Raw genomic sequence first — 285,852 nt, forward strand, 5'->3', positions numbered from 1 at the left:
ACAGATACAGGGAGGCTGCCAGATTGAGGTACAAGGAAATATGGCCAAATAAAAGAACAGAACAAAATCCAAGAAAAAGAACTAAATAAAACAGAGATATCCAACCTATTAGATGCAGAGTTCAAAACACTGGTGATCAGGATGCTCAGATAACTCAAGAGTATGGCAACAATCTAAAGGAAAAAAAATGAAGGTCACACTAAGTGAGATAAAGAAAAATCCACAGGGAGCCAACAGTGAAGAAAAGGAAGCCAGGATTGAAATCAACAATTTGGAATATAGGGAAGAAATAAACATTCAACCAGAATTGAATGAAGAAACAAGAATTCAAAAAAAAAAAAAAGAGAAGACTCTGGGACATCTCCAAAAGTCCCAACATCTGAATCATAGAGTTGCCAGGAGAAGAGGAAGAGCAAGAAACTGAAAACTTATTTGAAAAAAATAATGAAAGAAAACTTCCCTACTTTGGCAAAGGAAATAGACATACAAGTCCAGGAAGCACACAGAGTCCCAAACAATTTGGCCCCAAACAGGACCACACCAAGACACAGCATAATTAAAATGCCAAAGGTTAAAGATAAATAGAAAAATCTTAAAATCAACAAGAGAAAATCAGAGTTACCTACAAAGGAGTTCCCATAAGACTATCAGCTGATTTCTCAAAAGAAACTTTGCTGGCTAGAACAGATTGGAAAGAAGTATTCAAAGTCATGAAAATCAAGGGCCTACAACCTAGGTTACTCTATCCAGCAAAGCTGTCATTCAGAAGAGAAGGGCAGATAAAGTGCTTCCCGGACAAGGTAAAGCTAAAGGAGTTCATCATCATCAAGCCATTATTACATGAAATGTTAAAGGAACTTATTAAGAAAAAGAAGATCAAAATCATGAACATTAAAAAAGTAACAAATTCACAAATATCAACAACTGAATGTAAAAAACAAACAAAAAAACTAAGCAAACAACCAACAACAGGAATAAAATCATAGGTATGGAGACCATTTGGAGAGTTATCAGGTGAGAGTGGGAAGGGGGAGCATGGGCAAAATGGTACAGGGATTAAGAAGCATAATTGGTAGGTACAAAATAGACAGGAGAAGGTTAAGGATAGTATAGGAAATGGAAAAGCCAAAAAACTTACAGGCATGACTTATGGACATGAACTGAGGGGGAAGTGGTTGCTGGAAGGAAGGGGTTACCAGGTGGAGGGGAGCAAAAGGGAAAAAAAGTGAGACAACTGTAATAGCATGGTCAATTAAATATACTTAAAAAATAAATAGCTAAAACCTCTCCAAAAGAAGATCATTTTATCAGTATATCAATATTTTTACGATTTCTTCTTTAGAAAGTGATGTCAAGGCCTATTGCTTATTAAACCACTATTGTTTACTGATACATTGTAAATGTTAAAAAAAGAAAAAATATGAGGATCACAGAAAATGCTTGGCATCTGTACAAACACATTCTCAGTAAACAAGTCAGCACTGTGTTTTTTGTTACTGGAGGTCTTCTTGCCCCATACCTTCATGCAGCGCGTTCAACAGCAAACATACTTGTCCAACAGGGAAACTGACTGTTCTCCACAGGTGGTGATGCTCCTTTTCCCAATTTCCATGGAAGGCCCTTAAAGCCTTTCAGATGCTTGCACATCCATGGCTTGTTTTTCATCCTCACTTTTACTTCTCCAGATTGTACAGTGAAAAAGACTCGGCCAAGTCTCCCTGAGCAATGACTTGTTCTCCATCACTGTGTACTTTGGTGCCTGTCACACCTACCACGTTTAGGTGTTCAGAAACTTCCAAAGATTTAAGGAATGGCAGTGAGTCAGTGAAACTTTCATACATTTTTCTCTTTTTGGCATTATTTTTTTTACAACTATTCTGAAGGCTACCCTGTCCAAACCCCCACAGAGCAGCAAGACAGCAGCAGTGACCACAGCTGCTTCTGGAGTAGCTGTACATTGAGGCCCACAGCGCCCACGGCTGTCCTAGTTACCAACACATCTTCCAACACCATCACATTTTACATAAACATCAAACGTCCCTCTATTGATTACATACAAGCTGTCACCATCCTAACCTCGATCCCCTTCTTTGACTCATTTTTCAAAAGTGGCATCTAGTACTTGAGACATTTGCTCCTGATCCAGGTTCTTAAACAGCAGGATGTCTTTGCAAGCCTCTTGCAATTGATTTTTTTTTTTTTGATCATCGGTTTTCGGATGTATAATCCTGGACTCTGCATCATCTCCTTCTTCAGGACTATAAACTGCACATACAGAAGCACGCCTCGTGAATTGGTTTATTACTGGAGCGTTGAACACCCCTGTATCCACTGCCTCCTCCCCCTCTTCCTGCTCCCGGTTCTTGGAGTCGGTGTGCAAGGGCTTCTCCGCAGCGAAGTTGACCTCCTTGTTGCGGGAGCCTCCCCCAGCGGTGGCGCCAGCGTCTCCCAGGTCCTGCCCTTATGGCCACAACACTGGGTGCCTTTGCGCTAGTTCTGCTGCTGCAGGCACGTGAAGTGCTGCAGCGCAAACTCCAGCTGCTCCTCGGGCTGGTGCCTCAGTACCTCCACGATGAAACCCGGCAGCAGCTCCGCCAGCCCCTCCGAAATCTTGATGCTCACCCTGCTTTCCAGGCAGCGGGGCGCCTGCGCGCCGCTGTCCTCACCCCGTGCCGGGACTGGCCCGCGGCTCCCACGGCCTAAGAGCAAACGCGGATGGTGCCGCAGGCACTACCCGCTGCGAGTGCGGCCTCCTGGGCCTGGGCCTTTCTGCTGCTCCAGCACCTGGCTGCTTGGTGCCGGACAGCAGCTGAGCGAGAGGAGGGCTGGCAGCACTTCTGGCTTCTCCTGCTCCCGCAGGGGCTGCCTATATATCCCATTTTGTCCTTCCTTCTGTTAATGGAGCTGACTACATTTTGAGGAGCAATATGCACAGCACTCACTTGGGAAGTGGTTAAACGCAGAATTCAATGAATATTTCTGGAAAGAGATTCAAGACTCTGCAGCAAGCTTCTGGACCACCTGCCCTACAAGCCAGGCCAATTAATTCTTCATTCTCTTGGGAAAAGTCATAGCACCAAGGGCTGATCTCAGCGAGTAGGTCCCACATATTTTACAGAAAGCTTTTTAAAATGCAAATTATCCATTCTTCCCTTTCCAGTCTGTTCCACTCATCCACTCTCCACCCATCACTACCATCTGACAGGGCCCAGCAGGTCTAAGTGCGTCTGAGTGCCTCTCTGCCACAGCCAGGCCTTAGCTGGCCCTGTTCCCAGCTCCCAGCAGGCTTCTCACCTGCTTCAACGACCAAATCCTGTTTTTATCTGTGTATTTGACTCTCTCAATTGGAACAAGGATCCTGAGGCTAAAAGCTTGTAGTCTGTATTCGTTCATTAGACAAATATTTATTGAGTATTACCCTGTGCAAAGCACTGATCTTTCTAGGTGGGGAGGAAGGTACAGCAGAGAACAAAAAAGACCTGAATCCCTGCCGTATTAGCGTTCGTGCTGGTGGGGACACAGGTACTAAACAAGCTAAACAAGCAAAACATTGGCTAGGGATTCACATTAAGCATGACAAATAACGCAGGGGAGAGAGATAGGAATTTGGGGGGTGATGTTGACATTTTATGGAGGAAGGCCGGAGCAGTCTTCACTAGGAGGTAGCAGTGGGTAGAGAGGTGTGAGGGAAGTGGGGGAGCCAGCCATACGGGTATCTGAGAGGCTCATTCTGGGTGGAGAGAATAGCAAATACAAAGGTCCTGAGACAGAAGCCTGTGGAGTGCATCCTAGGCGGCCAGTGTGAGGGGACAGTGTGAGCGAGGCAGAGGAGGGAAGAAGATGAAGCCAAAAGGGTAGCAGGTTAGGTCCTGGAGGCTCTAGGATTGCCCAGTGGAAATATTACAGCCATGCGTGTACTTTTCAGTTTTCTAGTAACAATCCTAAGAAAGTAAAAAGAAACAAGTGAATTTAATTTAATTTTATTTTTAATTAAATGTATTGAGGTGACATTGGTTAATAGGGTCATACAGGTTTCAGGTGTACATTTTTATGATACATGATCTGTGTTGCATTATATGCTCACCACCCAAAGTCAAATCATTAATTTTTTAATCCTCCCCAAGAATACATTTAATTTTTAGAGAGAGAGGGCAAAAGAGAAAGAGAGAGAGAAACATCAATGTGAGAGAGAAACTTCGATCAGTTGCCTCCTGTACTTGCCTAGACCAAGGACCAAACCTGCATCCTAGGTGTGTGCCCTGACTGGGAGTTGAACCTGCAGTCTTTTAGTGTATGGGATGATGCTCCACCCAATTGAGCCACCCAGCCAGGGCAAATTGTTAACTTTTATATATTTTATATAACCCAATATATCTAAAATATTATTTCCACATGTGGTTGATATATAAAAATTATTGATGAGATATTTTACTTTTTTGGTATTGTTTCTGAAGTCCATTGTACATTTCACACTGATCACACATCTCAATTTTGACTAGGCACATTTTAGGCGCTCAGTAGCTGCCTGTAATTAGTGGCCAGTGCCATGGGCAGCAGAGTCTCGGACATGTGAAGACCTTGACTTTTCCTCTGCAGTATGTTAAAATGCAGGTTTTGTTATCATTCAGGTACAGCAAGGCCCACGGATCAGGAGATGACTGCTACTGCAACACTAGTTGTCACATTCACAGTCCCCAGAGAAGAGGGCACACCACACCAAAAGGGCAACACAAGGATGCGCCAGGGTCAGTCAGGAGGTGGAAGGGAAGGGGGAAACTGAGCACGAGACTTTGTTGTGGTTTCCATGGAAAGGAATCAGAGTGTGGGCAAGCAGGCACACAGGCTGGGCTAATCTGGAGACTATCAGTGGATTCTGGGGCCTTGGGCTGCCTCTGGTTGTCTGGCCTGGCCCTGGGCTGATTAGGGCAGGCAGGTATCGGCCTTGAAGGTAAGAGGTCCACAGAGGAGGTTTGGGGATGCCGACCCTAGACTGGTTGATTTGGGTATGAAAGGCACCTCACAAGACACCCTAGGAAAGACAGTCTCTCTGGAGTCATCAAGTCCCCAAGATATGAATGCATCAGAAAGACAAGGTCAACATAGAGGGACATAGAAGCTGCAGGGCCGGAGCCAAAAAGGGGCGTGAGCTGGCAGCCCTGTTTGAGGGGAGATGAAAGGGGACAAGGGTGGAAACCAGGACAGCTAGGGGGCTGCTGCAATGCTCCAGCAAGAGGACGAGGCTTAGGTAGAGATGGAGGCGCTGGGGGTGGGGAGGTCATCTGAATTCTAGACAGAGAGATCTCAAAAATGATCCCTTACCTAAGCACCTGGATGCCGAGCTAAGTGAGAGTTGGCTCTTCGGTGTACCTTTGAAGGCGAGTAGGAAAACACATTGCTGAAATACTTACACATTCAATAAAATTCCGGCGTGCGTAGACGGTGAAGTAATCCTGAAACAGACCCAGAGTCATTCTCCGTTGGCTCCTCACCACTCGGAGGGTCCCTGCGCCAGGCTGGCTGTGTCATTGTGTTTCCCAGTTTGGAGTCTGGGTTTAGAAGCGGGGTCTGTCCGAAGAGCAGGTCAGCGTCCAGAGCAGGTGCAGTATCAGGGCCAGTGGATCCCCTTTGACTCCCATACACCTTCGCTGACAGGATGTCCCAGGGCTTTGCTGCAGAAAGACTGCTGTTGAAGGAGCCACTTGTCCTTCTATGCCTCTCTGAGGCAACGTCTTCTATGCGAAAGTGCTGCCTGGCCCAAGGTCCACGTGTCAGGAGTCAGTGGGGCTCCTGGCTAACAGATCCCTCACCTTATTCATCACCTTCATCCCAGCATCCAGCTGGGAGATATTAGAATTACTTTTGCATATTTTCTTCACAATCTAAACAGAATGCTTTTGATTTTCCCAGCGTCTGGCCTCCTTCGTAGCTTGTCGCTAACTCCAGCCCAGCTGCAGGAAGCACAGCCAGTTGGGCGCGGGGGGGGGGGGGGGGGGGGGGGGGGGGGGCTTTCCCCTCTGCATTCAAAATGATGGTGGGTCGAGGCGCACTCAGAGCTCACAGAGGCATACAGTTAAGATAGGAATATTGAGTCAGACAAAACCACCGCTTTCCTAGAAAGCAGGTGACTGGATGGAGACTCTTTAAAAAAAACAAAAACAAAAACAGGTATGCTTTTAAAAGCAACGCAACTGACCTGTCAACACCCGTGCCAAAAATCACAGGCTGCAGGGAGGCGCTGCTCAAAGTAGCCCCTGAGAAGTCACCCTGTTTGGAAGATCTCCCAGTGCTCAGGGCACGTCTGGAACTCACTCCCCTCGGCAGTGGCCTTCAGAGTCCATTTAAGGCGTGTAGGAAACCCCATCTCATTTTTGGGAACCAAAACAATGGTGTTACCCACTTTGATTTCATATATTAACAGATTTGATTCTGAATGTTTTTTGCTACTTTCTGAGCCCATTTTTAAAAATCTGAAAAGGCCCAAGGCCTGAAAGCAATTATATTCAAAGTCTGCCAATACATTCAAGTCATTATTTCATCACTGAAGTAAGGGGATCATTCCAATGAAAATGTATTTAAACCTCTGACTAAAAAGCTTTTATTGAAAGATTATTCTGAATTTTCAAACAGAAAAGTTTACAACTCATGCATGATGGATGCACATTCAGGACCTGACCCCGGTGTGACCAGAGCTGTCCACCATGGTGTGTGGACTTTCTTCTCATCACACATGGTCCCGCGTTTGACTGTCTGTGTTCCATCCACACCTTCTCTGCTCCTACCCTGCTCCTCTCCCTCTGCTCATCTTACCACTGGCTCTTCACGTGGCACATGCAGCTCCTGCAAAAACACACCCTGTCCAGCTGGTGGCCTCCCTCCCCCCAGGTCTCTGCAGTTCATGATGATTCTCTCTTGGGCTATGTACTTGAGCTTCAATTCACGAATGTACCCTATGATGACCATGGCAGTGACCGACTCCGAGAGACCCACTGGACCACAGCACCATCCGAGATGGCTTATTGGCCTAAATACCTGAGTCAGACATGGTCACATGGTCTCCTTCTCAGGCAAGAGTCCTTTCTTTCAGGGAAACATTTCTGCATTTGCTGTAGACTAATATTCATTACCTTCCCTGCCTCGACGTTCGAAATCCCAAATGCCATGACTGAATTTTAGAATGGACATCAATCTCTTAAAGTTGGATTAGTGTCAAATTGAAATCTGCAGTTATATTTACCACACTTAAACGTGCCTCTCCAGCCCACCAGGCCAGGGAAGTGTGAGCAAGCCCTGAGTGAGCAGGACCCACACGGGCTTCTGTGAGCAAGTGGGTTCAGAGTGTTTGTGTTTGGGGGGAGTGTGAACTGTTGCTAACCATGAGCTCACAACAAGTGGCCAAGAAGAGTTCAAGGGTAGACACCAAGGCCAGCAAGGAAGACTTGAAGGACATAACCATGGAAAGGGGTGGGGCCAGGAACCGTCAAGTCAGGCCCTGCACACATGGCTTGAAGAAATATCTTAGGATGTGCTCTGTGTATCTAGGACACCCTGTAGTGTCAATTGTGGGTCTTCACCCAGCAGGATCTTGGCCCATTTCTGACAGTAAGCATCATTCTCCCAAGGGCTAGAGTTCCTTAAATCGCAGTCACACCTCTCTTCCTTGACAAAGTGGTAACTGAGGAGGTGGCCTAAACTGGGTACCCTGAATACATGCCCCTTGCAGATAATCTTAGATTTCCCATACTGGTGGGCATGTATAAGAGGTATATGACAGCATATTGACGTGTATTTAGGTATTACTTTGAACTGCATTAAATGAATTTTCTACCCTCAGTAGATCTGTCTTTTTTTATGTTTTACCAAGTTGCGTGTTATCTTTTTTTGCATTTCGTGAGCACACATCAGGAACAGAGGCTCTGGGCAATGCAGGGAAACCAGCTCGATGCTTTGTCACTCAGCAGCGCACGGTGTGCAGTAGACGTGGCAGCTGGCGTCACGGTGAGTATGAACATCTTGTCTGCCGGTCGTATCAGGCCCCAAAACTGACCTTCTCCCTCCCCTCTTTTTCAACAATCACACTCTTCATTCCTTAACTCTCTTTACCTCCCTTTTAATTTTCTCACTTGCTTTTTGGTGGTTTCATTTTCAGCCCAGCTGTCAGAAGGTGTAGACATCCTCCTTTCTTCCCCCTCATTCCTCACCCTTGGTTACCTTTCCACCGGTCCTGCATGAAACTGCCGGCCTCGAAACCCAGTCTGAAACCAGTGATCACTGTGTTCCTGCCACTTGTCTGATTTAGATCATTACTTTGGAGTGTAGGAAATGTTTTCCCCATTCACCAGAAACTAAAGTTCAATTTTATTTTTATTTATTTTTAGAGAGAGGGGAAGAGAGGGAGAAAGAGAGGGAGAGAAGCATCAGTGTGAGAAACATCGATTGGTTGCCTCTCGCACTCGCCACAAACCAGGACCAGCCAGCAGCCCAGGCATGTGCCCTGCTTGGGAACTGACCTTTCACTTTGCAGGACCATGCTCAACCAACTGAACCATGCTCGTTAGGGAAAAGTTAAATTTTAAAATTAAAATTTAGTGTTCTAAGAAAACGAACATGACTATATGCAAAAATTACCTGGTTGTCCATCATAACATTGTCTAGAATAGAAAAACAATGAGAAGAAAAGTTAAAATCCACCCACAGAAGCTTAATTAAATCGAGTTCTTATACTAGAGTTATAAGAAAGTCACATAAATATAATATTTGATGATGTGGTAAGTTGTTTATAATATATTGTTGGTAAAAAAAAAGGTTAAAATCAGTATGTAGAGGATGAGTCCATCTTTGCAAATGAACCAAAACTACTCACCCCTAGTCATAGAAAGAAAAAACCCCAAAGTGAATAAGAAATAACAAATGTTAATGGGATCAGCTCTGGATACGGGAGAATCGTGCTTGGGTTTTATTTCCTTAATTTTACTTATCTATATTTTCTTAAAAATCCACAAATAATTTTGAAATGATGACAGTTTTAATTTTTTCATTTGAATTTTGAGGGATGGAAACAGTCTTACACAGGACCAGAGAGAGGCAGACAGGGAAGCAAAGGCTCAGGTGGAGAGAGGGCCCAGGTAGCACGAGGGGGCCCTGCCTGACCCCTTCCCAGGTTCCCCCGGAGGGCTTTATCTGAGGTAGATGGCAGTCAACCCTGAAGAGGACCCTTGGCAGGGCAGGCACACATTTAAGGGGGCGATGCTCAGTGATACACTGAATGTTTTCCTTTCATAGGTAGGGAAGCTTGTTCCTGAGTGAGTGGTCTGCTAGGGCCACCATGACAAATACCCCAGACTGGGGTCTTAAATGAGAGACATTTAGTTCTCACAGTCCTGGAGTCGGGAAGTCCAAGAGCAAGGTGTGGGCAGGGTTGGTTTCTCCTGAGGCCTCCCTCCCTGGCTTGCAGATGGACAGCTTCTCCCTATGTCCTCACACGACGCTTCCTCTGTGCATCAGGGTCCTGCTGTCTCCCGTGTGTCCACACTTCCTCGCGTTACAGGGACACCGGTCTCAGTCTTATTGACTTAGGGACCACCCCAGAGGCCTCTTTTTAACTGAATCTCCTCTTTAAAGGCCCTCTCTCCAAACATTCTGAGGTTCTAGGGGTAGGGCTTGAACAGATGACTCTGAGGGGGACCCAGATCAGCCCGCAGCAGCCACTCTCCTGTTTTCTGAGTGGAAACCAAGCTGAGGCAAGCATGAGAAGTGCTGAAGGACGCATCACGGTTTTCTTGACATTGTATCTGCATTTTTTACCTCTCTCCACTAGAGGGCAAACTTTTAAGATGCTTATTTTAAAATGGTAGCCTTTATTTTTAACCCTTGATAGCCTAAATAGTTTATCTTAAATTAAAAAAAAATGTTAGAAACAGATAACATTTGTCTCAACAAATCTCAGCAGCCCATTCTTCTCTTTTTTTGGAAGTTCAGAATCATAGACTAAGATAATTTTCCACTACTGGGTGTGGATGTTTTGATTTCAAAATCAGTTTTTCAAAAAAGTAATTCTTTGCTCATATTACATTTCATTATAACTCCTATAATTTTAGTTTCATCATCGCATGTTCTGAACACCTTACGAGATTAAGAGTTATTATGCAAGATTTCTCAAAGGGAATTCTGCAGTCAGAGGACTTGAATTCACTTGTTTGTTTGCTCACTCAGCCTGTCAACAGACGTGTTACTGTGTGCAAGGCATGAGCTGGGCACCATCAGCTGCCGGGAGCATATCTCCCGCCTCCTTGGATGTGACAACAACACAAATGTCTCCAGATATCACCAAAGGTCCCTATGGGTCAAAATTGCCCCTGGTAGAGGACCGCTGAGCTAGAAAAAATTGAATCGGTCACACTGTCATCAAATGGAGACAGCACCCAGCCCAGGTCCTGGCTGCGTGCAGCACCCCTGTCCAGCCCTTGCCATCCAGTCCGCACTGTTCACACTGTCATATCCAACCTACTCAGCACCACGGCTCCCCTGCCCCCGATGACTGCGTGTACCAGGAATGCTTCCTAGGCATGAGCTCAGTGGACACTGACAAGCCCTTGGAGGTGGACACATTATGAAATCTGATCTACAAGTGAGGACCCTGAGTTCAGAACCCTGTGTGCATGACCATAGGTGAGTCCACATCTGCTTCTGGATGCATTGTTTTTAGCCTCTCTACCTCCACTGGCAACTGATGACACCTACCTTGTCACCCTCCTTTCGTAGCCTACTTAATCCAATGACAGGCTATCACGGGCTGTGTTCTTACAGACTGCGTGCACCTGCCCATGTGCTGGGGCTTGATAAGTGTTGTTCATGGGTTGACTGAGCACCTTCTCCCCATGTGCTTTTACTTTTTGAACATCATGAGTGAATTCGGGAATTAGTCTCTCTGTGGATCTTTATCTGTGTTGCTCCTTCTCCTAGAAAGAGTTGTCATTAATGTCAGAATCATTCAGTTACATTTGCAGAGACGGCCTGTGTCTTGGGGAAGTGTGCATGCCTTCACCCTTGAGGAGCACAGCACCCATGGCTTTCTTAGTGTTTACTACAGAAATGGAGGTGGCATTCAAAATCTTATGCCAGAGATTTCATCTTTTGTATTTGGGATGTACAAAGTCTGGGTGACACAAATATAGAGCGAGTGAAGCTGAGCAGCTGTGGGAATTGACTGTAGCCAGAAATCCATGGGCAGAAAAGAGAACTAACAGGGACTCACTGGTGGGGGCAGGGAGGGGAGCCAGAATCACTCAGGAAAGCTATGAGGCCAGCACAGCACATTGGGACTGCAGAGGCTAAAGAGAAGGTGGGAAAGGATCCTTGGCTCAGGGTTTCCATCTGCACAATGGGCATCCTACTGCCACCAGCCTGGCAGGTCAGCTCTGAGGTGTCGCTAAGAGAAGGCTAAGTTAACAACAGCACAGTGCCTGGCGTGCAGTAACGTACCCAACACAATTTCTCTTCCCCTCTTTGTGCCATCTTGTGTCTCTTGTTCTTCTCTTCAGTTCAGACAGGCTTTCTTATTTTGTGGCTTGGAAGGAGTAGCACGTAGAAATCCACGAGGTGTAATGCATCACATTGCAGGGGGAAGAGGCAGGAGAGGGTGTCATGGAGAGAGGCTCTTATCCACAGTGTGGTGTCTCTTGGGCTCTGGGGCTGGAGCCAGACCGGGGTTGACTGGTGGCAGGCAGCCCTTTTGGAAGGCGGGGTCTCCTGGAGCTCACCGCACCGTGGAGAAGCAGAGAGAAGCAGGGAGAACGGGGACAGGCTGCTGGAGGCGCGTGGAGAGTCCTGGACCCCAGGGCCAGACAGGCCCGGCCAGGGGCTGGGGGCCCCTTCACCAGGGGCCCCACAGTCAGAGGGGCTCCGGGAGCTCCCATGCTGGCTTTCATCTAACTGGCATCTTATTTTTCAATTATCTTGGTTTTGTACTATATGTTTTGAAATAAATTGTTGCTTATTTTACTTATCTAATTCACTAAGGTTTCTGGTCGTTTTCTATCTTGATGCATTTTTAATGACCTTAATTTCCTCCTTAACCCATTCAGAATTTTTCTCTTCTATTTACCTTTGTCTTAACTTTTATCTTTCAAAAATTCTTATTCCTTTTATTGTGGCTTGCAAGTCATTTTAATTTCTCTAAGCTAACACCCTTTCATTTTTTTATCTGTCTTAATTTTTTTATAAAAACAATTTATCTTTTTAAGTCCCCTTCTTACATTTTGTCCATCTTAATCTTTTTGTTGTTGTTTTTTCTCTTAATTTCTTAGTGCTGGGCGATGTCTGTTTTATTTTTGAACTCGGGTTTATCAGTGGTGGGCAAGACGTGTGTGTGCAGACTGAGCGCGGGGCTAGGGCTGGGTGCCTGGCCACGGCCATCCCTGGCCTGGCTGCAGACTGTGCCTCCTTGCAGCTCCCGCCCTCGCCCTGTTCGCAGACCACAGCTCGCAGTGTCAGAAGCACACAAGCTGTATTCCTTCCCAGAAGGATGGCGATTTACCCATGCGGGCAGCAACCTGAGTTCATTATTTAACAAATGCCATAAGTCCTACCTGAGGCCACTCTGGTGAAAGCCGGACGGGACACCCATCCTCCTGGAGCTTCCGCCGGTGGGCAGACAACAGCAGGCGTCCGGGAGTAATACACAACAGAGAGAGAATTTAACAAACAATGAAGGTACAGGCTGAAGACTGACAGAGCGAGGAGATGGAGGGCTGGGGGACTTAGCAGAAAAGGTGAGGAACCCTGCTGCCAACGTTTTGTTTCTGAGGACCAGGTCGAGTCTCTTTCCGGGCAGGTGCCTGTGACGGGGCGTAAGGAGACCCGGCAGGTCTGAGGCGGGAGGCCGGGAGGCCTTTTCAGGGACTCCACTCCGGGTTTGTACAATTGATTCCCATAACCATTTCCATCCATTTGCTCTTTCTCTGTTGTTTGTTTATTAGTTTGGGGTATCTGGGGCTTCTGGAGACAAAAATTGCTGGAAAATTCCATTCAAAAAGAATTGCCTGAATGGTACATTGATATGTACCATTTGAGCACTAACCACGCCTTTGTGTAAGGCGCAAAAAAAAAAAAAACTAAAATCACATACAAACAAGCAAAAGGGATGGTCTCTGCCACCCATAATGGATGGGCCTTGGACAACCCACGAGGATGAGAAGCTCCCAGCAGAGGGGCAGGCACATTCTGCCCTCTCCTCTCATGAGACAGCCAGGCCGAGCTGCCTGCGGAAACTGGGGCTGATGCAAGTCCATATGAGGTTCACAGCAGTGATGAGGCAGGAAAAGCCCTTTCATTTCCCAGGCTAGTTTACATGGGGTGGCCAGGGTAGAGGAGCAAACCAGGGCAGTGGCAGGATTATTGTGCAAACTCCATAAACAGTGAGCAACCTCGGGCATCTTCACTGACCACGCATCTCGGGACACCTGAACTGTGCCGGGATGAGGTGTCTAAAGTCTGCCTTCAGATCCATTCTAGGGGCTACAAACCCACCCAAGAGTTGTGACAGGGGCCCTAGGGGCAAACAATCTTTGCAACCCTGCCTCATCTCTTTCTCTGGCAAGGAAGTTCAACAAGACTGGCCAGGGCAATGGTGTCTGGCAAAGCTGGAGTGAAAGGTGGCCTGTTGGCCACTCTCAGCCAGCAGTGCGTAGAGGCTGCAGGTAAATACCAAGTGAACTCTAGGGAGCTGAGCCCATGAAGTCCGTTTGCTTCTGGTAATAGGGCTGGGCACAATGGGCTTGTCAGAGAGATCCGATGGGGAGGTCAGAAGATAAGCAGGGGAATGGGTTAGAAGGACCCAATAAACACCCATAATGGCAGCCAGCAGTGAACTGCATGGGCAGATCCAACCCTCTGCAGGGCCCAGGATTGGGGAGGCTCCACCTGGGACTGGGGTGCAGTGACGCTGAGACTTGAGGAAGAAGCCTGGCGACGTCTTCTGAGAGGAGCCCATGGCAGGAGGGTGTACAGAGGGCACCGGCCTCTTTGCAATGCTAGAGCCTCATGCAAAGGGCTTTCCGCTGCATCCCCTGACGAAGTTCTGGACTCTGTGAAAGAGCATCCCTGTTGCCACATGGCATCTTCATTGTCCTTTTGCAGTTGAGTCCAGTCTCTTGTACATTTAGCACAAGTGATTCAACTGTAGATGCTTGAAGGCAACTTTAAATAAAAAACAATGTAGATAACTAGTGGGATTCTGACAGCCACCCCCACAATAAGTATCTGCCCTGGAGTCTGAATATGTGAACATTTGCATCAAGTTCTGATCCTCTCACACCGAGAGCATCTCACACATCAGTGTTTAAAACCGCGACACATGTTTTTCGTACAACATGACCTCAAAACACAAGCCAAGCCAAGTGTTTCCTCTGGTGTGCAGCCACCGAAGCAGCCATCTGTTCAAAGCTGCAGGGAAACAGGCTGTGTGGTATTCACTGAGAGGCTGTCTCTCAGATGGCAATGCACCACTTCCCTGTGGGACTTTCCTTCCAAGGGTAATTTTGGTTGTATTGTGCTTTATTTCCTCCTGGATGTTGACTTGAGAATGTACCTAATGACTGCTGAGATACAATTCTGCTCAGTTCCTCTCTTCTCCACTAGGCTGTGAGCTCCTGGAGGGGCAAGCCATGGGGCCATGAATGAACCGAGAAGCCAGAGGGCCGCCAAGGTCAGGTTCCTGGGTGGTCTTGCTCAAAGGATGCTTTGGTTGTACTTCAGATTTGGGTGAAAGTGGTGCAGCTTCAGTCTATGCTGTGTGCAGCCACTGTTACTTCTAATATTTCATTAGAGGGACCATCTCCTGTTGGTGAAAACTAAACAGTGACACACCCTGGAAACTCTTAGCATTCGTAAGGGTCTGCAGCCCGGCACAATAAAGTGCTCAATTAAATGCTCAATAAAGTGCATGCTGAATGTTGAGGGAATGAATGAACAGATGAATGCATCCACCCCTCTTTCTAATCTACTGTGTAAACTCCTTAAATTCCTACAAGTCTCAAGTTCCTTCTAATAGGCAGCCCAGTCTCTGTAGTCATAATCTTCAGCTGAGTGCCCGGAGCACAAAGTCTGAATTGTTCCCTCTGAGCTCATCCTGATTGGGATCCTCCCAGCAGGGTGACTGGTAACACTTAGAAGAGGCTGCAACAGTGGCGAAGTTCCTGCTCTGTTACATCATCCCAGGGGAAGACTCTGACCTCTGTGAATCCGAATGCTGAGAGGGCCGCAGGATCATCATGAACTCCCCCTACTGCCCTCCCTGCACTCCAAGGCCCCAACTTTCTATTCTAGAGATTATGTTCATTTATCTATTTATTTATTTACATTTAACCTCATCTGAGAACATTTTTTCATTGTTTTTTCTAGAGAGAGAGAAAGGGAGAGAGAGGAACATCAATGAGAGAGAGAAGCCTTGATTGTCTGCCTCTCGAACGTGCCAGACTGGGGATCACACGGGGCACATATGCACCCGGACCAGAGATTCGGGATCGAGGATCAAACTTGCAATCTAGGTATGTGCCTTGCATGGGAATCAAACCCACGGCTTTTCAGTTACAAGACAGTGCTCCAGCCAATTGAACCACGCCAGCCAGGGCAAGATTATGCTGATTTAAATAGAAAACCCCTTGTTAACTCAGGGTTAACCTTTAAATGGCATGGCCCACCATCCAGCTGCATTTCCCAGTCCAGTGCAGATACTGTGGGAATCATCTGACAAGCTATTTTAAAGGCTGATTCTCACGCCTTAACTAGAGAATCAGATTCCATTGGTCTGTGGTAGAGTTTAGGTGCTGGTATATTGGAGAAACTCCCTGGCAATTCTAAAGTGTGTCTGAGTTTCAGAACTATCTCACCTGTCAGTTAGCTTCGGCACTCTCTGGAATATTGTATCACACCCTTTTCTCCCCTCCATTCCCCTTCCAAACAGACTTCCCCGCAGGGACCACAGTCTCGACTTCCCAGCACTGTATCCTCATGCTAGCATCTGTACCCAGGGCATCTCAAGTGGTCCTGCCAACCTGAGATTTCCATACCTTCTAATGTTGTGCTGTCTGTTTTGGTTGCAACCAGTCACATCCAGCTACGGAGCACATGAAAGGTGCCTATTGGGCTACTCAGCCTCAGCTAAACTGGCCGCCTTCCAGTTTCTCAGATATGTCAAGGGCACTCCTGTCTCAGGGCCGTTGCCCATGCAGCCCATTTACTGGGACTGTTGCCAGACAAACAAACAAATAAAAACAAAACAGGGGTGTGGCTGCCAGTAGCCACAAAAGGCCAAATTTGTGAGCTTGTGAGGCAGGTGCTGATGTGAAAGGAAAAAGGGTTTATTTGGATGTCCTGCCATCTTGAAAAATGGGGCACTCACTATTGCTCACACCTCATCTCCTCCACGAAACCCAGACAAAACACTATCATCTTCAGCAAGACAAGAACAAAAGGCAGTGCCCAGAGTCCCTGTTCCATTTTAAATTACTGTTTTTGGAGGCTGAAATGACTGCTAAATGGTCATCCAGGTAGCTCAGCTTGTTCCCAGCTGCTGTGGCTTCAGGGTCCCTCCTGGAGGCTGCATGTAGAGCCAGTGTGTCTCTGGCTATGTGGCTGCTAGGTCTACAAGGTCACATGCTCCTTGACGGGACAGTGTACAAACACACTGGTGAATGCTTCACCAGATCAACAAGAGAGACTCGTTCCAGGAGGCCATGGGCCACGTGACCTTAGCAGTCACGTGGCCCATGGAGAGGACAGGCCAGTGCACCATCCCAGTGCAGGTTCCAAGCAGTGAGTGATGAGCAAGAGGAGTTCAGGTCCCAAGTGGTGAGCAAGGAGTGAGAGAGAGAGTTTTTTTGTTCCCCTGGGACTATGTCCACTTTGGGTGTGGGATGGGCCAGGTGCTTTCTCAGAAAGAACAATTAACTTCCTAAACTTTCACCTGCTATGGGTGGGTTCACCTCTCAACCAATCCCTTCTTTCCCCAGGCTAGACTGACGGGCTTCTTTGGTCCAGCACCTCCCCCTGCCACCGTTCTGACTTCTATGGAGCATGTGCCTGCCTTGCCCTGGTCCTACCCCCAATTTGGTACTTGAAGTGTGTTGGCAAGGGCTTCCCCCCTTATCCTATTATCTTCCTAGCTTTTGGCATGCTGAGGGTCCTATCCACTCATCTTTCTACTTTTCCATGCACTCTGGCCCTACCCTTTCATCCCTCTAGCTCTTAGCTCCTCAGCATCAGAACCTCTCCTGCTGCCATCCACTGGGTAGGGGAGACTCCCCTGACTCCACCACAACCCAATGCTGCCTAGCTTCCCTGCTCTCTAGGCCTGGGGCCACATTGCAGGGGCTGTGGTGGCTGGGCCATCTCTGGGCAAACTCCACAGCAGCTGGACCTGAAAACTGCTCCCACTGGGGGAGGCAGCACCCTGCTGCTCAAGGTGCCTGCCATGATTCCTGCCACCTTTGAGCTGGGCAGTTGCATGGTAAAGCATGGTCACAATCAGCCAAGCCTCTGGGCTCCTTACCCTACCAGCAGAGGGGCATCCCCTCCTCCCTGTAGCCCTTCACAGTCTGCCAATTGTCGGGCACCTCAGCTTGCTGAGAAGAGGTGGGCCAAGGGTGCAGGCTCATCCACCCATGACAGGAGCACTTTCTTCCCTGGTCTTGTACTCCTTCACTCTCTTCCCCCAGTGCTAAGGCATCCTGCCAGGTCCACCTGCTGCCAAGGGCCACCTCCCTTGAGTCACACGGCTTATCTGCACATCATCGGGGGCTGATTTGGCTGTGGGAACCCTTCTGTCTCTTTAAGGGAAAGACCAAGAGGTGACCTCACCCACCAAGTGCTGACGGGACTTCTGGGCTCCAACTCTAGGCCACACTCAAGCTCTCGCAGGGCCAGTCTTTCATCAGTGACTACAATAACAAACATCTTCATTTTGTAGGTTTGTTTGGAAGCATTAAAGTGATAATCCTTGTGAAAGTGCTAGCACACAGTGTTACAGAACCAGCCAATACTGTTCTGGAACAGCATTGCCCGCTGCCAAGAAGCGTGACTTCCAAAGCTTCTTGGTGAAAAAGGAAAAGGGTTATTTATTTAAAGGTTATACAGATTTAGAATAATAGCAGATTTATAATAACAGTCCTGCTTTCTTTAAAAATACCCCAAAACAAATAGTCTTGCCCTCCTCTGCCAAACCAGGCCAGTTTCAGAATACGCCACTCAGAGGTACCATCTTTCAGAAAAGCAGAAGTCTGCAGCTCAGCTTTCCTGGTCACAGTTCAGCTTCGAGCATCTGTCCTGAGTCTGGGTGGCCAGGCAGGCCCCACAGCAGCACCTCCAGCTCTGCTGCCTCCTTCTCCAGGCAGATGTCCCAGGCGGGCTTCCAGGCAGACCGCCCGACCTCGTGGCAGCCCGCTCTAGTTGAAATGCTTGGCGCAGAACTTCCTGCATGATCTGACACCTGGCTCTTTCTATGGTGCGTTAGTGCCCACTGTTTTTGTCTGCTCCCCAGTGTCTTTGGCCCTTTTTTGGCTGCCATCTTTAGTCAGGACAAGAGTTTCCAATGATGCCTGGGCATCCACCCACCACCGCCCCAACCCCCACCGCTGACTGTCACAAGTCACTATGCAATTCTGCAGCTCTGAGATCTTCCCTTCAGGAAGGCACAGGCTGTTAACTTGCCTTTGTTATGTAATGTGCCTAAATGCTGTACCTTCCACTGTTCCCTGCCCCTAATCCTGCCTGTACCTCATTACAATAGTAAATACTCAACATATGCCAGCTAAGACATTATTGATTAGTCAAACTTATAGATAATGGTCTGAGAGCCATGTAACAGCACAGTGCAGCCTACAATCCAGGTTGTCATTCGTGGTACCAATTCACCACTGAAAGAGAGGCTAAGGGATGGAGTTATTTTGGGGGAGAGGGTACATAATCTGTTTTTTAAGAGAGAACGAAGACTCATGTTAAATACAACATGAGTTAGCAATGGCTACCGTGAGTATGCTCAGCATTTTCTTCTTTACTGTGTCTCAGATTTTCTGGGTTTGAATCATCACTGCCTTCTAGTCTTCCTTTCTCTCAACTCAGCATGTCTGACCTATGGTCCCGCCAAGTGGCATGCTGACTTTAAGATGAAATTTGGAATCCAGGCAAGTTAAGACTATGTTGGCAGAATGTGCTTCTCACTCTAAATAGGAACCGGAGCCCTGAGTCAATGAAAAGGCTGAGGGAAGCCACACCTGCGTTCATGAGTCGGGGTGTCTAGGTGTAGCGGTGTGTAACTGCAGACAGCTAAAGGGATGTCCTCTCAGACCCACTATCTGCATTTCAAGGAACAGGAAATGGGAGGAGCACTGAGGGACTCCAAATAGAGAATGTAAGAGTTTTCAAAATGTAAAAACAGTAAGAATATATTGAACACTAAACAGAACATAACTTGATCTTTTCTTTGATGACTCAGAGGGTGATTTATTTATTTATTTGTATTTATTAATTTTAATCCTCGCCTGAGGATATGCTTATTGATTTTAGAGAGAGGGGAAGCAAGGGAGAGAGGGAGAGAAACATTTTTGTGAGAGAGAAACCCACCAACTGGGGACTAAAACCCACATGTGTCCCCTCACCAGGAATCGAACCTATGAGCTTTTTTTTTACAGGATGATACTCCAACCAACTGAGCCACACTGGCCAGGACTCAGGGTGATTTTGAAGCATCATCACTCCGGGTCATTGCACAGCTGAAACTTACTGTGTAATAGACAGAAGTTCACATTAACATGTTAACTGCTAACAGCTTCCAGAGCAACAGGGGTTGATTTGTTAATAATCTCTCCCATTTATTAGGCATCGTTTGTGCCAGGAGCAATGCTAAGTACTTGCCTTTCATTTTCTTATTGAATTCTTTCCGCCACCCTGTGAGTTTTGCATTCTGAGTAAATTGAAGCTTAGAGAGATGAAAGAGCTTGTGCACAGCTATGCAAGGAAAATGACAAGAGCTGAGACTCCCACACCATGTATCTAATTTAAAAGCAATCACTTTTAACCACTGCTCTGTACTGCCCAGAAAAACCGAGACTGTGTTTTGATGAATGAAAGGCTAAAGAAAAGTCAACCCAGGAGACAGAAAACAAGCATCACGAGAACAGCCCCATGAGGCTTCTGTGAAATGCTTTACTTCCTTCACCCACGAGGGTGGGTTTTCCATGCTGGAAACAATATTCATATTGGATAAATGCTGTTCTACATGAAAATGCCATGAGCTGCTTTAAACCAAGGATGCAAAATCCTGCCACGGGAAGTGGACTTGATGTGATCAAACGGGATCTAGAAAGCCGCCCTGTGTGAGTCACAGGTATGGTTTCTCACCTGAACTTCCAATACCCACCCTCTGAGACCAACATCTTATCTATATTCTGTTCACAGAAACATTCCCCCAATGTTTCTATGTTCTACTTTGAATTACTTATACTTTATTAGTCATAGGCACTGTCAGGAAGCAAGTAGAATTCTCAAACTAGATGCTTGAGGAGAGTTTAATAAAGGGGTTATTCACGAAGATTTGGGGAGGGTTGGGGTGGCTACGGGCAAGGCTGTGGGACCTGGGCAGGGGCCTCTATAAGGATCTGCAGAGGAGGCTGGGCAGGGGAGGCCCGGGGGCCATACAGAGTCCAACCTCACTTCCTTCTCAACCCTGAACCTGCCAGTTGTTACTGAACGGACCCGTGGGGGAGGAGGCCAAGATGCTGTTACTGAAACAAACCTCCTCTCTGGGGTCTTTCTGTCATTGTGCATTCTTTGTCCACCACTGTGTTAGGAACTGTGGCTCTCAATGCTAGAGTTTGGTGAAAAGAAAAGGAACTATTCATTCAAAAGTTATACAGATTTAGAGTAATAGTGGAATGTCACCATTAAAAATCCCAAAGTTCCTTTAAAATACCCAGCAACACACAAACAGTCCTCCCTTCCCCACTTTGCCCAGTCAGGCCAGTCAGGCCAGTCAGGGGTACTGTATCTCAGGAAAAGAAATAGAAGTCTGTAGCTCGGTTAGACTCCCGGTTCTTCCCAGTAATCCATGCTTGACTTGCAGGCCTCCCGAGGTTCCCAGCACCATCACCTGTGTCGTCTCCAGGGTCTCCAGTTCTTAATCCAAAACCACGGGGCACCTTCTCTTGGCCCACCAGGCAACAGTCCTTTCATCCCTTTCCTTCCCACCTGGTCTCACATTGTCCTCCCCCACAGTCCTGCATTGTCTCTCCTGCATTCTTTCAAACCACTAAGAGAGAGAGAGCTCTACAGGCTGCTACATCTTGCTGTCCTGCTTCCTAAGCCACCTAGTCAAGGGAGCCCAACACCAGGTGGTTAAGATCCCAGATGGCTGCCACACCCAGGTTTAAACCAGCATGGATTTTCCTCCTAAACTCATTTCTGACTCCTCCCACAATCGACCACATCTGCCAGCACTCCCACCTTTTCTGCATTTCTGGGTTGTCATAGTAAGTCCAGGCAGGCGTGGCCCTGTGGCGTGGGCAAACCATCTCCAAGCTCTCGTGCAGGTGCTATAACCAGGGGGAGCTGCCCCCCAGTTACATCATGGGTCAAAGTCACACCCATTTCCCTAGCTAGACTTGTTGATATGCAAAATAACTGTTTTTGCATATCATGTATGAAGCTATCCCTCTGCCATTGATATGCACAATAACTCTCAATGGCCCTGCTCTGTGGATCCCATCCCCCAGCCAGACTTGTGGGGGTGGGGACACCCTATATTCTGGGACACCCCACATCCTGGACCCCATTACAGGTCCCCCCTTTGGGCAGCCCTGACTGCACCCCGTTACAGTTCCTCTCAGCAGAAGTCACTGACAAGAGAGCCTGTTACCACTCCCAGGACACAGAACAAGGTGGAGAAGGATAAAAAGGATTATTTGCGTGAAGTTAATAGAGCACACCTAGGACAGTCTTATACTCCACCTCCCACAAAAAATTAAATTGAAACAAGAGCAAAAAGGAAAAAAGTCAACTAATAAAGTGATATTTATTAAAAATCAGGACAAAAAATATCCATTGAGAAGTCACAAAGAGGTTCTTGAGCAGAAAATAGCCCAGAGACTATTTGATGGTGCCTGGTACATGTTTTACACACATCTGAACTTATTGTAATTATTTAAATATTTGAAGATTTGACACAGAAATCTGTACTTCCTATTTTTCTTGAACAATCCAAAGATCTTACACAATGGCACCACAGCTGGAGCTGAGGGGCTGCTGCCCCCTGGAGGAAAGATGGAGACATGCAGCCTCCAGTTTCTAGAGGTCCCCAACCTCCCCAGTTACTGATGTCAACTAACCTAATGGTCCCAGTGGGCAACTCTGATTTATACCAACTAAGAGAGGCTTATGCAACTTTGCAGAAAGACGAATTCTAAGACTTCTGACACATCAATGAGGGAAACTGTAGATGGGGAGGTCTTTGCATTATAAAAGTAACTACGAATTCATCAGGAGAAGAAGGCTTTTGTAGTTCTGGTTGTGAGAAGATACCCACAGAGGAAAGGCACAACAACCCCTTCTTCTCCCACAGTTTTTTATGCTCATAAGAAGCTCAGCCCAAAAAGGGGAGGAAGACTGGAGCAATAGCAATGGCTGTAGTGACTCTGATTGCAGACTTTACTGCCATCAGGGCCTTGGTTCTGCTCAGAATCCCTCAGTGACTCCCTATTGCCCCCCGCAAAAAGGGTTGCCAAACAGAGGACCTTTTGCTTTCCAGAGGGTATTTGGAAATGTCTAGAGACATTCGTAGTTTCATGACTGGAGAGATTCTACCGGCTACTTGTGGCCGTGAGCCAGAGATATTGTTGACCATCCCACAATATACAGGGCAGCCTCCTGCCCCACCCCATGATGAAGAATTCTCCCGTCTCACATGTCAGGAGTGCCAAAGCTGAGAAACACTGCTCTAGAATAAAGTTCATTTTTGTGGGTTTATTTGGGAGTGAACAAGATCTCCATTGCCTTCTCTTGCTTACATCACCCAGCTCCTCCCTCACCAGCCACCCACCCCCACTCTCACTCCACACTCTGTTGCCCACTCCCTTGACTGTCTTTCCTATGTTTGGGCCTTTGCACATGCTGTGCCTGGAACATAACAGTGCCTTCACCTGCCTAGGGACAGCCTACCTTAGGTGTATCAGGTATTACCTTAGATATCACTTCACTTCCTTCCAGGAGCTCTGTCTCCCCAGGCTGCTATGGCATCCCCAGGCTGGTAATGACCACACTCTATTATGATCTCTCTACAAAATCAAACAGGGCAGGGACCAGGGCTGTCTTGCCTCTTGTGCCCACAGTACCTATACATGAAAGCCACTCAACACTATTGGATGAATACATGGCCACACCGTAATCTCTAACAGTCTGAAAGAAATCAAAGTCCTGTCGCAGCTTTAGTTTCATCTCCAAGATAACCAGTATGAATCAAGTGGCTCCTCGCAGAAAGCAAATGACTTTGAAAGCTTCACTAGTTCACTTCCCAGCAGGAACTGACTGGCAAGCCCTAGCAATCCCACCTCTACTGAGAAAACATTTGGTTTATTGGTTGTTCTTGCTTGGCTTTGGAAAACCAGGAACACATTCTGTGTAATTACTATTCAGCGTTAGTCAGCATGGATGCAGAGAAGTCCTCACTCTACATATTTATTAAGAAATCCATCCGCCCTCATTTTTCTAGACAGAGCAATTTCAGACACTTCCTGTCTCCACGAAGTCATTGCTAATATTGAATTCCAATAGTATGTGAGACTGTGGCTGACAGCCAATAAAAGATGCTTTAAACCCCAACCTTCCCTTGACAGCCCAGTAATTTGTGAGTAACTTTAACAGGCAGTGAATTCATTGAACTTTGAAGTCTAAGCCTTTCTCTCCTGGTGGCAAGGGCTGAGTGAGGAATGAATGTCCCAAAGGAGCTACTCTTGGAATCAAAATTGCACATGTTATTTGCCCTGTGCTCAGATGGAATATTATTTTTCCAGAAGACTTGAATATGTACCCTAAAGTGAGAGGCGGAAATGCTAGAACACATTTGCTCTCTTCAACTAGAAGGCAGATGCCATTTCTAGACCTGACCTCAGCAACTCAGGGGAGGGGGGCTGTGGGACTGAGGTGGGTGGAGGGAGTGGGGGGGTTGTGGTGGGGGGAGGGTTGCGTAGCAGCTAACTCAGGCGCTCACTTGGGGCTGACTGCAGGTCCTCAGGAGGTGACAGAACCCATATGCTTGCCCAACTTGGTCTCGCTGTAATGCGTGCAGCAGGTACCTTGTATTTCCTCTCTGTGGGGATTTCATGTAACGTCTGTGGAATGCAGGCAGAATCTCAAAAGCATGGAGCATTCAGGGAAAACAGGCCTCAAGCTGCAAATAGCAGCCCAATAAAAAGCTGTGTTTTTGTTGGTGGGTGTTCTCTGGGGAAGGACCTCCCGCCCCTGCCCCCGGTGGGGGGAACCACGTGACACCAGAATCCTTCAGCACCCAGACAAGAGGATGGGACAGTCCACAAAGAGGTGCAGAAATGACCGCTCTGTTATTACAATGAGATTAAATGTGACTCATTGTCAGGAGCAAGCAGCAGCAGCTGAGATGTTTATCTTTCTTTTGGTGGAAAATTGTATGAGCTGCTGGGTTGAACAATTAAATCCATGTGCAATTAACAACACAGTCACAGGCTGTCACAGCTCAAAGGAACTTTGAGGCCACGTGATCCACTTTATGAAACACGTGTCGAGGACTAGGCACTGAAGCACCCCAGAGGGCCTGTGTGATGGCCCCAAGGTCACTAGGGCTGTTAGTAGCAGAGAGGGGGCTAGTTTCCTACTCCAACCTGTAACCCTCCTTACCACAACACCTCCCAACACTGCCCTGGGGACACAGCTCTGCACAGTTGGGGCTCTGGCAATAGCACTGGGTTTAAGTGCCTGTCTTCATCAGCTTGGGCTGCTATAACAAAAATATAGCTTGAATGACTTAAACAACAAACATTTATTTCTCATAGTTCTGGAGGCTGGGAAGTTCAAGATCAAGGTCCCAACATTTTGGGGTGAGGGCCGCCTGCCTGGTTTATACGTGACTTCTTCTCCCTGTGTCCTCACACAATGGAAATAGCAAGGGAGCTCCTGGGCTTCTTTTATAAGAGCACCGATTCCCTTCATGAGAGCTCCACCTGCTAATGCCATCACCTCAGGGATTAGGATTCAGCTTGTGAGTTTTGGGAGGATACAACTGTCTACAACACGAGTCCAGGAAGTACCTAGGCCCACACAGGCGCTCTGCAGGGAGCAATTAGGCCTCTTCCTGCACTGACTCCCAGGCCTCTTTCCTACCTTGTGGCTGCATTTCTTTTCTCCTGAATCAAAGACAGAAAAGCAAAGTAAGGTCTCCAAGATCCCAAACCACACTGCAATGGGCCTGTAAGTCACCAGGAAGTTTGAAGTCTTGTGGTTCCCCCTCCAGGCCACACCCCCCCCACATCCCACCCCTCACCCCCTTTCACATAGTGGGACCCATGCTGACCGGGAAGTTCAGCCATTTCCTCTCGCCAAAAATAAATACCTTCAAAGGGAACAGTGTCAAGGGGCCTAAGAGGGTTTTTTGGTGAAGTATCAGGCACCCCAAGACAAAAGGCAGACTAGGCAGGAAGAACAGAACTGAGAGGTGGACATTCTCAGAGGAACAAATGTGTGACAGCTCATCCCCAGCATCAATCTTTGTGTTTATTTCCATGGCTGGTTAGCAAAGGGACTCTCAAGAAATTACACACCATCCCATGGTGCATCTGGGGGATGAGCTCTTCCTGCGCCCAGCTTCTCCACCTGGTGATTCAGTGGAGCTTCCTCTCCTGGGCCTCGCCGCAGAGCTGGGAGGGATGTGCCCACAGGTGACGCACGGTCGGATCCCCAGGGCTTCGTGTGTCCGGTGCCCATAGCACTTCTGTCCACCACCAATTACGCTGACAGTCATTAAAATGGGTCTTGATAATAAAGTGGGGGAGGGCTAAGTAGAATCTATCAATTCTACTTCCTCTGCAACTGACACGAAATACAGATGATAGATTCCAGAGCATTAAGGAGAAAATGGTTCATTCCCTTATTCCATTTACTGGTCGGGACAGGAATGGAAACATTAATGTGTTCCAATGAGGAGCCAACAAGCTTGGCTTTCATATTTACTGAACTTTGCCTCATCATGAGCTTCCCAAAGAGAATTTGCTTTTTAAAACAACATTTACACTTGATTTTAGCTAAAAAGTCCAGAAGCAGTTTTAAAAAATTTTAAATAAAAATTATTTTAGATCTTTCTGGATTTGATTTTCTTGCAAATAGCTAAGCCTGCTACCGGGTCCCTGGTAAAATGACCAATCTCTTCCTTACTCCACTGTGTAAGTAAGTTTGCCTCTGAGAATTTACCAAAATGAATAATCCTAAATTCAGGGAAAATCCACATTCATGACTATGCTTATTTTGGCACTACTTAGTAACATAAAAGAACAATAAACACTTTAAATATTTAGTGATAGGGTAGTGGTTAAGTAAACTGTGGGGATGCCCTGTAAGGAATATTATTCAGCCATTACAAGTGATGAAAAAATTGTTAAGTTCACTGAAAAAAATCAGGATATAAAATTAAATGATTATCATGCACCTCTGTAGAGTCATGTAGAAAAACCTGCCATAAAATTTGCTGACATATTAACAGTGATTGCAGAAGGGTGATTATTTCTATTATTTTAAACATTTTTAGTTTCATGATTATATTTATATCATGGAAAAATGTAAATATAACTTTCCAAGGTAAAGATAGTCCACTGACCCAGTAAGACATCCTGTCCTCCTGGACCTCGCAGACAGTTGCGTGATTTGAAAGAAATCCATGTGCAGAGGATTTGGTAGTTTAGTGACTCGGCCTGTGTCATCCCTGAGTCAACTGAATGTAGCAGTTGCCATGACACCTACTGTTTGCTAGCTGGTGGTAGTAACAGTGTGGTTCCTAGAACGCCTGCTGTTCTCGGTGCTGGCCAGGAAGCACACAGAGTTCCCCATGCAGAAATGCATGTTAAGAGAACCAGAAAGTACTAGGGGTGGGAGGTCGGGACAACAAAGACTGAGAATTGCTGGTGCGGCTGCTGAAGTCTCAAGATGGGCACATGGATTGGGAGAAAGAGATGTAGCAAGGGCCTGCTGGTGGCCTCAAATATTTGGGAAACTAAGATCATGTTTTGTCTTAACAGCTAATCCCTCCTCAGGAAGTTGATGCCTTTATCCAGGAGTGACCAAAGAAAAAGTCACTCTTCTTTCTTCATTGCCTGGCCCTGGATTCTCTGTGAGATTATCACTGTTTCATATCCAGTGCCAGTTGGTGATGGAATCTTCTCCTCTTATGTCAGGGTTGATTTGCAATGATGGAATTCTTCCATTGTAGTTGCTTATATTCAGATATTAACTATGAATTCCTCATTATCAATCCTATGGATATAGTTCGAAATCTTCCTACTTTGCTGCTGGGTAGATCCATGCTATACTCGAATTTGTCCTTTGTTCATGCCACAAATATTTTCATGAGCAGTCACCATATGGCTGCCCTGAGCTAAGCACTGGGCACTACAGTATCTCAAACAGACAAAGTCTTTGTCCTCAGCAAGCTTAAATTCTAGTGAGACAGGAAGAGTTAGTGATCACTGGGTATTCATGTGTATTGACTTATTTAATACTTATTCCAACCCTATTGAATAAGCACTGTTCTCATCTCCATTTTACAGATGAGGAAATGGAGACATGAAGATGTTAAGCAACTCATTCAAAGAGACAGAGCTAAGGGTCCTCACTCTTCTCCATGGGCTGGGTTTGCTTCTCTGTGGCACACGCATCCTTCTGTGACTCAGCTGCAACTGCCTGCTATCTAGAAATTACTTCTCTCAATCGCAGTGAGGTGAGAGGTGTCAGGAGGATTGGGGTGTGAAAAGAATGACTTCCTCATAGAGACAGAACAGCCTGACAGCTGTAGAGCGGAGGGGTCTGGGAGGCTGGGTAGAAAAGGTAAGAGGGTAAAGGGGGTACATATGGTGAAGGAAGGAGACTTGACTTGAGGTGGTAAACATTCAATACAATGTACAAATGATGTACTATAGAACTGTACACCTGAAACCTATATAATTTTGTTAACCAATGTCACCACAATAAGTTCAATAAAAAAGAAATTAAAAAAAAAAGAATGACTTCCAAGCTGAGTGCTACTTGAAAAATCTAGATGACTTGCTATATTGCATCATCATACAAACTCAGTATAACAGCCTCGGACTCCTTGGGCCATCTCATGATAGTACCAGTTACGTTTTTTAGAGTACACCAAAATAAAAGATTTCTTTTCAAGTAAACTATTTTCTTACGTATACCACACTTTGGGAAATACTGTCCTAACCAATTGGGGTAATGGCTAAATACAGGTGGAGAATCACCACCATGGTAAAAGTGCCTCCTGTTGTCGCCGAGGGCTCAGGACAGCTGTGCTCTGGGACCGAGAGGGTTCCGACAGGCTGGCTCTTTAGTGACAGTGTAACTTTCATGATGACCTTTAAACTTACTAGTTCAACTGCTAAGTTTCTAAGGTCAATCTAATAAGAAATGCTAGATGTCTTGTTAATACAATATTATGTTTCCCGCAAGCATTTTTATAGTTTTGCGATACACAGTCTAAGATTTTGGAAAGGGTTCTTAATGAGGAAAACAAATTTTTCCCTAGCTTCTGATGTCAACTTAGATGAGAAGGTATCCTATTTAGGGTATTTCTATAGAGCTGTTTTTTCCTTAAAGATTACATATATTGTTTTTAAAATTAAGTTTACTTGTTATTTCATGAACCTAATATTTCTTGAATGCCTGTTGTATGTCAGGTGTTGTTCTGGGCACAAGGAATTGGAGATATATAAGGCAGTCAAAACCCCTCATGGAGTTTTTTTTTTTTTTTGAGGTAGGGAAGATGACCAAGAAAAGAATACGGCCCTTGTCAGGTGTCTTAGTTGGTTGGAGCATTGTTCCGTACACCAAAGTATTGCAGGTTCCACCCCCGGTCAGGATGCGTACAGGAGGCAACCAACTAATTTTTCTCACGTTGATGTTTCTCTCGCTCTAAAACAATCAAAAAAGCATACCCTCGGGTAAGGGTGAAAAAAAAAGGATACAAATAAGTGTATGCTATAATGTGAGGTGATAATAACCACTATGAAAAAAAATAAGACTTTTCAAAGGAAACACCTTCTTCCAGTGTTCGGATTGTGATATTTGTCAGTGGTGATCTATTGACAAAATGGGGAACCACAAGGGGGGAGGAGGAGGTGGATGAGGAGCAAGATGCTTCCCTTATGGGCCAGGAAGGTTCAGGATTGGAGGAGTCTCTCCAGGTCCCTGGAAGGAGAGGTGTGTTGAGGCGGGGACTCAGAGCAGGGCTTGGTAAGAAGGTCAGATCAAGAGAGTTAGGCCTTAGCTGCCCTCCTCCCTCACCTTCTGGAGAGCCTGAGGTCACCTAAGGTGGAGTGAGGTGACTGCAAGCTGGGGGACCATGTGTCAGCTGACTGAGTGATGAGACCTCTCCTCAGACTCCTCCACCTGGGCTCTCAGGACTCTGGAAAACCAGGCTCCTAGTCCCAGAGCATATCAAAGGATTTCTGTCCAGGAGAACAGACCTCTAGAGATGGACAGAAAGTCCCAGCTCAGGTGAAATGGCTGCCCTGCAGGAGAGCTATAGCTCCTTCTGTCCTCCTAGGCCTGGACACCCTCCTCATTCCTGGTTTGGACAAGGAAAGCAGACTTCGTGTCAGGATCCTTCCGCCCTCTTCCCGCCAGCATTTAGGTGTGACTTCCTGTGTCTGTCACATTTTCCACTCTTCCATCTGCTTTGAGCCTTCAACATAGCGTTTCCAGTGTCCCTCCTCTTTATGCTCCTTGTCTTTGGGATTAATTCGTATTTTTTGAATTGGTAAGCTATTTTTAGAGCAGTTTTAAATTCACAGCAAGACTGAACAGAAGGAGCAGGAATTTTCCATATGCCCCCTGCCCCCACACTTGCACAGCCTCCTCCATCGCCAACACCCCCACCTCAGTAGCACGTTTGTTGCCATCGGTGAGCCTGCATCCCCCCATCATCATCACCCAGAGCCCATAGTGCACATCAGGGCACGTTCTTGGTGGCGTACATTCTATGGGAAGGGGCAAACATCTGTCACTATGGTATCCTACAGGGTATTTTCACTGCCCTAAAAGTCCCTTGTTCTTGCCATTCACCTCTCCCTCCCCCACTCCCCGGCAACCATTGATCCTTTTACTTGTCTGCAGCTTTGCAGAATGTCATATCATTGAAATCATAATTAATATTTTAAATGTAATGTTTTATTTCTTTGCTGTCATCTTAACAGAGTTTGGGAGAATAATGTGATTATGTTGATGCTTAATATGCCATATTTAAATGAAAGATGATAAAGCACATTTTTCTACTAACTTAAGACTGTTCCTGAAGCTTCTGGTAATGGCAGCTCTCTGTGGAGGTAGACCCCAGCTAAAACAGCAAGACTGAAGGCCTGCCGGCAAATTTCAAGTTCTTCTTTGGTTCTTTCACTGGAGGTGTTAACACTTCAGAATGTGGGATCCTTTATAAAGTTTGTGTTAAAGGGAAGGCAATGTATAAGGAAAGAATCAGACTGACAATACTGTTCTCACAAATTACATTCCTCTTTGGTGTGAAATTATAGTCTGTCTTCAGTTTCCTTTTTACAGCTGTTAGTTGTTTACTATTTAACCATGCAACCTTAAATTACAGAGAAAATGGGGGGAAATCCCTGTTCAGGGAATAGGGATTCATCTTTGCAGTTAGCTTTTTAAAAATGTATTTTATTGATTATGCTATTACAGTCATCCCAATTTCCCCCGTTTGCCCAACTCCACCTAGTACCCCCATTCCCTCCACCAATTCCCCTCTTCCTTAGTTCATGTCCATGGGTCATGTGTATAAGTCCTTTGGCTTCTCCATTTTCTATACTGTTCTTAACATCTCCCTGTCTATTCTGTACTTACCAGTTTGTACTTCTTAATCCCTGCACCTTTTCCCCTATTCCCCCCCTTACCCCTCCCAACTGATAACCCTCCAAATGATCTCCATATCCATGATTCTGTTTTTGTTCCCCTTATTTGCTTTGTTAGTTTTTTAGATTCAGTTATTGATAGTTGTGAATTTATTGTTATTCTAATGTTCATAGTTTTTACCTTTTTTAAAAAAATAAGTCCCTTTAACACTTCATATAATAGTGGCTTGGTGATGATGAACTCCTTTAGCTTTACTTGTCTGGGAAGTGCTTACCTGATCTTCCATTCTAAATGATAGCTTTGCTAGAGTAATCTATGTTGTAGATCCGTATTTTTCATCACTTTGAATATTTCTTGCCAGTCCTTTCTAGCTTGCAAAGTTTCTTTTGAGAAATTGGCTGACAGTTATATGGGAACTTCTTTGTAGGTAACTAACTGCTTTTCACTTGCTACTTTTAAGATTCTCACTTTATCTTTAACCTTTGGCACTTTAATTAGGATGTGTCTTGGGGTGGTCCTCTTTGGGTTCATTTCTTGGGGACTCTTTGTGCTTCCTGGACTTACATGTCTATTTCCTTTACCAAATTAGAGAAGTTTTCTTTTGTTATTTTTTCAAATAAGTTTTACAATTTCTTGCTCTTTCTTTTCTCCTTCCAGCACCCCTATGACTCTAATATTGGTACATTTGAAGGTATTCCAGAGGCTGCTTATACTATCCTTTTTTTTAATCCTTTTTTTCTTGATATTCTGATTGAATTTTTTTCTTCCTTATGTTCCAAATCATTGATTTTATTCTCAGCTTCATCCCCTCCACTGTTGGATCCCTGTATATATTTCTTTATTTTACTTAGTGTAAACTTCATTTCTTCCTGGGTCTTTTTTATGCTGTTGAAGTACCCAATGAGTTACTTGAGCACCCTAATAACCAGTATTTTGGACTCTGCATCTGATAGGTTTCTTATCTCCATTTCCTTTAGTTCTTTTTCTGGAGTTTTGCTCTGTTCTTTCATCTGGTCCATATTTCTTTGTCTCATTTTTGCAGGCTCCATATTTGTTTCTGAGTATTAGATAGAGTCAACTGCTTTGACTCCCTGTCTTAATAGTGTAGGCTACTGTAGAAAAGCACACTAGTAAACTGGGTGGGGAGGAGCCTTAGGTAGTCACCAGGGTGGGGCAACCTGTGTCACCACACTGTGGCTCTGTGTGGGGTTGGGCTCAGAGAGGGGACAGTGCTGCTGCCTGGCCTCTGAGGTTTTGTCCAGGAGAAAGCTGTCTCCTGGCACTTACCCTGATGCCAGTCACTTTAATTTTCCCCCCTATTGCACTGGTGTCCTCATAGCTGTTGCCCTGGTGCTGAAGCCCAGAGGGAGTGCATCTGCCTAAGTCCTAAGTCTGTTGTGAGCCCTTTAAGAGGAGACTCCTGAGAATCCTGCAGTTGCTTAAGCTGCCTCAACCCCCATTGGTTTTTACAGCCAGAAGTTTTGGGGACTATCTTCCTGGTGTTGGAACCCTGAGCTGGGTAGTCTGGTATGGGCCTGGGATCCCTTGCTCCTGAGGTATCCCTCCTGATTTTTATCCACCACATATATGTGTGGGACTACCTGTTCCACAACTCTATACCTCTCTGCATCTCCACGCCTCTCCACGTGTCTCTGCACATCTGTTCCTCCTACTCACCTGGATGAATGTGGATTCTTTAACTCCTTTGTTGTCAGACTTTCATACAGGTTCATTTTCTGACAATTCTAGGTGATATTTGTTTTGTGGTCTAGTTGTAATTTTTGCTGTGGTTGTGTGAGGAGGCAAATCATATTTAGCTATGCCTACATCTTGACTGGAAGTCACGGATATCTTGTAGTGAGCAGAGCATAATCTTTCAATTAGTTCCTATACAAATTGATTCTAACACCCAACTCCTGGTTGCTTGTACAGTTTTGAAAGTAGCGTATTCACAAATAAGAAAAATCTGGGAAAATTCCAAAGCTGAGATAAAATGACAGTGTTCTGGAAACTAAAATCAAAGTCATAACCTTTTAAAAAATCAACTTAGTTGTTAATTTGCCTTCAGATATTTCTCAGGACCTGGCAAAGGCAAATAGCATTAAGGTCAGCCAGATTGCAGTGGGGCAGAAAATTTTATTTAGAATATATTATCACAACCAACTACACTCTTTAGAAATCAGATGTATATAAGGCCAAGCAATTAGGGAGATAAGAAGGACACATAGACCCCTTGTGCTGCATGCCTCAGACCCTGACTGCTGGTGGTGCCCAGGGAGCAACTATTCTGTGCTGGGAGCAGAAGTGGTAGCATGGGAGTGCCAGTGCCACTGCTGTTACCAACAGCTGGTGGCTTGGGGGAAAAGCATCAAAATCTCAGAGGCTTCAGTTTCTTCATCTGTAAAAAGAGGGGGTTAAAAGAGGTTATCTTCAAGATTCTTTCTAGTTCAAAAAAAGTTCTGATACTAGGCCATTTTCTGATGTATGGGATGACATTGGATGCTTATAGGAAGTCTTCAGGGAAGAAAATAAAATTTGAGCAGCGCCACAGAAATTTAGTCCATGAGTTCCAGGGGTATTCCAGGCTAGAAACTGGTATAACAGATGCCTTAGAGATAACTGAGAACAGAACACCCTTAGAAGGATGGATTAAAGTTCTTGCCCTGCCATTTCCTTAGCTGCACCAATACCTAATATGAAACACCTAGTATAGTGTTGGGGACTTTGTAAATAGAAGCTATGAGTGAGATTAAAAGTTGGCTGTTCATTAAAGCAGGTAGGGTTCACATACAGAAAAAGAATACATAAGAGGGAAATTTGCTGAAGAAGCTTTTACTAAAAAGGAGCAATGGTGAACTCCCTAGGGATCTGCAAAGATACTCTAGGACTCACTACTTGAGAAGTGGGACCAAATGGACAGAAGTGGGACAGGCCTCCGAGCTGGTTTATACTTGGATGATGTGGCTCTGAGAACTAACCCTAGAAAGTCCCTTCAGATTGATAGTAATAAAAATCATGCAAACATCCACGCCAAGGAAGCCAGGATCAATTTGGGAAGTCCTGGGAATGGAGCCTTGGGAGCCAGCCCCAATGAAAGTGAAAGGTGGGGTGGGGGCAGCTGCAGAGGAAACATAAATCAATAAGGTGGTCTCAAACAGGCTGGGACAGCAATTTTCAACCAGTGCACTGTGGCACACTGGGGTACCACAAAAAAATTTAAAACATGCAATATCTGACTATCTAGTCAGGGGCACTGACCTCCTTTCCTTGGGATTATTGCATTAAAAAATGACAATAGCAGATACAACAATAGCTCAGTGTGAATAAATCAAAATTATACCTATTTTTGTCATATTGGCAAAATATATTTGTTGGTGTGCCACAGAATTTTAATCATTACTTTATGTGTGTCACGAAATGAAAAAGGTTGAAAATCTCCGGGCTCAGTTTTAGACACTTAGTAAGTATTTATTTGTTGGCAGTCTAACTGGATAGTTGAGGGTAGCCTTGAAGTTCAGGGTAGAGAAGGAGGAAAGGGCTGGGGAGCATCACAAATGGCAGAAGCCATGTGTGAAAAAGGTCCGTTGTATCTTTCTGCTCTGGTTAGTTTTGGGTTCCTTATCTCTTTGGCTGCCTGAGGACTGTCTCAGGTGTCACCAAACCTGGCTAAAGCCCAGAGATTCCCTGATCAGGATCTTGCAGAGGAAGCCTTTAACATTTAGTAACAACAGTCATGGTGCTTATTCCAATCTCCCCTTCTCTTGTTATTTTCATTCCTGTCTCTCTAGTCAGGCTCTCAATCTCTGACTTGTGGTCCAGCAGCCTCCTGATAGGTCTCTGCATCCACATCACTCCAATATAAGCCATTAGATCATTCGGAATTCCTGCCCAGAAGTTTTCAAGGCTCTGCTTTGTGTATAATTCAAAATCCCAGTTGCCTTGTTTGATGCTCCATATTCGTCTGAACACGGCTGTCCAAATTTGTCTTCTGCTTTCCTCCAGGAACCCTGCACCCCAAAGTTCTGTTTTTATACTCCCTCTGCCCCTGACTCACCCTCACTGGTGTGCTTGTGCATTTCCCCTGCCTACAAAGTCCTTGGTCCACCATCAACCATCCACCACCCACCAACTGCCCTTTTAAAGTTCCCTACCAGCCTTCAGGTGCTGATCAGTGTGTCCTTGCTTATCCCCATTCACATCCTCCCTTCCTTTCTGGACTTCATTCATCCAGTCACCTTTCCTTCGGTGATTACACAACCAATCCCAACTACATAATAAGCACTGTGAGGGTAAGGAGTACATTTTATACTCCCTTCCCCGCAGTGCCGAGCACTGTGTAGTTAATAGGAAGCTTTATTGGCATTGAGAAATGAGATTTCCAAGGCATTCGTAAATTTACAAAGCCATTCCAAATAATTAAAGCGAAAGGAAGCCACCTTTCCAAGGGCTATATAAAAGTAGACTTTAAAATTCAGAATTCTCATCTGAGTATTAAATTCAATTAAATTGTGGGGTTTGAAAAAATGTGCTGTTGGCTTTTCATTTCTTCTGGTAGTTGTTTCCAGGCAACCTTGAATTTGTCAAATAAAAAGTTTAAACAGAAGACTGGATACATGACCTTACTTAAAAATTTTGCCATAGGCAGGCCAAACACAAAATTCAGCGTTATGCCTAGACACACCTTAGAGGCCAGCCCTCTTTTCTCAGATTAGGTGCTGTTAAGAACACAGGATTTGGAGTTACATATTCTGAATAATTTGAATTCTGACTACAAGACTGGGAAAAGTCATTTAAACTATCTGAGCTTTGATTCTTTATCTCTGGCATAGGCATAATCACTCAACCTGCCCACCTCACGATGAGGTGACATGCACCAAGTGACTGAATAGTTGACAGAATAACAGAGATGCCTTTGTCGTCGTTGTCATCACAGCACCATCACCATTGCTGTGATGACTACCCCTAAGAAGCACTATAAAAAAGGCAGAGAACAACAGGTGGACCCTTGGCATTTCTGTCTGGCCAGGCAGTCATGAGCATCCCTGTAGCACCTGTCTGGCTGCTCCTGAGGCACAGACATGTCCTGCCCAGGTCTGCACAGCAGAGCCACCTCCATGCAGCCAGAACTCAAACTGGCGTGGCTGAGCCTTGCTGCCTTCCGACTCCTTAACCCTCAGCCAGCGATGGCTCTTGTTCAACCCACCACCCACTTTGGCTCTTGGTCCCTGGCTTACTGAAGGGCCCAGCCTTTTCCTGGGATGGCCATGGAACAAGTCAGGGGAAGGCCTTTGCCACTTGTTCTGAACATGGCTTGGAGTCCTGATCAAACACAGGGAACAAATAATTGCCTTCCCTGTGAAAATGCTAATGCCTCTTTTCCGTTCTCCACTCTCAGGCAAGACCAGATTGGGACAGACACAATAAGAAAGTAATGGAGAACCCCTGGGGCTGGTAACTTCTACAACCCCCCTCCCCCAACCCCAGTCTTCAGACTAATTCGGAGGCTCACCAGGAGAGAATTTCTAAGTGGAAAGACAGAACACTAGATTTATTTAAAAGCTTCCTCTTCCTGGCAGGGTAGAAAAAGCCTTCTATCTCACTGTGAAATATGCCATTTCAGAAGAAGCTAACTTTAAAAAAATTACTTTTATGACAAAATATTTCTTTTTCAGGAATGGGTAAACTTCAGAGGTAGCTCTTTCACTGTAGGCACGAGGAGTGATTTTGACATATGTTCTGTCCAATCAATGCAAATATGTCACACATGATTTGAGAGCAATAGTGGAGGACATTTTAAGTCTTCAAGGTCAGCTCCCAAGGCTGGGCTGAACCTCAACTATGGGTTATGGCTGGAGCATCATTATTCTTCATCCTGACCCCATAAAGCTTATGAGACAGGCCCAGTTATCAAGCCATATGGCAAAGAGAAATTTGGGTAAACAAATGTGTATTTCAAGAAAATTTAAGACTCACATAAAATATAATAATTAAAATGATAATAGGTGTACTTGCTTAAAACTGACTCCGTAGTTCACCAGATGGCATATCGTAGGTGACATGCTGCATGAGCAGAGGTTTTAAACAGGTAATATTTTCATTATTCTCTTCCGTCCATTTTTGAGATAGTATTTCTGATCTGTTGTATACCCCTTCAGATCAGCTTTATTTTACAGAATTTTTTAAGGGCATGAATCTAGTAGTGTTACAGGGTGCAGCCAAGAGGGGGGACCCCAAATAGGCATTTGAAATGGGGTCCAAAACTCAAGGTGTCCAGGAGATTTTAAGGTGTCTTCACCCCTTCCCCCACAGGTGTGAGCTGGGGGAAGGGGCACACAGAGCAAGAACATGCAGGGCAGCTTTGCAGCTAATCCATGGCATGGTCATTTAACATACCTAGAGCCTTTGGCTGGTCACTTAGATATGCTAAATAGCTATGGCCATGCTCAAGGCCAGGGGATGGAAAGGGACCTCCCCCCCAAGATGGGACTCGGGGGCAGGTCCCCTGAGTTACAGCGCCTGCGTGGGAGCTCGGAGAAGATTGGCTCCAGGACATGGGGGTCACACCTTTCCAGACCCATGATGGTGACCAGAAAAGCTGGAGAAGACAGCAGATTGAGGGCAACTGTGCCCAAGTGTAGGAGGAGTTGGAAATGGGGCTGCAGAGCCAATGGGAGCTGGAAGATTGGTGCGGGGATTTAAACCCAGACACAGCAGCCATTGAAAAGAGAACCACGCGGCCTTGACAGAGTGGAGACTCCCGCAGCCCTGAGAGGGAGAACCACCACCTGGTTTTAGCAGAGATCCCGGCGACTCAGTGGAGGGTGCTGGGAACCCAGGGAGGTCTCCCAGTCGAGATGGAATACTGACTGGGAAGAACCAGAAGACTACCTAAGTCATGGACTTCTATTTCCTTTCCTGAGATACGGTACTCTGGACTGAGGAAAGGGGGACAGACTGTCTGTTTGTGGGTGTTTTAAAAGGGACTTTAGGATTTTTGATAAAGACATCAGGTCACTACTTTAAGTTTGTATAGCATTAAATAAACATTTCCTCTCCTTTTCACAAATCTCTGGCATTGAGAGACGTCTTTCCTCTGGTGGCGGACATGGCGGACCTGGGGGCTTTTTTTTTCAATAATAGTATATTGTCCCAGGCCCCCCTTGTTTGTTCTGTAACAGTAGTAGTATAGGGAAGGTTTTCTTTGTATTTTTCAAAATTTCTTGTTGATGTACATGAGTTCTCTCTTCCAGGATTGGAGGAAAACAATTAAAAAGAGTGATTGTCCTACAGAATTCCCTTGTTTTTCCATCTCTGCTTTAAAGGGCAAAAGCTAAAAGCAGCTTTGCTAAGTGGATCACTTTCCCAGCGGTGCCAGGGAGTTTAGGGTTAAGTTAAAGGAACAGTAGCTGTTTTTCAGCTGCGAGGTGGAATGGGGGAGGGAGAGCTAATCAGCTTTGTCTTTTCTGCATTCATCCTATCCCCAGTCTGCTTTTCCTTCTCTGTGTCGCAGCCTCTCCTTCTTCCCTGGACCACAGCTATCAGGGTGGGAGGTGGGAGGTGGGAAGATAGGGCAGGGAAATGGGAAACAACTGGAGTGGAGGTTACTAGTGAAGTCTCTCCTGCCTGGACCAAAGGTGCTTAAACACCGGGAACACTGGAAAGTAAAGGAAATCCCAGATCCAAGCCTCTATCAGTCACAGGAATGTCATCTGTTCTCACTCTACTTCACACACGCATGCGCACGTGCTCGCGCGCGCACACACACACACACACACACACACACACACACACACACAGTAGCCTGCAGCCTCCCTCAGAGCAGTCTTTTTCTGAAAGTAGCACTAACCAGCAGGGAGATGTTAGAAGATCTAGACTCTAATTAAGGTCACCTCTGATTGCAGTCGACAAGTCCCTGCTCTTTGAAAACCAGGCTGAAAAATCTCAGATTGAGAAGGTTGCAGAGGATAGCTCAGATCAGGACCAAGGGGCTCCCAAAAACCCTCTTCCTGTGACTATTATATGAAATGGAGCTATTGAAGTCTTAAAATTAAAATATTCAATAAAACTACCCCTTGCTAAACCATGAATTAAGATACAGCACAGGGCAAATGGTGGCCTCTCAATGTCAGAACTCTGTCTGGTAAACACTTGATGTAGACCCATTGTGGGTCATGAAGATGAGGGTGGGATCCACGAATGTGCAGGCTTTTCTCTTAAACCAGCAGCATGGAATGGTTCTACCATATGAGGGTACACAGGAAACCGAGGCTAGTGCTCCTCCACCTAAAGGGTGGGAGCTGGGCTGTGCTTTTCCATGTGTGGGGACAGGCAGAGTCTGATGGCCCTCTGCATACCCTCACCCCTTCTCCCCAGTGGACACACTGCTGGCCAGAGTTAGGGCCATGCCACCTAGCCTCTTGAGTATGCACTTTATGTCTGAAGTTATTCTGGTTAATATGAGAAAGACAAGAGTAACAAAGGCAGAGTAACAAAGCCTGAGTCATCCACTAAATACTGTATGACATTAAATGAATATGTGACTGCATTAATGCTTAAATGAATGAGTGCCCTACTACCAGTGGCCTGGCCCCTGCCCGGTTAGAGCTTAACTTCTAATAGAGGAGCCACGACAAACATACATGAAACACAAGGCTCATAGCTGTGTCTCTTTGGTACTGCTTCATAGCTCGAGTTAACCAATGGGGACCCTGCAGTGTCAGCTTTTATACCGGGTTACCGAGAGGCCTTGAGCAAATGTGGCAGCTTCCTTTTTATTGGCGGAGACCCAGAGAACCAGCAAGGCTGGTGGCTTCTCTGAGCCAATGTGATCCATAGGTCAACATGAGGTAAATATAGCTATTTATCCACAAGGATAAATATGTCTACATCAGGATTTTTAGGGACTTTTAATTTGAAAATAGGTAATTTCAAATATACAGGAAAGTTGCAAGGATAAGACTAATATACAGAACACATGCATCTCTTAGATTCACCTGTTGTTATTATTTGCTCCTTTTTATAGTACATTACTATTTATACTATATTATAATATTTTAAATGAGTGACAGACTTTTTCTGAAGTATCTGAGAGTCAGTTACATATGTTCGACCCCTTAACATCTAAATACTTCGGTGTGTATTTCCTCTGAAAGAGGCTAGAGCCAACATCCCGATTGGCCGTGTCCACGGGGCCCCTCCTCCGTGTGGCTAATTTGGGCTTCCTCACATGCTGGTCTCAGGCAAGTTGAACTACTGTTGTAGCTTTAAGAGGTAGCATTCCAAGTAGCAAAGGTAGAAGGTGTGAATCTCTTTAGAGCCAGCTCAGAAGTCTTCGGGCTTCACTGTCACTTTCTGTTGGTCTAGACAAGACACGGGACCAGATAGATTTAAGGACAGAAAGGAGAATGAAACCCTGTCTCTAGTGGGAAAGAACTCTAAGCCTCTTGAATCCACCACAACACTCACCATTTTCTACCTTGAGATCTAGGCATTTGTGTATGATTGGCTGTCTGTCCCCTTCCAAAAACCCTAAGCAGCAAGCTTTTGGAGGCAGGGCTCATGTCTGATTGACTCACCTCAGTTATCTTTCCCATGGGACTCAGCTCAGTAGCTTGCACACAGTAGATCCTTAATATTTACGGAATAAATATGGATTAAAAACAGACTCGTCAACAGTCCTACCTCCTCACATTGTTTCTGAGGACACTGAAGCTCTAAGAAAGCTCTTTGATAGTCTCAAGGTCAGTAAGCCTCACCTTGCTAGTTCCAATGCCAATCCTGTGAACCAGTGTTCCAGTGAGCAGGGTGATCGGGGCTGAAGAAGGACTGTAGGGGATGGTGGGGATGTGGTAAGGGAGGGATTGTGGGCTTTCTCTGTCATTTGGTGCCTGCATTTTTAAGCAAATATCCTGTCTTGAATGGTTCATTGGCTTAAAACACATCCATAAAATAAACTTGTAACATATCTTTTCTTTAATACTATACCTGCTGGCAATAAGGATGTCTGATATAAAATCCCATGGGAAGGACATGAAGGGCAAAAGAATTTGTGGTTCCGGAAGTAGCAGTGGAGGTAGCTGAGAAGATGACCTTCCCACTTATCCTCCCCCAGTCCACTTCAACTGTGCTCAGGAACCCATAAAACAAGCTTGGGCAGTGAACAGGACAGAGGTTAGCAAGTCCACAGGGTCTCTAACACAGCTCTGCTCAGAGTTGAACAGGAGAGATGACTGACTTCCTTTGCATGAAAGCACAGGGAAGGATTGAACATTTTCCCTCATATAGCAGCCTGTCCCCAGCCCCTGTGGGAGACAGAGCCAAATCAGAACCCATGCTGGGGGCTTCTCTCTCAGAGCCCATTTGCTTGCCTTCAATTCTGGCCCTCTAGATTTTTGTTTTGACATTTTAAAAATTGCCTTGCCAGTCTGTGGTCTCTGATTTGTGTGATGGCTCTGAATGAAGCCTAACAAATGAGTGTATCTTTCTAGATCTTGACAAAGATGTAGGAAGATAAACTGCATCTGTCTTCCATGAAACTTACCAATTCAGCAGAATGTCAGGTGGGGAGGGTGAGAAGGGATGCATTCCCGGTGGCAGCACCATGGGGTGGCCAGCATGTGCTGGAGGACCACAGACCCTCTGAGGGGGCACAAAGGACACAAGTGAAAGGTGGGAATGACTCTCACATTCCAGACGCCTGGGAAACTGTTCATACCTATGAACAACTCTCCATCATTTTGGCCAAAAAAACAATGCCTTACTTATGTGGCAGTCATTTAGGTGGTCATCTCAACTATCTGATGCTGCCAAAAATTGAGGAGGCAAGTCACAGTGTCTCTGAGGAGTTATGAGAGACATCACAAAATTTATACACAAAAATCAATGAATTTTTACATAGAATTCTAAAAAACTTTGTTGTTTAGTATCTAACCCACAGCCATTAAGAACCACCTTTTGGAAAAATGCAGAAGGCTTTTGGAAACAATAACATGAAAAGCTGGTGGAGATCACAGTCTGACAGGGTGGGAGGTGACCAAGACCAAACAAAAACAGACCCTCAACAAGCACAGTGGCCTGGGATGGCTGGAGAGGAGGCAGATAGGTCCGTATTCTCAAGTGCCTGAGGGCATGGCGGGGCTACATTATGACCTGAAGTAAATTAAGGGTAGACGGGGTCTGCTGGCACCAACAATGGGTCAGAACATGCTAATTATGTTGTAATTTATAGCTACAGCTTAAAAATAGATCTCTTCAAACATGATTAGACATTAAAGTTTTTACATTTAAAGTAGATTTAAGCTATCTAAATATGTGTTACCTAACGACCTTAGTCTTCTAGGGCTGCCACAACAAAACACCGCAGATTGGGTGGCTTACAGCACTATTTCTCACAGCACTGTTGGGTGGCCTAAAGATTGTTTCTCACAGCACTAGGCTGGAAGTTAAAGATCTAGGCGTCGACAGGGTTGGTTTCTCCTGAAGCCTTGCTTGTGGGTGGCCACCGCCTCCCAGTGTCCTCACATGGCCTCTTTCCTGTGCTCAGACACCTCTGGTGTCTCTTCTTACAAAGACACCAGTCGCATTGAATGGAGATCTACCCTAACGATTTCGTCTAACTTTAATCACTTCTTTAAAGACCGTATCTCCAAATAGAGTCACATTCTGAGATAGTGGAGGTTAGGATTTCAATATAGGAACGGGGGAGGCGGGATACAATTCAGTTAATAGCATGAACAGAATTTTATTTCCTCATTTGTGCTGTGTTGTACATCAACACAACTAATTCAGCCTCAAAAATATGTAGCAGAACCACCATGTGAGCCTCTTGTTGTACTTATTCTGAAGCACAAAGGTGTGCTATAGCCTAAAGCAATCCAAGTGCACTTAGCAGGCATCCTCCGATCTCCACACTCTTAAGTCCTTCTCTGACTGCCACTACCCACTCATCTTCCCAAACTCACCTTAGGAAAAAACTCACCCTCTTCTTGGAAGGCTGTCCTGCTCCTTTTCTACCCTAGCCCCAAGTTGTCAAATATCCCTTTTTATGGGTTGAATTGTGTCCCCCATAAATGCATGTGCTGAAGCTCTAACCCTCAGTACCTGAGAATGGGACTGTATTTGGAGATAGGGTCTCTCTAGAAGGGGTTAAATTTAAATGAGGTCATTAGGATGAGCCCTAATCCAGTATGACTTGTATCCCTGTGAGAAGAGGAGGGGACACCAGACATTGCTGTGCACAGAGGAAAGCCTATGTGAGGACACAGGGAGAAGATGGCTGTCTACAAGCCAAGGAGAGGAGCTCAGCAGAAACCAACCCTGCTGACACCTTGATCTCGGGCTTCCAGACTCCAAAACTATGAGAAAATAGGTTTATGCTATTTAAGTTACTCTGTTTGTGGTATTTTGTTATGGCAGTAGAGCTGACTAATACCCTTTTGGGAGGGCATACAATTCAGTTAATAGCATTGACGAAACTGGAGTATACTTGTGTTTGTTTGTACTCTAGCGTTGGAGAATCATTGGGGTTTGTGCTTCCTCCCCACAATGGATCATGAGCTCCTCGAGGGCAGTGTGATCTTGTTAGAATTTACTGCCTGCCACCTAGTGCACTGCTTGGTGTCAATACTTGCAGAGTGAGTGACTAGTAAGAAAAATTTTTACCTCATTGGGCATCCTGAGAAACTGTAGCTGTTGGTGCCACTGGGGGTCCTGTGGGGTCAGATTGGATGTGGCTCTTCCAAGCCCCATAAGGGAAGGCTGGCTGGAGGGCACCTGGCCAGAAGGAATGTGTATTATCTTGGAAATGGATTGTAATTCCCTCCTTATGTCCTTTTGGGAGCAGCTTCTTGACTTGTGTGACTGCTTCTTGACCTTTTTCCTCTGCATATATACACTGAGGTAATGTAGTTTAGAGTCACATCAAGACACATGCTCCCTTTGTCTGGACTCCTTAAAATGAGTCTCAGACTCAGGGAGGTTTTGTCTGCTGCCACCAGGCTCTGTGTGGTGTAATAGAGGCTATGCCTGCTCCATCCAGTCCACCTTGTGGGTTTTTTGGCTTATCCGAAATGAGCAGTCAAGAACCCCGAGCTCTACCTCCTGTGTTACAGGCCCAAAGTAGAGAAAGAAATTTTATGAAAAACATATTCAGGAATGAAATTTAATCCCATACAATGTGTACAATGTAGACAATACAGTGCCACCAGAGAAAAATTATGGCTTCCCATTAGTTATGAGGTTCGTTTCTATCTATGTTCCAAATTTAACTGCTATTACTCTTTACCTTGATCATTTGGCTGTAACAAAGAAGAGAATTTTGCTGCTTCCTTTGCATGCCTTTCTCCTCAACCACCCTTGCTCACCACACCTGCTGTGTCAGACCTCCTCAGTGGTGCTCACATTGCCCACCTGGAATGCATTTCCCCACTTCACCCTGATAAATCTTATTTACCCCAAAGGATTTTGCTCAGGTTTCATCTCCTCTAAGAATTCTCCCGAAACTGATTCAAACTAGATCAAGTACTTCTTCTATAGGCTGAATACACAGTCTGTGTATAAAACTTTCATATCATCTATTAAGTACATCAAAGTTATCTGATTTCAATGTTGTCTACCAAATAAACCAGAAATTTCTTGAAGGCAACGATCTTGCCCTTTCCATTAGAAAAAGAGATCTTTATCTGACAACCTACTGAATGGGCATATATAACAAATTAGGACTGGGGTCAGAAAGGATCAGGAAGGGCTTCCAAGAAGAGAGGGTGAGTTTTTTCCTAAGGTGAATTTGGGAAGATAAGTGGGTGTTAGGTAGTCAGAGAAAGACTTGAGGGTGTGGAGATAGGAGTATGCCTGCTAAGTGGACTTGGATTGCTTTAGGTTATAGGGCAACTTTGGGCTTCAGAATAAGTAGAACAATGATACATCTTATAAGGGGTTAATATAAAAAATTTGTGAAGAACTCATACAACTCAACACCCAAAGAAATCCAACTAGATAATAGGCAGAGGACCTGAATAGACACTTCTCCAAATAAGACATACAGATGACCAATTTGAAAAAAAGGTCAATGTCACTAATCATCAAAGAAATGCAAGTTAAAACCACATGATATATCATCTCACCCCTGTCAGAATGGCCATCATCAATAAATCAACAAACAATAGTGCTGGCAAGGATGTGGAGAAAGGAGAACACTTTTGCACTGTTGGCAAGAATGCAGATTGGTGCAGCCACTGTGAAAAGCAATATGGAGGGTCCTCAAATATTAAAAAATGGGACTGCTTTATGACCCAGCAATTCCACTTCTGGATATATATATATGAAGAAATCACCCCCTCCAAATTCAAAAGAATGCATGAGCCCCTATGTTCATTTTAGCATTATTTACAGTAACCAAGATATGGAAGAAACCCAAGTGCCCATCAATAGATGAGTGGATAAAAAGTTGTGGTACATATATGCAATGGAACATTACTCAGTCATAGAAAAGAATGAAATTTAACCATTTGTGACAGCATAGGTGGACCTAGAGGGTATCACCCTAAGTGACATAAGTCAGTCAGAGAAAGACAGATACCATATGATTTCACTTATATGTAGAATCTAAAGAATAAAATAAATGAAAAAACAAAATGGAAACAGACTCGTTGACACAGAGAACAGACTGATGGTTGCCAAAGGGGAGTGGGGTTGGGAGACTGGGTGGAAAAGGTGAAGGGCTTGGGAAATACAAATTGGTAGTTACAAAACAGTCATGGGGATGTAAAGTACAGCATAGGAAATATAGTCAATAATGTTGTAATAACTATACATAGTGCCAGATGGGTATGGGTATTGGAAATACTGGGAGGATCACTATAAAATATACGATTATCTAACCACTATGCTGTGCACCTCAAACTAAGACAAAACAGTATTAAATGTGAAGAATCTAATTATAATTAAAATAAATAAATGAATAAAGTCTTTATCCTTGCTGTCTGACACAATGCCTGGCATATGTTACTAGACACAGGATAGCTGGTGTTTTCATTTTACCAAAGCAGTAATAATAAGTCATGGGAAGGAAAGTTTCTTTTCTTCTGCTGATTGGTCCCCAATATAACTTGTTTCACAAACTTACTGATCCTTAATATTGGTAAGAAAAAAAATAAGAAAAAGAAAAGAGATGGAAGTTGAAGAGCATGGGGAAGGACATACTTAGGAAACTTCACACCCCCAAAAATTGAAGATGAGGATTGTACATGCTTAGAGGGCCAAATTTCATCACTGAGATGTCCCGAGTCTCTGAAAGATAGGGATGCAAGACATACCACCTTCAGTATGGGGATGCACATATTGATTAATGCTCTCAAAGTTTTTGGGGGATAAGCATTTTCACACAAATCCTTATTAGTACCAGATATGTTATGTGTAATAAACCTTAGATGTGAAATTTATGCCATAAGTCAAGTAACATGGCTCAAAAGTAAAAAAGCACAAATGATGTACTTGTTCAGCATGCACATGAATCGTATAATCAGCAATTCCCAAATGCTCATTCCAGACTGAACTATCAATAATCTGAATTCTGATCCTTTGTGTGCATCCCAGTGTGATTATTGGCACACTGTACAGTTTTGGGATGCCTATTTAATGTACTTCTAGAAGATTTCCTTTGTGTGTGTGTTAGAGACACTTAAAAGACCCTATTCTGAGGTGCTTTTTTCTAGCAAAGGAAAAAGTTGACAGCACTAAGGAAATTCATATATTTCATGTTATGAGCTTTGAGATGCTGGGCTTTGCCTCCATTGTTGAGGTAACAACTAGGCTATTATGAAAATAATTTCTTCTGTTACTTTTCTTCAGTTTAGATGAGAGTCCTAATGCTTTTTAGAAGAAAGAGCTACTTTTCACTTCTCTAAAACAGGGAGATTCTTACAGGTGATAACAGCTACTTTATGGTAATTTCTTATTTAATGTCTTCCTCCCTTGTATGGTAGCTTCACAAAGCCAGAAAGCATGCCTGCCTTCTCACTCAGTATTTGGTACACAGAATGTACTCAGTGAACATCGTAAGCAAAGTGGGGGTTGTAGGAGTAGAGAAAGGGAGAATGGACATTAGTGATATTAATAGTATCTGAGAGAGAGAGTAGGAAGGACTGATAGACAACACAAAGTCTAGAAGGCTGTAGAACAAGATTTTGAGATTAAACAGAAGGTTCCATTTTGCTAAGGTTGATAAATCTGGGATCAAACTATCCAACTATGTACACATGGTTTTGCTAATTCTTAAACCTTATGATAAAAGAAAAGGAGGATACCAGTTATTTTTGAAACTTCTTGCCCTAAAGAGCAAGAATGTTTTATGAGATGTCAGGTAGAGCTCTCTGAAATTGAAACTCACTCATTTTGGGTGCAAACAACACTTTAGGGGGTGTACTTTTGCACTTAGTTTTTTCTCAGTATGGTGTGTGGGTTGAGTGTTGATACTGTCACTGGCTATGCTTTATGGAGCCCTTACTTTGTCATGCTGAGTTTGTAATTGTACTTGCTTTATCTTGCATTCTCACTACCATGTCTGGAAGACATTCTTACACCTCTTTTACAGAATGAGAAGACTGAAGTTTAAATTCCACACGCTATTAAAGGCAGACTATGGGTTTAAACTAACTCACTCTGCTAAGTTGGGGAGACACTGCTTTTTGGAGTTAAGCCTGTGAATTGGACATATGATTTAAATTATAAGCACCCACTTCCTCCTCTGTAGAGTAGAGATGTGAATATAGTTAATTTTTCAGATCCACAAGGAGAAGAGCAGATGCAGGGAACACACTCCCTGCTGTGGTGGTGGAGCTGTCCATGGTCCTGACAAGACTGGCGCCAATAAAGCAATAACCAGCTTATCAAAGAAAGAAGCACAAGAGGCCAGACATGCCTCCATTAATAAAGATCTTGCTGTTATTCTCTGGGTCTCTTAAGTAATTAAGCAAGCTATCTCATACTGCTGAGTACATGGATTATGTCACAACCAAGCCACTGTAAATTAAAGATGCAGGTAAACTTGCACACCTTCTCTTTTTCTCCCTCACCTGAAATAGCCCATGTGTCACAGCCAGATAAGCAGTAGTACATTTTTACTTTCTTTTTATTCCTTTGTCTTGGATTAAAGGTTATTTTTCTAGGTCACAGATGTTTATGAGTCTGGTTTTCCAGGCATAGCCACCTTAAAAGCTAAGAACCAGCTAATTAATGTAAAGAGTTCTCTAAGAAAACCAAATAAGTTCCTTTGTTTTAGAATATTTTCATTGCCTCTTCCATTTACTCATAGGGATGTATACCTCATGCATGTGTATGTATCACACTCATGAGGCACATATTAACTGTATAAGCAGTGATATCAATTTCACTTAAAAAAGATGCAGTGGATACAGAGATGTGAAAACATATCAAGAAAAGCAACCACCATACTTTTCTCTGAGGATCATGGCTAGTTACTGAATTTTGTACCATCATTTCTTATCATTAACTTAACTTGTAAAAATAGCATTAGTAATAAACCTCTGGTATTTTGAAATCTTTTTACTCTGTGGTGGTTTTTACAAAGTTTAAAAAATAGAAATGTTTAAAAGCATAATATCATTCCAAACATATTGAAATAGTGTATCACATTGATAGCTAATTATAAGCTGAAACCATGTTAATAAGGAGGTACTAGACTACAGTGAAAGTAAAATTTCAAAAGCAACAAGTAGTAAAATTATGAAATGAGCACTGCTCTTGGCATTTGCTTGAGTCCCTCTTTGAATTGTCTGTCCATGCACACATAGATGTGGCTTTATCCTTTCAAGTATATGTGCACATATTCTTACGTATGCATGTGTAAGTAAATATATATGACTGGATCTAAGCTATTTGCATACAGGCAGGCCACAGAAGACTCATTTTTCCCTCCAAATGATCTTCCTGAGTGATTTGCAAGGGGAAAGAGGGTCTTCAAAGGAAACATTTTGAAGGTCCTAGGAGAAAGCAATGAAGGAGGTGAATGTCTAAGTCAAGGAAAGGAAAAGAGAAGTAGAGAGCCTAGTATCTGGTGCTCATGCCAACTCCAAAGACAGAAATCAACCTGTGGGAGAGAGGAACATTTCCTCCAGTTCATACACAAATAGGCAGTCTCTAGAGCTGGGAGGTCGGAAGGAAACAGAAGGTTATTTGGGCTCCTAGAGAGTTTGCAACTTTGGGAATGTTGGAAGCAGGTGCAGCATCACCCGAGGAGGCAGTGGCAGAAACGACTGGCAGCAAATGTGGGTGCCCAGCACTCAGGAGGGATGTCCATAGGCCTGGCCAAGCAGCAGCAGTGAGCAGCTTGTACAGACTGAATAAATTCCTCGGAAGGTGGCATGGACCCAAGCAATGAATACATTTAGCTGTACTGGGGGAAAACAATACCAACCTCCAAATCAGTTGCAACATATTTTTGTCTCATTACTGTTTATACTTCTTTAAAATTTAATTTTCAATTGCATGCATAATGTATGGATATATGTTTTTTAAGGAAATAGTCAACAAGAGAGAAAGACCAAACTCCCATTTGTATCACCCCCAAACCTGGTTCCCTCTCCCTTTCTGCAGAATAACCACAGTCTAGTCCTGCTATATTAAGGAACATTTTTCCAGAAGAGAAATTATTGAATGGAAGACAATGCAAATACAAGTTTTAATATTGTCTTTTTTTAAAAAAAACCACCTGAAACATAGGCAATTTAAAACAGGTGCACACACAGAAAAATAGCTTCAGATGAGATATTTAGAACATTTACCTGTGTAAGCCCAGCCTCATAAGTACAGCATTTCTCAGTGAAAGAGAAATGGAGGGAAAGGTTTGGGCCTAAGTGGCATAAAGAAAGAAAAATCACATCTGAGCTTGTATCTACATAACGAGGCAAGCCTCTGCTGTTAATTAATGTCTGATCGTCTTTTCCAGAGGTGTTTTAGTCTTCTCTGTTGATGATTTAAGATAACTACAAGTTAAAATGCTGGGTGGCCTATTAGCAGTTTATCAGGAGACTGATATTTGAAGATTTCTATAAAATATGATAAAATTCCCTGGTTTGAATTGTTTCACAAAGCAGATAGATCCCTGAGGCACAGAATCAGTAGTCAAGTCCTCTGTTTGCTTGTTAATTCCTTCTGCAGTGTTTGGGTGGAGCCATTTAATGAGTCAGGTGCTCTGACTGCTCTGAAATAGTGATCTTGTAAATGGAACTTTCATGGCCTGATTATTTTGGGAAGAATTTGTTAAAAGTAACAATTAGTTGGGCATTATGATGAGGACACACCTTGAGGAGAAATGAATGGGTCTGTGGCCTGCTGCCCTGACCCTCAATTTTGGATTTCCCTGTTGCATGTGGGCATGATAAAGGATTTAGAGAGATGAGGAAATCCCCCTTGGGAAACCTACAAAGCTGGGGAGAAGGTCCCTCGAACCTGCTCCTAACTACCAAGCCTCCAGGCTGAGAATGAGGATCAGGTCTCTCTTGTCAACAACCAGGTAGCTGTACAGGATGAGAGACCTCAATGAAAGTGAAACCCAGGCCCTGCCATCGAGGGATCCACAGTTATGCCCTAAACAGATGGTAATGGTCTGTTCACATTGCTGTCAGAAGCACACACCACAGGCCTGGCCCATAGCAGGTGCTCAATCTTATGTGTTAACACACGTAGTAAGTATGGCCAGGGTGATGGAGGCAGGAAGGAGAAACAGTGTGCATGAGTGTGGAGGGCAGAGGTGGAGGTGTCAAGGAGGGTTTAAAGAAGGATTGATAGTGATAGAATATGAGTAGTGCTTTGAGACACACGATTTTGTCATGTGGACAAACTGGGTTGAGAGCACTGGCTTTGGAGTCAGGTAGGCCTGGTTTAGATCCTGACTTCCACTTACTACCCATGTGACTGTGGGAAAATTCCTGAGTTTTTCTGAATCTCAGTTTCCTCATCTATAAAATGGAATGTAAGAATACCTTCCTTGCAGGATAGCTCTAAAAATGAAAGGAGATTCCATACATTAAGCCTTTAACACTGTGCCTGGCCCACTTGATAAACAGGGGAAATTACTAGTATGTGAAAGAAATTTTAAAAAATGGTGTGTTCAGGGAACAACAAGTAACTTAATAAGGCTGGAACTGGCTGCATGTGTGTCAGCGAAGAGAGGAGGCCGGAGGGACAGTGTCACCTTGTAAGAGCCTTGTAGATCAGAGTGCGGGTTCTGACCTAGGTCCAGAGACAGCCAGTGAAAGGTTGAACTGGGACAGGAGTGAGGGCTGGGATGACAGCCCATTCAGTGGACAGTAGAAACACAGTTATTTCCTGTAGACTCCTTACCTGATTGAAAGAGAGAAAACAAGCTCAGAAATTTTTGCTTTCAGCCTTTGCTCGTGTCCCAAGATCTTCCATACGTTTGTTAACTTCACATATAAACATCTTAACAATAAGAAGTATTTTCTTACATTGAGTTGAGTTTAGATTAAATGCATAAAGATTAAGCACGCAGGAAGTTGTGCTGGACTTGCACACCCCATGGGCTGGCGTTAGGCTGGACTCTTCTACTCACTCGGTTCTCCCACTTGCTATTAAGAAGTCCTAAGAAGAGCTCCTACCCTTTGCAACAGCATGAATGGAGCTGGAAAGCATTATGCTAAGCGAAACAAGCCAGGCAGTGAAAGACAAATACCACATGATATCACCTTTAACAGGAATCTAAACAACAAAACAAAAAAAACTAGCAAAATATAACCAAAGACACTGAAATAGGGGATAGTCTGACAGTGACCAGAGGGGAGAGAAGAGGGATTTTCAGGGGGGAATGGGTAGGGATTACAGGAACAAATTCGGAGGACACATGGACAAAAACTAGGGGTGGGGGGTAATGGGGGGGAAGGGGGGAGGGTTGGGTGGGTGGGCTGGAATGGGAGTAGGGGGGAGAAAACTGTACTTGGACAATGATTAAAATTAAAAAAAAACAAAACAAAAAAAAAGAAGTCCTAAGAAGACACTCATTTTCTAACTTTCAAATTTTCTGCGGTCTTCCAAGGTGAATGAAGATGTAGGGACACAGATACCAATCTTAGGGCAAAAAATAAATTAGTACATACAACATACATACATACTAGTAAATAAACAAAAAAAGAACTTTCTGAAGAAAGAGTTCACTATTTACCAGCTCTTTGGTCCTCAAGGAGCTAGCAGGCCTCTGTTTCTCCACCTGTAAAAATAGGAGTCTTAGTACCTACCTCATTAGGGCTGTTGTGAGGACACAAAAGAGAAATCGCCTGAGTGCCTGACACTAGGGGAGGCCTTCAATGATGACGCCGGTGAGAGAGACACTAATGCCTACCAAGGAGGATTCAGAGATCAGAACTCCAGAATAGAAAAGCAATAACCACAACACGTCTCTCCCTTCTATCTCTCAACACACACATACAAACATTTTTTTTAAATTTTATTTGGGGTCTGTTCTGTGCAAAATTTCAAAATTGGAAAATTTATTTTGGTTTTTGCTACCCTTAACTTTTCTTTTTAAAAATTGTGATAAAATATATATAATTAAAAATTACCTCATTGACCATTTTTAAAGATTTTATTTATTTTTAGAGACAGGGGGAAGGAGGGAGAAAGAGGGGGAGAGAAACAGCAATGTGTGGTTGCCTCTTGCACGCTCCCTACTGGGGACCTGGTGCAAAACCCAGGGATGTGCCCTGACTGGGAATTCAACCAGCAACCATTTGGTTTGCAGGCTGGCACTCAATCACTGGGCCACACCAACCAGGTTGTTAACCATTTTTAAGTGCATAATTTAGTAGTAGTGTTAAGTATATTCACATTGCTGTGCAACCAGTCTCCAGAGCTTTTTCATCTTGCACAACTGCAACTGTATATCCATTAAATACTTACTCTCCCTCCCCCTCTTCCTCCCCCTCTTCCTCCCCCTCCCCAAGTCCCCGGAAACCACCACTGTCCTTTCTGTCTCTATGACTGACTGCTCTCTGTGCCTCACATAAATCGAATCACATCATATTTGTCTTTTATGACTGGCTCATTTCACATAGCATCATGACATCAAGATTCATCCATATTACAGTATGTGTCAGAGTTTCCTTCTTTTTTAAGCCTAAATAATACTCAGTTGTGGGTATATACCACATTTTGCTTACCCGTTCATTGATCAACAGACACTTAGGTTGCTTCTACCTTTTGGCTACAGCAAATAATGCTGCTAATAAACATGGGTGTGCAAGTAATTCTCTCTGTTTCATAATCCAAGTTTCCTGTGTTTTCACCCTTGCTCAGCATTTTGTCATCAGGAAAGAAGATCTGAGGAATCATTAACACCTTGGTGCAAATGTGTTATTACTAAATGACAGTCTGAATTTTAGAAAGAGGACCAAAGGGAAAATGACATAAGAAAATGCATATCAAACTGTGGAGTTTCAGGCTGAGGTCCCTGGGTGAGTGCCTAACAGGACACATCATAGCTGACTGGGACTTCCATAGCAATGAAAGTGGGAGTCTGTTCCCATTAGGCCAGAACTTCCTTGTCTTACGTGCCAGTCCCCAATTGAGCCCATTTTAACCATTAAACTCACAGAAGGAGGGAATATAAAAACTATGTGTACACTCATTTTGTAGTTATTTAATTTTATACTGGGAGGGAAAATCCTTATAATATACTAGGGAAAGCTCATTTGCTTTATTATGGCTCAAGTCAACTCCCAGAACATTCCTTCACATTGAGTCTTTCCCTCCCCCTGGCATATCACATAGCTCTAATCCTCCCCCCTTCCTCTGGGGTTTACTCATCGCTATTATCTTGTCCTTATGACAGGCTCCTGCTCTGCTTTGCACACCTGTCAATTCATTCTCCTCCTCTACTTAACCATCACGATCACATTGTTGCCTGAAACACAAATCCTCCTCCAGCTAAAGATGTGCAACCTAGGAAATATTTTTCTTCCTACAGACTATATGCCTTGTATGTTCAGAAAAGGCTAATAAGCTGCACAAATTCTCAGTTGCTCAATGGAATCTTGCTCTTCTTTCTTCAGTGGCAATGGCAGTCTGTCATTGGCAGCTGCAGTCACAGTCTGTCACATTCAATCCATTGTTGAGACCTATGTGATTCTTTTTGCGTTGCTTTCAGATCCCCCCACTCATCTGCTCTACACAGACTGGGGGTGTCAGCTAACCTGAAAAACAATGGGCCATAGCAAATGAAGTCGGGAAGGCAAAGGCAGAATTTGGAACCCCAGTCAGGGTTAACTACTGAGTGTCTCATGGCTAACTACTGAGTGAAGGTGGGGACTGGTAAGAAGGGGAGGAGGGGGAACAGGAGAGGGATGGGTGCTGGAAGAGTGAACCCAAATTCAGGTAACAATGCAAAAATGAAAGAGCAGGAACCAGAGACCCAAGGAGGAAGTGGATAAGGGAATTTAATCCCATAAATAACTTTTCACTGACTGCTTTAAAAGAAGGAACATATTGCTCCGCTATGTTTTGAGGATATTTCCTTTCTGTAAGACTTTCCACTCTCAGGTAAGACTGTCATGATATTTTAAAAATAATCTTTCCCAGACTGGTTAAATATGAGTCTCCAAAGGTATCTAGGCATTAAATGAAAAAAAAAAAAACAAAACAACTTTCCAGATGATTTTAAAGTCACCAGGACTGACCACTGTTTCAGCTACTCCACCTGGACGTTCCCACTCATACTTCCTCCAGAGAAACCTTTCAGGCTCATTCTTTAGAACCTTTCAGAGGCTCCATATTTACTTCTGAATTTGACTGTGACACTTGGAGCCATGGCCTAGCCCATATCAACCTCAGTACCTGTGGCTTGCCTCTTTCCTCTTCCTGCCTCCCTTGCTGCTTTTAGTGCCATGTCATTGGATGTGACAGGATGTAGCCTGGCTCGTTCCCGCAGTACAGAGGCCCCGGGAGGAACTGGCCCAGGTGCAAGCATAGGAGGAGTCCCATCTGGCAGGCAGAGCTTGGCATCTGAGGGATAGGAGGCAATGCGTGAGTGGAGCCCAAAGCAGGGACTGGAGGAGACCCATGAGGTGAGGGTAGTTACAGTCAGAGGTACAAGCAGACAGAAAGATCACAGACCAGAGCAGGCTCCCAGCTACGGATCTGTGTTCCCAGAGCCCTAAATGGACTGATTATCAAGTCTTGTTGGGCAATGAGAACCAGGTAGAATGTCACTCCCTGCCCCAGCCTGACTCCCTCCAATTTTCAATAATAAGGGCCCAGAAATCTGCTGTCTGCACCCTTCTCCTGAGGCGATTGCCTCTGCCCAGGGAGTACTGCCACAGCCCTGGCCCTGTGCTCTCAGCAGAGCTCGTCCAGTCCTTGGTTGCCTGATCCTGGGGCCAAAGTCCTGCAGGCCCAGTGGGTGAGCTGGGCCACCTGTCCATGCTTGCTCTCCTGCCCTCATTCCGGGCCCTGGCCTTCCTGCCGCCCTGCGGGACCTCACTTTCTCACGGTTTTGACTCCCTTGGCTGACCCGGTTCTTTCTGCCCTGGCCTCATCAGTGTCAAGTCTTGACACAGCCCCTTTGGGCACCTGTGCCAGCTTTTCATTGGTTGACCTGCCATGCCCCATTCGCCCATTTGGACTAGATTTATAACTGTGAGCCCCTTTCCAAGGTATTGGCTCTGCTCCTACTTCCTCCCACATTTGGTCCATTCCAGGGACTTCTTCCTGGTCCAGACACTGAAAGAACCACTGCCCTCCCCGCACCTGCATGCTTTGCCTCTGGTCTCGTCTAACTTCCTCTTAGGCAGAACAATTTAAAATCAGACTATAGATAAATACTTAATGACATGGACAGATGTTTGTGTGGGTGCTGACTGAAAAAAAGCAGATTGCAAGACAGTTTGTATTTGCATGTGTTCACCCAGCTATGTGATACATACACAGGGGGGTCCGCGAGGACACCAGCAATGTATGAAGGATGGCTGTCTGGGGTGGAGGAGGTGTGTGAAGTTATGGAAGTCTTACATTTTCTTTTTAAAAAAATCTCTATCATCTAATTACTCTGCAGTAAATATGTATTGCTTTTTAATAAGGAAAACAATAAAAAGATGTTATTTTTATAAAGAAACCATATAAGGTTACTCTGGGGAACTTGTTCTCAGAAGCAAGGCAGAGGTCCAACTGAGAACACTGGCCACAAAGCAGAGTCAAATGAAAAACTAGAGATTTCAGTAAAGCCCAAAGTTTGAGGCCCAAGATCCCAAGGGCAACAGTGTGAGGAGTGCTTATGGCTGTAACTACTAGATGCTTGCCTGGGTTTGAATTCCAACTCACCACTTGATAGCTGTGCAACCCTGGGCAACTTGCTTACCCTCTCTGTGCATTTTTTTCCTGATATGAAAAATGGGATAAGGTTGTCATATGGATAGTCTCATAGGAATATTTTGAGGATTAAATGGATCCTATTATGCAACATTTATTTCAAATGGTGCCTGGTACACAGTAAGTATGCAATCAATATTAGCTATTCCTGCCTGGACTGGTGTGGTTCAGTAGACTGAGTGCTGGCCTGCAAACTGAAGGGTCACCAGTTCGATTTACAGTCAGGGCACATGCCTGGGTTGCAGGCCAGGTCCCCAAGAGGTGCGCAAGAGGCAACCGCACATTGATGTTTCTCTCCTTCCTTCCCTCCATTCCCCTCTTTCTAAAAATAAATAAATAAAATCTTTAAAAGTATATATTAGATATTATGGAAGACAAGGCAGGCAGGGCTGGGTGGCAAACCTACCTGGCCCTCTAACAGCCTTTGTGGTTTTTCTCTTTATCTCTCAGAAATCCCACCCATTCTTTAAACTCTGACTCAAATGCCACATCCTACATTCAAGCCTTTCTTGTCTAAGCCTCCACTCAGGAGTGGCCTCCATTTCCCCTCAATCATCTGTCCCCACCCTGGTGATTTCCCCTCAATCACCAGGTCCCCAGCCCTGAATGCACCCTGACTTTCTGCCAGTTATTTGTGCCTTTGTGTTATTCCTTCTTTGGCCCCATACACTGGGAAGCTGTGTCATGCCTTCCACTCTGAAGTGTACATTAACTATTTGAGTTGACTTGGGTGGTCTGAAGATGATCCTTTGCCCTTGAAAATGCTACATGAAATCTCCCCCTTAGGCACCTGGGAAGCGCTGAGGTTTACTGCTTGATGGGAACTATCCACAACCTGTTGCTTCACACATCTAGGAAAGATTTCTGACACACTCAAGATTATGGCCTTTGGTTACATATAAAAGCTAAACATGTCAAAGAATACCACTATTATCATCTTTGTTATTTCCAAAGTAGGTTATAAATAAGATTGCCTGTTGTTTGAGTAAACCAGATTCTGGCCACAAACTTGCATTGTCAGTGGTGTCATCTACATGCTGAACAGTGGTGGCAACTCATTCTGGCCAGTTCTAGAGTGAGAAACTGTGCAAGGCTGTACTATGGGCCTGTATGTAGTCAGCAGCATTATATTTGGAGACAGGAAATGCTAAACTTGCTGGAGTTGTGTTTTATGTTTGCCTCCTACATGTCTTGGCAAAAAACTAGGAATCGTTTGCTATTCTCCATCTAGACCATACTTCCTTTTCAAGTGTTTTTGTTGTTACATTTGCCAGAGAGCCACAGAATCTTAATTGCAGTACTATATCAAAACCTGTGTCTGGGGAAGTGTTAATGTTGAGCACCTTTTGCACAAAGTTGTATGTTAATGACATATACTGAAGTGTTAAATCTGAAACTGAGAGTTCAATGTCATATACCTAACACATTTTATCTGGGTTGGATAACACTCCTTACCACCTCCTGTGCCAAGTCCACTGAAAATTGTTTAATATGTGCTTTGTTGCTCTGAGTATAAAGTATAGATGCTCAATAAATGCTTACTGGATTGGATTGTCTTGAGGCATATATTTAATGCCACTCTTTGAGAGGCAATAGTGGGGCAAAGAGGAATAGTGTCTGCATATAAGGAGCCCAAGTTTAATGGGACAAAGCATGTATGCCTTGGGTTAAAGAGGTGGGGAAATGCCAAGTAGGTGAAGAAAATGAAAACGTGATGGAGGGTAGTGCACAGTGCTGGATAGCATGTCCTATCCATGTTTTGTGTGGGAAAATTGAGTCCTCCTTCTTCAAGGCATTTTAGAGCAGAAGGGTATTGGGGTGATGTGAGAGAAGTAGGACCACGTCTGCCCTGACTTTAACCTTGGGGTCTTTGTTTATCTGGAAGCATCCCCACTTTTCTCCATGGCTCTTGGATTTCCTCTGCCAGGGAAGGAAGTGAGAAGGAGTTAAGCATAGATGGATGAATGGATGTCTACCAAGTTCAAAATAATTTTTTTAAATAATGGGATCAAAATGGGAAAAGTTATTGGAAACAAAAATATATTATTTATTGATTCAGAAAGCCTTTTGCTTTCCTTTATAATTTAAAAAACATAATAGGGGTCATTTTTCAAAGAGAAAATGACTTCATTTGAAATCATTTAAAGAGAAGTATTACTATTACTATTGCAAGCGGGGATGAAGAGGGGAGAGTAATAATAGATTGGTGCTCTCCTAAATTTCAGCTCTAAAGGCTACGTTCTAGGGAAAGGAAGAGAAGGGGAAGTGCAGACACATGGTGGGAAGATGGAGCGGAGCCAAACAAGCCTAACTCCAGTGCCCAGAGCCCTCGTGGCCTCCCCAGTATGTAGAGAACAGATCTGTTCTCACTTCTGGATATCTGTCACCATAAATTTTATGGCGCCTGCAGGGTGGTTCTCTCTCTTTAAAAAAACAGAATTATAGAAAGATTGTAGGGCACAGTTAGTTTTCCCAGTCTGGCTGAGCTTGACTACTTCTCTTGGTTTCCACTAACAATCAAGTGGGAAACTGCTTTTAGCAGGGCCTCACTGCACTAATCCATAAATCATTAACTCTAGCTATATTTAAACCTACAAGAATCAGTCTCTAAGATTCCAGCACTTCTTATCGACAAAGAGGCCAGTTCCTCAAAAACTTCTTAAAAAACAATGCTTCTAGATCTGGGTGTGGGAATTTGCACTTCCTCCACCCTCAATTCTGATTTGTTCCCTGGGGCTGGGATGGCCTCCTCCGTCACATTCTTCTTAAGAACACCTGCCATTGGAGGGCCTGAAAAACAGGGCTGTGATACATCTTTCATATGTACTGGGGCATGCATATACAGGATTAGAAACTACCAAAGAAATATAGTATAAATTGAAGCCAATGTTTTTAGTTAGACATTATTAATGATGCTGTTATGTGTCGAATTGTGTCCCCCAAAAATCATATGTTCAAGCCCCAAACCCCAGTACCTCAAAATGTCTCTATAATCAAAGATAAGGTCTTTAAAGATGTGATTAAGTCAAAATGGGACCTCGTGGACCATGTCAGGACACAGCGAGAGGCTGCCCACCTATGAACCAAGGAGAGGGGCCTCGGGAGAAACCAATCCTGCCGAAACCTCGATCTTGGACTTCTAGTCTCCTCACCTCTGAGAAAATCAATTTCTATTGCTTAAGCTCCCCAGCCTGCGGGACCTTGTTATGGCAGCCCAAGCAAACTAATAGAGAGGCTAAATCACTTCTGAACATGTTTATAACTAAGCACCAAAAAGACATAATTTCATGGCAGTTATTTTGGAGGGGAACAGATCAGGAAGAGTTTCAGACACTGTCCTGTGGGAAACAGTTGGTACACTCCAAGGGTGTTGCTGAGGAGTTTAAGGAAGGGACCAGTTGCAGAGGTGTGGGGACTGAGGAGGGATGGTGCAAACCCAGGGACTAGCAGCCGTGGGAGGTTGTTAGCAGACCTGGCCCTGAGGGACAAGGGAAAGGAACAGCATTGCTGGAGCCCTGGATAGTTGTGGCTGTAAAAGAGAGGTGGTTGAACAGAAAGAGTAGCTATAGAGTGACAGGGGTTGGTGGGGACAAATAAGCTGCCCCCTTTCTTCCTGCCCTCTTACCATCTGCCAGTGCCTCCCATCTCCTGAACTGAGAGACCGTGCAGGGCAAGGAAGGGCAGGGAGCAGACAAAGGAGGGAGTGGAGCATGACAAGCATGGGTGAGCTTGGGGAACATGGCTGTTCATCTCTCAGTGGATCCTCTGCAGAGAACCCACGCACTCAGGACACCTCCTCACCCTGGGTTTATTTGCATTCCACTTCTTGCTTTGTCATTTTAAAATGACAAAATCTCCCTCAACTTCCCTAGCTTCAGTGTTTCTTCATTGTAATCATAGCATTTTTCTTAGTTGCAGTTTCTCCATTTTTAAAAAATGAGAATAATAAATCTCTTCATGGGATTGTTGTGAAAGCCCCTGGCACAGAGGAGGTCACCTATTAATCTCACTTATTCTTGCCCACTCCTAACGCCCCTGCCCCATCTTTTCCATTGCAACATGTCCCACATTGCTTATTTCTTTCTGTTCTCTTTGCCACTTATCAGTTAACTTTCACTTATTGTGAGAACTTTATAACTTGTCTCCCTGCCTTCTCTCTCTTCTCCAACCTACTCCAACTGAATGAGAGTATTCTTCACCAGACGTGTGGTACTAACTCTTCTCCACGGTGCAGGGTACAGCCTAAGGGAGAATACACTGTTGAATGGATAGACTGCTTTCAGTGGCTCCTATATGCAATAATATCTGGATTTTTTTAGAAAGACATTACTTACCCTACATAGCTAAATCCCAGTCTTTTCTTCCAGCTTCTCCTCAGCTGTGCCATTTCATGCACTGGAGTAACCTACTCCAGGTATCTCTGCTGGTCAAATGGCATCTGCTCTTTAAGGTCCAACTTAAATGTTACCTCTTCCATCCTTCTACTTGGATGGATATATTTTCCAGCTCCATGATACCCTAGTGACTTTTAATTTATAATTTACTTTTCTCCTAAAAACTACTACATTTTTTTTGACTCACAATCTTTACATTTGAAAATGTGCCTGAATTTTCCCTCCCATGCTGTAGGGGTTCTCCTTGACGGCAGGAAGGAACATTATACTTGGCTCAGCATCCTCTGGAGCTCCTTGCAACCTGTGTCTCCTTTCAGAAATGCTTATTGAGTATAATAAGAACTTTGTAGTAACTGAGAAAACTTGAGCATCTCTGATAGGTAGTGAGGGCTAGTGGATGTGAAGTGGGATCACAAAGATGAATGCAACACAACCCTTTCTGCTAAGAATGACACTGACTAAAAACTAAGACATCAGGCAATCTTGTAGGATTTATTCAATAAAAATCTTCCATGACTCCAGGCAAGTCATTTAATGTCTTTTTGTCTTAGATGATTTATCTGTCAAATATCCCATCTTCAAGGACTTTTCTAAGGAAAATGAAAAATTTAAAACTCCTAAATCCAGTAAGATTTTTAGATTTTATAGGAAAAGCCATTGCACAAATAATCTACATAGGAATGGGTTTAGAATGGTTAATTAGCAAAATTCCCAGGCCCTGCATCAGTCTGGAGTCTTCTTCTTCCTGTCAAATCCCAGGTGGCTTATATAACTCTGCCTAACCACAGCACAAAGATAAGAGCTGTCGTGGGCGACAGTAGCAGGTCACTTTGCTGACTACACATTGCAAAAGTCATGCACATTTGTCTTGGGAGCCAATTAGGAACAATAATAACTCAAGCAACAAAATAAAGACACTGTAGTTAGTAACAAAATTTGGAGCAGTCACTTACTTTTTGTAATAATGTAAAAACAGGGTATATGCAGGTCTACAAGCAGCCTTGGCCACAGACAGGGATGGACAAAGTAGAGGAGGGTCTGTCTGTATGGGACCAGCAAGGGATAGTCACTCTCAGTAACACCAGGCTACAGGCTTTGACTTTTAAAAAAATTCTTATTGCCCTAGCTGGGCAGCTCAGTTAGTTGGAGCATCATCCCATATACCAAAGGACTGAGTTTTGATCCTTGGTCAGGGCACTCCCCAGTCAGGGCACCTACTGGAGACACCTGATCAATGTTTCTCATATCAGTGTTTCTCTCTCTCTCTCCCATCAATAAACATATCCTCAGGTGAGGATATTTTTTTAAGTGAAAAAAATTTTATTGTACATAGAGCCATCTCGTACCCTATTTATCATTTGTTTAAATATGTAAGTGAAATTTAGTTCACTTCATAAGCTTTGGTTCAGTCATTTGCAGGTAACACTTCTGCATTGTTTGTAAAATACTGACTTAAAACAGAGTTCCTTCAGGTGGTGAAGGGAATGGATCTAATACACCAGCAAGAGCAGTCTGGAGGGAGAAGGGGGAGGATGAATAATATTTTCTGAATACTGGTAATTGTACAGCTACTCTTATGCTCATTATATATGAAGGAAATTGGAATTCAGAGATGTTATTTTTATAAGTAAACAGTGGGTGTGGAGTGTAAAGCCTGAGTTGGTTAATTCAAGGGCCCGTGCTCTCTGCATCCCATCCCACCAACCTCCCAAGGTTCTGGGGTCCCAGACTAAGCAGACCATGGATGGTGTCTAATTCTGGCCTGTGCTTATCTTGTTTAACATATTCGTCAGCCAATGAAATTCAGATGCAAGTGCTCTCCCACTAGCAAGGTCAGGACTGTGTGTCGAGGTGAAGCCAGGAGCTAACAAGTGCGTTGTGGGGCTGGGGCAGTGTGGGGATAGTCAGCACACAGAGGCTGCCAGGTAACAGCCACTGGGACACCTGCCATCTTCCTGATGCTATTGCCCTCAGCCTCATGGCCTCTGTGGGGATGGAAACCTGTTTCCCACATGCTCCCCATGGAAATTTCCAAGTCTGATGCCTTGGAGCTCTCTGTCTTCAAGTGCTTTTTGGAGCACTTGGATATTAGTTATTCCTATAATGTCTTGGAAATCCATTCACCAAATATTAACTGTGTGCCTAGGATGTGTTAGGAGCCAGGGATTCCAGATGAATACACAACATTCCCTGCCTTCTAGGAATTTCCCGTGTGGTGAGGGACAATGACATAACTGTTATAGGTAAGGCTGGTGAAGAAGTGCTATGAAAACACAGAGGTGGGCGCAAAGAACTGTGCAGGAAGGCTCAAGAGGCAGCGTTGAGGAAGGGGAACCTCCCAAGTGAAGGAGGGCAGGGTATTCAGACAGAAAATGCTCATGCACATAGGGAGAATGTGAATGGGGCAGGATGCTTTAGGAAAACTGGCTGGAGCCAGATAATAACGAAGGGCTTTACTTGATTTATCTTGTAGACAATGGGGGACCTGTAAATGGTTTTGAGCATCAGAGAGGTACAAGCAGATGTATGTTTTAAAAGTCACCCATAAAATAGTGTGAAGATGGGTTAAAGGGGAATGAAGCCAAGGGAAATGTGCTAAAAATATTGTCACAGCACAGAAGGTGATGACAGTGACTTCAACTTGGGGAGAAGTGATAGGAAAGGTGGGGGCAGGGAGTAGGAATAGACTCGAGGAAGTACTGGCAATGGTGTCAACATCTGGCTGCTGTGTGGCTTTCACTACTACCCAGGTTCGTTGGAAATACAGCTTTCCCATGAAAATATCACATAGTCTGGGGAACCCTGGGTGGATAATGTAATTTCTCTGTGCCTTATCTGTAAAATGGACATAATACTGTTTATCTATAGATATTATGAATGTTAAATAGAGTAAGTCACCATACTGCAAATAGTGAATTCTCAATACATGTTATTTTCATCTTCCCATCATTGTCCTCACTTGAAAATAAGGCTAATGACAATATGCTGCCCTAATCTCATGAAACAATTGGGTTCAGATTCCATTTTAAGATAAAGTTTCTTATTTTTCTGGGAAGATCTAACTGTTGTGAGATTTGGGTATGTTGATGTGTTATTTCACTTTAGTGTCAAGATAAAAATAGATACTATCTTTCAAAAGAAGCTCTAGTTGGTAAAGCTTGTTTATAAAGATTTATGCATGAAGCTAAATTAATTCTTGAGCATTGGTATTTGTAGTCATTATTTCACTTCATTGTAAGAACTAGTACAAGGGAATATGTCAAAAATTATGACAATTATTATGCTTTATAATTTGATTTCTTACATATTAGAATATATAAGAAATCTTCATTTAATTAGCAAACACTTTTGTTCTTTAGCTTCCCCAAAGTGAGACTGAATCACTTCCTAATGCAAAACAGTTTGTAATTTTTATGTAAGATGACAGGCTATTAAGTAAAGAGAATGACAATTGTTTTTCCACTAATGACTTAGTAATGATAGAACTTAGGCAAATCATCAAGCAAGTATCTAATTTATAAAGTGTGTTGAAAAAGTCACTGTGTCATCACTATTATATTTATTCAACTCAAAGTAAAGATGACACTAAAACTGCCTACATTTTAATTTTGGGAATTTATCCAAGATTTTGACCAGGCAAGAGTAAAGAGAAATAAAAATGGCACATTTAAAGGGAAGATCTTATTAGGAATATGCTTGACAGCTTTTTCAGTTATACAGTAATGACATCAGACAGCACACACTCAGCTCGATGGCGGGTCTAGGACCATGAGCTTCATCGATTGTGCTTCAAATGATTGTGTTTCCGTGAAACACATCGTTTCATGGAACACAAGATGGATTGTCTTGTGTCATTGAAATTCTCTTTAGCATGATGCCAGATCGCCACCTCCCTTGTTCTCAAATTTAATTTTTCTACTTCAACATGACAGTAGTTCATGGGGACAAGGGCATTATTTACAAGGTTGGACACATATTTACAGGAAAGGGAACAAACAAAATGAATACTGAAGTCTTGAGAAGTCAGAGGTACCTGTTCTCTGTGCTGAGGGGTGGGGAGGCTATGATGAAGAGCAGGGGTTGGGGGGCAAATGTGGCAGCGCACCGATGACTGGGCAGTCTGGGCAGAAGGCATGTAGGTGCTCGTAGTACCATTTTTCTTCACATTTGAAAACTTACGATATAAAAATTAGAGGAACTCCCCTCAAAATAAAACAAATATACACACAATGAAGACTTTTTTAAGATTTAGCAGTAATGGAAGGGAATAGAACTTGTCCGTGAACGTATTAAAGGTCCATAAAGTCGACTCCTCCAAATTATTTTTCTCTTTGTTAACTTTGTTACCTTAACTATGGTTTCTACTGTTTTTAATGATTAACAGGTTTTATTTTGTAATATAGTTTTAGACTTACAGAAAAATTGAGCAGATAGTACATAGAGTATAATACACTCCCCCACGCCACCCCTCTGCCCCTCACAGTTTCTCCTATCTTAGCATCTTCCATTACCGTGGTTACAATTAATAAACCAATACTGATATATTTTATTAACTGAAGTCCACAGTTTCCATTAAGGTTCACTTTTGTGTTATTGATTTTGACAACTATATAATGGCATGTGTCCACCATTACACTGTCCTATAGCATAGTTTTATTGCCCTAAAAACCCTTCTGTGCTCTGCCTACTCACCCCACCCTTCCCCTAACCCCTAGCAACCACTGGTTTTTTTTACTATCTCCAAACTTCTGTCTTTTTCAGAATGTCATATACTTGGAAACACACAGTATGGAACCTTTTCAGACTGGTTTCTGTCACTAAGCATGATGCAGATCTCAAGTTCTTCCATGTCTTTTCCTGTCTTGCTAGCTCATTTCTTTGCATCATTGAATGAAATCCCATTGTCTGGATGTACCACAGTTTATCTATTAACCTATTAAAGGACATTTTGGTTGCTTCCAGTGTATTTTTTTTTTAAATATTTTATTTATTTATTTTTAGAGAGAGGGTAAGGGAGGGAGAAAGAGAGGGAGAGAAACATCGATGTGTGAGAGAAACATCCATCAGCTGCCTCTCATATGAGCCCCAACCAGGAACCACGAACCAGGGAACACCAAACCTGAAACCTAGGCATGTGCCCCTGTGGGAAACAAACCTGAGACCTTTTGCTTTGCAGGATGCAAACCAACTGAGCCACACCAGTCAGGGATGCTTCCGGTGTTTGGTGATTATAAATAAACATTTGGATGCAGGTTTTTGTTTGGACATAAGTTCTCACCTCATTTTGGTAAATAACAAGGAATGTGATGACCATTCCTAGATCATATGGTAAGACTTTGCTTAGTTTCTTTGTGAAAGACTGTCACTGTTTCCCAAAGTAGCTATACCATTTTGCATTTCCACCAGCATTGAATGAGCGTTTGCTCCACATCCTTGCCAGCATTTGGTATTATTTTTTGGACTTCAGCTATTCTAGAAGGTAGTAATTGTTGTTTTAATTTGCAATTCTCTGACATATAATATCGAGCATATGCTTACTTGCCATCTGTATATCGCCATGTCTACTTTTGGTGAAGTTCTGATCTTTTGCTTATTTTAAACTGGGTTGTTTGTTTTCTTATAGATTTGAATGGCTATTTTTATGGTTCTTCTCATGAATTAAGAGTGATTCATGTGTTCATTTATTCAACAAATATGGCAGAAACTGCATTCCCTTCTCCCTTGCTGACAGAAGCCTAACATTGTTGCAGATAAGGTTCTGGCTTAAAATACTTAGTATTTCAGGCTGCCTTGCCTTTGGGGATCATCACTGTGACATGGGCCTGGCCAATAAAAAGCAAGCAGAAGGTGCTGGTTGCTGCTTTCCAGAAAGACTATTGAAGAGGAAGACTGAGTTGGCATGCACCTCTTTGATCTTTTGCCCTTTACCCATCCTGTTACCATTTTCCAGAATGGGATACAATGCCCAGAGGAGGAGCACCCATGTTTAGAGGAGGAAGACAAAGTCACAGATCAAGGACAGTAGAGCCAATGACTCAAAGGAGCCTGATATACACTGACACCAGGGAGATACTGTGGAAATCTCAGGGTTGTCTCCAGATTTCTTGTTTTGTGGTAAGAAACCTCCCCTAGCTGGTAAGCACTTAAGTCAAGTTTCTGTTACAGACAACCAATTCACTCCCTGACTTGGCAACATTTTTCAAGCACTGTTAAGTGTGAGGTACTAGCCCCTTAACAAGACTACTCTGGGCAACTTTTATTTAAAGTTCATAGAAGTACTGTATTTGAACATTTTTATCTTATGGGTATACAAGGATAGAGTTACATAATACAATACTGATAACACTAAGTACAGTTATATTTACTACATGTTCTGCACTGTACCAGGCATTATGGGGGGAGGAAACAGGAATATAAAAGGAGGACCTTACCCTCATGGAACTTATCATCTAATTAGAGAGAAAAGTGACAGGATGGTAGGTAGGATCAAGGGCCAATAGTGGGTGAACGAAATGTAGCGCCAGTTCCTTTCAGGTGGGGTCACTGGAGCAGGGAAGAGGGAGGGAAATGTAATTAGCAACCCTGAACACTCACTCTGGGTATTCTATACCTTCATATATTCCAGTTCTAAATCAATGACCTAAATATAGACATGGAAACTATTCCCTTGGGTAAATGAAGACAAAAATGAAGGAAAGTAATTTACTTTGAATGCCAGTTCAGCAGGAGTTTATTCTAGTATCAATATTTGAAATTCAGAGCACTGTAATAATTTACTAAAATCCTGTTTACCTTATTACTAGCACATTTCACATTGAAACTAAGTATAATGTTGTCTTAAAACAGGGCTTTTAAAATCCTTCCTTTGGGAAGGAACATAGTCAAATAGATTACACATAAAGAGGAGTGCATGATTTTTCTTCTGCGTTTCTGATGAAGCCACCTTTGCTAAAATTGCTATGAAATGCTATTCCCCCCCCCCCCCCCCCCCCCCCGCTGTTGTTGACTGTTACTAGCTGGAGCAGATGCAGATAGTTATCACAGGTCTGTAAAGACAAGACAACCTGAATTAGTTTTTCTTGGACGTTTGATCGGAACTTATTGTCCTGTTAATTTTTTCGATGTGGTGATCTTATTTGTAAATCAACAAGAATGAAGGCATGCCAGTAAAACAAAGATAACATTTTTATTTGGTGCCTCTAAGCCCCTTTCCTTCAGGACCTAGGAGAACGTCGGTGGCTTTTCTGTCTTCTTCCCTTCCTTTTCCTTCCCTTTCCTCCTCCCTCCTTTTACTCATTTCTGTCGGAGTCATCAACTATCACCTGGCTGCATTCCATCGCCATGGGGGTTAGGTTGGTAGTCTCAGGAACATCCTATGTGTAACAGATACTGTGGATTTTCTCACATCCCGGCTGGAGGGAGACTGGAGATAGTGTGACGAAAAGGGGAAGCATCTGCAGAGGGAGATGAAAAGCCTTTGTAGGCACAATGTTAACGGACTTGAGAAAGGCAGGGAACCGACCTCTCACAGGGCTGTAATCCTCTCAGGGTTGCCTGAACACAGGCAAGTCGATACAGCTGTTTCCAGCAGCCCCTCAAAACCCAGGTAAGGTTAGAGTGTGGATGGAAACTTAAAGGGGCTGCACCGGATGGGTTCCTCGCGAACAGAGACAAGACGAAAGCCTCTATAACAAACTCCGCCCAAAGTAGCCCCACCACTTCACTCTGTCTGGAAGGGACACCGGCCAGAACCCTATTCCGTGCTGTGGCTAAGGGCGAAGGGAGAGACACCTCCTCCGCAATCCCCCGCCCCTCGGCGCCGCCGACGCTCCGAGCCCCTGTCCTTTCCCATTGGCTGAGGTGCTCGCCAATCCTGACGAAGTAGCCCGGTGAGCGGGCCCTGGTTGGAGGAGATGGCGCTGAGCCCCCCTCTTGATCCGGCCGGGCCCCCAGCCGAGAGGGGGCGTGGCCGCGGCCGTGGCCGGGCCGGAGGCGGCGTCGCTGGCGCCGCTGCGTGTGGTGTGGTGTGAAGCAAAGGTGCCGGGCGGCCGCGGCGCGGCGGGACCATGGAGCTCGGAGTGCAACCTTGGTGCTGGCGTCCGCACCGCGGACCGGTGGGTATGGTCTGCAACCGGCCAGGCTCCCTGGTCTCTGTCCCTTTCCGGCTCCGTTCCGAGCCGTGCGGCTGCCCCGGGGGAGGACGGGCGCGGGCCAGACACCTCAGCCCCGCGGCCAACTGAAGTTGCTGCATCGCGCCGGGTGCGCTCGAGCGGGTGGCAGGGCCCACTGCGGGCCGCGGCGCATCCCCACGCCTTACCCAGCAGCCCGGGTGCAGCGTTCTCGCCGGCCCCCCGCGCCGACCGCGGCTTCCCGCCGTCTCGGCTCTGCCTGGCGGCCGTCCTCATTCGCGCCGCCCCCCGGCCCTGCAGCCCTCCGGCCTCGGAGCTGCCCGGTGCACGGTACCCGGTTGCAGGTGGCGCCGGGGCCTCCACCCCACGCACGACGCCCGGAGCTGCCCCGCGTCCGGGACCTTCACATCCCTTCCAGTTCCGCGCGTCCTCTCCCGCGTCTGGCCCAGTGCCGCGTGCTCTCCTCTCTGGGGTCCGGCCCTCTCAATCCTCGCCTTTGCCTTCTCGGCGCCACTGCGTTCCAAGGCCCCCGCGCCCTCTGCCCCCTCTCCGGGGCTGCGGGCCCGCGTAGCTCCCGGCCTCAGTAGCCAGGCTGGGCTCTCTGAGCGCAGGGAAGGAGTCGGGCACCGGCGAGGACCGTACTGCACTGTTGGGGAGAGGGCGGCGCTCCCGGGAGCTGCCTTTCCCACAGGGGTCGTCCCCGGGAGACTTTGCGCGACGGTGGGGGCCGGGGCGACTGGCTCTCACGCCTCATCTGCGACGGAGATTCGGCGAGTGGAAAATCTTTTCCTGTCCCTCTCTGGTACTTAACGGGCAATGGCGATTTCTTCTCGGCGTAGCCTTTCTGCAAGGGGATAGTTACCTGGTGGAGAGCAGAGTTCTTAATTATTAAGAAAGTAAACGATGGGTTTAGGGATGAGTGGGAGCATCTTCTTTTCGTCATGCCATTGGGCGGCGAAGGAATTCTTTCTCACTTGGAGATTAATTTAAAAATCGCAGTTACTGCTAGCAGTAATTTTTGAGTTTTTAGAAACTGAAAATTAAGAAGGCCAGCTTTTGCTTTGAAGCTGTCCCAGTCAAATGCATAACAGGGTATGAAATTTTAATGTAAGATTTGGAATCTCATTTTCAAGGGGAAGGGGTTGAAATATTTTGCATTTTAAAAATTATGTTTGTCTAAAATTTAAAATGTGTGCTTTCTATCAAAACTAAGTTCAAAGTGTTATAATTGATTTGTTTTTCTATTACCTCTAGGGCAAATTCTATTGAAAGTTGGTTGCTCCTTTTGTATATGCTTTACTCAACTTTCCTTTTCTAGCTGTGAAACAATGCAGTGATTCTTTAAAGCTAGTTCTTTTATCTACTTGAGAGGTTAAACAAAAGAAAGCTGGGTTTGACCTTTCCCATAGGCAGTTCTTATGGTGTCTGGTCTCCTTCCCAATAGTGTCTGTAGATTTTCTTTTTCATTTTTAAAGCTCTTAATTTATATTCACAGAAGTTGTGTTTTCCGATGTTGAAAGCTCATTAGCATGGAAAGTTTGATTGACTTTATGTATTTACTGTCTGGCCTGTATTCACTGTTAGATAGTGAGAAGAAGCTTGTTCTAGAACTATATACATATAAAAATTATCCTTGCACTTCCAGTTGCTGACCCGGAATTGCTCTGTAGCATTGTTTTATTTGTTTGCTTTAAAATTATGACCTAATAGTCAATAATGTGTTACACTATTTTTAAAAATCCGGAAAATAACGGTGGAACTCACTTTGCTAGTGTGGCCATGCCACCATTGAAGCCTCATCTCTGTATTCTTAGTGTGTCTTTGCAGACATACTTTATACTTACCATGGGAACCTGCATGTGGCAAGTAAGTATCCATTTGGTTATTGGAATGTTTCCATTAAAACCATTACCATTATAAGTTTGGAAAGAATTTTCTGTACTAGTGGGCCACTACCAGTGGTCTTCTTGTAGAGTTCTGAGAACTGTCTTGTAAGAATATTCAGAGTGTTTTCCCCTCAAAAGCTGATATCATTTCTTATATTTTCTTGGGAGTGACTCCACATGCTGTATAAACCTTTACTTAAATTCTCAGCTTCTCTTTCAGTCTTTTTTTTTCTTCATACCTTCTATTTCTCTTTAAGGTCAGGTTTTCTTGGGACCTGCTTTGGGCATTTAGAACCAAATGCTGCTTCCAGTCCATACATTCTTCTTCAGGACTGTTCTTTCCCCTCATGACTTAGTTTTACACTGGTAATATAGGAGTATTGCATATTAGTAATATGTAAATAATACACATTGTAAAATAAGTTTAACATCACTGTCATGATTCATGGAGTAAAACGTCTCAGTTTCCTTTCATATTGCTGTCCTGTGTCTTTCTCCAGAAGTAGCCACCCTTAATACCCAGAGTGTAGCCTTCCAGAATTTTTTCAATAACCTTTTTTATTCAGAAGATATTTAGTGAATTCCTGCTAAGTACTGGACACTGTTTTAATACTGGGGTTGCAAAAAGAAGAGATGAGAGCTTAATTTAAGATGTTCACAGTCTACGCAGACACAATTTCTGTCTAGTGCAGTGAGTGCTGTGATAGTCAGGAAACAGTGAGGGGTGTGGGAGCATCTCCTGAATGACTTAATCCATTCAGTCACCTGCTTTGTTCATTCAGGAGAATTCAGAGTTTATCATATGTTTTCAGGATACAAAGATAAACAAGGTGATAATTCTGTGAGCCCCAGATGAGCTGACTGTTCAGCTCTGCTCTCAGATTTAACCATTGACTACAAAGCAGTGTAAAGGGGCTAGTCACAGGAGCTCAGGATGCCTGCAAACCCAAGCTTAGGGACTATTCAGAGAGATAAGAAAAGCTTCCAGAGAAGTATGAGAAGGAATTGATCAAAGTCCAGGTAGAGGAGAGTGTGTACAAAGGCTTGTTAACTGGACATGGTGCATTGGAGCAACTGAAAACAATTTAGTTTGGTGGTGCCATGGAGTGCAAGGCCAGGGAAGTGGCAGGAAACGAGACAGGAGAAGTAACTAAGGGCCATGCCATTTAGGGACTTGTGATTCTTATTATAAGGACCCCTCAGTGAACAATAGGAAACAGTTGAAGAATTCTGCACCAAAGAAGAATGTGATCAAATTTGCCTTGGATAATGGATAGAAGGGGCAATACTGGAAGGAGGGATATGGGAGGAGGTAGAATTGCTAGGACTTGGTTGTTGATTGCGAGTATGTGTGCAATATGAGGGAGTTAAAAGGAGGGCCTAGTTCAGGGCAGTAGTTAGTTCTGGCTGGATGGTTGAGTGGGTGATGGTGCTGTCCTTAGGGAGCAGGAGCAGCAGCCATTTGGGGGGAAAAGATGATTGGTTACATTTGGCCTTTCTAAGTTTAAGGTGTTTGTAGGACATATTATTCAGTTGGCTACATTAGGGATCTGGATATCAGGAGATGTCTGGACTGGGCACACATTTGAGAATTCTTAGCACCATAGTCTCTAGTCTTTGCTGAGGCACTGCAGTGAACTCACAGTGGGACCACAGAGTATTAAATTGTTGAAGGATACCCAGCATTGTGTAACATGTGTCCAACCCTTGGGAACTAATAGTTCAGGGTTGTTAGCAGTTTCTACAATAGGTTGCACTCCATTCCTGTTCCGCACTGATTCCCACAGATGGTTGCTGTTCCATGTGTGGGAATCAGTGTGGAACAGGAAGTGACGGAGGTGATACCCAGTCTGAGAAATTGTGAGGTGTTCAACACGTGTACCTATACCATTAGTAAACACTTGTGGTATATTAAAAATGGAATGAAAACACCTTTCGCTCAGTTGAAGTGTGCTTCTTCTTTTTTTTCCCCCAAATGGGCACTAAAATTGTTAGGACATAAATACTTAAGTTTATTTGGACTTATCTATGATTCTGTTACTCAATAGCCATTCCTTGTGCAGTGGACAGAGAGACTTCTAGAACCACCGCCTTTGCCTGTTTGTTATGGAGGTTGTTGGGATAGATGAGATATTTAAGAAGCATGTAAAGACTGCGAAAAGCAGTGATGGAGAGTGTGATCTGAGGCACTGCTGTGTTTGAAAGGTGGGCTACAGGATGGTAGGCCCCCATGCTGAGACTGAGAAGGGTGGGGCTGGGGAGGTGTGAATGAGGTCTTGAAAACCATGGTCCCGGAGAACCTCAGTAAGGACTCTCAGTAAAAACAGTCAGAAGGTCATTAGTAATATAGGTGATGGCAGTGGCAACACAGTGAGGTGAATAAGAGCGAGATGACCAGTTTGTAAGAGGGTGTAAGAGTGAGTGGGAACAAGAAAGTTGAGCCAGTGAACATGTATAACTCAAGAAATGTGGTCGTGGTGCTGTAGGAGGTTTGATAAAGGGGAATCCCATTTTTTAATTTCTGTTTTTAAATGGAGGGATTTGAGCATGTTAAAGAATCCAGAGGGAGAGAGTGCTGGAGAGAGATCCAGTTGGATAGTGGTTTCCAAGTTACCATTGGATTTAACTCTAGAATGTAATAACTGGTTTTAGCAAGAAGAGTCTCACACATACCTTGTTGCTATGGATTAAAGAGTGAGTGGTGCTGCAGCAGGGGGGTAGGGGTGTGTGTGTGTGTGTGTGTGTGTGTGTGTGTGTAGCCAGCCAAGGAAGGCACTTCTTTCTAAAACTTGATTTTGAAGAGGAGAAAAAGCATTCACCAGAGCAGGGGTGTCAAACTCATTTTCACCAGCGGCCTCATCAGCCTTACAGTTGCTTTCAAAGGGTGGAATGTAACTTTAGGACTGTATAAATGTGACTACTTAACAGTTAAGCAGGAGCTTGGCACTGCCTACGGGTTAGAAACAAGGTGCCGGGCCACATAAAACAAGGTGGAGGGCCAGAATTGGAACTCGGGCCTTGTGTTTGCCACCTGTGCACTAGAGAGAGAGATCTGCAGAGTTGGTGCATGGTGCATTATTTTTGGACATTGACTATTTTCTTGTTAAAAAATTATTTTTAACGATTCTTATTTCCTTCCTTGCTCAGGGCATGCTTTTCTTAGAACTGGTTGGCCCTTCTGAGAGCTGGGTCCTCTGGCATGGCCTTGCCTTTTTCTAGGCCCTGGTGTCCTCTGGGGGTCCTGTCTGTCTGTGACTGCCCTCTATGGCTGTCCTGTTCTTTGTTCTCTCTCTGCTCCTCACCTCAGGCCAGTGTTGTTGTCATTGTTTTTAAATCAGAGCCCGTCCTCCTGTCTTAATAGATGTCCTTAGAGTAGAATATTTTTTCCACACTCAGATTCAGTTTTAATCTCTGGAGCCAGCCCTGTCCTGTTTCTTCTCCCCTGGACCTGTGCCTCTTCTCTTTAAGGTGAACTCCTTTCTTTTGTTGACTTTTTAAAAAATTTTAAACATCCCAAACATCCAAGGCATTTTCTCATCTTTCAAGTCTATTAGAACTTCTAGGCCTTGACTGTGAGCTCCAGCATCTATGATCATTTCTCAACTTTTTACTTGTGAAATTTTCCCTTGGGCCTGTTCTTAGGGTACCCCCTGACCTCTTGGAGCAATGGTCTTGAAATTGATCTAAAGATGTCTTTTATTGTTTATATATTCTTTAATTTTATCAGTGTTTTATGTTTTAATTTTTCTTTCTGTTAATTTTTACATTATGTGTTTTTTCAGTTGGTCTTGAGTCCTTCTTTTTTCTAGCATTTGAAGGCCATGTTGGATTTTTAAATGTTGAGTTCATTGCATGCTAAAGATTCTATTACCATGCTGCAGTAGTTCCATTTTAGTTCAGCTCATAGCCTCCTGTCGATTAAGTGCTGTTACCCATTTTGTGCACATAAACAGTTCAGTGAAATTGCAATAAAAAAATGTGGGTGTTTTGTGAACTAGAATTCACGTGTTCACATTTTATCAGTTAAATGGAATGCTGTTTGTATAGAGTAGATCCTCAACAAGTATTTTTTCATTGACTGAGCATGTCATATGTGTTGATTCATGAACATACAGTAAGCCTTACACTATCACTACCATGTAATTTAGAAAATGGCCTTGAGTCATTTTACCCTACTGATACCACAGTTTTTTAGCTCCCCAAATATGCACGTGACACATTCGTTTTTGTGTTTGGTTTTTGCCTGTTTTGTTTATGTAATCCTGTGTTAGGGTTATTACCTAGGCAGGTTTCACCTCTGATTGGCTTTATAACTCTTTGCTGGACCATAGTCATTACTCAGTTTAGAATTAATGCTTATGGAGAGGTTCATGGATTTAAATTGCTCCATGTGGTGCATGGAAGGAACAGTGTCTAAACACCGGGAGAATGCCCAATTTGATGGATGACATTAACCAGAAAGTTTGCAAGGAAGGGAGGGAGCAACTTATGCTTATGTTGTCCATTCTGAGACAGGCTGTTGCATGGGTGGTAATGATGAAGAACAGACTTACTTTCCATCTCTTCAAAAGTAAGATCTTAATTTAATGGGGGGCGGGTAGGAGGAGGAGTGTAATTTTCCAGTATAGGACACGTGTCCATTTTCAACAAAAAGAGAAAAAAACATTTTGTTCTGTAACCAGACCTGTAGAATTTAAAACACATCTTGGTTTTTGGTTTTCCACGGTATTTGTCTCCCATTTTTGTACATCTTTTAGAATTAAAAGAAATGCTCAAATTCCTTAGTCACCTCATTTCACATTTTAATTGTACACTGCAAACAGCAAAGACTTTACTAAAATGTGAATTTGAGCTATCCCAAGGAGGAAGATTATTAAAATGTTACTCCTTTTTAAAAGTTGGCATTGTAATTTTGAGTGGTTACAGGCTTATCGGTGATAATAGAGTTCATACCTGAGCCTGAGCCATAATTAAAATTTTCATAGCTTCTGTGCTGTTTGTCCATTGTGTTATGTAGGCTAATTAAACACTTCTATTTCTGACATGTTAAGTTCCTTCTATACTACTCTTTAGAAAAATGGAAACAACAAAACCTGAGGACATCGTTTGAAAAAACTGTGTAAGGATTAGGCATTAAAGGATTTAAATCAGAATTTTTTTTTTAAGCTACATTTCTGGTTACTTATTCTTGCTAGACAGGAATTGAGAAGTTTGTGGGTTTATTTCTTAGGCTGTTTGGTTTCTAATGATTGTCAAATTTCATTTTCATTAAGATGAAATACATTGCCCTGCATTTTAATATTTACTTAGGCTGGTGATTTCTTTCTCATTTGGGACATTGGATACTGATACAACCTAGGTCTACTGTGTATTGGTGAAAGTTGCAAATGAAGTTTTGTTTAAATGGAATGTATATTTTATCCAAATTTTTATTATTTCAGTTGCTTATGGTTTTATTGAACATAAGCAGTGTGAAAGCTTGTCTTTCTTGTCCCCCATTAAATAAAGATTTGAACTAGTTTATGGAAATAACGAATTATAATAGAGCTGAATATAAACCATGAGAATCAAAATTATATGGGGATCAGGAAATAAAAGAATAAACATCTATACTTTCACTGAAGCTCAAGCCCCCCCATGTCAGTGGTTTACATGCGGTGGGCTAACTTGATGAAATCCAAGCTTTCAGTGATTCAGCACAACATCTATTTCTCATCCCCATTGAAGGTCAGTGTTGGGGGTTGTCATGAGGTGGTCTTTAACGGGGCATTCAGGTAGTCAGGCTTGTTTTAGCTTGTGACTCAGCCTCTAACAGGAAGGGGGATCCTGCTCAGGTCACCTGGTGGGTGGTGAAAGAGTAAAGTCCTGTGGGAGGTTTTATGGGTTCCGGCTGTATTCAGACTCCAAAACGTAGTCTAGCATGAACCCTGGAGAAGAGAGCGCATGGGTAGGGGTTGTATAACCAGCCTGCCACAGGCTGATAGGAACTTGGCTGAACTTCTGTGATGGCCAAAATGGAAGGGAAACATCCTCAGTTCTACATTGTAGTTTTCACCATCCATAACAAACATTCCAGTTTCTTTTCCTTAGTAATGTTTCCTGACTTCACACTTGGGGCTTCAAATTGGTTACATTGAAAACTGTATGGGGTGGCGTGCTCAGTGACATCATTACAGCACCTAGAACAGTGGTTCTTAGGAGGCTGATTTTTGTAATGTCCTTACATGAAGTTAAGTATACCTTAAAAAAATTTTTGCAGAGGGTCAAACTGACATGGTTTATATACTTTTTAGTGGCAAGAATCACATATCCTTCTAACAGCCATTCAGGAATATAATTAATATCAAATGGATTTTTTGGTAAAATATGTATAGAAACTAGCTAGTTTAACATGATCTTTTCTGATGAGCTTGGAGTGCTGGTATTTTATGTTGTTAGTTCAAGGTAGCTTTGAGGTAGGAACAGAGACATGATTGATTAATTCAGTCAATGAACAGACCAAGGGCTGCTGAACTATAGCCTGTGGGCCACATCTTGCCTTTGGCCTGATGTTGTAAAGAAAATTGTGTTGGAACACGGTGTGCCCATTTGTTCATGTGTTGTCTGTGGCTGCCTTCCTGCTGTAAGGCCGAGGTGAGTAAAGTGGTTGGGACAGGGACTAACATGCAATGTATAAAGTAGTTACTGTCTGACTCTTCACAGTAACAATTCCTCATCTGTCTTCTAGAGGATGAATTTCTGCCCTGTTTTATGGAGCTCACATTCTAGTGGAGGAGAAAGATAACGAATAAACACCGTTACTATGTGTTGTAGTAATGGCTGTAAAGAAAATAAAACAAGGGAAGAGAGTGTCAAGGACTGCTGTTTTTCACAGTGTGGGCAGGGAAGGTGTTTCTGAGGTGACATTTGAGCAGAGGTGTGAGTGAAGGTGAAGGAGTGAACCAGTCAGGCAAATATTTTGGGAAAGAGACTTCATGGGGGAAGGTACAGCAAGTGTAATGGCTCTTGGGGTATAAGGAGGATAGTATAAGTGGGGTGTGTACAGGCATAGAATAAAGGGCCAGATCATGTGGGGTCCCATAGACTATGTTGGCACTCTGCATTTTATTCTGAGATGGAAAGCCATCACAAGGTTTTGAGCAGAGAAATGATACATCCTTTGACTTGGATTTTAAAAGGATCAGTAGGAGTGCCATGTAGAGATGGATTGGAGAGGACGAGTAGAAGGAACACGTGTCTCTATGCTAGGCAGCGCTACATGCTGAGGATATTGAAATCAATCAAAATGGTTCCTGTCTTCGAGGGGCTGACAGGAAAAGATCACTGTGATGTACTGTGACCTGTGGAAACACAAAAGATGCCTTGGGATTGCTTAGGAGGTGCTTGATCCAAACTGGCAGATGATACTTGACCTGAGGATGTCCTCTGTACCTGTCCGTTTTATACCTGAGCTCTGGGATTCCTAGAAGGACCACACAAACAGACACTCAGCCAGATCATCAAAGGTTCTTCCACAGAGCAGAGGTGGGTGGCAGCGGGTTTCAGGTCATAACGAGTGCTCTTTGGAGCATTGTGAGAGAATGATTCTAAGACAGCATCAAGGCTCAGTGGGATACAGTGCAGTGGGCACTAAGGGGGTAGGAGTGATGTCTGCCATCTTGCCAGAGAGGAGGCCCAAGGTAACTTTGGTCTGGACAAATAAGTATCCTATGACTGTAGAAAAGTATCAGTAATTTGTCCATAGAATATATTGCAAGGCATTGTTGACTTTTCCCATGAGCTCAGCAGCATGAATTAGGTGTAAATTGTACCTCTGAGGAATTAACAAATTGACCTGCTCTCTGGAATTATTGGATATGATCCAGTTCACGTTTGAAGGATGTGTGTAAAATGATTTTTTTTTCCTGAGAAGTGATATTAAGCCGTTTTGGATAATAATTAGCTACCATTTTTATTAGTGTAGAGAGTATTTTATTGCTTATTCATTTTCTGTTCTCTATAATAGAATATCTAGATCATTCAAAAAATTTTTAGTAATTATAACCCAGGCTTTAAAAGAAATAGATACTCACAATATAGAGGGAGATTTTTTTACACTATCTTTGTGACTGACGGAATGAAATTTAGTGAGGATATAGAAGACTTGAACAGCAGAATTGATAAGGTTGCTTCTCCAGTCTAGACACTGCCCGGAACAGCCACAGCATACACATTGTTCACCAGTGTTGGCTGACATTCACCCAGGCTGTCAGCTTGTGGGGCAAAACCAAGTCCCAGTATATTTCAGAGAATTGGAATCAAACAGAATAGTGTTTTGTAAATTAAACTAAAATCAATAGCAAAATGAAGCTAGCAGATCTTTTCTGAATAACTTATGGGTCATAGAAGGTATATTACAGTGGGAATTAGAAAAACAGAAAATGGTTTGATCAGAGTTAACATAAAAATATTGTATATCAAATTTGTGGGGTACAGTAGACATCATACTGAGAGGAAAGTTTATGGCTTTAAATGCATGTTAGGAAAGAAGAAAGACTGAAAAAAAAATTCAGTGGTCTGAGTATCCATCTCAAGAAGTGAGGGGGGAATAAAAACCCCAGCAAACCAAACCCAGAGGAAGGAGATGGACATAACAAAAGAAGGTAATAAAATAGAAAACAAACATACACTAGAGGACATCTACAATACTAGCTGTTCTTTTGAAAAGACCAATGACATCAGTCAATTTGGTGAGGTAAATCAGTTTAAAAAAGACAGAGGTACAAGTAACCAATATTAGGAATGAAAAAGGGAATATCACACGAAACCTTGCCAACATTACTGTATTTTTGGACTATAAGACGCCCCCCCCCCCCCATTTCGGAGGAATAATTGTTGTTAATGCTGCTGTTGAGTTCTGTTTACATTTACATTGGTGAAATATTATGTTATTTATGTTATTAAATATTTTTAAATATTTTACCACATTTTTTGCTTAAAAATATTTTTCCTATTTTCCTCTAAAACCTAGGTACGTCTTATGGTCTGAAAAAAAAGTAAATGTTTGGTTCTTTTTTTCTTTTCTTTTTGTGGGTTAGTTCAGTGGTCCCCAATCTTTTCAGGACCAGGGACCGATTTCATGGAAGATAATTTTTCCGTGGACCCATGTTGGTGGGGGATGGTTTCAGCATGATTCAAGCACATTACATTCAAGCTCACCTCCTGCTGTGCAGCCTGGTTCCTGTAACAGGCTGCAGACTGGTGGGTGTGTGTGTGGGGGGGGGGGATTGTTGCAAGAGCCCTGGGTTAGCTCTTTGATAACTTTCTTTGATTCTTTTGGGGAAATTAGTTGATTTAAGTGTTTTCTCCCTGCCAGGGTTCATTTTGGTAAACTGTATTTTCCTAAGAAATTATCCATTTCATATAGGTTTTAAAATGTATTTGCATTGAAGTAAGTACAGTAGACTTACGTTTTATATGTTTTATCTTTTTTACATTTGTGTATTTGTTCCCTTTTTCTTTGACAGAATTTGTGTGTGCTTTATTTCAGTATTTTTTATTGTGGTAAAAAATAAGTAGTGTAAAATTGACCATACTAACCATTCTAAGTGCACTGTTCTGTGGCATTAAGTACAGTCACATGGTTGTGCAACCCTCACCACATTCTTCTCCTGAAGGTCTTCATTTTCCCATACCGAAATTCTGTACCACTGAGTGATAGCTCCCCAGGCCCCTCCCCCAGCCCCTGTTACCTCGTATAAATGGGTTTGGTTTTCTTAATAACCAGGATTTTTATTAATTTGATCTGTTGTCTACAACATTAATTTCTACTTGTATTTTTATAGTCACTGTCTCTGTACTTTCTTTTGATTTACCTTGTTCTTTTTCTAGCTTTTCACGTTAGGAATGTAATACATTTATTTACTTACAAAACTGATACAGGTGTTTAGAGGTCTGAATTTTTTCTGATTATTACTTTAAATTGTTCCATGAACTCTGGTATGTAACATTTTCATGATCGCTTTTTCAGAAATTTTGAGATTTATGTATATATTCTCTTTCATGTAAGAGTTGTTTCAGCTTTTTGGAGGAAAGACATTTTTGTATTTCATTTCTAGTTTCTTTTTTTTTCTTCAAAATTTTGTAAGTTTTACTGATACTGATGCAGAGCTTGGTGAAATTTCACAAAATGGATTTCCCTGTGAAACCAGCACCCAGACATTAGTGTCTCCTTCAAGTCATGATCACCTTGCTCTCAAAGGGCACCCATTATGCTGACTTCGAACATCAAAGAGTTTTGCCTGATTTTGAATTTAGATCATTATTACATATAGTTTCATGTTTAGATCTTTCTGTTCAACAGTTTTATTAAATTTATCTGTGTTGTTGCAAGTACTCATAGGTCATTCATTCTTTTTGCTGTATAATGTTTAATTTATCCATTTCTCCTTTTGGTGGGTATTTATATTGTTTTCATTGTTTTTTAAGTTCTAGTTTCTTTTGCATTGTAATCAGAGGATAGTGTTTGTAATATTTCTATTTTATGACCATATTAATGATTTCATTGTGCCTTAATATAGGATGATTTTTTGTGTGTGTTCAAAAAAGGTCTATTCTCTTTATTAGAGTCTAGTGTTCAATATATGTCCCAAAAACCTACCTTACTGGTTATATTGTTTAGATCATTTATGTCATTACTTGTTTCCCCTTGAACTCTCTCTCTCATACTGAGTGGTGTGTGAGTCTTATAGTGAATTTCTACTTATTCTTAGATTGGCTTTAGTTTCTATTATTTGGTTCATAGATATTAATAACTTATTTTTTCATCGTGTGCTTCTAGATTTGTCCATTGAATGTTTTTTGCTTAAATTTTATTTTGTCTGGTATGATTGCAATCTGTTTACATTTGCCTGATAAGTATTTATTTGTTTACCCATTTATTTTTAGCCTTTTTGAATCACTGCATTTTAAGTATGTCCTATACAAACTGCATAGAGGTAGACTTTGCTCTTTAAGCAAGTTTGAAATCTTTACATAGGCAAGGTAAGTTCATTCACATTAATTGTTTTAACTTATATGTTTGTTTTTCTATTCTGTCATTTTATAATTACTGTTTGTATTATACTTATTATGTTTATTAAGTGTGTTTTAACAGAGTTTTAAAAATAATTCTTTTGATATGTAGGCAGGATTAAATTTTTCTTCCAGTGATTACCTTTCACTTATGTAACATTTTTTAGTGTTTTTAATCCTTCTCACTATATAACCTGTCCTTCTACTATCTGTATATCAACTTTGAATGATATTCTTTGCTTCTCTACCTATTACCCATTCAATTGTCAGTGATTTTATTGTTTGCTCTTTTTTCTCTTTCCTCTCTTCCTATTATTTTAGTTGTATTTTTTAAATTGTCAGAACGTGTTTACACACCATTCTTTTTCAATGAGCCCAGTCTTGTTTTTAATTCTACAATTAAATATGTAAACTGCTCACTTAACTCATTAGTCCTTTTGCTTAAATTTCTTTTGTCATCCCTTGATTAGATGGAGTTTAAATCCTAGTGCCTCCATCAAATTTAATGGATTAACTTCTTTTCCTATGCAGCTAGAATTATATTCTTGTGAATCTGTAAGAGAACTCAGAAAATAGTAATTTAGATAATTTTCTGCATCTGCCATTCAGATGATGAGCTGGATTGAGAAGGTGATTAGAATCCTTAGGAAAGGTGCATGTGGAAGTCTTTTTGTGAGTGCCTCCTTGTTCAGGTATTCTCCCCCACCCCCGCCCCAAGTATTTTATGCCTTGATAGTTAAGGGACAGCCTGAAGATACAAAATCTTTGTTTTCACTATTTTTAATTTTCTTAAAAATGAATTTCTACTTTTGTCTTGCTTAGTATACTGTTTTAATACATTGATACCAATCTGATTCTCTGTTCTCATAAGTTATCTCATCTTGTAGCCTGGAGACCTTGAAGATCTTTTCTGTATTGTTAAAGTCTTATAATCTTTATAAGTCTGTATCCTTATAGTTTTTGTTCTTGGTAAGTTTTCCCTGGTTGGCTCTTTAAATGTGTAGTTTAAATTTTCTTTTATTTCCAGAAAGTTTTCTTGAATTACTATTTTAAATATTGTCTCAGTGTTTGAACATGTTCTTCCAGAGTCTTGTATACATGCATCTTGGAGTAAGTTATCTCCACTTAAATGAGTGTTTGGCTTTCCTTGCCTTTTTTCTATAAGTCACTTCCTTTATGCATACTTCTTGTTTATCCTTTTCTTCTACTTGTTTTCTTTTCTTCAGTGCCTTTACTACATTTGCATTTGAATTTATTCTCCTTCGGACACCTTTTAATATAATATTAATTTTTAATATGATTTTTCTTCTATTTCTTAGTTTAATCAACTTTGTTCTGTTTCTTCCTTTTTTCCTCTATTTCTATTTTTAGCTTCTGTATAAGTTTCCTAAATGTTTGTTTGAGGATATTTAATTCAGTTCCAAGTGTTGTGTTATAGTTTTCTTTTATTTCTGGTTGTTCTGGGGGAAGAAGTTTCATTAGCTGAAATGATTTAATTCACATTTTCTGTTTTTAATAGTAGTTTCATGTGAATGTGAGCTTTATTTATTTATTTAGTATTTTGAACTCCTATTTATTTTGTGAGTAGATTTTCTAGTTGGAGAACTCTCTCTCTAGTCCTGTCTTCTCTGCAGTTCCTTTAATGGATTATGTTGGTTTTTAGGGGTGGGGGAGTGGATGGCATATCTTGTTTTTCTTTTATTTGTATATATCCTTACTTTTCCTCTTATTTATTTTCCTTCTCTGCTGTGTCTCTAGAGGGGCACTGACATTCTCTAAATGTCTGACTATGTTTCACAAGCATTGCTTCTCCAAGGCTGCAACTTTTGTTTTTACTTGCTTTCAAACCCCATTTCTGTAGTCAGTTTTGTGAACTACCAAGCCTTGACTTAACACTTTATTTATTTTGAGGAGTGTTGTAGACGTTTAAGTCCTCAATGTGTTTCTATTCCATTTTACACAACCTCTAATCTTTCCTCCCCTATTCTCTACCCATAGGCTTACAGTGGTATGTGATGCAGGCTGTGTTGGAATTTAGTTTATTTCTCTGCTTATACGTAATTTGAAGGCTATTATATTGCCTCCTATTAATGCTTGGGGGCATGAGTTATATGTGACTTTTTTGCTCTTTGTATAAATGTATAGATGTTTTGTAGGGAGGATGTATGGTGAGATTTGGAATATGGTGGTTAAAATCCTCTTAAGTCTGGAACTCCTGCGAGGCCAGCATAATCTTAATGTCAAATATTGTAAAGGATGTTCGTTACAAGAAAAAAAAGGATAAGGCAGTTTCATTCATGAACATATGTACAAAAATCTAAAAAAAACCCAATTAGATCTGTAAATATAAAAGGATAATAAATGACAAAAATGATAAGGAAGGAAAAAAACCATACAGTTATCATTAGGTGCAGAAAACACTAAAATTTTACAGCTATTCATGATGAGAAACTCTTAAGCAAACTAGGAAAGAGTAATTTTAGGAGGAGTATCTATAAAGAAACTTACAGCATATTTAATGGTGAAATGATGAAAGCTTATCTTCTGAAATTGGGAATGAGATATGGGTGCTTGCTATTACCACAATATGCTGTAAGTTCTAGCCAGTGCAATAAGATAATAAAAAGAAATAAAATGTGTAAGAATTGGAAGATAAGAAAATTCAATATATTCAGGCAATGCTCTTGTATATGTAGAGACATCCAAAAGCATCTAATGTATGTAGAGTTGTTAGCCCTCAACAGTGTGTTTAGTACAATTGCTGAATTCTCTGTATCAGTGAACAACTAGAAAATAAAATTAATAAGGGGTCTATTTATAACAGCATTGAAAATGCAAACATATAGGAGTGAACTAGCAAGAAACTTACTGTACCTTTAAATAAGAAGCCATAATATATTTAGAGAATTTAAGGAAAAGATAAATAAAGGAGGAACAGATTATGTTCATGGAATGAAAGACTAAATATTATAAAGATGTCCATTCTCCCTAAATTGACCCATAGATTCTACCCAACCCCAGTCCATAGCCTGAAGAGTTTTGGGGGATGGAAATTGACTATTTGTTTCTAAAATTTATATGAAAATGTACAAATAGGTCAGTAATATCAAGACACTCTTGAAGAACAACAAGGTGGCAGGACTTATCAGACATTAAGTTATCATAAGGTCATAGTATTTAAGGCAGTGTGGTAATGGCCATAAGTATAGGCAAATAGATTAAGGAAACTGAATAGAAAGCTCTGAAACAGACCCACACATGTGTAGACATTTGATTATGTTAACAGCAAAATAGTCTGGAAAGGATGGTCTTTTTAATTTTATTTTTCAGTTACCGTTTACATTCAGTATTATCTTGTATTAGTTTCAGGTAGACGGCATAGTGGCTAGACAGTCATATACTTACAAAGCTGCCACCAATAAGGCCATACCACGCTGAACATGACTGGTCTAGGATGTTCTTTTTGATAATTGTTGTGCAGTCCCTGAAATAGGTACCCATAAATGACATTTGACCATTTGCCCTCCAACTTATACCATATACAAAAATCAATTCCAGATAAGACTATAGATCTAAGGTAAACAGTTTAAAAAAAAGCTCCATGGCCTAAGAGTGTGGGAAAGTTACTTAAACAGGAAACAGAAAGCCCTGTTCATAAATGAATAGATGCTAAATTGAACTAAATTAATATTAAGAACTTCTGTTTGTTGAAACATGCCATTAAGAGTAGAAAAATAATCCATAGACTGGAAGAGAATGTTTGAATCACATGTAAACTTATATCTCCTACCCAGAAAATTTTAAAGGCTTAGTTGGAAATCAGTAAGAAAGCCAGATAATCTAGTAGAAAAATGCATAAGCAAGCACTTTAAGCACAAGAACTTTAGAAGGGGTTGTACAAGACTTCTGGCCAAGATGGAGACGTAGGTAGACACACTGTGCCTCCTCACATAACCAAAAGAAGGACAACAAATTTTTTAAAAACAAAAACAACCAGAACTGACAGAAAATTGAACTCTATAGAAGTCTGACAACCAAGGAGTTAAGGGAGAAACATTCATCCAGACTGGTAGGAGGGGCAGAGAAGGGCAGCTGGGTGGAGAGGACCCCCGGCAAGGTGGTGGCTGGCAGACCAGGTGAGGTGGAGGCTTGTGGACTGGGTGGTCCAACATTTGTGTGCAGATAATCCAGGAGGAACAGGGAGGGAGAGAGACAGACCAAGCAACCCAGGGTTGAGGCGGCAGCGGGAGAAACTCCCAGTTTCACAGGAGAGTTTGTTGGAGAGACCCACAGGGCCCTAGAATGTACACAAACCCACTCACCCAGGAATCAGTACTGGAAGGGCCCAATTTGCTTGTGGGGAGCAGGGGAAGTGACCGAAATCTGGCAGAGAGCAGAGCAAGCAGCACTGTTCCCTCTTGGACCCCTGCCCTACATACAGCATCACAACGCAGCTACCTGTGTTGCCTGGCCCTGATGAAAACCTAAGGCTCCCCCTTATACTACCTAACAGATGTGCTGAGACAAAAAAAGAAAAAAGGCCCCAATGCAAGAACAGATCGAAGCTCCAGAAAAAATACAACCAAGTGACAAAGAGATAGCAACCTATCAGATGCACAGTTCAAAACCCTGGTAATCGGGATGTTCACAGAATTGGTTGAATATAGTCACAAATTAGAGGGAAAAAATGAAGGCTATGAAAAGTGAAATAAAGGAAAATGTACAGAGAATGAACAGTGAAGGGAAGGAAACCAGGACTCAAATCAACAGTTTGGACCACCAGGAAGAAATAATCATTGAACCAGAACAGAATGCAGAAACAAGAATTCAAAAAAATGAGGAGAGGCTTAGGAACCTCCAGGACATCTTTAAATGTTCCAACACCTGAATCATAGGGGTGCCAGAAGAAGAGGTGGAGCAAGAAATTAAAAGCTTATTTGAACAAATAAGGAGAGCGTCCCCAATCTTACAAAGGAAATAGACTTTCAGGAAGTCCAGGAAGCTGAGAGAGTTCCAAAGAAGTTCTACCCAAGGAGGACCACACCAAGGCACATCATATTTACTACCCAAGATTAAAGGTAAGGAGAGAATCTTAAAAGCAACAAGAGAAAAGGAGAGAGTTACCTACAAAGGAGTGCCCATAGACTATCAGTTGATTTCTCAAAAGAAACCTTACAGGCAAGAATGACTGGAAAGAAGTGTTTGAAGTCATGAAAGGGGAAGACCTACATCCAAGATTACTCTCTTCCAGCAAAGTGATCATTTAGAATGGAAGGGCAGGTAAAGTGCTTCCCAGTTAAGGTCAAGTTAAAGGAGTTCATCATCATCCAGCCCTTATTATATGAAATGTTAAAGGGACTTATCTAAGAAAAAGAAGGTTAAAAATATGAACAGTAAAATGACAACAAACTCACAGCTATTAACAACCAAACCTAAAAACAAAATCAAAACCAAAAACTAAGCAAACAACTAGAACAAGAACAGAGTCACAGAAATGGAGATCACATGGAGGGTTATCAGTGGGGGGAGAGGGAGAGAGAAGGAAAAGGTACAGAGAATAGGTAGCATAAATGGTAGGTAGAAAATAGGGGGAGGGTAAGAATAGTACAGGAAATGCAGAAGCCAAAGAACTTATATGTACGACCCATGGACATGAACTAAAGGGGAGGAATGTGTGTGGGAGGGGGTGTGCTGCACGGGAGGAGGGGAATAAAGGGGGAGGGAATAGGACAACTGTAATAGCATAATTAATAAAATATATTTAAAAATAATGGGATATACAAATGGTCCATGAACAAATGAAAACAAGCTTAAATTATTTGTAATGAGGACAGTGCAGTTTGAAATAGTAATGAGATATAAGCCCATAATCATCAGATTGGCTAAAATTGAAAAGACTGGCATTCTTTAGTGTTGGAGAAGGGGGAGCACCAGAAGCTCTTATACCTGGTTGGTGGGAGCATAAATTAGTAGAAGCAGCTGAAAAATTGTTGGGAATTGTTGACTAAAGGTGAAGATACACTTACTTTGTGAATCAGAATCTCTCTTCTAGGTATACACTCAACAGAAATGCATGCATGACTGTACCAAGATATGCATGGTGGTGTTCACAGCAACATTATTTGAATAGTCCCTTTTGGAAACCCAAATTTTCATCATCAGTAGAATGATTAAGTAAATTGTGGTGTATTCATATACTATTCAGTAATAGAAATGAAAAAACTTCGGCTACATGCAATAACAGTAATAATGTCGCATGATTAAGGTTGAGTAAAAGACCCTAGACTTTATAGAATCCATACTGTAAGATTTCATTTCAGTAAAATTAAAAAAGGGTGCTAGGAGTGAGAAAAGTGATTTTCTTTGGGGAAGAAGAAGGGATTTATAACTGAGGGTCACTTCTGGGGGTGTGGCAGTGCCCTTTTTCCTGATCTTAAGGGTGGTTACCTGGGTTTGTCCACCTTATAATAATAATTCAAGTTGTAAATTTTTGCACTATGAACTTTTCTGTATATGTGCAATACTTTCAAGAAAATGTTTTAAAAATTAAAGTAGAAAAAGAAAAGGAGGCATTTGAATCTAGTATACATTTTTATTAAATATATAATCTTTATTATATAGTTTTCCATATAAATTTTTTTATGTAACTTCAGAAAGTACCTTTTTTATCTTGGCAATATGGAATTTAAATGCTGGATTTATTTTATACATTCATTAATACTAAAGTTTGACAATAGTTCTCTTTAGCTAGTGTCTAGTTTTTATTTGATTCGTTTTTACTGTTAATGTTTTGGCGGAAATCAACTTGGTTTTTGAGCAGGCTTTTTCAAACTCTCTCTCCCTGTCAATTCTACACATGTCCAGTCCTCATCAGAAGTCGTAGTGCTCTGTAAAGCCTTTGACAGCTTCAGACCTCGCTAGTCTTCCTTTTTCTGTACTTTATAATAGCAGTTCTCTAAGTGTGGTATGGGCACTCCTGGAGATCTTCAGGACCTTTTCAAGAATCAGGAAGGTCATACTTACTTTTGTAATTATATGAAGACATTATCTGCCCTTTTTTATTCGGATTTCGCTCAGAGTATATAGTACCATTTTTTTCCAGAGGCAACATGGTAATGGAGCCACAGTTACCTGAAAAGACTATTAAAGACCCATTTTTCTGACTAGATGTCTGTGAGACTGAATTGTCTTCATGTACTGTAACCAAAGCAACACAAGCACAGCAGATGGAATTCAGAAAGCACATATGAAAACCCAGGTGTGTTAAGCTGGACAGTAAAGAAACTTGCAAAAATATAATAGTACCAATAATTTTTTGTCTTTGGAAATACATTTTCCTTTCAAATGTACTTGTTAACACAAGTTTATCTTGTCTTTTTCAATAATTTAATAAATATTTAAGACATTTCTGTCTTAATTTATAATAGGGTAAATATTGATAAATATAGCTCATGAGTAGTATTGCTCTTGGTTTTAAATTGCCAGAGGTTCTGAAAAAAAATTTTGAGAATTGTTGCTTCATACAGCAGTGGTTCACCTGCAGAGTTTTTAAAATGCTGGTGCCTGTGTCCTAGTCCCAAAAATTGTGATTTAATTGGTCTGGGAGTTTTGCATAGGCTTTGAACTTTTTTTAATGATTTGTGGGTGATTTTAATGTGTAGGAAAGCTTGGGAATTGTACTGATAGTTTGGAATGGTAGTGTATCATATGCTTATGTACCTTTTGTTTTTGCTGTCTTGTGAAAGTTGTAACTCTGTGGTTCCCAAATTTACACAAAAGAATCACCTGGGGAATTTCAATTTCATTTTGATTATTTCTCTTATTTAGAAAAACAATGACTTTGTATTTCAAATAACTTTTTGTTTTGAAACACTTGGAGACTCAGGAGGTTGCAGAAGTAGTACAGAGAGGTCATATAAACTCTTACACAGTTCCTTCTTTCACCCAGATTCCCCTAGTGATTTAACATCTTGTAAAAATATAGTACACTATCAAAACCAGAAAATTGACATTGACACAACATGTAGACATTTTTCAGATTTCACTAGTTTTTACATTCACTCATTTTTGTGTTCTCTGCAACCTAATCTCAGGTATGGATTTGTGTAACCACTGCCATATTGTCAAGTTACAGAACTTCCATCACCACAGAGGAGCTCCTTCATGCTTTCTCTTTGTAGTTGCTACAGCTGATTTTGTAAATTGAGTTGTATTGTATAACCTTGTTGAACTTGTTTTTCAGTTCTAGTAGTTTTATTGTGGATTTCTGAGAATTTTCTACACGTAGGATAATGACAAGTGCTAGTTATGAAATTAACTAGCAAGACAGTTTTACATCCTTTCAATCTGAATGGTCTCCCTCCCTTTCTTTTTTTGCCTACCGCACTGGGTAAAACCTCCATTACAACATTGAATAGAAGTGGTAAGAGCCAACGTTCTTGCCTTGTTTTTGCCTTTAGGGGGAAAACATTCAGTTCTTCACCATTAAGTATGATGTTAGTTCTAGTTTTTCCATAGATGCCCTTTATCAGGTTGAGGAAGTTGCCTTTAGTTCTAAGTTTGTTGGACGTTTTTTTTTTTTTTTTTTTAAAGATTTTATTTATTTATTTTTAGGGAGGGAGGAGAGGGAGAGAGAGAGAGCGAGAGAGAGAGAAACATCAATGTGCGGTTGCTGGGGGTTATGACCTGCAACCCAGGAATGTACCCTGGCTGGGAATCGAACCTGGGACACTTTGGCTCCCAGCCCGCGCTCAATCCACTGAGCTATGCCAGCCAGGGCTTGTTGGACGTTTTAATATAAATGGATGTTGGATTTTGTAAAATACTTTTTTTTTTGCATCTATTGAGATCATGTGGTTTTTGCATCTGTACTCATGAGGGATATTAATGTATAGTTTTCTTGTGATATTTTTGCTTGGTTTTGGTGTTAGGGTAAATTTGGTGTTTTAGAATGAGCTGGGAAGTGTTTCTTCTTATTTTCTACGAGAATTTGTGAAGGATTTTTTATTTCTTCCTTCGTATTACTTTCTATTCCTAGTTATACTTGTGAAGCCTTTTGGGCTTAAGCTTCTCTTTGTGGGAAGATTTTTAATTGTCAGTCAATCCAGTCTTTTAATTTGCTATAAGTTTATTCATCTTTTCTCAATTTTAGTCAATTTTGTCAATTTATATGTTCTCAGAAATTTTCCTTTTCATCTAAGTTGTCTAGTTTGGCAGCATAAATTTGTTCAGAGAATTTCCTTATAATTCTTATAAACTTTTGTGTGGTTGGTGGTGATCAATGTCTTCTCTTTCTTTCATTCCTGATTTTGCCAATTTGTGCTTTCTCTCTTTTTTTCTTGGTCAGTCTAAAGGTAAGTCAATTTTATAAATATCTTACGCTCTAGGGAGAATTTAACTTCAAAATTGTTTAAAAATGATCATTATCTCACATGTGTGACTGTGTTTTAGACTAAAGAATCTTAAAATGATGATTGTCTGGGACTGTTTTTGAAAGCTAAACTAATATTTACTAATATGTAAAAATAAGAAGACAGAAACTAGATTAAAATACAAAAGTAAATAAAATATCCAAGCTAAGGAATGGGGAGGATGGTGTTGATTTGTTATAAGCAAATTATTTAATTTAATAATAATTATTTTGCTTACCTTTTATTGAGTAATTTTATATGGTAGACAAATAAAATTTGGTTATTTTAATATTCCATAGAACATATAGGTGAATAGTCCAGTTTCAGACAAATACTAAATTGAAGTGCCAAGGATAGGAAATAAGGTTGAAAATAATAATAGTCCTCCTTTACTGAGGAGACATTTATATTTTGGGTTGTTCTGCAGATATAAAAAATCTCACATAGTCACCTTGCCTATTTTACTGTTATTTTTTTTTCCCCTGTGAGTTCCTAAAAAAAGGGGGGGGGGGAGAAAAACATGACTTTCTTTGCATTCCTTTAGACCCTGATTCCTATAGACATGATATGCTCTTAGGCCCTTATGATGACCCTTTTCCACCTGGAGATGACACTCCTAATGGTAATATGAACACTGGTTATGTATGGACATCAGAAATGAGTGAAGTGGCAAAGGAAGTAATGAGTTTAGAAAAAATGAAATTGAATCATGCTGAAAAACAAATGATTTCTAGAATGGTTGCAGTTCTGAAACCTTAAATGTTGAAAATTGGAGATGCCTTGTTTTCCAGTAATTTCTTACAGTATATTTTTGCCTTTTTAATACATTAGATTTCATTTAAAAATCACCTCTTAAACCTTCCTTTTTAGAAGAGTATTAGGAGAGATGCTTATTAATATGAATCTGTCCCAAAGTTGGCTTTCACAATTTTTTTCCCTCAGAAGTGCTGTAGCATAGTGTAGCTTAAAAAATATGTGTAGTTTTCCATTGCTTTCAGGAACGTCTGAGAGAATGTTAATGAACAGTATGACACTTTCAATGGGCTTTGTATAAAACCAGCCAAGCATTAGATTCATATTTTGTAGGTCCAATTAGCATTCAGATTTCAAATCTCTGAAGTGTTAGACTTATGTATTATATTTTGGTGCTTGTTGAACCTTCGTACCGACTTTACCCCTCAATTCTAGTGTCAGCCTTAAAATATTTCTGGTAAATTTTTTTCTTTCTTTTCTTTTCTTTTCTTTTCTTTTCTTTTCTTTTCTTTCTCTCTTTCTTTTCTTTTCTTTTCTTTTCTTTTCTTTCTCTCTCTCTCTCTCTCTCTCTCTTTCTTTCAGATTGTGTTTGTTTTTCTGGTATTGGTTGTTGATGGAATGAGGATCCTTTAACCCTTATCTGGATGGATGGAATGTAATGTCTGTTCCTAAATTGAGTAGAATTTTATTTATCCTAGTCTTACTAAAGTACTAAAATAAATCATAAGATTTAGCAAATTTCATTTAAATTTAAGTTCCCAGAATGTCTGAAATGAAGACTTAACTGGTTAAACTACATTTTTAAAAAGTTGAATAAGTCCCTGGCTGGTGTAGCTCAGTGGATTGAGTGCCGGCCTGGGATCAGAAGGGCCACAGTTTCTATTCCCAGTCAGGGCACATGCCTGGGTTTCGGGCAAGGTTCCCAGTAGGGGGTGCTCAAGAGGCAACCACACATTGATGTTTCTCTACCTCTCTTTTCTTCCTCCCTTCCCTTCTCTAAAAATAAATAAGAACGATCTTTTTTAAAAAAAAGTTCAATAAGTAGGAACCCAGAGCAGTTTGAGTTGACCGGACCATTTTGATCTGTTCCCTTTCTTCTCCACCAGAAGCAGAAACAATAATGCTGTCTCTTCTAAGGTCATATTTTAATGCTGTGTTTCTGGTTATGGAGTATTGAAGTTAAACCTAGAATAGTTCTATTACTTTTTAAAGTCACTAATACTTTCTTGCTGTCATGTATAAGTTGCTTCATTTTCTTAATTTGCTATTTTTTCTTTTCGATGAAATCTGTGTGTGTATATATGTATGTATGTATGTATGTATGTATTTAGTAGGCTTGTTACTATGAGTTTAACTTTTGCTGATGATTGCTACTTTTGGAAGGAAAATAGGGATAAACTTCACAAATTCTTGTTGTAAAAGGAAGTGATAGGAGATGGGTAGGTTTATATGTCAGATGAGGATAGGGAATAGTCACAAGTGACTTGTCGGGTTGCATACAAGTCAGGATAGAGCAATTAGTTGGAAGCCTTCCACTCTTGTTCTTACCAGAGCCACTTTATTCTAGCTGCTTGGAGTTCTGATGAAAATTTTATTTAAAAAAGAAAGTTCTGTTAAAAAAAGTTACAAAACCAATGGTAACTTTTGGTAACCAATGGTTTTGTGGGTAAGGGGTCTCAAGGTATCTTGTCATCAACGGAAAGCAATTAATACCACTTGGCTTTTGCTATTAATAAGCCAGTGTCTACTAGAGATTCTTTCCCTGACTGTCATGTGTTATAAACTAGGCTTTACTTTTAAAAGGAGAGGCCATTTGGGATGCTGTTAGTACCCCCCCCCCCCCCTTATCTGCGGGAAATACATCCCAAGATCCTCAGTGGATGGCTGAAACCACATATAGTACCAAATCTTGTATGTATTATGTTTTTGCTATATGTATATACCTATGATAAAGTAAATAAATTAGGCACAGTAAGAAATTAACAATAATAATAAAATAGGGCAATTATACGGTAATAAAAATTATGCAAATGTGGTGTCTTTCAAAGTGACAAGTACAATGTAAGTACAATATAAGTACAATGTGCTGTGCTTACCTTTTCACTTAAAGGAGGCACTTTATGACTTTTCTATAGTATATCTGAGTTGCCAGCATCACTACTCTTATGCTTTGGGGCCATTATTAAGTAAAATCATTGTTGCTTAAATACAAGCTCTGTGATGACATGACAGCTGATGTGATAACTTAGATGGGCAGGAAGCACATTCAGTATAGAGACACAGGACAAAGGGATGACTCATGTCTTGGATGGGATGGAGAAGGTGGCCTGAGATTTTATCATGCTGCTCAGAACGGCGTGCAATTTCAAACATATGAGCTGTTTCTGGAACTTCCCACATACTATTTTCAGATCATGGTTGACCACAGGTGACTGAAACTGTAGATAAAGGGGGGATGCCATGGCGATTGTTCAGCTTTTGCCTTGAAATAGTGTTAACAGGTGTGGACTTAAATATGTTGGCTGAAATTGCTTTTGGATCCTAGAATCAGGAATAAAGGCACTTTCTTTGAGTGGTTATTAGAAGTATGGCTTGCATACACTGAATTCTGTAATACCTCAGATTCTCCTTTACAAGGTTCTTGTGGTTCACCTGAAGATGATGATTCAAATGCTCTAAGGGATGCCTTTCACACATGCGTCATTTCTACTTCATTTAATGTTTCTGTTTTTTTTTTCTTTTACCTAGTTCCAGTAAATGCTATTTTGCATTTTGGAACACCATGGGATGAACATATGTGCAGCCCTATGTGGATGGCCCTGACTGGACCTACTCCCATGTAGTTTCAGATTCAGGGCTAGGTGATTGATTCTCTTAGGGTCTGATGAGACATAGTTGCAACGCTGTCAAGAGCAGGGGCTTTGGGGCCAAACTGATTTGTGTTTATATAATGGCTTTGCCATTTATTAACTGTGTGGTTTGGAGGACATTCCTTAACCTCTTTGAGCCTTGATTCCTCATCCAAAAAAACCATGTCTACTTCCTAGAGTTGCTATAGGAATAAAGGAGACCACTTAAGTAACTAAGGGTTGAGCACTGTACTGAGAATAGAAAACCACCCAGTAATTGGTAGAATGAAGAGCAACAATAGCATAGAACCAGAGACGTGGAAATAAGGAATAAACTGACAGTGACAAGAGGGGAGGGGGAAGGCTGGCAATAGTGGGAAGAGGGGGAAGGGTCTAGTCAAGGAACATTTATAAAGGACCCATGGACAAGGACAGTAGGGTGGGGATTGACTGTGGGGTGGGGGGTGTGGATGGAGCAGGGGAGAACAACAGGGGAAAATTGGGACAATGGGGGGAAAATTGGGATAACTGTCATCAAACAATAAAATAAAGGTACATCCTTTGAAACTGGTAAAAAAATAAAAAGAACAATAGTGGGAAAATCCTTAAGAAAGCTTCAGATCCATGTGTGTGTTTTGAGACTACACCTTCAAAAGAGGGCCAGAAACAGGCTAGATGTCTTTTTAAACTATCCACATATCTTCTAATAGGTAGATACCTTGAGGACATAATAACTCAGTAAGAAAGATGATGACAGGCACCTCTATGGATATTGAAAATGAAGCTGAAAGAAATTAATGCTAAGTTAGAAATTTGAAGTCTGGAGTCTTAGTGGAAAAGAACAAATAGGGTAAAGTGTGGATAACATGTATCAGTTTTCATAAGAGTGCATGTTTGTATAGTAATTTTTGGTGTTAAGTGTCTTAATTACATCACCATGTTTGATGCTTATAGCAGTCCTGTATGGCAGCTTATTATTCAAATGACCCTGGTTTGCCTGGGGGCAAGTGCCAAAGGCACACGCAAGGATCAGAAATAGTGGAATTATTTTCTCTAATGGGTAAGACACAGAAAAGTTCATGTGGTTACACACAGCCAGAGTATACATAAAGCTGGTCCCAGAATTCCTGGTGATAGGGTAGGGCTTTTTCTCCAAGACAGGCCTGTCTGTGCCCCAGATTGGACTGACACTTGAAGAGGCAGAACAGTTCATAGAGTAGGCAGAAGTTAGAGTGAAGCTAGACCCTAGGGATCCTTAAACCCAAGCAGGAATCCTTTTTCTGCTAGGTGGTATTTTCATGGGAAATTTCTTATTCCATTGAAAATTGTTTATTTTCTTAGAAAACAAAATTTGAGTATATTTCTTTGAACAATTTTCCAGAAAAGTGTTCCTGAACATGCTCTACTATGGGGTTTGGACTTCCTTGAAATTTCCCTGTGTTTTACATTTATAGTGTCCTTTTTCCCTTTCTTACAACCTGGAACAGTATTTTGAAGCCAATCTAGCTTTATCGTTCTATGGATGTTCTTGTGATGGGGCTGCTGCGTACATGCCGTTTCAGTCTCCTCAGATAGCCGTAGCAGATAGTAATAGGAGTCAGGGCTATGGTTCCACCTAAGTAGGCCAGAAGGCTTGGGAGTGCAGAAGCCTGAAGGCTCATCAGTGGAGTCAATGGCCTGTAGGCCAGAAAACTTAATTCAATGAGATATGTTTGGATTCAACTGATTGAATCTGTGACCACCTTTAAGATACTGCATTTTTGTCTAAGTTTACTTAAACCCCCTTTAAGTGGTCCTCTTAGTGCTCACCTACCCTCCCCCCACAAAAAAACCAAAACAAAACAAGGGTACACTTGACTTTGCTGGATTATGGAACCCAGCAAGCTTTATAACAAAGACACTAAATGACTAATCTCTGATACAGAGATAAATAGGCAGCTTTTTTGAGCGGTGTCTATTTTTCTATATATCAGAGATTAGTCAGTTGCAGAGAATCAGTAAATTAACAGAATAGTGGAGCCTTAGCCTACTCTTTTCTCTTGAAGGCTAACTGGCTTCTATTGGAACACATATGAAACATCTTGGGATTTTCAAGATCTTTACCATGAAAGTCCCTGACTGTTTCAAAGGAGAACTAATTCTTAGGAAATGCTTGCCAAGAGTACTTCTGAGTGTTTATTTTTAGAGTAAAAGTAAAACTTTAATTTTCAGTACTAAGCAGTGAAGATAATTTTTATGAAACAGTAGTCCTAGGATCTAGAATTAAGACTACATGGTCTCTGATATCTAATCTGTATTTGATACATTTACTGCAGTATATTAAGAGTTCTGGTTGTTAACCAGTGGCATTATTTACTACAGAAGTTTATTAAACTTATTGGAGTTTACTTAGGATTTTATTCAGTTATTTGTAATTGCCAAGTAAATGATATGTCTTGAGTTCAGTTATTTTCTTAAAATAAGGAATGTGTGTAATATTCTCCAGTTTTGTGCTCAGTCATTGAGGGAACATTCATAGGCAACAAAGAAACACACGAGATAACTATTCAGGAATTTTAGTTGCAGTATTTGTGTGTTGAGGTACCTATAGGAAGGACAACAGGTTTTGGAATACCTTGCAAAGTCAGCAGGTGCTGCCCTGAAGCCTGATCTTACAGAAAGTTACAACCGTTTCAAAGCCTTTGTTAAAAAAAAAAAAAGAAAAGAAAAAGAAAAGAAAAAAGAAAGAAAGAAAGGAAAGGAAAAAAATGGGTTTTATTCCTGCAGTATTCTGAAGGTTATGCCAGATGGCCAACAGAGTGGGGAATACTAACGTTTCATCTTCCAGGAAAAGCGTTACTGGGGTGGCAAATTTCCTCCTCAGAATCAGAGCTTCAGTCATAAAATACCAGTATATAATATATGGGATTCTCCCAAGCAGTGGTGTAGAATGCATTATGCAGATAATATATTATAGAATTGTATACTTGAAACCTGTGTAATTTTATTAACCAATGCCACTGCAGTAAATTTAATGAAAAAACATTACACATGTCAAAATACTGGCAGTGTGCGAAATAAAAGAGTGAGTGAATTGACTGGAAACTGAACTTCTAATAAATGGAATACAAGTTAAAAAAACAGTATAGAAAGCAAAAAAGAAAGAAAAACTTTAAAAAAATTGACCAAAGTGAGCCAACACATAATTATAATAAATAACATTTCCATATCCAAAAGAAACAGTAAACTGGTAAGAAATTGGGGGAATACCAAATAATGTTAAAGGGGACAAAGTCCACAGGAATAAAAAGTATGTGGTTTCAAGATCAAAATGATGCTGAACTAATAATCTGAATTTAAAGAGCTGCTGTTTACATTACCCTGGGTATGGACTATCTCATGAAGCTCATGTGCCACACAGTCATGCCTTCAAGTCTGGGGCTGAGTCACTTAGGTAGACCCATAAATTAGTTTTTTAAAAAATAATATGGTATTAAGTTAGATAACTAATTTTGCTTTATTTGATTAGTTACATGGGGAGATTTGAAGATTGAAGCATAATATACATTCCTGTTGTTGATAAGCAGATATCCTCATGGTTTGTTTGACTAATAAATTATAAGTATCCGGAAGGCAGAAGACTGGTTCTTTATCTCAGAATTTTGCATAATACCTTACAGACTGTAGATGCTCGGTAATTTATGTTGATGTTAGAAATTTGGTAAGCATTCACTGCTGAACCTGTATGTTGACAGATCATATATCCCAGAACAAGCTTCTTTTGAAAAAAACTATTGACCTGTTACTGCTTTACTGTGTGTATACTTTGCTAACATTAATCTGTGGCCCCAAATACATAATAAAATACATGGCCTTATTTTATGGCTGGTTGTTTCTAATATCAGTGGTGATAATAGCTGAGGATGGTGGTGTAGAAATCTCATTTCATAGGCCTTGGCAAGAAAGAAAGGTTTTAAATGGCTTCTGTTAGATTTGATTTTTTATTGTTCTAAAACTTTCTTCTGGGTGATTTAGGATTGTATGGAATACAGAAAGAGTGCTGTGCTTTGATGGCGTAGAACCTGAGTTAGAATATGATGCTCTGGAGGGACTTCGTTTATTGTATAATCTTGACTTTGTTTATAGAATTTTTTTGTAAGACCTTCTTCACTGTAAGATTATTTTTAAAAAAATTCTGTGTTTCTTAAGGTTCCTTAGTGGTTTCATTTTGTACATTTTTGCCTGATTTGGAGCTTTTTTGGTATAAGGTAAGGACTCAATGTGATTCCCCCCCACAATGGGTACTCAGTTATTACTGTAGCATTTGATGAATAATGCTTACCCCAGTGATTTTAATACCACATTTATTTTATATTGATATTTTATATTGAGTTTTGAGTAGGGATTAGTCAGTTTCTGCATTTTCTAATCTGTTCCAGCAGTACATTATTTTAATTATTGTAGCTGTGCAGATTTTTGGAATGTCAACCAGGGGTCATTGGCACCAGTGTAACACCAACAGGAATCCTCAATTTGGAGTGTAGTGAAGAAGGATACTTTAGTGCAAACAGTTCAATTGTTATATGGTGTGGCTGTGCGTACAGTACATCTCTGAGAACAGCATGGCTTTGGAGCAGATCAATAGTGTTACAGCTCAAGTATGCAACAGAATGCTTGGGGAACAGCACAGCTGTGAGGTAGCTCTGGGGTTTCACCCCACTCTGTCGAGACAGCTCTGCTCTACTCCAGTCCAGTATGGTCTGCTCCCCTTTGCCCTGCTCCATTGTGCCTCCTCTGCTTTATTTCAGTGAGAAGTCTGGTGAAATACAGTTTTTGGTGGAAGGGAAAGTGTGCTCACTGAGCCAGAGAGAAGATGACTTATATAGAGAGAAGTCCCTACTCCTGGTCCCTGATTGGCCCAACCTTTTGCAAAAGAGGGCTCCAAATCCTCATAGTTTGATTGGTTTATAAAGCAGTGTTCTGATTGGTCAGAATGAAATTTCACTGATTGGTTGCTGAAGATGCTAATGAGGACATAGCTGCATAGCTCTGATTACACCAGGAAAGTCTCTTATGCATTGGTTGCATTAGGATTCCAGGAACTCCTTTATAAGGATTGACTCAGAAGGCAGGAACACAGTACAGGCAGGCAATTCAGAGCAGAAGGTAGGGAGCTTAGTGCAGGCTTCTCCCTCAGGTGTGGGTTTGTTGCATGAGAGACCTCTGTTTAGAAAACACTGTTAGGCTCTCTTTTTACATTTGAGCCCAGTTAGCCACCACTAGCCTTCTTGATAGGTTATCTTCTTTCTCAGGGTCCACAGGTATCTGATAGGAATGCTCTGTGGTCTTCTTTTTCAGAATTGTCTTGTTTATCTTTGCTTATTTTTCCGTATTTTAAAATCAGCTTGTCTAGTTCCTAAGAGAATTGTTGGGGATACTTAAAAAACCTTCCTCTGTGATGAATCATGCTCTGGTTTCTTAGAGCCCCATCTGTGTGATAAAGTCTAGAGATTTGGTTTCAAACCTAATTCTGACATTAAGTGGCTCTGTAATAAAATACAGATATAGGTTTTACTATTTTATACATGTTTGCAGGTGCTTTAAAAGAATTACTGTGTACTTGCATGGGGTTTTTGTTTTTGTTTTTGTTTTCAGTCACTGGGTACAGCTCCTGTAAGAATCTTCAAAAATCTTTAGTGTTCCATTAGGGTCTTGATACTTGGAAAAGTTGGAAACAAGTGAATTGGAGTTCTCTGAGCTCTTTTTTGTTCTAGGATTCAATTCTAAGTAAATAAAAGTATATCATCAATGCAATCAGGGATTGAATTTAAATCATTGTAGCCACTGAAAAGGCTACTCTACCTAGAGAAATTACAGAAATGGTTCTTGGCAAGATCATTTGTCTGTTTCTTTCTTTTCCTCTGTAAGCAGTTGGTGTTTTGAAAGGAAGCATATTGTCTACATAAAAAAGTGTTCTCTAAAAACAGGATGAGGGAGTATGTTATTTTCGAAGCATGTAACATAATAGCATCTTAAGCAGAATTAAGTACTTGAAAGCTTGGATTCTTTGTGTTGTCATAGTTGACTACCATGGTTGAAATAAGTATGTATATATACATGTATCTTATTCCCTTTCTGAGTGTTCATTGTTAGGTTGAGTGAGAACACTGAACAGAATGATTGGTTTATGGGAGAAGACTGTCAGGCTATGATAATTCTCAAAAGTCAAACTTCACATTTTGAAGGGTAAATTAGTTCTATAGTTTGTATAATTTTGTAACAGATTGGAAAATAATGGAACAAATAATGAGAGAAAATTGGCCTTAATCTGTTGGTGAATGGCATTCACCATTAAATTAAGGTAAGTTTTTAAAATGAAGAGACAATTATTTTTGCTACTTCTGGAAAATTATTTTCAGGATTCATTGATTTAAAATTGCTGCAGTACTTAGAACATTCTAAAACAATTTACCAGAAATCCTATAGTCTTGTCAAGGATAATATTCTGAAGCAGAGGGTGAGGTTTGGGGTTTGTTGAGTCTAGTTTATACCAGACTCAGTCTATTTAAGGAGTGTAAATGATGTTCTTGAGCAAGAATAAATGTGATAATCAGACAAATGTGATATAAATTACCATTACTGAAATTAGAAGACTAGCGAAGGGAGTTCAGGAAAAACAAGAATATAAGCAGATGATGATTCTACAGTATAAATTTGAAAAATTCAAGGTGAAAGTCAGTTTATTGAATTCTCAAATGCTGCGTGTGTGCCAAATAGGAATAGCATAGTCCAGGAATGTGGACCTTCTTAAGGTAAAGCTCTCGATGGGAGGGCGCATTTTCATTCAGGAGCACGTGTGACTAGAGTAACCATAATCAGAGTCCCATTCCTGCAGTGCAGTGGTGGTGACCGGCACAGTCTTGGGAGGTCTGTCCTGGTTCAGTCAGCTTTGGCCAGGAGGTGGCCGGGTGGGAGTCCCAAAATCTAGGGATTACAGAGGTTATTAACCACCTGTGTCTCTGTGAAAGTCAAACAGTACCGCAAAGTTGACTTTCATTTCAGTTGTCATCGCAGATTACATTTGGGAAATAATGTTTTTTCCCTTAGAGTCTGGTTGGATATAGTGGGCCCTCTGAAGTTTTAAAAAGCTTAATTTACAGTTTGCACTTATACCTCAACATCTAAGAGTGCCTATGTACCCCCATCCTGGTCAACACTCAGATTTTTTATATTTTAATCTTCGCCAATCTAATAACTAAAAATGGTATATAACATATTGTGGCTGTAATTTGCATTTTTTATTAGTTGATGAGGTTGGGTATTTCTTTTTTAAGTCTACTTTTCCTCTTCTGTTTTTGTTCACCCAAATTACTGGTTTACAGGGAGTCTTGTGTTTTGTGAGAGTATTAGTTTGGAAAAAGTTACAACTTATTCTGTCAGGCATGAAATTTAACCCTGAAAATGGTTTACCTTAGGACTGGCTTTGAGTGGGGTGGGCAAGAGCCAGCAAAGCGTTGAAGGGAAGTGACAGAGTGGGGTGTCCTGGTGGGGACTGTTGTGATTGGTGGACAACAGCTTGGTACTGCATGCTGAGCTCAGTGGGAGTCAAGGACTGTCTGGTTTAGAAAGTTACTTATGGACGTAACGGGCAAAGGCCCATGGGGTCTGAGAGATCTCGGCTTGGTATGGCATTGTTAACAGATGCATTTGTATGAGGGGACTTGCTGTATATTTAACATTAGTTGACTATCAAGAATAAAATTGGTACAATTATAATATTTTTAGAGTGATTTTGCATTGTGTCTTCAAAGCACAACATAACTAGGCAAGATTTATGTGCATAGTTCTCTTGAAATTAAATTAAAAACAATCCTTTTCATGTGTGGTGTACCTTCTTTCTCTGAGAGAATGTTGGATCTCATGCTTTGGATGGTCTTGAACGCAGATAGATATACTCAGTTTGGCTAGATGTTTCTTTAGATTTTGATATTAGTGCTGTTGTGATGCTGCTTACATTGGATCAAAGCCAAAGTCGTGTGGTTGAAGGCATTTTGCATTTCTTTTGCCTGAGTTCTTTGGCCATTCTCCCCTTCTGGATTTCTGCCAGTGCAGATGAAGGTTTGATGGGAAACATAAATATGCTTTTGCTTTTGTATGTGTAATTTTCTTCTTCCCCTTTGAAACTAGTTCCGTTGGGAAAGCTGAAACGAAGACCCATATCTGAATAGCATTCTAACAGTATTTCTCATTAATATGCTTTGTCAGTCCTCCGTTTGCAGGAACTTGTCAGGATGTTCTTGGTTTGAAGCCTGGATGTTTCAATTTCTGTCCTGCTAATTTCTTATCCATGACCCTCTGCTGAGAAGGTTTATTCCCCCTAGTTAATCACACTTAGGAAAAAGGTTAGATTTCTGATATCTGTTTTCAATTGTTTTTGTACTAATGAGATTGCTGTCTCTTACTATCTGTATAAAGATGTAATATAGTATTTGCTTTGCCTTCAGTAACTTCTTTGAATTTTGACCTTTTGAAGAAAAACCTAAAGGCATAAGGTGGAATACTGTTGATTATTGTCTTTCAGTAACCTTTCTCCTATAGATAGATGTCCTTCAGTATCTTTTCTCATCTTTAAAATGTTGGTCCTAAACCAAAAGTATCTTCTAAAAAATCTACTCATATAACATAATCTCGATGAGATTTAAGTGTAAGGCAGATTTAGATGAGATCACCAAGGAAAAGGGCCAAGTAAATGTACCTAAAATCTGGTACTCTTATAATTTTCTAGTTTCTTCATTGTAAAAAATAGAAATGAAATGCCACACAAACTTTCTTCTTTTAACAACTAGTTATTGAACCGTTATTATGTGCCACATACTATTCTGGATGCTGGGGATACATCTGTGAACAAAATATTAATAACATCCCTGCCCTGCCTTCGCAGAGCTGACATTTTAGTGGGAGAACTAGGCAATAAAAAAGATAAATTTAGTAAGTTACACACACATATACACACAGATCATACCACAAGATGATAGGGTGCTATAGGGAAAAGAAAATCAGTGAAGAAGGACAAGGTGGTGCAATTTTATTTGGGGTGGGGTCAGAGAAGATAGTATTTGAGCAGAAGTTGAAGCAGGTGTGAGGGACTGAGCCCCAGGTTGTGGGATATGTAGGTGGAACAGTCCAGGAGAGGGCCTAGCAGGTGCAAAGGTCTTGTAGTGGGGTGGGGTGCTGTCTGGGGTGTAGGGAGAACAGGGAGGAGACCTGAAGTAGAGTGAAGGTAACAGACTGAGAGCAAGAAATGAGGACAGGTCAGTAAAGGGAGGGAAGGAGGCAGGTCATGTAGCTCTTTTAGGTAGGTCACTGTAAGGGTTTTGGCTTGTACTTGAGTGAGCTGAATAGCCATTGGAGGAGAGACACGATCTGACTTACCCTTGGACAGAATTGCTTTGGTGTCTCTGGAGGAAAGCAGGCTTTTGGGAACACAGGATAGAGGCAGGAGATCAGGTGGAGGCTGGTGAAGGCTTTGCTCATCAGGTGAGAGCTGCTGGTGGCCAGGGCTGGAATGGAAGCAGTTGAGTGGGAGGAGAGGTCTCATTTTGATATATTTAGGAGGTAGAACCACCAGAAGGATTTGCTGGCAGATGTGATGTGAGAAGAGTGATGTAGAAAAGTTAAGAAATGAATGTCCCTGGGGTTTTGACCTGAGCAGCTGCAAATCTGGAGTTGCCATTTACTGCTCTGGGGAAGACCGAAGGCCAGATTGCAGGTGCAGATGAGGGGTTCATCCCTGGACATGTTAAATTTGGGTGTGTGTTAGACCTCCATGGGAAGATGTTGAGTTAGCTCTTGGGTACACACACCATGTGGAAATTCAGGGGAATGGTCTTGGCTGGAGATGTATGTGTATTTGGGAGTTGACAGTGTGTTAGGCATTAAAACCATCAAACTGGATGAGATCCTGAAAGGGGGGAGTGTGGAGAAAGGAGTGAAGAGGTCTAGGGACTGAGTTGTGATGCTTCATGTTGGGGAAACTTTAGGAACAGCTGGTGTTGATGACTTTAGCTCTTGGTTAGTCCTTGAGGTCCCTGCTTCTCGACCTGGTTCACTATCTTATTTTAATTCCAGTGTACTTAGCTGTTACTTCAGAATGAACTTCTAGCTGGAGGAAATATTAGGTAGTAGTTTTAAAGGACCTAATAAGAAAGAGGAAGTTGTTTTTCTGTTTTGCTGTCTATGTCAGAGTGATTCCAGATTGTTCTGGACTTTGCTTGACCTCCATACTGGTAAACTTTGTTATATTATGGTCCCAGTGAAGTTTATGATGTCACCAACCTCTGCAAAGTGCTTTATTTAATCATTCTCTGATAATATAGTAGCTCATTCTGGCAGCTTACTTTTTTTACAGGAAGTAATTAGTATTATTTAAATCATGTTTACTTTTCAGGAAAATTCTAGAATACTAGGAACTTTTTGTGTGTGTGTGTTGGGGGGGGGGGGGCGGGTGCTGTGAATCCCAGTAATTTCCTTCATGGAATTATATAGTATTTTTATTTTACAATGTTTTCTCAGTTTCTCTGTCTCTGAGTACTTTTTTTTTTTTTTTTTTTACCAATTATTCACTGAAGGGTAATGTTTTAAGGATACATGTTCATTCAGCTATGTTTGTGTTTGTGTTTTAGATACAAATTTTCAATGGGCATTTCTGTAATATGTTGTACAATTTGTGTAAGTATGTTCAGTGCTTTTCTTCAGTTTAGCCTTTTCACAAATTGCTTAAACAAACTGACTTTTTGCACTATGAGAGATAATTCTTAAGTTTTATAGCATTTTGAGTAAATTTCTACGGAATGCTACCATAAACTATTGGTTCAATGAATGGGTGACCTTAGGTGAATGTGTGTGTGGATGGGGGAAGAAGATTCTACTGTAATGAAAATGGAAATGTAAAAAATACTCCTGGTGTTATTGAAGAGTTCATTTTAGTTCAAAACAACTTAGCAGAAGCACGGGCTTCCTTATACACATTGTTTTTCTGTCTTCCTGAGTTTTTGGTTTGAGAGAGAAACGGGAGAGGTTGCAAAAGTTCTGCCTACTGAGTATGCTGGAGGATAAATCCTAAAGGCCCAAACACTTTCTATTTTAATTACACCTGCAGTTTTCTGGACCATTGACTAAGCCACCTGCAATTTGCTTCATTTTGCAATTTTTCTCTTACATTGCTTTTTCTACTTGCAGTTTATTTCTTTTAAGTCAGTTTCATATATTTTTATATAATTGATAATATCATGTATCACCTGTAATATTTGTCTTTTTAGTATTTATTTCATATGAGATTCTCTTGCAGATTTATTTATTTACCTTTTCTGGTCACTCTCCAGTAGAATCCAAACTCCACAAAAACAAGGAATTATCTTACTGCATTTTATTCTTAGTACCTAGTACCTAGGTACTAGTAGGTACCTTAGTACCTACTAGAAAAGATATTTAAGGTACGAGTAGGTACCTTAGTACCTAGATACTAGTAGGTATTCAATAAATACTGTTAAATAAATAAATACTACTTTGTGTGCTTTTCCATTTAATGTCATAAGAATTTAGGTGCATAATTAAAGTCTTCTAAAATTGTACATACATGGTTTTATTATTTATTTTATAGATCTCACATAATTTGCGTTCAAGAAATTCTTTGGCATATTTGGTTTCTGCTGTGTTTTATTATAAATAACACTGAAGGGAACATCTTTATATATAAATCTTTGTCCACATTTCTATATATTCCTTTAGGATATGTCACTAAAAAAATTATTAGTTGAAATAGTTTAAATAATTTAAGCCTCTTAACATATACGGACAACAAAAGTACAACACTTTATACTTCCACTGGCATTTTAAAAGGGCCCCTTTCTCCTAGGATTTGATTAATACTGATTTCTTCATTTTGTGTTAATCCCTTGTGGCTGTCCTGTCTCTTGCTACTCTGTCCCATTTCTTCAGGTACAGTCAGTGCTGATGGTTTGTAGCTCTTCCTCTAGGCTTTAACTCTGTATTTACTAGATACCTGGTGTTTTCCCTGTACATCCAGAGCATAATTATTATTTTTCCATCAAAATCTCCCTGCTGCTCTGCTCCCTTTTGAGGTAAATGAAGTTAAAATCTTTCCTGCATCCAAGTTGGGATGTAGGAGTGACTCTCAGTTCTTCCCTTTTCCTCACTATCCTGAGTTTATGTATGCCTATTTTTTAAAAAAATATTTTTTATTGTTTATTCTGTCACGGTTGTTCCTGTTTTTCTCTCTTTCCTCACCTTCACCACCCAGTCCTATTCTCTCCCTTCCCCAAATCAGTTCTCATGTTGTTCCTGTCAATGGGTTGTTCATGAATGTTCTTCGGTTAATCCCTTCGTCATCTTCCATTACGCCCCCACCCCCTCCTCCCCCAATGTCCTTTCCAGCTACTGTGCCCTTTTATTTCTATGCTCTTTGCTTCTGTTGGTTTAAGCTTATTACCACCTCTTCCAGGGCTCTGATTGCCTAACATACCTCCTTTATCATTTCATCACTACCAAACTTATGTTACTTTCCTAATTAAAGTAAGTTCCTTCAAACTCTCCTAGTGGGTTACAGATTGAAGTTTGACCTAGCAGAGGTTGTGTGCTCTACCTGCCCTTCCCCATCATCATTTCCTAGGGATTTTTCTCCTCCTCATTCTCCAGCTAGCTGAACCCTTGAAGCTCTAGGTGTTTCTTAATTCTCTTGCATCTCAGTGGCCATGCTCTAGCTGACTGCCTAGAATGTTGTCTCTCACTGTTCACTTAAATCTGTCAGCAGTTTGAGAAGACTTTCTCTATGGACCCTTTTCCAGTGACAGCTTCCTTTTCTGCATAACTACCAGTGGTATTTACGTACTTCCATGACAGAACCTTCAGTGTCATCTGTTGGTAATATTTATTTATAGGTTTGTATGCCATCCTGTATGATTGAGCGTTATTTGTCTAGGATTCCATGGCACTTACAATAGAGACTGTTGTAGAAAAGATATTTAATGAACATTGTTGAATTAATGGATATCTCAGGAGAAACATACTTTGAGTTGATGTCTTTTTGGTGTTTTTTTCTCCCTACTTCTATCTGGTCTCATTTGGTGAGCAGAACTTTAGCATTTTTTATAGTATGGATATGGTCAGCTTTGGTTTGTCAGATGGTATTGTTTTGTTTTGTTTTTTTAAAGAAGAATCAAACCTTTTACTTTAAATAATTATATTCTCACAGGAGATTGCCAACAACAAAACCCAAAACAGAGTTCCATACACCCTTCATCCAGTTTTCCCCATTGGGGACATCTCCTATAGCTGGTAGTACAATATCAAACCGGGAAATTGACATTAGTACATTACCATTATTAACCAGGCTATAAACTTTATTCACTGCTCACTATAAATCAGTGCATGTGTGTGTGAAGTTCTGTGCAATTTTATCGCAAGTGTAAATTTGTGTAACTACTGCCACAGTCAAGTTCAATTACTGTGCAAGACCTCCCTTGTGCCATTTCTTTGTAATCTCATCCACTCTGTGCCCTGGTCCCTGTACCTTGTTCTCGGTCTCTATAGTTGTATCATTTTGGAATCGTATGTACATGGAATTGTAGTGTACATAACCTTTTGAGATTTATCTTTTTCAGTCAGCTAAATGTCCTTAAGGTTCATTCAGGTTGTGTGTATCAGTAGTTCATTCATTTTTATTGCTGAGTGGTATACCATTGTGTGGTCATACTAGAGTTTGTTGACCCAAACAACAGTTGTGCTATTTCCATTACTTTCATACTATGAGTAAAGCAGCTATGAATTTTCATGTATAGGTTTTTGTGTGAATGGATACATAAAACCATGAGTATGATTACAGGGTCAAATGGCAACTGCACATTTAGTCTTGAAAGAACTTCCCAAACTATTTTCCAGAGTAGGTGTACTATTTGATGCTCCTATCAGCAATATATGTGCGATCCAGTCTCTCTGTATCCTCACCAAAATTTGGTATTACCACTGTTTTTTATTTTAACTCTTCTGATAGGTGTGTGTATGATACATCATTGTGGTTTTAATTTCTTTTCCCTAATGGTTGATGGCACAGCTATAGAGACAGAGAACAAGGTACAGGGACCAGGGCACAGAGTGGATGAGATTACAAAGAAATGGCACAAGGGAGGTCTTGCACAGTAACTGAACTTGACTGTGGTTGATTAATGGGCTATTGTTAATAATTATTTCTATCCATATATTCCAAATATGAGGCCTTTGTTGCATATTTGCTTCCTGTGTATTTTCTCCCAGTCTGTAGCTTCTCATCCTTTTAACAGTGTCTTTCACAGTTCAGGAGTTGTAAATGTTGATGCTTTTTTAAAAGCATTTTTGCTGGATAAAAAATTCTGTGTGACAGATTTTTTTTTCCTTAAGATTCTAAACATATCAGTCTGTTGTATTCTGACTTGCATGATGTTTGGTAGAATGTAGCCTTCCTAAATGTTGTTCTTACTACTTTTCCCTGTAACCAATATGTTGTTTTTTTTTCTTCTGTTGCTTCGAATATGTTCTCTTCATCTTTGTGGGGTTTTTGTTTTGTTTTGTTTGTTTTTTTTTTTTTTAGCAGTTTGGCTATGATATGCTGAGGTGTGGTTTTCTTTGTTTTTATCTTCCTTGGAGTTGAGTGAGCTTCTTGGATCTGTAAGTTGATGTCATTCATTACATTTGGATTAGACACTATTTTTTCAGATTTTTTTTTTGGTTCCATTCTCTCTCTCTCCTTACCTCCTGGGACTCCTGTTACATGTGTTGTATTCATAGCCATTGATAATTGTTCCATAGAGCTTGGAAAGTTTCATTATTTTTAAATTAGTTTTTCCTCTGAAAATTCACAGAACCTTTCTCTGCTGTGTCTAGTTTGCTGTTGACATCATCGAAGGAATTCTTCATTTCTGAAGATGTAATTTTTATTTCTAGCTTTTATTTACTTATTAAAAAAACATTTTCATACGTATGAGACTACCTTTGTCTCCAAATCTCTTTAGCAGCAGGTATTTTGCACTTTCAGTTTTTACTAATCTAATGGTTGTGAAATGATATATTGTTGTTACTTTATTTACATTCATGCAAATATATTTAGCTGTTTAGCTCCAGTTTTATTCTGCTGAAATTTTTCACTGTGCATGTTCATCTGCCCATCTTTCCTACACGATCCTTTATTGCACATGTCATAGTTAGTTTGCTATTGCAGTGTCAGGGTTATATATAGGTCAGGCTTATATATGGGTCTGTCTCTGTTGATTGTTTTTTCTCTTTTTTTATGAATCATGTTCTTCTCTTTGTGTCCCATAATTTTTTGTTGTGTGCTGGACATTGTGTTCTGTAAAAACAAAACAGTAAGGACTGGGGAATATCTGCCTGCAGAATAGGGCCTGTCCTGTCTTTTGTCATACTTTAATGTGGGGGACTGAGTTGGGTCTGGACTTTGTAGGAGCAGTAGATAGATTTAGTTAATTCCTACCTTCAAATATTTTGAGATATGGTTTATTAGGACTTTGTTTTTAGTAGAGCTTGAGAATGAGCCACAGCCAGCCCTTGGAGATCTTTATATATTATGTTTTAGAGACAAGCTGCTAACTTTCTGGGCAATGGGAGATCTCTGTTAGTTTTACAGTTTGGCTGCTAGTTTTGTCGGACACTGATGAGTTGTCTTTGCTTTCTCCAGTCTGTGGCTTTCTGTTCTTCATAATATCTTGCTTTGTTCTACCATTGTTTAGACGGATTTCTCTCAGTTCTCTCTTGGTTTTCTTCCTGGTGTTAATCTGCTGCTTTGCATACAGGGAAGTTCATGGGTGCCTCAGATAAGGGAATTACTCATCTCCTCTGTTCTATCTCACTGTACACTACCCTTGTGTATTTGGTAAAGACTTAAGGGAAAGAGTTGACCAGTGGGCACAGACTTGATGTGCATTTGGGATTCCTTGAGATTGAAAAAGTTTGTGAACCGTTCTGTTGGTATTTTTACCCTTATATTTGGCAAATTTTCTTCCTGTCACTCTGCCAAGGATGAAAACAGCTGTGGATCACTCCCCTCCTAGGAAGACCTTGTCAGTATCTGGGATATACTTCATTCAAGTTTCTTTGTGTTTTGAACTTTCTTTGGCCTTTTTTTTTTTTTAAAGCTTGAGGTTTTATGGCTTTATCTAGCTTATACTCATTGTGAGGGAAATTTTCTTTATGAATTTTTCTTGGCTACATATATGTTCCTCATTTTGTTACTGAAGCATTGATGGTACCTGTATTATTTTCTCATCCTTAGGTGACCTCTTCTCTTAAGTAATGGCCTTCAAAACCTTTTGTGTATCGCATAATTAAAAAATGAGCACAACCCCCCAATGTACATATAGTTTAAAAATTATAGATATATACTAGTTTCGAATTGTATTTTTACATTTAAGATATTACGAATTACAATATTGATAAAACTTAAAACATTTTCTTTTCATTTTATGTCATAGTGGATATAAATCTTTATTTCAATTCATTGTTTTGATGATTTAAAAAAATGTTAAACTGCTTTCTCATAGATCTATTTAGATCATGATTATTTTAACTCTTCTAGCTGACAGGAAGAGGGCATGCCTGGACAAGTGTGAACTTTACTGTTCTCTTGTTAGCTTATTTTTGTATTATCAATATTATCTGGGATCCTTTTCAAGGTTGTTGTTTCAAGAATCCTTTTTTTAAACCCCTCTTCCATTTTGTGAGGATTAGTTTCATTAAAACTGGCTAAATTTGTAATTCTCCCGGCCCCTGTAGACTGCAACCCCATAGAACATCATAGTCTGCTGACAGCTTCTGGAACTGGAACTCTGTTTTCCTCACAGGGTAGCTTTATGCCTCCCGTGATATGTGACGGCTCATCGGTGGTCCATATGAAGATGTGATGTCTTACATGTATTAAAAATGAGTAAAGCTTAATTTCTTTTTTCTCCCCCTCTTCCGTCATTGTATGTCTCTATCCTCTTACCGACATCCCCACTGGTGCCCTGCACCTGTAGACTGTTGCCTTACTGAACTAAAGCCAGTTGTATATCTCAAGAGTAACTCCTCCTCTAACATTCTTAGTGATATCATTACCTTTGTGAAGGCAGCTCCCTTATTGGCCCTGATAGAGTAGCTGTTTCCCCGGGCCCCTGCAGGCCCAACTAGAACCCAGCAGGATTCTTCAGGAAGGATGGTTCCTTGATAAGTGTAGAGTTTTATAATGGAAGTTTCAGTCATCTTATGGGATTTGATTCATTTGGACAAAGTGGGCAAAATATTTCCAAACGTATCATCTACTGTAAGCTGATCGAGGAGTTCCAACCTTGCCATTGCCACTTAGAAGTTTGTGGTAATATTCAAGTTATCTACTCCCTAAAAAGTACTCTTTTGTTAATGGGGAATTATAATACCCACCTCTACCCTTCTCTTTGGGCTTTGAGGATTAAATGTGCTATATGCAGAAGTACATAGTAGACTGCCCAGGGCTTGAATAGTTTACCTAGGATTACTATAGCAAGATTTTGAAGTTTATCTTTAGTGGTAGAGTGCACAGTAAGGTGAGTGCAATGGATAACTGATAGCTTTCTGTTTCCTGAGTTGTCTTTAACAATGAAATTATTTAATTTCAAATGATGAAAAGTGGGATAGTGGTTAAAAGTTTAGTCTCTGGAAGCAGATTTTCTAGGTTTGAATTCAAAGTCCATTCAAACTATAGGGCCTTGGGCAAATCACTTCTTGGACAAAAAACTTCTCTGTTTCCTAGTTTTCCTCTTACATAAAATGGAGCACCTGCCTCATAGGGTTGTGGTTAAGATTAAGTGAGAAACATAAGCACATAAAGCACTTAAGCCTAGGCCTGCCATAGTGTTGCAGGCTCAGTAAATGTTAGTTACTATGCTTCTATTTTTCTTTGAGAAATGCTCTTTTTGTGGGTAGGTACATTTCTGGGTAACATTTCATCCCAGCAGAAAATATATGATACAAATCCCAACTAAAAAGGTGTTTTAAATAAGAAATTGTAAGTGTTCAGAGGAGTTGGGATGCTCTTTCTTTTGTGGGGTTGTTAGTTTTGGAGACCAGATGTTTTCGGCTTCTCTTTTCATGACTTTAATCTCCTTGTGTTCAAGTCATCAGCAAATAGAACAGGAGCACCCACACTGCATCCCTTACTATCTCCCAGAAGAAATAGTCCACAGCTTGGGTGAATCTTAAAGTCACTTCTCTTCTCCACATCCTTTCTTCACATTCTCCCTTCTGTCTACCTTCCTCTTTTAACTGTTGCAGGAATATGTGTATAGTGGTGGTGATTGCTATCTTGGTATCAGGGTGAAATCCATCAATATATGGTTCTTTTGGGTTGACAATGCTTAGGTTTATATGTTATGTAGTAAGGAGGGTCATAATATATTGAAATCACATGATTTTGGTGGTTTAATTATAATGCCTTTTCAGTATTTTTTAGGTGCAATAACTCATTACTTGCTTTCAAATGGATTTTAAAAATTGCTGACCACTTTTTATGTTAAAAATTAGACTTAAGGGGTCATTAATTTTAATCATTGAGATAGATAAAAATGGTATTTAATATCTGTCTGCAGTACATCAAAATTGATGCAATTAGACATCCTTGGCATTTGAATTATATAGCATTTATTTTTATTAAATGTCCCTTTTACTTATGAGGGGAGAAGATAAAATTGGATATATGACTTGCCAAAATGCATTTTGATTTCAGGTGTATTGACTATCCCAGTGTATAGGCTGTTGTCACTTGAATTTCCTCAGTTTACATGTGGAGTCATTTAGTCATTTACTTGTGACCCCTGTGCTAAAAGGTTTTAGAGAATTGAGGTTGGCCTTTGGGAGAGTAGGCAATTCTGATTTCAAGAGCAGTTATGCTGTCAGCCACTGGGGGTTGTGGTGAATGATGGTAAGAAAAGAGAATCTGGACCTTGATTTCTTTATGTCTTCAAGATTGACAAATCAGCTCACATTTAACACAGAATTCAGCCTATTAACAGAAAACTACAAAAGTAAAAAAAGAGATTTCTTTAGTTAAACAAACATGAAGATTTCAAATATGAAAATACCTACTATTTGGAATATACACGTTTCTGCCCTTCCAGTGGGTAAATTGGCCATCATTATCTTTCCCTATAGAAATCAAAGAAAAGCTGGATCAGGCTTATCCAGTACATTGGCCTCTTGCCACAAGCATCCACTTTGTCATTTGGAGAATGAAGTGATGGTGGTCCCTCTGCATTGCCTGATCGTGGCAGGTAGCCTTTTTTGTCTCCTTGTTGGATGACAGCTCTGTGTTTAGCTTGTGCTGGTAGAAGGTTAGCAGCCACCATTTAAGTATTTATGCCACCTTGCTACTATGCTCTTTGTCTAGAATAGCTCCTCCTCCCCTCATCTTTATACAGTAAGGGAAGTCTTATTAGCCTGTTTTTAGAGATGGGGAGATTGAGGCCCAGTCAGTAGTAATTTCAGAGTACAGAGCTTTTGGTGGTAGATGCAGGTGTGGAACTTGGATCTCTGATGTCCACACCTGTTCTTTTCCCTTTACCATGCAGCCTCTGGTCCCTAGGAAATGTCTCCTACAAGATAATAGTGGATGTCACTAATTAAATAACTACTTAATCAGTAGAGACAGAATTTAATGTTAGAAATATTTCAGTGGTAATGAGTAACTTTGCAGGTAACTGGAACGTATTTATTTATTAATGAATATTTAATTGTTCTATTACTGTTGTCCCAATTTCTTCCCCTTTGGTCTCTTCCCCCCAGCCTACCCCCTCACTCCCATAGTCAATCCCCACTTTGTTGTCCATGTCTGTGAGTCATTCATACATGTTCCCTGACTAGTCCCTTCCCCTTCTTTCCAACATTATCTCCCTCCCACCTCCCCTCTGATTGCTGCCAGTCTGTTCCTTGTTTCCATGCATCTGGTTCTGTTTTATTCATTTGTTTTATTTATTAGGTTCCTCTTATAGATGAGATCATATGGTATTTATCTTTTGCTGCCTGGCATTTTTTACTTAGCATAATACCCTCCAGTTCCATCCATCCTGTTGTGGAAGGTAGAAGTTCTTTCTTTCTGCTGTGTAGTATTACATTGTGAAATATACCAGTTTTTTGGTCCATTCATTTACTGACGGGCACTTAGGTTGCTTCCAGCACTTGGCCTATTGTAAATTGTGCTGCTCTGAACATTGAGGTGCATGGGTTCTTTTGAACTTGTGTTTCAGGATTCATAGGGTATGATCTCAGCAGTGGAATTGCTGGGTCAATAGACAGTTCCATTTTTAGTTTTTTTGAGGAAATTTCATATTGTTTTCCACAGTGGCTGCACCAGTCTGCATTCCCACCAACAGTGTACTAGTGTTCCCTTTTCTCCTCAACCTTGCCAGCACTTGTTTGTTGATTTGTCGATGATGGGCATTCTGATCAGTGTGAGGTATATGTCGTTGTGGTTTTAATTTGCATCTGTCTGATGGTTAGTGATGTTGAGCATTCTTTCGTATGTCTATGGGCCCTCTCTAAGTCCTTGGAGAACTATCTGTTCAGGTCCTTTGCCCATTTTTTAATTGGATTGTTTGTCTTCCTATTTTTAGTCGTATGAGTTCTTTATATGTTTTGGAGATCAGCCGCTTGTCCAGGGTATTATTGGCAAATATGTTTTCCCATATGTTGGTTCCCTTTTCATTTTGATGATGTTTTCTTTAACTGTGCAGAGGTTTTTTTAATTTGATGTGGTGACTGGAATTTCACATTCATTTCTGGGCAGTGATAATGTTTTCCCTTCTTTGTCTTGTCTCAAATATAAGCTGTGGTACAGTATTCTTGTAGTATGGTAATAAGCCATTCCTCTCTGATTATTTTAGATGTAGTGTATGTTAGGCTTTGACTAGATGCTCAGGAGAATCTAATGTAGACTTGTTGTAAAATGCGACTGCTCTGTTTGTCAATCTTGTTTTAACACATGGGTTCTCCTGGGGGTGGAAGTTTATGGACCCATTTGTTATAGTGGCTGCTATTTTTCTTGATCCTAGGGGAAAAATAACCAGAATTACTAGTCAAATTGTACATGAAATCTATTTTTCAGGTTTATTATGACATAGCTAGCTTTGACATATATTTTGCTTCTGAAATATGTAAAAATAGGAATAAAAAAAAACTTCTGCAATGCAGCATTTACATCTGCTGTTTCCATCTGATAATGTGCAGATTGCCTAAGTAATTTTTGTGCATTTATGTAATAATTTTCTTTGTCCAAATTTGAGATTCAGCATATGTAGTGAAACAAAATGGTAATCCTGATTTGGTTATGATCTCTTTGGCTGACTGTATGGTATTTGAGTCTAGGTTGTCATCTTGTTTAATATGAGTTTGGAAAGGAACGATATAGGGTCATGAGAAGTATAGTGACCGTCTCTGCTACCCAGCATTAATTTGTCTTTTTTTTTTTTTTTTTTTTTGCAATAGTTGTGGAAATGCAGAACTCTAGGTATAAGCTGAAGGTAAAGAAGTTAACATCCCTCTTTAGGCCATTCATAGATGGCTCAGCAGGTCCTTGTGTAGGGGCCTGGGTGGTAGCTATGGTAGAGGTTGGACTTGGTTGATGTGTGTTTGGGTTAGAAAGTTAGGGTCAGGAGAACTAAGTCAGGGCTGGAAGTTAAAGGCATGGATCTGGGCATGAACAAAAACTCTGTGGATATCAGAATCAAGACAGGTCATATCAAGGAGGTAAAAACACAGATAACCAGTGGGTCAGGTTCTCAGGTGTCAGGTAGCAACATGCAATCAGAAACCAGGGACAGTATTTGGTATGGAGAACAGCACAGACTCAAACCAGTTAAAAGTGTAAAGCAACTTGAACAACTGTTAAGGAAACCTCTGTTTTATTTATTTATGATGGACTGGGAATGACATTCAGGGTTTTCTAACCTAGTCACAGCTGAGAAGGTAGGGCCAAAGCTGAGAGCATTGCCATAGTTGGAATGCTGAAGTTAGGAAAAGAGAGATATTTGTCTACTTGATGATCTACTTGATGATATGTGGCATCCTAAATAGTAATTCAGTGTATGCCTGTTATGTACATGGTATTATTCTAGACATTAAGAAATAGACTATATTTTAATCCTGAAGGGGCTTTGATGGGGTTGAGAAGACAGATGATATTCATGCAAAGATAAACACCAATGGAAAGGAGATGTGTTGGATCTCACGGTGTTGACACTCATCATGAGTTCTGTTGAAATATGAAGGGAAGAGTGAATTGACTGGGCTGGGGTGGTCCCAAAACATGCTGAAGAAGATAGAGTGAGTCATAGAAGGAGCTGAGTTTGGAATACAAGGTGGGCTAAGGTGAGGAGGATGTAGGTGAGTGCCTTTCCTGCTTTTATTTACTGTTGTACTCTTGAGCCTGTTTCCTAATTTGTAAGATAGTTAAATTCTACCTTTCTTACTGTGTTGGTGTTGTTCTGTAGTCTGAGATGATTTATGTGAAAGCCCTTTGTAAATGGCACCATGGATTCAAACCTAAGGTGTTACTAATAATTTGCCATTTGCAGTGGAGAGCCTGTTGACTAACAGCTTTGTTTTAATTCATTCATCATATGTAAATGAGATTGTATTCTTGCAATCATAGGTGTTTAATGAAGAGCATGATTAGATGTAGAGGAAAGAATCAACAGACTGTTTATAAGTAAGGTTAGTATATGTCTGAAATTTTACTTATAAACTTACAAATACATAACTAGTATTGAAAAATAATGTTTAATATGTACCTGAAGTGTTTTACATTTTTTGTTAATAAAAAGGAACTTTATTTGAAGAGTAAGTTATTGAGCTGTGAAAAAAATAGGAGTCTATCTAGTAGCAGAATTGCATGATGTTTCTCATTCTAGAGTGTAAAACATTATTTTTAGCATCTCTTTGAATCAGTGATAAGTTCTAGTTACATGATTCAGTAATTAAAGCATAGAAATATATCATTTAGACAGGAAAACCTTTTTACTTACGTTGGATCTTTTTTAAGGTTTCAACTGTTATCTTTTTGAAAATTTTTTATTAAAGTATATTTTATTGATTAAGCTATTATAGTTGTCCCAATATTTCCCCCTTTGTCCCCCTCTACCCAGTATCTCACTTCCCTCCAGCTTTAGTTCGTGTCCATGGGTTGTGCCATGTAAGTTCTTTGGCTTCTCCATATCCTATACTATTCTTAACTTCCCCCTGTCTATTTTGTACCTTCCAATTAGGCTTCTTAATCCCTGTACCTTTTCCCCGATTCTCCCTCTTCGCCCTCTCCACTGATAACCCTCCAAATGATCTCCATATCTATGAATCTCTTCCTTTTCTAGTTTTTTGCTTAGTGTTTTTCTTTTTTAGATTCAGTTGTTGATAATTGTGAGTTTTTTGTCATTCATTTTAATGTTCATAGTTTTGATCTTTTTCTTAAATAAGTTCAAGATTTAATATAATAAGGGCTTGGCGATGATGAACTCCTTTAGCTTTGCCTTGTCTGGGAACCACTTTATCTGCCCTTCCATTCTAAATGATAGCTTTGCTGGATAGAGTAATCTAGGTTGTAGGTCCTCGCTTTTCATCGCTGTGAATACTTCTTGTCAGTCTCGACTGCAAAGTTTCTTTGGCAAAATCGGCTGATAGTCTTATGGGGATTCCTTTGTAAGTAACTCTCTGTTTTCTCTTGCTGCTTTTAAGATACTCTCTTTATCTTTAACCTTTGGCATTTTAATTATGCTGTGTCTTGATGTGACATTGTTTGGGGCTAACTGGTTTGGGACTCTGTGTTTCCTAGACTTACATGTCTTTTTCCTTTGCCAAGTTGGGAAAGTTTTCTTTCATTATTTTTTCAACTAAGTTTTTCAATTTCTTGCCCTTCCTCTTCTTCTTCTGGGACTCCTGTGATTCAGATGTTGGCACATTTGGAGATGCCACAGAGTCTTCTTATTCTCTCTTCTTTTTTGAATTCTTGTTTCTTCTTTCTGTTCTGGTTGAGTGTTTATTTTTCCTTAATGTTCTAAATCATTGATTTGAACCCTTGCTTCCCTCCCTTCACTGTTGGCTCCCTGTGAATTTTTCTTTATTTCACTTGGTGTAGCCTTTATTTCTTCCCTTATGCTTTGCTGGAACTCAGTGAGTTCCCTGAGCATCACTAACACCAGTGTTTTGAACCCTGGATCTAATAGGCTGACTATCTCCATTTTGTTTAGCTCTTTTTCTGGGGTTTTATTCTGTCCTTTCATTTGGGCCATATTTCTTTGTCTTCTCAATTCAGCAGCCTCCCTGTGTTTGTTTCTGTGTATTAGGTAGAGCCACTTAGACACCTTTTCTTAGTGTACCTGTTAAGTTGTATGGGGTGGAACCTGAGATAATTGCCAAGGTAGGGCAACCTACCTAGCACTTCACTGCTTTGTGGCTCTGTATGTGAAGGAGGAGTGTTGAAGGGACAGTGCCACCGCCTGACTGCTGAGGCTTGCTTGGCACTCACTTCGTTTCCAGTCACTTGACCCACTTCCTGTATGTGACTGGCTGCTCTCCAGCTGTTACCCTGTTGGGGGTTCCAAGAGTGAATGGGTTAGCCTGTGTTCTGGGACTGTGCAGGCCCTTTAAATGGACTCTCCTGAGAGACCAGCATTTTTTTCTGCCACCCCAAACTCCACTAGTTTTCACAGCCAGAAGTTTTGAGGCTTTATTTCCTGCCAGTGGAACCCTAGGCTGAGCAATCTGGCTTGGAGCTGGGATCGCTCTCTCCCAAGGTATTCCTCCCAATTTTTACCCACCACACGTGAATGTGGGACCGCCCATTCAGCCCGCCACTTTGCTGAGGACACACCACATCCTCGGCACCCCAGCCCCACTCCTCCTATCCATCTGGATGAATATGGCTTCTTTAAATTCTTGGTTGTTTGGGCCATACAGTTCTATTTTCTGGCAGTTCTGGATGTTTTTTCTTTTGAGGTTAATTGTGATCCTTCTTATGGTTGTGCAAGGAGGCAAATCGGATTTGCTTGTGCCTCCATCTTGACTGGAAGTCTCAACTGTTATCTTCAGATGGGGCCTCCCTGGAATCACTGGTTTGTCATTTTGTGGGGTCACAAGCAACAAGGAAAATGCCAGTACACTGGCCAAGGATACAGTGTCCCACTTTTTAAGAAGGGAAGTTTAGAACATTCTGGGATTCTGGGATTTCCAACTGGGTGAGCTTATTGCATGTATGCTATCTGCAGTATTCTGGAACAAATTCTTTCAAGGATCCCTACCTATCAGGACCTCTGTTCCTCTGTCTGTCCGTCTGTCCTGTCTGCTCCTGTCTTGTCTCCCTTCTCAGTCTGCCTTTGCTCTGAGGTTTGCAAAAGAAACTGCCTGATGATTTCAGTTGCTACCACATTTGTATTTAGTGTTATAGATTGTTCCATAATGTTGCTAACCCACTTTTAAGCACTTTCTGTTAGTCTGCAATCTTTTCTCAATCTGGAGGCTTTATTTTGTCTTATGTAAGCTGTTATTATTTTATCTTTTTATGCCTATTTCACAAAAGCTCATTAACTTTTGGCTGAATTAAAACGAGTGTTCTCTTGACCCAAATTCTCTTACTCTTTGCCTGGGTAGAGCCCAACACTTAAAGTGGTGACCACGGGGCCAACATGAAGTCACTGGACACAAGGCAGTTCCAGCTTTTACGGTTGAAGTAGGTCAGGGAAATGCACTGTGATTTTTTTGAAATGGGGCCATTCCAGAAAATTCACTTATTTGAGACAAATGTTTTTTGAGTATTACCTGTGTGCCAGGCATTGAGCCAGGTAGTAGGAAGTACAAAAGAGAAAATGAAAAAGATATTTCATAGTGAGGAGAAAGGGGAGTTCAGGGTCATAAGTATTAGGATTCACCTGGGGCTGCTCAGGGCCAGATCTCTCAACCACGAACATTAAAAAGATGAAAAAAAAAATCACATGGTCCTATGGAGCCAAAGCATCATACAAGTAGATAATTCATTTATCCTTTTAAAAATCGATCCTGTTTACTATAAGTTTCTGAATATTTTCAACCTCTAAATTCTCAGGTGTCTTAGCAGTTTAGAATTTCTGTTGTGGATGAATAACTGGGCAAATTTAAGACTAGAACTAAACCTAAATTTCTTCAGTCACCTGGTTTTAGGTTTTTGTGTGCCATTTTTGTTCACTGTTTTCTTCTGGACCCGACACTGATGAGAGTTTGCTGTAAACTCCTTTCTCTTCCACCCTAGTGGGTGTTACAGTCCATTGTAGAACAGGTTGTGGTGGTGGTGGTGGTGGGTTAGTTGCGGGCAGTAGCAGTGATCTGTGCTGTGTCGTGTTTATCATGTGTGAGGCCAGGTCCTTCCCATGGATTAGCTCATTGAATTCTCACTGTCTCATTTTCATAGTTCAGGGAAATTGATACTGAACTAAATCATCTGGAATCTTAGATTGTGTCACTGGGGATGCCAGTTTGACCTTGTGTCTGGCTCGAGAGCCCCAAGCACTGCGGCATTTTGTTTTGCCCCTCTGGTTTGGTGGACATAGATACGGGGGAGCAGACTCTGCCAGGTAGCTAGTTGAGCAGTGCTCTGCAGCCAAAGTGACCACTGAATCCGCTCTCTAGCCAGAAAGGGGCCTGGAGGTCTAGCCAGCAGGATGGAAAGTGTAGGGAAATGCAAATGTGGGGTCAGTCATGGTGCGATTGGAGCATGAGAAGTGGCAGGGGCCACTCTGCCAGGCAGCTGGAGAGAAAGCCTAGCATCCTGATTTCAGTTCTCAGGAATTGGCCATGGCTGCTCCCCAGTGGGGCAGAGAGGGGTCTTTTTAAGCAGGAGTATGCCTAACGTGACAGCAGTGTCAGGAATTAGAAGATAAAACCAGTGGCACAGGCAGACATGTGTTCATGGGGTGGATGTGCTGCTTCCCCCAGGCCACATCTGATGTCTGCCGTTCTGAGCACTGCATCTCTTAAAGGATAACCTGAAGGGCACCTGGGAAAGGTTGGCAAGACTAGAACGTTTGCCGATCTTCACATACTTGGAAGCTTGTAAACTTGTAGGGTTTAACAGATTCTGATTTCACTGGGCAGAACAGAGAGCATTGGTTTGAAGACGTTATGAAGATGTAAACTTTACCTGAATGTAAAGACAGTCCCATTTCAAACCTGTTTCTCAGTTCATGAGGCTACAAAATCATTACTTCCCTCTCCCTGAACAGTGTTCAAACAGAAGCTTACAGAGATATGGTACAGAGGGCCCTGCACTAAATAGGGGCAGGTCTCAGCCCTTACAGCTCTTGTCTTTGCAGCTCTTCAAGCCTGTGGGCCTGTGAGTTCCCTGGAGACAGGCCTTCAGACACATACATATTTTAACTCTGGATCTGGAACTTTTGGACCTCCTCATGATGTCCTAATACAAGGTCTGGCACAAATAATGCCCCCCCCCCCCCCCTTTTCATTACAAAATCATAAGCATGTACTTCTGTAACATCACAATATCTCACTCAAGCACAACATGTGACATTTTAGGTGGAATGTTCAAATGAAAACTGTAAATTAATAGACCCATATATTATTACCCTACCAACCACACTCATGCAGGCCTTACTTGTGCCAGACCCTGCATTTAGGGGTAGTAATAGCACTTATCTTTATATTAACTTTGCCTATGCTGTGCATCTGAAAGGACAGTAATCAGTCTTTTGTTGTCGCCTTGTTCCACATGCAGATTTTAAGTCTTTCTTGTTTATTGCAGCTGGAACTAGTTTTTCTTTCTTTTGCTTTTCTCATGGCACTTTGCATGGAACTCTTGCCACAGAGCATTTTCCCACTTGGAGCATTGTGACTTTTTGTAAAAAGCATCACCTTTGTTTGATGATTCATGGTTGTATTTCTCATACATAGGAGGAGGACAGTAAATGTCTGGTTAAGTCAATGAGTGGTTGTATCTGGGCTATCAGATTTGGCCAGGGACTGTTCACCCAGAGATACTGGCCATCTATGGATCTCTGCAAAGTCATACTATATCAAGAACTAATCGTTCTTCATATTTTACTAAGCAGTCACTGTTTATTAAGTGAAGGGAAAGAAAATATGTTTTGTGACCCTTGTATTTATGTCTGTGATAAGTAATTTTTAAATGAATACATTACTCACAACTGGGAGACTTTGTCTTTACCTGTACTCTCATAGAATAGATAACATGTTTTCTCAATTGTTAACTGAAAGTGTACGTAGCTGAAAGTGATACCAATGAGCGTTCCATGGATGGTGGCTGGCTAACATTATTTTTTACTGTAGCAGTGTCCTTTCTGCTTGTTTTAGATTTCTTGTGTATGTTTTACTCTTCCCTGTCAGCTAAAGCTTTCTGGGGGCCAAGACCTTGTTACTTAACCGTATTTTGCGATGTATAACACGCACTGCTTTTGCCCCCAGAGGGGGGCAAATTTTTGAGGGAGAAATAAGGATGCTCATTATATATGTATATAATGATTACATACCATGTGTATAATAATGGGTATAATAATCCCATGTATAATGTGCACAAAATTATGGGAAAGCATTATTCAGGGGAGTGTATTATACATGGCAACATATGGTAACATTGTAACATATGTAACATTATGTTACATAAAAAGTAACATTGTTTTTACCTTACCTTCTACATAAGAAGCTCCCTTATAGGTTAAATTGAATAGTGGGGCCAGCTAAGTGTGTTCTTACAGGCTCTTATTTAAAAGATGTGGGACCATTCTAGCAATGGAAATTGAGGCTCAGATAACCAACCTGAGAGGCCAAGGGAAGCACAAAGATTGCTGTTTTATAATGGTGTTAGCCATATACTTATTGCTAGAAATGTTCATACTAGACATTCTGATAGATGTGTTTCTCTGAAGCTTATAGAGCTACATGTTCTAAAGTATCTAATACTCTTGCAAACAGAGCTTTATTTGTGAGTAGGTAAGAACATTAATGCCATGCATGATCTCATGGATACAGAGGAACTTAGAATTTGAGTCTGGTTAAGACGGTAGCACTGGAAAATCAAGGGGTAAGCAGATACCTGGAACATGTGTAAATGTTGTAATATGCTAGCTTCTGATTTCTAAAACTAGAATTCAGAAGCTTAAGAGAGATGGCAAGGACCAAAATAGTAAACAAATCCTAATATAATCAGATTGGGATAATGTTGGCAGATTAACAATGGGTCATTTAGACACAGCCTGTTCTCAGGTTAAATGTTTTCATATCACAGAATTTTTTATTTTATATTGACTTTGGATGTTGTGGATAACTAAGATTAAAGGACATATTACTAGGGAAAACTTTATTACCATTGGCCTTTTAAAATGCTCTGTAAAACAAAAGAAAGATATTTCATAAGTAAAATTCAGTCCTCTCTCTCACCAGAGGACAAAGGCATATAAGCTGAATGTGAACTGAACTGCTTAGGATGTGAATGATCTGTAGTGTATTTGAAATGACCTGAACTCATCATAAAGCTCTCTCTCTGGTCCTTTCCTACTCCCCATATTCCCTCCCTCCCTTCCTTCCTGAAACAGACATATTTTACTAGACAGTTATTTATCCTGGCTTTATTGTCATTGGTCTATGAGTATTTTCTAAGTTGTGACTTGCTTTGGTTTCATGATAGAGTTTTTTTTTTCATTGACTAACATAAGGAATTTTAATTTAGTAATACTATTTTAAGAGTTGGACTGAGATCTGGAGTCCATGTGAATACATTTTGGTGTCACCTTATTGAGGACCTTATTTGAAATCTGAATGAGGAAGAATAGATACCTGTTTGATGGGATGTTAAAGGGTAGGGTTCTTAAAGATCTGGCAGTTTGTTCCTTTCTTTATTACTTGTTCATTCATTTTTTCAACAAATATTTGAGCATCTGTATGTTCTTCATCTTGGTATTCTTTTCTCAGATACTGGTAATAAACCTTTTAACTTGTTATCTCAAGCCTGAAATCTTAAGAGCTACACTGTCCAGTACAATAGGTTGCTATTTAAATTAATATTAATTAAAATGAAATAAAGATTCAGTTTGTTAGTCACACTAGCCACATTTCAGGCACTCTGTCAAGTGCTCTGTGTGGCTGCAGGCTGCCATGTTGGACGGTGCCCCTCTGTAAAATATGTTCATCGTTGCAAGGAGTCCAACCAGACCATGCTGCCTTAGTGTTCTTTGACTCCACCCTCTGATACATCTCAGCATCCCACCCACTTCACCATCCAACAGCTATATCTCAGGTTTGTTCCCTTTAAAACTTTCTGCCCTCTCTTATTTTAGGTCTTCATCTTCTGTCATCTGAATGAAGGCTCTAATGTTACCAAGCCCTCTGAATCCTTCCCTACACACCTTATCTCCAATGGCAGTTAGCCTTCCCTTGTGCTCTCTTGATACTAAGTATATATACCTTTACCACACTGAATGCTAATCCCTTGTTTCTATGACTTTTCTTCTGGTGGACCAAAGAAGAAAATCCTCTTGGAGGTGCAGGATTGGGTTTTAATTTTCGAGGGGAGGGCCACATACAGTGCCTGACCCATTACCATAATAAGTATCTAGCAGATAGAGCAATGAATGGATAGGTGATGGAGGCTGCACCAGGTTACATTCTGAGTGCAAGAGACAATTAAGATGTATGGAAACTAGAAGAAAAGAGGGCTTTCATGTGGGGGGAACATCATGAATGCAAGCCCATTGGTAGGAAATTACATGGTGACTCTGCTCCTAGACTAGCCACAAAAGAACATTTTTGGTATCATTCAGAGCTTAACTAGGGGGACATAAACAGAATTTCAACTTTGGTGTTACATGTAAATATGTTTCCCTGTGCTTGCTAACATAATACCTCTTAGTAGAGGTGCTGGGTTTCACACTTAATAACCTTAACCTGTAACTTCAGAGGAGTTAAAAATAACTTTGCCCTGTAAAACTAGGCAATATGCTCCCAAAATCTAGTTAATATATCAAAACCTTATGGTTATGGTTTATAACTTTAAGTTATAGAAATACAAGTTTATGACTTATGTTAGACATGTTGGCAGCACAGTAGGAAAGAAAAAGGCTGTCTGACACAGCAATTAAAAAGAGTGACTGGCCAGACATACCTGTCCTGACCCTGTCTCTTTTAAGCTGTTATCCTGGGCAAGTCACCTTCCAGTCCTCAATTTCCTTATTTTTAAATGGAGATATTACTGGCCCTGTGAAGAATAAGTTAAATATATATGTCACATAATAGCACTATGCTTAGTCTTGAGTAAAGCATTCACCAAGTGATAGCTAATAATGAAACAATAGTTACATAGCCTTTCACAAAATGGGAAAACTCATAGTTGTGTTTCCCAAAGGGAGAGTTTATACATGTTACCAAACATAAATGGTAATCCAAAAAACATAGTCAGCTAGAAAAAACCATCCCTAAAGTGAAGTGTATAGTGTTGGTTATTTTCAAAATCATGCAGATAAGATGATCTGGGAGAAGTAAAATTTGGCCTGCATAATTTAAAACCCAGGGACAGTTCTCTGTATTTGGAAATAAGGTGATCACTTACTTATGCAAATTACTTAGGAAAAACTTTTCCACCCCCCCCCCCCCCCCGTTATTCTGTATAATCAAGAGTGTGCTCTACAGCTGCTCCTAAGGAAATGGAAGAAAATTATGTTCCACTTTTAATTTTAAATAAGCAAACTAGTAGGACTTACATAAATTAGAATGTCATTGAATGATCTTTCTATTTTTTTCATACTTTCAAGAAGATATTGACAGTCTTGACTGTGTAGGTTCCTATTATCTAAAGACCTACATATAATTCAGGCATGTGCAGATAGTTATCTATAGTAGACTGAAAGCTGCTTTTTTTCTCTTTGGAAACTGCACACTTCTCCCTTCCTCTGCCTGCCTGGCCTTCCCCTAGTCTCACTCCGCCCCATCTGTCTGACTTCCCCTGAAGCTATTTGATACACCCCACCTCACTTTCAGTGCCATGTTATTGTTTTTAACCATCTACCTTATTATATTGTATTATAATTAGTTATATTCATGAAACTGTGAGTTCTTTGATGAGCATTCATTTTCTTATTTATTTTTGTGTTTGCAGTGCTTAAAGTGGGGCTGATTTATACATGGTGCTTGGTAAAGTTTTGCTGAATTAGTAAGTGCTTAGTCACTAATTTTTCTTGTAGCTCTTCTAAGTATACTGTAGCTCTCCTTGGGAGAAAACTATATTGTGCTCTTTGCTACCTCACAGCTCCAGCACATTGTAACCAATGTCAGATTGTTTTGTAGGCTTGCTGTGAATATCAGTTATCCTGGAAACACTTTATGGAATCAATTCAACAGATACTCAATCTTTGTTATTTTGTCCCCATGTTATGTACTATTAAAATATGTATATAGATGTGAGATGGCTGGCTGAGCTGCCACAGGGGGCAGCTGAAAAGCTGGAGAGAAATTCAGTGGCTGGTGGGTTCCCCCTGGGAAGTGTGGGGTCTAAACCCCAAGCTGGGCTTCTCAGCCTACAGCACCAGAGCCAGGAAAGGAACCCAACTAAAATCTAGCTGTGAAAAGTGGCAGGGTTTCTGGCTGCCAGGAAGAGACAGCTGGAGTCACAGAGAGCCTTTTAAAGGGCCCAACACATATAATTTCAATTGCAGCCACTTACCCTTGGGTCCTGGCAAAAGATGGGTAGAGTGGACTAGAGATGCTGGAGGAAAGTCTGAGGATGGAGGCTTTGGGGAGAGAACTGAGGGAGCAGCTGCCAGGATGCCTGTGCTGAGTCATCCCCCATATTGAAGGAGCCATCTTGCTCAGGCAGAGTACTCCCCTCCTCCAAGTATCATCAGCCTGAGGGGAAGCAATAGCTGCCCCCTCCCCCCACCCAGGAATTATTCTGCCCTACTCTGTGGTGCTTAATAAGCCTGATTACTGATTGCAGATTGACCAGATTAACAATGGAAGGAGACAGCCACAAACTGTGGATTGCTGGTAGCCTTAAACAGGCTGCCTAGGGCCAGACTGGGACACTGCCTGATATCACCAGGGGCGGATCCAGAAAGAGAAAATAGTGAGATGAATTCTGCCGTGGACTTCATGATTTGTGTTTCTCTCCTGCATAACTTTTTAACATTCATTTCTTGACCTTCAAGTCTGTGCATATTAAGTCACTAGTTTTTATAGTATAGTTTATTTCAAATCCTATATTTTGTGCCTCCCTTCTCTTATTCCAGTTTACCTTTTTCTTCTTCTTACATTTGCTTTAAATCTTATATTCTCTCTTGCTACAACTTGTTTCCTTTTCACATCCTTACTATTTCTGCCCTCTCCAGCCTCTCAAAACCATTATTCTTGTCATTATTCATCTCACATTCTTTTTCCCATTCTTAAAATACCCTTATTCTCTCCACCCTTATCGGATCTTTGCTCATTGGTTGTGGATATGATGATTGTTGTTGCATTCCTCCAATTTTATTTATAGATCTTCACTACTTTCGTATTTCAAATCTGAAATTTTACCATTCCCCTCTCCTACTCCATTTTGCCTACCTCCCGTCCTTTTTTTGTTTTAAATTTTGATATTTCCCTATCTTAGCCTGGTTTTCATTCCTCACTCTTAGTATTCCTTCTCCCTCTTACCATCTCAAAATCACTTTTTTCCTTTGGACATCTCTTAAGTTTTTGTTTCTTTTTCCCCCTCTTATACCCCTCCCACCTATATTAATCTTTGCTCGATATTGTTAATAGTGCTGTGATGGATCTCTTTTTTACAATTTGGTTCCCTTTTTTTTCTTCTCTCACTACTTTTTAAAAAAATTAATTTATTGTTTTAAAATTTCTATTTAAACTTAATATTATATGCTTCTCTTCTGTTATTCCATTCTGTCTTCTTCCCTCCCTTTTTTATTTATGATGTAAATTTTTCTTTTTCTCCCTTCTCCTTATACCTATTCCTTGCTCTTACTATTGCTTCTCCCTCAACTCTCTCAAAATCATTTTTGTTTCAGTTAGTTCATACTCGTTTTTCCTTTCTTATAATAGTCTGAATCACTTTACACTTCTATTAATACTGGCTCATTTGCTGTTCATATTGTGATTATGGGTGGGGGTTAATGTTACAGGTGTGGGTTTGTTTCTTGGGCTGTTTGTTTTTTTTCTGGCAGCACCTGTACAACAGCACACAAGATGTGGTGGGCAGAGTGACTCTCAATCAGCCAGCCAGAGGGAAAGACCCACCAAAGAATGACCCAACAACAACAACCAAAACTCATTTACAAGCAGGGAGCCCACATAAATGGCATAAAGGTATTCCAAGAGAATTGAATTCAAGAGATCAAAGAGATTGCACCACTGAATTCACAGATCTCCTACGACAGAAGGTCACACCATGAAGACAGGGAGTCAAAGCAGATCAGTCTAAGAAGCAGAAACAAACAAAAAGAGTCACTTAAAATGGGGAGACAAACAACCCCCCAGTTGAAAGCAAAGGAGGAATCTCCAGAAAAGTCCTAAATAAAATTGATATGAGCGAACTATCAGAGCAAACTTTGAGTTCAAAATAATGGTTATAAAAATGCTCAATGAGCTCAGTGAGAACAAGAAAGACCTCCAGGGAAACTACAAGGAACTTACTGCATACTACACCAGCAATGAAAAAGGACAGAAACTATCAATAAAAGACAGGAGGAAATGAAGAATACAATATCTGAAATGAAGAACAGAATAGAAGGAATTAAAAGCAGACGTGATGAAGCAGAGGATCAAGTCAGCAAGCTGGAGGACAAGGTGGAAAACAATTCCCACACAGAATAACAAAATGAAAAAAGTCAAAAAGGACAAAGAGGGGTTAAGGGAGCTGTAGGACAACATGAAACATAATATCTGTATCATAGGGATACCAGAAGGAGAAGAATAGGAGCAGAGGCTAGAAAATCTTTTTGAAAAAGTAATGACAGAAAACTCCCCTAACGTGATGAGAGAAAAAGTCATGCAAACCCAAGAAGCACAGAGGGCTCAAATCAAAATGAACCCAAAGAGGCCCACTCCAGGATATATCATAATTAAAATGGCAAAATTTAAAGACAAAGAAAGAATCTTAAAGGCAGCAAGGGAAAACGGCTAGTAACATACAAGGAGCCCCAATAAGGCTATCAGCTGACTTCTCAATGGAAACACTACAAGCCAGAAGGGAATGGCAAGAAATATTCCAAGTGATGAAAAGCAAAGGACTGCAACCAAGACATTAGTACCCTTCAAGGCTCTCATTTAAAATGGAAGGTGAAATAAGGAGTTTGCCAGACCAAAAAAAAAAAAAGAGCTAAAAGTATATATTTCCACCAAACCAGCATTGCAAGAGATGCTAAAGGGACTGCTTTAAGAAGATGAAGAAAAAGACGGGGAGAGAGCAACACAGGTACAAAGGGAAAAAATGGCACTGAATAAGTACCTATCAATAATAACCTTAAATGTAAATGGATTAAATGCTCCAATCAAAAGACATAGGGTAGCTGAATGGTAGCAGAATGGAAGAAAATGGGATGTGCATACATTCTGTCTGTAAGAGACCCATGTCAGAACAAAAGATCTACAGAGACTGAAAGTGAAGAGACAGAAAAAAACTATTCCAAGAAAATGGACGTGAAAAAAAAGCTGGGGTAGCAATACTACTTACCAGACAAAATAGATTTCAAAACAAAGGCCATAAAAAGAGACGCAGGAGGACACTTCATAGTACTTAAGGGAATAATTCATTAAGAAGATGTAACCCTTGTATACATACATGCACCCAACATAGAAGCACCCAAGTATATAAGGCAAATTTTGGAGGACTCAAAGATATTGACAGCAACACACTCATAGTAGGGAATTTTAAACCCCATTGTCAACAATGGATAGGTCTTCCAAAGAACCAACAAGGATATTGTGACATTGAACAACACTCTAGCTCAAATGGATTTAATGGATATATAGAGAGCCTTTCACCCCAAAGAAGCAAAATATACATTCTTCTCAAATGCACATGGAACATTTTCAAAGATAGACCACATGGTAGGACACAAAACAAGCCTCAGCAAATTCAAGAAAATTGAAATCATATCAAGGGTCAGATCTTAATGGCTTGAAATTTAGAAACCAATCTCAAGGAAAAACTCAAAAACATTCATATTCATGGAGACTGAATAACATGCTATTAAGTAATAAATGGGCTAATAATGAGATGAAGGAAGAAGTCAAACATTTGGAAACCAAAGAAAATTAACACACAACAGCCTAAAACCTATGGCACACAGCAAGTCCTGAGAGAGAAGTTCAAAGTAATACAGGACTACCTAAAAAAGATAGAGAAATTTCAAGTAAACCACCTACCCCCCAAATCTATAAGAACTAGAGGAACAAGAACAAAGCACAGAGTGAGTAGAAGAAAGGAAATGTTCAAGAGCAGGGCAGAGAGAAATAATATAGAGACTAAAAGAACAATTCAAAGGATCAATAAATCCAGGAGCTGGTTCTTTGAAAGGATAAACAAAAATTGACAAGCTTTTAACCAGACTCATCAAGAAAAAAAGAGAGAGGACCCAAATAAATAAAATGAGAAACAGAAGAGGAGAAATTACAACTGATACCACAGAAATACAAAGGATTGTAAGAAATTACTATGAACAACTATAGGCCAAGATTGTACATCCTGGGCAAAATGGACAAATTTCTAGAAAAAATATAATCTACTAAAACTGAATTAAAAAGAAGCAGAAAGTCTGAACAGACTAATAACAACTAGTGAAATAGAAGCAATAGTCAAAATACTCTCGGCACACAAAAGCCCCGGACTGGATAACCTCACAGACAGATTTTACCAAATGGGAAAATTAATTCCTACCCTTATCAAACTATTTCAAAAAATTCGAGAACAGGGGAGACTCCCAGACTTGTATGTGACCAGTATTACCCTAATTCCAAAACAAGGAAAAGCACAACAAAGAAAGAAAACTACAGGCCAACATCACTGATGAACATAGATGTTAAAATCCTCAACAAAATATTGGCAAACCAGATCTAGCAATACATTGAAAAGATCATACACCATGATCATGTGGGATTCACCCCAGGGATTCAAGGATCGTATAATATATGCAAATCTATAACTATAATACATCACATAAACAAAATGAAGAACAAAAATCACATGATCAAATCAATAGATGTTGAAAAAACATTTGATAAAGTACAACACCCATTTATGATAAAAACCTTCAGCATAGTGGGGATAGAGCCAGGATATCTCAATATAATAAAGGCCATATATGAGAGACCTACAGGCAACATCATGTTCAACAGGCAAAAACTAAAAGCTTTCCCTCTAAAATCAGGAGCAAGACAAGTGTCTCCACTTTCACCACTTTTATTCAACGTAGTATTAGAAGTTCTAGCCACAGTAATCAGGAAAGAAAAAGAAATAAAAGGCATCCAAACTGTAAAGGAGAAAGTAAAACTGTCATTTGCAGGTGACATGACAATGTACATAGACAACCCTATAGGCCACCAGAAAACTACTTGACCTAATAAGTGAACTTGGAAAAATAGTGGGATACAAGGTCAATATTCAGAAATCGAAGGCATTTTTTTGTATACCAACAATGAAATATCAGAAATAGAAACTAGGAAAAAAGTTCCATTTACTATAGCAACAAGAAAAGTAAAGTACGTAGGAATAAACTTAACCAAGTAGGTAAAAGACTTGTACTCAGAAAACTACAGAACACTGAAGAAAGAAATTAAAGAAGATACAAATAATGGAAGCATATACCGTGTTCATGGATTGGAAGAATTAACATCATCAAAACGTTCATCCTACCCAAAGCAATCTATAGATTCAACGCAATCCCTATTAAAATACCAATGACATACTTCACACATTTGGAACAAATATTTCAAAAATTTACATGGAACCAAAAATGACCCGGAATGGCCTCAGCAATCTTGAGATAGAAGAACAAAGTAGGAGGGATTACAATACCCAATGTCAGACTGTATTACAAGGCCACTGGAATCCATACATTCTGGTGGTGGCATAAGAACAGACACATGGATCAATGGAACAGAATAGAGTCCAGAAATAAACGCATGTCTCTGTGGTGAATTAATGCATGTCTCTGTGCATGTCTCTTAAACGCATGTCTCTGTGTTTGACAAAGGGGGCAGGAGCATACAGTGGAGTAAAAACAGCCTCTTTGACAAATAGTGTTGGGAGACCTGAAATGGTACATGCAAAAAAATGAAACAGGACCACCAACCCCCCCACCAAGCACCAGAATAATCTCAAAATGGATAAAAGACTTAAACATAAGCAGTGACACCATGAAAGTCCCAGAGGAAAACATAAACAATAAAATTTCAGATACCCTACTTAGCAGTATTTTTGCTGATATGTCCTTTAGGGCAAGGGAAATAATAATGGGATTACATCAGATTAAAAACCTTTTACACAGCCCTGACTGGTGTATGTCAATGGATTGAGCACCAGCCTGCAAACCAAAGGGTCACCAGTTCAATTCCCAGTCAGGGCACATGCCTGTGTTGCATACCAGTTCCCCAGTTTGTGGCATACAAGAGGCAACCACACATTGATGTTTCTCTCCCTCTCTTTCTCCCTCCCTTCCCCTCTCTAAAAATAAGTAAATAAAATCTTTCAAAAATAAATAAAAACCTTTTGCATGGCTAAAGAAAACATTAACAAAATTAAAATGGAACCAACTCTATGGGAAAACATATTTGCTAATGATACCTTGCACAAGGGTTCAATCTCCAAAATATATAAAGAACTTATAGGACTCAACACCAGGAAGACAAACAATCCAATTAAAAAATGGGCAAAGGACCTGAACAGACACTTCTCCAAGGAGGACATACAGAGGGCCCAGAGGCATATGAAGGCATGCTCAACATCACTAACCACCAGAGAGATAAAAATTAAGACAATGAGGTACACCTCACACCGATCAGAGTGGCCATGATTAGCAAACAATAAGTGCTGGTGAGGATGTGGAGAAAAGGTAACCCTAGTACACTGTTGGTGGGAATGAAGACTGGTACAGCCACTGTGGAAAACAGAATGGAATTTCCTCAAAAAACTAAAAGTGGAGCTACCTTTTGACCCAGCGATTCCACTGCTGGAACATACCCTACGAATCCTGAAACATAAGTTCAAAAGAACCTATTCACCCCAATGTTCATAGCAGCACAATTTACAATAGCCAAGTGCTGGGAACAGCCTAAGTGTCCCTCAGTAAATGAGTGGATCAAAAAACTGGTATATTTCACAATGGAATACCATGCAGCAGAAAGAAGAAAGGAACTCCTACCTTTCGGGACAGCATGGGTGGAACTGGAGAGTATTATGCTAAGTGAAAAATGCTAGGCAGCAAAAGACAATACCAGCTGATCTCACTTACAAGAGGAACCTAATGAACAAAACAAACAAGCAAAATAGAACCAGAGGTATGGAAACAAGGAACAGATTGACAGTGACCAGAGGGAAGGTGGGTGGGGCATAAGATGGGAAAGAAGGGTAAGGGTCTAATCAGTGAATAGGTATCAAAGGCCTAGGAGCATGGATAACAGGGTGGGGATTGACTGGGAAGCGGGTGTGGGTAAGGCATGGGAGAGCAATGGGGGAAAATTGGGACAACTGTAATAGAACAATAGTCAGTCAATAAACATGTATATAGTTGTTGCCAAGATTTTTATTGAATTTAAATATTTTTGTGTTTAATTAATTCAAGTGTTCATATCTGATAGAGTTCTTGTGTGAAGGGTAAGTTCATTGTGGTCAGTAACAAAACCTAAACCGTATGTGTTGTTTTGGTAAATGAATTGAGCGTATCAGTTGAATAAAGTTATAATATATTTGGCTTTTTATTTTTTTGTCCTTTGGCTATTATTTACTATGATTCCTTGAAGTTAATTTCAGAGCTTACTCCAGGATAAGGAGTTGGAATTATATAGGAATTCACATACCTCATTAGCTCCTTGCTTTAATTTAAAAAGAACTACTTCTGGGATTAGAGCTCTCTTGATGAAATTGTTAAAATGTGAAATTTGAATTTATGACTTTCTTAAAGACTTGAATGCATTTTGCTTGCCAGTATTTAATTTTTTTTTCTTTTTAGTTTTAATTTTGATTTGCTGTTACTACTGATATCTGAGCCAAAGTGGTGATGCTGCCTGAGGGAAATATCTACATCCCCTAAGTCAACACTGACACGGTAAGAGTATCTGCCTTTTACCCTTAAAGCCATTTAATTTTCATAATGTTGTAGTTTAGAATTTTAATTAGAAATAAAATAGGTAAAATACATTAATATTTAAAAGTATAAAATGTTAATATATTTTAACAGAAATATTAAGAGATAATATTTTAGAATATTATCTTTGAATCATAATCAATAGTAAGAATTTGATATATTCTCATATTTTATATGAATATTAAATGTAACTATATAGTTTATTGAACTGGGGTCTCATTTTCACCCCTGTATATTTTGCCCATTTACTTTTTACCTCTTGAGGTTTAAGTAGTTTTTTAATTCTCTGATCCTTGTTAATAGTGAGTTGGTAAGAGAAGTGAAGATGATAAAACAAGCCTAGTCAGTTTTTACCATCTCTTACTCTGAACTGAAATGAACTGAAGTGCTCGTGAGTCCAACAGTGGCTAATATGAGATTTTGAATTATTTAAGGATTTAAATGGTTTATTCTGCTCTGTCTTTGAGGGATAATGCAAGAGTAGTAAGACATAGCAGACTATTCAGATAAGTTATTCCTTTGAGCTTCACTTTCCTCATGTATAAAAATGCCATCATTTGCCCTTAATGTTTTATAAAGTTGTAAAAATCAAATGAGATGTTGTATGTGGAAGTGTCCTCCCCTTCCCCCTCCTTTTTTTTTTGGCAAGTGTAGATGGAGAATAACAGGTCTTTGGATTTGAGATGGGTATTGAGAGAGAACATATTCTTTTAATATCTGTGCAGGAGTATCCAACCTTTTGGCATCTCTGGGCCACCCTGGAAGAAGAGTTGTCTTGGGCCACACATTAAATGCACTGTGACATGTAGTCACAAAAAATTCTTATAATGTTTTAAGTAAATTTATGATTTTGTGTTGGGCCACATTCATAGTCATTGTGGGATGCATGGCTTCAGGCTGGACACCCCTGCTTAGAGGAGAGGATACTAGGAGACTTGATTTCAGATCCTATTTCAGTTTGACTTTGGGAATATCACTTTATTAATTTACTGTTGGAAAAGTCAATTTAATTCTCATACTTTCAGTTTGCAGATAAATTTTCAGGAATATGTCTGTATTCTTTGACTACAGTGGAATTACTGTATTTTGTCATGTATAATGCACATCTTTTTGTGCAAATTTTTGAGGAAGAAATAAGGATGTGCATTATACATGGGTAATACTAATTCCGTATCTATATAAATGTTTTAAATTTTTATTTATGCTTATGCATTAGAAGTGCAACTCTAGAAAGCAATAATGATGCCTGTATGCAAAATAATACCTTGAAATATGATAATTGGTTTTGTTTCTAAATATAAATTAAAAAATTGAATAAAAAAACTAAAATGAAAGATATTTTTCCTGAAAGTTGGGGCCAAAACATGGTAACACATTATACACAGGAGCACATTATACATGACAAAATATGGTAAGCAAGAAATCAGTATCAGATAACTGGGAAATCTCCCAATATTTTGAAATTAAATATAACATTCTGAAAATACCATGGGCCAAAGAGGAAGTCTAAAAGGAAATTAGAAAATAATTTAAACTGAATGAAAATAAAAATACAACATCAAAATTTATGGGATATACCTAAAGCATTACTTCAAGGGGAAATTTACAGTGTTAAAATCTTATATTAGAAAATGGAAGTTTTAAAAGAATTAAAAGTTTCACCTTAAGAAATTAGAAGGCAAAGAGCAAATTAAACCCAGAACGAGCAGAAGATGAAAATAATAGAAAGCAGAAATCATTGAAGTAGAAAACAGGAAAACAATTTTAAAGAGTCAGTGAAGACAGAAAATTGTTCTTTCTGTCTTCTAATATATACAAAATTGATAAATCTACAGTCACACTAATCAGGGAAAAGAAGAGAGAGCAGACATTTCTAATATCAAAAATAGAGACCTTAAATATAAACCCTACAGATATTAAAAGGAAGCTAAGGGAATATTAAAACTTAGATAAATGGACAAATTCCATCAGAGACTTAGTTAGCTATAGCTACCACCTTACTCAAGAAATTGAATTTGTAGTTAAAAATGCCCCCCAAAAGGAGGTCCCAAGTCCAGATGGACTCACTGGTGAATTTTCCCAACCTAATAAGAAATTAATAATAACAATAGGTACAAACTTCAGAAAATAGGGAAGGAACACTAATTTATGAGGCCAGTATTACTGTGATACAAAAAAAAAAGGTATTTCTCAACAAAATATTAGCAAATTTAATAGAATTTATATAAAAAGGATAATATACCAAAGTACAGTTTATTCCATTGATGCACTATTGGTTCCTCATTTGGAAATAAATCAATACAGTTCACATTAGCAACAAACTAAACAATCAAATTTTTAAAACCTATATCATCATAATAGATGTAGAAAAATATTTAATAATATTTACCATCCACTCATGATAAAAACTCAGAAAAATAGGATTAGAAGGGAGCAGCAACTTTTTCAACTTAATAATAGGTATATATGAAAATATTATATCTAACACCATAATTATTTGTGAAGGACCTAAATGTTTTTTCCTAACATTAGGAACAATGAAGAATGGTAACTCAACATTCCTATTCAGAATTGTCCTAGTCAGTGCAGTAAAGCAAGAAAAAAGAAATAGAAGGCCTTTGGGTAAAGAAAAAAGACAAATCAAATTCAGAATTCCTATAGCAAAGGACCTGAGACGTGTAGAGTTTAGCTTTCTAGGCTCTGTGATATAGAGGAAAGGCTAGGAGGAGATCAGAATAGATGTTCAATGACAGTAGACAACATTAACTGTATTTTGTTTGTTTTTTGTGGTTATGATCTAAAAATCATGAAAACCAGGGGAACATTTATATTCGGTTGTGGTTTTAAGTTTCTGTTTTCTTTTTTTTTTTTTTTTAAGTTTCTGTTTTCTTTAAAGTTAAAAGTCAGCATAATCTGTTGGGAGTTTAAGTTCAACATTTTCTTTCTAATATGTGCAAACAGCTCTGTGTAGTACTTAAAAGTTATGTATTAAAACTTTATTAAGCAGCTCTTTTTGTTATGAAGAAAGAGAATGAAACAACATCAAGATTTTCTCTTAAAACTTAAGAGGGCAAACAAAATATTTGTTAAATTTGTTATAACTATCATTTGGCTTTGGATGATTTCAAATTGTTTTGTTTGCTTGCTGTCTATATCTTAGAATGCATTGACATGTTTTATGTGATAATATAAGCCATGTATTATGCTTATTGATTTCTGCTACATAATTTTCAAATGCTTGCTTAATTTTATGATGGTTGGCAGTGTAGAATTAAGGAAATCTTAAGTCCTATTCCCAGTTGCCTGGGATAGTTATTTGACAAGACAGTACTCTGGATGGTTTGCTAGAATCATTTTCTAAGTTTTTTGCAATAGAATAGTTTTTCAGCATAAGTAGAATGCTTAACAAATTTATATAAATATATAATTTAATAACTATGCATTTCTACTTCAATGGCATATTTGTGACCAAATCAGTTGGTGCTGCATACTTTGGATGGTAAAGGGGTATAACAGAGGCAGTGTAAGTTGAGTAGTTACTAGAAAATCTTGGGTTCAAATGCTAAAAAATAGTCTTTTTGCCTTTGAGCAAAATCCACTTAAATCCTCGATCCTTCATTTTTCCCTCATTTGTAAAAGGAGAACAGTAATCTTTATTTCCAGTTATATTGAGAAATAATTGATAACATCATTGCATCACTATATAAGTATAAGGTGTAAGGCATGAAGTTTTGATTTACATATATTGTAAAATGATTATTGTAATAGATTCAGCTAACATCTGTCTTCTCATATAGAGATAATAGAAGTAAAGAAAGAAGAAGAAAGGAAAATGTTTTTTTCCTTGCGATGTGAGCTCTTAGGATTTATTATCTTAACAATTTCCTTATGGAGCATACAGCAGTGTTAGCTATAGTCATGTTGTACATTACATTCCTAGTGCTTATTTATTTTATAACTGGAACCTTGTGCCTTATGGAAGTTTGTAATCTTGATGAGCTGCTGAAAACTTTAAAACAATACTAGAGTATCGAGCAGACAAAGAATACTCAAATGGTGATGTTAATAGAGGATATTTGTTGGAGAAATATTAAAAGACTGGAAACTGAGGGAACCAGTTTTGAATTGGATTGGAAAAATTATTACAGTTGCGTTTTCCACAGAAATAACAAAAAAATCCTAAAGTTTGTGTGGAACCACAAGAGACTCCAAATTGCCAAAGACTCCTAAAAACAAAAACAAAAACCAAACAGGAACTATATTACAAAACTATAGTAATCAAAACAGTATAGTGTTGGCTTAAAAACTGACTCAAAGATCAATGGAACTGAATAGAGTCCCAAAATAAATTCACACTTATACAGTCAATTAATTTACAACAAGAGAGCCAAGAACATGCAGTGTGGGAGTGGATAGTTTCTTCAATAAATGGTTTTGGGAAAACTGGACAGCTTCATGAAAAATAATGAAACTAGACTACTATCTTATACCATACCCCAAAATAAACTCAAAATGGATTAAAGACTTGAATGAAAGACCTGAACCATAAAATTCTTAGAAGGAAACATAGGTAGTAAGCTTCTTGACATTGGTCTTGGAGATAAAATTTTGGATCTGACTCCAAAGCAAAGGCAACAAAAGCAAAAATAAGGGGTACTGCACAAATTTTTAGCACCGTAAAGGAAACCATCAACAAAATGAAAAGGCAACTTTTTAAGTGGGAGAAAGTATTTTCAAATCATATATCTGATAAGGGGTTAGTATGGAAAAAATATATAAGAAACTCATAAAATTCAATAGCAAAAAATCCCAAACAGTATGCTTTAAAAATAGGTAGATGATCTAAATAGATATTTTTTCCAAAGGAGAAATACAGATCGTCAGCAGATACATGAAAAGATACTCAATATCACTAATTGTCAGGGCAATGCAAATGAAAATCATAATGAGATAACAGCTCAGATCTGTTAAAATGGATGTTATCAAAAAGACAAAAATTAACAAATGTTGGCAAGGATGCAGAGGAAGGGGAACGCATGTACACTGCTGGTGGGAATGTAAAATGTTCCAGCCACTTTGGAAAACAATATGGAAGTACCTCAAAAACATTAAAAATAGTACTACTGTATGATCAACTATCCCACTTCTGGGTAACTGAAAAAAAGGAAAACACAAATTTGAAGATATTTGCACTCCCAGGTTTATTGCATTGTTATTTTCAATACCCAAGATATGAAAACAACCTAAGTGCCCATTGATGGGTGAATAAATAAAGAAGATGTGGTATATATGCAGTGGAATACTATTTAGCCATAAAAAAGAATGAAATCTTGCCATTTGTAGTAACATGGATGGACCTTGAGGGCATTATGCTAAGTGAAATAAGTCAGACACAAAAAGAAATATAATTGATCTTATTTAAATGTGCAATTTTAAAACAACAATTAATAGCAACAACAAAACCCAAATTCATAGACACAGAAAACAGATTGGTAGTTGTGAGAGGTGGTGGGTAAGGGGTGGGAGAAACGGGAGAAGGGAGTCAGAACATCTAGATTTCGGTTATAATTGAGTCCTGGGGATATAATGTACAGCATAGTGACCAAAGTTAATGATACTGTATATTGCATTTTTAAAAGTTACTAAGAGAGTAGACTTTAAAGTCCTCATCACAAGAAAAAAATTTTTAGTAATTATATATGGTGATGGATGTTATCTGGACTTATTGTGGTTATCATTTCACAGTACAGTTGACTCTTTCAATGTGGGTTTGAACTGCACAAGTTCACTTATACATAGAAACACATGTTCAAGGGGAAAATTTGTTTTCCATCCCAGTTGGGAATCTGAGTATTTAGAGTACTGACTTAACTTATACATGGATTTTTTACTACAGAGGGTAGTTAGCACCCCTATGCCCATGTTCAAAGGTCAACTGTATATACAAATATTGAATCATGTTGTACATCTGAAACTAATATAATATTATATGTCTATTATACCTCAACCCCCTCCCCTCCCCAAAAAACTGTGACATCTGACTGAACTGGTTTCAAATTTAAGTTCTTATACTTACTAATCATGTCATTCTGGATGAGCTACTTTTTGAGCCCCGATTCCTTTTTATCTGCTAAGTAGGGGCAATATCAACCTGTAAAGTTGTAGTGGGATGTAAAAGACATAATGTATAGAAAATGATCATATATGTAAAACATTCTCACTTGTCATCTTTAAACTGGTGTACTAATACAGCTTTATGATTTTGTTTCTTTGGTGATTTTCTATGAAGTTACTTAGAAACCCTGACTAATCCTCTTTGGTGGTAATCAGGATTTACTGTCGGATGTGTTTAGAAGGTTAGAGCTGATAGGATGCCAGGCTTGATGATTGAGATCAAGTACATAAGTTGCAAATTTGAGGTATTTTACCCTCTAGTATTCCTCTTCCTGCTTTCATGGGTCAGACAATTGAGAATAGTTAACTCATTGTTACCATTTTAACTTTACCTGTTAACCATTTAAACTTTCACAAACACATTTTCTAGTTGTCAAAAGTACTATCATCATGATGATTTTTATTTCTAAAAAACACAGAAACTCAAGTTTAGTAGCATGTATGCTATAGCTTTACTCCTATTTTGACTTTATATTATTTTGTTTTCTTTATGAATATGAAACTGACAAAATATGGCTATTTTTTACCAACAAAAGTGGTCATTTCTTATTGTTTGGCTTGTTTCTCAGAGTTTGGTAATAGTGGTTCCTTTACACAGTGGGCCAAACATTTAATTTGGTATTTTATAATCTGTTGTTTACTCTAGGAACTTAAATTTATTTTTAATGCATTTTGGATTTTTCTTGTTAATTTTTTTGGTGAATGTCATTCTCAAATAATTGAGGCAAAAGAGTAAAAGAAAAAAATATGTGCTATATCTTTCTTAGCAAAAAGAAAAAATGCTAACTCATTTTTGAAAAAAGTTTTATGGTTAACTAAATAATTAGAAACAAAAACTAAAGATTGTTAAGAATGGAAACTTGAGGCCATAGGTCATACATAACAGGTAGATTCTGAGTACCTGAAAATTCTTTTTGAAGTTTTCAACTTCTTTGAGTTTGGTGTTTTTCAGGAAGTCATATCTCCTTAGTAAATGTTAAAATACTTTTGAGGTTTTAGCTCCTGAGTATTTTGATGTTTTGCTATATTTTAATGTAGTAAACAGCTTATGAGCTTTTCCTATTGGTCACAATGTGAGTATAGGCTGATTGTGGTTCTGATAGCTGGCCTCTTCATCTTATCTAATTAAAGTGAAAAGGGAGGTAGTGAAATTTTTTGTCAAGTATTTGTTCACAGGCATAATGTCTAGTGTTTGTGTTTCACTTTATGGCTTTCAAGTGTATCATCTCATCTCATCACAGTACTTTGAGGTAAGCAGCAGATACTGTTGCTTCCTTATTTTAAATAAAGACAGGGGTTAAGTGGGATTAAATAATCTGCTTCCCCAGGGCTCAGATCTTGAAGAATTTGGAGCTTCTGCTTGTCACTCTGTCTACTTCCCTGTGGGCTTGTGTGGCTGCTGTTCCAGAATGCCAGACTCCTTGAAGAAGAGCTGTCTGTATTCAGACTTTTTGAAGTGGGACCCTGTCTGATTAGGTTGGTAGAGACAAATTCCCTTTAGATGAGAGAATTGTGTAGGAGGAAAACCTTTTTAAGGAATTGAGTTAGCATTTCCGCTTGCTGTTTTTAATAATGCCATTAACTGTAGCCTTTTGTAAATATTCTTCTGGAGCTCTGTGTGTGTAGTCACTAAATTTATTTTTTATATCTGCTTTTTTCTGTGTGATATTTAGTGGCTCATGATTTGTTTCTGATTGACCATGTTGTTAGAATATAAATATTAAATAAGTGTTCAGTGACCTCCCACTTTATCTTCTGCTCTTATCTTTCACTCACCTCCACTGATCCTTTTTTAAGACAGGTTTATTGAGGCATAATTGACATACAATAAATTCTGACTGTTTAAAATGTACAGCCTAACACTGACATATGTATATATCCATAAGACCATGACCACAAATAAAATAATGAGCACATCATTACCCACAAGCTTTCTAATGGTTCTTTGCCATCTGCCCCCCACATGTCCCCAGCCTGCAGGTAGCCATTTATCTGCTCTCTGTCACTAAAGATTAGTTTGCATCTCCCAGAATCTTACTGTAAAGGAAAAATACTCCTTTGTGTATCTCCTGTACTCTCAATACTTCACTACAACTGCCTCACTTCTGACACTAGATGTGTGGCATTTCTACACATCAGGCAACTTTGCAACACCAGCTGAGTGTCCTGCAGTTCCACTGAGTTCTGACATTTATCCACCTGGAAATAGTATTAGATCCCTCAGGTAGGGCTTTTGTTTAACAAGACTGCCCCCTACCCCACTCAACTTCAGTTGAGAGGTTCCTGTGACACCCTACAGTGGCTTAATTAATTAGTTTGTATGGCTTACAGAACTCAGGAAACCAGTTAGAAACTTACTAGATCATCATAACTGTCTTGAGATTCATCCATGTTTTTTGCGTGTATAAGTTATTCTATAAATAGTACAAGTAATTTATCCATTCACCTGCTGATGGAGTTTTGGGTTATTTTGGCTATTACGAATAAAGTGTGAACATTCAGGTACAAGTCTTTATGTGGGTTAAATGCTTTTATTTGCATAAACACCTAGGAGTAAGTGGCGGAATCCACTGGATTAGTGTGTGTTTAACTTTTTAAGAAAATGCCAAACTGTTTTCAAAGTGATTGGGTTATTTTACATTCTCTTCAGCAGAGTATGCGAGTTCCAGGTTCTTCAGATCCTTACCTGTACTTGGTATGGTCAGTCTTTTGAAGTTTAGCCATTCTTTTGGGTATGTAGTGGTATCTCATTTTGGTTTGGGTTTGCATCTCCTTAATGACTAATGATGTTGAACATCTCCATGTGCTTATTTGCCATCTGTATCCTTCTATGAAGTTTCTGTACATGTATTTTGTTTCTATTTTCAATTGGATAGTTTCTATTGAGTTCTATTTATTTATTTTGAATTCCTAAATTTAAAAATTTTTCAATTACATCGGCATTCAATATTATATTAGTTTCAGGTTTTCAGCATATGGTTAGACATTTATATAACTTATGAAGTGATTCCCCCATGAGTCTAGTAACCACCTAACAACATACATAATTATTGTACTAGTATTGACTACATTCCTTATGCTGTACTTTACATCCAAGTGACTATTTTGTAACTGCCAAATTGTGCTTCTTAATTCCTTCACTTTTTCCACTCAGCTCCCAAACTCTCTCCCATCTGGCAGTCTACGATTTATTTTCTGTATCTGTGAGTTTGTTTCCATTTTGTTTATTTATTTTGTTTTTTTTTTAGATTCTACATATAAGTGAAATAACATATTTGTCTTTCTCTGGCTTATTTCACTTAGCATAATACCCTCTTGGGTATTTATGTTGTTGCAAATGGTAAGACTTCATTCTTTTTTATGGCTAAGTAGTATTCCATTGTATTGCTATATATGTACCACAATTTCGTTATATACTCATATGTCCATAGACACTTAGGTTGCTTTCATGTCTTGGCTGTTGTAAATAATGTGCAATAAGCATAGGGATGCATATATCTTTTCAAATTAGTGTTTTAGATTTCTTTGGACAAATACACAGAAATGGCATTGCTGAGTCACATAGTAATTCTATTTTTAATATTTTGAGGAACCTCTATATATTTTTCACAGTGGCTTCAACAATTTGCAATCCCATCAACAGTGCAGGAGGGTTCCATTTTCTCCACATCATCATCTTCAACACTTGTTCTTTGTTGATGTATTGATTGAACATCTTTTCATATGTCTATTGCATATCTGTGTTCTCTTTGAAGAAGTATCTACCCAGATCCTCTGCCCATTTTTTAATTGGATTGTTGTGGGGTTTTTTGGTGCTATATGAGTTCTTTATATTTTCGGATATTAACCTCTTATCAAATATATCATTAGCAAATATCCTTCATTCAGTAGGTTGTCTTTTCATTTTACTGATGCTTTCCTTTTCTGCGCAAAAACTTTTTACTTTGATGTAGTCCCATTTGTTTATTATTTTTCTTTTGTTTCCCTTGCCCTAGGAGATATACTCAGAAAAATATTACTAAGAGCAATGTCATATTCCTGATGAACAAAAATGCAAAATTCCTGAAAGCAATTCTAGGACTTTTACAGTTTTGTGTTTTACATTTAAGTCATTAATCCATTTTAAGTTTATTCTTGTATGTAGTGTAAAAAAGTAGTCATCTCATTGTATTTGCATGTATTTGTCCAATTTTTTCAGCACTGTTTATTGAAGAGACTGTCTTTAACCTTCTGTGTTAACGATTAATTGGTCATATAGACTTGGGTTTACTTGGGTTTATTTCTGGTACATATATATTAATACCTCCAATTTTGTTTTTCTTCCTCAAGATTGCTTTGGCTATTTGGGATCTTTTGTGGTTTGATACACATTTTTGGATTATTGGAGAAGGGCCAAGATGTTGGTATAGGTAAACACAGCTCACCTCCTCGCACAACCATCAAAACTACAACTAAACTATAGAAAAACCATCAGAACCATCAGAAATTCAGCTGAATGGAACTCCTACAACTGTGGATTAAAGAAGAAGCTATATTGTAACTGGTAGGAGGGAGAAAGACACAGAATGGGTTTGTCCCATACCCATGTGTAGTGGCTAAAAATTGGGAGGGATATCTCAGGAGTGAAAGGCTTGAGCCCCACACCAGGCCCCCCCAGCCCAGGGTTCCAGTGCCAGGAAGAGAAGATGCTAAAACTTCTGCCTGTAAACTCGAGCGAGGATTGAGGCTGTGGAAGCTGGAAACTTCTGGACTCCCTGGTAGTTGTTCTTAAAGGGCCCATGCATAGACTTACACTCATAAGCTCTGAGCTCCAGCATGAGGGCAGCAGTTTGAAAGGCATCAGAGACATACAGGGAGGAGCTGAATTGTCCAGCATTCCAGTGGGCGGTCAGCTTTCTCCCAGACAGCAGTGCTGTCAGAGGCTACTGTCCCTTTTCTGAGCCCTCTCTACGCAGAACCACAGAGCTGACAGACAGGTGCCATATCTGAGACTCCATCAGCCTGGTTCACACTATTTGTCCCACTCTGGTGATTCCCTGAGGGTTTACCCAACTCAACTTTTGGCCCAGCCCAAGCTCTTCCAGTGGTATTTCCAAACAAATGGCTTATCTTGGTCCATGCTTCAGATTTTCCTCAATTACCTCAAACAAACACCACCTGGCATCCGTGAACCTTGTCACCTCTAAGTTACCTTAAGGCCAGAACTGGCAGCAACCAGCTTTGGTTCACAGCTTGACCATGCCTGGGTACCTCCAAGCCCAGAACAAGTAGCAGCCATCTTCAGATCCCTGTGTAGCTTATGGTGTGTGACCCTGGGCAGAGCATAGATAGTGCCTGACCTTGGATGTGGCAACAACAGTCAAGGCTCAACTACAAGAGGAGGGTATACACGGCCCACAGAGTGGGTGCACCTCCAGTTCCCAGCTTGGGTATGAGGGGAAGCTGTGCCACAGGACCTGACAGGATACCTACTATGTTTGGCCACTCTACAAAGTCTGGGAGACATAGAAGCTCTATCTAATACATAGAAACAAACACAGGGAGACTGTCAAATGAGCAACATGGCCCAAATGAAAGAACAGAACAAAACTCCAGAAAAGAACTAAACAAAATGGAGACAGACAAGCTACTAGATGTATAGTTCATAACACTAGTTATAAGGATGTTTAGTGAACTTAGAACTTCAACAGCATTAAAAAAAAAAACATATGGAAACCATAAAAAAGAACCAGTCAGGAATGAAGGATACACTAATTAAAATTAAGAATAATTTACAGGGAATCAACAGTGCAGTGAATGAAACCAAGAATCATATCAGTGATTGGAATATAAGAAAGCAAACTACACCCAATCAGAGCTGCCAAAAAAAAAAAAAATCCAAAAAAACTGAGGATAGGGCAAGGAACCTCTGGGACAACTTCAATTATACCAACATTCACATCATTGGGTTACTGAAAGGAGAAGAGAGATCAAGAAACTGGAAACCTACTTAAGAAAAATAATGGCAGAAAACTTCCATAACTTGGTGAAGGAAATAGACATAAAAGTCCAGGAAGCACAGAGGGTCCCAAACAAGGTGAACCCACAGGCCCACCCCAAGGTTAAATTTAAAATACATTTACATTTTACTTGTGCCAAAGGTTAAAGACAAAGAGAGAATCTAAAAGCAGCAAGAGAAAAGCAATTAGTTCCCTACAAGGGAGCTCCCATAAAACTGTCAGTTGATTTCTTAAAAGAAACTTTGCAGGTTAGAAGGAATTGGCAAGAAATATTCAAAATGATGAAAAGCAAGGACCTACAACCGAGATTACTCTATCCAGCAAAGCTATCAATTAGAACTGAAGGACAGATGAAAAGCTTCCCAGATAATAAAGAACTAAAGGAATACCCTACCACAAACCCAGAATTATATGAAATGTTAAAGAATCTTCTTTAAGAGGAACAAGAAGTTAAAAATATGAATGATACAATGGTGACAAATACATATCTATCAACAATTGGGTCTTAAAAAACAAAAACAAGCAGGACAGAAACAGAATCACAGATACAAAGAACTATTTGATGGTTGCCAGATGGGCGTGGGCAGGGGGAAAGCGTGAAAATGGTGAAGGAATTAGGAAGTACAAATTGTTAGTTACAGAATCGTCATGGGAGTGTAAAGTACAGCATGGGAAATAGAGTAGCCAAAGAACACATATGCATGACCCATGGACATGAATAATGGTGTGTGGATTGCCTGAGGGAGTACAGAAGGGCTGGGTGGAGAGGGGCAAAGGTGGAAAAATCGTGACAACTGTAATAGCATAATCAATAAAATATAATTTAAAAAATAGGAGTATTCTAGTTCTGTGAAAAATGCCATTGATAATTTGATACGGATTCCACTGAATCTATAGATTGTTGTGTTGTATGTACTTTTTAACAATGCTAATTCTTCCAATCTATGATAACAGTATATGCTTTTATTTATTTGTTCTTTAGTTTCTATTTTTTTGGTGTCTTATAATTTACTGAATACAGATCTTTTACCTACTCATGTAATTGTTAATATTTTATATTTTGAAGCAATTATAAGTCGGATTGTTTTCTCAATTTCTCTTCCTGGTAGTTTATTATTGGTGCATGAAAATCAGGCAATTTCTGAATATTAATTGGGTACCCTGCAATTTTACTGAATTCGTTCATCAGTTCTAATAGTTTCTTTGGTGGAATATTTAGGGTTCTCTGTATATAGTTTCATGTCACCTGCAAATAATGGCAGTTTTACTTTGTATCCCAGGAATAAATCCCACTTTATCATGTGAATAATCTGTCTAATGTATTGCTGAATTGAGTTTGCTATTATTTTGTTGAGGAATTTTGTATCTTTGCTCATAAGAAATATTGGTCTGTCATTTTCTTTTTGTGTAGTGTCATCTGGTTTTGGAATCAGGGTCAGCACAGCTTCATAAAATAAATGGGGGTCATCTATAATAGTGACAACAGTATAAATGAAATGAATGGTGAAATGAAGAGATGAGGTGAAATGAAGACATGAGATGATGAGAGTAGAGGAGATAATACATGAGAGGAGATGATGAGGTGAGATGAAGAGATGAGATTAGGAGTTAAAGAGATAAGATGATGAGAATGAGATGAAGAAATGGCGAGGCAGTGAGGTAAAGAGGTAATGGTGAGGTGAGATGAGGGGGTGACGAGATCAGGTGATGAAGAGATGATGCACAGATGAGATGAAAGGATGTGAAGAGTTGAAAGGAGAAGTGATGATGAGGTGAGAGGAATGGATGATAATGAAGTGAGGTGAAGAGATGACGAGGTGAGATGAAGAGATGAGGAGGAGGAGGTAAGATGATGAGCTGAGATGAAGAGATGAGGAGGAGGAGGTTAGATGATACAGGATGAAGGTGTTGAAATGAGGTGATGAGATGAAGTAAGGAAGACATGAAGAGATGATGAAATGAAATGAGATTAGATTATGAGATGAGATGAAGAAATGATGAACAGATGAGAGGAAGAGCTGATGATGAGCTGAGGTGAAGAGATAATGAGGAGGTGAAGTTAAGGGATGATGAGGAGGTGAGATGAGGAGGTAATAGGTGGTGAGATGAGGTGATGAGATGAAAGGTGATGAGCCGAGGATGTGGCAAGATGATAGCAGAAAGCATTGAGATAAAGCTGGAAAAGGAGGAGGTGATGGGGCAGTGAAGAGGTGAGATGAAGAGAAGATGAGGTGAGGTGATGAAATGAAGAGATGATGAGATCTTTAAGAAGATGAGATAATGAGATGAAATGATGATCAGATGAGATGAGAGGATGAGGTGAGATGAGATGAAGAGATGATGAGATGAGATAATGAGCTGAGGAGGAGGTGAGGTGAAGAGATGATGATGAGATGGTATGATGATGAAGTGAAGAGATGAAGATTGAAGGTATGATGGGGTGAAGAGCTGATGAACAGATGAGATGAAGACATGATGAGCCAGGGAGGCGAGGGGGCGATGTGAGGAGGTGGTGAGGCGAGGAGGAGGTGAAGAGGTGAGATGAAGAGAAGCTGAGGTGACATGAAGAGAAATGAGGTGAGATGATGAGATGAAGAGATGAGATTAGGTGGTGAGATTAGGGGATGAGGTGATGAGACGAGACAATAAGATGAGAAGAATTAATGAAGTGATGCAAGGAAGAGGTGATGAGGAGGTAAGAAGAAAAGAGGAGGAGGTGAGGTGAAGAGAGGAGATGAGGTAAAAAGAAGATGAAGAAAGTGAGGTGATGAGAAGATGAGCAGGAGAGGTGCTGTGGAGATGAGGTGATGAGAGGAGAGGAGATAATTAGAGGAGATGATGAGAGCAGATAAGGAGATTAGATGATATGTGATGATGAGATGAAGAGATGATGAGAGAAGTGGATGAGATGAGAAGAGAGAATGAGATGAAAGGATGAGATAAAGAGGATGGGAAGAGGAAAGGACATGATGAGAAGAGGAGATGAAGAACTGAAGAGATGATGAGATGAGCTGAAGAGATAATGAGAGGATGAAATAATGGGATGGTGAGAAGATGAGATGATGAGAAGAAATTTGAAGAGATGAGAACAGATGGGATGAGATGAGATGATGAAATGAGAGGAGATAATGAAAAGAGATGATGAGATGATATGAGATGCTGAGAAGAGATATGATGAGAGGAAATGGTGAGATGATGAGATAAAGAGATGAAATGATGAGAAGATGAGAGGAGATGAAGAGATGAGGTGAGGTGGTGATGAGAAGATGTGATGGTAAGATGAGGACATGACATGAGGACATAAAATGATGAGATGAGATGTACTTGGGAGCCTTCCCTGGTCTTCAGTTTTTTGGAATACATTGAGAAGAACAGGTGTTTACTTCTTACTGAATGTGTGGTAAATTTTGTTTATTTCTGCTGTGATCTTTGTTATTTCCTTTTATCCACTCACTTTGGGCTTTGTTTATTGCTTTTTTTTCTATTTTTCTTTATGTTTAAGATTAGACTGTTTATTTTAGATTTTTTTTTCTTGAAGTAGGTCTGTAATGCTATAAATGTCCCTTTTCAAAATCAAGGCTGTTTTGGCTGTATCCCACATTTTGTATCATTGTGTTTTCATTTTTATTTGTCTCAAGATATCTTTTGATTTCTTTTTTTAAATTTTATTTCAATTGTTCAAGTACAGTTTTGTCTTTTACTCCCATCCCACCCCACCCAGCCAACCCTCCCCACCTCCCTTCCACTTCTACCCCCCCTAGTTTTTGTCCATGTGATTTCTTCCTTGAGCTTTTTGTTAACTTGTTCGTGGTTTATTACCATGTTATTTAGCTTCCGTGTGTGTGTGTTTTTAGTTTTCTTGTAGTTGATTTTAAATTTTTACCATTGTGATCAGAGAAGATGCTTGGTATGTCAGTCTTTTTAAATTTATTGAGACTTGTTTTGTATCCTAGCATGTGGTCTATCCCAGAAAATGTTTTGGATGTATACATACATACTTGAGAAGAATATATATTCTGCTACTTTGCATTGAAATGCTTAATTGTTTAATTAATTAATGTTTAATTTAATTATATTTAATTAATAAAAATATTAATTAAATTCATCTGCTCTAATGTGTCATTTAAGGCCACTGTTCCATGTTGATTTTTTTGTCTGAATCTATCCATTGACACCAGTGGGGTGTTTAGTTTCCCTACTTTGACTGTATTGCTATCAATCTCTCCCTTAATGTCCACCAAGGTTTTACTTACTTATTTAGGTGCTCCTATGTTGGGTGTGTAAATGTTTACAAAGGTTATATCCTTTTGTTGGATCTATCCCTATAGTATTATGTAGGGACTATCTTTGTTTCTTGTTATGGCTTTGGTTTGTTTTTGTTGTTGTTTGTTTTATCCTCACCCAAGAACACTTTTCATTGCTGTGAGACAGAGAGAACAAAAGAGAGAGAGAGAGAAAGGGAAAGAAGCATTGATGGGAGAAACACAAATTGGTTGTCTTGTCATATGTGCCCAACCATAGATTGAACCTGCAAGGCAGGCATGTGCCCTGACTGGGAACTGAACCTGTAATCAACGAACTGAACCACACCAGCCAGGGCATGACTTGTGTTTTGAGGTTCACTTTGTGTGATACAAAATTGCTACCCCTTTTTATTTTCATTTCCATTTGCATGGAATATTTTTTTTCCATTTCTTCACTTTCAGTCTGTGTGTGTATCTTTTGTTCTGAGGTGGGTCTCTTGTAGACAGCATATGACTTATGGGTCATGTTTGCTCATTCATTCAGCCACCCTGTGTCTTTTGATTGAAGCATTTAATCCATTTACATTTATAGTAATATCTATAGGTATGTAGTTCTTGCCATTTTATTATTCATATTTTAGTTAAAAATTTTTTCTTTTTAAAGAAGACCCTTCAATGTCTCTTGTAATATTGGTTTGGTGGTGATGAACACCTTCAGTTTTTTCTTGTCCGCGATATTTTTATTGAGTTTCGAGATCTCTTTTATATTGTGCATATAAAAGATACTAAATATATGATCAACACTTTATTAAATATGAGTTTTACTTTTATTTATTTTATTAGCAGTTTTCCCCTTTAACCCCAGAATGATATTTTTGGGAGTGTTGTAGGATTGTTTTCTGTTTTTATTTTGACACTTCCCCAGCCTCCTCACCCCAAAAGTAGTTACTTTTTGACATCTTCTTTACTCTTTTCCTACCTTTTTTTCATTTTTATGTCTGCGTATTTGGTTTGTATTCTCTTTAATTAGGGCCAGGTTCTCAGCTAGGCATACATGAGTAAATCCTTTTCAGGGTGTTGCTCACTCTTTGGGTAGAAATGATCTTTAATCAGTGAATATGTTTGTTGACTGTAGGATGGTCAGTGCATTGTTTGTTGAGCCTGGACTGCCATTACAGTTTTGATCAGGATTGACTTGGCTTACCTGGAGCACCATCAAAGCATTCTAGGCCTGGCCTGAAATACTTCAAAGTCCTTATCACACAACAGGGCAGGAGTTCAGAATCATTGGTGCAAATCCCGCAGGCAGAGCTTACCATCATCTCCTTTTTAATTAAATTGTTCGTTTTTAATCTAATTATACTTGCTAAGTAATTTGTACTTACTATGTAATTTCAGCTTTTTGAAATTTGTTAACTTTTTATGTAACTTAATTCATGGCCATTTTAAAACAATTTTTTTCACATGTTTGAAATGAATATGTTCTGTTGTACAAAATAAAAAAATACTATCAGTTAAAAGTTCATTAATTATATGTTTCAAATCTTATAATGTTTATTGTTTCTGAGATAAGCATGGTGTGTCTAATACAAAAAGGGGTAAAATTTCTCAATATCAAGTGTCAGCCTTCATCTATTTTATTGCTTTTCACTTGAGTTTCTATTGTGTCTTATATTACTAATTATTGCTGTACCTGCCCTTTTTGTTGTTAGCATTTGCCTGGTGTATTTTAAAGGTGTTTTAATTTTCAGCCTTCCTGTTTTTCTTTTGTTTGTTTGAGATGTGCTTTTGAATATTTAGTTTTTGGTGTTTTTTTTTTTAACTGAGTTTGTGCATTGCTTTCTATTACTAGACTGGTCTATTAGGTAAGAACAATGACTTCGGGTCCACTGTACCTGGGTTTGACTTCAGGCTGTACTGTAAACCGGCTATCTAGTGTTAGTCAAGTTTACTTAATTCTTGGTGCCTTAATTCCATCCTTGTAGACGGGAAATACTTAAAGTTTCTATATCATTTTGTAAGAATTAAGTGAGTTAATATATGTAAAGCACCTAATAGTGCTTAACACATTATATAAATCTTAACTATTATTTTAATAGGCAAGTTCACCAGCGAACATTTATTGTAATTAATTTGAATGGCTACTTTAGTGTCTTTATTTATTTTCTAATTTTTATTATTTTTTAATCCTGACCCAAGGATAGTTTTTATTTATTTTTTTTTAGAGAGCGAGCAGGAGGGAAACATTGATGTAAGAGAGAAACATTGATCACTGCATGCTTTACATGCCCCAGCAGGGGTCGAACCTACAACCTTTTGGTGTACAGGATGATGCTCCAACCAACTAAGCCACTCAGCCCAGGGCAATTGCCTTTATTTTTTTTTAAAAAATCAAATATTTTGTCCATCGCTGACTTTATTAGTTTTTTTCCTGCTGTAATGGTTTGTTATTGATATACTCAGTATTTTCCAGTTTTCTACACTAAATTAAAACAATAATTACACAAATAATGCTGATATGTATTCTTTAGAAAACTTGAAACATATTTGAGATTAAAATGCCCATTGACTCTTACATCCACCCATCCTCCACGGAGGTAACCATTGTTATTAATTTGGGGTGTTTCTTCCCATCCTTTGGTAGTCGTGTGTATGTGTGTGTGTTGTGTGTTTGCATGCATGCATACACAGGAAACATAGTAATTTTTGCATAGATGGTATATAGTTATTATGAACTCTGCTTTTTCATTCATTGCTTTGTTTTGGAGTTCACTCCATGTAGTGTATATTTAGCTTGTTACTTTTTTTAAAAAAAGATTTTATTTTTAGAGAGGGAACAGAGAGAGAAAGAGAGAGAGAGAGAAACATCAATGTGTGGTTGCTGGGGGCCATGGCCTACAACTTAGGCATGTGCCCTGACTGGGAATCGAACCTGTGATGCCTGGTTCGCAGCCGGCATTCAATCCACTGAGCTATGCCTGCCAGGGCCAGCTTGTTACTTTTAACAGCTGCTTTTCCTCTATTGGTAATCATGTCCAGTTTTTTCACCCTGACAAGAAGTTCTGCAGTGAACATTCTTATACATGAATCCTTGTGTGTGGGCAAGATTATTTCTCTCAGATTAAGAGGTGGAAATATCAGATCAAGGATATGATATTCTTAATTTTATTACATAGTAACTTTTGGAAGGAGAATTTGAATACATTTACATGTCCATCAAATTACTATTTCCTTATTTTTCCAACAATTGATAGAACCACACTTAAATTTTTGCTAGTTTGATAAGGGGGAAATAGTATTTAATTTTTTCCCCACTATCCTGTTGTTAGTAAGATGGGGAGTCTTCTTATCTTGGTTGGTTGCTATTTGTATTTCTCCGAAGTGAATTGCATGAGGTTTCCCATTATGGTTTTCTGGCCAAACACTGATGACCATGTCCTCTCTGTCATGTTTGTCTTGTTTCTTCCTTTAATCTGATCCTGTTGCCATTTAATTTAGGAAATTATCTATCATCTGTAGTCCTCTAGTATTATAGTATTGTGATATTTTAGTTTTATTTCTATTTAGCTTCCATTTTCTTTATTTTTAATTATATTTTATTGATTATGCTATTATAGTTGTCCTGATTTTGCCCCCATCCACGCATCATTCCCCACTCTCTCAGGCAATCCCCACACCTTGTTGATGTCTATGGGTTATGCATATAAGTTCTTTGGCTACTCCATTTCCTATACTGTAGTTTACATTCTCATGGCTATTCTGTAACTACCTATTTGTACTTAATCCCCTCACCTCTTCACCCTTTCCCCACACCCTTCTCCCATCTGGCAATCGTCAGAATGCTCTCCATATTCATAGTTTTGTCTGTGTTCTTCTTTGCTTAGTTTGTTTTTTAGATTCAATTGTTGATATGTATTTTATATATTTTTGCCATTTTATTGTTCAGAGTTTTCATCTTTTTAAAAAATAAGTCCCTTTAATATTTCATATCATAGTGGATTGGTGATGATAAACTTTTAGTTTTTTTCTTGTCTGAGAAACTCTTTTTCTGCCCTTTGATTCTAAATGATAGGTGGGTAGAGTAATCTTGGCTGTAGGTCCCCCAGTTTTCATGACTTTGAAAATTTCTTGCTAATCTCTTCCAGCCTACAAAACTCCTTTGAGAAATCAGCTGACAGTCTTATGGGAACCCCACTGTAGGTAACGATAACTGCTTTTCTTTTGCTGCTTTTAAGATCCTGTCTTTATCTTAAACCTTTGGCATTTTAATTACAATATGTCTTGGAGTCAGCCTCTTTGCATTCATCTTGTTTAGGACTCTCTGTGCTTCCTGGACTTGCGTGTCTATTTCCTTCACCAAATTAGGGAAGATTTCTTCCATTATTTTTTCAAATAGATTTCCAGTTTCTTGATCTTTCTCTTCTCCTTCTCACCTTCCTATATGGGAATGTTGGGCCTCATGCAGTTGTCCCAGAGGCTGCTTATACTATCCTCATTTTTTGGAATCTTTTTTCTTCTTGTTCTAATTGGTTGTTTTTTCCTTCCTTATGTTCCAAATCATTGATTTGATTCTCAGCTTCATCCACTCTACTGTTGTTTCCCTGCAAATTGTTCTTTATTTCAACTAATGTATCTTTCATTTCTGACTTGGTCTTTTTTATGCTGCTGAGGTCCTCACAAAGTTCTTTGAGTATGCTTATAACCAGTGTTCCGAACTCTGCATCTGGTAGATTACTTATCTCCATTTTGTGTAGTTCTTTTTCTGGAGTTTTCATCAGTTCTTTCATTTGGGCTATCTTTCATTACCTCCTCATTTTGGCAGCCTCTCTGTTTTTGTTTTTATGTATTAGGTAGAGCTATTTTGACTCCGTGTCTTGGTAGTGTGTCCTAATGTAATAGGTGTCTTGTAGGGTCCAGTTGCATAGCCTCCCCTAGTATCCAAGCTGGGTATTTGAGGTGTGCCCTTTGTGTGTACACTGTCTTCTTGTAGTTGAGCCTTGGTTGCTCTTGGCAGATCAATGGGAGGAATTTACCCCGGGCCAGTCAGCAGCAAGGGTTGGCTGTGGCTACTGACCACCTAACCTCCACCTGCCGTGTAGGATCAGCTGTGCATGGACAGGGTGGCAGTGCTTCAACGTGGTCTATAGCTGTCCACTGAGTGTGCTGGCCCTGAGGTTTCCCTTGTAGTGCAGGCCAAGTTCATACCCCACCTGTGTTTTGCCTGAGGCCACTTTGCCTGAGCTAGAAAGCAATCTGAGATGGCTGCTACTTGTGCTGAGCTTGGAGATACCCAGGTGTGAAGCCCAGCGTGAATCTAGACTGGCTGCTGCTAGTACCAGGCCTGGGGCTCACTGAAGCCAGCTGGTGCTTGTTTGAGAGGATTTAGGGAAGTTGTGAAAGATGAACCAAGACTAGCCATTCATATGGAAAAGCAGCTTGAGTGGGCCTATAAATCTGGTGCGCCAGAGTCTGTGGGGATTTCCAAAATAGTTCAAACAGTATTAACTAGGTTGATGGAGTCTCAGATATGGAATGAGCTTGTGGGCTCTGTGAGGGGAGGATTTAGGAAAGGGTCAATGGCCTCTGCTGTCCTTGATGGCAGGTACTTCAGCTCCTCCTTATATGCCACTAGTGCCTTTCAAGCTAGAGCCCTGAGGGAGTGAGTCTGAGTAGGTGAGTTCTGAGAATCCACTTGTGTGTTCTAAAGGAGGGAACTGCTTGGAGCTCCAGCAGTTTCTTCCACCAACTCAATCCCTCCTGGTTTTTGCAGCCATCATCGTGGGACTTACCTTCCTGGCACTGAAACCCTGGGCTTGGGGACTGGTGTGGGTCTGGGACTCCTTACTCCCAAGATACACCTGAATTTTTATCCACCACAAGTAAGGGTGGCACCAGCCTGTTCCACATCTGTGCCCTCCTACCAGTCTGAATGGAAGTGGTTTCTTTAATTCCATAATTTTCAGACTTCCATTCAACTCGATTTCTGTCATTTCTGAGTGATGGCAGTTCTTTATTTTATTTGTAATTTTGATGTGGTTGTGCAAGGAGGCTAGCCATTTCTTCCCATTCTGCCATTTTGATCAGACGTCTGTTGTTGATATTATAAATACAGATTTTTTTTGTCATTTGTGGGGGATAGTAAACCTAAGGATAAGTTTCTGTTCATTCTCCTTACCTAGACTTCTTATTCTTCAATCCTCCAGTTCAAATTATGTGGCTTTTGCAATGATTTTCTATAAATGAACTAAAACCATACGTACACTTATACCCTAGTTCTTATAAATGTCTCACTTTAATTGAGAAATATGCCTTGCATTGTTAAGGTCTAAAAAGAACAGTAAATTGCTTATAATTTCAAGTCAAGGGAAAAGGAGGTGGTCTCTTTCTCTTGGCCCAGTGATTATGTTAAATTGTCATTTTCTTTACCTCACACACAGCATTACTCTAAGTCTCCTTAGAAACTGCGTATATACCCAGTCTTGTATGCACAGCTTCCTGGCAGATATCAAATGCTGAGTCATGGTTAGGAGAATGCTTGCCTGGTCTGGCATGGGAAGGACAGACACAGATCCCTGTGATTCTACAATGTTTAACACAAGACCAGTCATGATACAAAAGTTATGTATTGATATATTGAAGTACAGGACAGAATAAGATTAGGGGGTCTGAAGCAACAGGACAGGATCAGTAATTGAAGGACTAGACAAAACCCTCTCGAAGAAAATACCAGGCAGTCTTGCTCCAAGTGCATGGTCTTCACCACTCAATTTAGTGCCTCTTAGAGGAAAATATTATGGTAGCTTTCTGAACAACTGGATTAATCTAAAGATACTTAGGAGAGAGGCAAGATGGTAGAAGAGTGAATGGAAGCTACACTAACCTCCTCCCAGGACCAGTCTGGAATTACAACCAAATTGTGGAGAAATCATCTGGGAGAAACTGAGAGAGAAGCCTTATAACCTTGGACAGACAGAAGAATCATATTCAGCACTCTGACAGGTAATGAGTGCAGTGGAGTTGCAAGAAAGCTGTCTAGGCACCCATAGGTGGCAGTGCCAGAGGGATAATTAAGCAACTGGTTGGATCCCCTTGAGAAGTGTGGGGTCTAGGCCAGGATCCCCAGCCTAGAACACCAGAGCTGAAAAAGGACACAGATAACAACCAGCAGTGACAAGCAGCAAGGTTGCTCTCTGCTGGAGACAGATAGCTGGAGAGGCAAAGAGCCATTAAAAGGGCCAGTGCACAAATCTTTATTTGCAGCCACTTACCTAAGGCTCTGGCAAAGTAGGGGGCAGAGTGGGCTGGAGACACCTGAAGAGAGACTGCGGATGGAAGTTTTGGGGAGAGAACTCAGAGAATAGTTGCCAGGATTCCAGTACTGAGTCATCACCCTTAACACAGCAGCCATCGTGTTCAGGCAGATCACAACCCTCCAAGCAGCAGCAGTTGGAGGGGCAAACAATAGCCCCAACACCAGGAAGGATTCTGCCCCACCCCATGGGGCTTAAGCCTGACTGCTGAGCACAGAGTGACTAGTTTAACAACTGAAGGAGAGACAGCCACAGACAGCAGATCCATGGCAGTCTCGAAGCAGACTGCCTAAGGTCAGATGAGGTCAACATCTGACATTACTAGAGGCGGATCCAGAAAGAAAAAACGTGGTAAATGCTAGGGGCTACCAAGACGAAATCCACTGTGGTCTTCTCCACGATTAGTGGTATTTTACTTCCCGCATAGCTTTTTAACATTCGTTTCTTTTTTTTTAATTTTATTTTAATCATTGTTTAAGTACAGTTTTCTCCCTTTTACTCCCATTCCAGCCCACCCACCCATCCCTCCTCACTTCCCTCCCATTACCACCTTCCCCCTAGTTTTTGTCCATGTGTCCTTTAAATTTGTTCCTATAAACCCTTCCCATTCTCCCCTGAAATTCCCTCTTCTCCCCTCTGGTCACTGTCAGCCTGTCCTCTATTTCAGTGTCTTTGACTATATTTTGCTTGTTTCTTTGATTTGTTGTTTAGGTTCCTGTTAAAGGTGAGATCCTACGGTATTTGTCTTTCACTGCCTGGCTTATTTCACTTAGCATAATGCTTTCCAGCTCCATCCATGCTGTTGCAAAGGGTAGGAGCTCCTTCTTTCTTTCTGCTGCATAGAATTCCATTGTGTAAATGGACAAGTTTTTTGATCCATTCATTTACTGATGGGCATCTAGGTTGCTTGCAGCACTTAGCTATCGTAAATTGTGCTGCTATGAACATCGGGGTGCATAGGTTCTTTTGGATTGGTGTTTTAGGGTTCTTAGGATATAGTCCCAGCAGTGGAATTGCTGGGTCAAAAGGCAGATCCATTTTTAGTTTTCTGAGGAAACTCCATACTGCTTTCCATAGTGGTTGTACCAGTCTGCAGCCTCACCAACAGTGCACTAGGGTCCCCTTTTATCCACATCCTCTCCAACACTTGTTGTTTGTTGCTTTGTTTATGATGGCCATTCTGACTGGTGTGAAGTGGTATCTCATTGTGGTTTTAATTTGCATCTCTCGGATAGCTAGCGATATTGAACATCGTTTCATGTGTCTTTGGATCCTCTGTATGTCCTCCTTGGAGAAGTGGCTGTTCAAGTCCTTTGCCGATTTTTTAATTGGGTTGCTTGTCTTCTTGGAGTGGAGTTGTGTAAGTTCTTTTATATTTTGGAGACTAAAGCCTTGTCTGAGGTACCATTGGCGAATATGTTTTCCCATAGAGTTGGTTCTCTTTTTATTTTGATGCTGTTTTCTTCAGCTGTGCAGAAGCTTTTAATTTTGATGAGGTCCCATTTGTTTATTCTTTCCTTTATGTCCCTTGCTCTAGGGGACATGTCAGTAAAAAAGTTTCTGCATGAAATATCTGAGATTTTCCTGCCTATGTTCTCCTCTAGGACTTTAATGGTGTCACGGTTTATATTTAAGTCTTTTATCCACCTTGAATTTATTTTTGTATAAAGTGTAAGTTGGTGCTCGAGTTTCATTTTTTTGCACGTAGCTGTCCAGTTCTCCCAACATCATTTGTTGAAGAGGCTATTTTTACTCCATTTTATGATGCTGCCTTCTTTGTCAAATATTAATTGACTGTAGAGACTTGAGTTTATTTCTGGGCTCTCTATTCTGTTCCATTGGTCCATGTGCCTGTTTTTATGCCAGTACCAGGCTGTTTTGATTACAGTGGCCTTGTAGTATAGTTTAGTGTCAGGTATTGTGATCCCTCCTACTTTACTCTTCTTTCTCGAAATTGAAGCAGCTATTCGAGGTCGCTTATGGTTCCATATAAATTTTTGAAGTGTTTGTTCTATGTCTGTGAAATATGCCATTGGTACTTTAATAGGAATTGCATTGAATGTGTAAATTGCTTTGGGTAGTATGGACATTTTGATGATATTAATTCTTCTGATCCATGAACACGGTATATGTTTCCATTTGTTTTTGTCTTCCTTGATTTCTCTCCTCAGTGTTGTGTTATGTAGATTTCTGAATACAGGTCTTTTACCTCTTTGGTTAGGTTTATTCCTAGGTATTTTATTTTTCTTTTTGCTATTTCAAATGGGATTTTTTTCTTGATTTCTGCTTCTGCTGTTTCATTGTTGGTGTACAGAAATGCCTTTGATTTCTGGATATTGACTTTGTATCCCGCTGTTTTGCCAAATTCATTTATTAGGTCAAGCAGTTTTTTGGTGGAGTCTATAGGATTTTCTATGTACACTATCATGTCATCTGCAAACAGTGACAGTTTTGTTTCCTCCTTTCCGATTTGGATGCCTTTTATTTCTTTTTCTTGTCTGATTGCTGTGGCTAAAACTTCCAGTACTATATTGAATAGAAGTGGTGAAAGTGGACAGCCTTGTCTTGTTCCTGATCTTAGTGGAAAAGATTTTAATTTTTGCCCATTGAGTATGATGTTGGCTGTAGGTCTCTCATATATGACCTTTATTATGTTGAGGAATGCTCCCTCTAATCCCACTTTGCTGAGTGTTTTTATCATAAATGGGTGCAGTACCTTATCAAATGCTTTTTTTGCATTTATTGATATGATCATGTGGTTTTTGTCTTTGCTTTTGTTTATGTGATGTATTACATTTACTGATTTGTGAATATTGTACCATCCTTGTATCCCTGGAATGAATCCCACTTGGTCATGATGTATGATCTTTTTAATGTACTATTGGATGCAGTATTTTGTTGAGGATTTTAGCATCAATGTTCATCAGCGATATTGGCCTGTAGTTTTCTTTCTTTGTTGTGTCTTTATCTGGTTTTGGAATTAGGATGATGTTGGCCTCATAAAAAGAGTTTGGGAGTCTTCCATCTTTTTGGATTTTTTGCAATAGTCTGTGAAGGATAGAGGTTAGCTCTTCCTTAAATGCTTTGTAGAATTCTCCTGTGAAACCATCTGGTCCAGGGCTTTTGTGTGTTGGGAGTTTTTTGATTACTGCTTCAATTTCTTTTGCTGTTACTGGTGTTTTCAGCCTTTCTGCTTCTTTTTCATTGAGTTTTGGAAGATTTTATTTTTCTAGAAATTTGTCCATTTCACCTAGGTTTTCAAATTTCTTGGCATACAGTTCTTTGTAATAATTTCTTACAATCCTTTGTATTTCTGTGGTATCTGTTGTAATCTTTCCTCTTTCATTTCTGATTGTGTTTATTTGGGTCTTCTCTCTCTTTTTTTCTTGATGAGTCTGCTTAAAGACTTGTTGATTTTGTTTATTTTGTTTATCTTTTCATAGAACTAGCTCCTGGATTCATTGATCCTTAGAATTGTGCTTTTAGTCTCTATGTCATTTAATTCTGCCCTGATCTTGGTTATTCCCTTCCTTCTACTTTCTCTGGGCTGTCTTTTTGTTGTTCCTCGAGTTCTTGTAGACGTAGGGTTAGGCTGTTTGTTTGAAATATTCCTATCCTTTTTAGGTATGCTTGTATCGCTATGAACTTCCCTCTCAGGACTACCTTCGCTGTGTCCCTTAAGTTTTGAGTTGTTGTGAGTTCATTTTCATTTGTTTACAGAAACCTTCTGATTTCATCCCTAATTTCATTCTTGACCCATTCATTATTTAATAGCATGCTATTGAATCTCCATGATTTTGAGTGTTTTGGGTTTTTTTTTCCTTGGGGTTGGTTTCTAGTTTCAGGCCCTTGTGGTCCAAGAAAATGCTTGGTATGATTACAGTTTTCTTGATTTTGTTGAGGCTTGTTTTGTGTCCTATCATGTGGTCTATCTCTGAAAATGTTCCGTGTACATTTGAAAACAATGTGTATTTAGCTTTTTTGGGTTGGAGGGCTCTTTATGTATCAGTTAACTCCATTTCATCTAGGGTATTGTTCAATGCCACAATATCTTTGTTGATATTTTGTTTAGAAGATCTGTCCATTTTTGACAGTGGGGTTTTAAAATCCCCCACTATAATTGTGTTGCTGTCAATATCTTTATTGAAATCCTCTAAGATTTTCTTTATGTATTTGGATGCTCCTATGTTGGGTGCATATAAATGTACAATATTTATGTCTTCTTGGTGGATTCTTCCCTTGAGTATTATGAAGTGACCTTCTGGGTCTCTCTTTATGCTCCTTTTTTGGAAGTCTGTTTTGTCTGATATAAGTATTGCTATCCCAGCTTTTTTTTTCCTGTCCATTTGCTTGTAAAATTTGTTTCCAGCCCTTCACTTTCAGCCTGTGCAGGTCTTTTATCCTGAGGTGAGTCTCTTGTAGGCAGCATATGTATGGGTCATGTTTTCTTATCCATTCAGCTACCCTGTGTCTTTTGATTGGATCATTTAATCCATTTACATTTAAGGTTATTATTGATAGGTACTTACTCATTTCCATTTATGTATGTGTGTTCCTCTCTCTCTCTCTCTCTCTCTCTCTCTCTCTTTTCCTTCCTTTCCTTAAAGCAGTCTCTTTAGCATCTTTTGCAGAGATGGTTTGGTGGAGGTGTATTCTTTTAGACTTCTTTTGTCTGGGAAGCTTCTTATTTGGCCTTCTATCTTGATTGAGAGCCTTGCTGGGTAAAGTAGCTTTGGTTGCAGACCTCTGGTTCTCATTACTTGGAATATTTCTTGCCATTTTCTTCTGGCTTGGAGTGTTTCCATTGAGAAGTTAGCTGTTAGCCTTATTGGGGCTCCCTTGTATGTTACTTCCTGTTTCTCCCTTGCTGCCTTTAAGATTCTTTGTCTTGAAATTTTGCCATTTTAATTATGATGTGTCTTGAGGTGGGCCTCTTTGGGTTCCTCTTGATTGGGACTCTCTGTGTTTCCTGGATTTGTGTGACTTTTTCTCTCATCAAATTAGGGACGTTTTCTATCATTACTTTTTCAAATAGGTTTTCTATCCCTTGCTCTTTTTCTTCTCCTTCTGGTATCCCTATTATGTGGATATTATTACATTTCATATTGTCTTGCATTTCTCTTAATCCCTCTTCATTCTTTCTGAGCCTCTTTTCCTTTTCTTGCTCTTTCTGGGTGTTTTTTTCTACTTTGTCCTCTATTTGCTGATCCGGTCTTCTACTTCATCGACCCCACTTTTCATTCCTTCTACTGTGTTCTTCAGTTCAGAAATTGTATTCTTCATTTCCTCTTGGCCCTTTTTGATAGTTTCTATTTCCTTTTTCATGTTGATTTAGTTTGTGGTGAGATCAGTGTAGCTTCCCTGTAGTTTCTGGTAGCTCATTGAGCTTCCTGATAATCATTGTTTTGAACTCTATATCTGATAGTTGAGTTGTCTGTATTTCATTTAGCATTCTTTCTGAGGCTTTCTCCTTTCCCTGCATTTGGGGATTGTTTCTTTGTCTTCTCATTGTTCGTGAGACTCTTCTTGTTAGCCTCTGTTTCTTAAATTGATCTTTTCTGGTTTCCTGTGTTTATGGTGTGAACTTCTGTGGTAGAATACCTGTGAGATTCAGTGGTGCAGTCTCCTTCGGGTATCCTGGTGTTCACAGCTTCCCCCTACTCTTTTTTGTGATCAGTTGGAGGAGTAAGGAAAAATGGTTTAAGACAGCAAGACAGTATTCTATGATATTTACAGTAGCAGCCAGTAGAGAAGAGATGGGAGACCCTTGGCTATGGATAGTGTTAACTGTGATCTTCCACCCCCCTAGCTGTGTTTTAGAAAGGATGGAAAGAAGATAAGACTCTTATTGGGGACGAAAGGATTGTTAGTTGGATCTAGGAAGCTGTGAGGCTATGGGAGGTCAGATTCTGAGGTAGGGTGGGAATAAAGAATAGTAAATAGGAGTAGTGTGTAAAAGAATAGAGACAACTCCCACAATAATAGAGTTCAGGAAATTGTGAAGTGGGCAGAGATCTGGGAGGGGTGTTGTGTAGTATTTACAATTGTATGAAATAGGTCTTATTTACAGTAATAAAGCAACAGACATGTGGCAGAATCTATGAGATCTAGATAACAAGAATAAGGAATATAGAACCTTGAGTGATATACTAATGGAACACAATGAAAGACAGTAAATTATCAACACACTGTGAATGAGATAACAGGGAGAACCTATCAAATGACAGTATAACCAGCCAAGCAAAGAAGATTATACAGAAAGAAAAAGAATACCAAAATACTATTAAAATAAAAAATGTCAGAAAAGTGAGAAAAAGATAATACAAATTTGCAGTAACTTGCAGGTTCAAAAAAAAAAGCAGAAGATGGAATGCAGGAGAGATAAATTTGGAATGGAAGGAATAACACTAGGATGAAAGGAAGAGAAACATAAGGAATTGAGAGATATAAAAATAATAATTAAAAACTAAAAAGTTACTTAAAAAACAAGATACAATCAAATAATCAAACAACAGCCAAAAAAAACCCCACCACCACAACAACAAAAAAACCCTGTTGTTGGTTTCTAACTGGCCAAACCAGTTTTTCTGGTCTTGCTGGCTTCAGCAGACTGAGGGGTGATTGGAATGATTTTCACTCTTCCCAGTCAGAGTTGTCAGTCTCTCTGTACTGTCCCCAGGGCTAGCAGTGGGCTCTTTCCAGAGCCAATCTGATGCCTTCCCGCAGGACCCTGGGTATGGGCGCTCCCAAGCATGCTCTTTGGATCTCACTGCTGCGGCCTCCTGGGCTCCAGGGCCCCGCAGAGTGCCTGCGTCTTTTCTGGGTTCACTTTGTAAGCTCCAGGGATCGGGGATCACAAGGGGTCGCACTCTTACCCCAATTTCACCACAGTGGGCTCTATGCTCTCGTGAAGCACCTGTGTCTTTTCTGGGTTCACAGTGTGAGAGTCGGGAATCTAGAAGGGGCACACGCTTCCCCCAGTTCACCACTGCAGGCTCCAGAAACCCACCAACACCCATGCCCTTTCCCTGTTCAGGGCTGTGGGGTCTGGGTCTTCCACAGAACCACACTCTCACCGGGTTGGGGGCGCAGGTGCACAGCCAGGCTGCCCTTGGTCACACAGGCTGGGGCACTCACTCTTCCCAGGGCTATGCATGGGTGCTCGCAGCCCCTGTGTGCTTGTCCCTCAGTCTCACTCTCCTCTCTGTGCCTTCAAGCAACAAGGCCTCCCCTGGTGCTGCTCAGTCCTTGTTGTCCGGGGAGGGAGTGGTGACTCCGCTCTCCCGGGTGGCCCGAGGCAGACTTGGGAGCACCAGGCCTGGGGGCTGCAACCTCCCTAGTCCCCGCACCAATCCCTGGGCCCTTATTATCCTGAAGCAGTCTCCCTACCGTCTGGCCTTTCAATGTCCGCTATAATTTTTGGTGTCCTGTTCTCATAAATGTTGCGATATCGTAGGCCCCTTGCTCTGTTCCTCTGCAGATCCACGAGTTTCTCTCCCGTGCATTAGAGGAAAGGGATTACGTTCCCTCCAACAACGCAGCCATCTTCCCACCCACACCCTTAACATTCATTTCTTATCCAGCAAGTTTGTGCATATTAAGTCACTAGAATTTACACCATAGGTTATTTCTCTCCTTTCTTATAACAGTCTTAATCTCTTATTAATACTGGTTCATTTGTTGTTGATAGTGGAATTGCCGGATAAGGGGAGATATTTTTGCAGATGTGGGTTTGTTCCCTGGGATTTATGTTTTTTTTCTGGCAGCATCTGCACAGTGGCATATAGGACATGGTGGGCAGAGTGACCCTCAGTCAACCAGCTAGAGGGAGGGACCCACCAAAGAGGAACCCAACAACATTCAGAACCCAATTACATCTGGATAGCCAACATAAATGGCACACATGGCGTCTCAAAAGCATCAAGTTCAGGAGATCAAGGAGATTGCACCACTAATTCTCACAGGACTCCCACTATAGAAATTCACACCACTGACTCAGGGAGTCAAAACAGATAATTTAATAAGCAGAGACTAGCAAGAAGAGTTTCACAAAAAATGGGAAGACAAAGCAATAATCCCTAAAAGAAAGGAAAGGAGGAATCCCTGAAAGAATGCTAAATGAAATAGAGGCAAGTCAGTTACCAGAAATTTGTCCAAAACAATGGTTATAAGCCCAATGAGCTCAGTGAGAATTACCTTAAATGACAAGGAAGCTACAATGAATTTAATATGAATTATACCAGCATGAAAAAGGACATAGATACTATCAACAAGAGTAAAGAGGAAATGAAAGATACAACGTCTGAATTAAAGAACACAGTAGAAGGAATCAAAAGCAGACTAGATGAAGCAGAAGATTGAATCAGCAAGATGGAGGGCATACTAAAAATATCACAGAAAGAGTAAGAAATGGAAAAAAGACTCAGAATGAAGAGGAGTTAAGTGAAATACATAACAACAGAGAATAGAATGATATACATATAGTGGGGTGTCAGAAAGAGAAGAGGAGCAAGAGATAGAAAACCTGTTTGAAAAAGTAATTATGAAAAACTTCCCTAATTTGATAAGAAAAAAAATCATGAAAGTCCAGAAAGCACAGAGGGTCCAAATCAAAATGAACCCAAAGAGACCCACTCTAATATACATCATAATTAAAATGGCAAAAATTCAAAGACAAAGAATCTTAAAGGCAGCAAGGGAGAAACAGTTAGTTACATACAAGGGAGCCCCAATAAAGCTGTCAGCTGACTTCTCAGTGGAAACACTACAAGCCAGAAAGGAATGACAAAAAACATTTCAACTAATGAAAAGCAAAGGCCTGCAACCAAGACAGCTTTATCCAGCAAGGCTGTCCATTAAAATGGATGGTGAAATAAGAAGTTTCCCAGACAAAAGAAGGCTGAAAGAATACACCTCCTCCAAACCAGCATCGCAAAATATGCTAAAGGGACTTTTTTAAGAAAAGGAAGAAAAAGAGTGAAAGAGAGAGGAGCAGAGGTACCAAGGGCATAAAATGGCAATGAATAGGTACCTATCAATAATAACCATAAGTGTAAATGGTTTAAATTCTCCAATCAAAAGACATAGGGTAGCTGAATGGATAAGAAAACATGACCCGCACATATGCTGCCTACAAGAGACCCACCTCAGAACAAAAGACCCACACAGACTGAAACTGAAGGGTTGGTAAAAAATATTCCCAGCAAATGGAGAGGGAAAAAAAGCCAGGTTAGTAATATTTATATCAGACAAAATAGACTTCAAAACAAAGACCATAAAAAGAGACCCAGAAGGACACTTCATAAAACTCAAGGGAAGAATTCATGAAGAAGACATAAACATTATAAGCATATATGCACCCAACCTAGGAGCACCTAAATATTTTGAGGAAAATCTTGGAGGACTAAAGAAAGATATAGACAGCAACACACTAATGCTAGGGGATTTTAACACCCGACTGTCAAAAATGGATAGATTGTCAAAACCAAATATCAACAAGGATATTGTGGCATTAAACAATTCCCTAGATAAAATGGAGTTAACGGATATATATAGAACCTTTAATCCCAAAGAAGCAAGGTACACATTCTTTTTAAATGCACATCGAACATTTTGAAAGATAGAACATATGATAGGACACAGAACAAGCCTCAACAAATTCAAGAAAATTGAAATCATATTACACATCTTCTCAAAGCACAAGGGCCTGGAACTAGAAACCACCCTCAAGGAAAAAACTAAAAAAACACTCAAAATCATGGAGATTGAATAGTATTCTACTAACAATGAATGGGTTGAGATTGAGATCAAGGAAGAAATTTAAAAGTTTCTGGAAAAAAATTAAAACAATTCAAAACCCATGGGGTACACCAAAGGCTGTCCTGAGAGAGAAGTTCATAGTGATACAGGCCTACCTAAAAAAGATAGAAACATTTCAAATAAACAACCTAACCCTACATGTACAGGAACTGGAGGAACCACAACAAACAAAGCTGAGAGCAAGTAGAAGGAAGGAAATAACCAAGAACAGAGCAGAATTAAATGACACAGAGATTAAAAGAACATTTGTAAGGATCAATAAATCCAGGAGCTGGTTCTTTGAAAAGATAAACAAAATTGACAAGCCTTTAAGCAGACTCATCAAGAAAAAAAGAGAGAAGACCCAAATACAGAATATCAGAAATGAAAGAGGAGAGATTACAACTGATACAACAGAAATACAAAGGATTATAAGAAATTACTGTGGACAACCATATGCCACGAAATTTGACAACCTGGGTGAAATGGCCAAATTTCTAGAAAAATGTGATCCTCCAGAACTGAATGAAGAAGAAGCATAAAGCCTGAATAGATTGATAACAGACTGATAACAGCTGGCAAAATTGAAGCAGTAATAAAAAAAAAATCCTGACACACAAAAGCCCTGGACTAGAAAATTTCACAGGAGAATTTTGCAAAACATTTAAGGAACAGCTAACCACTATCCTTTAAAGACAACTCAAAAAAAAAAAAAAAAAACTCAAGAAGGAAGACTCTCAAACTTTTTATGAAACCAGCATCACCATAATCCCAAAACCAGATAAAGACACAAGAAAGAAAGAAAACTACAGGCTATTACAGCTGATGAATATAGACACTAAAATTCTCATGAAAATATTGGCAAACTGCATCAGACTGCATCCAGGAATACATGAAAAAGATCAAACACCATGATCAAGTGGGATTTATCCCAGGGATGCTAGGATGGTACAATATTCACAAATCAATAACTCTAAGAAATCACATAAACAGAAAGATAAAAATCACATGGTCATATCAGTAGATATGAAAAACCATTTGATAAAGTACAGCACCCATTCATGATAAAAGCACTCAGCAAAGTGGGGGTAGAGGGAGCATATCTCAACATAATAAAGGCCATATATGAGAAACCTACACCCAACATCATATTCAACAGGCAAAAACTAAAAACTTTTCCCCTAAGACCAGGAACAACACAGGGGTGTCCTCTTTCACCACTTCAATGTAGTATTGGAAGTACTAGTAGCCACAGTGATCGGACAAGAAAAAGAAATAAAAGGCATCCAAATTGGAAAGGAGGAAGCATATGACATAATAGTTTACATAGAAAATCTCATAGACTCCATCAAAAAACTGGTCTACCTAATAAGCGAATTTGTCAGAACAGTGGGATACAAAGTCAATATTCAGAAATCTAGGACAGTTTTGCACACCAACAATGAAATACCAGAAACAGAAATCAGGAAAAAAATCCCATTTGGTACAGCAACAAGAAAAATAAAGTACCCAGGAATAAACCTAAGCAAGGAGATAAAAGACCTGTACTCAAAAACTGCAGAACACCAAAGAAAATAATTAAGGAAGACAGAAATAAATGGAAGCATATATTATGTTCATGGGTTGGAAGAATTAACATCACAATGTCTATACTACCCAAAGCAATTTATAGGTTAAAAAAAAAACCTATTAAAATACGAATAACTTGTTTCAGTTATAGAAATAACTATATAGAAATATAGAAGGAACATTTCAAAAATTTATATGGAACCATAAACAACCCTGAAGAGCTGCAGCAATATTGAGAAAGAAGAACAAAGTAAGAGGGATCACCATACCTGATATCAAACTATATTACAAACCCACTGTAATCAAAACAGTCTGGTACTGGTGTAAGAACAGACACATAGACCAATGGAACAGAATAGAGAGCCCAGAAATAAACCAAGTCTCTATGGTCAATTAATATTGGACAAAGCAGGGCAGAAGCATAAAATGGAGTAAAAGCTTCCTCAACAAACGGTATTTGGAGATTTGGACAGCTACATGAAACTCGACCACCGACTTACATCATACATGAAAATAAACTCAAGATGGATAAAACACTTAAATGTAAGTCGGGAACCATTAAAGTCCTAGAGGAAAACAGCCAGGAAAATCTCAGATATTTCACACAGCAATATTTTCACTGCTGTGTCCCCTAGAGCAAGGGACACAGAAGAAAGAATAAACAAATGGGCTTTATAAAAATAAAAAGCTTCTGCATGGCTAAAGAAAACATCAGCAAAACGGAAAGGGAACCAGCCATATGGGAAGACATATTTGCAAGGGATACCTTGGACAAAGATATGATCTACAAAATATATGAACAACTCACACAACTCTACTCCAGAAAGACAAACAACCCAATTAAAAAATGGACAAATGACCTGAACAGGCACTTCTCCACGGAGGACATACAGAGGGCCCAGAGGCATATGAACGGATGCTAAGCATCACTAGCAATCAGAGAGATGCAGATTAAAACTAAAATGAGATGCCACTTTACACTGGTCAGAATGGCCATTGTAAACAAATCAACAATCAGCAAGTGCTAGTGAGGTTGTGCAGAAAAGGAAGCCCTAGTGCACTGTTGGTGGGAATGCAGACTGGTGCAGCCACTGTGGAAAACAGTATGGACTTTCCTCAGAAACCTGAAAATGAACCTGCCTTTTGACCTGACAGTCCCACTGCTGGGATTATACCCTAAGAATCTTAGACCACCAATTCAAAAGAACCTGTTCACCCCAGTGTTCATAGCAGCACAATTTGCAATAGCCAAGTGCTGGAAGCAACCTAAGTTAACTGTCCATCAGTAAATGAGCGGATCAAAAAACTGGTATATTTCACAATGGGATACCATGTAGCCAAAAGTAAGAAGGAGCTACTACACTTTTCAACAGCATGGATGGAACTGGAGAGCATTATGCTAAGTGAAATAAACCAGGTGGTAAAAGACAAATGCCGTAAGATCTGGTCTATTAGTGGAACCTAATCAATAAAACAAGCAAGCAAAATGTAACCAGTGACTTTAAAATAAAGAACAAACTGACCAGAAGGGAGGTAGAAGGGGATAACGGGGGAAAGGGAGAAGGGTCATGAATGAACATGTATGATGGACACATGGGCCAAGCCAAAGGGGAGTAAGATCACAGATGGGAGGTGGGTATGGCCAGTGTGGAGTTGGGGGTGAGGGAAAATGGAGACAACTGTACTTGAACAACAGTGAAAATGAGAAAAGAAAAAAGAAAAGAAAAAATATATCTTTTATAAGTAGAACCTTGGAAATGTAGACCAGCTTATTCTTTTTATAGTCAGAGTTAACCACTCATGGCAGATGGTCAAGTGTTCAAACAGTTCACTATTGGGAGGGAGAGAGGGAAGGAGAGAGAACAGAGTAAAAGCATTGTGTTATAAATCATGGATTACCAGGACATTGAGGCACACAATTTTTGCTATCTCGCCTGCCTTTATATACTGATAAGACACAGAAGTGAAAGTAGGTTTACAGTTGTGAGTATGTGCCTCATAAATTATTCTCTGTATGAACTACTCTACACCTACTTTTTCCCCACACTGTGTTTATAAATGGGGCTTGTAATGTGATGGGCAGAGCACTAGCAGAAGTCAGAGATTGAGATTCTAGTGTTTACTCACCCTTGGCAAATCTCCATAACCTGGGAGGTTTTGTTTGTCTTTGTCTGGATCTCTGAGTGTAAAATGAAAATGTTAGACTAGATCTCCCAAGTTCCATTTATCTAAGAAACTTTATTATTTTATTAAATAGCTAGTTTTGTGTGGTTAAAACAAGACAGGACAGTATTTCCTGGTAAAAGCATTTCAGAAGTTTCTGGATTAGTAAATGCACTAGAGTAAACTTTTATGCACAAAAAGAAATATGAATCAGATACAGATTCAAATATAAAATATATTTTACAGTTGCAAATACTCAGCAGAGTATCTGGTTATGCGGACACCAGGACCATAAAGGGACTTGAAAATAACATAAGAATACTTATTAAATATATTTTACATCTAACAGGAACTCAGTAATTTATGGACATTTTTTAAAAATCCAAACTAAAGAATCCCTGGTGGGTGTTATTCAATGGGTTGGAACATTGCCCTGTAACCAAAAAGTAATGAATGGGTTTGATTCCTGGTCAGGGCACATACCTATGTTGCAGGTTAAATCCCTGGTTAGGGTGTGTGTGGGAGGTAAACAATCAGTGCTTCTCTCTCCTTTCCTGTCTCCCTTCCTCATTCTCTAAAAGGAATGGGAAAAAATGTCCTCTAGTGAGGGTAAAAAAATAAAATAAAATCCAAACTAAAGGATAAAACATCATAAAAATCTAATTGAAGTATAGATTAAGTGGGAATAAATAGTGGATGGTTGTAGAACAGTGTTTTTGTTTTTGTTTTTGTTTTTCCTTTATCACCCTCCTCTTCTATACCAGGAGAGAAGGACGGGGAAGGAGATCCAAGATTGTTTTTTACCAACCTTCTACTTTACTTCTCTGTATTCCCACTCATGATAGATTGTTTTTCTTCACCTTCACTGGATTTAAGGTTTCTTTCCATAGTAGAGAAACACAAGACAAAAGCCAATGGTGAAAACCTTGGTAGAGAGAAATAGAAATCTCTACATAGATGTCTAATCTCTTTTCGATTTAAACCAGATACTAGTTTCTACTTACAGTGTCTTGAGGTGCCATTTTGTAACCCACAAAAGACATTATTACTTGTTATCTTTGAGTGAAACTTCCTCCAGAAGTTTCAGATATGTCATCATGTTATTCCATAGACATAAATCTACATTCACCACCACCACCCACCCCAAGATAGTTACTATTTAGTTGCTTAGGCTATTTAGCAAAGACCAAATTATTTTTTAAAGAAATAATTGAATACTACCTGTAAGCCTTGAATAGGAACTCTCTTTTTCCATTTCTAATGTTTATTGTGCAGCTTCTGTGTGTCCGACTAGCCTGTTGCCTACAATGACCCCACCCCCAAAGGAGTCTGTCTAGTTGTGTTTTAATTTCCAGGTATGAGGAATACCTTTAAATGTAGTGCTTGTCACACTTGATTATAACTTTATTTATATGTCTGTCCTATTAAGCCACTTTTAATTCCTTGATAGAAAGGGATTTTGTTTTGTCTGATTATTCTTTGTAGTTCCACTGGCATGAGATGTTTGGAGAGCAGGTGAATCCAACATGTAGTTTCTGAAAGTCAGCTGAATGTTGAACTGAAAGGAAACAAAGTTCTCAGAGTTGGAGGGAAGCTGAGGGAAGCAAAAGATCTGATTTCAAAAGAGGAAATTGAAGGCCACCATGATGACAAAACTTGCCCAGGGTTATATAGCATTAGCTGAGAACTGGGACTAGCACCTGTCTACAGTTCCTAAGCCAGTCTTGTTTCACTCTGTGTCTCATGCAGAGACATGTGGACCATGTTCTAAATAGCAAAATGTAAGCATTTATCCCATTGACATGCTGTTGAGTAAATCTCAGGCACTTTTTTACCCCCAGCTGCACCACAATTTTCACCTAAAGCTTAACTATAAGAGGAAGTAAGGTAATGTGACAGGTTGGGAGCTGAGGAAGCCCAGGTTCCTCTTTGGCTGTGGGAATGTGTTATTACTGGTGAATAATTTCTGGGGAATGTTAGTAGGCAAGTGGGGAGCCATAAAACTGGGTTAAGCAGACATGGCCCTTGCCTTTCAAAATAAAAAAAGCACAGCGGGAAGTCAAAGGAAGGGGTTTAGCAGCATTGTGTCAGTCTGCTTTGTATGGGCTTGGGGACAGGCCTGGACCACTTCTGCTCAAGCCACTTGTATTCCGAATACAAAAGTCTTAGATACAAGTCAGCATGATTAAAAAGCCAGACATCTGCAGTCTGTACACATTTAATTTGGTGTGTATAATATAGTCTGTACCATGTGCTTTAGCTCTGCCTTGCACTGTACTCTAGTTGTCAGGCATGCAGCAATCAGAGTAAATGTTACCAGTACGTCAAGAACAGAAAAGACAGAACCATTAACCCTGTCAGGTTCTGCAAACTGTGCACACTCTCAAAACTCACGGGATGTGTCTGCAGAGTAGAGAAGGAAATCCATCACAAAATCTATTCAGCCAATTTTGTACAGTCAGCCAGCTCTATCAGTAAAATAGTTTTAAACTATGTAATAAGGACTTAATATGGTTAATATAAGTTATTCTGCATCCCATCAACTCTTCCACAATATAAACTAGGGAGTGATCACAGTTACAGGTTTCAGTTTAATTTATGCTGCCCTTTGCAGTATATTCTGTGCATGAAAGCTGGCTATTATCTGTACTAATATAGTAGTAGTATTCTTTTCTTTTGAAAATAGTGTGCTCAAATGTTCAGTCATCCACAATATGTTTTCTTCCTTTTCTCCTTTGTGAATATAGTTAGCAGTTTAAAGTCTTAACAAGAAGCTGAGGTTCTTGGCAGAGTTTCTCTTCCAATTAGGATATTAAAAATTACAAGAGAACATTGCTTCCATTAGTAAGAAAGAGACAAAGCCAGACAATCTAAAAGGAATAACTTTTCTTGACTTCTAAAGAGTAACAAGCCCTCTTGAGAAGAGACAGGGCACTTGAGCTGTTTTATTTAGCGGTGCATGGGAAGGAAGAACAGATGACCACCACAGGAGTAGGTAGAATGAGTTCTTAAAGGTTACATGTGAATTAACACATCAGTGTAGAATAATTGGGAGCCCAGAGACAAGGGGAGGTCATACTCACAGCTATTTATCGCAGACCTCCACTAGGGACTGATAAGAAAGACTAGAGGCAACCCTGGGGACTAGAGACAACTGCTTTCGTGGTACAGCCACATAGGAGGTACTCGTGCTTGGGGACAGGTACAATGTAGCGTCTGCTTCTTCAGATTCTTCTATGACACTAAAGTTCCTGGGAGGGCAGCAAGTCCTCTACCCCCCAGGATCCAGGCAGATATTTACTGCTTCTGGTGGAGGGCTAGGAAACCCTTCGTCCTGCCTTTGGTAACCAGCAGATCCTCTAAAGCAGGATAACCTCTCAGGCCCATGATCTGTAACTGGTACAAAGCAGAATTTTGCCTCTGCTGATCAGAGGCAGAAAACTCATGCCTAAGACAGGGACAAATACAAGGCAGAGTTTAGCTGTCATGGGGAAGAGAGACACAGATGCTGAGGAGGTCACACACTGAGGTCCAGGTCCACAGATTAAGGCTGGACCAGGAGAACTGAAATTTCCTCTGCCCCTACTATGAACCTTGCACCTAGAAACAAAACAACAACAGTCCTCTGCTGGAAGGAAAGGTGTGGGGAGGGAAATACTTTGTGACACAAGTGTGAAGGGACTGCAGGGTGGAGCAAGAATGCTAAGAAAAATCTGGCATTCCATACCTCACACCTGGCACCAGGTAACAGCCCTTTGCAGGGGGAGTTTAGTACTGTGCTGTAATAAATCACAGCAACAGGTCTGTTAAACCGCTGAGTAGGTTGACACAATCCTCAGTACTAATGTCATACCAGGAGTCCATGCAACCCATTTTCATGTGGAAATACGTTGTGTCAGTCACTACTATTCTACAAATGATGCCTAGTATTTAGGGAAAAAAACGGTACATAAAAAAAGCAAGAAACAACATCCCATTGTCAGTAGATAAAGCAATCAACAGGAACAGGCTCAGAGATAACCCATATGTGGGAACTACCAGGCAGGGACCTTAAAATAGCTGTGATTAATGTACAAAGGATGTAGTACAAAAGGTGGACAACATGCATTAAACTGTAGAGATAATCAACAGAGAATTGGACACTTAAAAAGTTAAATGGAAACTGTTGGGAACAAAAATACATTAGGTTTGTTAGCAAACTGGACGAAGCTGAGAAAAGAAACAGGTAACTGAAGACTAAGTCAACAGAACATAAAAAGAAACAGAAGAGGCAGGGAAAGAACAGCAGAATGGATAGGAGAAAAGTACATCCCCTCTGCATCTCTCTTCTCTCAATTCTCTACTACATGCATATGATTTCTGATACCACATCAAGCAAATCTCTGCAACACCAGCTGGATGTCCTATAATTCAATTCTGTTTTGACTCTAACTGGAAATAGGGCAGACTCTACAGGTTAAGGGCTCAGTCCAACAAAACTGCCCTCACTTCAGATGCCAGTCATAAGTCCCAGATTGTCATCAGATCTTTAGACCAACCTGCTATAAATCAGTTTCCCATAATTCCCTTCTTGGATTTGATCATTTGCTAGAACAGCTCCTAGAACTTGGGGGAAATACTTACATATTTTCCAGTTTACTATATAATAAAGGATATCATAAAGGATAGAAATGAATAGCCAGATGAAGTCTATAGGATGAGATCTGGAAGGGTCCCAGTGCAGGAGCTTCTGTCCCCATGGATTTGGGCTGTACCACCTCCCCAGCATGTGGATGTGTTCACCAACCTGTAAGCTCTCTGAATCCCATACTTTAGGGAGTTTTATGGAGATTTCATCATGTAGGCATGATCAATTATTAACTCAATTTCCAGCCCCTCTGCCCTCTTCAGACAATAGAGGGTAGGGCTGAAAGTTTCAAGCTTCTAATCATAGCTCGGTCTTTCTGGTGACTAGCCACCATTCAGGAGCACACCAAGAGTCACCTAGAATTTCTAAGGAATATATAGCTTGGTATTAGGAACTGGGGTCAAAGACCAAGTATTAGATCAAAAGATGCACCTAGTGCTCTTATCACTTAGGAAATTACAAATGTTTTAAAAACTCTGTACAAGGAACCAGGGAGCAATATAAATACATATATTCTTATTATTTTACAAACAGAGAAAAAAGGGAGGAGAGAACAGAATATCCAAGATGTGGAACAGTATTACTGGCCTAACATACATGTAACTGGAAACCTAAAAGGAAAAGAGAGCAAGTACTGTCCAGAAGAGATACTTGAAGAGACATTGCTGAGAATTATTCAAAATTAATGGAAGCACACACACCAATTAATGAAATACGGTCAGATACAAGAATCTCAAAGAACCCCAAGCAAGATAAACAAAATGGGATTTGTCCCCTTCTCAAATTTTAGAAATACCAGAACCAGGCTACTGAAATACTAAAGATAAAGAGGAAAGCCTTGGTGAAAAGAAACATTACAAACAGAGGAACAAAGAAAAGAATAACAGTGAAATACAATAACATTTTTAAAGCACCAGAAGACAAAAATGAGGGGGAAAAAGTGCTGAAATCCTGTCAATACAGAGTTTTATACCCAGCAAAAGTATCTTTTAAAAATAAAGGCTTTTCAGACAAACTGAAGCAGAAGGGAGTTTTGTAAAGTAAGAAATGTTAAAAGAAGTTCTTTAGGCAGAAGGAGTACTAGACAGCAATTTGGATCTACACAAGGAAATGAAGAGAGCCTGACATGGTAAACATGAGGCTAAATGTAAACAAATTATTTTCCCCTTATTTTTAGGGAATTGACTATCAAAAGTAAAAGGAGTAACAACATATTATGGGGTTTATTACATACATAAAATATATGACAATGTAGGACAAAGCATGGGAGGGAGAAAATCAATATACAATTCTAAAGTTACAGTGTTTGTGCAATATGAAGTATTTTTGCATTTGAAGGTAAATTGTGATACTGTAAACGTATATAGTAAGACCTGGGGCAGCCACTAAAAACAAGTTAAAACAAAAAGTGAGTAAAAGATAATGATGGAGATTAAGTGATATAAAAATAATTAAAAGAAGGCAAAATGGAGCAAAAAGCAGATAGGATACACAGAAAAGCCATTAGCTGGATGGAGGGTTTAAATTCTGCCATATCAACAATTACCTTGAAGTCAGTGATCTGTACACACCAACTAAAAGTCAGAGATCGTCAAATTGGATAAATAAGCAAGACCCAACTGCCTAAAATAAACCTAAATATAAAAACAGAAGGTTAAAATTAAAAGGAAAAAGTTGTACTATGTAAACACTGATCAAAGTAGGCTTTGGGGCAGTGATTATTACCAGTGGTAATGAACCATTACATAATGACAGTGGGATCATTTCACCAAGGAGACATAATAATCTTAAGTGTGTGTATACATTCAACAACAGACCTTCAAAATGCATAAGCAAAAGTTAATAGAACTCAAGGGAGAACTTGACAGATCCACAGTTATCATTGTTAGCCTCAATACTTTGCTCAATAATTCATAAAATAAAAATAGAAAATATCAGTTAAGGATAAGATCACAACATTGTCAGTTATTACAGCTGAACACACATTCTTCTGAAGTTCACATGGAACATTCGCAAAATAAACCATTTTCTGGGCCATAAAAGAAATTTGAACAAATTTAAGAGAGTTAAAATCAGACAAAGCATGTCCTCTAAACACAATGAAATTAAACTGAAAATTGGTACCAGTAAAAGATCTGTAAAAGTGCACCAGTTATTTAGATTGCTAAGGTGGCTGCTCATCCCAGAGAGAGACCTTCCAGATGGGTCAATGTGGACAGGTGTGGATATGGAAAGGGACATTCAGAGAACTTCATACTGTTTTAGACATTCATTGAATTGCTTCTATAATTTTATTTTTTAGGAAAAATTCAATTAACCATGGTATAGGAAAACTTAACAGCTTTAGTATATGGAATTTTTAAAAAGAGGCTAGCCCTGGCTGGTGTAGCTCAGTGGATAGAGTGCCAGCCTGTGAACCAAAGTTTCACTAGTGTGATTCCCAGTCAGGGCACATGCTTGAGTTGTGAGCTGCGTCCCTGGTGGGGGGGTTCGTGAGAGTCAACCACGTTGATGTTTTTCTCCCTCTCTTTCTCCCTGCTTCCCCCTCTCTCTAAAAATAAATAAATAAACAATCTTTTTCTAAAAAAAGAGGTTAAATAAGGTATTGGAAGATAAATAGTTGCCTTAAAGTAGAAAGCACACTTGATAGGATTTTTAAAATTCTTTAATCATTTGCTTTTAATTCAAAGAGCACTACTTGGAGAAGTTAAATGCCAGTGCTTGGGCATTTAGTTGCATAATAAGTAAAATTTCAGAAAAATTCAGGTTAAGGATAATTGTACAATAAATTAAAGTAGAAAACATTACATATCATATTTTAGCAATGACTGTGATATTAAAAATAAAATGATATCATTAGAACCTTAGGGTTTATTATTTTTTTTTTGGCCCAGCACATATTTTATGTGAGCCTTCCAACACCCTGTAAAGAGGGCAAGGAAGATGTCATTAGTATACACAGGGACTCATGGGGTTAACATGATCAGGTAATAAATCAGAGTTGAGTGTACACTTCCACTGTATTTTCTTTTTTTTTTTTAGAATGAAAGGTTTTTTTTTTTAAGATTTTATTTATTTTTAGGGAGGGAAGGGAGGGAGAGAGAGAGAGAGAGAAACATCAATGTGCGGTTGCTGGGAGTTATGGCCTGCAACCCAGGAATGTACCCTGGCTGGGAGTTGAACCTGGGACACTTTGGTTCCCAGTCCACGCTCAATCCACTTCCACTGTATCTTCTGTAATACTTGATCTATGTCATTCTCTGTGGGTTACTTTATTCTCCTTTTTTGTTTTTCTCTGTCTCTAGCCAACAGTTGATGAGTGTCACTTTATCATTCAAAATACAAGTGAGGACTACATTAAAGAGGGTTATGGGGACAGGGAAGTGTGGTGAGTTACAGTAGTGAAGAGTCAGCAGTGGTTAGGGTTCTGAAGAGGTTCCTCACAAGTGACGCTATGAAGTGGAATTAGCTCTCCAGTTGCTATGAACACATACAGGTGCTGGATAAAGTATAACAAGTGTGTCCATGTTTCCACCTTTTTAAAAACATCACCATGCTAACGAATTGGTGACTCCTCCATGGGGGTGAGAAGCTCAGGGAGCTGAAACAGGCTGGACACTGAAGTGGGTGCTGGGGGCTCATTTTCCTGCCTTGTGAGCTAGGAATGTGCCTCAGGCTAGCCTGAGGAATGGCCTAGAACTGAGTCCTCTGAGTAAATGCTGGCATTTTCACAGGGTTGTCAGATTCCTTCAAAGTTAAATAGAAAAACTGCTCTCCAACTCTGCAAAATAGCTTGTCACCTGCCTGGGGCTTCACTAGTGAGAAAGGAACCCAAACTCTTTAGTGAGAAATTGGTTTTTCCTGCTGTGCTAGGGTCTCAGTAGAAGCAAACACAAAATTGCTCTATAAGGGGACTCATAAAACAGGGTGCAGAGAACCAATCCCTAATAAAAGAAATGTCATTTACAGTAAGTGCAACCATCTAGAAAGTATCTGCAGATACAACACACACAGGATGTGTATGCACATCCACACACAGAATTAGCACACTGAGTATTGGAGGTCAGTAAGTTATCAGATCCTCTCTGAAGCAGATGCCAAGATGGGCTCACATGTACAAGGATCCCAAGTGGGCCAGCTGGTTTCACACATACTCCTTTCTGGCCTCTTGTAAATGCAGCCCACCATCCTCCTGCTGGTCACAGCCAGCTTCCTCTGAAAATATGGGGACTTGTCTTCACTCTCTGGTTCCAAACAGAATGAGTCCAGAGTACCACCTAAAACTGGAATTTGCAGATCACTGGGACCTTGGCTCTGCTACTGGCAAGAGTGAGTCCCTTTTCTGACTAGACGCCCAGCCTTGCAGAGCCCAGTGGGAAGGGATGAAGCACAGGCCCCTGGGGTGGTGGGTGTTGCTAGTGATAAGTGGGGCCACTCCTGCATCTACCCCTTGGCTCCTAAACCACACTGTCCTTGGGGACAGTGCCATATAGAAGTCTCTGACTTCATGATCAGACCACATGGTGGCACCCATTTCTTCAGAGTTTCTCTTGAGCTGATGTTTCAGTGTACCCTGAGAAGGCTGTCCACCTCTGAGTGGTGTGTGTGGTCCCACCTACAGTGACATGCCTACTCCCGACGCCTGCAGTGTGAAGTGGGCCTCTGGTCAGATGTGGTGACATATGGGATCCCATTGGGCCAGTTTTGGGGGAACCAGTGCTGCAGGCTGGTGACTCTTATCTTCTCTTTGTCCACTGCTGCTTCTGTGGTGGAATACCTTGCAGTGGGGGTTAACATGATCGAAAAGTTTTCACTCTATGCCTACTCCCAGGTTTCCTCCCCACATGCCTTTTGTCATACCTCCTTTTCACAGTCTAGTTCCTCTTCCAGTCCTCTGCCTACATAACCAGGCTGTTGATGGCTGCCCATGTATCTTTTCAGCGCAGGCTACTTCTCAGTCCATACAAAGCAGGCTGAACTTGTGGGCTGTTCATAGCCCCACCCATGAGGCACATTTTCTTCTCCACTGTCATTGAGGGTTACCCTGGATATTGTTCTAACCAGCTCTGGTTCATTTTTGGCTTGCACCCCTGTGTCAAGCCGACCTGTCTATGAACTATGCTCAGCTGTATATACAAGCCATTTTTTCATTGTTGGTACAGGGCATGGAGGGCACAAGCAGCCATAGTAGCCGACTTAGAGGTCTAGGTTTTCTGCTCCTATCACTCAGTTGAGCCTTATGCTGTGGTTTGATCTGGGATGTACAGTTTCCATCTCATGATGTATGCTGCTGGTCAACTTAATAACTTGGCTGACAAACTCAGCTCGTAATGGGGAGCCTTGCACACCTGGCCCCTTGTGTTCTGTGGTCTGGACCTGGGCCTGGTAATGCTTGATCAAGAGCTTTTTCAAAGGGCATATAAGTCTCTGCTTCAGTGACATTACTTCAGAATCCCAGGGGCATGTATTATATTCTTCCTGTGGAGCTTGCCAGGGGCCCCATTCCATGTCTTTTCCCACCACTGACAACTCTGCACCATCCAGGGTCCACTGTCCATACAGCCTAAGCAGCCAGGCTGCTCACACCATTGCCTGGCCCCACTACAGAGTCCTTTCTTGCTCCAGACCTCTCTCAAAGTTCGCAGCTGCTGTGTTGCCCTGTCTGTAGGCTAGAGCAGTGTCCTAGGACCCCACCTAACAGGCACTGTGCTTCCTGCTTCATGGTGGTGGATGCAAGATATGTTTTTTACTTAGGAGGGGATATCCCAGCATGCCCCTGACTACTGGGTCCCTAGAAACTTCACTGTAGTTGCCAGACTCTGCATCATCACAGGGTTTATCTCCCACACCAAGGAGCATGTGTCTTACCCAGGCCTCCAGTGTGTTAGGTGCCCATCACTTGCTCCTTCCATGAAGTCATCATGATGTTGTCGATCTCTTGCCTCCTTCATCAGGTCTGGAACTAGTTATCAACGAGGTATCTGGGAAAAGGTATGTACAGCTAGCACTGACTTGTGGAGAGAGGCCTCTGCAGCATCTTCTAGCTCACTAGTGTGCTAACCACTCCAGAGGGTCCTGGCATGGCGGTGGGAGGTGTTTGGATGAACATCACCATTGGTGCCCACTGGAAGTCCCTGATCCGTTTTCAGGATTGCAGGTTTTCTTTGCCGTGGCCTGGCATATTAGAGTCCTGCTTTGACTCAACATTCAAATGTTCTGAATTCTGTAACTCTCATAATTGGGTCCTCAGCCTACACTTTGATTGCAGGGCATGATGAGGACTACTTTGTACTCAGCAAGAGGGCTCTGAGTTTCTCACACTTAGCTATTAACTGCTTGTTAACGGCTTCCAGTATCTCATTATCTTGTGCAACCTAGCAGTAACAAGCCAGCTCTGCTGTTTCTGTAGGTGTTTTTCTTTCTGTGTTGTCCAAGTGCCTGCATTATTATGCATGCCGTGGCATTTCCCTCCACCAGGACATCTTCCAAGTCACTTAACAGTGAAATCTTTGACAGTTGAACCTGACCTTGTGACAGGATTATCCATTCATTGCCTGTGTTTAGGATGGCATCCATGTCAACCTGTGGAGTGGTATAGAGCAAGTCTGAGTCCCATCTTACAACCTATGTTGTTATAGCACTCCTTGCCACCTGAATTAGTCTGAGTCCTTGGATAAAAAGACACCGAGGTGGATTACACCTACAAAGATTTGATCAGGGGAATGCCTGTGTGAAAGGAAATAGAGAGCCAGAAAAGGTTGGAAGAGCCATTAAGCTGTGATGCAAGTCTGACCCTTGATGAAGGGGAGAGGAAAGAAGGCTCTAGTCCACGGTGCAGTCTGAGGGAAACTGGGCAAGGCCATTGGGGAGTCCTTGTCTTCCTCTCGTCTCCAGTTTCGGTTATTTCATTCTGGTTTTGTGCTCCAACTGACTTTGTCAGCCTCCGTTTCATGTGGTAGAAGAACTACCACTCTGCTGTTCAAGAGAGCAGCAGCCAGGCTGGATGTCATGGCCCCACTTTCAAATTCCTAGGGAAGGAGCGGCCTGGTTTTAGCTGTCTGGAATCTAGTTCACAGCTATGTGAACCAGGTTGTGTGTCTCTAAACTGAAACATTTCCCAGAAAAGTTGTACAGACTATAGGTTTTAACAGTAACACCTTATATAACCTCTGATAATCCTTAAGTATTTGATTAACAGTCTTTGATTTTTTCTTACCCTGTGGAATGACTTCAGAGAAGGATGTGGGTGGGTCACAGGTCTTCCAGTGGAGTGATCGAGAGGCGTACTTGTTGTTGCTGGCTGTTTGGGTTAGTTTATTACCTGTTTGTTTTTGTTTCTGCAAAGCCTTTTCAAGAGTAACGACTGACCCAACAGCTAGAGGTTTTCTCCTCTAGCTATTCTTTGCTGTTCAATGTATTCAGATTAGTATCAGATTAAAATAAAGGCTGTATGGGAAAAAATACATCTGTTAGAGTACTACACACTAAATCAGAAAGCCATAAAAGTCATTACTAGGTAACTAGAACTTTTAAAAGGAGCTATGAGATCCTTTTTCTAAAACTGTAAAGAAAGTAGCCTGTCCTCTCTCTGTATATTGGCAAGTGTGGGAGCTCTAAATAAAGGTATCGTGATAGCAAGAAATGAAGGCTAGGCTTAATTAGCTATAGCTCAAATACTACAGCAGGCAAAGTGCTCAAGTGAAGGCTGCGCTGAATAGTTGTGTGTACGTAGGGCACATGAGGAAGCACCAGGTTGCCAGCACTTGGAGGTGGGGACGTGGGGACTATGACTAGGGCATGAAGAATAGGTGAGGGAGGTTCAACAGGTTTAGGATCAGCTGGCTTGAATAATTTCAGCAGGCATGGTGTTGTCTCTTGTCTGATACCTGGCCCTGCATGACTAGGTATGGGGATAGTAGCCCTGAGTGTGAGAGTTCCACAGAGAAGTGGTAGGGATGTGGGCTCCAAACTGGTAGGTTTGCACATAAAAGCCAGCTTGTAATTATGAGTTGTTTACTAGTTCATGGAATTGGCTAGTCCCGAGCGTGGTAGCCCCAGCAGGGTCAGCAGGGCCCCAGATGTGAAAGCATTAGAATCCAGAAGGTAGACATGGTTCACACACTTGTAGAGAGTGTCCTTTTGTACTCATATGACATCTTAAGCAAGTCTCCGGGTTAGCACTCTCAGCAAGGCTACCATGAATGCATGTAGCATCCCAGTGCTTAGCATATAATCAGCTGTGGCATAGGAAGGGGATGTCAAATAGGTAAGTAAGGGCCTTTGGCAGGGGTTAGGGTGGGCATCAGAGCAAGCTGCAGGCCTTCTAACTAAGAGTGTCAGGAAAATCCTGTAAATGTTCTCTAGACCCCCAGTGTGGAAAACAGCCCATGCTAGTTCCCAGGTGTGCCATAATGACGGTATGTCTCACATCAAGGAGAGAGGGGAGAAGGTAGTTACTAGCTTCGGATGTGTTGTGGACATGCTTGTGGGACCTCTGTGTGTATGTGCACAATAGATTCTGTCTATTTGAATAGTTCTGAGTATAAAGAAATGTGGGTGGTAGGCTGGGAGATGCTGTGCTGGCATGTTTCTGGGCATGTCAAAGATTAAAAATAAGGGGAAAGGGTGGCATTTCGTCCTGGACAAAATGAATGTGGAAAGGGGGAATATTACACACACAATCAGCATTCAGCTCCTAAATCTCATGTTTCTCTCAAACTGTTGAAAAAACCCTCTTGAGAAATTACTTAAAAGCTAATTCATGCTTATGCCCATCTTACAAACCAGTGTTACAAGCAGACTGCTGATGAATTCAGAACCCTGTGGTCTGTCCCTTCATTAGCTTCTCTGTGCCATCTTTAGGTGTCCCCCCTACTCCCACCCTGCGATCACTTTGCTTCTTTATGGACATCATGGTTTTTGTTGCTTCTAGTTTTTATGGAATGTGTCCCTGCTGATCAGCTTTCAGTATTTTCTTTTCCTGCCTTTTATGTTTTTATTAGGTTTATTAATGATTTTCTTTTTTTTCCTTACAAAGAATTCTGGTTTATTCTATTGTGATTAGTTACCATCCTAATATGTATTCTAATTGATTCTCCAAGAAAGAGTGACAGCTCACAGTAAATCTTACACTTTGGCCCAAAGATATGTATCTTGAACTTACGTGTTATAGTATTCCCTCCTCTGTGTGCACCTCTTCTTTTACATAATTTTAATGTAAACAGTGTTAGCTGTTTTACTTGGTTCAGCTTTATCTTCAACCAGTCAACTGCTCCTTTTTTATTCCTATAATCACAATAATAATGCACATTATAACAAAATGTAAGATATATTAAAATTACTATAATTGGTTGCAATTTTGAGTATTACTATGTTCCACGCACTGTTCCAAGTAATTATGGATGTAATAACTCAGTAACTCCTCACTTTGTGAGGTAGGTACAGGAAGAAAACTGAAGCACAGGAAGTGATGTGCCCTAGGCAATGTACCTGAGACAATAGTTACAATAATATTCGAATATACAAGTACAGTCAGTGTGTTCAGCCACCACGTTAATGGACATGAGGCAGAAACAGTCAACGAAAACATTGCACAGTATGCTGGGCACCACTCTTGCTCTCTTCTGCGTCATTTTCCATACTGCCTCTGCCGCAGGGCGCTTTGTGGTTTAGCCCTTACTCACCCTTCAGATTTCAGTCTGCCACCTCTGCAGTGAGGCTGCCCATGGTTCTTCAGAGATGCCAGCACTCCACTTCCACACAGTTTCAGAATGCCCCCTTCCGTTAACCTGTGTGGTTAGATAAATGTCTCACTTTCTCACTGAAGTTCCACTGGGGTGCTGTGTCTATTTTCACTCAACATTGGGTCCTCGTCACCTCACATGCTGCAGGGAATGACAGGTGCTCAAAAAGTATTTCTTGGATGCGTGAACAAAGGTATGAAAAAAGGAGGAAGAAAAGCAAAGATCGATTATATACTGACCACATTTGGCTCTTTAGGCACAGTAGACCATTCTGTTACTGTACCAGGTGGAACTAAGTTTTACATCAAGTTACAGACAGCCCAGCTGCAGTGGCTTAAACAGATACGGCGTTACTGTGTCACACAGCAAGAGTTCCAGGTGGGCATTTCGGGCTGGTTTTACTACTAACAGATGTCACTAAGTTTCCTAGACTTTTCTGTGTTTCTGCTCCTGCAAATTGGGCGATATGACAATCTTGACAAAAGGACAGTTACTGAATTTTCGACTGAAGTATGAGCAGATACCTACTTAAACAAAAAGTTTTATTTTATTTATAATGTACTTTTTGAGGAGAACTGTGAAACATTCCCAGGATAATGTGGAAGACTTTCCTAAAGTATCTGGTGATCCTTCACTGTCTGTTTTTATTCAAGTCTAAGGTATTAAAGCTGATTGGAAACTGTGTATTAGGAGAGATTACCTGGTTGCAATTCAATAGGGGGACACCTTGGTCCAATATTAATAATGTTTGTGGATTTTTTTCTCTTCAAACCTTTTTGGAAGAATGCTCTGGTCTCGTTCAGTGGGGAGTAAAACCGGCCTCCAGTGTTCTGGAAGCCAAGTGGAGAAGGGAGATGGGGGTGTGGAACCTGTCTATTGTACCTTGCCGTTCAGAATAGACTTCGATTTAAGACTCCTGGTTTCAGTGCATTGCCTACCCCAGCCTTGAGCTGTGTCTAGTTTCTCAAGTCCCGATCCTTGAATTCACCTTTTCCAGAGAGTAAAACATGCTAGGTGAGGTGGAGGAAGGCCAGACCAAGAAGGGAGAAGGAATGCATAAATGGATTTTAAATCCATCTGACATCTCCTATTCCTGAGCCTTGTGAGGGAGAGTGAGTGGGCTTCTGTGGCTCAGGTGAGTTTGCTTTGTGTCTCCCTCCATTTGCAGCCTAGATATGTCTTTTGTGTGTCTTAACCTGATCAAGCTCTGCCCAGTTTTAGGGCTCTTGTGTCCTGCTCTTAGTCCTTGTGGGTTTGTGCCTTTTCTCTCTCTTGTCATTTCAGTGGAGAGGGAGGGACAGTGGAGAGGGAGGGAAGGAAAGAATGCATGCATTCATTCACTCATGCTTACCTGGAAATTTTGCATGTATTATTTTTCTATAAAGTAGGATTGTATTGTACATCTGCCTTTGATCTCTATAAAATGTGTTTAAGTTATTTAACATCTTTTGCATATTTAGCTGTTTCTTTCATGTAGAAATGTCAGGATATGAAAATTCCTGGGAAAGAATCAATTTTCTTGTTGTTGTTTTTTAAATTTACTTATTTATTTTTAGAGAGAGGGGAAGGGAGGAAGAAAGAGAGGGAAAGAAACATCAATGTGTGGTTGCCTCTCATGCACCCCCTACTGGGGACTTGTCCCACAACCCAGGCATGTGCCCTGACTGGGAATTGAACTGGTGACCCTTTGGTTTGCAGGCTGGTGCTCAGTCCACTGAGTCACACCAGCCAGGGCTAAAGAGAATCAATTTTCAAGGGAATAAAAATTTGATTTGTTAAAATGTGCATTGAACCTTTTTAAAAACATGTCTGTTTAATTTTCAGATTTTGAGCCATGCCTTTAGTGAAGAGGAACATCGAACCCCGGCATCTGTGCCGGGGTGCCCTGCCTGAAGGAATTACCAGTGAACTTGAATGTGTAACCAATAGTACCCTTGCTGCTATCATACGCCAGTTAAGCAGTCTGAGTAAGTCATCTTATTTCTAGAACAAATTTTTTCTGATTACTAATGACATTTTATTAATTTCAGTATTAGCAAATAGATTTCAGTTAGTTTTGCGCTTATCCAAAGATGAGACTGTAGTCTACACGTCTCAGTGTGGAATTAACTGTCACTCTCTCTGGTCTTATGACACAAACTTTATGTGATGAAGGCTTAGAGTTATAATAGGCCAATTCACAAATTATTACATGAGACCAAATGAGTTGATATGAAGCAGTGTTACATAATTTTTAAAAGCTTATTAAAGTTAGGATAATATAATTAGTTTCTTAACATTATTTTGAAGTATCTTGTTAAACTTGGAAAGAACTGTTTTATTTAAAATATAGTACATTGAGAACTAGTTAACACCTGTAATATGCCTGGCCCAAAGCAGATGCTCAATAAATATTTGCTGATTGAATAATATTCCAAATTAATCAAAGAATAAAGCCAAAAAGTCATTAAGATTTGCTAACTTTAACCTACTAAAAGTTAAAATGCAGCTACTAACTTCCAAATGGAAGTCAAATGTGATTGTTACATAAATACGTATCAGATACATAAGTTATATAAATATAAGCAAATACAAGTGCAAGAAAAAAAGGGTTTCTGTTATTTTAATTTTGAATGTTCACATGAAATACCCAAGGACTATTCCATGTTTTAAGACTCAAATGCTTTTTCCTTCAAAGCTCTTTAAAGTTGCAATGTTTTTCCCTCTAACTTTTACATTTATATCATCTTGTTTTCTCACTTCATCCCACTCCTTTTTGATTTAGCTGGTGTACACTACTACATTTTGGGTGACAGGTTTTCAAAGTTACATTTTCAGAAACTCTGTTAATAACTAGAAAATCCTCCATGAAATCTCACATTGTGGTAGGCTCAGGCACAGGGACTGTTTCCTGAAAAACAGTGGGTTTTTTTATATTTAAGAAGAAACAGTATGGATAGATAAGTATTATTTTTAAAGAATTGTACCGTATTGTTTATTTTATTTTATTTTTTATTTATTTTATTTTATTTTATTGTTGTTCAAGTACAGTTGTCTCTATTTTCTCTCCACCACTTTCCCCCACCCTACCCACCCCCATCTCCTACCCTCAGTCCTTCCTTCCTTTGGCTTTGTCCATGGGTCCTTTATACATGTTCCTTGATGACCCTTCCCCTTCTTTCCCCTGTTATCCTCCTTCCCCCTCCCCTCTGGTTACTGTCAGTTTGTTCTTTATTTCAGTGTCTTTGGTTCTATTTTGTTCACTTGTTTGTTTTGTTGATTAGGTTCCACTTATAGGTAAGATCGTGTAGTATTTGTCCTTCACTGCCTGGCTTACTCCACTTAGCATAATGCTCTCCAGGTCCATCCATGCTGTTGAAAAGTGTAGTAGCTCCTTCTTACTTTCTGCTACATAGTATTCCATTGTGTAAATGTACCACAGTTTTTTGATCCACTCACTGATGGACACTTAGTTTGCTTCCAGCACTTGGCTATTGTAAATTGTGCTGCTGTGAACATTGGGGTTCATAGGCTCTTCTGAATTAGTGTTTCAGGATTCTTAGGGTATAATCTCCGCAGTGGAGTTGCTGGGTCACAAGGCAGTTCAACTTTTCAGTTTTCTGAGGAAACTCCATACTGTTTTCCACAGTGGTTGCACCTGTCTGCATTCCCACTAATAGTGCACTAGGGTTCCCTTTTCTCCACAACCTCTCCAACACTTATTGTTTGCTGATTTGTTTATGATGCCTTTTAATGTATCTACAATCATTGGCAAAGTCAAAAGTAATTTGGAAGTTACTTAAATGTATTTTACAACAGATTTCTTCTGGAATCTAAACTAACTACAGGTGATTTTTGGTAGTGGTTGTTGATAAAATGTATAAATTTGTATAATTACAGGAAGATACCTTGCAGATTATTGAGAGTAAAATGTTTGTTTGCATTCATATATTTTTGTAAGAATGCTTTAGTCTCCTGTTCTTACTACTGAAATGTCTATTGACATACAGAATAAGTGATAAAAATGCACATGAACTGTTAAAGTTTTAATACTTGAGGGTATCTCATGCTGTAATATTCAGTTCAGTGTTGTTAGTTGTGTTTATGGTGCCCACTTGGCCACCATCTCTTATAAGTGAAACTAATCACATAGTATGTTTTGTTTCACATAGTCTGAGGTAAGCATAATAATAACAACCCCCACAAAGAGGTCCACTGCTTAACCCTGAAACCTCGGATATGCAGATAATCTTTGTGGTGCAGCAAGGGGGAATTAAGGTTGTTAATCAGCTAACCTTAAGAGAAGGTGATCCTAGATTAGTCAGATGGTCCCAGTGTCGTCAGAGGAGTCCTTTAAATGTGGAAGGAAGAAGTAAAAGAATCAGTGACAGAGAGTTCTGATATGAGAAAGACTCAATTGTCTGTTGCTGGCTTTGAGATAGAAGAGGCCACAAGCCAAGGAATGCAGGCAGCTTCTGGAAACTGGATTCTCCCCTAGAGCCTCCAGAAAGAACACAGCTCTGCCAACACCTTGATTGCAGACTTCTGATCTCTGGAACTGTAAGATAATACATTTGTGTTGGGGTAGGCCACTAAACTGGTGGTAATTTAATACAATAGCCATAGGAAACTAAGGTACCACTCTAGCCTTGGTTATGTTTTGTACACAATCCACGGTAGCCTCATATGAGATACTGGTCTCAAGGACATTCAGCAGAAGGTAGGCCGCCTCAGTGGATCTCAGCCCAGTCTCTACCAGAATCAGTTGGGGAGCTTTAAAACAAGAGGCTAGGAATAACTCCAGAGACTGATTGGAGTGTACAACAAAGGTATGGCCTATGAATTAGATACTGTGCATCTAGATTGAAAAGATGAGCTGGATGAGCCTTATTCTCAGGAGGTTTGACCTAAGAAACAGTAAATTTGCCAGTTTATTATGGAATCTCCTGCTGAAATGTCATCCAGGACTGCTGCCTGCAAGCAAAAGAAATCATGATGGCTGCCTGCAAGCCAAAGTTGTGGAGTGGGGCAGAGCTTGAGAAGTCAGGAAGCAAGCTGGTGAAGAAAGGCAAAAGAATGTGCAGAGAGAACCTGGAGCTGAACATGAGAGAGACCACAGGACCCAGTGAGGTACAGCGGTTCTCTGGAGCTGCACAGAGAGCCTTTCCAGCTCCCATTCAAGGAGCGTGGGTGTCTTCAGAACAGATCCCCTTCTTCAAGTTCCTTGGGTGCATCTGTACACAGAACCCAAAGAGCCTTACAAAAAGAGGGGCATGGTGAGATATGTGGCAAGGTGATAATTTTGGAAAACTGAGGTACTAAGTTGTTAATTGCTGGTAGAATAGCAAATTACTGGTGACCAGTAGTTTATTTATTAGTGTTCATTCACTTAATACCCCTCTCAGTGCAACACACAGAAAATAAAATCAATTTGGTGCATACTTAAAAGTTTAAAAAGCACATGTATTTGACATGAATATGGTCATAAAATAGAAAACATGCAATTATTATGACCTGCTATAACACTAATACATAATAAATGACATCTGTATTTGGGGCCAATCTTTATTTTTTTTGGAGTCTTCCACTGAGTAGAAACATTATAGGAGATGAGGTAAGTTATATGCAAATTTTTGTGTGACTTAAAATTGTTAGGAAGAAGAATTTAAAAGAATGCCTTCATGTTATTTTCTAATTTTTAAATTATCAGGTATTTTTAAAGTTTTAGGAATGCATGAATCTGTTATTAAAAGTCTTTCATGTGACTGTTAATTCCCCAGATACTATCAAAACAGAATCTATATTTTTATTCCTTTGAGTACTTGACCATTATTCAGTAGGTCCAGAAATGAATGGGTCATTTTAATCTTTCCCACTTCCCTGCTCACCCTTCCACACCCCTGTTTCTAAAGCCTCCAGATACTTTAACCCCCAGACCAGGGGTAGATGATGTCCAATTAAATGATACAGAGAAAGGCTGGAACTTGTCTACAGGTGCCATCTTGGGGGAACTTGAAGCATTTGCCTTAACCCTAGACTGGTCGTACCTGCCTGAGCTGCAGACTTGCCCTGGAAAACCTCTTGAATAATTAATTCTGTGGTAGTCTAAGGAAGGAAGAGGAGACCAGAAGTCCAGAATGAATTTCTTTGATCTTTTCCAAAAAGGAAGACCAGCAATACAGGCACCGATTCACTAGCTTATTCTGGGGCAGTTCAGGGCGGTGAGGATATAAATGATACAGAAAGCAAGAAAAGAACCTGGGCTTAGATACCAAATAGACCTCTGAACCCCCTACAACTCTACATAGCTTCTGGGAAATCTATAGGTTTTTTACCAGTTACCAAGTATGACATTCAATTTAGATACCTGACTTTTAAAGGGCCAGAACTTTTGTCAGCATTCGATTTTTACCAGGTTTTTAAGGGATTTGAATCTTTACAATGAGAAAATATTGGTTATTGGTATTGAGTTTAAGTGTAATTATAGAAAGGGGAAATTTGTAATTTGAATAGCCTTATAGTTAAAGAAAAAAGATCAAAATCTTTCAAAGCTTTATCTAATGAAAAAGAAACTAGTCTTTAGTAGTTTTCAGGTTTTTTTAATTTGAGTATTACTAACTTCTAATATGAATGACTGGGGGAGGGGGACATTTGGAAGGGGTACGAAAGCTACTTTTAAAAACAGTTTTGGGTAATAGTGTGTAAAAAAAATCCTTGGTTTTGTAGCTCTGGGATATTGATTTTTTTTCTTTCAAATAATGACAGTTTAGTGTAGCAATTAACATTTAATCAGGAGTGCTTTTTAAAAATCATTTCCATTGATTAATCTGAATGTTCTTATTCCTATCAACTAGTTGCACAATTTAAATTATACTATCTCACAATCAAATTTTAGTATAATTTACTTACAAAAGGAAATGGGAACATAGGGCAATTGTACCTAAGATGACACAAGTCCTTTTTTAATAAAATAGGCTGCTTTTACTCCTTTTGTCTTTGTTCTTGTCCTATAGCTGTCTTACTTTTCCCCTCCTAAGAAGGCCCCCACGATGTCACAAAGTAAGGAGTTAGAAGAACTTTGGTGCATCCCAAGGCTTTTGGTTATATTTAATGGTGCTAATAAGATAATATAGAGAACTTGGGAGAACACAGGAAAACACAAAGCAAAAAATTACAAAATTTTCATGAGAGAAAATCATTGATAATGCTCTGTGTTTAACTTTATAAAAATGGTATTTCCTTATACATGTGGTTTTGTAGCCTATACTCATTTATATAGTAAACATCTTTGTTGATTCTTCTGATGCATTTTTAATAACTAGAGTTTATAATATAATATTGATATGCTATAATTATTTAACCTTTTTCTTTTACTGTTGGATATATATGGGGGGACAAAAGTAGGCTTATAGTTATGAGTACATGAAACACAAGAGTTTATTCTTGTATTATTATTTATTATTGTATTATTTTCAATATGAACAACTTCAAACCTACATTTGCCCACCTCTGTACATTGTTTCTTTATTGGGGGACACTGTCATAAATTTTTGTATCAAGTTGATGGATAAATCTCTGGTTATTTTAGGCAGTTTTTTAAAAAATACTTTTGTTTTATAAGTTATCAAAGTTCCTCAAAAAGAGCAAAAACAGTTCTAGCAAGTGGTACAAAATTTGGGACTCTATTAATGTTAAATATCCTTCTCTTTTGAAAAAGTTATTTTGATCTTTTTTGTTAATTTTCACATTTCAAGTAGTTGTCTAAATGAGAAAAGCCTGCCCCTGCCCAGGTGGCCAAATTGGTTGAAGCATTGTCCCCTATACCAAAAGGTTGTGGGTTCTATTCCTGGTCAGGGCACATACCTAGATTGTGGGTTTGATCCCATGTTACGGAGCTTAAGAGAAGCAACCAGTTGATGTCTCTCTCTCCTCTCTCCCCTCTCCCCTTCTCTTCTCCCCCTTTCCTCCCTCCCTCCCTTCCATGTTCCCTCTCTAAAATCAATAAACATATCCTAGGGTGAATATTAAAATAAGTAAATGAGAAAAGTCTGTTTTCTTCTCAAAGATTTTAATAAGTGATTAATATTTAACTACCCTTTGGTACACATATTTCATATCAAATCCAATGCTGAATTGACATAAAAGTACTTCGTTAAGGGTTTGCACTACAATATAATTGCTTCATGTAATTGTATCTCAAATTTGTAGTTGTATAAATTGATTATTCCAAGTACAGTTCTACTTAGAATAGAGATTTAAATACTTTGAAGACATGCACTGAATAGATTTCTTAGATATCTTTAGTCCAATAGTATTTTTGGGGGAAAAGGCAGATTCAGTTGCAATATAGATGGAAATAGACCACAAGTATGTGTTGATACAAATCAAGGCCAGGGTTAAGGGTACATTAACAGAAGTTTACTTGGAGAAATAGCAGGATTTTTTTGAAAAAAATTTAATGCTTCAAACTGAGATAAGTATTTGCATTTTCATGGACAAAAGTAGGGTTGTTGGAAATTCAGGCTCTTTCCCAACCCATTGTTTCACCTGGAATATCAGAAATACTTCCTTATGGGCTTATAGAAGTAATTATGAATTAGGTGGTTTTTCATTTCTCCTTCCCCTAGATAGATTTTAGCATAGCAAGATTTCAATGTGTAATAATTCTGAAGAGCACAGATTGGGAGAGTCAGCTAAGTCTGATGTTCAGTCCTGCTTATCATTAAACTTCTAAGGTTTATCATTTCTATTTTTCCCATTTCATGAGTTTATAGGCTTATGGTGAAATGTCATAAGTGATTTATAGGTATTTTCTGATTGTTTTGATTTACACTTTTAAAGTATGTCATCTAAAAACTTTGAGGGAAGATTTTGAAAGTTTTAGTGTTTCTTTAAAAATAAACTGTTAAGATTTGTCATCAGGCATGTGATTGTGATTATTGGCAGCCTAAAGTAGTGTTCTTCCATAAAGCAGGCCCTTTTATAGAATAAACATTGTCTACCAGTTCGAAACTGTGTAGTGAATGAAAAGTGAAACCACAAGTAAGGGGGGAGGACTACTACTGCTACACACACACACACACACACACACACACACAATGGGATATTATTAAGCAACAAGAAAGAAGGAAATCCTGCCATTTGTGACAGGGATGAATGTAGAGGACATTATGCTAAGTGAAATAAGCTAGAAAGAAAAAGACAAACACTGTGTAATCTCATTTATATGTAGAATCTAAAAATAAAGTCAAACTCATAGAAACAAAGGATAAAATGGCTATTACCGGGGAGGAGCTGTAAGGTAGGATGGGGTAGGGAATGCTGGTCAAGGCTATAATATAGTTATTCAGTTATAAGATGAGTAAGATCTTGGAATCTATTGTACAATAAGGTGACTGTAACTTAAAATACTGTGTTGAATATTGGAAAATCAAAGGAGTAGATTGTAAATGCCCTTTCCATAAGGAATTATGTGAAGTGATGATGTGTTAATTAACTTAGTCGTGGTAATCATTTTACAATTTATTCATATGTAGTCATCACATTATATACTTTAAATACATATAATTTTATTTGTCAATTAATTATACCTCAATAAAGCTGGGGGAAAAGTCACAGGACTGTAGAACACTGTCTGTCCCCCACCACCATACCCCAGGTCCTTTTATCAGTGTCATGATTGGCTTTTAATTAAAAATATAAAAGGCATATTAAAGGCAAAAAAAACCCCAACACAATTTGAAGAGACATAATAAGCATCAGAACCAGATTGAGATGTGGCAGGGATGTTGGGATTATCAGACCATGAATTTAAAATAAATATAATTAATATGCTAAGGACTCTGTTGAAAGTAAACAGTGTTCAAGACATGGATAATATGAGTAGAGATATGGAAATTCTAAAAAGACTGAAAAATAGCCCGGTTAGTGTGGCTCAGTAGATTGGGTGCAGGCCTGTGAAGCAAATGGTCACCAGTTGGATCCCAGGGCACATGTCTGGGTTGTAGGCCAGCTCCCCAGTAGTGGGTGCGTGAGAAGCAACCACACATTGATGTTTCTCTCCTTCTCTTTCTCCCTTCCTTCCCCCTCTCTCTAAAAATAAATAAATAAAATATTTTTCAAAAAATACATTGGAAGAAAGAATGAATGTGAAAAACATGAATGAAGAAATAGGGAATTTAGACAGAGAAATGGAAACTATTAAGAAAAAATACTGAGACTGAAAAAATACAATATCAAATAATTCATTTAATGGCCTAATAGCAGACTGGACATAAGCAGGAGGGATTAGTGAACTTGGAGAGAAGTCAATGGGAATTATCCAAACTGATTCATAAGAGAAAATGAATAAGAAAAAAAAACAGCATCTAAAATATGAGACAATATCAAATGATCTAACACATTTGTGATTGGAGTTCCAGAAGAAGAGGTGAGAGGGAGACTATAGGGCAGACAAAATATGGATGAGAATTTTTGAATACTGATGATAGATAGAAACCAACAGATCCAAGAAGTTCAGCAAATTTCAGGGAGTGTAAATTAAAGAAAACGAAATCCAGTTACATCATAATAATATTGCTAAAAACAAAGATAAAGAGAAAATCTTAAAAGAAGCAAGAGGGCTTATGGGGAGAACAATGTTAAGAATGACATCTGATTTTATCATCAGAAACATTGGAAACCAGAAAACAGTGAATAAGGTGGCAAAACAAAAAATCGCCATTCTATAATTCTATAACCAATGAAAAATGTTCTTCAAAAATGAAAGTAAACTAAAGATCTTTTATTCAAGCAAACTCTGATGGAATTAGTCTTTGACAGTACAAAAAAAACCAGAATACTAAAAAAGAAATTCTTCAGGCTGATGATAACTTGGATCCACAAGAAGGAATAAAGATCACCAGAATGATGATTAAAGATTATATGTTCATATCTATTTGTTGAAAAGATTATTGATTGTTTACTATGTGAAATTAAAATATGCATATATTAAGAGCTTTAAGGGTAAAAGGGAGTAAGTGGTATTTATACTGTTTTACATTGTTTATGAAATGCTGTAAAATTTGGAAGTACAATTTGATGAATTAGGGATGCATGTTTTAATTTCCAGTAACCTCTAGGATAACATATAGAGGAAATAAAATGGAACCTTAAGGTAATTATTTGATTATTCCATGAAAAGACAGGAAAAGAGTAAGGAACAGAAAGGCCAAATGGAAAACCAATACCCAGATGATAGAATTAATCCTAGCCATATCAATAATTGCATTGAATGGAAACATTCTACTTAAAAGCTAACATGTATTTTTAAGGATGAAAATACAGGTTTTAAAAAAATTCTGGAAAAATATACCATGTAAGCACAGAGCATAAAAAGCTTATGTGGCTATATGAATATCAAATAGAGTATAAAATAGAGATAAAGAAGGACATTTCGTGGTAAGAGTGTGTGTGAAAAACACCCAATCTTAAATGTATATATACCTAATAAGTGAGCTCCAAACTACATAAAATAAAAAATAGGGAGAAATAGACAAACCCAGAATCATAGTTGGAGATTTTAACAAAATTCTTTTAGTAATTGGTGGGACAAATAGGCCAACAATCTGTAAGGATATAGAAAGTTTGAACCACGCTACCAACCAACGTGACTCCATTGATCTTTATAGAATACGAAACCACCCTGCTGTAGAAAATACACATTTTCTTAATTTTAACATGGAGTGTTCACCATGGTGGAACATATGCTTGGCCATTTAGTGATCCATGTGAGAGAATTGATATCATAAAGAGTATGGTGAAGAGGAGATAATTATAATATTTAGGTAATTCTCACATACTAGAAAATGAAGCAACATCTTTTAAAATAATCCTTGGATCAAAGAGGAAATAAAGGAAATTGAAAACTATTTCTGACTGTGTGGTAATGAATACACAAAATACCAGTGTGTGGGATTTGGTTACAGAAGTGCTTAGAGAGAAATTTGTAGCTTTAAATGCTTATGTTAGAGAAGAAGAAAGGTTTAAAATGAAGCACATTCCTCGGTGAGCCCTCACTGTTACTCAGAAATCCTGCTGTAATTCCTGTCCTAATTGGTTTTCCTGCCCCTTTCATATCTTCTCTTTCCACCTCAAACTTCCCCACAGAACTGATGACCTTGCTTTTTTCATTTCACTGGGAAAATAAAAGTAGTCAGAGGAAAACAAAACATCTCCTTTCTGCCAAATCTGATATGCCTCTGTACTGTCTGCCCTCCTCGTCCCCCATTAAAATGGTGTCCATGTTTCTCTCTAAAACCCCGAACACCTCTCCCTCCTGCTCATGCATCTGCCTTCTCTCACTGGCATCATCTGTTGCCCGTGTACATCATTCCTGCTAAATATGAGTATGTTGAAATTTTCCAACTAAATAAACCTGAGATCATCCTTTATCTATGGACTCATTTCTTGCTCCCCTTCACAGCAAGATTCCTAAAAGAACCATTCATATCGCCACTGCCCTTACTTCCCTCATCGTCCCTTGTCCCCATTAAAGTTTTATCCCATTCACTCTTGAAACTGCTTGTCATTGTTACAGTGACCTCCGTGTTGCCAAGTCCGGTGCTCAGCCTCTCTCTTACTTGATCCATTGGCAGCATTTCTGAAGAAACTTTGTTTACCTGGCGTCTGTGCCAGCACACTTGATGTTTCTCCCACTTCACAAGCTTTTTTTAATTAGTCTCTTTTGATGATCTTCCCAACCTCTGAGTCCTGGAGTGCTGTAGGGCTGGGACACTGACACTCTTTGCTGCCTATTCCCATTCATTGCGCAATCTCATCTGTTCCTATGGCCTGAAATACCTTTTTTTTGCTGAGTCTTCCAAATTTGTGTCCTCAGTTCAGGCCTCTCCCCTAGATTTCAAACTTGTATGTACTGGGTATCTTCACATGGATTTCTAATACGTATCTCAACTCAGCATGTGTAAAACTGAATTATTTTTTCTTCTATCTCTCCCCCATCTATTAGCAGATGGGAACTCCGCTCTTCAGTTGATTTTGTCTCTTTCTGTAACATCGGACATCTTCAAAATATGTAACAAATCTGTGTACCCGTTAGCACCTCTGTTGCTGCTATTCTAGTCCAAATCACCATGGCCTCCAACTGCTCTGTAGTAGCTTCCTATCTGACTTCCTTTCTTTGTTCTGGTCACCCACCCCTGAAGGGAAGGATGTTTATTTATCTGTCTGCTGCTACCACTTTCCCTCCACTCACTGGGCTCCAGCCACATTGACCTCCTTGAAGCTGTTCTCACATACAAAGTGTGTTTCTGCCTTCTGCCTGGAAGGTTTCCTGGTTATCCATATAGTTCCCTTATCACCTTTAGTGGCCTTTAGTGACCATCTAAATACCACCTACTTCCTACCCCTCTCTATTTCCTTACCATCCTATTCTCTTCATAATGCTGCCCATCATGTGCCATTGTCTGTGTGTGTGTGAGATAAGTTTTGTGAGAACACATCTCCTGTGTTCACTGCTGTATATTTTTAAGTGCCTGGTACACAGTGCTTAATAAATATTTGCTGAATAAAGTGACAGCAAATAATAATCAACATCTGTTATCTTAGTTCTTATAAAATGCTTAGAAAGAATATTATAAAGTGTATACAAAAATATTCACTGTAGGTAACTATGGATGACACTTGCTACTTTTTCTTTTCCTGAGTTTTCCAAATTTTCTACCATTAGCTTGTATTATTACATTTGTACTCACAAAGACATTTCAAAGAATCAGGGTATATACTTTTCTTTGACTTTTCACAGACTTATAACCATAACAAAGACAAAATAAATCAAAATGTTAGCAGTTGATGTTTTAGGATGGACTTTGGGCCATTTTTCCTATTTACTTTTCCATGTTTTCTGTATTTCTTATAATAAGTATAGATTGCTTTCATAGTAGGAAAAAAACTTTAAAAAATTAGGGCTCATGAGTTATAACTTGTTATATAATTCAGTCATGATTGGACTTTATTATGAGTACTGTAAAACAGTCTATTTTTAAAATGTTTTATTTTGAAATGATACCAGTCTCACAAAACTCAAAAACAGTACAAAGAATTCTCATGAACTTTCACCCATATATTATTTTACCACATTTTTCTTTTTTTCTCAGAGATGCCTCTCTTCTTCTGCAGTCCTCCTTTCTCCTCCCTCTCCCCAACATATGTTTGTATATGTATATGCACATACATGTTAATAAATACATCTCCTTAAATCTGGAATAGCTCTCAATCTTTCTTTGACTTTTGTGACTTGACATTTTTGTGGGGAGCCAACCATTTGCTTTGTAGAGTGGCCTTTTGGTCTGTATCTTCTGAGGTTTCCTCATGATTAGGTGTTGGTTATTGGCAGGACTGTCACAAAGTGGTGGCACATCGTTGTCAATGCATTTTATCAGGAAGCACTGATTACCTGCTTGTCCCATAAGTGTCCATGTTAACTTTGATCCATGATTAATGGTCTGTGCATAGGATTTTCTAATGTAAAGTCCCCCCCACCCCTACATACTTAATAAGCATCTGATGGGGAGACACATTAAGACTGTAATCCCCTGTCGCCATCCCACTTCTCCCCACTAGCCTGAACATCCATTGATGATTTTTACCCAAAACGCTTATTGGAACAATACAGAGTGGTGATTTTTTGTTATTCCATAATTTCTTCTACATTTATTAGTTGGAATTCTGCCGTAAGTGCTTTCACTTCTTTCCCTATTTATTCATTCATTTATTTGTATAAGTATAGACTCATGGATTCTTATTTTATTGTCTGGTTATAATCTGTTGTCTTTATTATTCATTTTGATGTTCGCATTTTCCCAGATTTGGTCAGCCAGAGCTCTTTCAGGGTGGCTCCTGTGTCCTTTTGACATGCCCCCACCACTGTCTGAGTACTTCTTTACTTTTCATAGAAAAGCACAGCAAGATATTCTAAGCTCATCTTGTACTTTTTCATCCTCAGCTTTAGAACCAGTCATTTTTCCAAGACACCTGCTTCCTTATAGTGGACAATGAAAAGGCAAAATCTTGACACACCCAAGATCTAGGTGCTAGATGTGTGTATTAAAATTTTTGAAGGACCTTGTTGTGCATGGTTTCTTGTTCCACAGTGAGGACTCATCACAGACATACTGGTTTCTATTGAATCTTTATTTTTAAATACAATTGAAATTCCATGCATAATTTTTTTTATACTTTGGTAGTATGGAGGCATACTTCTCAACCTGCCATATTTGTATACAAGGCCAAAATGGGCCTGATAAATTCAGAAGAGGATTCTTTGTCAATAAGGAATGAATGGATTGCACTTATCTCAATGTGGCCTTCAATTCAATTCAAAATTATTTTAGTTTAGCTGTTAATGGACATTCCATTGAAAGAGTGATTAAAATCAAGCTGTTTAAATAAGTTGCTGTTTACAAAAATGAATACTGTAATTACAACACTTTATTCTCTTTTAACAAAATATTTTATTTATTTTTAGAGAGGAGAAGAGAGGGAGGAGGAAAGGGAAAGAAACATCAATGTGCGGTTTCCTCTGGTGTACCCCACACTGGGGACCTGGCCCACAACCCAGGCATGTGCCCTGACTGGGAATTGAACCAGCGACCCTTTGGTTTGCAGGCCAACGTTCAATCCATTGAGCCACACCAGCCTAAGTACAACATTTTATTCTTGCTCATCAGTAAATATAGTTCCTTCAGTATTCTCTTCTTCACTCATTTGTCAGCTTTCCGCAGCTGGCAAAAGATTAAATATGGGAGTTTTAAATTTCTATTTGTTTGTTCTTGTTCTTGTTTTTGTTTTTCAGTAACTCAGTAACTTTCAATGGGAGTCTAGTATCAATCACATATATTTTTTTTTTCAAATAGGGTTAAGCACTGAAGGTAAAGAGCACTTCTTATGTATCCTTTTCAACTTAGGTGTATATAGTCTCTCACGGAATGTGGTTCTTAACCATAGTTGCCCTGCTTTGAGATGCTGATGTAACTTTTGCAAGAGACTGTTGTGGACTCCTGCATTCTTGGTGGCATATGCTGTTCCTGTTAATTAGATCTCTAATTTCCCGTAGCTGAAGGGAAAGGAATGGGATTTTTTTTGGAGTTGCACTGGAATAATTTTTTTTAGACTATGGGTGGTTACCTAGGAAAACAAAAATTAGTTGGTTACATTTTGACTATGTCTGACATTCAAAATAAACTATTGACAGACTTGGATGTAAAGCATTTGGAACATGGTGTTTGTTTCCAGATCATCCAGTTTAATGGGTGGGCATTTCCCCAGTAAGCTTCATAAGACAGTAGTTCTGAAATATGTTCAAGGTATTTCCAGGCCCAGTTTGAAAACATGGCATGCTAATGGATTCTTTTGCAGATTCCTAACACACATGAGCTGTAGAGAGAGGGAGTAGTCACAGATGGCTTCATTTCCTCCTTAGGCTTCATTTTGGATAATTGTTGCCTTTCATCATGGGAGTGCAGGTTTGAGTTAATGTGAAAATTAATTTGTATTAGAACTTGTACAGGATTGGACATGGACATCAACACAGAAGATTTAGATACACAGGTCTAGTGTTCAGAAGTTTATAGAGCAGCAAACAAACATTAATTCTGGATAGCACATCTAGCTGTAGTGTTTAAAAACATAATTTGTGTGAAGACTTTATTTCTTCGCCTTTTTGGAACCATTTTGTATATCATGGGAGTGAGAAGTGTCAGCGGAATTTAAAGTGACTCCAGAGGCCCATACTGTAGATATGTGACTTTAGGAGAAGCAGTTTACTGTTCAGCTGGGGTGGGCTGGTGTTTTTATTGATTTCTTTATTGCTCTCATATTTTCATACAAAGTTCCTCTTGTTAAGACAGTTATGCTGTTAGAATTTACAAAATCATACTAGTTTAAATTCAAAAAAAATATTTACTGTCTGAAAGTGCCCATTTAAGCAGAAAAATATTTGCATTCATTTTATTAAGTAAACAGGAAATTACCAAGTATCTTGTGGTCTGAAATAATTCATGAAAGTTGCTAATTTCTAGTTAAGGAAGTTCAGGAAAATACATAAGAGGAGGGAATTAGAAGTTTGAGACCAAGTTTTTGTTTCATCTATTTCTCCCCCTTAGTAGTCATGAAATTTGAGCATATCATATTTCTGATACTCAGTTTAGTCATCTGGAAAATGAAAACAGCAGCTCCCTGTCTAACTCATGAGCTCACTCATTTATTGAACAGGTGTGGGCCAGGAGGCAGTGTTCTAGGGCTGGGCTACAACACTGAACAGACAGACGTGGTTCTCAGTCTCATTGAGTGTACGGTCTTGTGGATCACAGCTGAGAGTCCGGAAAGTGGATGTAAGAGCACTACTTAAAGCACTAGGAAAACATAATGGTCATTCTTGCTCCAAGTAAGTTTTCTTACTTGAAGGTTCAGCTTCTCTTTTCATTTGAGTGATAAATTGATAGAATATGCAAATAAAAAGAAATGATAGGTTCTAACAAAGACCTTACACCTTTCACAAGAATTAACTCAAAATGGATCATAGACTTAAATATAAAACTCTAGAACTAGATGAGAACATAGGAGAAAGTCTAGATGACTTATGGTTATTATTTTTTAGATATAACACCAAAGGCCTGACAAATGAAATAAATAATTGGTAAGCTAGATTTCATTGAAACTAAAAACTTCTCTATAAAAGATACTGTCAAGAAAAAAAGAACACAAGTCCACAGACTGGGAGAAAATATTTCAAAAGACAATATGATGATGGACTGGTAACCATATTATACAAGGAACTCTTAAAAGTTAACAATAAGAAAACTAATGGGGAAATTTTAAAAAATGGGGAAACGACCTAAACAGACACCCACAACAGAAGATACATTTGTGGCAACTAAGCATGTGATGGTCCACATCATATGTCATGACAGAAATGCAAATTAAAGAGAGATACCACTACACATCTATTAGAGTAGCTAAATCCAGAACACTGACAACACCAAGTGCAGGTGAGGATGTGGGGCAACAGGAACTCTCACTCATTGCTGGTGCAAAATGGCACAGCCACTTTTGAAGACAGTTTGGCCCCTTATAAAACTATACATACTCTTACCGTACAATCTAGCAATCATACTGCTTGTTATTTACCCAAATGAGTTGAAAATTTATGTTCACACAAAAATCTGCCCCAAAATGTTTATTCATAATTATGAAACACTGGAACTAACCAAGATGTCCATCAATATCTAAATGGATACATGCACTGTAATACATTTAGACAGTGGGATGTTATTCAGTGACAAAAAGAAATTAACTTTGAAGCCATGAAAAAAATATGGAAGAACCTTAAATGCATAATGTTAAGTGATATAAGCCAACTTAAAAAGCTATATATTGTATGATTCCAACTATATGACATTTGAAAAAAGAGAAAACTATGGAGACAGTAAAAAGATCAGTGGTTGCCAGAGGTTGCGTGGAGGATGGATAGTTGGAGCACAGAGGACTTTTAGGGCAGTGAAACGATTCTTTATGATACTATAAATGTAGGTACACACAATTATATGTAAGTCAAAATCTATGGAATGTATGACACCAAGAGTGAACCCTAATGTAAACTGGACTTTGGGTGATGATGATGTGTCCTTGTGGGTTCGTCAGTTATAACAAATGTTCCGCTCTCATGCTGGGTGTTGGTAGCGGGGGAGGCTGTGCATGTGTGGGAGCAGGGATATGGAGAAACTCGGTGCTTTCTGCTCACTTTTGCTGTGCACCTAAAACTGTCTTAAAAAGAAAGTTTATCTTAAAAAATGGTATCCCTGTCAGAGGAGATAGGATACAGATGTGCCTGGTACATTCAGAGCACGCAGTTACTGAAGGATTGTCGAATGAATAAAGGAATGGTATTAGGATTTGGAAATTCAACATAGATGTGATTCCTATGTTGCTTATTAGATTTTCAGAAATGTATTAATTACACTTTAAGAAAAGTAGCCATGTCCAGCACTCACAGGAATGTAGAGGTAATCCATACAGAAAAATTTAACTCAGAATTCAAAATATTGATTTTTAGAGAGTTCCAGAGGCAGCACTATATACCTGGATTTCAAAATATGAATTACAACAATTTAATGCCATTGGGAAGTGTTAGGCATGATGTAAGATATTCAGTGTTTCTTACTGTGAATAAGATAAAATCCTAAATTTAGAAACCAACATGATTTATTGAATTATCCTTGGAAATAAAAGGAAAGTTTAGGTCCTGAAATTTTCTTTATACATAAAGCATGCAAAATGAGAGTAATTTTTTTCCAAAGAGATTTAATTTAATGGAAACAACTTGCATGCTAGCTCATGTAGCAATTAAATAAAAATTCTATACTCACTGGGGTGTTTTAAAAGTCTACAGCTTTGGGTAAATTTCAGTTATGTGCAAACAACTCTAATAAATTTTCAAAACTTCTCAAGGCCTTTGACTATGACACTCTATTTTCATAATCATTTGCACAAAATCCCACGTGTTGACAGTGATCAGCGTTGGTGAGAATGTGTGCCGGCCGCCTCAGCAGTTCTTAACAGATGGCTCCCTCCATTCATTTTCTCCTATAGGCAAACATGCTGAAGACATATTTGGTGAGCTGTTTAATGAGGCTAACAACTTTTACATCAGAGCAAATTCTCTTCAAGACAGAATTGATCGCCTTGCTGTCAAAGTTACCCAACTGGATTCAACAGTGGAAGAGGGTAGGTAATTGCATGAATGCATGAGCCAGAAGTGATGTTGACAAGAGAGTAGTAATTGATTGCAGGGCAATTACTGCTTTTTTCCTTGGGGTAATAATGCTGATTTTTCATCTTGTCTTTTGCTAGAACAATAGTGAGGTTAATTTGTGATTACAAGATATCTTGTTTATGATATGTCATACTCTCTTTAAAAAAGGAGTACGTATTTGTTTTAGAGGATTCTTTGAATGCAGTCAGTATTAGAAGCCCTAACAGGTTATTGGTCGTTATTTTAAATATATTTCTTAACCTAAAAATTACAGAATCAATCCAGAAATATGGTCCAACTAAGAGGGAAGATTATATATACAGAGTGTGACAGAATGAAGGCTAATCCCCCATATTCTTGTTAGGGTTGATGCCTGTAAATAATCTCTGTGATTGAACGTCTCAGAAATAGCATTGATTGAAACCCCTTAGGCTTCCGGGTCTTTAAATAGTGTTAATATGAGCAAACTCTGTATAGTTAACTCTGATCATTTTAATGATACATCCTGAAATGGTGGCAGTCTCAACGAAATTAAAACACAATTCCTTTTTTAAATTTTCACTTTCTGTATCTTTTGAATGAAGGATTGAGATTAGACTGGAAAAAAATCTGTAAAAAAGGTATAAGAAATGCCGTTTCATGTTGACTTTGAGAAAAATGTTCGGATTACAAATTATTTTTACTTTTATATAATGGAAGTTACAGTTTCTCTTAGTGCATTAAAATGATCCTAGCATCTGATTTTTCTACTAGACCTATAATAGTTGTATTAGTAAAAGGTGAAGATTTTATTTTTTAAATGTGGTTATTTATGGACTTCATCCCTCATTTAACATTTTTTTCAAAGGTCAGAATTAAACCAATGAATTAGAAATTTAACAAAAATGAAGAACATTGAAAGTTTAATATCCATTATAAACATTCTTACTGATTCAACAATAATGGGGGAGCTAAAGGCATGTTGTTTTTAGTATGATTTTTTAAATTTACCTTTTTATTTTTAAAAACTAAAATGTTAATAGCTACTTGGCTTATTTAGAGAAGGAATTTTGACATCTTAAGTAAATCATTCACTTTCCAAATTAGTATCAAAGTGATTTTTAAATATTTTATCTTCTTTCAGTATCCCCCCCCCCCCCCCCCCCCCCCGCCTTGGAATTGAAATGCTTGTGATAAACCTTACGCTGGAAAAGGTTAACCTGTAGGTTAAATTTCATGAGATTTTACAGTATCTCCTGAGTCTCAGTTCCATTGGTCAAGTGGATTAAAGGACCAGTTTGCTCACCTTAGAAAGCTTGTGTCAAATTCAGATGACTTAATACATGAGATGTAACATTTGTACAATCACAAGAAATAAATATAATTAGCCCTGATTTTCTCACTCTTTAGTATAGTTTCGTATCATGCTACTTAATTTCTAGGACTATACGTTGAAAAACTTTGTTGTCTCTGCTGAATGATAGTGTCAGAAGAACTTAATGCCTGTTTTAACAATTTTTTTTTATTTTTCACAGAAATCTTTCCTACATATATTATAATTAAACTAGTACTAACTGTTCACATGTCCTCTCTACCCCCCAGGATGCCCAGATCTATATATTTACATGATGTTATAGTCATAACTATATTTCTGTGTTTTTAAATAAATAATGATGCTCTAATATTAGGTTTAATGAAATAATTAGATTGGTACAAAAGAAGAAATACATGACTTCATAGAGATAACTGTGGTTTGTAAGAGGGAAGGAATGCACAGGCTACTTCAGCATGTTTTTAAATAAAAAATAAAAAATATGATTTGGTTATTTTAGGAGATGTTATGATTGTGACTTAAAGTATATTTGTTTCTAAACAGCTAAAATATTTTCCTATTACTCAACTTGGGGGACTTTTCTCTAAATAGTGTCACTACAGGATATCAACATGAAAAAAGCTTTCAAAAGCTCCACAGTCCAAGACCAGCAGGTGGTTTCGAAGAACAGCATTCCTAACCCTGTTGCGGACATCTACAACCAGAGCGATAAACCACCTCCCCTGAATATTCTGACACCATACAGGTAAGGCTCCGTGTGTTCCCAGGGCCTTTTCAGCACAGATAAGGTGGAAGAGGGTGACAGTGTTGTGAAAGTATCTTTCAAACTTAAAAAATAAGAATTGCAGTATTGTAGACAAAGAAATGAGTCATTGGTGCAGAATTGTTAAAGTTTTAGTATTTCAGAATATAAATAAACTCACCAAGAAAAGTTTGAGTTCTAATTTTAGCTTTTAAATGTAGACATCTTAAGTAGAAGTGAGCATGGTACATAAGAATATTGTGTATGCTTACGTTGTTCCTCATATTCAAAGTCACTTTTAAAGGAAATGCGTAATTGAGTTATAATGAAGCAAAATAACTGTCTTACCATTTCAGCCCTGCAGAGACATTTGTTATTTAATTCAGAAAATTATTCTGCAGCATTAGGGGTTTTTAAGAGTGGAAATAGAATCAACATATTAACTTTCTGTTGTTGTAAAATGGTAGGACACATTATTGAAACCAGACTTCCAAGAAAAAGAATGAACAATAAATAAGTGCAAAAAATTAACATTAAGAAACTAAAAATGCTTTTCTATAACACCTGTGCTACTCCCCCACTACATCACTTCTTTCTTTCTCCCCATATTTTCTGTCACTTTCTTTCCTGTCTCCCTTTGTCCGTGCTTTCTCATTGCGCATGGAGTCCCTCGTCCATCTTTTTACCCTTCCTGTGGAGCACAGTCCTTCAGCCTCTGATGAGCAGACTGTGGCAGGGAGGAGTCCTCACTGCCCTCAGGGTCTGCCCTGTGGGTGATATTCCTGCCTCTTTCAGAATTACTGCCTTCATGGGTCATCAGTCTTCTCCAGGGGGTGCCCGGAGTTTTTCTTGGTCTGAATTCCTGTCCCTCATCATGGTCTAAGAGTCCATGTTTGGACCTACAGCTCTACTGGTAAAGCAGCAGTTCAGACTACACCCTATCCTTTCAGCAGGGACAGAAATGTTCTCCCAAAAATGTGGGTGAGCCCACAGAGACGCTGATAAAGGGGGGCCAAGATGCCACAGTTTACTAAGAAACGAGTATACTTTTCTGGAGGTGTTAGCACACTTATTTAAAATGAATGATATATGTAAATAATGTTATTGTAAGCCTGATGTTTTAACTTAAGATTTTGCTTGTCAACAACTTCAGTTTTACTTAGGCACTGGGAGCCATGAGGGCTTGCTTACTGAAATTTTTGTAAAACGCTTCACTAAATATTCTGTTCTAAAGGAAAAAAACCCAGAAAACTCAACTAACACTTATACTTGACTAATCAAGATCAACATGAAATATATGTGGCGATTTAAATTTTTTAATTTCATAAAGAATTACCTCATATGTATTGTGTATGTGTGTTCAGTTTTACGAAAAATAAAAATGTCTGATTTTCTAATAGTGTGTTTAAGAATAGCAGTGCCTGTTTAAATCTACTTTTTGTTAATACAGTAATATTTTGTGTATGTAAAGCACAAACTTTTGCATTTGAACTTGAGTATGATGCTCACGACACAGTTAATATATGAGCAGTGCAATGTGACTGAAAAACCAGGTGTTCAGTTACTATAAACAGGACATTTCTGCTGTTTTTATGTCAAAGTTAACATTTGTTAGCTTATGTGAGTTTCTGCCCTCATTTAAGTATTAGTTCCATTTTTTAACATGAATTTTATACATCTTAAATTTTGCAGCAAGTTCATGCTCAGATTTTCTATATCTTCACCTATATTGGAGGCCTAGTATTTAGGGAAACAAATACATTTTTTCACAATAATGTTATTAATGGAACCTGTGTTTATCAATTAATTATTATCAATAATAATGGAATTCAGGTGCTTATCAATTAGGGATTTGGGAGAAAAAAGGCAGGATTCTAAGTAATCTGAGATTAAGTATAGAGTGAAAAGCACTGGTTTGTTGGTGATTTTCAGAGACAGTGACCAGAACAACCCTCGAGGGAACTATGCTTTTATTATTCGATGAGGAGTGCGCCAGAACGTGGCGTAGCAGGGGCATCAAGGACAGATGGGTTTTACCCCTAGACTAATTCACTTAGCAGCTGCTGTTCTTCCTCTTCCTCTTCTGCTTCCTCTTCCTCTTTAGTTTTTAAAGCATTAATACAATAAGTATTTACTTAATATCATGATTATTTTGAGACTTACTATTGATTTATATTACAACTTTGGACTCATGTTGACTGCATTTTTACTGGTTTTATGATAAATGAGTATCTTATATAAAGACTTGAAATATTCTCTAGACGGTAGTAATTGTAGCACTACTTAAAAATGAAATGGCTGCAAGTGAATTTTCTTTGCGGGTTACTTCCACTTTAAAAATATTTCATCATCGGTCATCTTAGTCACAATATTTTGGGTTTTTTCTAAATGAATTTTTAGATATTGGACAAACCTGGCTGAGAAAAAGGGATAGAGTATTACTAATCTTTGTCCTCATGACATTGACACTCCAGAATGGAAGTAACTGTGTGTATAAGTAAAGAACCCATCTGTTTCTGTGTATAGCCCCCTTTGGGAATAAACAGAAGATTTCCTGAAATAATTGAGGCATTTAATATTTCTGTTTATGAGCCATATCTTGATTTTTAGGAGCACTTCTCTATACTTAAATCCAAATTTGCAAGAGTACTTTTTACCTAATTATTCTGGAAAAAGTTGCTGATATTTGTTTCAAGTAAGGAAACCTGAGAAACTTAATGCCTAAGACAGTTAAAATGCCTCCTGCAGATGTTATAATCTCATGAGTTAAAAGTAAATTGTCTTAGCCAGATATGTAGATACCTATCAACCTTTTTTTTCTGACTTGTAATACCTTGATTTATAGAGATGATAAAAAGGATGGACTGAAGTTCTATACTGATCCTTCCTATTTCTTTGACCTCTGGAAAGAAAAAATGCTACAGGACACAGAAGACAAAAGGAAAGAGAAAAGGCGACAAAAGGTAAATAATTCCAGTAAAGGAAATGTGTATATAAATGTGTAAATGGATTCTTGTGTAGAAAGAAATCAGTAAATTCTTTACTTGAGTGGTTGAGATGTTGGGTTTAGTGATGAAGGTTTTTAGAGATTATATTATTTACGTGAAGATACAAGTTAGTCTAACACAGTAATACTGTTTTTCAATAAATTCTCTTGATTTGTTCTCTGACACTTGCTTTGCTTTCACAAAAGTAGTGGCTAAAATTTCACTTTTGTTTATAACCATGTTTTAAAACTTTTTTAAAAGATTTTATTTATTTATTTTTAGAGAGGGGGAGGGAGGAGAAGGGGAGGAAAACATCAATGTATGGTTGACTCTTGTGTGCCCCCTACTAGGGACCTGGCCCACATCCCAGGCATGTGTCCTACTGGGACTTGAACCAGTGACCCTTTGGTTCACAGGCTGACTCTGAATTCACTGAGCCACAATAGCAAGGGCCATGTTTTAGAACTCTTCTTCTGCTCAGATTTCAAAAGCAGTCAACATTCCATATCAGAAATAATTATCTGCTTTCATCATTTTAAAGCTTTCTTCATTGTTGGGTTGCCACCTAGCTGGAATTAATGCTTTGATGAGCTGTTCATATTGGATTGAAGGTGTGTGTGATCTGCAAGTGCAGCGGATGGTGTTTACTGGAAATGAGATTCCTTTGGTGGGTAGTGGTACGCAAGATCGTTGCAAGTCTGAAGGCTGAGAAGCACATCTGAATTGTAAACACTCTGGGAGGGACAAGCTCGCTCTGCTCAGGTGTAGGGGCTTCTGATTTGTTGTCCTTTTGGGCCCAGAAATTAGATTTAAGCACTGAGAAGAGTTCATTCTCTAAGGCTAATATTTGCTAAGACTTTTCATATGTAAGCCATGTTTTTAAAATATGACCACCTGGTTCACTTGACAAATATTAGAGTGCTTTAGTTAAGAGAACTGCTTACCTTTCGTGGGTTCTAGTCTTACGATTTTGAGGCATTTAGATATATTCCTTGGTAGGGGTGACAGTTTGGGATGGAAGATAATTTGAAATTTGAGAACAGGATTTAAGATAGGGAACATGAAAATAATTTACGAACTGTAAGTATAAGGTGTTACTGAATTCTAGGAGAGGATTCCAAAGGCTTAGTCAGTCATCGTCTCCTCTTCTGCTCCTGGGTTGGGGAGATTAAATGGGAAATCTTGGAAGAGTTACTGAGTATTCATTCAAGTGGAGGAGTGCACAACCCAAAATCTACAAAGTGGTCAAGTGAAGAAAAGGAAGATCGCATTCTCTGGAACAGAGAATAAACAGATACTTAATAAAGTCATACTGGTCTTGATGGCCACACCTCTTGGTAGTAACAGGGCAAAATACCAGGACTAAAGATCAATTTCCTTTAAAATGTGCCTGCCTTTTGAATTACCATCTAGGTTTCTCTTTCTCAGTGATAACTTTTGATGAAAATATTTATAATTTTTTCACTAATGTTCTTTAGGGGAAGACAGTCTTACCTACCTATGGTAATTGTGCCATCACAGTTAGTTGTCATTTCCTTGGCAGTCTTGCACATTCTTCAAACACATAAAATTCTAATAAGAATTTCTTATTCATTCATTTATTTAATGATTTTTTTAAATGCTAGATAAACAGTGGTGCAAATGGTAGGATTATCACCCTCGTGGAGATTGCAGTGGAATGGGGAAAACAAACATTAAACAATCATTCAGCCCCCTGGAACTCATAAAGAGGGAAAGAAATTCAGAAATTTTAATGCAGATCTGCTCTATGTAGGATCAGAAAATGAGGCTGCAAGATATCCTTTGTTCTGGAAATCCTCCAGGGTTTCTGAAAAGCACGTCACTTTCAATTTAGAACTGACTAGTCTCTCTAAAGAAAAAATGAGTTTAGAAAATTTGGGAATGAGAATTCCATTGTTTTTGAACTTTGTTTCCTTACTTTCATAGATTAAAAACATTTAAAAAATTACTCAAATATGTAGATTTGAAGTATGCAATTACAGTGCTGGTGAGTGTTTTGAAGGAGTTGGCGTGCTGTGGGTAAGATGACAGGGTGGGGGAGGACAGTGGAAGGAAGTGGAGTGTCAAGGACAGCATCTCAGGGGTGTCCTTCACTGAGATCAGTCAGTGTGTGGGTGCCTGTGTGCTCATGTGTAGGTGAGAGGGGTGCTGGAGGAGGTGGAGTGCTTCAGAACTGAGGAGCCTTCTAAGTAGAAGTAGCAAAGATCATTCTGGGCTAAGAAACAGCTTTGGCTTCTTCTAGGGATTTGGATGTCGGTCAGTGTGGTTCAAGTATGGCTGTGTCACTGCTAACACTTTGTCATACGTGGTTCCCTGTGTGTGCATGGTGTGTACATGTTGGTGGGTAAATTTGGAGGCTGAACTGTTACAAAGACTGTTGTTATAACACTTAATCCCTAAATATGCCAACAAACATCTCTTAAAAGTAAGGGGGAAATATAGTTAATTTAATTAGGATGTATGTTAGAATCCATTGAAATCTCCCTCCTTTTATTTCTTTTGTTGTTGTTATTGTTTTAGTTTTGAAAAGTATACAAACAATAGATACTGGTTGTAAAATGCTCAAATTCCACTAAAGTAAATACATTAGTTTAGAAAATTTGGGGTGTCTCCCTTCCCCTGGGCATAACTAACTATATTAACATTTAGCAGTTTGGCATGCATATTTTTAGATTGAGTTTTTTTATTTTCAGGCATCATAAATACATGCATATACATTTCACAAAGAATTTTTACATACATAGAAATGTACTACGTATAACTAATACACACACACACAAGCATACACATTACTTGACATAACTGGAGATATACTTCATTCTTTTTAATAGTCGTGTAGTATTCCAAAGTATGATGTGTCATAAACTGTTCATTACTGTATTAATGAATATTTAGGTTGTTTCTAATTGTTGCTATTACAGTACTATAGCAGGTATCCCTGTACACATATGCGGATATTTCTTTGGAGTAAATTTCTAGAAGCCGAATGTGAGTGTTAAATTTTGAAAGATATCATCATATTGCCCCTGACCCTTGAAATACCAAACCACTTTATACTCTTAACAGGCTTCCTCCTGTCTGGATATATATATATTTTTTGATGAGTCCTCTTCCTACTAATATGCATTATATATCTTTTCATCTTTACTAACTCTTTATATATTTTCTGTGAACTTCATATTTACACGTTCTTAGCCAATACATAGTCTGAGCCTCCTTAATTCCTCTGAAAACAGTCCAGTCATTGTCTCCACTGTCACCCTGAGTCACCTACCATCCTCTCTACTAGGCCTCCTGAGTAGCTTTCTTCCTGATGTCTCTACCTTTCCCCCCAGTCTGTTCTCCACTACATAGAGAGGTCTTTTCAGATGCCTCTTCCTCTTCAGTATGTCAACCCCTCCCATCTTACTGTTCAGTGGTTTCCCATTGCTCTTGGGATAAAGAACAATATTTAAAATTTTTTTCTTGATGTATTAATTTTAGAGAAAGAGAAACATCTATTTGTTGTTCTGCTTATTTATTCACTCACTGATTGATATCTTGTATGTGCCCTGACTGAGGATTGAGCCTGCAACCTTGGTGTATGGGGATGATGCTCTAATCAACTGAACTACCCAGACAGGACTAGAAGAACAACATTTTTAACATAGCCTTTAAGGTCTTGCCTATTTTGCTGATCTTGGGGGCCATTCACCACTCATCTTCTTTTATTTCTCCTAATGCGATATTCTCCCTGCTCTTCAGAGTCCTCACATACTCTGTTCCCCCTTGGCATGCATTCTGACTTGAGCTTCTTTGCAGAATTAATGCCCACTCTATATAGATCTTGCCTTTCACTCACTCCTGGATGCTGTCCCTGACTTCCAGAGTAGATGGCATTCTACACATGATGCATTTGTGTATTACCACATTTTTAAATTTTTATTTATTTATTTTCAGAGAGAGGGGAAAAGAGAGAGAAAGGAGAGAGGGAGAGAAACATCCATCCATTGCCTCTTGCATGCCCCCAACTGGGGACCTGGCCCACAAGCCAGGCATGTACCATCACTGGTAATCGAACCAGTGACCCTTGGGTTCACAGGCAGTAACTCAATCCACTGAGCCGCATCAGCCAGGGCTGTTTCACCACATTTTATAATTACACATTTATTTCTTTAATTGTGTTGTCTCCCCCACTGGACTGCAAGCTCCATAAGGACAGACACCTATCTTTTTGTTGTTGTTATTTGTCCTTTTTATCATCACTGCCTGCCATGGGCTGGGATATAGTAAACCCCATAAGTTTACCTGGATTTGATGATTGAGTGTGCACTCTGGGTAAAACCACATGTGGAGAGACTGTAAGAGGAGTGTAGGTCTTAAAGGCACATAGTTTTTGTCCTTAGAGACAAAAATGTCATTAAAATATCATATAATATCATAAAATATTATGAGGGAAGCAGGAAAAACATATAAACACACATAGAAATAATTGTTCTCACCTTAAAGAAGCACCTATGTAAGACCCAAGTATTTATTGGATACATTTTTTTGCTGGCAAAGTAGGACTGGAGCAAGAATGAGTCTTTGTTTGGGAAGGTAAGTTCTTACTTTGCTTTTGTTTGGGTTCAGCTTATTGCAGGACTAGCTTGATTATTTCTTTTAGAAACTGAAAATAGAGCATTTTAAATTATTTTTGAAAGATGATTGCATGTTAACAAGCCAGTCAGAATTACGTAGGAGTGGGAAGTGATTTCTCTAGGGTGTCATCAGACATTTCATCTGTACAATATAGATCTAAAAGATATGGCGCATTTAAAACCAGCTAAAAGCCTAGTAAGGCAAGAATTATTTACTAAAACTGACCATAAGAAATTCTGGTAGTTGCAGCAGAGTAATTTTTATTTATTTGGGTTAAGTAGTTAGGTATTGGTTACTTTGTATTGGGTAAGAGTGTGGCTGTGTTAGAATTTTCTAACATTAGAGTGATGGGAAGGGGACTCTCTCTTGTCTGTACACCAGCCTTGTTCCCGGAGCATTATAACTGTTTAACCTGTTTTCCTTTCCCTTCTGTCTTGGCATGCTTGCTTTCTTTTCCTGGCCCTCAGGAGCAAAAGCGTATAGATGGCACCACCCGTGAGGTGAAAAAGGTTAGAAAAGCCAGGAACAGGCGCCAGGAGTGGAATATGATGGCGTATGACAAAGAGCTCAGACCCGACAACAGGTTGTCTCAGAGTGTGTACCATGGAGCATCTTCCGAGGGATCCCTGTCCCCAGATACTAGGTGTGTGCGTGTGTGGTAATGCCTCTGAGCAGCGCTCAGTTTTACAATTACCTGGAAATGACCACTAGCTTTGGCATTTATATGACCACTGTATGTTTCAAATCTTTCCTTAAAAATTTTGTGTGTGTGTGTGCGTGCATGTATTTGAATTTGAAATACTTTAAAGTGGTTTTAATTTACTTTACAACATAACATTGTAAAGTTTACTTTGTTGTATGATTTTTCATATCTCTGACTTAGTTTATTAGTTAACCTAGTTATGTAGTGTTTTAACATGGATTCTGAATTTGGGCTTAATGACTGCCAGTGACTTACATTTTTATTTTAAATCACTTAATTCTTTTATTGTTTGGCTTGGAATGTTGATTTTTCTTGGCTACTTGATATCAAAAAATGATTGGTAGGTAGTAATTGATGCGATTAAGGAAAAACTTCATTGTTCTTTTTTATAACCTTTTAAAAACTGATGAACAAAAGAGGTATTTATTTCTTTAGTTCACTAATCTTACATACTCTGATTTCAGGAGAAGAATTCTGTTGGTGTTTACTTTAAAGCATGTTAACAATTAAGTAAAAATATTTCTTACAGGTGATGTGGTCAATAAGTCACATTTGTCACAGAAGGGAATCAGTGAACAACAGGAACTAACTAGTTGATTTTAACCTGCAGTTTACTTTCCTATTCTGCTCTTGTAAAGTTGTCTTGTATTTGTAGAATTGCTCCACGTCTTCCATCAGCATTTAAAAATTTGAACAGAGAATTCTCATGTGATTGAAGGTTTCAAAAACAGCAACTCCCTGGACCTGGCCTTAGATCTGTGTCCTTTTTAGATCAGTCTTGTTTTCACAACCTCAGTGTTTAGCCTGGACTCCGCACGCTGAAGCTGCCTAGAGTCTGGGCGTTTTAGGACCCGTAAACATTCCTGCCCCAGAAGGGCTGCAAGTCACTGGTTGGATATGAGGCCAGTTCTAGGTAATTCTTCTGTGTAGGGGGGTTTCTGCAAAGTATTAGAGAATTTTTGGACCTTAAGTGAGCCCTAGTCTCAAGTTTGAATCTTTATGTCAATTTATTTCTGTCAACAGCAAGAATGATGATTCAGTTCTGCTTGTAGTTCTTTGGGTGGAGAGGAGCATTTAAACTTGATAGCTCCCAGGATGTCAATTTGCGTTTTGTTTTTTTGAGCTATTTTAGTTGTATTGTTTACTCATGCAGAACATATACTTTATTTTATAACACTCCATATGTACTCTTTTATTTCAATATGTACAGTATATGTACAGTTCAATATGGAAAAATGATTTTTTTAATCCCTCAGTTGAACGGTTGATTCATATTCCAACATCTGACATAACGTTGCCCCATGCTGGGTATAAAATTGGTGTTCACTCAGATGATTTAGCATTCTGCCTTTGTATCTGTTTTTTTAGATCTACCTTCACTTATTTTTCCAAAAATCAAATGGAATTATCAGTTTTGTTTCTTTACAATTTGCTTTTGTCTTGTGCTGTTTTTCGTGGCCTCTCATGAAATACTTGTACCAGATAAATAGATTATAATTAATCGTTGTACTTGGATTACATCCCTTAAATTAATTAGAAACTTTTTATTTTACCAAGGTATATCACTTTTCTTTATTATAAAGTAAAATCAATTTTTTATATTTGGAAATTGCACAAAACAAAATATTATCCAAAATCCTATTATCCAGAGACACTGCTGTTTGCATTTTAGTGTATGTTTTTCCCTTGGTCTTTTTTCCATATAGGTGTATGTTTTTTCTTTACAAAATTGAGATCATGCCCTATATGTTTTATCTTTTGCCTTTTTTATTTTTTATATTTCTATTTGGTGTGTTATTTGGAGCCATGGTTTTTAATGGATGTATTAGGATAACTGGGAGAAATTTGAATATTAAGTTTCATGGCTTACACATAATAAAGCCGCTCATGTAAGTAATGTATTCTAATCCAGTTCACATAAACTAACAATAAATTTCTGCATTTTTGCTCTCTCTATAGCTTGTCAGGGAAGGTGTGATTCTAAGTATAAATGTAGGATAAGAGTTGATTAAATGCCCGCTGCTCCCTTTCACCGTTATTTGGGAGCTGTGCGACCTCTACATCCAGCTGTCCTTGTGTTGTCCTCATCCTGTTCAGGACCCCGTGTTACTCTGCCTACCTGTCTACCCACAAACACCTGGGGCAGTCATTGGGTTTTCCCACTGAACCCCCTCCTTATATTCTTCCTGTTTCCAAATCATCTCATTCTTACCAGTGCTCTTCCCTGTAACAGATAGTTAGATAGTTACAGGAACGCCCCACTCACGTTCACTTCGGCATAGTGTCTCTGTGGCTGATTTTTACCTTCCTACATGGAGGTCTTTGTCTCCTAGAGTCTCTGCACTCCTCACCTCTCCTCCAGCCTGCTGGGGACCCCCTGTAGGTAAGCCTTCACTTCACGTGGTCAGTTCCCTGTCCTGCTCACCCTTCCCCCGAGTCCTGCCTTCCACAACTCTCCTGCTGTAGTTTTCAAATTCAGACATTCACTGCCTGTTCTTTTACTCACTCATCCATCTGGTTATCCACCTCTTTATTGGCTCCTTTCAACTCAAGTCACAAAGCTATTTTGTAAGGATAATGCTAAATTATTCCAGAATAGTTACAATTTTTGGCTCCTTATCTCATGAGAAGAACTCTGTATTTTTCTAGATGACTGCTTCCTTTACAAAGTCGCACACACAGCCTGTAACATATCCACACACACAGGTCAAGCACACGTCACCAGTGCCTCCAGAGTTTTAGGTGTTTATTTACACTATAAAAATAGGCTAAATCTGAATATAGCTCAGGTTCTTTCCCCCATTAAATATATTTTTTAACTTACTTGCCACTTAGTTTGCATAGTTCAAAAGATATACTCATAAGCGTACCATAATACAGAATTTATACTGCAATTAGGGCTGAAAAAATGTGAGTTATTAGTTATTATTATACTGCAATTAGGGAAGAAAAGAAGAAAAAAAAGAAGCAATCTTTTGTCATGTAGAGAGCTTTGCTATACCCTCCGATGCTCCAGTTTAGGGAAGCTACTGCCTGAATTCTGAGATTGAAGCTCAGCTGGTGTCTCCCCTGCTCCTCCCCATCCCCACGTGTGTCTGCCTGTTTCCTTCAGAGAGAGAAACACAAGCTGAGTCCTGCCCGAAGCCAGCACACACATGTGAGGAAAGTCAGAACGAGAAAAGAAGAGTGGGAGAGGAGGAAAATGGGCATTGAGTTTATGAGTGACGCAAGGACACTGGAACAGGCAGGGAGCACGAAAGAGGACAGAACACCCAGAGGGTTTGTCATTTTGCTTTTTGGATTGCCAGCCTCAGGCTGCCCACCCCGCTTTGGCTGTCAGGAGGGGATGTGCAGCCCCCATACTGACCACGTGTCCTGTAACCGGGCCAGGAGCTCAAATGTCCGTTACTAACGCCATGGCGCTGTGCGGCAACACATACGAGGGCCTGGCCAGCATCCATCTGAGCTCTGTCAACTAATAACGCGGTCTCAGTTTCTTCCGGAGTTTCACCTGTAACTGTGCATTCAGAGAAAAAGGAACGCCCTTCCATGCTCCACCATGTTCTTTCTTTCTTGACTAAATAAATTCCTTCTGTTTAAGAAGACTACATTTCACCATACTGCATTCTTGATTTCCTTTTCTGCTCTTGCTGTTAATATTTATCCAGTTTACCTGCCATTTTGTAATTTCTAATGAGGTGCTATCAGTTTCATGGCCCCTGAAGTTCTCTGTCTTCCATGCTGTCTTTAAATTAAATGGAACTTGTCTTGTAACCTTCTCTCTGACAAAAATGTATACTGAAATACTGGAAATGGGGCTCTGCTGTTTCCTGCTTGCTGATCTGTCTGACTTACTCCGAAGCTGTGAATCTGAATCCATGTTAACACACAGCCCACTGCTGAAGTAGTCATCACATTGTTGCTTGGAAGCTCTTGTGGGCCTAGACCTAGTTGACAGTGAAGGATGTGTGATTTCAGTGCACTGGCAATGTTACTATTCAAATATATGCTTATGCCTGTTAGGGGAAATCTTTTTAACTTAAATTTCTCCCACCCTTTTCTTGAACATCAGGTCTCATGCGTCAGATGTCACAGATTACTCTTATCCGGCCACGCCCAACCATTCTCTTCACCCGCAGCCCGTCACCCCTTCCTACTCGGCGGGTGACGCGCCACCACATGGGCCAGCTAGCCAGGCCCCTGAGCATGAGTACCGACCTCCCTCTGCCTCGGCGAGGCACATGGCCCTGAATAGGCCTCAGCAGCCGCCTCCGCCACCCCCACCACAGGCTGCAGAGGGGCCCCAAGCCTCAGCACCCATGGCTCCAGCAGACTACGGGTAATTCTGTATTCCTTGGACTCGAATTGCTGCTCATCATTGCAATGAAATCTTGCTGTGTGTGGTATGAGAATTTTAATTGAATAATCATATTTCAGAGGACAGAATGCAGCCCAGAATGACTGCATATAGATATTATTGCTTATGACAAATTATGTTTAAAAATGCAGTGTCATGTTACTTCCCTTTTTTTAATTCCAGGTAATTCTCAGGTGTGTGTCTGTATTCATGTATGCTCCCTCAATACACATGCTTATGTGTGTTTGAGTGGGTTGTTAAGCTGAGGCATTGATGAAGGGCGGAGCTCTGATTTTGTGCACCTGCCTCAGGCCCCAGACTTCTCCACATGCCCCGGGTGAACCACAGAGAATTCGTGCCACAAGTGGGAGCACTACACAGAGCAGCACCCCTGCGTCACGTCTCACGTGGCCGCATGGTGCTCCCCAGTCTTCATTCTGCCACCTTTTCTCTGTCATATGGGGAAAATTCAAACACCCCTAGAAAGATCCTCACGTTCACATGTTTAGTAACTCAAGCCCCCACCTATATTTTGATGGGCTGTCCTCGCCCTCTTGTTTTCTGGTTCAACCCTAATCTGAGAGAGTCACCCTCAGAGTCACTGCCCCAGAAAGTTGGATGTGTGTTTCCATTAGCAGTGTATTCTTCAGTGCAGAGCAGCGTGTGTCACTTTCTCGATGTACGTCCCTCAGCTTTCAGATCCCTCCTCCCTCCCTGACCTCCCAGTCCTGGCTCTTCCCCATCGCTGGTTCTTACTAAGTCAGGACTCCCAAAGCTTGTTCTGAGGCTGTGTCAGGCAGAAAGAGGAGCTGGGGTCCAGTTGTGTTAGAAAACCATTGACTAAATAGAATTCAGCAGAATTATTGGCTGTAGAACTTTTTAAAGCTTTTGATATTCTGATGTTCATTGTGGGTTTGGAGAATTTCCATGGAGATGAGATATAAAATACAGAATTTTCCAAATCCGATTGGCCACAGAACCCTTATAAGACAAGTTTGTGAGCCCCCTGCTTTTGAGATGCTCAGTTTAAAGGATGCATTTGTGTATTTTATTCTAGTATTTCACAGAAAGTTACTTTCTGAGTGGTTATCCCTTGGATGCATTTTAGTGGACGATCGTGAATTCCATCACAGGGAATAATGTAGACCGGTGAAAATAACTGACCCAAAGGGCAGATATTGGCCCCTGCAGGATTTTAAACCCAAATGACAATATGTGTTGTGTTTGGGGAGGCCTTTCTATTAGGCATGTCAGAACCTCACATGTGACCTCGGTTGCTGCTTTAATGATTTTGTGTTTCCTCTCTCATTAGGATGCTCCCAGCCCAGATCATCGAATATTACAGCCCCTCAGGACCGCCTCCTCCCCCACCGCCCCCCATGATCCCTTCAGCACAAACTGCCTTCGTCAGTCCGCTCCAGATTCCCATGCAGCCCTCCTTCCCGGCATCAGCTGGGTCCTCCTACCCAGCACCTCCTCATCCACCCTCCACAGGGCTGGTGGTCACAGCCCCACCTCCCCCGGGCCCCCCGCCTCCCCCGCCAGGCCCTCCTGGTGCAGGCTCTTCTCTCTCATCTTCCCCCATGCATGGCCCTCCAGTAGCTGAGGCAAAGAGACAAGAAACTGCACAACCACCCATAAGCGATGCTCGCAGTGATCTTCTTGCTGCTATTCGAATGGGTAAGTGAGTCCCCAAATGTGCCATCTTCCATTCAGAAAGAGATTTATGTCTCCAACCAGCTATATTGTAATCTTCCAATGGCTGCTCCCTACACTAGATTGTTTTTTAGAATATGGTTAAAGGAGCTTTATTTGATATTTTGAAAAATAACAGATGTGTTTTTGCCAGCAAAGTAAACACATAACGATAAAGAACCGAAGAGTTCAGGAAAGCTTTACTTCACTAGAAATAAATAATATAAATGATTATTAATTAATTGACTCTTTTCTCTGCGTTCTACTCTTAGGGTAAAAGTATAAATGAAAGAAAATGAGGTCATATTAATGATTTTGTTTTTTTTTAATATCTAAGATATATCCTCAACTTTTCATATTTTTAGCTTGTGTGCTAAGCCAGTAGTTTTCAACATGTATATAGCCGCAAAACTCTTGTGTCGGGTGGAAGTCCTATACTGGACCCGCAGAACATGAAACAGAGAAGTAGAGCATCTCTGGGCAGATCAGAGTCAGGGAGCCTGGCCCGTCGCCCATGTGCCTCCCTTCAGAACCCTGCGCTGAACACCTGCTTCCTACCATTTATTCTTTCCCCCCGGTCACAGCCCCAGTTGGTTGAGGGTCACCAACAGGATGTGGAATAATTCTGAAAGCTTCTCATACATTGAGGAGCTGCACAGTCTGTTGGCCACAGTTCCATTGTTTCAGGCTGGCAGGGCCTGGAGGAGCCTGGCTGTAGCGTCAGTGGCGTCCTCCACAGGACGGTGGGGACGTGGCTGCCTTTGCTCTGTGCTGGAGTGCCCACAAGCCAGGCCTGGGTGTGGCCCACACACCTGCCTCCAGACCCCACCGTTCTCATCTGTCTGGAATGTCATTGACACATGTTGATTTTGTTAAGAAAAAAAAGTCCCAAAGTTTTTTAATGCCTCATGGAGAACAAATTTGGAGTCATAATAGGACAGCATCTTGATTTTCAGCAGCTGTGAGCCCTGCCCGGTAAGAGTGATATGTACAGCTAGCTAGCTATGCCTGAGGGTCTGCTCGTGAGAAAACCTCTGATGAGCCCAAATTGAGGACATTCTGCAAAATGTGAAGGTCATAAAACCCCAAGAACTGCCCAGATAAAGAAACATTAATGAAACTTGTCAACTGACGTGATAGGTGATCTGTAATGGATCCCAACTCCGGTGGAAGCTACTTTTCATTTGTTGTATTAGGTTTGTTGTCAAAATTTAAGTAAAATTTGTAGACTGGATGGTGGTATTGTATCTTTGCTAATAGTATGAATTTGATCATTGTTTTGAGAATCTCACATGAAATACTTTAGGGGCAAAGGGCAAAGTACCAAATTACATACTCCTTATTCTCAAATTGTCCAGAAGAAAAGTGTCCATGTGTATATTAATAACAGTGATAGAGATCGTACAAGTGTGATCAAGTTATCACTTGGGGAATCTGGACATGTAGGTCATAGGGGAACATTTTAATACTACTCTTACAGCTACTGTGTAAGTCAGAAATGGTTTCAAAAAGAAAATAACCCACTTTGTTACTTACTAGGTAAGAGAGTAGATGTTTGGATTTTACACCCATTTCAATAATAATTGTTGGAACAGATGTTTCTCAGTTACCTTTGTAGGTTAGCCAAGAGCCGTCCAGCCTGTGCAGGAAACTGTTCTGTAATGAGAGAAATGTTGAGTCTACACGGTTCAGCGTGGCAGCCACTCACCACTGTCGGTTTCCTTCACAGCCGTCTGCGGCCCAGTGGCTACCATGTTGGATGGTGCGGCTCTAGAATCTTCTTTAATGTTGTTCATGTGCCCTGAAGCTATCATTGTTTTATATTTCAACACCTCACTTTGCTGTGAAAAATATTATGACTTTGAGTGCCCATTACTTATTTTGGTCATGAAATGTCTTATTTTCCAAGCCTTTCTTGCTTCAGATTTTTTAAACTATTTTTATTCTTAGTGTCAGTAGGAAAAAAAGACAGTGAAGTAGACTTACTTTAGTTTATTTTCTTTTAATTCGGAGCAAGTAAAAGGATTTAAATCTAAACCATGTATTGTGTCTTTAGGAATTCAGCTGAAAAAGGTGCAGGAGCAGCGTGAACAAGAGGCCAAGCGTGAGCCGGTGGGGAACGACGTGGCCACGATCCTGTCCCGGCGCATCGCTGTGGAGTACAGCGACTCCGACGACGACTCCGAGTTTGATGAGAACGACTGGTCTGACTGAGGCGGTTGGCGGGGCGGCCTGGGGCCCGGGCTGGTGCCCAGCCAGGAGGCTGTGTGTGGGAGGTGTATTGAAAATTTTAAGTGTTCTCAACACCCAAATAGTGGTATTATAATCCTGTAGCTTAGCAACTTTTGTATTAATAACGTGATACTGCTTTTGCACATCCAAAAATTCTGGGTTCCTTAAGCATTTACTGTGTAATACTTAAGTGCCACTGAACATAGCAAATCGTGCTGCCCACGAGGAACACGCTGTAACTATCGCATTGTCCTGAAAACAGCAGCTGGCTTCCTTTTCCTTGGTTATGCAAGTGTTTAGTGCAGTTTGGGTTTACTCGTACCTTGTAATCCTGCAGACTTGCCGTGTGTTTGTGGAGCTGCTTGGCGTTAGGCCTCGGCAAGGTCTATGACTGTGCGTCAGAGTGACGTCTTCCTATCAGTACGTGATACTGTTTCAGCTTTGTGTGTGTGTGTTTCCAAAACTGGTTCTAGAGAGAAAGATTTAATAAGTAAGGAGAATCCAATGCTTCTGCTTTTGTTTTCTTGGCGTGGTAGACTCCGTGAATTTGAATGTTCTGTTGAATAATGTCACTGCCTTTGCACGCTCTTATAAAATGTGAAATTGGAAGGGCCCTTTCCAGGCAGGATTCCCAGTGGGCATTCATTTAGTCAATGCTTGTTGACGATTTCTGTAAGCGGTAAACAGCTCAGTAGCAATGAAAATGTGGAACAGGGTCCTTTTCCCCTTAGCTTGGGCACCAGCCCCGCAGAGCAGGGCAAATGGTCTGGGAGCTGCAGGCGGAGCCGGGCAGAGCTGCCAAGTGTGGGCTCTGCTTGCGGAGCGGACCTCCCTTCCTGGAGGCCCTGTCCTGAGCGAGGCTGGTTAGAGTTCTGAGCTCCCTGCGTGCTCTGGACGGCACCTGGCTCCACACGGTCTGAACTTGAAGCCTCGGCGCAGGTGAGTGTAGGTGTTGCCACCTCTTTAGATTAGGGATCCATCCCAGGAGCGGGGCCTTCGCTCTGTCCTAGAAGCACACGGTTCTCTTTTCTCAGACTGTCATCAGCACATTACGTTTTAACAAGTACCTCAAATTAGATTAGACCTGTAGTTGTAGCAGATTGCCTTCCTTTCACCTTTGCCCTTCCTTCTCCTCTTCCCACACGGTAATGCGGAGACCCATGGGGTTCATATTCCTGGTGAAGGCAGAGGTGGGGAAGCTCATGAATGAGAGCTTATATTTTGTAATTTTGAGTGAAGGATAACTGCTTGTCTTGAATAAACAGCACCCGAGGCTTTGATTATAAATAGACTGCACAAATACACTAAGACACTTTACTTACTAAGGAGTTCTTATGTAGGCCCAGTGTTTCACACAGACAGCAGGTACCATTGATACTCCGTCATGATGAAGGAATCTTCAGCTAAAGACAGAGTTGTGTGGGTGAGTTCGGGTCAGTGGTAGGAATGTAAAGTAAACAGGACTGTAACAGAGTTATGTTAATGAGTTCCTCTGAGGAAATGAACCCCCCACCCCGTCCCCCCAGCATGTCTGTGTGTCCCTGAGTGGACACTGGCTTGGCTTGTTGTGGTCATCAGTTAAGCCTGTACGTTGGGTTTAGTCACATAGATTTTGAAACTCTGAAAAGCCTCACATCTGTATCTCCTTTCCAAGGCCATGATTATACCAGGTCGCCGAGTCTCTTCAGCCGTACCGGCTGTGTGGCACCTGCTTCTGGAGTTCCCGTTTCTTGGAGCTAGTCACCACTTGGCTGTCACTGTAATTTGGTTCAGTATAATCAGTAGTAGTCATTAATGAACCTTTAAATTTCTCTCCTGTTTTTTTAATGTAGAGGCCTACTCTGTTGGCATTATTCTTGGGGTTTTATCACGTTTAGTTTTATTTTGTCTTTATAACAATATTTTGCCGTTACTAGTAACAGTGCTTTGTGTTTTTGTTCCTTTTGGGTTAGGAATGGCCTGCAGTTCTGGGGCTCGTGTCGGCGATGCTCCTTTGTTTCTCACGTCCCTTCTGTTCTCAGGATGGAGCGAGCACACGAAGCTGCTGTCTGTGTCAGCTTTCTTCTATTTATATCTTATTGCCATAAAATCAGTGGCACTTTATTCATGAATATTCATAAGCCTGTGAGTTATTAGTTTTCTTCCTGTAATTTAATCAACAGGTTATTTTTTAGCTTGATTTTCAGACTAGTGAAACACCCTGTGCCCTGAGCTGTTTCCTGTAGCATCTAAAAGAATGGAAAAAGACGAAAATTCAATTCCAATTATTTTTTGCAGTATTTTTCTCAGCAAATTTGATTGATTCTAAAATTTAAGTTCAGACTTTTTCTAATATGGTATTATATGAAAAGAACGATTATTTTGAATTTTCAGCTTTCATTTTTCAAAAAGTATTTACCAAAACAAGTAGAGAAAAACACTTAAAAGCATATTTCATACCTATGAATTTTACATTTTAAAGTAGTCATGTATTATCGTAAGGTTATTTTAAATTGTCCCCAGTCTTTCCCCATGTGTATTTTACTTTAATATCTTATAAACTTTCTTTTGTAGCGTAGAGTAGGCTGAGGGGTGCGTTACGCAGTGCCACACGTCAGCAGCACAGACACAATAGAGGTGACTTTCTTTGGTTCGCCCTAAACCAAGCCCTAAGATTTGGTTTCCTTACATTTTTCTTTAGTGAAAAGTATACTGGTAGAGAATTAACATTTTTATTTCCGTGAATTTGTAGACTATCAAAGTCTTTTCTGGGTACCAAATGGCTGGGTTGTGAAAGGTTTGTGATAATTTACAACTGAAACACGTGATACATTTTAATCCGTTGAAGACGTGGGGACATGTCAGCCAGAGCACAGGTGCTTTTCGTCTCTAGATCCGAGTGTGTGTCATCCTGCAGTAGCACCGACGCTGATGTGAACTGGATCTGAAGCGGTATTCAGAACCCTCCTGTTAAACAATTTTTATCTGTTTGTATATCTTACTATAGATTATGTACGAGTAACATCAAAATAAAATGACACTTTTAACCCTGAAAGGTTTGGCTTATTTCTTACAGTGTTGTGAATGTCAGCCATCACTGTCATCTTCCATCGCCTGTTGCGGGGGAGGGGACGAGCCCGTGTCTGCCCTCCTGGAGCATTTGGTCTAACAAGTGCGACTGAGATGACTCGACGTGTGCTTTAGTAGGGGGTGCGGGGGGACATGCCCAGGGTAGCCTGTGGGCCAAGGGAAGCTGAGGTCTAAGAATGAACAGAAGTTAACGAAGGGCCAAGGGTAAGAAAAGGAGTTTCTCGATGGCAGGGACAGCGTTTACTTTCCCTAATGTGAAAAGGACAATGTGGGTGATAATGGAACGAAAGGATCGGTGGCATGGAAGGTGTGAGGAAGAGGAAGCGTCAGGAGATGGGAGACCGAGGCGGTGGAAGTCTTCAGTCCCCAGCGCTCAGGAGGGAGGGACCTTTTTGAGCCAGCAGCTGTCACCACAGCTGCAGCTGCAGATGCACAGAGAATCTCTCCATCTCTGCATCCTACGGATTATTCGATGGCATTGACAGCCTCATGCCTTAGGCAGCACTGATGTTATACTTAGAAAGGGTCTCAGTGTTCAGCTAGCGCTTCCTAGTGTTAAGGGTGGGGAAACTGGCCACTGCTTGCATTGCTGGGTCTCAAAGCTTGGTCTCTTCATTCTTCAGTTTTCAACTGGGATCCCTGTTTTCACAGTCGACCTTCAAGTGTTAGGTAAATGCGCCTCTTCCCCAGCATTTTATTATGGAGAAATTTAAACCTCCAAGAAAATGGCTCAATAAATGCCCATATACCAATGTCTGTCCATCTAGCCACCTGGCATTCACCGTATTTTCTGCATTTCAAAGTAAGCTCCAGTATCTTCATCCCTGAGCACTTCAGTATTCATATCACAAACTAGAGTTCACTGTTTGTACTTAATATTTTTGGTAAAATACACACATCTTAAGTATACCATTAAGTGGAGTTTTAACAAGGTAACATTCAAAACACAAGTCCCATCAAGGAGGAACATTTCTGCAACCTCAGAATGTTCCCTCGACCCCATCCAAGTCTGTTCTCCCTCTGCTGGTCCCTGGAACAACTACTGTTGAGATTTTCCCCCCCAGAGATTAGTTTAGCCTGTTCTCCAACTTGATGTATATGGAGTAAGACAGTATGTATCCTTTTGCATCTGGCTTCTTTTGACATAGTTCTTAAAACTCATTCGTATATCAATGCATGTATTGTTTATTCCTTGTTATCACTGACTAGTGTTGCATTGTGGTATATACTACAGTGGGTTCATCTGGTCTCTTGGATAAAACCTATACAGGTAATTTCTGGACATTTGTGTTCATCCTATCTTGGATATACATAGGAATGAAATTGCCATGTCATGGGTAGTTATATTTTTAGTTAGATTTTTAAATATATTTTATTTATTTATTTTTAGAGAGGCGGGGAGGAAGGGAGAAAGAGAAGGAGAGAAACATGAATCAATTGCCTCTCACATACCCACAACTGGGGATCTGGCCTGCAACCCAGGTATGTGCCCTGACTGGGGATCGAACCAGCAACCTTTCGATTTGCAGGCCGGCACTGAATCCACTGAGCCCCACCAGCCAGGGCTATTTTTTTAGTTTTTTAAGAAACTGCCAGAGTTTTTGCAAAGTGGCTGCAATATTTCACACATACCAGCAATGTTGCTTCATATTCTTAGATGTTATTTTCTTTGTATTTATCCTGCTTGGGGTTCACTGGGCTTGACTCTGTAAATTTATGTCTTTCATGATGTGGGGAAATACTTGGGCATTATTTTTTCAAATGTATGTTTTGTCCCTTTCTGTCCTCTCCTTAATACTCCTATGACATATATTCAACCTTCTGAAGTTGACCCACCATTCTTTGAAGGCCTTTCAACTTAAAATTGCTTTTTCTCTGTGTTCTGCAGGCTGGGTGAGTTTTATTGATCTATCTTCGGGTTCACTGGCTCTTCATTCTGTCACCTACAAGTTGCTCTTAAGCCCATTTAGTAACTCTTTTATTCAGACATTGTTTTTTCCGCTTTGGAATTTCCTGTTGGTTCTTGTTTTATAGATTTGTTTCTCTGCTTAGATTTCCTACTTGTTCGTGTATTACAAGCTTATTTTCCTTTACTCTTTGAACGTAAGTACATTCACTCTTTAAAAACCCCTGTCTGCTAATCAGGCATCTGGATCTTTGCAGGATTAATCTCTTGATTGCCTTTGCTCTCGAGCACATTCCTAGTACTTCTGGATTGTATCATAAACCTTATGAATCATATATTTTAGAGATTCTGAATTCTGTTATATTCCTTGGGAAAATACTGATTTTTTTTAAAGGGAGGCAGCGAACATGGCTGGACTTGAGGTTTGCCCTCCTTCCCTACCCTCCCTCATCCCCTGCAGTGAATGGCTATAGAAATCTCCTAAGTTCTTAACGAGGCTACTTTGAGTTGTCCTTGTTCATGTCTGGTTACAGATCAACCAGAGGTCGGGGCAGTTTTACACAGAATTTTTGGATCCCCATCTTTGGCTCTTGCTTCTAGGATTCTCCCCTCACTTTCTACCTGCCTGAGTCACTCTGTACGTGGTCCTGTTCGTTTTGCAGCCAGTAAGTCTGTGGGCAGGGTGAGCCAGCGAGGTGGTGGGTTTTCTGTTTCAGTTGAGCTGTCCTGCTTGGCAGGACAGAGCCTGTCTTCTGGCAAAAATCCACTAAAAAAACAGGAGATGCACTGAAAGGCTTTTCCTTCCAAGCACCATTCTCCTTTAATATCTTTCTGATTTTTCTTTCTCTCCAGTGCCTTCAGTAGTTGTGCATATATTTGATTCAGTTTATAGTTACCTATAAAGAGTTGGTCTAGACTGGGCTAGTCTTTCATTCCCGGGAGCCTCATTTTATAAGTATTTGATGCAATGTTTATTTTTAAAAATATTATTAAATGTAATTTTTAAAAATGCAGACTGTTGCAGAATACCAAAGTATAATAGGTGACCAACATTGCAGTGTTTCTGCTGGGCAGATTTGTTTTTGCTGGGGTCCTACAACAAAACTCGTCGCATCTCACGTGACAGAGTGGTACCCAAGGGTTGCATGGTGCACTTTGAACCGCACGCCCTTCATGTATCCTTCTGTCTGTGACTCAGAATATTCTCAAAACTGTGCAAGCACAGCACAGAACATCAGTAACGTGGGGATTAAGACTACTTTTACCAGCCTTAATTATAGTCCAAAATGTCTTTGTCCACCATATAATAGTGTTTTCATGGAATGTTTTCAACTTAGGGATAAGTCTATACAAATACAGTAATATTTATATTTTATTATGGGGTTTCATTTGAAAAAAGAGTTTCACTACCTAAAAGTTTGATAACCACTGCTTAACATCATCACTGCCTGATTTCTTATCTTAAGACCAAGACATCTTCACACTGTGATAGCACGTTGTACCGCGGTCTAATTGGTATTCTTGGAAGGGAGCCCTAATGCAGCGGTGTACCAGAAGCTTGGGAAGACTCACATACTTCATTTGGAGGTGTGAGTAACTTGTAGAAATATCTCAGTGAGGACTTAGATGATAAAGAGATTTGCCTTTAAAGTATATATTCTTCACAGAGCCAACGCTTGGACATCTGTTTGCCAAAACACAGTAGCTCTCTGTTGTGTATATTTGCATATGTCATCTTTCCAAACACTCCTGCCTTCATCCTTGCACTTGCGATCTGAGTAATTAACTTCAAAAACAGCACCCCAATTAGAAGTGGTGAATTGGGAGATGGTTCGCCATGAAGACAAATGAAGAAAATATGCCCTTTGAGAGTCATTTAAAACCTACCAAGTGGTACTTGCCATGAAGTGACATTTAAAAGCATTTAATAGTGTAAGATGTGATTCAGCTTTTCAGAAGTCAAGTGATTTGAGAGCGCGCAGCCTACAGGTCCTGAGAGTGTGAGCATAACTTAGCATTTACATGGTAAGGCGTTGCCTTTCCCGTGTGTGCTTGATGGTGGCTCGAAATGTACCTCTGCCCTTTTGAAATCAAAACTGCGATCTTGATAATTAAGTTAGGGTGTCAACTTTCAGATCCTTTGAAATGTCTTTTAATATTTCAAGGACCAGGTATTCATTTGATTAGCAAGATAGAGGGCTCGGAGGACGTGTGCCCCCTCAAGGTCTGGGAGCAAGAGCTGCACCGCAAGTGAGCCTCCAGCGGATGACTCCCAAGGACCCTGGATGGCCCCCTCCGAGAGCGCCCCCTCATGGCAGCAGGTCTGTTGCAGGCTGACCTGAATGCTTTGCTATTTCCTTTGGGACCAGGCGCAGCATTGCTGGGGCTCCAGCCAGCCTTGTGCCCTTTTCTTTCCCTGTTTCTGGGTGGCTCTCCTGTCACTCTTCTGTAAGTCGTCCTGCACCTGCATCACACTCCCATTATCCTCATGGTGGCTGTCCCTGGCTGTCGTCCTCATACCCCTGTCGCTGTCACCAACCATCCCCTAGAGCTTCCAGCTCCTTCCTACTCTCCACCGCTCATCCCCCCTCCCCTCACCTGCTCCCATTTCCTGCCTGGCCAGATCCTGCTACACTGGGCTTGTCAGGCAGCACTCAGGGTGCAGAAGCCCCAGGAAATTAACAGAGGGGTGGGCTCTGTCAGAAACTGCTGTAAAATGAGTCTGAGCTGAAGCAGCCCTGCACGCTGGGGTAGGAGCCAGGCTGGACCTCCGCCCCCCAAACTGCCTCACCAGGCGAGACACCACCCACGTCAGAGTGGCCTGGGATATATGTCAAAGGGCAGGCTTCTGGGCTCCCTCTCAAACCTACTGAATTAAACCTTGAGCTGGGGTTCTGGAATGCACAGCTTATTCCATAACTTGGACTGATCCTTAGGAACAGCACCAAAGTTTGAGAAACACCATCTTAGCGCTTGACGTGGGATGGCTGCAAGAAGCCGCGAGAGGCCACCTGCAGGGATCCGGGCTATGGGCCATCTGGCTGAGCACCAAATGGACTCGATGCTGGGCCCAGACCTACCACAGTCCGCAGCTGTTCGTTACTCTAGTGCCTGGGTGGTGGCAGTTGAACACCCCTGGTGCCCACAGAGGTGAGCTGAGTTGTCCTAGGTCCTTTCCGTCTTTGGCCCTAGGTGCAGGGATGCAGAGTCGCCGCCTTTAATTTCATCTCTGGTGGTCCAAGTCCACATTCCTGCCAGGGCGGCTCTCCCTTCACCTCCACGCCCGCGTGCTGATCCACTTCCCCACACTCCTCCCTTGTTCCAATCAGTGGGTCTGGTGGCCCAAAGCACTGGGAGGTTTTACGGTCCTGGAGCCAGTGCTTCACAAACTGCTTTCAGCTCTCGTCCTCAGTACCGAGCAGGAGAAATGCTGGACCTGATCTTGGCTGTCCCCAAAGTGGGCTGTCTCCACCGGTGTCAGGCCTTTTTCGTCTCTCCCTGGCTGGGGTGGGGTTCCGACTCAACCTCGGAGGAGCCCCCGGGGCAGGAACGGCGGTGTGCCACGCGGCAGCCCAGGGTGGGCAGGGCTCCTCTGTGGGTGCCTGCGCACAGGCTCTTCAAGGTCCCTCGTCTCCCTCCAGGGCTGGTGTTCCTCCCCCAACTTCGTCCTGTCTGTTGCTGGTTTTCCCTCCCACTCCTGCCGCTCCGGCTGCACAGTCCTCCTGCCCAGGCAGTTGAGGTCTAGGAGGCAGTGAGTAACAGTGGCAGGAACTCTGACCTTGGTCCCTGTTGGGACAGGCTGCATCAAAGAAGGCGTGAAAGAGCAAAGCACTTTATTGATGTCCGTGGGGTCATGGACTTTACTAAGATGCTTTGGTTGGGGGCTGGCAGTAGTCTGTGACCCTGGGCAGTGGGGAAGTAAGGCTTCTCTCCCTCACATGCAGTAAGTCTGTGGGACTAACTGGTTCCATTTGGGGGTTTCCCAAGGGTGTCCTTTCCCAGTTAACTGACTTTAAATGGGAAACAGAATAAACATTCTTGGGTTAGCCCCATACCTGGTGGTCCTGGTTATCTGCCCTCTGCTAAGACAAGTGGCTGAAGGACTGTTTATACCCCAGAGGGCCTCCACCTCTATGAAAAAGACCCCTGTCTGGGTTCAGCCTGGTGGCCCAGGACCGCACAGAGAAGAACCACGTGTCCACGGGTCCTGGAGCCCAGCCTGCCCACCCTCCCCCGCCTGACCTGCTGGACTCATTCCCAGCCACACACTGAACCAGGGGCAGCGCTGTCTATTCTGAGGCCCTGGCAAGAAAGAAATTTTGAAAGTAGGTTAGCACCAATGTCTCCCCCAGGACTATGGGAGCAGGAGGTGGGGCTCCCTGTGTTCACATTCCTTAGTGAGTATTAACTAGGGAACAGTGAGAGAGGTCAGCCAGGGTAGGACAGAGACAGTGTCACTCAGGCCACCAACTCAGGGACCAGTGTGAAGCCAGCATCTTATGTAATCAAGCAGAGAATGACCGACCCAGTGATTGGCCCTAATTGACAAGGGCACTTGGTGCCTGACACCCCTGCCCCCCGAGGGACAAGTGAGAGAACAAACCGTCACTGCATCCCCCCGCTGGGGAGCGCGGGAGCACCATCCACAGCAGCGGAAGACACAGGTGTACGTGGGCAGCTGGAGAGAGTCAGAGGTGCCGAGTCTCCCCTGAGCCCTCTCTACCCGGAGCACGGCTGGAATGCCTGCATTTCCTGTTTGGAAGCTGGTGTTTGAGCTGCAAGGTCAGAGGAAGGCAGGAGTGGTGGGAACTGCCCTGTGGTGGCCCCTCTGTGCCTGGCATTGAGCTGAGACGGCTGCGCTTGCCCTCTGATTTAATTCATACAGTGATTCCAGGAAGCGAGAAATGTCCGTTTTCGAGGTGAGGAAACTGAGGCCCTGTCATCAGCCCAGGGTCACAGAACTGAGGTTAAAGCCAGGCCTTCCTGACACGTGTCGGCTCCTCTCACTTCAGCCCACCTCTCTCGGGCCTCGGGAGGCCACTTCTCAGGGCACTCGGCGGTCAAGCTTGCAGACCTCGCCATGGCTGTGCCTCCATGCTGGCGCAGCACCGTGAGTGGAAGTGAAGTTGGGGCCCAAATGGACTCCCACAGGAGATGAGCTTAATGCAAGTGACAACATGGCCTATTTTCAAAAAATTGATTTTGGAGACAGAGAAAGGTCAGTTTGTTGTTCCATTTATTTATGCATTCATTAGTTGATTCTTGTATGTGCCCTGACTGGGGAGCGAACCAGCAACCTTGGCATATCTGGACAATGCTCTGCCTCTTAATGGCAGGCTGTAGAGCTAGCCAAAGAGGCCTGCTGGTCCCCTGACTTTGCCTAAAACAAATTGGTAATGTTCAGAGACCTTTTATTTCTTCCCAGGAATTGTCCCTGACTCCCCACCCCTCTCCGAGCTTCACCCTGGACCTCAGAGGTGGAGGTACCATTCTGGGTGGGTAGGGGGACACCTGCCTTCTCACCTGATTCTTTAGAAAGCTCGCATCCAATGGAATCATCCCAACATCCAAGCTGCCTTGTCAAGATGTTCTGCTTTGTTCTGTGCCTCATGTGAGAAGTGGTGTTTGGGAGGCAGGAAGCCAGTGTGGACTGGGGGACCTGCCAGGGAAAGGGGGCGCTGCTCAGCCTAGCCTCTTCTGTGGACGGCACCTCTCTGTGTGAAGTGGGTGCGTTCACAGCCAGGCCACCCTTGTGTTTGGGTGGTACCTGGCCCACGGATGGAGGAGCCCCGAAGGTGGATGTTTTGGAGAGCAGACTCGGAACTCGACTGGAGTGTGGGAGGTAGGTGTGTCTGGAAACCAGTGGTGTATGAATGGGTGACCTGGGCAGGCCTGGGGTCTCAGGTTGTGAAGTTCAGCAGCCAGACCACATGGACAGAGGGAGAAGCAGGGTGTGTCTATGCGACAGGGGAGCTGGGGAGTGGCAAAGCCTTGCTAGCTGGTCCCGGAGGCCACACCCAGGGCCTGCCGGCCCTCCCTGGGCAGCGGAGACAAGGCAGGCGAGGTGTGTGTCTGAGTGACTTTGAGCCATTCCTAGAACTGACCTAGGGTCTTCGTGAAGGAGGGTGGAGGGAAGGAATCACCTGGAGAGGTGCTCGAGGCAGGGCAGGGGGTGGCTCCACAGACCAACTCCCGTGCTCCCAGGCTGCGCCAGCCCCAGCATTTGTAGCCTTAACACTAAACCCTTTTGGAAATCTGCTTTTGAAGGAACTGCCTCAACTCCCCTGAGATCCCTAAAGAAGCCATGTTGGTTCTGAGTTCTGGGCCTGTGGGTCTGGATGGACTTTACACAAGGGTCAGAGGCCTCCTATACCATGAAGACCAAATGAAACAAGGCTATGATCCTGTCTTCCTTCACCCACCCAGTCTATAAAGGGCATTTAATGATGAAACAGGAATACCCCAGACCTGGATGTGGGGAGACTCCTGGCTGCCTCCTCCACCCGCGAACGTCACTGAAGCGCTAACAAGCCTTTCAGAGGGCGCCTCCCTGCGCCCTTCTGTGGGAACACACCGCCCTCCAGTGGCCAGATGATGAAGTGTCTCTTCAGACCAGCTTCACTGGGTGGGCACTGGGCTCACAGGTTCACTCAACCCTCCACTCCATCGATCCTTTCACTCCTTCCTTAAACAGATATGTGTTTTCTCATGCACTGCTACTGCGTGAATTGGTACCTAGCCCCTGAAGGGCAGTTAGCAAACCTCTATCAAAATTTAAACTACATATCTGTGATGGAACAAGTCCATATTTAGAAACATGTCCGCGGCAGACTGATTTTGCAAAAGTGTGACAGCAGTATTACTAGGCCTACATCTCTTCCAGAACTCTGCCACTCCAGGTCAAGAGGTGGATTCTGTCCCTACCCTGCCCCCGCCCCCCGAAGCTGGGTGACACTTGGAGGTTGCCTGGAGCATGTCTGAGGTCTTAAAAGGCAGGAGGCCTAGCCCTCTCGCAGAATGCCACTTCCGGGGCTTGGCCATTAGGTCATGAGGAAGCCTAGGCCACCGGGAGAGGCACAGGCAGGGGTGTGGGTCTAGGTGAGGTCTCAGCCAACAGCCAGCATCTCTTGCCAGCCCTGGGAGTGGGCCACACTTCTGAGAACTCCAGCCCCCTCTGGGAGCCGCTGTAGCCAAGCCCCTTAGAGCAGTGGCCATCAACCCCACTGAGCTCTGCCTGCCAAATCTGCAGATTTGTGAACAAACATAATATTGGCATCGTTTTAGGTGTCTCAGATTCAGGGTAATTTGTCATGCATACAGCTTTGGTAATTGCTGGAGATATTTTAGTAACTGGCTGTTGGTCAATGTAGATTCTCTATTTAGTTTACACATTCTAAATTTTTATGGAAGTGTGTGTTTCATCTTCTATTTTTAGTTTATATTTTCAGCTCTATCCGCATATGTGCACATGTGACATGGTCACCAGCGTTGTGTGAAGTGACAAAAGACGGAAGATGTCTACTGTTCTCTCAACATGGTGTTGATTAAGTTGTAGCACAGAGACAGTAACATACTTTGCCACCTTACCGAGAATGAAAAATTTTAAAATGAATCAAGATGATCTTCCAGATACATCGTTAAAGTGAAAAAAAAAATGAGCAGAAAAATGTACATTCGTTAAAAGAGAAAAGAGTAATACATGTCTTTATTTGTATGTGCAGAAAATATTTCTGAAAGGTCCCACAAGAAAAGACGAGCACTGCCTTGGGGGCGGGCCCCAGGCTTTCTCTGGGGCTGAGATGGGGCGGGGCCTCTATTACATGCCCTTGTAGACCCTGCAAATTTCATAACCAAGTGAATGCTCACCTATCTTAAAAATTGACTCCTTTTTTAAAGATTTTACTTATTTCATTTTTAGACAGAGCGGGAGGTAGGGAGCAAGAGAGAGAGAAACATCAATGTGTGGTTGCCTCTTGCATGCACCCCACCAGGGACCTGGCCTGCAACCCAGACATGTGCCCTGACTGGGAGTTGAATCCATGACCCTTTGCTTTGCAGGCCAGTGCTCAATCCACTGAGCCACACCAGCCAGGGCAATTGACTTTTTAAATGTATGAAGCCTTTTTGATGTGCTAGACATGGTGACAGAGAGACGAAGGACGTAGCTCCTGCTCACCATTATAAAACGTAGGTTACCACTCTACTATCCAGGCAAAACAGGAAAGCACAAGGGAACAGAGGGAAGCCTCTGGAATCAGGCGGCGGGGACTCAGATCCTGGCTCTGCTCCGTGACCTCAGACGAAGTAACGTGACCAACGTACTCCAACGACCAGGTCTTTAGGTTCCTCCTCCCTCCAGGGGGAGAGTACTAGATCTAATTTCAAAGGGTTGTTGAGTTTTGGGCAATTGGCGCTTGATCGATTCAGAATTTGTTTTATTTAAGCATTTTAAATTTTTATTGAATGTGTCTGTTTCATCTTCTATTTTTACTTTATTTTTTGTTTATTTGAATGTTCTCTCTTCTTGATTAGTTTTACTACTGGCTTGTCTATATTAGGAGTCTTTTCAAAGAACAAGTTACTTGGTTTTATTCATCTTCTCTATTTTTGTATTATTTCCTACTTCATTTCTCTCTCTCTCTGTTGGTTTGTTTGCTCACTCGCTTGCTTGGGTTTCTTCTTACTCTTTTTGGAGCTTATTGAAACATAACTCATTTGTGGTTTTCTAATAAATGTATTTAAAACTAATTTTGCATGTAGCACTTCAGCTTTATTCTCTACATTTTAACATGTCATTCAATTGCAAATCTTTAATAATTTCATTTATTCCTTTATTCCAAAGATTATTTTGTTACATTATGTTTTCGTTTTAGTTTTCCTTTATATGGGATTTTACAAATTGATTCTTTATTATTGATGTATTTTTTTTAGATGAGGTCAGAGAAGGCAGTCTGACTGGTGCTGCTCATTTGCCGTGTGCACCGCGGCCTCCGCCACGGCCTTCAGCCCACATGCGCGGAGCCTCTGTGCACCATTGAAGGTCACGTGTATTCTTTTCCTAATATCTAGTAGTCCAAGCTTATCGTGCACATTAATCAAATCTCCCACGCATTTCATTATGACTTGTCTGCTTGTTATATCCGTTTCAAGAATATTTAAAAATCAGTAACTCAGCTGTTGATTCTCAATTTACAGTAGTCTTTCCTCTTCTTCCTGATTTTTAAAATTTTGGTTTTAAAATACTTTGATGCCAAAATTGCTACACTAGTTTTCCTTTGGTTTATATTTCTTATGGATATATTCAGTAACTTTTTAAAAAACTTTTGTATCTTTTATGTTAACTATTTTTACATGTGCATGTACACGTTCACATATATGTGTATATGCCGGTCACTTTTGAGTAACGGCAGCTTTCTTTTCTAATCTTTATAACTTTTATGTCTTTTTCATGCCTTACTATATTAATGGGTTACTATTATATATTAAGATTGCTGTAGGTATGTCTTTTTAAAAAACCTTCCTCTGATACATAGAGGGAGACTTCTGCTGAGCGCTGACACCACCACATGGAGGGGCAAGACCTCCACATACACATTTTGAGGGAATGTGCTGTGGTCCAAAGCAACCCCTGTCTGACTTACATGTTTTTCTCTTCCTTCTTTCTCTTCCTTTTCCCCCACCTCCTCTTCTTCTTTGACTTTATATAAGTTATTTTTCAATTATAGTTAACATAAGAGTATTAGTTTTTGTAACGCAGTGATTAGACATTATATATCTTACCAAATGATCATGCCAATAATTCTAGTATCCATCTGACACCATACATAGTTATTCCAGTATTATTGACTATTCTTTTTTTTTTGAGATGGGAGTTGACGGGAACATGAATCATGATCGTGTGTCTTACTGTTTACATAGCACTGAAGATCATCAAGATAAATGGAAAAGGGCCAAGTACCCTCTTTATTTATCAGTCTTCAGCCCTGTCATTTCTCATGCTGAGTGATTTGTTGGTAATTATTTTTTAAGCATTTCAATTGTATATTTTATTTTTTTAAAATTACTTTATTGTTGTTCAACTACAGTTGTCTGCATGTTCCCCCCACCCCAGCCAAACACACCTCCCTCCCCTGCTTCCACCCTCCCCCTTGGTTTTGTCCCTGTGTCCTTTTGACTGTTCTTTGTCTTAACCTCATAACATGGTGGTGTTTCATGTAGTCAGTGTCCTTGTAGATTTATCCCAGTGCTAATCATTATTTTTGTCATCATTTGTGTGTATTACAGACTTTCCATTTGGGATCGTTTTGGATTTTTCTGTGCATTATTTCAGAATTTTTTTGAGTGAAGATCTGCTGGTGGTAAAACTCTTACAGTGTTCAACTGACGATATCTTTGTTTTACTCTCTGTGCCAGTCACTGAGTGACTGTCTTTTACCTCTGAACAGTCCCTCCCACCCCTCCCCCACCCCGCACTGAACCCTGTGCCCTGGAGCCTGAGCTGTGTGGCCACCTCCCCGCTTTAGCCAGTGGCTTCTCGTTTGGCATTGCTGAGGGGCTGTGTCAGTCAGGGTCCAGCCAGGAGGTAGAAACTATACCAGTCATTCGAACAGGGGTATTTTAATGTAAAGAATTATCAGGTGGGACAAGTCAAGGTGATTAATTACTATCGGGGGTTCAAGGGGACCTTAGGGAGTCCAGAGGTAGGAGGCGTGAAAATGGCAGGTAGGACAGAGAGCAAACCAAGGCAGGGAGGCGGAGGGAGACATGTCCCACCCACTGACTCGGCCGTCCTGAGCCTGGTCCAGTGATACTGCCAGGGGTTCCAGCATCACAGGAAACAAAGCCTTAAAACTGTGCTTTCATCCCAAGGCCTGAACAGCAGAAAGGGCCCACAGTGCCCAAAGGAAGCCCGCCTCCCACCGAAAGTTTGCATCACCTTTACCTGTCAGTCAGTATGTAACTTCGTCACCCCATCCCGCCAACTATGTACGTCCTCAGAACACAGGACCCTCGGCTTGGCACCTTGGCTCTCTCAGCTCTCAGGCCACCTGGCCTCTGGCCACACGCGCTTGCCACCCTGGCCTTTGGCCGCTCTTTCTTCCACTGCCCTTACCTCGGTTTGCCCTGAACCTCTGCCTTTCACTGCCCTGACTCCCACCATAACTACATCCATTCTCTTCCATGAGAGTAGATAACCAATAAATCCTGCTTGTATGCTAATAGACTGGCTGATCTGTAATTCCTTACTGCATTGGTAAGAAGAACCGAGTTTCTGGGAGTTTCTCGTGTAACAAAAGAACGGCTAGTATTTCTAGGCCAAACAAGAGTAGACATTGAAGAACTAAGGGCCGAGAGAGGGACCCCCCGCAAGGCCAAGGCCTCTGTAAAGGGAATGGCTGCCGTGGAAACATGCGGCTGCTGGTGGCAAACACAACAAACACTTGTCCGAGACTATGAGCCAGCGCTAGTCTGTAGAAGTAGACCACCGTTCCCAGAGGACGTGGACAGGCTGGAGCAAACCTGCAGGAGTGGCCTGACCTGGCCGATGCATGCAGACCTCTCAGAGACAGCCCACTGTTGGTAGCGGGTGTGGATGGGCCAGAGCTGGGCTGCAGAGGTGAACAGCAAAAGGACCCTGAAGAGGCATCAGAGCAGTGAGGGAGAAGAACAGAGTTGGAGGATGGACACTACCCGACTTCTAGTCTTACTCTAAAACACAGCCATCAAGAGACTGTGGCCTTGGCGAAAGAATAGGCAGGGGCTGTGCAGGCAGCATAATGGAAAGTGAAGGGCCCTGACCTTGAACAGAGTGCTTCTCGCCTGCCTGTCATTGACTGCATGGCCCTGGGCAGGCCCTTACCATTTCTGAGCCTCAGTTTCCTCATCTGTAAAGTGGTTAGAATGATATCTACCCCATGGGGTGGCTGTGTGCACCAATGAAACTAAATTCAGTAACAATAGAGGACCCTGTAAAAGCTGGACATAGTTTGGCACAATTGCTGTGCCTCTGAAGACCGGAGGCCGGCCTTTCTGGGAAGCTGATTTATGAGGAGCTCAGAGGCTTTCCACGGCCGGTCAGTGGTGCCTCAGAGTTTCCCTGTGTCTGAATGAGGATGAGGTGTTGCCAGGGCCCAGTGGCTCTTACCACCCTGAAGGTCCAGCAGAGGTGCCCAGGGCCCTCCCACCTGCCCCCAGGTGGCTGCCGCCACCTGGTCTATCCTCTTGCCCCTGAAGCCACCTGGCTTTCCAGCCCATCAGCTGCGCCTTTTAAGTGAAGGGCACATAATTCAGGTGAGTCAACCTAAAACTTCTGCTGCCCAAGGTTATTTTTGCTTGAATGTAGGCTATTCCCACCTAATGGAATGTCTGCTTCATGACTCTTGTATATCCATTCCCACCTGAGAGGAGCAGGTGTTTAACAATTGTCCCCTGGAAGCCATTAGTTCTGGATGGATTCAGGTGTGCATCTTCCTGGGCTCAGACGCCCTTGACTTCCTCCAGAAGTGAGCGGAGCCCGCTCTGGAGGTGGCACAGCTTGTTGACTGGGTGTCTCTGGGCAAGCTGGCCTCTCAGGTGTGCTGGTAAAGTGTCTAATGACCAGGTCTTTGATAAAAATGGAGAAATAAAAAAGCCCTGATTCATAGTTTTTGCCAATTCCTAGTCTCACCCTGGTGACCAGGCCCTCAGCAGGCATCACCCAGCTTGGAGGGGAGCCCTGCCGCCTCAGTGTCCTCGAACGGGGAAAGGGATTAACTTCCCCTCAGGGTGAGCATGGGATTGAAACAGTTAATACATGCAGTGGGCCTGGCACAAGGCCGGGCGTTTGCTGAGTGCTGAAGAGATGGTCACCTTTACTGCTAATACGTCCATGACGACTTCTAGCATTTTCACCTCAACCCCCAGCCCCTGGAGAGAGCTTCTCCTGGCTTTAGACTCTGCGATTCCTTCGCTCACTGCAGGTACCTCCGTCTGTCTTAGGGCATTTGTTTGTGGGATTACTGCCCCAGGGTTGGACCCCAGATCTGCCTCTCAGTAGTTAGGTAAACTTTCTGCAAAAAGGGCATGAACTTAGTTCGTGTTTCACAGGGTTGTTATGGGAATTGTAGGAGTTAAATCACCTCAAACGCTCAGATTTGAGCCTGGAGGGCAGGACTGTTAGGTAGGGATCCTTACCCTCAGAAGATGGGTGCCACGTCTCCATGGTGTGTCCCCTGGCTCCTCGTCTTACTCTGAGCGCTGGCTGATGGGCATGAATGACACTCGGCAAGACCTGGGTGGAGAGCAGGGCTGTGTGGACATAGCTGTGTGTTAAAGTCATGGTGGCTGTCACTTCCGACTAAACAGCCAGGCTTGTGGAGTGGCCTGTCCTACCCTCAAAACTTCTCTGCACATCTTCCTCTATGTTCCATGAAGCTGGAAAGAGCTGCTGGCTCAGAAAAAGAAGTCACGAGACACATCGTTGATAGATGAGTGCTTGGAGCTGCCAGCCTATTGTAAAAGACAGAAACTGAGGTAAGAGTCATCCAGAGCAGCCAGTGAGGCCACCCGTGCCCACTGCTGCGTGGAGATGGGGGCGAGTGAGGGTGAGAAGTCACAGACATAATCTGCACCTGTGCTTTGGGTCCTCAAAGGCTCTCCTGGGGGGCTAGGACAAGGAGGGGGGAGGCTCCATTTTTCCTCCTGAGGAATGGAAGATTCCAGCTGTGGCCTCAACAGCATGCACCCCTTCCCCTCCTCCCCTTCAGCAGCACGAAGCTGCTTCCCCTCACCCTGCACTCCACTGACGCCCACAGAGAGGGCTGGAGGAGAGGGAAGCAGTTACATGGTGGGAGGGAGGCGGTCCTCAGCCCGGCACGTCTGCATTCCCTCCTAGACTCCCGACGAGTTCGAGTTAAAAGACCAAAGGCAGTTCAAGTAGAAGACCAAACTGCCCGTCACCTTAGTGTGTCATGGATTTGAGAAACCTCTCCATATTCCATTAACTCTTCTTGTCAGCTGTTTTGTTAGGCTTCTCCAGTTTCATGCTCTGACTTGTTGAAGATTTGGGGTACTCTCCCTTTCTCCCAGAAAGAGAATTAAGCATATATGTACTCGCAGGCAATCTGGTGTTGGGGGTAAGCTATGTTTATGTAAATGAATGCAGAAGGTGGGGTACTTGTATTTAAGGTTTTCGGGGAATTTTTCTGAATCTATGATTTTGATTTTCAATGTGTCTCAGTGTAGAAATCTCAACCGAGCTCCATCAGTAGCAGTGCGACCCTATTAAGGGGCAAGGTCATCAACTGACGTTAGCTTAATTCTATCCAGGTTGTAGTCTCTGTTAACCTAACCCACCTGTGGAAGTCCACAGACATCAACAGGAAGTTGCCCTGTGCCTGTCAGTTCTGAGGATTTCCCACAGCTGGGTTCTGGGAAGCTGACACGGCAGCTTTGCTCTTGAAGGCGATCTCCTCTATTCAACACACGCACCTTGTACATGGTCAGCCTTCTCCCTGGCTGAGCACACTCCCGACATCCCATGTCAGCTCTGCATCCTGGGTGCCTGGGCCCATTCATTCTGAACAGTGAGGTCTTCCAACCAAGAAACACTCCTCAGAGCCAAAGCTTCTGGGCCGTCTGGTGTTGTGGAAAGGATTATGCTTTTGGCCTGTGCTCAGAAGAAAGCTCAAGCAGATAAAACCAGGAGCAGAGAAAAGCAGCTTGGGGCCTTTTCTGGGCCGTAATTCCAGCCCAGGACATGCAGGATTGGGAATGGGGGGTTTGGGGAGCACCAAGTCTGAGGAGCTTCGCTATGGCCGGATCTGCTCCTCCTTCTGTCACAAAGCACTGACCACCTGGACAGAGCTGAGGCAGAGGGTCCATGGTCTACCTGCTAGCCAGCCAAGTGAATGTGTGCGGTGCCGGAGCACTGCTCTTTCTGGAGGAAGGGCCCCACAGAGCTCCCCGGGACCAGGACTCCTGAGTCCTATGTCTACTCCGACTTGGGTGGCTGCTATGTGACTCGAGCCACCCTCTTGCTACTACCCAGAAGAGCAGGTATGTAACACAGTGTGCCCTGCCCAGGTGCAGAGTCATTGCTGGTCTCTTCCTGTCCCCTGTATTAGGATTCTCAAGAGAAACAAAATAAATGCAGTCTTGGAGCAACAGTTGAGCATTGGAGGAATGGTTAGCACTGGAAGTATGGTTAGTGTTGTGGGAATGGGTGGTGTTGGGGGAATGGTTAGTGGTGGATCCTGAGAGAAGTCATCTTTGAATTTATGGGAATAGCTTGACTTTCTGGTGAAAGGACTGCATCACTTGAATAGTAATTCACCTATAGTTTCTTCACATAAGACCACATTGGTTCTCCAGCCCTGTATCATTCTTTAGCCTGAAGAGATCTTGGTTGTCTTTCTTCTCATCTTTAGTGATGTTCTGTGAGGGGAGGATCTGTGGCAACCAGTGGCCATGAAATGCTGGCAAGCTAACCAATGAGATTGTAAGTAGGATAAAACATCAGATCTTCTCAGTTCTTGACAAGAGCTTTTAACTCACTGAGCCACTGCATTCATTAACCCTGCAACTGCCGCCTTCTGGACTACTTATTATATAAGTACAACAACAAAAGTCCTTATGATTTTAGCCTCTTTAATTTGGGCAGTCTCTCTCCTGCAGCCCAACGCATTGGTGTGGGACAGGGCAGCCTGGCTCAGGCCTGTTTCCTCACCCAGGTCCTGTGCCTCATCGTGGCCACAAGCTGGACTGCCACAGACTGCGTTCCCCAAACTCCCTTGTGGATTGGGTTTTACATGAGGATTCAGCTTCCGCCCCCTAGAATGGTAAGATTTTGTAGGAGAAAGCAAACATTTTGAGACAGGTGCCACTCTTCTGCTCTTCCATGTCCCAGCAAGGTGGTGGGCATCTGGAGTGTGTGCAGAGTTGGTCGCAGAGGTGCAGGCCTCTGGTCCCCAGCTCTGTGCATTGTGGAGTCTTGGGTCACAGGAGCCAAGCAGTGTGGAGCCGGCAGTGGTGCTGGGGTCTCACCTGCCAGCTTCCTGGAAGGGACGGAGGCAGCAGCTTCTTCAGTGGGTAGCTCAGAGCGCTCTTCCTGGAAGCACTGCCTCCAGCCTGCTTCTCCAGCCTTTGAGTGATTTTATATGACACCCAGTGATAACTCTCAATGAACACCTTCTGCTGAGATCAGCCAGACTGAGTTTCAGTGTTTGCAACTGAACACTGAGCAATACATGGTTGTAACAGATACTGAATTCTGATCCGGAACCCTGCTGGATCAGGGATGGGCTCAGAGTGGAAGTCAAGGTGCCCGAGGTGTGCTGGCTCCCTGCCTCCCTCCCTTCCCACCACTCTCCCCGCCGCCGCCGCCGCCGCCACTGAGGGAAACAAGGATTCTGTCACATCCTTTCTACTCCCTTTGGATGAGAGACTTAAGTAATACTTTATTCATGGACACAGACCCAAAAACATTTATTTATTTATTGTAGCAAACTTGTAAAATATAGCAATTCAAAAAAAATGATCTATATCCCGTAATATTTTAGCATGTATCATTCCCATAATATTTCTGTGCCTGATTATGCATTTTTTAAATAACTGAAATTCTACATTACATGCTGTTTCATACCTTTATTGCCCTAAATATTTTGTACATTTTTCTTCCTGAGCATATCATTCTTAAAAGTATTTGAAATTGCTACGCAGTGGCATGTGGGTATGCAGGACATTTATGTTGTTTCTAATTTTTCATTGTCACAAACAATAGACCTTGACGTAGAATGTCCTGGTACATCTGTTGTGCTCAGACTACATGCGTGTGATTCCCTTAGTGTGACGACAGGCAGTGCGCCGCTGGGTCAAAGACGACACACACCTCGGGGATTCTGATGTATATGCCCAAGCATCATTCATTTAATCACGTCAGCTACCAAACCAGCAGTGTTAGGGTCAACCTCAAAACTATTAACGATATTGTACCTCATGCTTCTGTTTACTATATGCCAACATAATAAGGGGAAAATGGTATCAAATATTTTAATTTGCATTCCTTAAATCCTGGTGCAGTTACTTTTTTTTCCTCAGGAATTGACTATATTCATTCTTTGTTCAACTGTTTACATTCTTTACCCACATTCTACTGGTATTTTATCTTAATGATTTGAAGTAACTCTTTATAGTAAATTATGGACATTAGTTATTGATGAAATAAAATTCTGTAAATATTTTTCCCTAATGGTAACTTTCTTTTCTATCTGATTAAGGGAATCATCCGAGGTGCAATATTTTTAATGTAAAATCTACTAATTTTTTTTGCCTTTGTATACTTATAAAGGCCTTCCCAAACCTGAGTGATCCATTTTTTTCCTTCACAGAGAAAGTACATAAGGAGGAAAACTCTCCTCTGTTCTAGTCACTAGCATGTAATGCAGTGAAAAATGATTATACCAGTTGTTTTAAAAGGAGTGTTAAAATCTTCGACATTAATTTGGGATTTACTTTCTAATCATTTTTAAGTGTACGGTTCAGTGGCATTGAAGACATTTAGATTGTTTCAGTCACCACCATCCACCTCCAGAACTTCTCATCTCCCCGGTCTGAAACTCCGTCCACATTCAACACCTCCCCACCCCCTCCCTCAGGCTCACAGCCTGCGCTCTGCTCTCCTCTTCCGTGAATGGGACCCCTCTAGGTCCATCGTAACAGTGGAATCACACGTGTCTGTCCCTTTGTGTCTGGCGGATTTAACTTCAACTGTGACATCTTCAACTCTGCACTGGTTTGGATCTCAGTCAGAGTGGTTACACCAGCGTGCCGTAGACAGAAAGCGCACCGGCTGAGACTCAGAGGATCCGGTACTGACTCCTTTCTCTGCTTGTCCTGGTTATATCATTTCGGACTGTTTATTGATATGACTGGGCCTCGGTGTCCCCAGCACTAAAGCAAGTTCTTATAATGTTTCTCATAGTGTTGCTGGGAGGATTGTGGGGCAGCAAGCAGGTACCTGGCCCTGTGCTGGACAGCAGATAGACCTTGTGATCTTTTTCTCGCCCAAAGAAACAGGTGGCCTAGGCAGGGTTTCGCAGCTACAGACAAGCGGGGTCGCATCCTGAATCAGCTACTTCCTGAGCTCGTGCGCTCTGTCTCCTGCAAGCAGATATATGGTCTCTACAAATTGAGCATGGACTGCATCCATGTCTGAGGTGCCGGCATGCGCTTTTGCCTTTTAGTGTATTTTATTTTTAATTTTTTAAAGATTTTATTTATTTATTCTTAGAGAAGGAAGGGAGGGAGAAAAAGAGAGAAAGAGAGAGAGAGACAGAGAGAGAGACAGAGAGAGAGAAGCATCAATGTGCGGTTGCTGGGGGCCGTGGCCTGCAACCCAGGCATGTACCCTGACTGGGAATCGAACCTGCGACACTGGTTCGCAGCCCGAGCTCAATCCACTGAGCTACACCAGCCAGGGCTTCTATTTTTAATTTTTTAATTTAATCTTTATTATATATTTTTTTGCCATTACCATTTAGTCCCCTTATACCCTCTTCCTCCCAGCAATCACCACACTATTGTCCATGTCCATGAGTCCTTTTTCCTTTCTGCTCAGTCCCTCCACCCCATACCACCCCTCCAACTAGCTGTCATCTTGCTCTCCATCTATGTGTCTGTCTCTGTTTTCCTTGGTAGTTCAGTTTGTTCATTAGATTCCACATATGAGTGAAATCATGGTATTTGTCTTTCTTTGACTGGCTTATTTCACTCAGCATAAAGTTCTCCAAATCCATCCATACTATTGCAAAGTGCATAATTTTCTTTTTTTGGCGAGTAGTATTCCATTGTGTGAATGTCCCCTAGTTGTTGTATCCACTCATCTATTGATGGGCACTTGGGCTGCTTCCATATCTTGGTGATTGTAAATAACACTGCAGTGAACACAGAGGTACTTATGTTCTTTTGAATTAGTGGTTTGGGTTCCTTCAGGTATATTACCAGAAGAGGGATCACTGGATCAAAAGGCAGATCCATTTTTAAAATTTTGAGGTATCTCCACAGTGGCTGTACCAGTCTGCATTCCCACCAACAGTGCAAAAGGGTTCCCCTTTCTCCACATCCTCACCAGCACTTGTTTGTTGATTTAATGTTGATAGCCATTCTGACGGGTGTGAGATGGTATTTCATTGTGGTTTTAATTTGTATTTCTCTGATGGCTAGTGATGTTGAGCATCTTTTCATATGTCCACTGGCCTTCTGTTTGGAGAAGTGTCTATTGAGGTCCTTTGCCCATTTTTTAATTGGGTTTTTTTAATTGATATTGGTTTTGTAAGTACTTTATAAACTTTGGATATTAACCCTATATCAGATGTATTGGTGAATATGTTCTCCCAACTGTAGGTTGTCTTTTTATTTTGTTAATAGTTTCTTTTGCTGTGAAAAAATTTTTTAGTTTGATATAGTCCCATTTGTTTATATTTTCTTTGGTTTTCCTTGTCTGGGAGATATATCCAATAAAAAATGTCTACGAGCAGTATCTGAGATTTCAATGCTTATGTTTTCTTCTAGGATTTTTATGATTTCAGGTCTAACATTTAAGTCTTTGATCCATTTGAATTCATTCTTGTTTGTGGTGTAAGATGGTGGTCTTGTTTCATGATCAAGTGGGATTTACTCCAGAAATGCAAGGTTGGTACAACATTCACAAATCAATAAATGTGATTCACCCATAAACAAAATGAAGGGTAAAAACCACATGATCATATCAATAGATGCAGGAAAAGCTTTTGATAAAATCTAGCACCCATTTATGATCAAAACTCTCAACAAAGTGGGAATGAGGGAACATACCTAAACATAATAAAGGCCACACATGACAGACCCACTGCCGGCATCATACTCTACAGGCAAAAACTACAAGTGTTCCCCTTAAGATCGGGAACAAGACAGGGATGTCCACTTTCACCTCTTACTCAACATAGTACTGGAAGTCCTAGCCCCAGCCGTCAGACAAGAAGAAAAAATAAAATGCATCCAAATTGGAAAGGAAGCAGTAAAACTGTCTTTATTTGCAGATGACATAATACTATACATAGAGAACCCCAAAGATTCCATCAAGAAACTACTAGAACTGATAAATGAATTCAGCAAAGTAGCAGGATTCAAAATTAATATTCAGAAATCAGTTGCATTTTTATATGCCAATTATGAACTAATAGAAAAATAAATTAAGAAAATAATCCCATTCACAATTGCTTCAAAAAGAATAGAATACCTAGGAATAAACCTAACCAAGGATATAAAAGATGTATACTCAGAAAAATTTAAGAAATTGAAGAAGATACAAATGAAACCACATACCGCATTCATAGATAGGAAGAATTAACATCATAAAATATCTATACTACCCAAAGCAATCTGTAGATTCAATGCAATTCCTATCATGATTTCAATGATGTATTTCACAGAACTAGAACAACTATTTCAAAAATGTAGATGAAACCACTAAAGGCCCCACATAGCAACAGTGATCTTGAGAAAGAACAAAGTTGGAGGAATCACACTACCTATTATCAAACTATACTACAAGGCCATAGTAGTCAAAACAGCATGGTACTGGCATAAAAACAGACACATAGATCAATGGAACAGAATAGAGAGCCCAGAGATAAACCTACACCTTTATAGTCAATTAATATTTGACAGAGGAAGTAAGCATATACAATGGACTAATGACAGTTTATTCCATAAATGGTGTTGGAATAATTGCCTTTTAGTGTATTTTAAAATGAGCTGTCTACTGTCCTTTTTTTTTCACTTTTCCTGTCTCTCTCATTTAAAATGTAGTGCTAACAAAATATTTTTGGCATAGCAAGCATAATATATTGAGAGATTTTTATGAAGGACTACTGTAAGTTGGAATCCAATTAAAACTAAGAAAGCAGATCCTATTAAGATTCTAGATTATGCCATGCAGTACCACTTTATGATGATTAGGACAGGAAAAATAACAAACTAGCTGAACCTTCTTAGTATAATGCAACCTGGATATTACAATCATTTAAAGCTGCCTATAGTTTTTACCCTGTCCATTGGGTTGTATTTAATAGGAAAGGGGTGTCCTAGGTGCCACAGGGCTGTGGTCACCAATGGTGGCTGCACATAACAATCACCTGAGGAGGAAGAAATCGCACCTGTGAGTGCAGCTTCCCTGTCCGTCCTGCTGACCTGACCTATGGGTTTGCCTCTACAATCACATAGCAGTGTAGGCAGACATGGCTCACCTCTTTACAGAACCACATCACAATTACGACTAAAATATAGAACAACCATCACTCAGGAATGTCAGAAATCAAGCTGAATGGAAGTCTGACAACTACAGAAGAAACCACATCCACCCAGACTGATAGGAGGGGTGCAGACTCAATGAGCTGGCCTCATTCCGACACCCACATGGATAAAACTTCTGGAGGGGTATCTTGGGAGTGAGGAGTTCCAGATCCACACCAGGTCCCCCAGCCCAGGGTTCCAGCACCAGGAAGATAAATCCCCACAACTTCTGGGTGCAAAAACCAGAGGGGATTGAGTTAGTGAAATAAACTGCTGGGGCCCCGAGCAGTTCCTCTTAAAGAACCCACACATGGATTCACCTACTCAGACTCACTCCCACTGAGCTCCAGCACCAGGGTAGCAGCATGGAAGGCATCAGTGGTATACAGGGAGAAACTAAAGTGCCTGGCATCAAGGTGAGCAGAGGCCATTGTCCCTTTGCTAAATCCTTCCACGACACAGCCAGCAAGCCTGTGCCGTGTCTAAAACTCCATCAATCTGGCAAACACTGTTTGACCCGCCTTGGAGATCCCCAGACATTCTGTCCCACCCAACTTATGGGCCCACCTGAACTGCTTCTCCATAAGAATGGCTGGTCTTGGCTCCTAAATCCTATCAAACAAGAAATAGCTGGCTTCAGTGAGCCTTAGTGGGAGCCAGACTAGATTCACAGCTTGGCTTCACCTGGGCATCTCTAAGTCCCACACAAGTAGCCACCATCTCAGGTTGCTTTATAGCTCAGGCAGGGTGGCTCCAGGCAAAACACAGGTGGGGGCTAACACTGGCCCACACCACCCAGGAAACCCCATGGCCAGTGCACCCAGTGGACAGCTACAGATCACATTGGAGCCTCACACCCTGCCGCTGCATAGCTGATCCTACACAGAGGGCAGAGGTTGGTGGTGAGTGGTCACAGCCAGTCCCTGCAGCTGACTGGCCTGAGTAAATCCCCCCCACTGATCTGGCAACAGCAGCCAAGGCTCAACTACAAGAGGAAGGTGTGCTCAGCACACACAAAGGGTGTATGTACCTCAAATACCCAGCTTGGGTGATAGGGAGGCTGTGCCACTGGCCACACTACCAAGACACAGAGTCAGAGCAGTTCTACCTTATACATAGAAACAAACACAGGGAGGCTGCCAGAATGAGAGACAAAGAAACATGGCCCAAATGATAGAACAAATCAAAACTCCAGAAAAGGAGCTACATGAAGTGGAGATAAGCAATCTATCAGATGCAGAGTTCAAAACACTGTTTATGAGGATTCTCAAGGAATTTAGTGAGGGCCTCAGCAGCATAAAAAAGAAGGATACACTAATTGAAATGAACAATTTACAGGGAAACAGCAGTAGAATATATGGAGCTGAGGATCAAATCAATGATTTGAACATGAGGAAGCAGAAAACAATCAATCTGAACAAGAAGAAAAAAGAATTTAAAAAAATGAGATTAGTATAAACAGCCTCCGGGACAACTTCAAGCATTCCAACATTTGTATAGGGGTGCCAGAAGGCGAAGAGAAAAAGCAAGAAATTGGAAATCTATCTGGAAAAGTAGTGAAAGAAATCTTCTCTAATTTGGTGAAAGAAATATACATACAATCCAGAAAGCACAGAGAATCCCCAAGGAGATGAACCCAAAGAGGCCCACACCAAAACACATCGTAATTAAAATGCCTAAAGTTAAAGATAAAGAGAGACTCTTAAAAGCAACAAGAGAAAAAAAGTTAATTACCAGATAGTTGCCAGATGGGAAGGGAGAGGGGGGGAATGGGAGAAGAGGTGAGGGGATTAAGAAGTACAAATAGGTCGTTACAGAATAGCCGTGGGGATGTAAAGTACATATAGGAAATGGAGTGGGGGTGCTGGATGGAGGGGTGGAGGGGGAATAAATCAGGACAACTATAATAGCATAATCAATAAAATATTTTTTTAAAGAATCACCTGAATAGATTTTGAAAATCTTTAAATATTGCTTCTGGCATGTAGCATCAATTCCCATTTCTCTGGCCCTCCAGGGCCTTCCTAACATTCTTTGGAAAAAAAAAACAAAAAACAAACAAACTCCTTTCTCTTGCAATGGGTCAGAGTTGGGCTTCTGTTTTACAAATATGAGCCCTGCCTGAGAGAGGAGGTGCTGAGAGGAAGACTTGGCCTCTGAGCAGTGGTGTGGGAGTCCCATCATCTGGCCTGTGCCAGGACGGCAGGCGGGTGACCTGGGCTGAGTCTGAGGTCTGTGAAGACTGGAGATCAGGCAGGAAGGGAGCAAAGGCAGAGAACCAGAAGAGCCTGGCTTTTCCTTGTGGCTGTGTGTGTTTAGGGCCAATAAAAACCTACCATCCTGGGTAGATCCCCCTCAGGCTCTGGGCCAGTGAGATGGACCACTGCCTAGAGGAGAGGACACACAGAGGAGAAACAACCATGGGAAGGCAGAGGCAAAGACTGGAGTCATGGTGCCACAGCCAGGAAGTGCCAGGAGCCACCAGAAACTGGAAATGGCAAGGAAGGATCCTTCCCCAGAGCCTTCAGACAGGGTATGGCCCTGCCCATAACCTTGGTTTTGGACCATTAGCTTCCAGCACTGGGAGAATGTGTGTCTGTCATTGAACCCCCCAGGTGGTGGTGCTTCGTACAGCAGCCCTAGCGAACTAACAGATTGCCACCAGGCTCAAGCTCTTTCGGGCTGGGATGGACTGCTCTAAAGACCTGGCAGCAGTATTCCTCCCCCAAGCAGAGTAAACCTATTAACCAGTAAATTTAATTAAAAGGTATTATGCTAATGTCTTCCGAGGCACACTGGGTTCACCTCATCAAAATCCTAGCCATGCGAACAGATGTAGGGGTGAGAAGGGTCCCCACCTGCATTTCCATCTGCACTTGTCTTTTATTTAATTAATAGATTCACAACCCAAGGCCTGTCCCACGGGACCCACTCCTAGAAGGGTCATTTTGTCTTGCAAATTGGATAAATGTCGCATGTGAAGGCAGGGTTTTGTGGGTCTGTACTAGTAAAATTAGGTTCGGTTGTGAGTTGGGGGAAACCCAACATACCAAGTTAGATTTACTTTACTTCCAAGCCACAGCATGTAGTCCAGAGCTAGGTCGATACTCCAAAGTCAAGAGTTACATTTGGTACATCAACCCCTGTCCTAGATAATTTTTTCCAAAGCTCTCTTCCCCCAAAAGATATTTGACTTTTTCTCCCTTGAAAACAGTGCGGGGAGGCTGTGTTGCATTTCTCAGGATCCTTTTTCAATGCTAGTGTTAAGTAATTCCCCTGAGTAAATTGAAGATCCGAGTGGTTTTATTGAATGATTCATGAATTGGGCCCCATCCCATCTCTCAGATAGAAAGGAGCTCCCCAGGGTTGTGGAAAAGGGGTAGAAAAAGGAAATTATTAGCAAAGAATGCGTTGTTTCATGCATTTGCCCTCAGGAGGGAAATGGAAGGGTCAGCCGATCACCTCTCTAGTGCTGACCAGGAAACTCCATGCCGACGGGTGAAAGGGCATGTTCCTGGGAAGCTGACACTGACATGAAGTTGAGTATTAAATCTTGCTTCACTGACGTGGGGCTTGGCACAAGGGACTCCGTTTTGGGCCTGTTGCTTCTTTTTAATCCTAGCAAGAACACAGTTCTTAAGGAGACTATTCAAATTTTTTTTCACAATGTTTGGAAAACCTTAGCACTTTTTTGGTTTTGAAAAATCCACTTGTGCCACCTAAAATTTCTTTCTGGTTAATGCATTGACCACTTCTGCCTGAGGCAGAAAGAGGCCTTTGAAAGGGCTGAGGGCACTTGGAGCTTCTGCAGGGGCCGCCCCACAGACCCCCAGCCTGTCCTTTCCCTCCCCAGGGAGTCAGGGGAAGGGCCTGTGCCGTCTGGAGGCGGTGGGCTGCTGGAGAAAATGCCTGCTGTAAGATCAGATCAGCTTAACAATTCTTTTGAAGATATAGTCTGGAAGAAAAGAACTAAAATTTATGGTGTGTTAAATTTCATGTGCTGTCACATGTCCCTGTGAGTCTTGTGGAGACTCACAGGGGCAGGGCTTTGCTGAGTGTCATGTCTTGTGAGTTCCAGGGCTGGGTTCAGCAGCTGGTGTTTCTTCCCCAGCCTCCCGCTGTCCCAGTGCAGTGCCACCTAGTGGTGTGTCAGGGAGGCTCAGGTTATGCTCCTCCTCCGTCAGCCCTTGGGGCCGCTGGCAGGGCCTGAGGCATCCAGAGGACTCAGGCTCTGTGTGTGGTGTGTGTGTGTGTGTGTGTGTGTGTGTGTGCGTGCGCGCGCACGCGCCAGAAGTGAAAAACACCAGGAAGGGACTAGAGCATCACAGGAGATAAGAAACTGCTTTGTGGACTTTCCAGTCAGGAGGGGTCACACATTCACTTTTTAATCTTGATGACATTTAGCACAGGTGGTTCTATAGGTGACACTTGGTTTTGTCCTGTGTCCTCTGAGTAACCATGCAGTGCTCTCTCCCATCACCCACTCTCACCAGAAACACACACAGACCTGGGTCTGAATGCCGTTTGACCAGCCTGAGGTGAACACGCACCCCATTCTTGTGGCTGCTACACTGACTGAGGAGCCAGCAGGGGCCAGGACCCATGCCGTGTGCATCCTCTTCCCCCTCTGGGCCTTGCTGTGCGTACTGGACTGTACAGGAGCGAGGTGGACTCTGCTCTAAAGCTGGGCTCCGCATGGAACCTGGTGACACTGCACAGGCAGAGCAAGAGGGTGTGGAGAGGTTTATTACTTGCATGACGGGGCTTTCTGGGGGAGTGTGGCAGGCTTCCTGAGCACAGAGCAGAGAGCAGAGAACAGAGATCGGCTTGGAGTTTTCGGGCTTTAGGGAGTGTGGGCGAGGGCCTCGCACGCAGGCAGGGGCTCATGTGCTTTGAATCTCACAGGCCCCCAAAGCAAAACCTCTGGGGCTGCCTAACCAGCTGTGGGAAAGAGAGAGGAGGAAAACTTAAAAGCTGTCAGCATTCAACCATCAAAAACTGGGTCCAGCTCTATTTCAGGCCTTTGGTAACCCCAGTCTTCCCAGGGAAAGGTTCTGACTGACTGTCCTCCCAGCGCCCGGGCTGAGAGCTGTGGTCTCCTCTCTGCCACCGTGGCTGCCATGAAGAGAGCTGGCATTTGAGTGACTCTGAGGTGTCGCGGCTGGTGGGCAGTGATCCCCACTTTCCTTAATGAGCTTCCAGGAACAGCTGTGGTGAGTCTGGGAGAGGAATGACTCTGGAAATGAGCTTTACCGGGGCAGCATGATATGGGGACATGTCTCAGCTGAGAAAGACAGTCTAAGAGGCAGATTCTCAGGGAAAAACAAATGACTAAAGAAGCACTGAATGAGATTTGATGAATCCCTGGAAGATTTGACTAGAACACAGCCTCAGGTCTGCTGAATCCTGTCCAGAAGACTGTTTGCTGCCTAGTGGTTTCCAGCCCCCCTTCCTGCAGTCTGTTAGACAAGATACCCCATGTGGGTTTTCACGTCTAGACTGTGGCCCCTCTCTTCTGCAAACCTCCCAAGTATCCAGCTTCCCTGCTGGTGAACTTGGAAACAATCACATGAACGCTCACATCGGAGTCCACGGAACACCCTGGGGCTCTCTGGGCACCCCCGCACAGAAGGCCAGGGGGCACCTGCCCTTTGCAGACAACTGGCGAGGGGACCAGTATTTCACGTGGTGGGCCAGATCTGTGTGGTCCTCATCTCGGGTCCCTGCAACTTCCTCCCAGTCAGAGACACCCACAGAAAGGAAAGGACCCATCTGCCATCGATGGCACCTCAGGGAGGTGGCCGTGCACAGCCCAGAGTCTGCTAATCTCGCTCCTCAGGGTTCACACATGTGGCCCTGAACCTTGGAGAGGGTGGAGCGAGGCACCAGCACCCCCTCGAACCTTGATCTGGAGAGGGGGCGTGTTCTGCCTCATGTGCTCCCTGCAGTGCGTATTCTCCCTCTGGAGCCTTGACATCTCGCATGGAAATCTGCTTCCACCTGCTACCCCCCATCGCGTGTGTCAGAGGAGCCTGCAGATGTCCCGGTGCTGATTACAGGCAAAGGTTGAGTGTTCCTGCTCCCCCACTGAGAGTCCTGGGTACAAATGGATTCCTGAGGCAGCACAGACCACTTGCAGGACAATTTGAGCCTGAGCTCTGGCCTGGCCAGGACAGCTGGTCAAACACAGTCAATGGTCTGGGGCTGAGGACAAGAAGGAACAGGAAGCAGACCACTGCAGAAACAGGCAGACCAACCATTAATAATGGACTGGGACACAACTCGAATGTTATTGTAATCTTTATGGTAACCACCAGAAGAATATGAAAAAGTATATAATAAGACAAAGATGAAATCATACAATTAGAAATAATTATAAAATCGATCATATACAATATCAATTATGGGAAAATTAATTAATGCATTAATTAGTACAAAGCTTTAAAAAGCCAAAGATTGGTGCTTTAAGACAAGTAATAAAACTTACAACCCCCAGCAACTCTGTTAAAGGAAAAGGAAGTAATAAATTAATGTCCAGAATTATAAAGGAGATTTTGCTAAAAATCCCACCATCATTGAAAAGATAAGTATTTCTGCTAATACACTTGAAAATACTGGTGAAATGGACAAAGTCCTACCATCACAGCATGGGTTCTGCAATTTTATTAAGACTGAGGCCATGGCATGTTACCCAGAAAATGCTGCTCATTTCCTACTGTACTCTGGAACTTGGTCGCGGCCATGCCAGACCCCTGTGCGTCTAAGAGGTGCAATCTTCTTTCAAATTCAGCCCAAGGGAAGGCTGTGGTTCCCTCGGACAGAATCCTCAGGAGCCTGAGAGGCAGGAGCAGCTTCTGCTCTCCACTCACCACTGCCTGGGTGGAAAGAAAGCACCTTCCCTCCTTACACCCCTCATGCCCACAGCAAAATCAGTGCAAGAGCCAGTCAGGCTGCTTAGAATGAGCCAGCTCCCATGTGGAAGGTCCTTCCAGGAGGCACTTACTCCCCGGGGCAAAGGCTTTATGAACCTTCATGTTACTGAAGGCCGCCTCCCTTGTTTGCCTCCAGATTGTGTTTTGACAATACTGTGCCTCTGAACAGTCCCTCTTGGGTGGCTTCGGACATTTCCCAGAACTGGCTGTTAAGGACAGCGGCCCTGCCCTCCTGGCAGAGCCAGCAGCCACAGCGTGTTTCTCCAGAGGGTCACATGCTGGAGCAGTGACCTCTCCGAGTTCTGCAACAAAACACACCCAGTGAGGTCCCTGAGGCTCAGTGTGCCAAGATGGTCGTCGTGTTTGTGCCCGGCTGGTCCAATCCGCTCCTTGCAGAGGAGGGTCAAGGGGGACTGTGGAGGTGGGAGGTGATACTCTGCAGAGAGGCCCGAGCATCCACATTTAGCCTCCAGTTGCTCTCTCCATTCTAGGTGTGCTCAGAAACACAGCAGCAGCTTTTGTTCTAATGCCCAGTTGAGCCTTTGCACTGCATCCACCCTCGTACCGGATCTGAGGGTAGATATTCGCCTGGAACAATGAGACCTCACGCTTGGGGCCGTTGTGGGCGGTCAGCGGGTGGGAGGCCTGCACAGCCTGCGACTCGCTGATGTCGGGGACTGTTTTAGACCAAGCTTTATTTTTCTCTGAGTTCTGTGTTTAGACCATTTTGACTGTAGATGCTCTGCCAAGGTACGTTTATTTTCAGCTCTGAATTTTTATTTTCATTTCTGTAAGAATCAGAAATGTTGACTCCTTCCCAAATGCTCATTCTATGGAGCATTTGTGTTTTCCCAGTTCATGTAAAACAATAACATACCGAGCACCTACCATGCGTAAGCCGTATCAGAGTGCCTGGTTTTGTGCGTCTCACTGCCCACGAGTGCCCCCCCATCGTTGGCGGCAGGTGGGTTCAGAGAGTAGCACAATAGATCTTTATCGCAGGAGCTGGATTCACATTCTGGCTGCTACCTGCGAACGGTGAAGTCCTGGGCAAGTTAGAGAAGTGTCTGAGCTCGGTGGTCCTTGTCGGCGATGAGGGGTGTCACTGCTCTAGGGAGGGGCATACCTGGCTGGGCTCTAAACACGAGATATTCTCGGCTCCCTTTTCCGAACCTCCCTGTCCTGCCATGGTGGGAGATGACAGCGCGACCAGATCCATATCCTTCCACCAACTTTTGTTTCCTAAAAACAATTTTTAAATTTTTAAAAATTTAAGGGACTTTTCCTTTAGAGCATTTGTGGGTTTACAGAACATTTGCACAGGAAATAGAGAATTCCCACATACGCTCTCCCCACCCACTCACAGTTCCTCATTGTTAACATCTTGCATTATAGTGTGACACATTTGTTACAGTCGATGAACTAATATTGATCAATACTCTTATTAGCTAAAGCTCATGGTTTACATTGTAGTTCCCTCGTACAGTTTTGGTAAATCTATAAAAACATATGTCCACCATTACTATTATACAGGATGATTTTTCTGCCCTAAAAATCCTTTGTACCCTGCTATTTATTTATCCCTCCCTCCACTTAACCCCAGGCAAACACTGATCTTAATTTTTAAGATTTTATTTACTTATTTATTTTTAGAGAGAAGGGAAGGGAGGGAGAGAAACACACGCCTCTGGCTGGGGACCCAGCCCACAACCCAGGCATGTGCCCTGACTGGGAATTGAACCAGCGACATTTTGGCTGGCAGGCCAGCACTCAATCCACTGAACCACACCAGCCACAGCTAATCTTTTTATTGTCTACACAGTTTTGCCTTTTTGAGAAAGTTGTATAGTTGGAATCATATAGTTAGTAGCCTCTGGTTGATCTCTTTCACTTAGCAATATGTTACCTTCTCCTTCACACATTATTAACTAAATATTAACTAAAACCAAGGTAATGTGTGAGGGGTAGGTGATCCCAAATAACAGTGGTTTAAACAAATAAAGGGGGAAACCCATTATTTATTTAAAGGCTAGTCAGAATTGAAAGTCATTTGAGGGCAGTGCATACATGGCTAGTAGGACTGTTGGGGAAAATAACTCACATGTGGGAGAGATGGCGGAGCACGATCCTTTATTACTTGCACGGGCTCAGAGGAGAAACCCAAATTCTGAGCCCCAAACTTTGACCTCCCGGGGTTTAAATAGCCCCGGGCTTCCTACCTACCTACATAGCAAGCGAGGTTACAGAAGCTAAATGCGGAAGTTAGGTCTAGCTACCTTATATGGGAAACAAAGGAACAAAACGCAGGAGGAATTTGCGAAAGCTACAGAGCACAAAAGCTTATCATGGGGGTTTTCTTTTGCTGCCACAGGACTGGAAATTGGTGGCAGATGAGCAATTTGTCGATAATCAGAGGCATCTGTCAAGTCAGTACGAGTGCAGATTGGTACAGTGTGCTACATTGCTGGGGCCCCAGCCCCTGTACCTTAGCTCTCAGCGCGGGAATTGCACGTCACCGCTGTGGAAACTGCTCTAGCTCCAGCCATCGTGCATGCACTCCAGCCAGCTTGAAGGAAGAAGGGGGAAAGGATATGCTTCTTCCTTTTAAGGACGTTTCTAGGTAGTTATATACACTGATCTCGCTTATAGTCCACTGGCCACCTTAGGGACAATGATGGAGAGTAAGTATAGTTTTTATTCTGGGTAGTCACACACCCACCTAAAGTCCAGGTATAATACTAACAGAAGGAGGGGAACAATTCCAATAGTTACTTGCCTCGTTTGGAGAATATTAAAGCAGATCCAATTTATGACCCCAAAGGAAGACTCCAGAAAAAAACTCAATACATGACCCCAGCTGCTCCGGGACCCTCTGGCCCCAAGCCCCCACCCTAACTGACTCCTCATCCCCAGTCTGCTACACTTTTCTGTCTGTACCTTCTACCTCTCAAGTTCTTCAGTCCTCTCCCAAGAGGAGACTTCCCTGGACTGGGAGTTGGGGGAGAAGGAATCGAGTGAGCAGAGTTCAGGCCTCTTTAACAGGGGCTGGATGTGAGAGGGCAGAGTCTCGAGAAACCTCGTCTCTTGCACCTGCACAGGGTTTCACGTGGCGTGTTAGTCCGAAGCATCAATTTCCGTCTCCTGGGTGTGGGGTTTGAGGTGGCCCAGGAAGCAGGTCATCACCAAGATGAGCTATACCTTCCCCAAATCCCATTCAGCTTTTTGGGGGGTGGGGGGGTTGTTTATTTTTGTTTTTTTTGAGTGCTCGCCCCTCAGCAACAACAGAGCCTCTGCCCTCAGCACGTTGCTCCGTCTGCCCGAGTTCTGTCCTGTAGAAACAGCCTTGTTTTCACCAACGTGGGGGTTCTGTCCCTCCGGAGAGTTCAGAATCCCACCTTGGGTTTCAGAAGTTTTTCATAGCACCCCTCCAAGTGTCCTGGCAGGTGTTAGTGACTAGAACCAGCTGGAATTTGCATTATTTACTCTTTCGCCCATCTAGAACAGAGTCAAGCGTGTCTCTGGAGTGGCTGGCAGCCTCACTCACGTCCCAGCATGTTTTCTCGAGTGAAACTAAACCAGGAGGAGGGGCCGCCTCCGTGTGAGTGACCCGGCTCAGGCTGCGCCTCACGGGGGCGTCAGCCACCACCGGCGCGGAGGCAGCGCTCGAGTCCCTTCTGCCCTCACCACATAAAAAATACTTCTCCCTAACCGAGAAAGAAAAAATCGGAACGAGCGTGGACTGAGACCCCTGTAGGCCCCACGGGCCCCGTGTCCTGTGTGACACGGGCAGGAGGCAGTCCGAGGTGCGGCACCAGCCCGTGCCAGCGTCCCGGCAGCGCAGCTTTGACATTTCCGGAGCGCCACACTGTGTGCAAAATCACACACACACACACACTGCCCACACGAATTCTGAGCCCACATTTGCCACTGAATTTCAGCCAAAAAGGATGCTTTAAAAAAATAAAACTGCTTGTCCTCTCTGACTTTTTGTGTGACCTTCTGCCTGTCCACCCAGCCCCGGCTTCTTCTTGAAATGCATGCCCAGGGCCATTTCTCACCCAGGGCTCCTGAGCTGTGCTTGGGCGGCTCCGGGCAACTTTGTTCCTCAATGAACATGCTGATCTTCAGCTTTTCCCGTAGGCTGGAGGCCCAGGGGGACCCTACAGTGGCAGTTCAAGGGCAGGGCTAGGGCTGGGGCTGGTGGTTAGAGTGAGGGGAGTGGGGGGTCAGGCAGCTGTGGGATGGAGAAGAGCTTTGCCAGGAGGTTTGTGTGGCCTCAAGCTGAAGAAAACGTTTGTATATCTTCATGCCAGGTAATACTACATATTATTAAATAAGATGTTTGGGAGTAAATGTCCTTTTCTCGGCAGCTGCTGTGAGACTCTCGCTAGATGAGACCTGCGGGGGGAGGATGGAAGCTTCCATCAGCTCCTTGGGACTCAGGACAGAGGCCTGTGGCAGAGACGAGCTGGCAGAGCTGGGGCCAGCCAAGGAAGGAGCTCGCTTCTGACAGAGGCAGGAGGGAGGGCCCTCTGGGCTCACTGCCGCTGGGGAGCGAGGGGCATGGGGAGCCTCCTTTGCTGGGACCAGGGAGGACAGAGATCGGGTTTGGAGAGAGACATGCCCAAGGGGAAGTCAGGGTGAGAGGACACCCTGAGCCATGGACTCATCCGCTGACCCCACAAATGTCGTGGAAACCAAAATGCACCACCATGTGCTTGCAAGAAGCTGAGGACAAGGCCAAGAATTACGTCCCGTCCATGAGGAGGCAGCGGACACCTGGGTTACACCGAAGCTTCACAGCGTGTCAATGTTGACTCTGCACAGCGACAGTGCACCCCATGGTTAAGACATGGGCTTGGGGTCCAGCAGATGTGGGTTCAAGCCGTAGTTCTACCACCTTTAATCGCTAGTCAATAAGTGGATCTTTATAGAAACAAACGCTTTCCCAGGCACAGTGCTAGGTCTTCGGGTGATTGGGATGTCAGAGCCCTGTGGGGCCTTTAGCAAGGTAAGTCGTCCCTTGCAGTGCCCTGGTGTAAACTGAAGATGATACCTACATTAAAAGGTGGCTATTAGTGTAAAGCATTTCCAGTCTCCACCTGGGAAAATCCTGTTTTAATGTGATCTATGCTTACTCAGTACTCCATTAATACTAAGGAAGAAAAACACATTCTCTTTCAAGTTCTTTGTGACTTTAAGAGAGTAATTAGGTCACTAACTGGCCTCCTTTTCTTCAGGACAAATAACCCAATTCCTTTGATCTTTCCTTACTGACTATGTTCCAGCCTTCCATCACCTTTAACATGGACTTTACTCCAGTTTGTCTACAACCGTTTTCAAATACAGTGAGCATGGTGAACTACAGAAACGCGGCTGGTGCAGAGACAAGAGGAAAGGTGGGTCCCAGCTCTCCTGCGGGTGCACCTGGAGTCTCGTACTGTGCCAATCTCTCCTCTCCTTGTGCTCTCGGTGGAGATGCAGCCGCCAATAGCTCCCATTGGTGTAGGGCCTGCAAGGGAAGCCATTCCCTCAACACAATCATCGAAGTCATCCTGGCTTCCTTTGCCAATGCGCACATATCTAGAATAGAATCAAAAGTCTATTGACACATTTGCATGCATTGCTGGTAGGACTGTGAACTGTTATCTGGAAGGCAGTTTGGAACTTTGCTACAATAGCTCCTCCTCTTGGGTTTCTAAGGAAAAATCATGGTGTGGGCAAACGTGTGTGGGGGACTATTTGTTGAAGCGTGTTTCCAATAATAAAATTGAGAATGGTCTGAGGAGTCAATAGAAAGAGAACTGGTGAAATAAATGACAGTATTTGCATTTGACATAATTCTGTAGAGTCGCTGGAAAGGCTGTGGTTAAAGGATGCCATGCTCGCCTGTAGAAACGTGCTCACTGGTCATTAGGAGTGTGATGAAAATGTTGTAAGACAGAATGCAAGTAAGCACTTAACACTTTCTCTGGCCCTGCAAGGGTTAACTATGATCACTTTTGAGAGTGGGATCTGAGGTTTTAGAGAAGCATTCATACATAATGGGGGAAAATACATCACAACTTCAAGTGGTTGTCAATGGGACACAGAATTGCAGATCTGTGCGTCCTCCTTTGAGCTTTTATTAATTTTCTGAGTGTCAGCAATGAGCTAGAACTTTCACTTTACTTCTGCAAAGAGTCCTGCTGACATCCGCCAGTTGCGCCAGCTCAGCCTTAGACAGAGCCCCGCGCCAGGCGGCGGGAGATGAGCACGAACCCGCTGCATTTCCTCCCGGTATGAGTTACGATATTTCCCTTCACCTCTCTAGGCTTCATTTACCCATTTGGGCAAACAAATAATATCTGGCTTTTTTAGGTTAGGAGATACTTGCTTATGCTGACACTCAGGAGAATTTTTATTTGCAAAAATAAAAATAGCTCCACTTTTGGAGCCCTACCAGCTGTGGCTGTGCGCCCATGGTCTCAGCAGGCGCATCTCACAGATGGGGGCACCCAGGCGTGGAGGCACGAAGTGACTTCCCTGAGGTGGCGCAGACCGAAAGCAAGAGCTCTGGAAGCCAGACATGCTTCCCCAACTGCAGGCACCAACCAAACACAGGACAAGTGGCTCGGGTTATTTATCTTACCACCGGCTTGAGGATGTGACTGCTACCCATGATGTTCTAAAAGGAAAAGCATGGGATGGGCAAGACGGAGGGTCCGGGCTGTAGCCCAGTTGCAGGAGGGGGCCTGAGATGGGGTGGCATGGACCTTACTTGGACCTGAGCTGGAGGGATGGCCCTGTGGGGAGTTTCCGCCCTCCCCCAGGGCAAGGTTCATGCTGCCAGGCTGTGGGGAGGATGCATGACACATACTGTAGCCAGCTCACGAAAACTGGGACACTGTGAGGGCTGATGTGATTCTCTGGGGTCAGTGTCGTGTGCACACTGGCACTTCTTCCACAGCCCTCTGAGTTGCTTTCAGCCCCAGGGGGCTGACCCATGGGAATAAAACTGACCCCATGCACCTTGCTCTAGGAAGTTTCCTGGGTGATCATTCTATAGATCCAATCCCATATCTAGGATATTACCTAACTTTGCTTAACCCCCAGTTAAAAAGCCCAAAGAGGCGCATACCCCCTGGGGTGAGGGGCACCCCCTCAGGGCCAGGTCAGATTCTGGCAAAGGCTTTACTCTGCTGTCTCTGGTTGATGGAAGAAGAAACAGGATGGTGGATGGAAGAGAGACCCCTCAGATGGTCAGGGCAGCCTTCATTTTGCTTTTAATGTTACAACCGCCCTAATACTTCTACCCTAAATGTGTACAAACTGAGATACGTAGATTTCTCTACTGTTTCTTTTCCCCTGCCCCTAGGGTGGGAGACAGCGGATGCCTTGTCCGAGGTGGGGCTGGGCCCCGTGGCCGCACTAACAGAGCCCGTGGAAGGGCAGACCCTGAGCTCCAGGCAGAGGAGAGCTCAGGGAGAGAGAGCCTCTGCCAGGGCACTCCTGTCTGTCTCCCCCAAGTTACAGAGAAAAGGAGGTGCTGAACCTAGACTCTGGACTGGGGCTCTGCTCCTGCTCCTTTCCCAACCCCTGAAATATTTTATCTGTAAGAGGAAGAAGGTGTGGAGTGACTGCTCTAGAAGCTGACTCTAAACCTTGCAGGTCACAAAATGACCAGTAGTGTGTGATGAGGCAGCATGCTGGCCCGCACACCCATCTCGGTCCCAGTTTGGAGCCAATGGCTGCCTTCTGTCACCTGACTGCATACCCTGCCCCGGAGACTGTGGCACTAGCAGGGCCCACCGACCGGAGCTGGCAATGCGGAACACTCTCTGCGCAGACACACGGTTGCTGGGAGAGGCACGGGAGGCAGCAAATTCCAACCCACAAGACATGTGCTGCTTGGGTTTGTTCTTCCTCCACACCCACCCTCCCTACACTGTGGTCCTGCTGAAATTCAGGGGTGCCCTTAGCACAGGAGATGAAGAAAGCGGGCAACCTTCCTTCTTGGAGCCTTCAGGTAGGCCACGGGCTCCCCCAGCCCAGAAGAAAAGAATCAATAATAGCTGCCATAGAAATAGTCCTAAAACAAGCTAACTCTGCAAAGGCAAGATCAGAATTCATATTTTGGGGCACATGTAAATTTTATTTATTTGCTGCTGAATCTCTGGCTCAATCCATATAATCTTTGTCTCTTTCAGATCTTGTACATTCTAAAATTGTTAAGTTTATGTGAAAATCTAATAAGGATTCTATAGAAATGTAATTAAATGACATTTTTAAGGTGTTTTTTTTTTCTTAATTTTTAGGGAGAGGGGAAGGCAGGGAAATAGAGAAGAGACGTGGCCCACAACCCAGGCATGTGCCCTGACCAGAGATTGAACCAGTGAACTTTCAGTTTTCAGGATGACACCCAACCCCCTGAGCCACACCAGCCACGGCAATTAAATGAATTTTGTTGCCTTTCCAAGGTTTTGAAACCTCAACCGCTAGACTCAACATCCACATTCTAGACATAGGCAACCTTATTTCTAAAGGGTACACTTAGATTAATTGAAAGCAATCAACAAATGTGCCTATTCAACAGTAAGAGATGGACAACCTTCTACAAAGCAAAATTTGTCATCTGTACCACATATAAAATGATACAAACTTCACAGACAAGTATTTTGTTTTAAACTAAGCCATTTTTATAACATGAGCTAGAAAACTGTCCACGTTCAATTTAGCAAAAGAGTTACGGCATGGTACCATTGTGATATCTGATAGAGCATCCTTTGTTCTGCCCTGGCTACTCAGTTGATTGGCATGTCGCCCCGTGACCAGAAGACTGCAGGTTCAGTCCCTGGTCAGGACACACGCCTAGGCTGCGGGTTCTGTTCTCGGTTGAGGTACATATGGGAGGCAACTGATCAATGTTTCTCTCTCACATTGATGCTTCTCTCTCTCTTCCCCTCCTTCTGTCTCTCAAATCAATGAGCATATCCTTGGATGAGGATGAAAACAACAGCAGCAACAACAAAAGAATTATCTGTACCACCTTAAAAACTGAAGTGCATTATCATATGAATCACATGAAGCTGATTTTGATCCACAGTTGAAACCCTGAGGAAATTGAAGAAAGAATTCAATGCATTTTTAATGTCTGATATTTTAAAGATTAGCTTTCCAAGTGTCACAACAAGTTTTTAAGAAGCAGCATGAAAGTTAATTACAGAACCTTCCCTCGATCAGCCAGCCAACAGTTAGCGTCACGGCGACAAAGCCGCTGTTGCACCAACGGGGTGAGACTGTCTGCTCTCTCGGGCAGGTAGAGCTCCTGCTGTGTGAAGTGGAGGTCCCCTGCTCAGGTGAAAGCAAATTCCCTAGGGAAAGCAACATCTGAACCATTATACGAAAGAGGACTACTGTGAATTACCTTGAGTTTTCCTCATTCTATTCCTCAAAATTCAGTGAAGGGGTGGGGAGGGAAATGTAGGAAACACACAATTTCAAAAATAAATGTATTGTGTGAGAACCAAGAAAATGCATTCCGCGTTGCAGGCCACCTGGCAGTCGGACCGGAACACGACTGTGTGTGTGATGCCTGCGGTTCTTCGACCCGCGGAGTGTCCGTGAGGGCCGGGCACGGAGACGCCTGCCTGCCCACTTTGTGGGTAGCTTTCTTTGTGGGTACTTTTGTGGGTAGCGACAGTGGCTGGCTCCCCTGCCGGGCCTGGAACACTGACATGTTATGAGCAAGGGCACTGTCTCGAACTCTAACCTAAGCTCACGGAAGATGGCCAGTCTGGTGCTTCTGAAACCACAGCTCACAGCTCACAGCACCGTCTTGACGCTCTCCTGACCCTGCTGCCCTAGCCGCGTGGTGGGTGGGTGGGGGCTGGAGGATAATGCATATATCAATGAGTTACATATTTTTAATGTTCTTTAAACTCTATTAAAATTGGTACAACACATTTTTTTTTCAAAAAAGCCTCTTTATTGAGCTATTATTGACACTAAAAAAGCTGTACAAAATTAATGTATTCAACCCGATGAGTTTGGGGGTAAAAGTGTACATCTGTGAAACCGTCACCACGTCAATGCGCACACACACCCACTGTGTCCGGAAGCCTCCTCCGCCCTCCTGCTCATTAGCATGATTATAGAACACCTAACATCTGCCCTCTTAGCAAAATTTTACGTATACAATACAGTAGTGTTCATTATAGGCTTTTTGCTGTACAGTGGGTCTCTAGGACTTATTTTGTATAACTGAAACTTTGTACCCTTTGACTAATTAACTAGATTAAAATTTAAAGGCAGGAGAAAAAAAGTGTATTATTAAAAAAAATCATGAATCTTATGAAGTAAAATTCTTGTCCAAAGTGATAACCACTCCTAATGCTTTAGTCTCACCAATTTAAAATCTCCACATTACATTTTCTTAAAACAGGGCACAGTGTGTAATTGAAAGCTGGTGGAAGAGTAAAAAGCACTGAGAGGCAGAAACTTGACTTCTAAAAGTCACATCTGTAGTTATTTTCACAGTAACCTTTCTTACACCTGTCTGCATGAGAAATTATATCTGGTATATGCTGCCCAATCCAGTAGCCACTAGCTACATGTGCTTTTTTATATTTAAGTGGAAGACAATGAAATAAAATAAAAAATCCAGTTCCTCAACCTCACTGGCCAATCTCAAATGCTCAGTAGCCGCACGAGGCCAGCAGTTACTGTGCTGCTAGTACACAGAATACTTCCGTCAGCACAGGAAGGTCCGCCAGACAGCCTTTCTCTAGAGTTTTTCCAGGTGATCAAAACAGAAAATACAGCTGACACAGTTTTAAAACAAATAACTGTTGATACAGCTTTTAAAAATAAGTAACCATTTAGTTTGATAGTTCTATAGTAAATATTTAAGAACTAAAATTACACAATGCAAAATATGTAACATCAACATGAAATGCTGACCTTAAAAGAAACTCACTAACTATTGAATTGCACACTTTTAAAAACTCATGTTTGGAAAAACTGAGTGTGCATTCTTGAACTCTTCAGTTTTGTCCCATTCTCGTGATTTTATTTCATATCTCTCGCAAAAAAAACCAAGCCTGATTTCGTACATCCTCCATGGTTGTTGTTGCCAAAACCTGAACAAGAACACACAGACCACACCTCTGTGCCGCCCCCTGCAGGCGTGTGCCCACCCGCTGCTGACGCGGACTGTGCACTAGGTTGCTCAGTAAGAATTATGTTCGTGGGTCTCCAGGTCTGTGAGGCACCTGACTGCTGTACTGAGATTGACTGCTGAACTTCGTGTTCCTTGAAATATTTTATCAAATGTAAAGTATAGACCATTTTCTTAAAAAGCTTGTAAACCAGGCAGACTGGAGAATAGCTAATCTATGTATTTCTCCCTCAGGAGGACTAAGAAAGCAACTAATGTTCTGCTTTAAAAAAAATCTTATTTTTGTTGTCTTATTTTGAGAGTTTCTTCAGGTTACCTATTGTTCTGTAATTTCAAATGTTTTCTAGATTTCCTTTTACAAAAGTATTGAGCCTCATGAAATCACCTAGTTTTCAAGGGTTCAGGGCCACAGTGGCCCAGCAGGGCTGTGGGGGCGTGTGCGGGGAGAGGCAGCTCTCTCCAAACACTGAATGCAGTCCCCTGACTTGTGCTGAGAGGCAAGGAAGCTCCCTTCAGCATGTGAAAGAAGACAGTCTTGTATTTAGAGGTGTTACAACAGAGAAATTCTGAGATTCCCTGTCTTCCAGCAATTGCCCTCAGTGTCAAGTACACAGGCCTGTCAAGGACAGACACCCAGTTTAACATCCAGACGGAAGGGAAGCAGGAGTGTCCAGTGGCAAAGCAGGTCATCGTGGTGTTGGACAGACCTGCCCCTGTACAGGTGGAAGATCTTGGGCATGTTACTTAGTTTCTCGATCCTTAACTTCCTCACCTATAAAACTGGAGATAACAAAAATGCAGATAACAATGATATCTGTCCTTGGGTCATTGTGACGATTGAAAGAGCTAATTTATGTAAAGTGTCTAGCCCTGGCTGTGTGGCTCAGTTGGTTGGATCATCATCCCATACACTAAAATGTTGCAGGTTAGATATCGGTCAGGGCACTTACCTAGGTTGAGGGTTTGATCCCTGGTCAGGGCTGTACAGGAAGGAACCGATTGATGTTTTCCTCTCATATTGATGTTTCTCTCTCTCTCCCCCCTTCCTCTCTCTCTAAATCAATAAACATATCCTCAGGTGAGAATTTAAAAAATAAATGAATAAAAATAAAATGCCTAGGACAGTACCTGGATCAACCATCTCCCAATGTTTTGCCATTACTTGTCACTTTCAATAACAGTTGTACCATTATTATTTCCACAAGCTTGCCACCCCGCCACCTGTGAGATTCCCTTGACCCTTTTCAAAAAGGCTAGAAAAGCGAACTTGTAACATCTGGAGCTTGCTACACACTTTTCGGCAAGTTCTGGACTCCTGCATATCCTTCTTTAAGGCTTGCCAGCTCTGCTGTGGCAAAGAACTAAAGTGACCAGTGCATCTGCCAAATTTTTATGCTGCTGTACAATGACTTCTGATATACAGCATTGCTTATTCAGTGAATGCAGTGTTGGACAATTTTGGCCCAGACCCGTGCTGCACTCCAGGAGTGGAGAGCACAGGAGCAGTGGGTACAGAAGTAGGGCCAGGGGGCTTCTCTCGACTTGCATGTGTAGGCACCCCTTTTAAGACTTGAATTTATGCTTTAAATCTACCTCTGAGGATGTGCAGAATGGGGAAGTAATACATGTAAAGCCCTGAGAATGGTATAGAACAGAGTGAGTGCCCAGAAAGTGATGGCCTTTGTAGCAATAATTATTATTCAAATTATCACAACAATTTCTAATAGTAGTCACAGAAAATTATTCAGTCTTGGGAGGGGACAAAAGACAGGCTCTTCACTTCAAGCTTTTTCTCATCAATAAATATCTCCCCTGGAATAAAGTTCTGGACGAGGAATCCTGATTTTGGGTTCACAGTCTGGGTCCTGCTTCCAAGCCAATGACCTTGGCAGGTCATCCTGGGCTGGAGCTTCCTGGTCAGTGAGGTGAGGTGTGCGCAAGGTGTCAGGATGGGCGGGACTGGACAAAATGGCGGCTGAACTGCAACCCGGAAAGGACGGCTGAGTCAAACCAGGGCGCGAGGAGAACCACCAATGATATGTTGCCGCTTTGTTCTCAGGGGACCAATCCCCAGCCCCCACGAAGAGGGCTGACAAAAATAAAACCCTGCCATATTCTCTGTTTGCTCAGGGCTTTCTCAGCCCCACTGTGCAAACCGAGAAACCTCTCCCGGGCTCGCAAACCCCAATAAAGCTCTATACTGCCTAATTTTGTGGCTGATTAGCATTTATTCCTCAGTGGAGCCTAAGGAAACCTTTCCTTTGGTGCCAAAACCTGGGAGGAGTCATTGTCTACTGAAGACCACTTCTCTCCCAACTCCCCGAGGAGGCCTCATGGCCACCCCACCAGTCCGGGCACTGAACCAGGGTAAGTGCCCTCATCCCTCAACTTTCTGGTCCTTGGGCTCCGACTCCGGGTCCCCGTCCACCGGGGAGGCTGCTCTCCCACCGAAGATTGTAGCACTACGTCGGGGGTAGCCCTTCTGGGAGAAACTGTTCTCCCTCTGGGATTCAAGAATGGGTGGAGACGTCCCCTGCCCTTGAACTCCATTTCTGTCCGACTTGGTCGGTGACTTGAGTTGTGGGACGCCATTTCTCAGTCACCAATCTTCCGTTCTTGGGACCAGGAATGGGGGGGGCAGGGGTCCAAACCAGACCCTAAGTCACCTCTAGGGTGTCTGGCCTCAAGCAAAAACAGCTGATTTTTCTGTCCACTACGGCCTGGCCGTTAATATATCAGCTCAATAATTGCAAAATCTGGCCTTCTGAAGGTACTTTAGATTTTGTTATCCTTACCGACCTAAATAATTTTTGCAGACAGACTGGCAAATGGTCTGAGGTCCCCTACATTCAAGGCTTTAAGGCCCTGCGCTCCCGCTCAGATCTGTGTGCTCAGTGCTCCACAGCTCAGGTTCTCCTCGCCCAAGGGAACCCTGAACCCATCCGGCCTCCTAAGCCTACTGTCCCAGAACCTCCCCACTCCTTTTCTGATTCCCCTGAAAATCTTGCTTCTCCTCCTTCTCCCTCTCCTTATCAGCGCCCACCAATGGCTACTTCAGCCCCAGCCCTCCCCTCTCAACCAAATTCTCCCCCTCCCTCTGAAAACCTTTCTTCCCCGGTTAGCTCACATGCTTGCTCCCGCCTGAATCTAGAGCCCCTAGACTCCTGTATTTGCTCCCCACCCCTAAGGAAGTGGCGGGAGCAGAAGGTGTTGTTTGGGTCCATGTCCCTTTTTCACTAACTGATCTCTCTTCAATTAAAAAATGTCTAGGCTCATTCTCCACTAACCCTACCAATTTTATCAGGGAATTCCAGCACCTGGTCCAGGCTTACAATCTCACATGGCACAACTTACATATTATTTTGACCTCTACTCTAACTCCAGACGAATGCGATCATGTTCGAACCGCTGCTAGAGGTCATGCAGACCAAACCCACTCTACAAACCCTACTATGCCAGTAGGAGCTGAGGCTGTGCCAGAAGCCAACCCGGGTTGGGATTATCGGATGGGACAGGCATGCATATGGCGCCGCAACCAAATGGTTGAGTGCCTGTTAGCAGGAATGCAACGGTCAGCTCAGAAAGCAGTTAACTACGATAAACTCAGAAAGATTACTCAAGGCCCAGAAGAAAACCCAGCCCTGTTCCTTAACCACCTCACTGAGGCTATAGCTCTCCATACTCGCTTAGATCCTACATCCAATGCAAGGGCCACTGTGCTGCCCACCCACTTTACCTTTCAGTCAGCCCCAGACATTCAGAAAAAAACTTGAAAAGGCAGAGTACGGTCCTCAAACCCCCATCAGAGATCTGGTAAACATGGCATTTAAAGTTTTTAACAACTGGCACAAAAATGCTGAGGCTGCTTGCCAAGCGTGCCTGCAGCAGAAGGTAGCCCTGCAGACCCAGGCTATAGTAGCATCCCTGAGGCCAGCCGAAGGCCCAAGACATCACAGCCCAGGGGCCAAGTCAAAGTCTGGGCCATCAAAAAGAACGCTGCCAGGAGCCTGCTTCAGATGTGGTAAGGAAGGACATTGGGGCCACCACTGTCCAAACCCTCGATCGCCCACCAAACCATGCTCCGACTGCTGGCAGCTCGGCCATTGGAGAGATGCCTGTCCCCTTAAAGGCTCGTTCCTGGCGCCTCCTCACGGAGGACCAGCCGGCCAAGGTGAGGACTCCTCTCCGGCCTTAGAGCTCCTTGGCTTCATGGGCAACTGACTCGGCCCAGACTCAAAGACCCTCATCACCCTCGCCGAGCCCAGGGTAATGCTACAGGTAGTGGGTAAGTCCATCTCATTCCTAGTGGACACGGGGGCTACCTATTCAGTCTTGCCATCACATTCTGGTCTCCTTATCCCTTCCCAGATCTCAGTCATGGGGGTTGACGGAACTCCATCACACCCCTTTGTACCTTTCCTTTAAACTGCAGCCTTGATAATATCCCCTTCACACACTCCTTCTTGGTCATACACTCCTGCCCCGTTCCACTCCTAGGAAGAGACATCTTGCAGCTCCTAGGGGCCTCCTTACAGATCACAGCAAACCTAAACCCCTCCTCTCACCTTCTCCTTCCTCTGCTCAAAGACCCTACCCCATTAACCCAACCTCTAATCTCACCCACCCTAGTCAACCCTCCAGCATGGGATATCTCCAAGCCTATTGTGGCCTCTCACCACACCCCAATCGCCATCATGCTGAAAAACCCCACCATCTTTTCTTCTAGACCCCAGTTTCCAATCTCTAAAACCCAGCGTTAAAGGTCTCAAATCTATCATCTCCCACCTTATGGGTCAGGAACTTTTAATTCCGGCCAACTCCCCGAGTAACACCCCAATTCTTCCAGTTGGGAAACCATCAGGAGCATACCGGTTAGTCCAAGACCTAAGGCTCATTAATGAAGCAGTAGTCCGTATCCACCCGGTGGTCCCAAACCCCCACACTCTCCTCTCCCGCATCCCACCTACCACCACCCATTTCTCTGTTCTAGACCTCAAAGATGCCTTCTTTACTATCCCCCTCCACCAGGATTCATATTTTCTTTTTGCCTTTACCTGGACTGACCCTGACACCAGCCTCTCACAACAACTGACATGGACAGTCCTTCCCCAAGGCTTTAGAGACAGCTCCCATCTCTTTGGGCAGGCTCTTGCCTGGGATCTTGCTGCCTGCGACTTAGGCTCAAGCACTGTCCTCCAGTATGTAGATGACCTCCTCCTGTGCAGTCCCTTGTTACAAGAGTCTCGACAGCAGGCTGGGAACCAAAGTGTCCCAGGTTCGATTCCCAGCCAGGGTACATTCCTGGGTTGCAGGCCAGAACCCCCAGCAACCGCACATTGATGTTTCTCTCTCTTTCTCTCCCTCCCCCTCTCTCTCTCTCCCCTCTCTAAAAATAAATAAATAAATAAATAAAAATTAAAAAAAATTCACAAAGGGGTCTGTGGCCCAATTAACACTTAAAAAAAAAAAAAAACCCAAAAAAGCAATAGTCTCGACAACACACAGCCCTCTTCCTTAACTTTTTAGCAGACAAAGGATATCAGGTTTCCCCCACCAAGGCTCAGATTTCCACACAGACCGTCACCTACTTAGGCCTGTCCATAACCCCTACCACACGGAGTCTCACTGCAGACTGCACTCACCTCCTCCGTGAGTTCCAACCCCCCACTAATGGAGATTCTCTCCTTCTTGGGATTAGTGGGGTTCTTCAGACACTGGGTTCCTGGCTTTGCAACGCTGCCAAAGAAACTCTATGAGACACCTTACTTCTCCCAAGCTGGTAGAGAAAGCCTTCACCACATTATGGGACACACTCCTGCATGCCCCCTCTCTAAGATCTCTCTCTCCTCCAGCATCTTCTCTGTAAACATGCTGACAGAGTTCCTCCAGTAGGAGGGTGCCCGGAGACAGGCCCGGCCACTCTCCTATAGCCTGGAGACCAGGTATTACTCAAGGAGCTCCGACCTGGACCGCTCCAGCCCAAGTGAATGGGACCCCAAACTGTCATTCTAACCACCCCCACAGCAGCAAAATTAGTGGGCCAGCCAGTGTGGGTCCACCTCTCCTGCCTTAAGACGGTCCCTGCCTCAGAAAAGTGGTCAGTGCAGCTCATAGGAGATACCCGAGTCCACTTTACTCGAACACCAGGTTCTCCTGATGAAGTTTCTACAGATCCTCCTTCTCCTCTTTCTTGCTCACCCATGCATGTCAGAGACCACTCCTAAACTACAGAGCAAATAAATACATTTGGAGATTCTTCGTACTCGAAACCTATAACAAAGATGGACGGGTGGCTTCTCACCCAGTCACTTCTGCAGATTGCCCTCCCCTGGGTGCTCTACATCCATCTTTCTCTCTACACCGGCCAGTAGCTTTAGAGGACTAGACAGTGCCAGACACTTAGATAATTTCCCCACTATGTGCTCCTCTATGATCAGACAAAGGAAAGATGCAAGTGGTGACCAGACACATATGGAGGCTGTCCTTATTACTCCTGCAGGCATCATAAATGGCCCAAAAAACAACCATGGACCTTAACTATCACAGATCCATGGGATTACAAATGGGAAAAGGGAGTAAAAGGAAAATTATACCAAGACTTTTCATACTCAACCCCCCAGAGTTCAATTGAAATATACTGAGCCTTTGTCCCAGGCCCATGGAATAAAACCACACTGGCAAATACTATCCTAGCACATGAACAGTCTCTACTAACAAAAATCCAGCAAGAAAAACAAGAATATACCCCATCCTCTTGGCTTGGCCTCGTACATCAAGGTATTTCCCTCCTAAACCTTACTGATATAGGAGATATTACTGACTGTTTCTTATGTGCTTATCTCGACCGCTCCCCGATCGCAGTGGTCCCCATTCCCACTCCTCTCAAGGTCACTTATTCCCCCACACCTTTCCTCTTAAAGGACGTACCTCTTCCCCAAGATCCTGAACACCAGCCTCAGGTATGTTATGCCACTGACAGCACCTCTCCCTGCAACCAAACTATACCCATATCAGGAACCACCACCAGCACCCCCCCAACCCCGCCCCGGCACATGTTTTTGGTGCAATGGAGTGCTGCTGCAGACCATTAACTCCACCTCTACCTTCCCCTGCTTCCCGACCATGCTGACCCCACAGCTTATGCTTTATGGAGAAGGAGAGCTCAGGGACAAACTAACCAGGCATAAAGAAAAACGAGCCGTCTTCCTGCCCATACTAGTAGGTCTAAACTTCACCACAACCCTGGCAGCACCTGGGATAGGCAGTGCTGGGTTAACGGTCTCCAAGCCCCTCGCCAACTACGGGCTGAGTTGGAGCAGGCCCTTGATGCCTCTGCCACCTCTCTAGCATCTTTGCAGAGACAGATAACCTTGGTAGCCCAGGTTGCTCTCCAGAACCTCAGAGCTCTAGACCTACTAACAGCAGAAAAGGGGGAACATGTCTTTTCCTGCAGGAACAGTGTTGCTTCTACATGAATGAGAGTGGCATAGTAGAGGAAAATGTTAATACCCTACAAACCTCAGGGACAAATTACACTGAGACCCCACCTCTCTCGAAACAATAACCCTGTGGTGGCGTTCCCCACTCTTTACCACCCTGGCCCCTGTCCTAGGGCCAGTCATAATAATCTGTATACTATTAATGCTTGGCCCCTGTTTCCTGAGATTTCTCCAGGAAAGAATTCTCGAAGCCTCCCAGGTTACCTTTAAGCAGGTGCTGCTTCAGGCCCAAACCTACTTGCCCCTCCCTGATGAAGCAGAGATGGCCAACTTCTAGCCCCTCCCCTCTACGTCCCCTGGACTGCAGGAAGCAGCCGATTGAACATGGCACCCCTTATCCTATCAAAGAGGTTGGAATGTCAGGATGGGTGGGGTAGGAAAAATGGCAGCTGAAGTACAACCTGGAAAAGATGGCTGACATCAAACCAGGGCACGAGGAAAACCACCAATGATATGTTGCCACTTTGTTTGGCGGGGACCAATCCCCAGTCCCCACGAAGAAGGCCGACAAAAATAAAACCTCGCCATATTCCCTGTTTGCTCGCTGCTTTCTCGGCCCCACCGTGAGGACCAAGAAACCTCGCCTGGGCGCGCAAACTCCAATAAAGCTCTATACTGCCTAATTTTGTGTCTGATTAGCATTTATTCCTCAGTGGAGCCTAAGAAAACCTTTCACAAAGTCTTTTCCAGCTTGAGAACATGGACTCTATGACTACCAACACATCTAAAGAATCCATTTAAATAACAATGAAAACAAAATCTCTGCTATGTTTTAAAAGTCTGCACATAAATTAGCTAATTTTAAAAATAAATGTTTCTAAAGAATTTTTTATTTATGCAAATACATGTCTATACAAATGCAAACTTTTGGCTGCTAAGCTCTTTTTTGAACATACACTTTGGTGGATTTCAATAAACAGAAATAAATGTATTTAAATCTTACATTTACAAAGCACCTAAATGTGCTTTTAGTGATTATGCTAGTTCATTCAATGCAGTTTCCGAATGTTTTAAAAGAGTTGGTGATCCACTGTCTCATGAGGCCTGTCTAGACTCCAAGGCACACCGCTCAGGTCTTGGAGTGCCCACTGTGCATCTACGCCAGCCTGCTGACACGGGGCCCAGGCTACCTTCAGAGTCATCTGAACTCTCATGCACAGACCTCTGCCCTCTGCGAATCTGGCTGGCATTTCTTAGCAGACATTGCTAGTTTCTCAGTACATCACAGTGCCTAACAAAGTGAGCAACACACAACATTTGGTCAAGATAGCTGCATAGGCAGACATGGCTTGCCTCTTTGCCTGACCACATCAAGATTACAACTAAAATATAGAACAACTATCACTAATAACTGTCAGAAATCAAGGTCAATGGAAATCTGATAACAACTAAATTAAGGAAACCACACCCACCCAGGCCGGTAGGAAGGGTGCAGATGTGGAATAGGCAGGTCCCACACCCACGGACAGTAGATAAAAATGGAGACATAGCTTGAGAGCGAGGAGTCCCAGACCCATATCAGACCCCCCAGCCCAGGGTTCCAGTGCCAGGAAGATAAATCCCACAACTTCTAGCTGAAAAATCCAGTGGGGATTGATTCAGTGAAAGAAACTGCTAGAGCCCCAAGCAGCTTCTTAAAAAACCCACACATGGATTCACCTATTCAGACTCACTCCCTCTGAGCTCCAGCACTGGGGTAGCAGCTTGAAAGACACCAGTAGCATGAAGGGAGAAACCAAAGTATCTGGCATCAAGGTGAGCAGAGGCCATTGTCCATTTCCTAAACACTTCCCCCTGCAGAGCCAGAGAGCTCACAAGCTCATGCCACATCTGAGACTCGATCAACCTGGCTAACACTGGAGATAACCTCGGAAATACCCAGAGACTCCATCCAACCCAAATTATGGGCAAACCCAGGCTGCTTTTCCATAAGAATGGCTGGTTTGGCTTCTAAATCGTATCAAACAAGAAATAGCTGGCTTCAGTGAGCCCCATAGCTCCCTTCAGTGGGAGCCAGACTAGATTAACATCTTGGCTTCACCTGGGAATCTCCAAGCCTCACACAAGTAGCAGCCATCTCAGATTGCTTTACAATTCAGGCAGGGTGACCTGGTAAAAACACAGGTCGGGGCTGATCTTGGCCTGCACCACCTGGGAAACCGCAGGACCAATGCAGCCAGTGGACAGCTACATCAGAGCACCACCACCCTGCACATGCACAGCTGATCCTACACAGAGGTGAAGGCTGGTGGTCAGTAGTCACAGCCAGTCCTTGTAGCTGACTGGCCTGGGTAAATCTCTCCCATTGACCTGCCAATAGCAACAAGGCTCAACTACAAGAGGAGGGTGTACTAAGCCCACACAAGTACACCTCAAGTACCCACCAGCTTGGGTGATAGGGGAGGCTGTGTCGCTGGACCCTACAGGACACCTACTATATTAGGCCACACTTCCAAGACACAGAGTCATGGGAGCTCTACCTAACACATAGAAACTAACACAGGGAGGCTGTCAAAATGAGGAGACAAAGAAACATGGCCCAAATGATAGAACAGATCAAAACTCCAGAGAAAGAACTAAACTAAATGGAGATAAACAATCTATCAGATACAGAGTTCAAAACACTATTTATAAGGATACTCAAGGAATTAATGAGGGCCTCAGCAGCATTAAAAAGATCCAATCAGAAGTGAAGGATACACTAATTGAAATAAAGAACAATTTGCAGGGAAATTACCATAGAGTGAAGAAAGCCAGAATCAGATCAATGATTTGGAACATAAGGAAGCAAAAAACAACTAATCAGAACAACAAGAAAAAAAAAAGAATCTATAAGAAAGAGGACAGTATAAGCAGCCTCTGGGATAACTTCAAGCATTCCAACAATTGCATCATGCGGGTGCCAGAAGGAGAAGAGAAAAAGCAAGAAATTGGAAATCTATCTGGAAAAGTCATGAGAGAAAACTCCTTTAATTTGGTGAAGGAAATATATTTACAAATCCAGGAAGCACAGAGAATGTCAAACAAGATGGATGCAAAGAAGCCCACTCTAAAACATATCATAATTAAAATGCCAAAGGTTAAAGATAAAGAGAATCTTAAAAGCAACAAGAGAAAAGCAGTTAGTTACCTACAGTGGGGTTCCCATAAGACTGTCAGATGATTTCTCAAAAGAAACTTTACATGCTAGAAGGGATTGGAAAAAATATTCAAAGTCATAAAAAGCAAGGACCTACAGCCAAGATTGCTCTACCCAGCAAAGCTATTATTTAGAATTGAAGGGCACATAAAGAGCTTCCCAGACAAGGAAAAGCTAAAGGAGTTCATCACCAAACTATTATTATATAAAATGTTAAAGGCGCTTATTCAAGAAAAAGAAGAAGATCAAAACTATGAACAATAAAATGGTAAAAAATACATATCTACCAATAATTGAACCTAAAAAACAAACTAAGCAAACAAGAACAGAGACAGAATCATGGATATGGAGAACATTTTGATGGTTGCCAAATGGGAGGAGGATGGGGGGTATGGGTAAAGAGGTGAGGGGATTAAGAAGTACAAATAGATAGTTGCAGGATAGAGGATGTAAAGTACAGTACCAGAAATGGAGTAGCCAAAGAATTTATACTCATGACCCATGGACATGAACAATGATGTGGGGATTGCCTTGAGGGAGTGGAGGGTGTTGGATGGAGTAGGGCAAAGGGGGAAAAATCAGGACAACTATAATAGCATAATCAATAACATATAATAAAAAAATAAAAAACTGGAAAAAAGAACAAAACCAAGTGGCCTACACAAAGGCTATGTGATTTTAGGCAAGTCACTTGACCTCTCTGTGTACCAGTGTCCTTTCTTGTAATAGAGAATATCAATACATGCCACATAGTGTTGCTGAAAAAATTACATGAAAGAATGCATGGAAAGTTTTTATCTAGCAAGCCAGCTCACTAAGTAGTGGAAGCCACATTAGTGGCAGTAGTAATGATAACACTAGTGAAGACTGCCATCCTGGTAGGTATACGCTAAGCACAAAATTACACCCTTTGTGTGTTGTGTCTCACCCAGCAATGCGAGGACATGGAGATTCATGGGTAAGCAATGTGCCCAGAGCCATGGAACAGGAAGTGACACAGAAGGGGACATGAACCCAGTGATTCTAGGGCCACAGCCTGTGTTCCTAATCACTTGATTAATGAAGACTATATAATGGCTGGTTTACATCTTTTTCTCTTAAAATTATAAACCTATCTTTATTCCAATAGAAATGGCTTCTGTGGTCCATGTTGTTTATTCATGCCTGCAAGCAGAACCTCTTCAACCCATGGGCCCCTGCTGGACTAAGTCAGTAAAAGAGCTTGTAACTAAATGAAAAACAAAGTCTGAAAAGCCGAAGAAATTATTTTCACACTACCAGTAAGGCTGGGTACAGTGAAGTAAGTTTTGAAATATCCATGTGAAAAGAACTCTCAGGATTCATCAGCTGTTCAGGACTAAAACAAGTACCTTATGAAGAGGGAAGGTTTTTTAATGAGAACAGCTTGAAGCAGCTCCAAAGCCCAGACCAGCTCAGCTTTCCACTCTGCGTGGTTTGTTTGTGTCAAGTTCACAGAGGTGGGGGTGGGAGAGGAAGCCCTTGTCCCTGCGACAGACTTCGTGTGGGATGAGAACATCCAGAGAGAGTGAGGCCTACTGCGCATGCCTGGCTGCTTTCGGCCGCGGCTGCTGGGCCTGGGGCCAGCACAGTAAGGCTAGTCTTCTTAGTTACTGCGCTCGTAACCTCTGGATTTGGATGTCTCAGAAATACTCAGATTTTCACTTAAAGACATCCCAAATTCTCAACTGAAAATGCACCCACACGAGAAACACTGGGTCACTTGGGCTGGGAGAGCAGCTGCCTCTGTCCCAAAGCCTATTCGGAGGGACCCTCTGTGCCCTTTATTGTGGGATTTGCTGCTCCTTACACTGGATCCTGTGTCTTTAATAATTAGCATTTTTGCATATCTAAAATAGGCTATGTTCTCATAGCTTCAAACATTCCTAAAGAAAAGTAACCAGAAGAGCACCCATGAAAATGACAACTCTGCTTAGTGTCAACACAGGCAACTTTGTTCTAACCTGAAGTTGGGCCCTAGAATTCGTAAAAGTCCTGCTGAAATCTGACTGTGGCCTATATTTCCTAGACTGTAAGTCACAGGGTCATGAGGTTAGTATAAGGATGGGGTGACAATTAAAAAATGGGCAAAGGACTTGAACAGACAATTCTCCAAGGAGGACATACAGAAAATCCAAAGACACATGAAGCGATGTTCAATATCGCTAGCCATCAGAGAGATGCAAATTAAAACCACAATGAGATACCACTTCACACCAGTCAGAATGGCCATCATAAACAAAGCAACAAATAACAAGTGTTGGAGAGGATGTGGAGAAACGGGGTCCCTAGTGCACTGTTGGTGGGACTGCAGACTGGTACAACCATTATGGAAAGCAGTTTGGAACTTCCTCAGAAAACTAAAAATGGATCTGCCTTTTGACCCAGCAATTCCATTGCTGGGACTCTATCCTAAGAACACTAAAACACCAATACAAAAGAACCTTTGCACCCCGATGTTCATAGCAGCACAATTTACAATAGCTAGGTGCTGGAAGCAACCTAGATGCCCATCAGTAAATGAATGGATCAAAAAACTATGGTACATTTACACAATGGAATTCTATACAGCAGAAAGAAAGAAGGAGCTCATACCCTTTGCAACAGCATGGATGGAGCTGGAAAGCATTATGCTAAGTGAAACAAGCCAGGCAGTGAAAGACAAATACCACATGATATCACCTTTAACAGGAATCTAAACAACAAAACAAAACAAAACAAAAAACTAGCAAAATATAACCAAAGACACTGAAATAGGGGATAGTCTGACAGTGGCCAGAGGGGAGAGAAGAGGGAATTTCAGGGGGGAATGGGTAGGGATTACAGGAACAAATTTGGAGGACACATGGACAAAAACTAAGGGTGGGGGGTAATGGGGGGAAGGGGGGAGGGTTGGGTGGAGGGGCTGAAACGGGAGTAGGGGGCAGAAAACTGTACTTGAACAATGATTGAAAAAAAAAAAAAAAAAAAAAAAGGATGGGGTGAGGCGTCAACCAACCTGCATCCCAGGAAAAGCACTCCGTATGGAAGCACATTTCTGTCCTGACGGGCTCGCTCAGCCTTGCCTGTGGGACACCGCAGGACCTCAGTCCCCCGCCAGCGAGGCCCTAGTTCTCTGGACGTCCTCACTGAGAACTTCAGATCTGGGCATTGGACAATGAAGGTGCAATAGGCACAGTGAGAGAGGAGAGGAGAGGAGGGTGTGACTGTGTGTGCGTGTGCATGTACAAGTCACATGACTGGAGATGGTGGGTGTGGATAGATGTGGCTGGGTGGCCGACTCGACTGTGGCATATTCTGGAAGCTTCACAGGTAGGTCACAAACAGGAAAAAAATCATCTTTCCATGATGACAGGTCTGATTAGACTTTTCCCGTTTCACTGAATTGTCTTTATATCAATTCACCATGTCATGTGTTGTGGTGGATGACAATGGTCTTGTCCTAATGGAAGGGCAGAAGTTCAGTCGAGCGTGATGACTAAGAAAATAACCTCACAAAAAGCAGCCAGTGCGAGAGCACTCACCACAAGGTAGCACCACACGAACAGGAGTCACCCAGAAGAGGACAGCATGAGGACTGCCTGGCAGAGGCCGAAGGGAAGCCTAAGAGGTCCCAGTTACACTGAGATATCAATGCCCCTAATTATGTTAGTACCATGTTGGGATTCAGTCAGAGCTACATGGCATGGATTGTGGGGTGTTGCACCCCAAGTCTCTGAGTCAGTAGGTCTGGGTGAGGCCTGAGACTGCATGTTAACACATTCCCAGGAGATGCTCCTCACTGACCGGGGTCCACCTGTGAGGCCCACTGCTATGCAGCAAGTAAAGGCAGGGGCCGTCAGTCATTCTGCTCTGGATAGAGCCACATTTAGTGGGTTAGGGCATCACAATTTGTGGCAGAGAAATGGCAGACGATATGGGAAAAGGATACAGAAAATGATTAAAAAAGATATGAAATAAAATAAATCAGAAAGAATGAGTTAAGTAATTAATTTTACTTAAAAAAAGAACAATATTATTTAATCAATATTTGCAAAGGATAAATGTTGACTTTGACTGAAGTTTCTCTGCATGTCCATGAGCTGAGCCAAGATAAACAGAATTAGATTAAGAATATTAAAACAGCACTAAACATTGAGGGAGAGTGTAAAACTTCAGGGTCAAAGATATCTTGACTTCGATTCAGTATAGAAAATGCCACTCCATAAGATTTTATCCAATTGTTAGATTCTATAGTGTCCAAGAATAAATTTGCTCACAGTTCCAAAGGGTCCTGGAAGAAGGAAGTGTACGGTGGGACCAGACCCAGCTTCCCCTTAGGTTTTAGCTGAGCAGCCATGACATCTGTGGAAGAGAGGCCACCTCCCATCCCCTGCGGAAGGTTTACACTTTCACCAACCCACATAAGAGCCCCGTGGATTCCAAAAGTGTGCTGTCTGGCGAGAAACACAAACCCAAGCCTCTGAGAGAATGCCAATACGATGTTCTCTTTTAAAATATTCAGAGAGTCAAGTATCAGGGAAATCTGGGCCCTATAGATGTTTTCATTTGGACTCCAAACTTATTTTCAGTTGAAAGCTGGCACTTGATGTTACTATTTAAATTTTTATGATTAAAAATGTCCTAGATTTTTTCTGTATATTTTATAGCATGGAGATATTTAAGTTATATTCTAAAATCCATTTTAGTTATATACTTTGACATACTTCTATTGCATAAAAAATGTTCCCACCTCCTTGGGCAGGAAAGAAGCACAGCGGATGTCATAACCACTGTGACTATTATGAATAGTACTTTGCTGCTGAAAAGTCACGAAAGATTACAGATAAATGTCAAAACCACAGTGAGATATTTTAAAATTTCTCTGATGTACCTGGCTGGGAAAAGGTTGCTTTAGGATAAGTTCAGTTGAATTTTAGAACATAGAGAACAACATTTTTCATCTTAATTATCTCAATATATTTATGAAAACACGTGCTGCTCCCCCAGTACGAACCACATGCATCACAGAGAGAATGCTCCTGTCTGATAACATGGAGGTGAAACCTTTGTTGCTAGGTACACTCACACAGGCACATAGAAACACACACGTACATATGTACACATAGGTACATATATACATAAAATTTATGAGAGACTTGCCTTAAGATAATGGTAATTAGGATTTTAACAGTGAGAACATAAACAAGCATAGAATAAATATATTTATAGATCTTTACTAGATACTAGAAATTCTAGGAAAAGTGCAAAGTTCACATTAACTGAATACAGACTAGTATCTGTGTACTAACCTAAATACATGTATGTAAAACATATATTTTTGTATGTTTTAGAAGATTTAGAGTGGCGAAGGGGT

General features: G+C 41.4%; 1 protein-coding gene, 1 long non-coding RNA gene and 1 pseudogene across 6 annotated transcripts; 1 reads left to right on the top strand and 2 right to left on the bottom strand.

Annotated features, from left to right (window-relative positions):
- Positions 1-1,298: 1,298 nt before the first annotated feature.
- On the bottom strand, positions 1,299-5,471 carry LOC114488937 (annotated as a pseudogene).
- An 11,151-nt stretch (positions 5,472-16,622) lies between these two features.
- On the bottom strand, positions 16,623-32,482 carry LOC118498929. Its single transcript, XR_004901417.1, has 3 exons — positions 32,333-32,482; positions 29,922-29,924; positions 16,623-16,632 (listed from the first exon to the last, which is right to left on the bottom strand). It is a non-coding gene; the product is annotated as an uncharacterized LOC118498929 (long non-coding RNA).
- Positions 32,483-68,882: 36,400 nt separating this feature from the next.
- On the top strand, positions 68,883-228,500 carry WASF3 (WASP family member 3). 5 transcript variants are annotated; one of them, XM_036018343.1, is made up of 12 exons: positions 68,883-69,037; positions 81,865-81,960; positions 91,945-92,022; positions 135,250-135,345; positions 188,836-188,978; positions 206,635-206,769; positions 208,701-208,854; positions 211,697-211,814; positions 216,947-217,122; positions 221,255-221,521; positions 222,852-223,219; positions 225,291-228,500. In XM_036018343.1, exons 5-12 carry the CDS (start codon positions 188,846-188,848, stop codon positions 225,446-225,448), a joined length of 1,509 nt encoding a protein of 502 aa, XP_035874236.1. In that variant the 5' UTR covers positions 68,883-69,037; positions 81,865-81,960; positions 91,945-92,022; positions 135,250-135,345; positions 188,836-188,845; the 3' UTR covers positions 225,449-228,500. The 5 variants fall into 5 exon arrangements, with proteins under 5 accessions (XP_035874236.1, XP_035874235.1, XP_028360762.1 ...); XM_036018342.1 differs by lacking the exon at positions 91,945-92,022; XM_028504961.2 differs by lacking the exons at positions 81,865-81,960; positions 91,945-92,022; positions 216,947-217,122 and adding an exon at positions 220,295-220,461.
- The last annotated feature ends 57,352 nt before the right edge of the window (positions 228,501-285,852 follow it).

This window comes from Phyllostomus discolor, chromosome 2 (genome assembly GCF_004126475.2).
Source record: "Phyllostomus discolor isolate MPI-MPIP mPhyDis1 chromosome 2, mPhyDis1.pri.v3, whole genome shotgun sequence".
Lineage (NCBI taxonomy): Eukaryota > Metazoa > Chordata > Mammalia > Chiroptera > Phyllostomidae > Phyllostomus > Phyllostomus discolor.

Bases quoted from the DNA above. Each gene is read 5' to 3' on its own strand.
- WASF3 (XM_036018343.1), top strand. From the start codon at position 188,846: ATGCCTTTAGTGAAGAGGAACATCGAACCCCGGCATCTGTGCCGGGGT. The intron at 188,979-206,634 runs GTAAGTCATCTT...TTTCTCCTATAG, and splicing joins ACGCCAGTTAAGCAGTCTGA to GCAAACATGCTGAAGACATA. The intron at 221,522-222,851 runs GTAATTCTGTAT...CTCTCTCATTAG, and splicing joins ATGGCTCCAGCAGACTACGG to GATGCTCCCAGCCCAGATCA.